The following is a 288,358-nucleotide window of genomic DNA, read 5'->3' on the forward strand; positions in this document are numbered from 1 at the left end:
GGAATGGAACTTAGTAAGTAATCTAGCTAGATATGCATTAAATTCTGATTTCTTTAAATGGCTGAGAAAATAAGCTGTGCTGAATGGAATGGAGATTCCTGTCTTTGTGTCTTTTTGTAACTTAAGGTTTCGCCTAGAGGGATTCTCTATGTTTTGAATCTGATTACCCTGTAAGGTATTTACCATCCTGATTTTACAGAGGCGATTCTTTTACTTTTTCTTCAATTAAAATTCTTCTTTTAAGAAACTGATTGCTTTTTCATTGTTCTTAAGATCCAAGGGTTTGGGTCTGTGGTCACCTATGCGAATTGGTGAGGATTTTTATCAAACCTTCTCCAGGAAGGGGGGTGTAAGATTTGGGAGGATTTTTTTTGGGGGGGAAGACGTTTCCAAACAGGCTCTTTCCAAATTATATCCCTATTAGACATTTGGTGATGGCAGCCATAAGTCCAACGGCAAAAGGTAAAATAGTTTGTACCTGGGGGAATTTTTAACCTAAGCTGGTAAAAGTAAGCTTAAGAGGTTTTCATGCAGGTCCCCAAATTTGTACCCTAGAGCTCAGAGTGGGGAAGGATCCTTGACAGTGATCTGTAGTGATCACGAAAGCTTATGCTCAAATAAATTTGTTAGTCTCTAAGGTGCCACAAGTACTCCTTTTCTTTTTGCGAATACAGACTAACACGGCTGCTACTCTGAAACCTTTGGGTTTAATGTTTCTTTGTCTCAGGCTTGTTATTGGCTGAGCTGTTTGTAAAGTGAATAGGAAAAGGGCAGACAACCCTCAAGTCAGTACCCACAAGAAGTTCCGTATCACCAGCCAGTTCCCATAACTGTGTCAGGTAGAGAATAAAACAGTGATTCTCAAACTAAGATCAGCAGACTATTTGTGATCCACAGAGCACTTGATAGTGGTGTGCAGAGGGCTGGCTGTTCACATGGTGCTGCTTTCCTTGTCTCTAAGCTTGTTAAATCACATTTAAAAAACAAATATATGACTATTTTCCAGATTATTACTTTTCCAAGTAAACAATTGCTGTAGAAACAAAGAGGCATCTGAGACCCACCCAAAAACATTTGAGAGCCCTCCAGGAGAGGATGAATGAGTATGCCAGACTAATTTTGAGATTAACACATAATTGTCCTGATACAGCAAAATTTCTGCTTCTGTTGCTTGAGGCAGAAGTCTGCCCAGTAACAGAATGGATCTTGACTGTGCAGGTGACTTACTAAGATCCTAACCGGAAGCTAAAGAACCTGATCTGAAGACTAACTAAAATGCTAGGAAGCAGACTGGCTACTGATAGGTTCACACTAAAATTCCTCTCCTCCTAAAAGGCTTTAGTGAAAATGTTTCTCATGTAACGAATATATACATAACATTAGATTTTATACATCAACTGGCCTGTAAAAGTTATTTTCCTGCTGCAAATGTGGTGCAATATAGTTACTCTAGATAAGGCAGTCATGACCCAGATCATCTCCTCCCATGGAAAATCCCATGAGAACAGGGAGAAAGCATAAGGGAAGAAGGCTGAGGTTTCCACACCCCTCTCTCCCAAGCCTGGAAAATCCCTGAGGACCCTGAAAGCCTGGGTGAGCTGCAGAGGAGCCCTGTATTTGTATACCCGCCGTGGCTTGGTTAGAGCTGTGATCCTTTCCTTAGCTGTGGGATTACAAGGACGAGGAAGATAAAACCATTTGTGGAAAAGATAATGCAACCCATAGTATCTTTTTCACCAAATTTCCATGGAGCCAGATGGAAGATATGTATACTTTGACCCCTCCCCACACTGATCTATCTCATCTCCCTATAGCATCAACCCTGGACTTCAAGGAGAAGCCTCCACAAGGTCTTTTTTGGGTGAGGAAGGAGAATATAGTGGTATAGACAGTGCAGTGGAGGCACCAGAGTGCCTTTAACTATGTACAGAAGGACGACGTTCAGGGTCGCCTTTGTGATCTTATCTAGAGTCCACCATCTAAATGTGAATATTAAATTTCTTCCTGAATTGTTTTCCTTCCTTGTTTGAAATGAAAGGCTGAAATAACATGTTAATAAAATAAGAGATGATTTGCCAAACTAAATGTTTATTTAGGATATATATATTTTTTTAATTCAGCCTGTAAAATTACTGATTTTGTTTTCACTGATTTAGTTTTAATTAAATCAGATATGTTAGATCGATGCTACTTGAAACTAAGCTAATAGGAGGACTCCTAACCAGATTTTTTAAGAGCTATTTTTGTTGGTTATTGTTGAGCTCACTCTAATGTGAATATAATTTGAAATAAATAAGGAGACTCTGCATAAGAAACAAGGTTTCAGTATCAATTAAAATGTTATTGAATTAAACTGTGATTCTCATGATTCTTTTCATGTTTCATATCTACAGTAAAGCAAAACAAATAGGCAATTTTAGGTAATCAATGGTATATTTAAACAAAAACATATGCATAACCACAAGGATAAAAACAATGTTGAAATTATCAAACAAAATGTTTCATGTGAGAAATTACATTTGTGCATTGTGACAGACATGTTAGAGGAAACTTTTTAGAAATTCAGTAGTCAAAATAAATATTTAATAAAAAAATCATGCTTACTCGGTGACAAAATATCAAACAATAGAGGAGTTTGGTGCTTGGAAATAAATCAGAAGGTACATTTCCTTATGTTAAACAGCGCTGAAATTAGTGGCTTAATTATTATAACACTGCCATAAAGAGTAGGTAAATCATTTTTATAATTAGTTTATGTTGACAGTCACAAGACTAAAATACTGTTCGATGAATGCAAATAATAAAGCCAGTTTACTATACATAATGAATAATTTATTACACCATGAAATCAATTGATACAAATGCTCCATGGACCACTGCACAGCATACTAGTTACTGAGATGCATTTGTCAGTGTCCAGTGAACTCAGGAGCAAATGAACCAACCCCCCCAAAGGTTTGATGTACAATGATTTTTTACAACTTGGTGACTGGTAGTAGAGAAAGATGCATATGCATTTTTTTCAAAAGGAAAAAACACAGTAAAATGTCATGAGAGCACCACAGGATTTCTATTTATCAATTAGATAAAATAGTACAAATTATTTTTATAGTAAATGAAGAACAATTAAAACATTATTGTGTCATCCCATATTTAGAAAACAATTGCATTTATTATTTTAGAGTGTTGTTTCATCAGTGTATATTGTTTGAAAAAAGTTACCTTAAAAATACCACTGGTGACAGTGCGTGTTGTTTATTCTTTGTTAAGCTCTGGAACACTAGTAATGCAAATAAAAGTTTACTGCATAGTGAAGATCTAGAAAGATTTCAATGGCTGACACATACTGAAATTTAGAAAAAGTTAATAAAAATAGAATCATACAGAATCAAGCTGCAATGTATCTGGGTTACCCCATTAGCTCTCCACTGAGATTTTTTTATGCTTCCTTGAGAATACTGTTACAGGGTCTCTCTGGCCACCAGTATTTTAGTGTTAGAGTGCCATTCTTCACCATTAGAAGATCCATGTTTTCTTCTCATACTCAACCCCCAACTCAAAAAAAACTTGATTAAATGTTAGATTTCTCGACAGATTATACTCTGTGTTGTAAAGCAGCCCTCTTCTGCTTGTTAAATGATATGCTGTCAATATTCTTTCCACTTTCAAAGCACCAGTCTAATTTCCAGTTTGATCAAACATTATGCAATAATTAAAAGTTGCGTCCTCCCCCTGCTCTATTGTGACATGATAAAGGCTATTCACCATTTAAAATCCGTTCGATCTCTTCTAGTCTTTTCAAAGCAGCAACTCTTTTTTTTTCAATGTCTTTGATTTCTTTTGTAGATTTTTTTTTAGTCTCTTTGTCTGTGTTATTTTTGCCTGTTCGTTTCTTGCTATTTGACTGTCCTTTGTTAATGTTACTATTCAATGTCTGGGTGGTTTTCTGTTCATTTTTTACTTCTTTCAAGTTTTCAAATGGAATTTTTTTTCCCCCCACAGCTGCAGTCCCATCTGCTGGAAATGTTGACTGTTCTGCAGCACCGAGCAATGAAATTTTACTTCTGACTATATTTAAATGCCGTTGAATATATTCCTCATGCGGTGCTAATGCTAATGTCTCAACAAGACATTTTTCTGCTTTTATTAAGTCTCGTTCCTCAAAATAAACTACACAAAGATTATGTTTTCCTTGTACATTGTTAGGATCCATTTCCAGGATTTTTTCAAAACACTTTTTAGCTCCACTTATATCTTTCTTTTGGTTCATTAAGATGTCTCCCTTTAAAATCAGACCTTTGGTATGATCAGGATAATATCTCAGTAACTCTTCCAGGACTGGCAAAGCCATCAGCTCTTTTGCAGTCTGAGAATAAAGCAGTGCCAAATTAAACAAAGCGCTTCGGAAACCTGGTTGTAACCTTATGGCTTTCTTCATCCAAGACTCTGCTTCAGCATCTCTTTTGTCATCCATCGCCAGCATACCCAAGTTGAAGTAGCCATTTGCATCTTGTGCTTCCTCTTTCACATAATTTAACAGCCTTTTCTTGGCTTCAGGTCTAAGTGTAGGGTCACCTAAAGTGACAGAAAATATATTACAGATATTTTTGCAAACATTTTCAGAATAGCCCTGAAAAATGTTAACATAACCCCTAAACTAAAAAGTAACATTCTTTAATATTATATATGCTTAGCATTAAATAAAGCTGCAGAAATGGCGGGGTCTCAAATGCTACTTAATATCTTTGAAGGCTATAAAAGATATAAACATATCATAGTGCTCTTCCCTGTTGAAGAAGAAGATTTAGTTTTGATATGATAGATCCAAATAATGGGATCTCTACAAGTCTGAGAAGACGTGAGCGAACAGAATAAGGAGAGGTTTCAGAGTAACAGCTGTGTTAGTCTGTATTCGCAAAAAGAAAAGGAGTACTTGTAGCACCTTAGAGACTAACCAATTTATTTGAGCATGAGCTTTCGTGAGCTACAGCTCACTTCATCAGATGCATATCGTGGAAACTGCAGCAGACTTTATATATACACAGAGAATATGAACCAATACCTCCTCCCACCCCACTGTCCTGCTGGTAACAGCTTATCTAAAGTGATCATCAGGTGGGCCATTTCCAGCACAAATCCAGGTTTTCTCACCCTCCACCCCCCCACACAAATTCACTCTCCTGCTGGTGATAGCCCATCCAAAGTGACAACTCTTTACACAATGTGCATGACAATCAAGTTGGGCTATTTCCTGCACAAATCCAGGTTCTCTCACATTCCCCCCACCCCCATACACACACAAACTCACTCTCTTGCTGGTAATAGCTCATCCAAACTGACCACTCTTCAAGTTTAAATCCAAGAACATCGGGGGGGGGGGGAGGTTAGGAAAAAACAAGAGGAAACAGGCTACCTTGCATAATGACTTAGCCACTCCAAGTCTCTATTTAAGCCTAAATTAATAGTATCCAATTTGCAAATGAATTCCAATTCAGCAGTTTCTCGCTGGAGTCTGGATTTGAAGTTTTTTTGTTTTAAGATAGCGACCTTCATGTCTGTGATTGCGTGACCAGAGAGAATCACCTTCAGCCCCCAACTAAAACCCCTCCAACGCATTATTAAGGATCTACAACCTATCCTAAAGGATGACCCAACACACTCACAAATCTTGGGAGACAGGCCAGTCCTTGCCTACAGACAGCCCCGCAACCTGAAGCAAATACTCACCAACAACCACATACCACACAACAGAACCACTAACCCAGGAACTTATCCTTGCAACAAAGCCCGTTGCCAATTGTGCCCACATATCTATTCAGGGGACACCATCACAGGGCCTAATAACATCAGCCACACTATCAGAGGCTCGTTCACCTGCACATCCACCAATGTGATATATGCCATCATGTGCCAGCAATGCCCCTCTGCCATGTACATTGGTCAAACTGGACAGTCTCTACGTAAAAGAATAAATGGACACAAATCAGATGTCAAGAATTATAACATTCATAAACCAGTCGGAGAACACTTCAATCTCTCTGGTCACGCAATCACAGACATGAAGGTCGCTATCTTAAAACAAAAAAACTTCAAATCCAGACTCCAGCGAGAAACTGCTGAATTGGAATTCATTTGCAAATTGGATACTATTAATTTAGGCTTAAATAGAGACTTGGAGTGGCTAAGTCATTATGCAAGGTAGCCTGTTTCCTCTTGTTTTTTCCTACCCCCCCGCCCCCGATGTTCTTGGATTTAAACTTGAAGAGTGGTCAGTTTGGATGAGCTATTACCAGCAGGAGAGTGAGTTTGTGTGTGTATGGGGGTGGGGGGAATGTGAGAAAACCTGGATTTGTGCAGGAAATAGCCCAACTTGATTGTCATGCACATTGTGTAAAGAGTTGTCACTTTGGATGGGCTATCACCAGCAGGAGAGTGAATTTGTGTGGGGGGGTGGAGGGTGAGAAAACCTGGATTTGTGCTGGAAATGGCCCACCTGATGATCACTTTAGATAAGCTGTTACCTGCAGGACAGTGGGGTGGGAGGAGGTATTGGTTCATATTCTCTGTGTATATATAAAGTCTGCTGCAGTTTCCACGATATGCATCTGATGAAGTGAGCTGTAGCTCACGAAAGCTTATGCTCTAATAAATTGGTTAGTCTCTAAGGTGCCACAAGTACTCCTTCAGAATGAGGAGAAAAGGTCAATTCAGACAACTAGCTCTTGCAAAGGCAATCAGAGTGAAAGGACCTCATTTTACTGTTAAAGAATAGATTTTAAGGCTGGGAGGGACAATTAGATCATCATGTCTGACCTCAAAGCCAAGCTAAAATATCTTCCAACAGCATATCAAATCCGAGATCATAGAATCTTCCACAATTACAGATAGCCCATGTAATCTATTTTACACCTTTTAAAGTTCTTGTGTTTCAAATTTTGTCAGGTATGATTTTTGTTTAAATACTGGAGCACACACTGCACAGAGGTTGCCGTCTGATCAGGTTATGGTGAAAACTAACTAACGGCTCATTGCACCGTTTTACGACACTCCACTACATATATTTTAGCATGGGATTTTGCTCAACTTTATGTAGAATACACACTATGCCTACTGAGAGGCAGTTCACTCTTCTTTTCTCCACAGTAAAAAATAAATTTGTAACTAGTTACTTTTGCCACATAATCTTAGTAACTGCCAATGTGCATATACAGGGTTTATGTAACCATACTTTTCAAAAACTTCTACTAGAAATTAAGCAAAATAAGTGAACACTGATGTAGATTTACATTAGCCACTGACATTACAAGGCAACATATAGAAAGAGGCAGGTATTCTTTAACATCAGCTTTAAAGCCCAATGAAGTCAATGGAAACTTTTAGTCAGTGAAGAATAGATAAATGTATGTGAAATAGTTGTCAACATTTACAAGCATTTTGGGAAACTGGTTAGAAACAAGGATTTTATGTATGCTCTATACCAGGGGTGGCCAAACTGTGGCTAGTGAGCCACATGCAGCTCTTTTACAGTCAAAGTGCAGCTCCCAGAACTCACCATGTCCCCCACTTCTCTGCCTAATAGGCTGGCAGGGAGGGGAGCTCGTGGCTTCTGGAGGCCCATGGGGAAGAAGCCTCAAGCCACACCACCCGGCTGCAGGCAGAAGCCGAAAGCCCCAGCAGGTGAGTCCTACAGGGGCTGAAGCCCTGAGCCCTGGCAGGTGCGCCTGGCTCTTGAGGTTATGAAAATCATCATATGTGGCTCAGAGGGTCAATAAACTTGGCCACCCCTGCTCTATATGCATAAGAAGATACCTTAAAAATAAGAAAAATAATGCAGACTTAAAAACAAGCACAAACATCAGATGGGTTACATGCACAAGTAAAACCCTGGTAAAACTAAAGAAGTTTCATAAGGTCTAGAGAAGCCTAGAGGGGCAATGATGAGAGGAAATTGCAGTTCTTGAGAAAAACAGAATGTGACTGTTTTCTAAAGACGACAAGTCAGACATCATTAGGAGCTTAATCACAGTGTGTGTAAATCATAGACTATCAGAGTTGGAAGGGACCTCAGGAGGTCATCTAGTCCAACCCCTTGTTCAAAGCAGGACCAATCCCCAATTTTTGCCACAGATCCCTAAATGGCCCCCTCAAGGATTAAACTCACAACCCTGGGTTTAGCAGGCCAATGCTCAAACCAGCTATCCCTCCCCCAAGGAAGGGTTAAATGGTGTTTGGGACCTTTAAACAACACCCACACCACCAAGTACCTACCCCCAACTTCTCTCCCAAATACAAATATAGAGTAGATATTTTAGGCAAACGAACATACCAGATTCTTGCATGAGTAGCGCAGAATTGAACAATGCCAGTTTATGTTTAGGATTAAGTTCTAATGCCCGGTTGAAGTTCTTCAGGGCTTCTGTTGGATCTTTTAGTTCAATGTAAACAATTGCCAAGTTGTACCACAGGTCTGCATTGGTTCTGTCCAATTCCAGGGCTCTAAGATAAGCGTCCTTCGCTTTCACAGGCTTATTCATTTTTAAAAGTAATTCACCCCTGTCGAGGAACCAAATTTCTGTTTAACTTTCATGCCGAAGAAACATACACATATATTTTACAATAAAAAGTTATTAACAGTTTGTTTCCCTAAATTTGAGGGCTGTGGTGCAGGAGTAAAGAAAACTTTAAATAATCAGATCATTTTATATGAAATCCTATTAAGACCTAGTCAGGAGACTTTAAAAAGGCCGCACTGCAGACACAGGAATTTAGGGCAGAGCTTGCTGAACTGTCCATTTGAACAGGCTGTAGTTTGGAGCCCCAACCCCAGAGGATATGAAAAGAATGTTGTGAGTAAGCATTCTTTACAGCAGGATGGTTTATACTGACATATGAAGTTACAAAGCAGAACAAGCTTGGAGGCAAATTACCAGTAGTAGAAGTTCATAAACTGGGAACGAACTATGATATTTGACTACAACCAACAAAACTGTATCTTGTTTTCAAATGTAAACTGACAGACTTTTTCCCCCTATTCTTAAACAGTTCAAAACTAATTCCCTTATAGAGTAAATAAATTAAGTTGTTTATTGGCGTTCTGTAATATTAAACAAAACTTTAGTATATTTTGAAGAATAAACATCTCCCCAAATCAACAAAAATACCTGCTAATGTAAGCCTGTTTGAAATCTGGCCTCATACTAATTGCTTGTCGATACAACTGATCTGCTTCTTCAAGGCGAGATTCGTTTGTCCGAATCAAGTTTGCAAGATTTATATAAACATTTAGATGGTTAGGAGCAACTCGTGCTGCGTATTTTTTACCTGGGATAATCTGGCCAAAAAAAAAAAAATAAATAAAAAATAAACCAGTGGAAAGTTAAAAACAAAAATCAGAAAGAACGCATATAGTTAAATGCATGAAGCTGCTTTCCAAACTTCTTTTATCATCAAGGTAAAATAGGATATATAACAACTTGAACTTACAATGCCATGTTAGCACTGATAATATAAATTCTAAAACATCATAAATCCCTTCCCTTCAAAAAAAAAACAGGAGAGTGCAATTTGATATGCCAAGAAGCTTATTTAAAAAAAAAAAAAAAAAAGCCATACCTTGGGACTCCTACCATGGCACTGGGCACCGAGCTTGGGGCTTCTTCCGCCAGTGGCTCCTGGGGTTGGGGGCTTCCGCTCCTGCCGGCTGCAGCCAGGGTAGCCCAGGCTCAGGGCCTCTCCTCTACCCCAGCCAAGGCAGCCCGGGACTGGGACTTCCAGCCCCCAGCCGGGGCTCAGGGCAGTCTGGGCTTCAGGCTTCAGCCCTGCAGCTTAAGTCGGGGCTCAGAGCACCCAGGCTCGGGGCTTCTTCCCCTAGGGCTCCTGCTGGGGCTCAGGGTGACCCAGTTAGGACTTCTTCCCTGGGGCTTCTTCTGAGTTTGAGACCCCCACAGCTACAACACCCTGAAATTTCAGATGTAAACATCTGAAATTGACCAATTTTAAATCCCTCTGGTTGTGAAATTGACCAGAATAGGCCATGAATTTGGTAGGGCCCTACTCACGCTAGCTGGGTATGCAGCATCAGTACTCTACAGACCATCATAACTGTAGACATACCTAGAAAGATTTCAAAGGATGGTAGTTAAAAAACATTACTACTTACCTGTGGCATTAGTGATTTAGCAATCATGTATGATTCTTCTGCTTCTTTGGTTTTGTTTAAATTTTTATAAGTTCTTCCTACATTCATGTGGGCACCAATATCATCTTAAAAAAAAATTTGATATTCCATTCATGTCTCATATAAGTAAGTGTCTTTAAAAATCTATGCCTCATGAATATTAAATATTAATGCCTCCATTATAAACGTAAGCCAAAGGAATATTAAGGAGTCATTGATGCCTGCTGGAAAACTGATAAAATATTCTAAATGAATTGGATTTTGGTTACACTTCTTGTGGATCTTCCCCTTTCTCCATTTATTAAAGAAGGAATTTTTATTGAAATACATCTGATGGCTGAAGAGTTCTAACTTTTCCTGACACTTCTCACCTGAAATCACAGTTCTGTTTGTGACAATAAAAGAAAAGTCTTCACAATAACTAACTGTGGGTGAACCAAAAAGGTGTACAAGCCTCTGCACAGGGACAAGTTACACTGCATAAGAATTATATAAAAATTATGACTTTAGGTTAAGAGTAAGCAGGAGATAAAAATTAAGAGTTTCTCTTTTATAAAAACATGGATATTGTGACAAAATGGCTGATGTTGGTACGGTAGGTCCCGTGCTTTTCTTGGCAGAGGGGCTTGGACGCCACCTTTTGACCCTGTTCTTGGGGCACCCAGGGCCCTACTAGTTGATCTGGACAGGTGGTAGAGGAGGGAAGTGGGGGAGAGGTCTGGGTTTGCTCCTCACTCTGAGCCTCAGCCCCTCTCAATCCCTGTGGGTTTCTTACCCTCTTCCACCTTGGGCAGGGTTACCCTCAGTCCTTGACGCTGGGGAAGGGTTTCCCTTACTCCAATTCTCTGGTTTTTCAATTCTCAGCAACACACCTCCAAACTCCAGTCCTCTCTCCATCCTCGCTACACACTGTCTGCCTGAAGCAGGGGTTATTTATTAGGTTCCTGACAGGGCCTTAAATTGGCTACAGGTGCTCCAATGAACCTGTAGTAATCTTCCCTAGAGTACAGAGAACCATGCCTTAATTAGCCTAGAGCTTATATATCTCCCCTCTGCCACTGTTCCTTTGCCCTGCTGTATCACAATATACAAAAGAAAAAGTAACACAGGAAAACATTATAAGCAGAATTGTGCCAAGGTTATTTATTCATAAGAACTCAGTAGATCCCTTTTAGGGTTTTCAAACTCGGTAAAAATCGATGCTTGGCTAAAAGCACTCAATGTTCAGAAGCTGATGTTAGAACATTGAACAAGATTGTTCTAAGCATACTTTGTACATCATCCCATACATTTTGATTCCATATGTGAGAACATTATCTAGGAAAGAATCTGAGGTGAACGACTGCAGTACTTTCTACGTGGCTATCCAGCAGATCAGTTCAAGTAGAATTGACAAGAGGATGACAAATCGGCTCACATGGATAAATGTTTTTATATGACTTCCTAGTGAGAGACTTTTCAAAGAACAGATTATAAGCATTTTTACAAAGTTCTTTTACAGACGAAGGCAGACCTTACGTGCTCGTCTTGAATCAAACTAAATACCCTTTGGGCTTAAAGCACTGACATCCCAAACAGAACCCAATGGAGCTTTTTATGTCTTCTTTACAGAATAAGGTAGAGGAAGTAATCAAATAAACCCTACATGATGGAGAAGACTAAAAGTCTGATTCTGATAAGAGCAGCAAATGGATCTGAATACTAACCACCTAACTAAAATACAAAACCACTCTTCAAAGTTACCTTTCAAGAAGCCAGGAATGACTTCCAATTCTCTTTAGAAAATTTCTGTTTTCCTTTCTTTTGGCTAAATGTACACAGTTATTTGAACATATTAATCTCAGATATCTTTATTGACAAAGGAAGTGAGTGCAATCTATAACAGCTTTGTGACCCCATAGTTTAATACACAGCACTTAAAAGGTTAATTCATAATTGAGTAATGGCAAGATGAAATATCAAAGCAAAACAATTATTTCTAAAGCTTTTTGAAAACAGTAATAGTACTAGCGGTTTGAAGTCATTTTGAGACTACAAAACCACAAACAAACCACTAAAACAGAAAAAGAGTGTGGCATACAAAAGCTAAATGATCATAAGGGTTTTTGGTTAGCAATTTTTCTCTCACCATGGCAGCTTAAGTGCAAAGAACCTTGGGTGACAATAATCCTTTTTCACTCTCTCCCCTTTGTTTTTAAACAGCTAATACCCTGTAGCTGTAACTGCATCAAAAAAAATAATCAAAACTTCTATTGACTTTGGATTTCAAACAAAACACCCACCCATACAATTAATTATAATGCACTCCAAAACCACAACTCCTACATAATAAAACATGTACTGTGCATTGTATAGAATGTCAAAAAGCACACCAAATTTTGTGTGTAGTGCTCCACAAATATGATATGCATGTTAAACTGTAAGTTATTTACTTTTTCCTTTCAGATAGGTTTGAAAACTAAAAAAAAATATAACAGTATTACCTGCATCCTTTGTGTCAATACAGTATTAACGATACATAAAGTATAAGGAATATTTAGTATTAATATTGCATATGTACTTAAGCTTCATTAACCTCTGTTACAACTTAGACTGTATTCCTTTTAAGAAATTAAAAACCCTGCATTTCTGTAAATCCACAAAACTTCACTCAGAAAAGTTTACAATAAGATAATATTTTGTCCACATTTCTTACAGAGAATAATCTCGCTATAGTCAACCTACTAAATATATTACATGATTTAAAGTTCACTTACGGAAACAAACATAATTAATGCAGAAGTAATTTCTTGAAAGAGTGCACTTAGAATAGACTACAAAAAGAGAGATTCCCTTGAAGTATCAAATTATTAAGAAGAAATCATCAACACCACTGAATGCACCTGAGTAAATGCAACTCATCGATAACTTTTACCTGGTTGCACTTGTGTGGCCTGTACGAAGAATTTCAAAGCTCTTTCAAAGTTCTTTTCATTTTCCAGAGCATGACCCACATTATTCCACAGTTTGGCATTGTTCTTATTTACCTGAATATGGAAGGCATACAGATATTAAATTTCAAGTATATATCACTTAGAGTGCTTTTAACTATACTGAATACATTTAAAGAAGCAAAGCAAATAATTTAGAAAGTTACATAAATTCCATGAAACTACTATGTAAAAAGAATATCAAATCACAGATTGGGAGAATTACAGCAAGTAAAGTAAACTTGTTGCCCAGGATCTGTTTTATTTACCAGGCTCTGTCAAATTCAATCCTTATAAAAGTCCAAAACCCATCCAATCTGTATTACAATTCTTAAAGGGAAATGGGCATCCAAGAGTAAACAGACTCCTCCATCTCACCTTTAATTCAAAGATGGCTTATTTTTGGGGCTCACATTTTTCAGAGATCTGGTCCTCAACAGAATAAATGCATCTGTGGGTTCATCCAAATGATCAACCATGCTCTACAACACCTTCAAATGTGTGCTTATTGTGCTTACTCACAATCAAGCAAAAGCCCCAATACCTTATTTTTTTTTGCACATTAATTCCAATGTGAGATGACACACTGGTTTTAAAACATTCTCAGAAGCAATTATTTGGGCATAAGGATTGCCATGATGTAACATAACTTGTAAACCAAACACTGCAATTCTCCAATATTATCTTGCTCAGCTGCACTTAGAATTTTGAAGAAACTGGCTAAAAAGCTCTCACTGCACAGTAAGTAGTGGGGGGCCATTGTCTGGCTTGCTGGAAAATGGTGTGTGCCCTTTTTAAGGGCTAGAGAGCCAGGGAATGATTTTCTGCTGCAGCTGCACACCAGGCCAGTGTTGGGACACTGACCCATCCTAACTCCAGGTGACCAAAAGAGAGGGGGAATTATATAGGTCCATGCCAGGGCAGGAAAAGCCTTGTTTTACCTGGACCAGGCAGAGCAGCGCCCACCCTTGCTCCAACATAAGTGGTGAAATATGGGGGTTTGTCAGAATCCACTGTGGGCATTGCACTAGTTGCTACTTTATTTAAGGGTTGGGAAGGAATTTTTCACTCACCACCAGATTGGCCAAAGAGAACGGTTTTTTATTTCCACCTCCCCCACAGCAGGTTCATGGGAGCTTAATTGGGGCAAACATGAAATGAGAGTTAGGCTATGATATTGCAACTAATTATGTAAATGTGGGGTGGATGTCCGGTGCAGGTACTCCATATGGAATGGATAGTGATCAGAAATGGCAAAGGATTTAAACAAAGTAGCCTTTAAAGGAGCAGAAATACAGGGGGAGGGTTGTGGCTCTTATGACTGGAATGGCAAGGACCCAATCCCCTCTTCTTTATAGCCCTCCCCCCTTAAACCCCATTTGAGGTGGGGGATGGCGAGGTCCGATCAGCAGGTTGGCTGAGGACCAGGATGGGTAAGGGGGAGGGCTGATGGAAGCTCACCGGGTATATTTATTGAAACAATTATGGAATTACCAGAACTGAACATTTTTACCTGCTGGGTACTCCCAGACATTTAAGCATAAAACTGCGGCTTAATTAAACCACATCTAGTGTCTCCTGTCCTTCTTCCAGTGCAGCCAATGATCCATTATCTACTTGCCCTACGCCACTTTGAAACATAATACTGTACCTTTAAAGCTGACATAAATAAGGTGTATTCTGATTCCCAATCCCAGTTTCTGTGCAGTGTTTTTAAGGCATGAGTGAATAGCACTACAGACAGACAAACCCAGGACAGCTTTCTCAGCACACTGTTAAACAAAAAAAACCAAAACCAAATTAAAATCAGAGGTGTAAAAATACTGGCCCACTACACTATTTCAATATTATGCTAAGGGGGATATTTTACCTCCTTCCAGAGAGTAGGTATAATTGTTACTCATTGGTGAGTTAAAGCAAGAAAAGGGAACATTTTGCAATTGATATTGTAATTTATTCCAACTGAACACTAGCAACTAATTTAAACTCTGAACTTTGAGGAACAGAATATTTAGCCTCAAACTTTTGTTATTTACTGTATCAATTATAATGTCACAATGTCCATTTGATAAATAAGTCTATTACAATAATCCACAACACTTTTCTAAAACTAAAATAAGAATGTGGGAGGTCCTTACATATGACAAACTCAAAAGCCCAATTCAAAATTAAGGCAATGAATGGGATCCTGAAGTCAAATGAAAAAGTTATTTAAGTATTTTAAAAAGCAGATATTGAGAATGCCTACTAGGTGATCTATTCCATCATCTTTGTCTAATACAGGACCATCCTATACAAGCTTTTTAATGCACAATTTCTCTAACTTTTACATAGTTTGGACATCATCTTAGTGGAGAGGTTGTCTCCTGGACCAACTTGTCTATTCACAATCACATAACAGCCTGTGGCCACTACAATTTCTTAAACGGAAGAATGTTTTAATGTATCTTTAGCTTTTTAAATCAGTTTTAAAAACGGAAAATGAGGAAAATTCAGCATTAGGTGACCAGCCTGTTCCTCAATACAACTTCATCAACAAGGAATTATTTTGACGTTCTAAGACCCGTGTCATACAGGAGGCCAGATTAGATGACCACTGTGGTCGCTTTTGGCCTGAAATAATGAAACTTCTTTTTCTAGAGTTTATTTTCTATCCAGACTGGGTGTTTTGGGGGGTGCTACTTGATTTATCTGAGACAGATATAGAAAATATGGTAGCAGCCTGATCATTTGGACCCCAAATCCCAATCCATCCACTGGGAAAAAACTAGTAAGGACACAGTAACCTTCTGGTAAATACATTTAAAATTGTTTGGTTTTAAGAAAGCTTTAAAATGCTTCTCTTATGCAACAGAGAATGTAAATGTAAACAACTTGTAGTGGTTCGTTGTCAGTTGTTTCTTATATTGTATGTTCTATAATAATTGTTCCCTGTGTGCTGTATTTCTGGAATAAGAGTGAGGGACTACTGCTTCCCCAGGGGGCATGATGAAAACAAACATCTTTTTTATACTACAGTAGCATTTAAAATGTTTTAGATATTGTGCAGACCTATGAGGAAGACAGGCCAGAAAAACTATGGCAATTGGCACATGCCTTATTTATATAATCAATCCTTGCCCCTTTACCAAGGCATCATTAGTTCTCTTTTCAAAAAGAGAACTAATGCTATTCCCACACCTTCCTGAGACAATGGGGTCTCTCTCTTTACGCAAGACCCTCTAGGTGCCTGTGCAAATGGTCCAGGGACACCTGAGACCTTCCTATGAACATAGTGTCCAGGGGGCAGGGGAAAGGCTCTGCAGATGGCAGGTATCAGACAGCAGGAAATCTCATGTCCATTTATAAGGCATTTGCTCTCATATCACTGTAGTCCTAGGGCTGTGAAAGTGAGACTGGGAGTTTGTGCAATGTCTCCTATAGGGTGGCCCTGTACACAGAAGCTGCCACTGTCCATCCTTAGCTCTGCATCTCATAAAACTAAACCAGTAATCAACATTTTTAAATATACAGCAAACTGAAATATATTTTATATGTACATTATATAAGCTATGTAGTTCAATATACACAAGTGACAGTATTTGTCCTTTAAATAAAGTATAAGTCAAGTTTGAACATATTCTCCTTAGAACAAATTCTTAATTTATATTTCTTTGTGCGTAATCTTTAGAAAATGTATAGCAATGCTAAGGAAAACAAAATTAAACATTTGTGTTTCTTTGATCTAAAAACAGATGGGACTAATTAGGCTTAGAAAGGCTAGGTCTACTTAGCAGCAACATTAGCATGTAACTTGAAATAAAGAATTTTGCACTGCAATAGAAAAATATTTGGTTTCAAAGAAACTTTTTATTTTTAAAAAAATTTTATTAAAGAAAAAGACACTTATTGACACTAACACCCTTTGGAAAAAGATAAATCACAGAGAATATAAAAATCATGAAGAAATGCTCAGTAGTGAATCATACACTCAGTTGAAAGCACCACTCAGGTTACAAGATGGAAGCCTACCTGCACTGTAAATTCTGCTATCACCTGAAAGACACTCCCAATTTGCTTTTTACCAATACATTATAGAAACTTAATTACACAAGTCAAATCCTTCGAGCTTACAATTTGTGGATCAGGAGAAAGAGGGAGGTAAGGACTACCTTCCTTTCTTAACATTTGATTCAGTTTCCAAATTCAAATCTCAAAACAAATTTTAACCCAATTATTCTACACTTAAACAACTGTAAAATATCTTTTCAATTCAGATGTGCAAAGGCACAAAGAATTAGAAATATTAAAAGCTAATAAAGTGCTCAGGATAAAGGATTGCGAATTAATCAGGGAAATATCAAAGAAACCCAAATACTCTTCTGTGAAGGTGGTGATATGAATTCCACGATTACTTCACAATATTTGAACCTGTAATATTAAGTGATGCAATGGGATTAAGTACATTAGCCTTTCATATTTGCATATGTACAGTGCAGACACTTGAAAAGCAAAACACTACCACAAGGCAGAACAACATTTTGAAAGCACCTGTGATAATGGTATGGGATTTATGTTCATCCTACACATAAACCAACAAAAGTAGCTTCTTTTACCTCCAAGTTTTAGTTCAAGAAGTATATTTAAAACAAAAGTAATTTTAAAATTACATACAGGCCCTTAATCTGAGACAGTTTTCAAGATGTCATTGGTTCCTCTGACTGGTGATCATTTTTTAATAGAAAAAAAGACAGATTTCAACATAAGCAGGTGACTAAATATGTTTCTCCCTATTCAAAATTTGTTTTCAAACAAAAGACTCATTACCACCTAAAAATAGCAGAAAGGTTGAATTTCATGGCTCTCTCATTGCAAGAATCTACAAGAGCCAAATGAACACCACATTTTAAAGCAATGACATTATAGGTCCAAATAACATTTTGAATACTAGTTAAAATTACTGCACCGCATCTTAAGCGGGGAGGGCTGGGGTACATGGTCTGGCTTGGTGGGGAAGTGGCAAGGATGTTGCTGTAGCTGCAGAGCAGATCAGTGTGAGGATCCTAACTTGTCTCTGCCCCCGGTGACCAGAAAATGGGGGAGAGTACATAGGCAGAAGCTGGGTGGGGGAAGCCCTCTGGACCAACCAAAGCAGCACCCACCCTTGAAAGTGGTGAAATACTAGGTTTGGTCATGATCCACTGTGAGCTCCCACAATAGGTGCTGCTTTCTCAGGGGGCTGGAAAGGAATTTCCTCCTCACTGCCAGACTGACCGAGGCAAAGTAATGGGTTCGGGGCGGGGGAGGAAGGGGAAGCTTATTTGGGGTAAGCAAGGAACAGGCATTAGTCTATAAGGTTGCAACTCAATTCTGTGGAGTGGATGTCCAGTGCAGGTACTTCATAGGCAAAGGATACAGTGATCAGATAATTTGGTAAAGGATTTAAAGAAGGCATTTGTTAAAAGACTAGAAATAGGGAGGGTTTGGGCTCCTATAACTGGTACAGCAGGGCACCAAATCCCCCATTATAGCCCCACCTAAACCCTTGTTCCAGGGAATAGGGGGATGGTTGGCTGGGGACCAGGATGGAAAAGGTGGGGAGACTGACAGAAGCCCCCGGTAGATACTGAAATGATCATGGAGTTACCTATGCTGTACACTTTTATTTGCCAGGTACTCCCAGACAGTTAATAATGAAGTTGTGGCCTAATTAAACCACTCCTGTCCTTCTAGTACAGCCTGACAATATATTTGAGGACCTCCTCCCAAGTCCCTTGTGGACATCTGTTCGCATCACGAAACTGCCAAAAATTAATCCTGACTGGCAGTCCTTGTTCAAGAGGCAACCTGGACTAGAATAATTGATATAACATACAAAGACAGAAACACACCTGGTTAGAGCTCTTTAGGAGAAGCTTGCAGAGCCACTTATCTACCTTTATTTTATAATGAACAAAGAGATAAATATGCAGTAATACTTAACATTTATATAGCACTTACATCAGACAATCTCAAAGCACTTTACAGATATTAATTAATTGTGCCTGGTTTCTGTCTACTATCTTTATTCATAGAATTACACCCCGCCCCCCCAAACCCTCTATTTTTTGACCTACCTTTTGTTTGATAATCTTTTCCACCCATGTGCTACTAAAATGCAGAATCCCATGCTAGGGACATACAACACTCGTTCTGCTACTACAAACCCAACAGGAAAAAAGAGGTTTGATGCAGGAATGAATGGCAACACTATTAAACAGAGTGCCTAGAAAACAAAAGCAAACATGAACTAGTAATCAAAACTAGAGTTACAAATTGTGCCTGCCACCTGAACAAATAGAAAAATAATAATAAAAAAATAAACAATCCTTATGAAAGACTAAGACGACTAAGTACACTTAACAAATCTCAAGTGTAATTTCTACATTACACTAAGAATGGATCTTTTTCACATGGGAGGTAATTTTTAGTCTACAAAGAACCCATTTTTGCTTAGTTACCTATGAAGCTTTACCAATTAACTTATTTGGTTGCCTACAAGCTGGAAGTGGGAAAAAAAGATCCACCTGCTAACATTTCTTTAAAACAACGGTTCTCATAATGCATTAAAAACAATAGGAAAACATCAACAACAACTTTATACCATCATGTTAAAGAATTTCCCACTGATTTCAATGAGGAATTCTGCATACAAAAAGTGACATGAGATGGTCCTAGGTTCTAAATCACCATGTTTCAGGAACATGAAAGTCAGAATTTTCAACATTATGACTCTTACAACTATTCTTTTTTGCCCCTTATCCATGTAGATTACTTGTGTGCTGTTAAACTTGTGCATTAGTATGACATATGAACATCAGAACCACAAATGAATTTCTTAATTTGCCTTGAACTTATTTGCTAATGGTTTGAAATAGGATTTAATTTTATCTTTCTTATACATTACACAAAACTGAATTGTATAATGTAACAGCTCTATCAGAGAAGTTCTAGAATCCAGTTGCATCGGTTACTGAACCATAATATGGCCCTTTGAATCCATCCCAGATGCTTTTGTCATATTTAAAGGAAGAGAATGAAACTCTTCCAAAGACACTTTAATGGTACTTTCAAACTTGATTTAGATCCAGTTATGTTTGGATTCATATTCAAACATGTGGCTAGTTGAATTCCTATTATCAATAGGAATGTAAAATTATTGTGAACATTTCTTGTCCATTTTAAAATATTTCCCTCAGAACTCTTACCCACATGTTGTTCACTCCAAAATTATCAGTACAAAATGTATGGGTTGGTTTTAAAAGTATTTTTAATCCAGTATATTTAAGAAGACATTTGACATTCTAATAAAAAGGCAAGTTTTGGAAACTGCAATTCGATTTAAAAGCATTTTAACCAATGTACATCTTTTACAATTACACATGGAGTGTATGCATGCCAAATATCTCCAAAATAGTGCATGTTCATTCCATAAAAATGGTTTTGTTATTGAAACAAAGACCAATTGCATTTGTATTTGCTACAGCTCACAACTATATAGTGGACCCAAAAACAGAAACTGGCAAAGTCATCATTCAGACTATGAAGGAGTTTAGACAAGCCTGCTCATAGTCCTGAGCCACTCTAGGGCTGTTTCTGCATTAAATTTTTTTTTTGGTCAATTTCTCCCACTGCACAGTGGTAGCTCTACAAATGAGAACATAAGTGTAGACTGGCTGCTGGCATTTTTGCCTTTGAATCATACTCCTCCTCCCAGAGAAGTGATAGTACAAAAAGCCCTCAACCAAGCTACACTAGCACTCCCTGCATTGCTAATGCTGGTGGAGCTACTTTGCAGTAACTTATCAGAAAGCTCAACGTAGACAAGGCCTAAATTAACTTTACGTTGATTACACTGTTAGGGACACTCAAGATCTAAATCCATTAAATGATTTCATGAAGCACTGAAAAAAATTGATTTAACTAAATTTGCTTACATTTTCCATTTTCCTTGGGGCTTTTTGGATGCATAAATCTCTCAAGTGAAGCCAACTGGCTGGAAATCTTCAATAATCTACTTATGTGACAGTTCAGTAAATTTACAAGCCCATATTGAAAAAGAAAGAGGTATTTTATAAACCTGACCAAACATGAATACTGAATTTCAAATACTCTGACATTTGCAGTAAGATGAATAAATATAGCTTCATATAGGAAATAAGTTATGCTGCCATAGATATATTTTAACTCTCATACTGTAATAGATGCATCTTTAACGAACAGCCATATAACCTGAATTTCTCTTTTATGCTATAAAATAAACGTTGCCATATTTATGGCCACTTAACCACTAGCAGCTAGTAGTTTTATTGCAATAACCTATATCTAAACTTAAAAAATTGTTTTGCTCTAAAATCATAATTCCTAATATTAAGCCTAACTGTCTTTTTCATGTTTATTTTTGTAATCTGTTGAAAAAATTTCAGAAGTATAAAATAAATATATAAGTAAAGCATTCGGGGTGTAATCCAATTTATTTGGAAAAAGGCAAGAGAGTTACTTGTGTATACTGTTTAGTAAGAGATACATAATGTAATTAATACACTTTTCTTTGCAAGTCTATTATGGCACAGTCCTGGTCCCTTTTTCAAGTAATTCCCTTACTAGAAGAGTGAACCAACTCTCCAAAGATGTGGTGGTAGGAAATAATATTGTCAGAGATTACTACTTATTGGGAACTGAGAGGAGAAAGTGGACGATTTCCTTTAAAAAAGGTGTGTACTCTTTTTTGAAGATAGTTTAGGTACCAATTCATAGTCATGGGCAACGTGAAGTTGGGAACCGTTGCTTTAGTGGTGCTGGACATGAGAACTGTCACTGGTCCCCTGTATAACAGTGACTTTTTGGTAATGGCCCAGGATGGAATTGTGTAGTAATTTTTTTTGTTTAGAGTGTAAAGAGTCTAGGGAAAAAATTATGCTCAGAGTTAACGTGGTCAGAAATTACTACAAGAACTGCACTAACAAGGAGAACAGGGTAAGAATACAAGGCGGGGATGCAATCACTAATTATCAAGTCTCATTGATACTAAGAGCTATTTAAATGCCCTAACTGTTCACCAATTGTGTTCAATAGCAGTATAAATTGAACTGTGTTCAGTTTTCTTAAATACTTGTAATATTTGGGATCTGTTTAAGGAGATCTTTCATACTGAGTTAATAAAAAGCTGTGAAACCAATTTTACTGTGTGTTTTCTATAGTATACCAATTAAATCTGTTTAAGGCAGCTGGAATTGGATGTACATACTGCTGCACCTTCTATAATTGCTGTCAGGCACTTCAGAAAGAAGGATTTTGAACAACAGTCTCCTACCTGAAGTCAAACAGCTTGAGTTACTAGTTAAAAGTCAAAAGGAAATTTGGAACAAGAAAAACTGAAATGACTTAAAAGGTGCTAAGCTTTATTACAGAGATCATAACACCCAGTTGTACGTACTGACATGGACTCTGGAGAGCTATTTCCAAGAACAAGATTTTCAGACTGCTTATGTCAAGCAAAAATGGCAGCTTTCTTTTAAGATGTTGTTCTATTCTGAAAAGGGTCTGTAAAATGGCATTGCGGGATTCCACATTTAATATGGTATATGTAAAATGAGCACAGTTAATGTCTGTTTAGAATTCGCCACTCAACTGCCAGACTTGCAAACTCCACCTGAGATCCAGCTGATGAGGTGTGTTCTTTTCTTATCATCATCATCATCTGTAGACCAAAATATGCCCTCAGTGCCAGCAGTGACACCTCACTCCCTGCAGCGTGCTTGCTCAAGTGTAACTCATTGAGTGTTAGTAAATAAATCTCATCAGGATTTTCAAAGGAGCCTAAAGGAGGTAGGAACCCAAATTTCAGTGGGATCTGGACACCTAATTTCTTTAGGTTCCTCTGTTGGTGATGTACAAGAAGGAAAAAAAAATATAGCCTGCTCTCTCAATTGCTGTAGTTCTGAAGTGCTGACATGAGTAACAAGCAGTAAACTTATTTTTGTCACTAAACCAAATGGATATTAGTGAACACACATGGAGCTAATCCATTAAGTAATTAGGTGTCACATTCACAGGGACTTACGGAGCAGAACTGCACTTTAAAATAATCTAATACCAAGTTGTGGGATGAAGAAAAAATTGTTGCTTAACCATATACTGTAACCTGTTTTCCCAGTCCATATCAATTTCACAGGGAAAGTACATTAAAATCAGATATAATCATTTAATTAAAATCTGTTAGTAGATACAGCAGTGATGAACACATGGAAACACCTAAGATGAATATATCAGCATAAGCTTTTTAGAGCATAAAGTGCCACCTTAACTACAGCTCTCTTTGGTTACTGAGAGATGTAACTAAACTAAAGGTGAGAAAAAAAGTTCTGTCAAAAAACTAAGAGGGGAAAAGCTCACCTAATTCAAAGGAAGTTGCTATAGCCATTCGCTTACTACTACAAAGTACTCATCTTGGAAAATTTAAGGCTAAATCATAAATTAAAAATATCTCTGTCATCAGAATATCTTGAATTACAGGTTATAAATACTTTGGTTTAATTAGGAGATCAAAACAGATAAGGAGAGCAGCAGAAACCCAGCTAAACTTGAACCAGAGTCAATAGGGTTTTCAGGCAGTTTTCAATACCAGGAGCTCTGATAGCATTTTCTGTCTTGATGCAGGGAACAATAATATCTGCAATTAGGCCTGATGTCTTAACTACTTATTCTACACCAAAGTACGCAGTATACCCAATTAGAAAGTGGCTTTGGGACCCTATTTTAACTCCCTATCTTGTGGATGGTAGATTAACAAGCACTATATAAGCAACGTGTTGTATAAATGGAGAGGTAAAAAATTAGTTAAAAATAAAGAGGTACACAAAAAGTCATAACACCAAATTTTCTTCATAGACAACAGATGGGGCCCCATCGATGGGCAATGAAGACACAGGCTACACTTTTTACCAAAACAAGTATGTGAGTCAAAGGCATGATCTTTTGCCGTTACACTTATGCTGGTAAAAGACCAAGTGTGGGCACGCTTCTACAGGTATAAGATACTATACAGCTTATTTTGCATTGCGGAATCAGAAAGAGCTATATAGGTATAAACACTTTTATACCAGTATAAATCTGTGTTCAAAACTGGTGTGTAAGTGAAAGAGGGTGTCTGCCATTTTAACTATGCTGGATAAATTAAAGCAACAAAACTTTTAATGGCAGAAAACATCTTATATCCATTGGCTAAGAACAGGTATCACTTGGAAGTCACTGAGTTTTTATTTCAAAATGAGCCAATTAGTGAAAAGAATTTCAGTTTTTGTGGATTACTTTAGAAAAAGATTTCTAATCACAATTAAGATATCTCAACAGCAACTGTCCTATACCTTTATCAGGCAGCATTTATAGCTTACCTAGTTTATTTAGATAATAAGTATTACCAGATGGTGAAAAAAGAGATTTCACCTACAAAATTAGCTGTGATACAGATGCATAATTATACTGTAGATTTTTATACATCAGTACAAAGTAGATGTATATTGCAAATAGTCTCACTGGACAAAAACTGGGTTTACCCATTTTACTTAATGACTGTTGTGTGATGTTTCTTAATAGGGTAAACATCTAGGAGGAAAAGAAAGTTGTATGGTAGCAGCTATTTTGATCAAGGTTTGAAAATGGAATATTCTAGAAGACATATAAGTCAATGTTTCTTCATGTTTGCCAGACCACCTACATTGCGCCTACAAGGAATTCACTGTACTAATATCCCTAAAGACAGCAGATTAGAAGCAGTTTTCTGACCTACACTGTTGTTTACGTGTTACAGTACTTGAGAGGATAATTGTATTTAATATATAGTAATGCATCCCCATTTTCTGGTAAACTAGGCTCCAGGCACTTAGATTTCATGCCAAAGAATCAGTATCAAACAGCTAAAAGGATTTTAAAAAAAACATGTGTATGCAGCTGTGCTACATGAGGAGATTTGCAGTGAACATTCTATTATAAAAAGAGATGTTTCAATCAGTGAAGCAGACATTTTAAACACTCGAAATAAAAAGGCCTCTTTAAAATAAGCTAGTACTATTTAACTGACTATTTGTGGTGAAAATTCTATTAATCCTTTTTCTCTCTGAACTTGATTATTTTCTCTGGCACTATGGAGTCTCAATGTTCAAGATTCCTTATCAGGAAAAGCCCTTTTATTTCTTAAAAATGATGCTGAAGTTGATGTAAGGAAGAGCTAAGGGAATCTCAGGAGTTTTTCACTACTTTCAGCATAGGCCACTTCATTGTAACCAAAAGCACTAAAAACATGCATCATTCCTACCATCAATACAGTCTTGGAGGAATCCCCAGGGTATCGGAGACTGAAGACAATCAAAGATCCCAAAAAGCAAAAAAACGTAATGGTGGCAATATTTCTTATATCTAGGAAAGACTCCACAAGTGGAATAGTTCCCATTGTCCAATCACAGCATAGCTCTGAGGGATTTAGAAGAAGCCAAGCATTTACAGGGAGGAGGTAGTTGAAAGTCAGCTGCCTTGCAGGAGATGGACTTACAGCAGCTGGGTTATCAAACCTAAGTAAGAAGAGAAGAAAAAGAAAAAAAGTTAGTTGAAAAAAAGTTACAGCTTAGACCCCGCACTGCAATGCAGTCACTTTGCACCACACCACAGCCAGATGCTGGACCTAAACCATCGCCTATGTAGGGGGAGTCCTGCAGCAGGATAAAGATGGATTAGGAACTCCCAAGCCATCTTATCTTTGTTGCATTTATAATGTGCATGGCTAGGGAAAGGAGAATTGGCTGGGGCTTCCGTAATCACTTGCCATATCAGCTCCTTAGTACCACAGGCAGATGGCATAAGTTAGAGTAGGCCAGAGTATGCTCTAAGTTTCTTCAGAGAGCTGGGATGCGACACAACTAGCTTAGCACACAGACTACTTTTAAAACCCTTGTTGTGAGCAGTCTTTGGCCATAATTAAATATTTAGGCCTAACTTCCCAGGGGAAATGCTCGTAGACTACATTTACATATCACTCACAAGAATGACAAAATTCCAAATTTATGAATAGTAAGAGCAATGAAATTAATAGTAAAGGGTATGTGTTTTCCAAAGCCTGGCCACAATAAAGAACCAATATCTTGAAGAATGGAGTTACATAATGAGAGAAGTATCTCAGGTTTCACTAAACAGCATAGTCTTTCATTATTTTACTCCATTATTTTGTTTTGACTGCAGCAGTACATGTAGTTTTGAATTACATTTCTATTCAAACTGAAATGTTAGTACATAGACGAACACGTTTACAAGAGAAAAACTCAAGTTTGCAGTCTAAAATACAGGCAAATTAGTGTAAAATAAAAAAGTGGAGGCTGATATGTTTGAAGCAGTGATAGCTGGCTAGATTTATAAATATGTACTTACACAATATTATATATCTAGACTAAAACACAACCAGCTAACACCGCTTCAAATGTGTTAGCTTTCATCCTAATGGGACTTTTCAGTCACATTATGATAACGCACCCTTTTTGTCCATCAAGATGGGACCAACGTGCTTAACTCTGAACATGTGAGTAATCCTATTGAGGTTAAAGTTAAGCATGCGGGCTAAGCACTTGGAGGATCGGGTCTGATCCGATATACAAAGATGCAGCCTAAACAGTGAAAATTAGATTCTAAATATTTTAGCTTCAATCATTTAATTTTTTCAGATTACTTCATATTGAGTTCTCAAATGAAATCACAGCTTCCATTGCCTTATTCTTTTAATAAACGTATTACTAAAAATAGTTTCTCATCTAAACATGAAATAATTTATCTTTTTCTAGTTATTTTAGATGATACAGGAGGCTTTATACGTTCCAAGTATTGATGCTTGATAATCAGAAATGCAGCTGAAGAGTGGTATTAGAATTGAAGGACTGCAGTTTTACTTACTGTAAACACTAAATTATTCATGTGTGAGGTTTATTATACACACATTGCTACTATATATAGTGAAAATGCTTCATTAATGAAGGCTTTCACCTTCTGCCTACAAGTTTGAATATACTAGTGCCCAAATGTTCTTACCATTCAATGAGTGCTCACTGGCCACTGCTATGATACTGGTGCTTAACAACTGCAGTTATTGCTGTAGCATAATAGGTTGATTTATCACATATAAATATAAGACTGTATGGGAATCCTAAGATGATAATAAAGTAGGTTAAATCTAAAGTATTTTCTAGCCTTTTTAATTGTGACTTAATGAGGCCAGTTTGATTTATTACTATCTTTTAAAATAAAACAAACTTTCCTATTAAATTAGTTTTTGTTTTTTACCTGGTAAACACTGGAAGCTGAGACTGAATGACCTGGACTCTGACTACAACAAGGAGCAGTGTACTGAACATCAGAACAATAAGCTTTAACAGTGTTTGAAGCATAGAATAAGGAATACTGCATTTCCCTCGGAGAATCTGCATGGCGGCATCGAACAGCATAGGCAAAGTATACTAGAAAACAGAACATTATTTATGTTATCAGACAGTGCAGTCTTGTTTAATCACCATTCACTATACTTTACCAATATGAACTTTATTCTAGTGGGACTGTCAGTGCCTGCTAAAGTTAAGGTTGCCTACCTGGGTCCAGTAACTAACAACTTTTTAAAGCTTTAATATTTTTAACAAAAGCATCCAAGTGTTTTTCACACAGTTTGTCTATGCCCAAAGTATTTTTTTGTTTTGTTTTAAATAAACAAGAGCAAAAATATTTCATGTTTTTGTATACAAAACTGTGTATGGGGGCGGAGGAGGGGAAGGGAGACACACTTTCCTCCATTATGAAAAAAGTCTTGCACATTTTCTGAACAGCACTAAAGCCAAACAGCTTGTAATATGACACAGAACTAGCCCTCATAGAGGCTAACTTAACTAGGCCTCACTGAGGCTAACAACTAACTGTACTGAAGATGCATGGAACAGGACATTCCACAGGTGTCTAGTCAGTTTCAGATTATGGAGTTAAAAAAACAACACACTTACTAGTTTTTTTCAAGACAGAAAAGCTTTTAAGTTCTAAAGGAATGAAATTCCTTTTTGTTTTCTCTTAAAAAAAAAATCAATCCCCAAAGTCAAAAAAATATCAAAGTTAAGGTATCATGTGCAACCTTAAATCTGCATGGCACACATATGCATGAAGACAGCCATATTACATGATCACACCATTTTCAAACACAATTTTTATGACAATTGTAGATACATCTTATTTTTTTGTTCTTTTACATTAACACTATTTTCACTGTCATAATGGTCCCATACATTTTTATTGAAAAACTTTTTAAATAAGGAGTTTTCCTCTCTTTATGGAATTTTATTAATTTTACCAGTAGCTATGCACTATGACTATACATTTTCTTTTCAAACAGCAACTAGGTTTCTTTAGCTGCAATTCAAGGGCTTAAGCAATTAACTATTGTGACAAAGTTCCTCCTCTACCTTGGTGGGTCCGGCGCTTACTGGCGGATTTGCTCGCCTCAGAGATTCACAGCAGCCCTCAGTTTGGCCACTTTTGCTAGTGGCTCAAACCTGCCATTCACTCAGCTAACCTCATCACTGGACAGCATGTGGAAAGGGAGGAGAACAATCTCCACAGTCTCTGCTGACCCACCTAGTGGGTGAGGGGACAGGCCAGGGACCTTCCCCTCTGGTGGGACCCATAGTCTAGGTCACCTCCTCTTTTATCCAATAGGGAGTTGGTGGGATGGGGGAACCCAGGCCCGCCCTCTACTCCGGGTTCCAACCCAGAGCCCTATGGATCGCAGCTGTCTACGGCGTTTCCTGTAACAGCAGCGTGACAGCTACAACTCCCTGGGCTACTTCCCCATGGCCTCTTCCCAACACCTTCTTTATTCTCACTGCAGGACCTTCCTCCTGATGATGCTTATACTCCTTTGTCTTCCAACAGTATGCCTTCTCATTCTCAACTCCTTGTGCGCCTTTTGCTCCCAGCTCCTCACACGCACCTCACTAAGTTAAGGACTGAAGTAAGGTCCTTTTTAAACCAGATGCCCTGACTAGCCTGCCTGTCCTAATGGATTCTAGTAGCTTCTTAACTGGCTCCAGGTGTCCTAATTAGCCTGCCTACCATAATTGGTTCCAGTAACTTCCTGATTGTTCTGGAACAGCCCATTATCTTACTCAGGAAAAAGGGACCTGCTTAATCTGGGGCTAATGTATCTACCTTTGATCACCCTTCTGTAGCCATCTGGCCTGACCCTGTCACACTATACAACTCAGCAATGTATTCAGGTGGCCCACATATGTCAATAAATTCTCACTAATATACTGTTGCATAAACAGATACAAAGTAAACTCTGTTTATTGTATATTTTTCATATAAATAATTTCAATGAACTCAAGCATAAAACAGTATGCTCCAAGATGCTTCATTAAGGTATATGATTATAGAAAAAAAATCAGTATATTCAATTTTATTATTTAAAAGGACTATTATAGTTATAGTCTGGATTATAACTAGACTATTGTAACACATGTGCAAGTGGACAGAATTAAGGCTCTGTGAGCATTCCCTTACCTTGAGTGTAAGATTTTTGTACTGGGTTTCAATAAAAACTTTTATAGACTGTGAAAAAATAAACTGCTTCTTTAAGGGACAGCTTTATATATAATTAAGAAGGCCCTGCCCCTACGGCTAGGCTGTTTAAACAGGAACAGAAAATTGAATAGGACAAAAGGCAGTAGAAGCCAGACTGAGTTCAGTTTCTCTCTCAGGATCTAGGAGATCAGCCCAACCAAACTCAGAGTCTTTGTTTTGTGCATTTTAATATAGGGAGCTAGCTCTGATCCAGGCCCTGAGGTGATGACCTTATGAACTATGTAATGTAATTGCTTCTGTCCTCAAACCTTATTAAAAGGGGACGTGCTGTTTTGTTATGGTGTTTGCTTCTCCTGGCCCTGGGCTGTTAAAAGTGAATCTATTGCTGTCCCAGATGGGGAAATTAAGCTGGAGCACTTCTGCAGTGCCACACTGGGCTCCAACAGGGCATATGAAGATGACCCATGACTTTGCAATGACAAAATAATGAAAATACAATAGATTCTGCTTATTAACAACCCCTTGGTTGCCAGCAAAAAGTTGCAATTATCTAGCAGTTACCAATAAATGAAAGCAGGTTTGTGGAGATCTGCCCAGTAATGAAGCACTGCAAGGTGCCTTCCCTGGCTGCAGCCCTGCAAACCTGTCTGGGGCAAGACAGCAGCAGGAAGGGGGTCTGCAGCCTGGCACTTTCCACAAGGAGGGGAGGCTATGGGCCAGCTAGTGCAGGATAGCAGTGGGGAGAGGTACCATACAGCTCTGAGCCTCAAGTGCCCTGTAAAAGCCCTGGCATCCAGGTTGCAGGCCCACTTTCCCTGCTCCTGCCTTGCCCACTGCCCTCCTCACCCAGTCAGCAACCCCAGGACTCTAGCAGGGCTTCTGCTTTGGGCAGGGATGTGGGTGCCCCAGCCTATTACCTCCTGTGTGATCCCTGCGGGCAAGCAAGTTGGCAGGGCTGCAGCCAAGGAAGGAAGTGCTAGGATGTGCGTTCCCTGGCTGCAACCCCACAAACCTGCCTGCGGGCAGAGACTTTCTTTCAAAAAGAGTTTTCAAAAAGCATGCCATTGCCAATATCTGAATCCCATTAACCTATATTAACATTAATGTCAATGGCATGAGATGCCATTAGAGAAGAAGTTGTTAATATCAGGGTTGCTATTAAGTGGCATCCACTGTATAAAGAAATGCTACTGAATTAGTTTAGAAATTCCAGACCAAAATTTAAAAGGCAGGGGCAAGTCAAAAGACACATGCATAAACTGCACATACAAAATGCACATGCAAATTTTTGCAGGCACAAAGTTGAAAACGTAGCCTTGAAAGCATGTGAGTGATAATTTATTTTTATTTTGGCTAAATATTGTTGCAGTTTTGGCGCATAACTTCTAAAAATAAAATTTCTTAAAATGCGTAATTATATATATTTAAACTATACAAAGTATACTACTGAAAGATATGTTAAGAAAAACACATTTTAATTGCTAGGAATATCACCCTCTCTTGACAAAGGAAAGTTAATATTAAATTACGGACATGTCAAATTTTAACTCTCAAAGGATAAAATGAAATCCTACATTTTATTTAGAAACTGACTTTAGAGTCTTTACAGAATGATGAGATTTCACAAAAATCTAAATGCTAATTGATTCAAATGTGATACTCCAGAACACTTGGCAGTTCATTAACATCTGATGGAAAAGTCTCCATAGAAAGCACCTTCTCTAATTTCATGTAAAGAAATTAAAAGGAAAATTAATTTGTATGTACCCTACACTTTAACCACATTATATACATAATTCTGGCCTTTGCAAGCGTCAGTCTGTACTCAAATTAAAGAGATGTCAAATTTTAATTTATTTCCATTTTTGCTAATATCTTTGTCTGCATATCTACTAACACAGGTTCTTTTGTATTTACATGATACAGTGAGGGGGTACATATGAATTTTTTTTCCCAGTTCACAAAAATACAGTTTGCTTCAGCAGACAAAATACTCAGCACACAAGTATGTGATGGTTATTTAAAACTCTGTTACAAAAATACTGCAGATCTGCTTGACAAAGGAAATAGTTAAAATGGAAATTTTTACAACAATAACTTACACCTTGAGCTATAAATACTTCATAGACACAGCATATCCCCACCACTGTTATTCCTTGTTCTTTGCACAATGTTGCAACGGCTACTAGACACACTGTCACTGCAATTGGAGTCCACACTGCAACGTAAAAAGACAGACATTATAAAAACACACTATTTTACAGGACACCCATGTGAACAACATAATTTGACTAATTAAAGTTAACTATCTACAATTTTCACTTGCCAGTATTTCAACAAGATCCCTATTAGGTTGCAGTTTACCTACACATTTACCACCTGTTCTGTCTTTTCCTCACTTTACATTAAAGTACCTTCTCAGTTTCTCTGTCATCTCTTTGAAGCTGAAATGTGTGAAAAAGAAAAGAGGTGTGAAGACTTATATAAATATTCCAAATAGGAAAATGAAAAGAAAATAATTTTTACCAGCTTTTCAAAATTTCTTTTCATATCTGTATATCTAAGCCAATGGTTTTCAACTTGTGATCTGTGAACCCCCCTGCCTAAGATTTCCAAAAGGGTCTGCACTTCCATTTGAATTTTTTTAGGGTACCGCAAATGAAAAAAGGTTGAAAATCATTGATTCTTAACTCCTAAGTTCTACTTCCAAATCTGTTACTGATTTCAGAGAGTCAATTAGCCTACGTACTCCAGTACACTCCCCTCTATAAAAATGAATGTAATAGTAACCCTTTTTACTAGAGAGTTGTATGGTTTAGTTAATGATTGTAAAGCACTCAGAAGTCCTTAGATGAAAGGTACTTTATAGTACAAAGTATTATTTATATGTTATTACCAAGGCACCATCAGTCTGAATTAAGGATGACTTATTTTAAGACTAACTGGTTAACCAGAATATTTATGTTTATATTTTACTACCTGAAACCAATATAGTAAAAAAAAAAAAAAAAAAAGTTATGTATATATGATGTTAGATATTTACCTATTGTATTGTCTGGCCCTTTAGATTTGGTGTATGACAAAAAAGCAGCTAGAAAAAATATAGATGATAAAAGCTCTGCTCTGCCAACCACTCCAGTTACCTGATGGGGGCAAAAAAGTTAACACTGTTAACCTCTGAACAGAATTAGGTCTTGAAAATTGCTCATATTACAGAAATTAGAAGCCAGAGACAGAACTAAACAAGAAAAGAAAAATAGGGCCTGAATCTTCGTCAGGTATGTAAGTGCAACTCCTGTTGAGTTCACTAAGAACTGCACCCATATATCTGAGATCAGACTGCGGCTTAACTACTTCCACCATTGCTGATAATTACATATACAGTCCTCAAGTGCCCCCATGTGGCAAATGTCTGGAATTACTCATGTACCATTTAATTAAATTACTTCAATATTTACCATGAATAACCCTTGCAAAGAACATACAATATGATTTCAGCGGGAGTTCATTGTGCCGCATGAGGGTAGCATGACCCTTCCCCTAAATTTATTGGTACTGTAATTTTATAGTATAACTTTAAAACAACAGGGTACAGATGTCTCCTCTGTACATTGCAGAAGGGTATGTAAATAGGCGAGATAAAGGAACAATGTATCACACCAGCAATGAAATAAAGTGATAAAATGATAGAGTGACTTGGTCAAGTTATGAACCACTGTAAAGATGAGAGGTAAGTCAATCCTTACATTAATTAATAAAAGGATGGAGAAAAGAAAATGAACTACTTACTGGTAATTCTTTTTCTCAAAGATATGTCTCTCTGAATTGCCACTCTTGGGTTTGTGCTTGTGTGATGAAGCGGGAATTTTTCTTAACATTCTGTATGCATTTTATGTGTGCCTCAGTTTTCCTTAAGTGCTAAATGGTTAACTAGGTGGTGGTAAAAGGTGGTTTATTCTTTGTACCAATCCAGGTGGGATTGACACCTGGCTGTCTGGGGTCCCATGCCCATGATGAACCCAAAAGATAATGGCCCAGACATTGGCCTAGCAACAAAAGACCTGAGATTGTTGATTCCCTCTCTGCAGGAAGCCAGTCAGTTCTGGCCAGCGGGAGAACAAAGAGCTAAGAAGGATAACCAGGTTACCTGTTTTTGTCCGGGAATAAGAACAAAGAATGGAGGAGGTGCCCTTGAGTATAGTGTGGACTACTGGAAGCAGGAGACACGCTTCTGGATTGGGGCAAGGAGGCGGCTCTGGAAGGTCAGGACTGAGCCAGACGGACTGTGTTGTAACTTTCTAACTTCGATGCTACCTAAGAATTTTCTACGCTGTGTTCCAGACATCTAATAAACTCTTCTGCTTGGATAATGCTGTCTGAGAGTCATTCCAGTCTAAGGAAGTTGGGGGATACATTGCTCCCTTTGGGTGTGCAGAAGGCTTCAGGGTTTGATCCCAGGAGGTGATGAAGCCAAGGGGCTTACCCCAGTGAGTGTGTGACCCTGTAGGGGGTTAACATTCTAAATGAGTCGTCTCAGGGACTGTTCCAGAGCCATGCGAGAACACTGGACCTGTGGATCCATGACAACTTGGAAGCACAAGACCGGACAAGAACTCCCAGGTCTTTAAATTTTTGGAAGTTTGAGATACTTAAGATTGCATGTTTTCAAAGGAAAGTATGTTGACTCAAAAAACAATTAAAAATAAGGTAAAAATACTCTAAATATTTTTTTCAAATTCTGAGGGGGAAAGTTGAGTGGTGATGCAGAGATCTCTGTATGTTTAGAGAACAAGAATTATAAATGAGTATTATTTTCCCCAAACATATGCTTCCCACTCTCGGGCACTAAAGCTAAAGATACATCTCTAAAATAAGAAATAAAGATTAACAAGAGAAAAATCAAATCTAACCATGCCTTAAAAGGTAAAAAACAGGAACAGTCTCTCTTTTTGGTGTATATGAAAGATAACTCCTTTACAATGCAAAAAGTTATGGAGGACTAAGATATATTCAGAAAATTTTCAAAAGTGGGCAATTTAAAGAGAATTCCTGACACAAATACAATTCTTCGGATTAGGAGTGTCTGGGGAACAGGTCTGTGAACAATGTCATCCTGGATGGAAACCCAATCTATGCAAAGATGCACTTGGAAATATGTACAGAAAATACCATGTAGCTGCTTTACAAATCTCTGGGATAGAAACAGATCTGATGCTAGCTAACCAGAGTTGCTCCGTTCCAAAAAGAACGGAGTTGTGACATTACCAAGCTACCAGCCTGGCTGGCTCAAGCAGTAAAAATACAATCAAAAAGCCCTGTAGACAATGTATTCTTGGCAATAACGAAGTTTATTGTTTTGGTGTCAAACAAGACAGATAGATTTTGAGTCTGAAAGACACTCAATGTCAGAAACAGAAGTAGTCCAATGATGGACAATGAATGTGGCAGGGAAAATACTTCCATAATGATTAAAAGAAGACACGATGGAGATATAAGAAAATAATGAACAGTATAAAGGGACTCCACTGGATACACCAAATTAGAGAACAATGGAGCAACCAATGAAATCGAAAGCAATCATTCAAATCTGAAACGAGGAAATAGTTTTTATAAAACGCATAAATAACCTGTGAAACTCTCTGCCACAAGATATCCCAGAAACCAAGAGATCAGTAGGAGGCAAAAAGAAGATAATAAATAAATTACATGAGAGAACGCAAATAACAAGGAGGTATAAATCCTTAACCTTCCAGGCATAACCAACCTCAGTCTGAGGTTGGGAAAAATATCTTGTATGGCCAGGGTATACCATGTCTACTATAGAAATTCTTGCATCTCTCTCAAGTTTCCAGTACTGATCACTGTCAAAGACAGGACACTGGACTAGATGGACCACAAGTCTAATCTAGTATGACAATCACCATGTTCCTAAGGGCTTTACTGTATGTTCCAGATATAAAACAGATATTTTCACATCAAACTTGTAGAAAAAGGCCTTATTCTGATGGCTGTACAGTAATGAAAAAAGGTTGGCAGGATGATTGGTGTAATTGGAGTGGAACTCCATTACCACTTTCAGAAGGGACTTAAAGTATGACCACAGCAATACCTAAATCCTTGCAGAACTTAGTGTAAAATGAATTCTTAGCTAGAGCCAGAAGTTCACTCATTATGTGAGCTAAGTTAACTGCCTCCAGGAAAAGCTTCCACAACTTTGTTTAAAAATAAAACAAAACAAAACAAAAAACAACCAACCAACCAGGATCTGGATCATCCTTGACTTTTGTGCTATGATTGACAGTTATTTCTAATTGTGTTGAATTATTAGTTTTGCAGTGCAGCTACTTGTCCACTATGAATTGGATTGAGATCACAAAAGTAATTGAACGCGAAACAGAAAATTGTGGCTTTACTGAATTGGGATAGATTTAAACTGTGGAACTTTTTTTGCACAATAGCAAAAGCCTTATCAAATCCTCATTGTTAAAATGTGTTTTACTTTATGATAGTTTTTCTTACACCTCAGCAGTATAAATACTTTTAGAAGCTACAATATACTAACACACATACACACACACACCATATACACATATGAAATTAAATGGAGCCAAACATTTTAATAAATGAATGAAATGTGCCCTTCTCAGGTTTACCTACCGCTTCAGTGTGTATTGGGTGCACTGCAAATAGCAAGGATGCAATTACACTGCTCCTGTTGTCCAGAAAAAGCTTACAGACCTTGAGGAAGACTATGCAAACCACCGCATGAAAAACCAGATTTAGGAGGTGATAAGAAACGGCATTTAACTCACTGAACAGGTAGTTTAAACGAAATGTGAGGACAGTAAGAGGTCGATATGACTTATGACTCCTCTCCTACAGGGAAATAAATAAACAGTAATAATCATCAGCTTACACTTATACAGGGCCTTTAACCCCAAAGCAATTTAAACTATACACAAGTATTTTTTCCATTACTGCAGTGCATCTACCTAAGATGAAAACACCAGTTGGTTAACAGTGCAGAGCAGCACTACACAACAGTTAAGAACAGAAAGTAGAGACTGACATCCATTTAAAATTCCAGGGAGAATTAAGGAGAACAGGAAAAATGATAAGATAGGAAAAATGTAAAGAGTTAATTGTGACCATTTCCCCAGCTTCCAAATGGGTTTTGTATGTTTTTCAAGTATACTGTCTGATCCACTACTTACTGTAGCTGGTGCTCTACTAGATAAAGCACTAATAAAAATGGCCAAAAATATAAAAATAAAATTCAACTATTTTTAATATATGTATTAGTTTGATATATGAGCAAAGTTTGTATCTATCTACATTCTTATCTGGCCCTCATGAGCACACTTCTGAATTATATAATGTGTACTCAAAGCTAGTTTAACCAGAAAAATGAAAATAAAATGTGTATCGTATTACGCATTATCATCCATGCTATTTATACCATTCCAGTCTGGCATATCTTAAAAATACAAATTTTTTTAAATAAGAAGTATTTGAGATTAAACGAGTAGGATAGTTTCACAAAGATTATTAATCTGTTTAATTGATAACTAAATTCTGTAATTTAGACATTCTGAACATAAAGTTTGGTGAGAACTCTCTCTAGATTACTGGGAGTTAGTAGTGTTGCCACATGTCATTATAAAGATAATTTTTCTTAGATATGAAATGAGTTTGTGCATTGACATAAGACTGCGAAGTCACAATAAGTAGGATATTAATATAACTCTTCCTTGAAAGGTACCTCAATTGCTATTAATATAGGCACCAGAAATTATAAATGCATCTACAGTATTATATACTAACACTGCCAGCTAGTAAGAAAGTCCCAAATCCTACCTCATGGCTATACAGTCAGAGGACCGTTTCTTAAAATGATAAAATATCACAGCCATAAAAAGATATTTTAAAATATATGGAAGTGTTTCCAAACTACTTTTATGGCATTTTATTTTATTTTTGTGATACTAAATCTTAGGAAGTTATCAAACTGAGAAAAATAAATTAATATTCATCAACAAATACATGGATTGTACTGACATTTCTTAAATTGTTGTGTGATCTGTAAAACTAAACAACATAGGTAAACATTTGATGTATCTGAAATTTTGTTTTACTTCAGGGTACAGTCATTATGAACTGTAAAATAATAAGATTGTATCAGAGGTAATTAAACCAATGAGAGTAGATTTGTTTACTAGTAAAGCACATTCCTAATGGTTGAAGTGTTGTAATAGTTCTTTGGGTTTCTTTCAAACTGAAAAAAATTCAACTGTTAGTCTTTAATTGTAATGTAAACCTAAAAAATTTATTTGCGCATAAGCTTTCGTGAGCTACAACTCACTTCATCGCATGCATCCGATGAAGTGAGCTGTAGTTCACGAAAGCTTATGCTCAAATAAATTTGTTAGTCTCTAATGTGCCACAAGTACTTCTTTTCTTTTTGCAAATACAGACTAACACGGCTGCTACTCTGAAACATTACAACTAAATAGCTTGGCAGTTTTGTATATGTGAGACCATTTACTTTTCAGCAGTTGGATTATAGCTGTGAATATATACATGCATATTTTATTTAATCTCTGTATTTCTACTAAGGTCTCAGAATGTCTAATATCAGACCTGAGGATATAACAGACCGTGTACAGAGGCTTTCCTAGGTACTTATATGCCCCCCCAACCCCACCCTGCCCATTGTAGTAGCTGAGTGCCTCCAAAACATTAACGAATTTCTTATGTAAGATGGGGAAATATTTGGAAGTGAGGCACAGAGGGTGAAATGCTGGCCCCAATGAAGTCAAAAGGAATTTTGCCAGGATTTCACCTAGGGAGATGAAGCGATTTGCCCAAGGTAAAGCTGATAGCAGAGCTGAGAACTCAGCTCTCCCAAGTACCAGGCAACTGTATGAACTACAAGACCATCTTTTCTTCCAGTTTCTATAGAATGGTCTATTATTAGGGTTTTTTGTTGTTATTGTTTTTAATTCTTCGGTAGTGTTCAGATACTACAAGTTCTAATATAAAAATAAGACTGGATGGACAAAAGCATGGTATGTGATACAGGACTAGTTTATATTTTGTAGCAATAGGCTGTTGATTAACCAAACGAGTTTATAAAACAAACAGGTTAGAAATAGGTATTATTTACCAACTATGAAACAAACTATTCTGTAAAAATGAAATGATAAAGGAGAACATAAGAAGCAGAACTTTGAAGAACTTACAGTATTTCTGAGACTAAATATATCTTATGGCCAATTTACCTCAGACATAGGAGTCCCCCAGAAGTCATTCTGAAACAGATTTTTTAAAGGAGTAGAAGGATGCAAGTCTTTATTGTCCAGAATTGCTGAAACATCATCAAAAACGAAGCCACAGAAGAGACTGTTCCAGTAACAGGCTGCCACCACACCTATTATTAGTGCTATTTCCTTCAGGCTAACATCAGCCATCTTCTCCGCAAGCTTTCATGGATTAATTCTGGAAAAATGGACAGATCCATGAACACAGATTTTATTGATTTCAATTTTAGTTTATTTCAACTTCAGTTGTTGAACGTAGATTTAGAACAATCCATATTAGAAAGGTATAAGCACTAAAAAACTAAATTAATTCAAAACTAAATTTATACATACGAGGTGACAGTAATAAATTTAAGCTTAAAACTGAGGTTTTCCAAACAAATTTTACAAAACCTAACATTAAGAATAATGTTGTGACTAAACTTTCTCCCCTGAATGAAGGTTTACATCCAAACAAACCTCTCTCCTGCTGTGTTTCATTTACTTATTTCAATCTATAAAAAACTCAGAAGTGGCCATCACATACCATAAGCCTTGCTGCCAGAGACACTTGTAGTCAGAGCACTGCCCTATGAATGGTATAGATTAGGGCTATCAATTAATCACAGTTAATGCATTCAATTAATACGGAGTTACCCTAATAGCAAAATAAATTAAATTTTAAAAAAATCATGATTAATCGCAATATTAATTGCACTGTTAAACAATAAGACGACCAATTTAAAATTATAACTATTTTTAGATGTTTTTCTACTTTTTAAAATATATTGATTTCAATTCCAACACAGAATGCAAAGTGTACAGTGCTCATTATATATTATTTTTTATTACAAATATTTGCACAGTAAAAAAAGATAAAATAAATAGTACTCTTCAATTCACCTCAAACAGTCCTACTTCTTGTTCAGCCAATTGCTAAGACAATCAAGTTTGTTTACATTTCCGGGAGATAATACTGCCTGTTTTTTCATTTACGTCACCTGAAAGTGAGAACAGGTATTCGCATGGCACAGTTGTAGCCAGCATTGCAAGGTATTTATGTGCCAGATATGCTAAACATTCATATGCCCCTTCATGCTTCGACTTGTAGACTCTAAAGTTTTACGCTGTTTTGTTTTTGAGTGCAGTTATGTAAAAAAAATATAATAATTTGACATTTGTAAGTTGAACTTTCATAATAAAGAGAATGCATTACAGTACCTGTATGAGGTGAATTGAAAAATACTATTTATTTTATCTTGTTTACAGTGCAAATATTTGTAATTTAAAAATAGTAATATAAAGTGAGCACTGTACACTTTGTACTGTGTTATAACTGAAATCTATAGATTTCAAAATGTAAAAAACATCCAAAATATATACAAATGATAATAGAATACCAATTTAAATGTAACAGTGTGATTCAAACTGTGATTAATCAGGATTTTTTTAACTCATGATTGAGATTTCTTTTAATTATTTGACAGCTCTAGTATAAATAACAGAACCATAAAACTCCAGTGCTCTCAAATCCTAATCACAAATAAGAGGACACTCGCAGCATACAGCGTTACCCTAAATGGCACGGACTGTACTGTTAATGTTTTTGCAGAATTTTAAAACTGCATTTTTAATATTTTTTTTGTGGAAAACAGCTACTAAAAAGAAAACTAAATCATATAAACCCAACCTTCTGGAATATACAGAAAACATTCTATATAAAACTTAAGTGCTTCAGTTAAGTACCTTAGATGCTCAACAGCAAGGAAGTAATGATTTGTAATGATAAGAAGTTTAACTTACTGTTGAAGTGACCGCTTTGTTTATCTGCATTCTCAGTAGAAAGTTCATGAAGAGGTGAACTTAATATTTTTTTCTAATTATGCAAACTGTGTTGGCGTTACTCCTGATCACACTTACAGCATGCTTATGGGAATTTTCTATAAAGATGAAAAACGATATTCAGGGAAAATACTAAAACTGAACCCCCTCTTTCATTTTCATCTTCCACAATTGTCTGGTAAACTCATCAAGCACTAGAAACAGTCATTAAATTGCTACTGCAATAGTCTAAGAATACTGTGAAATAATTATTTTATTAACATTGATGTGACCTGATCAGTGAGGTGAAGTTACTGCATACTGGGTTATAAGACTTTCCTGTATGAATGTATTGTTTTAATTAGCAGGGGGGTGTAGGGAAGAACAAACAAAAGGGCAATTACAGGGCAAAGTGACACAGCTGTTCTGCCCAGGCTGGGATCTAACGGATCAGAGGGCAATAAACTGTTAAAAAGTGACCTGCTCTCAGGGTTTGTCTACACTGGCACGTTACAGCGCTGCAACTTTCTTGCTCAGGGGAGTGAAAAACACCCCCCTGAGCACTGTAAAGTGCCAGTGTAGAGTGGTAGCTACTCCCCTCTTGGAGGTGTTTTTTTTAAAAGAGCACAGCGCTTTAACGTTGCCAGTGAAGACGTGCCCTTATGGAAGGGGGTGTTTATCAAAGGACTAAGCAGATGAAGCTGGAGAAAGAAATGGCTCATGAATTAGGGAACAGACAATGGCAGCCAGACCCTAGGGGTCTTGGAGAGTATATAGGAAGCTTAGACCTACCCTAATCCTAATGTGGAACATGGTGTGACCCTAGGAACACCTCAGTGCCAACTGGCAAAGGGTCCACTGTTCTCTAGCAGCAACTCCTTTCAGGCCTGATAAACTCATTTCACCTAACACATTGCTTTCATAGTATTTATGCAAAAAAGGTCATGTGTGGTCTCTAATAAAAGCTCATGTTGTACTGGTCATCATGATCATTTCAAGATGTATGTTCAATTGACATTTAAGGAGCTGTTTATATGCACTGAAAATGTGTGTATCCCACAGCCTGTATCCCAGACAGGGCTGACAAACAGATTTTGGCCAGACAAGGGATGTATATTCACTCATCTGCTTTGGTTCACATGGAAAATAAATGTTATCAGCCAACACAATGGAAGTTTACTCTCTCTCTCTCCCCCCCTTGCTGGACGAAGAGGAGAGGTCAAAAGCAGGGGGGCATAATAAGGTGACTCTCAAGCCACAGAACTCCAAGCAAGTGTCACAGATGGTTAGACACCTGGTAAACTAGACATGTGCATAGTCTGTTTTAGTGTTTTATTATTTGAGTTCTCTTAAAAGCTTTTTTCCTAAATAAATAATACTTTGTTTTAAGGAGGTTGTTTGGTCCCTGGTTACCACTAACCATTACTCCTGGAAGGAGCAAAACTTCAAGTACTGAAGATAAGTCAGGTGTGATCAAATCATTACAATTCATCACAGGGGACTGAAGCCCAGGTCTGGTCTGAGGGCAAGAGAATTCCATGATTCCACTGCTAGATAGAGGTGATGGCTGGGGGCCCAGGGCCTAAGGGAGTATGCATTTGAAAAGACCATTAGATATAAGATGTGCTATTAGCCCGGTAGCTTTGAGAAGAATCAGTCAGAAGAAACTGAAATCAAGAAAGTGAGAGTTGGAAGAGGTTTTCTTTACAAATAGCACAGAAGACTTTCAGTACTCCAAGTGTAGAGTAATAGAGCAATTCAACTATTGCAGGGATCCTCTCCTCAAATTTAAAAATACCTTTGTAATTAAAAAAAGAGAATAAGTCACTGAATTTTAAAAAATAAATGTGTCAAATATAATTGAACATCACTTACAGAAAGTTCTTTTAAGGAGAAGTTAAGGCTGGTGCAGAAGAGGGGTCTTCTGCTTCCCAGTACCCTTTTGGAATATTGCACTTCACAATCCCAAACTCAAATGTCAGAAAACCAGGAAAGGCTCAGTTAAGGTGGCCAAGATTGTTATTGTTAGGGTTGTGGAGGAACATGAACCATAAGCTTCAAAACCCAAAACACCCCCAGGAAATGCTCGTTGCTATGAGTGAGCAGAGCCTAGAGGGGTTTTACTGTTCACTAGCAAAATTGTGTAAAAGGCATCCCAGGCTGGAGAACTAAGGAGACACAGCAGTTCAGGTTGCACATTGGGGAATGTCACACAAGCATAGCACTTGAGCGAGTGCCTGCTCTCAGCCAAGTTCACTGGGGATAGTTCTTTACACAGAAGGCTTTGCCCAACATTGATCCCTGGCTCCCCATCTCACTCTATGTTTCCTTGAGCCTTGCCCTCCTTCCCTTACACAGCAAAAATCCAAGGTGGCCATCCCACTTACCCCAACCCAGTTCCAATCCTCCCAATGTTACTGGAACTCCTAATATACCTCTAAGTCCTGATCCTTCTTACCATTCATTTCTCCTTGCACAGCTCCTGGTTGTTTTGTACCTTTAATATTACCATAGTTATCTGCATATTACCTCTGTGACGGAGGAAAATATCATGGTGTCCATTTTAGAGAAGGGAGATTATGGCCAAATTTAGAGGTCACCTCTGAAAATCCTGATTTATGTGATTTGCCCACCATCACATAGGATGTCTGTTGCAGCGCACAGTAGAAAACCGATTTCTAAGCTCCAGCCCATCTCCTCAACTTCAGTATCATCCCTTTTCCCTGCAGTTCTTTCTCTCATTCACAATACAGAAACATCTTTATATACAATTATTTGTTAGGCAAACATGTGTGTGTGTCTCACAGATCTTTGTAAAGGCAATGTAACTAAGGGTATGTCTACACTGGAATAAAAGACCCACAGCACAGCTGTGGCTGGCCCAGGTCAGCTAACTCAGGCTTGCGGGGCTCCAGCTATAGGGGTAAAAACTACCGAGTCGACATTCCCTTAGCGAATGAGTAGGTTCTGAAGAACCTGGATTATGTTTCTGGCTCTGTGAGAAGTTACCTTGTAAAACCTTTGTCAGGCCAAAGCTATTTGACTTTTTTGGTGAATTAAGGAGAGCATGCAAAGATTTATAAACTGAAAACTGGCTGCAACTTTACATGGGCAAGACAGAAATTACAATACGCTGAATTATACTGACTCAACTCAGCATTAAGGACATTTAAATCCACACCACAATCTTCTACCCCTGGAGCTAACACACCTTCCAAATACGTTGCAAAACTTTTTGCAAGACATCATTAGAATGCTGAGAATCAGGATCCCCGGTTCTATTCCTAATTCGGTAAAGGAACTGTAGTCTAGTGCCGGGGTTCTCAAACTTCATTGCTCCGCGACCCCTTTCTGACAAGAAACATTGCTACAGGACCCCAGGAAGGGGGGACCAAGGGGAAAAAGAGAGCCAAAGCCACAATATCCCAGGCTGGGAGGCCAAAGCAGAAGCCCTTGGGCTTGGGCCCCAGACCCCAGCAAGTCTAAGCCAGCCCTAATGATCCCATTAAAATGGGGTCATGACCCACACAGTTTGAGAATCGCTGATCTAGTCGTTAGGGAAGCTGTTACTGATGGACTAAGTAAGCACTGAGATTTGATACAGTAATTTCAAAACCCAGGGTGGCTGAATGCGGAAGACTTGAGTCTTATACCTTAAAGACCTAGGGTCTATTCACTGCACGAGCCACAGAAAGCTGACACAATCTCAGTTATCTTACTGGTAAGACAGGTGGGATATGATAGTTGTCTATCCGAAGCAGAGAATATGGGGTATTAACCAATAATAAGAATCATGAGAAGCACAGAAATATCGCCAGTTAAAGACGAGACTTTAATTCATGGCCTCCTGGCTCTCACCCAGGTTACTTCCCCCTAAACTAGTGGGAATTTTGTGTGCAAGGGATCTCAATTACCTCCATGTACAGTGCTGGCATTTTATGCTAGAACAACGTTCTGGTATGTTACTCTAGAAACAGAAATAAAGTTAAACAACATTTTTATTTATAAGGTTTCACAAATTGTTTGTAGTGAACACCAGATCTCAGTGGGGCAAGCCAGTGATACAATTTCATATGGTTGTTGCCCACAGATTTTTTTCGCCCTCATACCAACAAAAATGGTTAAGAAAATTGAATTTAGAAAACAGGCCATAAGGGGAATAAGGAGTAGACTTTTGAGAGTAACCAGGAACCCCTAGACCAAGCAGCTCTAAATATAAAACCATAAACTCTAGCCTGAATTTGCAGGTCAGTTTTCAAGATGATCTGACTACCTGTGTGGAGAAGTTAGAAAATTCATGTTTAGACAGAAATGCTGTTGTAACTTGAAGTATGGTATAGCTATTCACTGTTTCATAATTAGCAATCCCGTGGGAAGCAAGCCCTGTGCAAGCTCATTCCTATCATGGAATGTTGCAGGAAAAAAAAGAATTGGGCTTATATTGATCAGACTGACCTCTCATTAATTGAGAGTCAATTTTATACAACTGGAAGTGGACTGAATATTCCTCTTCTACTAGTTGTTTAACATTTACATTTTTTCACACAATAACTATTTTACACATGTATATTATACACCTTTGGTTATTCCATATTCAAATAGAAGAAGGGAAATATGTTTACATTGTGTAAGTCTTGTATACAGTGTATAAGTCTTGTATAGCATGCATTTTATATTATTCCCAGAATACTTTACTGCTCTAATAAATCTTTTCAAGTTCTGTGTAAAGATGGTAAAGTAATTCCAACACAGAAGAAGTGCATTAAGAACAGTTCATGGTGCAACACCACATGCACTTTTACATAGGTGAATTACAGTTTGATTCACTTAGCTTTTTTCAAAACTGTGTGGAAACCTGACAAGAATAGGTTTCCATTAAAATTCCTCAGACACTAGGACTGTGAAGTAACCTGTAGTAAGTTTTTGTGCTACAGTTCTAACTCCTGAAAAATATTACAAATAATTTACATCTACTCAATATTTCTGAGGGTTCAGATATATTCCAATTTTCTTTCTCTCTTTCTTTCAGAAGCTCTCAACTGAAAACATTAATAATAAACAGTAACTTGAATTCTTTTCAAAAGAAGCAGAGCTGTTGTAAGCCTTTGGCTTCAACAACAGCCAGTGGCTACAAGTTCCACAAGTTTAATTATATCTTGTGTTTATTGGTTTTAAATTTGGCATTTTTAATTTCATTGACTGTCCCACTTTTCATTGTATTATGAGACATGGAGAACAGAAGCTTCCAGTCCACCTTCTTTGTACCATTCATTATTTTGTATACTTTATCTTATTCGTTCTTGTTTAGCTCCTTTCTAAGGTAATCAATCCCAGTCTTTTCAATCTCTCGTGAAAGTTTTTCCATCCTTCTGATAGTTTCTTTGCCTTTCTCCAAACCCTCCCTCAATCTACAACATTCTTTTTGAAACTGGGGGACCAGTTCTGCAGTTTACTAGATGAGGCCACATATAGATTTACGTAATGGGATATTTGCTGTAGTATTCTTCATTCTGTTCCTTATACAATAAAAACTCTGTTATCAGGCCCCATACCAATCAAAAAGTGCTATAAACCAGCATTTCTAATCTTTATTGAAAGTCGGTTTATAGTTCTGTTAGCAGCGGGGGGTGGGGTGGGGGTGTGTGTAAATTTTTGTTGCAGAATTTTTAGGCACAGAACTCCCACCGGAGTAGATAGTTGACTCAGAACACTCTAGAGCATATGAACAGTTTAATATTTCTTTTCAATATGCATTATTTTGCATTTACCTACATACAATGTCATTTGCAACCATCATGCCAACTCACTTAGCTTGGTTAAGTCACTGTGAAGTTTGTTACAGTCTTCTCTGGATTTCTGTATAGTCACTCCTGCCTTCCCAACCCTGCTAAATAAGACTGAGTATACAACTAAAAATTAGATTTACATAGTTATATCTCTTGGGTTTGTGAAAAATTGTGCACTACAGTGGCACAGCTGCCGTCCTGTAGCTGTGCTGCCATAGCGGTGGTACTGTAGACATGGCCTAAGCACTGCTTTTATTTAAATTGGGATTAGTTTCCTGCAACTGGATGCCTAGAAAAAAGTTAAAGTGACCCCTGAGGAAGCTATATTAGAATTTGAGTACTCCCTCAAGGATGAAAGGGGTTACAATAGGGCTGAGGCATGTATGCACATAGGGAGAGTCAAATATCCTAAAATGTGCCAGGCTTGGTTGAGCATCAAAATGCAACAGTACATACAAAGAAGAACATGGAAAAATGAACAGCTACAGATCCACTTGCAAAGAAGAACACATGGCAGGAACAGTAATGAGAAAAAACAAGCTCAGCTTTCAGGGCTGTATGCTACTGGGTTTTTTGTTGTTGCTGAATCACAGAATATCAGGGTTGGAAGGGACCTCAGGAGCTCATCTAGTCCAACCCCCTGCTCAAAGCAGGACCAATCCCCAATTAAATCATCCCAGCCACGGCTTTGTCAAGCCTGACCTTAAAAACTTCTAGGGAAGGAGATTCCACCACCTCCCTAGGTAACACATTCCAGTGTTTCACCACCCTCCTACTGAAAAACTGTTTCCAAATTTCCAACCTAAACCTCCCGCACTGTAACTTGAGACCATTACTCCTCGTTCTGTCATCAGCTACCACTGAGAACAGTCTAGAGCCATCCTCTTTGGAACCCCCTTTCAGACAGTTGAAAGCAGCTATCAAATCCCCCCTCATTCTTCTCTTCCGCAGACTAAACAATCCCAGTTCCCAGAATATCCTCATATTTTCTATACCTTATTTGGATTGAGTTAGGGGAGCCCCGCTGTGCCAGACACCGCACAAACACAAGACAAAAAGAAAAGGAGTACTTGGGGCACCTTAGAGACTAACTAATTTATTTGAGCATAAGCTCTCATGAGCTACAGCTCACTTCATCAGATGCATTCGAATGAAGTGAGCTGTAGCTCACGAAAGCTGATGCTCTAATAAATTGGTTAGTCTCTAAGGTGCCCCAAGTACTCCTTTTCTTTTTGCGAATACAGACTAACACGGCTGCTACTCTGAAACCAAACACAGGACTCTGGTCCCTGCCCCAAGGAGCCCCCAGTCACAGCACGCCAGCTATATGCGGACAGTAGCACTGCAATGCAGCCTCTCCCGGGGGCAGAGCAGAGGAGAGAGGTCGTTAGGGGGCCGGGGCAAACCCCTGCTCTGCAGGCTGGGAGGGGTGTACGGCTGAAGCAGGCCTGAAAGGGCCCGCCCCCGTGGTGGTCCAGGGGCCTCGCAGCCGACGCTGAGGCAAGACTCAGGGAAGGGGCAGCTCCGAGGCTGGGCCCGCCCCGCTGCCCATCGCGAGGCGGCAAGGGGCGCGCAGGGGCCGGGACAGGGCAGCGGGAGCACGTCGCGGCTCGGGGGGGAGGGGGGGAGCGGAGCAGCCCCTCCCCGCCGGAGGAGCGCGGGCGGCATCACCCACCCCGTCGTGTCCCCTCCGCCCCACTCGCCTGGGGGAGGCCCCAGCCCGGCCGGCCGCATCGCCCCACCCTTCCAGCGCTCCCCTACCTGGCGCCCGGGGGTAACGCTCTCTCCCTGCTGCAAACGCCCATAACTCGTTCCGCAGCTACCGAGCCCCTGCTGGGAGTACCCGGGACGCTCCCTTCTGCGCTACGCAAGCGCAGAGCCACCGCCGGCCCGAAGAATGCCGGGAGCTGTCCCTCCAGACTACAGGTCCCAGCGTGCCGGCTGGCTTGAGGTAGCCTAGGGCACTAGGGCCTGACGTCTCGGCGAGGCCGGCAGGCATGCTGGGAAATGTAGTCTTGGATTTAGGCTTGGCGGATTCCCCTCACACAAAGAGCGATCTTCTGTGCCATGGAGAGCCGTCCTTACCCTTTGTGGCGCGTTGCATGGCGGGAGTCATAGTCTCCGCTATGCACGCTGGGGCTTGTAGGCTCGCGGGAGTTTTGGTTCGACCAACGTCGACGCGTATTCGGGTCCCGCCCTGCGCGGGCTGACGCAGCCACGGAGTGATGTTTGATGGTGTCGCCTAGCAGCAGCCGTTGCCTCCGGTAGCTTCAACCGAGACGGGTGAGGGCAGGAGGGCGCGGCGGTGGGGGGAGGAGGGGAGCTGCCGGGCAGGGGGGAGGCCGCCGGTGGCCCTGGAGGGCAGTTGGGGTGGTAGCGGCGGCCCCCGTCTTTTCCCCACGTCCCGCCTCCACGGGGCCCAGGCTCGGGGCGCGTTATCCGGGCACTTGCGAGGGAGCCGCGCCGCAGCCTCCCGCCGGCAGCGCCTTGCGCGGCTGAGGAGCCTGGCTGTGGCCCGGTGGGAGAGGGCAGCTGCCTCCCTGCAGAGCGCGGCCACGCGCCGTGGGAGGGCCCGGGCCCGCGTGGGCAGGAGCACGGCTCTTGCTGGTGGAGGCCATGTGCGAGCGGAGACTGCGGTGCGCGCCCGGCACACGCTGATGGGGAAGAGCCACAGCCATGGTCGCGGGGCCGGTGGCGTGTGAGGGAACCATGGGGTGCGCGTCAAGCCTCTAAAACCGTTCCTGGCAAAGAGAAAGGATGTGAAACCATCGGGTCGCTAATTGCGATGGTGTGATGCTCCCCTGGGTACCCAGGGTCACCGCCACCTGTCCTGAGCAGGAGGAAGCCTTGACTGTGCCAGCTCCTCTCTTAGCCTAGTGCAGACCCTGTGCTTTGCTTTCCACAGGTTAGAGATAGGCACACTCCAGCCCTGGAACCCTCTGAGCATCTGCTAGAGTGTCCAGCCCCAGGTCCACTGGGCACTTGCATTATTCACAGATTCACTGCTTGCAAATAAGCAAAAAGGAAAAGGAGTACTTGTGGTACCTTAGAGACTAACCAATTTATTTGAGCATGAGCTTTCGTGAGCTACAGCTCACTTCATCGGATGCATACGGTGGAAACTGCAGCAGACTTTATATACACACAGAGAATATGAAACAATACCTCCTCCCACCCCACTGTCCTGCTGGTAATAGCTTATCATGCTCAAATAAATTGGTTAGTCTCTAAGGTGCCACAAGTACTCCTTTTCTTTTTGCGAATACAGACTAACACGGCTGTTACTCTGAAACCTGCAAATAAGCAGTACATTTCAGTTTACTGGTTACCTTACATCACTCCACTTAACGCTCATCACTTATAGTTATGTTTAAAGTGAAAACAAAAGTTGATTTATCTAAGTATAGAGATTCCAGGGATAGCAAGTTAAAGTATCGGAAACAAAGGGTTACATATAAAATAAAATCATAACGCACATTCTAGGGTTTAGTTTTAATTAACAAGATACTCTCATGCCTAATAAAATATTGTTCACCGGCACTTTCCAGCCAGGTGGGCTGTGATCCCTTTTTCATGAGAGATGACACACTGTCTGCTTGGTGTGAAGGTATGCTTCACTCTCGGCTGTGCCCCCACAATCCACTGTCTTTACTTGAAAATGGGATCCCTTCCTGCTGTTTATTTCTTTGTGAAATCTACAAGAATAAATGTTCAGAATCTTTCCACTGGTATCACCGTTACTATGCAAATAGACCACCGTTATTATAAAGTGGACAGTATACAATAGTGGTTCTCAGCCCGTGTGCCGCTTGTGGCCCAATCAGCACACATCTATGGCCCATGTGACATCCTCAGGGCCATATAGATAGCATACATATTTTGTGGATGTGGCCCACATAACACATAGAGAGCTGTATATTCAGCCCACAATGGTACATAGGTTGAGAACCACTGGTATACAATGACCAGACAGCGACATAACCATCTGTTATCCCTGCCTGCAAAGAACCTGTCTGTGACATGCCACCTTCTGGTGATCTGCCTTACCTTAAGAACATAATTTACAATATAGATGGATAATTTTTGAAATATTAGCCAGACATGCATTTGGCAATGATTATGATGACTAGTGTGATACTGGCTGTTGGTAGAGAGCTCACATGCCACCCTTTGGTGAACTATTATGCATATATCTAACCCAGCAAATCCTTGTAAAAGTATCTGCACCCCCTGTGCCCTCTGCCAGTTGGCACCCAGAGGTTCTTAGGTCATAGATGGTGCCATTAATAGAACTTGCTTATCCATTTGTCACACTTCACTTAAAGTATTGGACTATATAAACTATAATGTGTTATATATAAAGTCATATTGGATTGAACTACATCTCAACCATGCTCCAATTTCAAACAGCTACAAGGTAATGTAGTTCACCACTCTGGCTGGCTGAGATGAAAAAAATTAAAAGTTGTGTGTCATCAGCATACTGATGGCATCACAAGCCATATCTCCTAATATACCCTCTCAATGATCCTATACATACTGTACACTGAAGAAGAGGGGTAACTAAACAGAGCCCTGTATGAGATGAGATGACCCCAAGTCATGTAAAATCAGCCCCATCTACTGCCGCATAAGTCCGCAGGCAAGTTGGTCAACAATAGCTCACAATCATTAGTATGCAAAGCAGCAGATAGATCTAATACTATCAGCATGGACCCACAAGCTTCATCCATTGTGATAAAGAGATCATCTACAAATACAACCAGCACAGCATGTTCTAGCAAGTGGAGGAAGCAAGTGTTGTTTTTTTTTTGAATGTGCCATCATCAATAAACTGATACTTTATAGCCTTATTTGGTTTACTGCACCCAAAAGTGTCCTTTGCATTTTCAGAACATATAGAAGACCCAGTCAGTGCTCCTAAGAATTTACAGTTTAAAGTCCCAATCCTATAATTGGATTAATAGTCATTCATGCAAACACAGAGGTCTTTCCACTTGACCAATTGCAAGATTGATGCCTATATAAAAGACAGTAGTTAACAAGTGGTTATAAGAAAAACAAAACAGTTGGGAAGGTAAACGTAAGATAAGAGTTACAACAAGATCATGTAGTTGCTTGAATAATTTTGTTTCAGAGTAGTAGCCGTGTTAGTCTGTATTCGCAAAAAGAAAAGGAGTACTTGTGGCACCTTAGAGACTAACAAATTTAAATTTGAGCATAAACTTTCGTGGGCTAAAACCCACTTCATCAGATGCATTCAGTGGAGAATACAGTGGGGAGATTTATATACATAGAGAACATGAAACAATGGGTGTTACCATACACACTGTAACAAGAGTGATCACTTAAGGTGAGCTATTATCAGCAGGAGAGCGGGGGAGGGAGGGAACCTTTTGTAGTGATAATCAAGGTGGGCCATTTCCAGCAGTTGACAAGAACATCTGAGGAACAGTGGTAGGTGGAGGGGGGGGAATAAACATGGGGAAATAGTTTTACTTTGTGTAATGACCCATCCACTCCCAGTCTCTATTCAAGCCTAAGTTAATTGTATCCAGTTTGCAAATTAATTCCAATTCAGCAGTCTCTCATTGGAGTCTGTTTTTGAAGTTTTTTTGTTGAAGAATTGCAACTTTTAGGTCTGTAATCGAGTGACCAAAGAGATTGAAGTGACTCCAACTGGTTTTTGAATGTTATAATTCTTGACGTCTGATTTGTGTCCATTTATTATTTTATGTAGAGACTGTCCAGTTTGACCAATGTACATGGCAGAGAGGCATTGCTGGCACATGATGTCATATATCACATTGGTAGATGTGCCAGTGAATGAGCCTGCTGGAAATGGCCCACCTTGATTATCACTACAAAAGGTTTCCCCCCTCCCCCCTGCTCTCCTGCTGGTAATAGGTCACCTGAAGTGATCACTCTCTTTTTACAGTGTGTATGGTAACACCCATTGTTTCATGTTCTCTATGTATATAAATCTCCCCACTGTATTCTCCACTGAATGCATCCGATGAAGTGGGTTTTAGCCCACGAAAGCTTATGCTCACATAAATTTGTTAGTCTCTAAGGTGCCACAAGTACTCCTTTTCTTTTTGAAGAATTTTGAGTCTCAGTACATTATTTAGGGTATCATTGCTTAATAAATATATTCATGTGTCTCATTGCTTATAAAATATATTCATTGTTTTAACAAAGCTTTTAATAACAATTGTAACCATTCCGCCACGCGGAGTTGGCAGTGACAAGGCCGGGTTCAAAATCTAGGTGTTCCTTTTTCACAATACCACAAGAACCAGAGCCCCGATCCCAGTAACCTGGGAAAATTATATATCACTTGCTGGGTGCCTCAGAGAGGCAATACTTCCCCTCTTGCAAGCACTGAGTCTGGCATGGAAAATAATTTTTATAATAAAGAGGGGAAAAGTAACCCGGCTTTACCTTGGGAAAATGTTGCAGGCAGGTGTGACAGGTTTGGTCACAGAGATCCCCTTGGGACTGTCACCTGATGTGCTGAAATTACCTCTGAGCCTGTTTTCCCTGCCAGCTTGGGACTCCAGAACCCTGTCTTGTTGAGCCAGACCCGCCAGCCTGCTGCAACACAGACCCAGGGTCTGGACCACACCCCCAAAGCTACAGGCTTTAAGTGAAAACATCTCAGTAGGTTACCTGTCCCAGCATCCAGACACCCAGTTCCCAATTGGATCCAACCCCCAAATAAATCCGTTTTACTCTGTATAAAGCTTATACAGGGTAAATTTGTAAATTGTTCACCCTCTGTATCACTTCTAGAGAGAGATGCTCAGCTGTTTACTCCCCCAGGTATTAATCACTTACTCTGGGTTTATTAATAAACAAAAGTGATTTTATTAAGTATAAAAAAGTAGGATTTAAATGGTTTCAAGTAATAACAGCCAGAACAAAGTAAATCACAAAGAAAAATAATGCAAAAACATGCAAGTCTAAGCCTAATACATTAAGAAACTGATTACAGGTAATATCTCAGAGATGTTCCAATAAACTTCTTTCACAGACTAGAATTCTTCCTAGTCTGGGCCCAATCCTTTCCCCGGTACAGTCCTTGTTAGTTCCAGCAGACATCTCAGGTGGTAAGCAGGGGTTTTCTCATAACTGGCATCCCCTTGTGTCCTGCTCCACCCCCTTTTATAGCTTTGGCACAAGGCAGGAATCTTTTGTCTGTGCTTGTCCCTACCCCTACCTCCTCAATGGAAAAATACAAGGGTTAAAATGGATTCCAGGGTCATGTGACATGGTGACATGTCACTGTAAAACCCCTAGTCTCCATTCTTCCTGGGTTGGCCCACATGTACACAGGAAGTTTTGCATGTAAATAAACCATTTACAACAAATTGACTAGGTCAATGGGAGCCATCAAGATTCTAAACCACCATTAATGGCCCACACTTTGCATAATTATAATAGGGCCTCAGAGTTATACTTCATATTTTTAGCTTCAGATACAAGAATGATACATGCATACAAACAGGAGGAATATATTCAGTAGGTTATAACCTTTGTTATGATACTTTATAAGAGACCTTTTGCTTAAAGAATATTCCAGTTACAGCATATTTACACACATAAGCATATTTCCATAAAAGATATGGAGTGCAACGTCACAGCAGAATTCATAGCATCATGAGCAACACACCCATCCCAGAGTATGTTGGGCAGTGTTTTTGCCTCAGGTTCTTAAGTCTGACAATCAAAAGTTCCTTTAACATACTCCTCCTTTCCCCCTCCACCACATCCCACTCTCAGTTGTTCTCCTTGCTCCTACCCCTCACTTAGCGAGCACAGTTCAGCTGAGCGTGAAACCCTCAATCAGGGCATGCTAAGCACAGTTCTGCTCCCACAAACCAAGGATAACAACACTTTATTAGCCCTGCACCCAATTACAAAGTGACTTGCAATCCAGCACCCGCCAAAAGTGATCATTTGGGCAAAGCAGCTCCATCATGCTGTGCACCTAGGCCAAATGGGAATGTCTACGCAAACAAGGTCAGTTGCGGAAATCTTCTTCCCTAGTTCATCACTAGATGTCAGGGTAGAATTAATTCAGACCCTGCTTACAGGGTCAAACATAAAATTGGTATCGTGAAATGAAGTAGCCTATAGGTTTGTATAAATGGGATTTGAGATGCCGAAGTCATTGGCTAATTAAGGATTAGGAAGAACAAGAGGTGTGTGGCAGGACAGTGAAGGACTGGTTGCACGGCAGAATGCTAGAGTGGGGCTGTTGGAAGATAATTCTGTGCTTATATTCTTGGATGTGTCCTTGCTGTGGAAGGGACAGTAAAACCCTCAATCATTTGTCTGTCTGTGGAAGTGGGCCTGTGGTTCCATTTCAGTACTGCTTGTTGACGTCTCATGGCCCATGTTTTCATGATGCCAATAGCCTATTTGCCTAATCTGCAGTCTCAGCCTCTTCTTCTCCTTGGTCATCTGCTACTCTGACACATCATCTCCTTTTGCTTAGAATATATTTTCCCTCTTTTCGCCTAATTAACTGGGCAGGACTAGCATTTCAAAAGATCATTGAATTTCTTCTGCATGGCATACTGCAGCTGTGTCTCCCTGTCATCCAGGAGAAGCAGAAGATCAGAAATATATGCATAATGCATGTGTAGTGTCATCCTTGGAAGATGATTGATTACATAGAATATATATTTTCCAGAACACTTAGTAAACACAGAGAAACTGACTCTACAACAGTGGTGGACAACCCGCGGCCCATATTTGTTTACATTGACTGTCTGCAGGCATGACTGCCTGTAGTTCTCAGTGGCCGCGGTTCCACAGGGACATGGTGGCCGCCGCTTCTCGCAGCTCCCATTGGTCGGGAATGGTGAACCGCGGCTACTGGGAGCTGCGGACGGGGTGCCTGCAGACGGTCAATGTAAACAAACTGTTGCCTGGCCCGCCAGCATATTACCCTAACGGGCTGCGTGTGGGCTGCAGGTTGCCCACCACTACTGTAGAATGTTATGGTAAATATATTTTCCCACAATTCCTACATTTTTCTTTTTTATGACATATTATGCATTTGGGCTATTAAAGGCTTTTTAATACTGGCCAATATACAAAATCAAGTAATGTAGAGCTTCTGAATGATATTGCAGTAATTAATATATCTCTTTTTCCTCTCTTCAGGTACTTTTGCTCAGTGTCTAAGGATTCCCCAATAAAACTGGATTTAAACTTGTAAAAATGATATAACTGAAATAATAAATGTGAAGTACAGAGAGCTGGCAGGTCACTTACATTTTCACTGGAGGCTAGGAAAGGATGATTTGCCTCATAACTTAATTGCACAACTGGAGGAGAAAAGTTTTCATGTTGTCATCACAGACAATTCTAGGAATGCTTTGAGGAAGACAGTGGCAGCTGAGGTTGTGTGGCTGTGGAGTATAAAAAGGGAGGTTAAGTTGGTGAAACTCTAGACTGGGCTGAGGTAATGCAGAGCAAGTTGTGCCAATTCCCAGAAGTATGCATGAGATTCTGACAGCCTCAGGTGTGGGGAGTATGAGGGCTAAAAAGACATCAAAAGTCCTCTCTTTTTGTAGCTGGGGCACATAGGAGAAGTTGGATGTTGGAGGGCAGGTCTACACTACAGGGCGAAGTTGACCTAAGTTATGCAACTCCAACTATGTGACTAAAGTAACTGGAGTTCACATATCTTAGGTTGACTTATTGCGGTGTCTACACCATGCTAGATTGACAGAAGACACTCTCCTGTTGACTTACCTTATGCTTTTTGTTCCGGTGGAGTACCAGAGTTGATGGGAGAGCGAATGGCGGTCGATTTAGCTGGTCTTCACTAGACCTGGTGAAATGACCCCTGGGGGATCGACAGCCACATGTCAATCCCCTGTAAGTGAAGATCAGCCCTGAGAGAGTGATTGTCATGCACAAAATATCTGTCCCAATTCCGTATGTAAGTTCACAGCAATGGACTAAATATACTGACTGTTCTGGGGGTTTTTTTGTTTTGTTTTTTACTGCATTGTTGCCATCCTTCTAACTTAGGGCAATAAATAGATTTTTAAAAAAATGCTTGTTCTGTGTTTAAATTTAGCAGGGCGTAACTGCTGTTTTGGGGCTATTGTCAGCGCATGGTAGGAACAGCCACGGTGAATGTAGTAATCCACAAACTCAAACCCCCTTATGGAGATAGTGCAGACATTTCTCACCATGTCCAATACAATGGCAAGCCACTGTGACCATAGTTATAGACAGGAGAGAAGCTCCATGTAGATGGACTTACTGTTTCATATTCTTATTACCCTCACAATAGACTGGCCAGTTTTCAGATTAACTACTGGATTTTATGGATACAGGCACAATAAGCAAAAAGATGAGGGTCGTAGCCAGCACAAGAATTTTGCTGCCTTACAGAAATGGATGCTGGATAATCAGATGTTCGGAGTACAATTCTTGGGTGTTATATAAGAGATTTTCTGTTGCCACAGGCAGATTTGCCTTCTGGAATATCTGCTTCAAAGATCGCAGTGTGTTCACTGAGGGTATGTCTACACTACTAAATTAGGTCGAATTTATAGAAGTCGTTTTTTTAGAAATCGCTTTTATATATTCGAGTGTGTCCGTCCCCACAGAAAATGCTCTAAGTGCATTAAGTGCATTAACTCAGCGGAGCGCTTCCACAGTACCGAGGCAAGTGTCGACTTCCGGAGCGTTGCACTGTGGGTAGCTATCCCACAGTTCCCGCAGTCTCCGCTGCCCATTGGAATTCTGGGTTGATATCCCAATGCCTGATGGGGCTAAAACATTGTCGTGGGTGGTTCTGGGTACATATCGTCAGGCCCCCGTTCCCTCCCTCCCCCCGTGAAAGCAAGGGCAGACAATCATTTCGCGCCTTTTTTCCTGAGTTACCTGTGCAGACGCCATACCACGGCAAGCATGGAGCCCGCTCAGGTAACCGTCACCCTATGTCTCCTGGGTGCTGGCAGACGCGGTACGGCATTGCTACACAGGAGCAGCAACCCCTTGCCTTGTGGCAGCAGACGGTACAGTACGACTGGTAGCCGTCATCGTCATGTCTGAGGTGCTCCTGGTCGCCTCTGTGAGGTCGATCAGGAGCGCCTGGGCAGACATGGGCGCAGGGACTAAATTTGGAGTGACTTGACCAGGTCATTCTCTTTAGTCCTGCAGTCCTATTGAACCGTCTTATGGTGAGCGGGCAGGCGATACGGACTGCTAGCAGTCGTACTGTACCATCTTCTGCCAGGCAGGCAAGAGATGAGGATTGCTAGCAGTCGTATTGTACCATCTTATGCCAGGCAGGCAAGAGATGAAGATGGCTAGCAGTTGTACTGTACCATCTTCTGCCAAGCAGCCATGAGATGTGGATGGCATGCAGTCCTTCTGCACCGTCTGCTGCCAGCCAAAGATGTAAAAGATAGATGGAGTGGGTCAGAACAAGAAATAGACCAGATTTGTTTTGTACTCATTTTCCTCCTCCCCTGTCTAGATCACACTGCAGTCACTCACAGAGAAGGTGCAGCGAGGTAAATCTAGCCATGTATCAATCAGAGGCCAGGCTAACCTCCTTGTTCCAATAACAACGATAACTTAGGTGCACCATTTCTTATTGGAACCCTCCGTGCAGTCCTGCCTGAAATACTCCTTGATGTACAGGCACACCCTTTGTTGATTTTAGCTCCCTGAAGCCAACCCTGTAAGCCGTGTCGTTAGTCGCCCCTCCCTCTGTCAGAGCAATGGCAGACAATCGTTCCGCGCCTTTTTTCTGTGCGGACGCCGTACCAAGGCAAGCATGGAGGCCGCTGAGCTCATTTTGGCAATTAGGAGCACATCAACCACCACACGCATTATCCAGCAGTATATGCAGCACCAGAACATGGCAACGCGATACCGGGCGAGGAGGCGACGTCAGCGCGGTCCCGTGAGTGATCAGGACATGGACACAGATTTCTCTGAAAGCATGGGCCCTGACAATGCATGCATCATGGTGCTAATGGGGCAGGTTCATGCTGTGGAACGCCGATTCTGGGCTCGGGAAACAAGCACAGACTGGTGGGACCGCATAGTGTTGCAGGTCTGGGACGATTCCCAGTGGCTGCGAAACTTTCGCATGCGTAAGGGCACTTTCATGGAACTTTGTGACTTGCTTTCCCCTGCCCTGAAGCGCATGAATACCAGGATGAGAGCAGCCCTCACAGTTGAGAAGCGAGTGGCGATAGCCCTGTGGAAGCTTGCAACGCCAGACAGCTACCGGTCAGTTGGGAATCAATTTGGAGTGGGCAAATCTACTGTGGGGGCTGCTGTGATGCAAGTAGCTCACGCAATCAAAGATCTGCTGATATCAAGGGTAGTGACCCTGGGAAATGTGCAGGTCATAGTGGATGGCTTTGCTGCAATGGGATTCCCTAACTGTGGTGGGGCTATAGACGGAACCCATATCCCTATCTTGGCACCGGAGCACCAAGCCGCCGAGTACATAAACCGCAAGGGGTACTTTTCGATAGTGCTGCAAGCTCTGGTGGATCACAAGGGACGTTTCACCAACATCAACGTGGGATGGCCGGGAAAGGTGCATGATGCTCGCATCTTCAGGAACTCTGGTCTGTTTCAAAAGCTGCAGGAAGGGACTTTATTCCCAGACCAGAAAATAACGGTTGGGGATGTTGAAATGCCTATATGTATCCTTGGGGACCCAGCCTACCCCTTAATGCCATGGCTCATGAAGCCGTACACAGGCAGCCTGGACAGTAGTCAGGAGCTGTTCAACTACAGGCTGAGCAAGTGCAGAATGGTGGTAGAATGTGCATTTGGACGTTTAAAGGCGCGCTGGCGCAGTTTACTGACTCGCTTAGACCTCAGCGAAACCAATATTCCCACTGTTATTACTGCTTGCTGTGTGCTCCGCAATATCTGTGAGAGTAAGGGGGAGACGTTTATGGCGGGGTGGGAGGCTGAGGCAAATCGCCTAGCAGCTGGTTACGCGCAGCCAGACACCAGGGCGGTTAGAAGAGCACAGGAGGGCGCGGTACGCATCAGAGAAGCTTTGAAAACCAGTTTCATGACTGGCCAGGCTACGGTGTGAAAGTTCTGTTTGTTTCTCCTTGATGAAACCCCCCGCCCCTTGGTTCACTCTACTTCCCTGTAAGCTAACCACCCTCCCCTCCTCCCTTTAATCACCGCTTGCAGAGGCAATAAAGTCATTGCTGCTTCACAGTCATGCATTCGTTATTCATTCATCACACAAATAGGGAGATGACTACCAAGGTATCCCAGGAGGGGTGGTGGAGGAGGGAAGGAAAATGCCACACAGCACTTTAAGCACAGCACTTTAAAAGTTTACAACTTTAAAATTTTTTGAATGACAGCCTTCTTTTTTTTGGGCAATCCTCTGTGGTGGAGTGGCTGGTTGGCCGGAGGCCCCCCCACCGCGTTCTTGGGCGTCTGGGTGTGGAGGCTATGGAACTTGGGGAGGAGGGCGGTTGGTTACAGAGGGGCAGCAGTGGCAGTCTGTGCTCCAGCTGCCTTTGCTGCAGCTCAACCATACACTGGAGCATTCTGGTTTGGTCCTGCAGCAGCCTCAGCATTGAATCCTGCCTCCTCTCATCACGCTGCCGCCACATTTGAGCTTCAGCCCTGTCTTCAGCCCGCCACTTACTCTCTTCAGCCCGCCACTTACTCTCTTCAGCCCTCCACCTCTCCTCCCGGTCATTTTGTGCTTTCCTGCACTCTGACATTATTTGCCTCCACGCATTCGTCTGTGCTCTGTCAGTGTGGGAGGACAGCATGAGCTCGGAGAACATTTCATCGCGAGTGCGTTTTTTTTTCTTTCTAAGCTTCACTAGCCTCTGGGAAGGAGAAGATCCTGTGATCATTGAAACACATGCAGCTGGTGGAGAAAAAAAAAGGGACAGCGGTATTTAAAAAGACACATTTTATAAAACAGTGGCTACACTCTTTCAGGGTAAACCTTGCTGTTAACATTACATACATAGCACATGTGCTTTCGTTACAAGGTCGCATTTTGCCTCCCCCCACTGCGTGACTACCCTCTCAACCTTCCCCCCTCCCTGTGGCTAACAGCGGGGAACATTTCTGTTTAGCCACAGGCAAACAGCCCAGCAGGAATGGGCTCCTCTGAGTGTCCCCTGAAGAAAAGCACTCTATTTCAACCAGGTGACCATGAATTATATCTCACTCTCCTGAGGATAACACAGAGAGATAAAGAACGGATGTTGTTTGAATGCCAGCAAACATACACTGCAATGCTTTGTTCTACAATGATTCCCGAGTACGTGTTACTGGCCTGGAGTGGTAAAGTGTCCTACCATGAAGGACGCAATAAGGCTGCCCTCTCCAGAAACCTTTTGCAAAGGCTTTAGGACTACATCTAGGAGAACCGCGAATGCCAGGGCAAAGTAATCCTTTCACATGCTTGCTTTTAAGCCATGTATAGCATTTTAAAAGGTACACTCACCAGAGGTCCCTTCTCCGCTTGCTGGGTCCAGGAGGCAGCCTTGGGTGTGTTCGGGGGGTACTGGCTCCAGGTCCAGGGTGAGAAACAGTTCCTGGCTGTTGGGAAAAGCGGTTTCTCCGCTTGCTTGCTGTGAGCTATCTACAACTTCATCATCATCATCATCTTCTTCGTCCCCAAAACCTGCTTCCATATTGCCTCCATCTCCATTGAAGGAGTCAAACAACGCGGCTGGGGTAGTGGTGGCTGAACCCCCTAAAATGGCATGCAGCTCATCATAGAAGCGGCATGTTTGGGGCTTTGACCCGGAGCGGCCGTTCGCCTCTCTGGTTTTCTGGTAGGCTTGCCTCAGCTCCTTCAGTTTCACGCGGCACTGCTTCGGGTTCCTGTTATGGCCTCTGTCCTTCATGCCCTGGGAGATTTTGACAAAGGTTTTGGCATTTCGAAAACTGGAACGGAGTTCTGATAGCACGGATTCCTCTCCCCAAACAGCAATCAGATCCCGTACCTCCCGTTCGGTCCATGCTGGAGCTCTTTTGCGATTCTGGGACTCCATCATGGTCACCTGTGCTGATGAGCTCTGCATGGTCACCTGCAGCTTGCCACGCTGGCCAAACAGGAAATGAGATTTAAAAGTTCGCGGTTCTTTTCCTGTCTACCTGGCCAGTGCATCTGAGTTGAGAGTGCTGTCCAGAGCGGTCACAATGGAGCACTCTGGGATAGCTCCCGGAGGCCAATACCATCGAATTGTGTCCACAGTACCCCAAATTCGAGCCAGCAAGGTTGATTTAAGCGCTAATCCACTTGTCAGGGGTGGAGTAAGGAAATCGATTTTAAGAGCCCTTTAAGTCGAAATAAAGGGCTTCATTGTGTGGACGGGTGCAGGTTTACATCGATTTAACGCTGCTAAATTCGACCTAAAGTCTTAGTGTAGACCAGGGCTGAGAAACACAATGTACTGCATTATGAGATTGGTGGATGGTTCTTAGCATCAGTCTCTGCTATTCACATGGTTGCTTTTGACAATCATAGCTACAAGTTCATAAATAGTACTGATGTTTAATTATTTTGTTGTTACAGGAAAAACTATTTTAAATTCAAGATGCCACCCAATTTAGATTGGAAGAAGCTTATGAGAATTGATGCTGACGATCTGCCTCGTCAAGAAGAACTGGCAGATAGTTTGCTGGTGACTGTATCCAAGGTACTTTAAGTGAACTTTAATAGTTTTATTATTCATCTTTAATTAACCTGAACTGGTATAGTACGTGTTTAGTGTTAAGTGTGTTTATTTAATTTTCTTGATGTTTAACTAAACCATATTCTTGTCTGTATTTAGGTTGAAGGAAATGACTTAAAAGATGAAAATCTTGAACATGTGGTACATCTTTTTAAAATTACACAGTCACTAATGAAGGTTTGTATTGATCTTATTTTTTAAAACAACATGACTTTTTAAAATGCATTCATGTATTTATTTTTAGATAAAACTATTTGTTTCCATTTTCAAGTGGAAGCTCAGGGCTTAGTTCTTTTTTCATACATCTTCACACATGTAACTCCCATATGTACTGGAAGACACACATACTTTGTTGCTTTACATAAGTGCTTCTGGGAGTTATATGTGTGTATGATGAATGTAAAAACAGATTGTGTAATTAAAAGAGCCTGCTTTTCCAGACAGAGAAATACGAACACAAATCTCAAACAATTTTTAGGTGCTGTAAAATATCTTAAAAATTGTTTTTCTGTAACATTTGTGGCACATAAAAATACATGATGATGTGGTGCCAGTTTGATTGGTACTAGTTTGGAATAACCTTCAAAACTTGAGTGTGAGCACTACTCATTAGGAAGGTGGTGTGAGGTTGAAAGGGATAGTTTTTAAATTGTTGGATGCCAGGTAATTTTGTTTGAAAAATTATGAACAATATTTAGTTTAGAGAAACAAGGAATTGTAGGCGAGCTCTTACTAATTGTTTGTTTCTCTTATTGTCAGTTCCGGGGTCTGGCTCCCCCTTATGTAGTCACAGAGGTTCTTTTTCATACCTTACAGGACACCATGATCAAGACCAAGCAAAATAATCACAGTTGTTAATCATGGCTATTTTATTATTAAAGAAAGATTTAAAAAAATAAACCAAACTGCACAAATGACTGAACACAAATGATAAACTGGTTACTTCTGTTACAATCTTTTTTGCATGTCTCTCTGTGGGAAGCTATTAATACCCTTGTGCGTGAGCCATCTCAGGGGGCAGGGGCGCTTTTCTCTTGGTAAGCTAAGACCAAAGTATATTATTTCCCAAATTATTGTGAATTAAGTTTTAGCATCTTATTAGAGACTTAAAACAGTTCATCTGAACAAAATAATTTGTTAAAGGAAGTGAAGCCTGTTAATTATTAATAACCTAAACAGTTTATAGTTGGGTAAAGTAAGCAATCTTAGCTAAATCCTATGAAATTGAAGAAGATATTTAAATTAGTTACTCAGAAGAAGCCATTTAAGGATCTGTCTTAAAACAGGCCACTTATGAAAATTAAGAATTTTAGATCCAGTTGCATCCCACTATTTCTCTGTTTACCCTCTCCAGAAATACAGAGTCTAACCACTTGGTGATTAACTTGGTGTTAGCACTGGTTTACACTATGAACTTATGTTGGTATAGCTACATCTCTCAAGGATGGAAAATTCACGCCCCTGAGCAATGCAGATGTACGGACTGAACTCCCGGTGTAGAAACTGCTATGTCGATGGGACGGTTTCTCTCATCAACATCGCTACTGCCTCTCGGGGAGGTGGAGTATGTAAGACGACAGGAGAAGCTCTCCCGTCGATGTAGTTAACATCTTCTCTAAGCTGTATGTATAGACACTCCTATGTTTTCTAAGTTACAACAGTATTTCAACAAAATCAGTACAAAAGTTTTAAATCTAATCACTTACCAGTGTATTTAGTGAACTTGCTCTCACCAATCCATGTTGAAGTCTTCGGGAGATCTTCCTTGAGTTGGTTTCTTCTTGAGTTGTCTTTGTTTTTCTTATCTGTCTGTAGCAACTTACTTATGGAGAGCTGTGTCTGAACAGGGTGACAGAGGGGGTGTGTGATGGAGGCTCACTTCAGAGTTTCTATACCCTTCTTCCTATTTTCATGAAATTATAGAGAACATACCTCTTTCAGGTTTGTTTCGTTTCAGAGTTGGCTGCTTACCCTTTCATTGACTTCATTCCCTCAGGACTGGCTTAGGTGACACTGTTCAACTCCTGACAGTGCAGTCTGTTTAATGTCCTTTAATTGTCTTGTGGCAGGAAAGCATCAGATAATTTTTCAAAGCTAGTTTCTTTTTATTCGTCCATTCTCTGAGATAGTCTTTCAGTTTTATGAAAGTTTGACAGGAAATGAAAGTCTGTTTTCAAAAAGTCCAAATATTCTTGTTTTTTATATGAGAGTTTTGGGTTCTTAAAAGTCTTTTAAAATTAAATAACTTTGAGAAAGTCTTTAGCTTAAGTTGTTGATTCTATGTGACAGTTTTTATAATGATGGATTTTCTTGTCTTCCTGAGTTGGTTGAGGGTTTGCTTGTGCACTGCCAGTAATTAATTTATTATCCATTAATATAAACATTGTTTACATAAATGGCTTCTTACTCTAGTTTGCAAGATCATTTGATTCCATGTTGGAACATAAAACATTTTATCATTTACATAGTGTGACCGAGGTCCCGGGGGGCCGAGCTGAGGTTACTCAATTAGGGCAAATTTCAAAGAATGCGGCAGACAATCCCCAAAGCTGGTGGTTATTCCAATACTTAGATCCACCAAGCTAGCCACAAAACAGCTTCTATAATATCTTACTGGTTATGCAGAAGCCAAAATGTTAGCTCCCTTAAAAGCAACCCAGCCTTTGGGCTCTCTCCCAGACAGCCAAGTTCTACCAATCCCAAAGGATCGCACACATTACCTCTCAGGTTAATGAATATTCCAGAATTTACCCAAATACATGCTTACAGCTAATTCTTATTAACTAAACTAAAATGTATTAATAAAGAAAAGAGAGTGTTGGTTAAAAGGACATTATACATACAGACTTGAGTACAGTTCTGAGATCAGTTTCATAGTAGAGATTGCTTTCAGAGTAGCAGCCGTGTTAGTCTGTATCCGCAAAAAGAACAGGAGTACTTGTGTCTCTAAGGTGCCACAAGTACTCCTGTTCTTTTTATAGTAGAGATTGGGAGCTTTGGAGCTGCAAAGAGTTCTTTCCGAGTTAGTCCATAGGTTATAATCCAATGTTCATATACAGGATGATCCAGGTGGGACTGGAGATCTCAGTCTTACGACTCAAGCTTCCCCTGAATAAAGCTCAAGGAGATCTGAGATAAAAAGGATCAGGACCCAAGAGTCCTGTATACAGTTCCAGGCCTTCTTTTGACAGCACGGAGTCCTCAGGTGACCAATAGGCAATCATCACAACTTTGAAATAGACCTATTTCCTAAGCATCACCTGTAATTAGATACACGGATTAACATAAGGCAGTTGCCTATCTTCCACCATTCACAGATGATCTGCTATATACTTAAAAGAGAAATTGATACAGTGATATTACTATATTCACAGTTCATTTAAATGTTAAGATCTCCTTTTGATCTCTCAATTCACAGAATACAACATAGACAGGAACCGTCTGATTACATTGTTAACTTCTAACAATATATAGGTAAACATAGACTACTACAATTACTGTCTTCTTCCAGTTCTTTAACAATAGAAGTTTACATTTCAAAGCTGTAGTCTATCTAACATTGCTTTGTTAGCTACGTGTAAGGAATAGCCCTAATTACCACTTACATACTTTCCTAATATGTCTTTAAAGGTAGAATTTATCCTGATAGTTGCTTAACCCTTTCTGGCCCAGCGTCACACATTGCACATGACATTAGGAGCTGTATTAGGCGCTTTGCATTTAGCTAACATATTTGCAACTATCCATTTCACAAAGGTGTTTTTCATTTCAACATTTTAAGAAATAAACAAAAGTTTAAAACATCTCCAGCTGCACATGTTGTTCTATAAAGTTTTTAAGAACACAGGTTTTCTTGCAAGAGGGTGGGGGTTATTAGAGCTCACTGTACCTAGATTTATTGCTCTGATAATATACCCTACATTCATTTTTACAGTTAGCCCTCTACTTAAAACATTATTTTACGTGGTCTGTGCTTTTGAGGTATGATTGATGTTGGGAGAGAGAAACAGAAATCTTATGGAATTTCTTAGAGTAGTTTTAACATTTTGAAACATAACTAACTAAACATATGTATTCTTATATTTTCAAGCATCCTGGGTATAACATTCTTGTAGCTATATCTTAATATTCAGTAATGGTGCAGACAAGTTTGTAACAACTTTAAAATTATTTTATAATTTATTATTGTCATTTTTTGCATCAATATTGAGGTATCTCCCTCCATCCCAAAACTATGCTTATGAAATCTTTATATCACACTATTTGTATTCTATCATAGATGTATTGAAAATGGCAGTGCCAACCAGGTTACAAAGTCTGTTTTTTGTAGGGACCTTTTCTATAGTTTTCAGGGTGTGTGCTTTTGAGTACGTAAGGTTTCTTTATTGTTAGTATAATTCCTGTGAAAAAATACCTAGTGTGGCCTAGTGGATAGAGCACCTGCCTGGTGCTTGGATGGTATCTGGTTCTATACCTGACTCGACCACTGGTTTGAATGATATTCCATTAGTTCTAGAATGAGATTTTGTGGAGATTATCACCATCTCATAAATTCGTCTAAAGGTAAATCTTTTTTCTTACTATGTATATTTTTTTGCTAGATGAAAGCCCAAGAGGTAGAGCTGGCTTTAGAAGAAGTTGAAAAAGCTGGGGAGGAGCAAGCCAAATTTGGTGAGTAACTCTTCTGAATAAACATTTAAAAAATAGCTATGCACAAAGTGACTTATTACCTGCGGGTCTATAACTAATAAAACATTAGGCTTAATTAATAACTATGGGTGGAATCCTGTCCACATTGAAAGCAATGGCAAAATTTCCATTTATTTCAATGGGGACAGGATTTCATCCCGATATTGATAAATGGGAATGAAGATTGCTGCTGTTACTGTAGTTCTCATAAGTATTTCCTTTGCTTAGAGGTTTTGGATAACCCAGGATGTCCTATTTTTATTTCAACAGAAAATCAATTAAAAGCAAAGGTTCTGAAACTAGAAAATGAATTAGAGGTATGTTTGTTTTTAAACTAAATTAGTTTCTAGAGCTCCAATGGTATTTATTCTCTGTGAACTTGGGAAGCGGCATGGGCCTGCTCTAACCTATAATCCTGTAGACCCTTCAGTCTACTCCCTGGATTCAGCTCATGTCTGAGTTCTTTAGTCGACGTGGGATAGAGAGCACCAAGGGGAAGCCTCTGTTGGAAAGAATTCAGGCCTCCGCTTCTGTGTACAGGCACAAGCAAAGCTAGCAAAAATCATGGATCTCATATACCTCCTGGAAGCTGGCTCTATTAACCTTTATCCACACTGGAGACTGACTGCAGGTTGTGACAAATGACACATTTTTATATTATCTCTTAGTATCAGACTTCTAAACCCTATTATTTCTTACCCCAACTATGCCTCCATGATATGTTGAGGAAATAAAGCTCCCTATCTACCCTACAGGGAGGGTGGGCAGGACAGCCGAAGAAGCAAGAGACTTGTGTAGCACGGAAAAAATTTAAATTTTTAAGAGAGGGGAGTATGAGAGCCAACTGGATACCAATCCTCCTCCCAACTGGGCAGTGGGATGAAACAAACCCAAAGAGGGAGAGGGGCCTGACTCCAACCTGTGCTTTCCTCTCTTCTATCCCCCTGGGAGTGGCAAATCCCCTGTTTAGGTTCAACTACACACACACACACAGACACAGACACTCACTTTCTCTCTCTCTCTCTCATTGCCGATTCTCTAGGCTTTGGATCAGACACTTAGGCCTCAGTGAGGGTAAATGCCTTTGACATGCCTGAAGAAATTTGTTTCACAAATAAAAACAGTGCCCACTGCTGAAAGAGATGTATTTGACATGTATGGTTGTTAATTTCAGTATTAATTTGGAATATGCACCAAGTACATGTTGGCAGAGCACTGTGTATGTATGGAGATCTCTAGGGAGATCTTTATTTTAATAACTCTGAAGATTTGTGCTCAAGTAATTTTTGTTGTTACTAAAACATTAGATGGAAACATCACCCATTATCTTACTTTTTTTAAACTGTTTGCAAACGTTGTTACTTCCATGCAAATAAATCTGTCTCACTAGCTGTCCTACATTTTTAATTTGAAGAAAATATGTACATTTGTTAGTTTTTAACATTCTTATAAGATGGCACAGCGAGCTGTTGGTGGTCGTGATACTCGGTTTTTGCGTGATGAGATCCGTCGGCTGGAAAAGCAATTGGAACAAAAAGACAGAGAATTAACAGATATGGAAAAGGAGCTAGAAAAAGAGAAGAAAGTTAATGAACAGGTAAGAAATATTTTATTCCGTTACACAGCTTCTCCCTGAATTCATTACTCACGGGCTAATGAATCCCCCTACCTGGAATTCGGAATGGTTCCAATGTTGTTGCTGGAATTTCCAGGCCTAAGCTCCATCCTTCAGCTCCGGCCACCAGATTTTTGCCTCCATAAGTGGAACAATTTGGCAGTTCTGTTTCTTCCAACCGTTTGTGTAGAAATCTTTACTTTTAAGAGGGTAAATTATACCCTGCCTGTTCTCAGCCAGCCAACCCTGGCACTAATAGGATATGGGACTCAGTCAAACGGCATGTCTGGTACCCACCTTGTGACTCTAACACAGAAAAGCCCAATCAGGAGCATTTTGGGTGAGAGTGTAAGGACAAGGAAAAGCTACCCGGCCAGCTCAGGGGCTGAGTCCCTCAAGAGACCTGGACTGAAGGGGGAAAAATCCTGAAAAGCCAGAGTGCACCTCCCTCAGATACAGAAGTGGGTCTTCAACCCCCTGGGGAAAGAAGCAGGCTCTTACTCAGTTCCCTTTTTTCCCAATATGAATTGAGAGAATTTCAACAATACTCAGAGTAGGTCCTGCAAACTGCAGAGACTCCAGATGCAAAAAGGCAAAAGCAATTGTGTCCTTCCCAAGGCAGTAATTCATATTTTTAATGAACAAGTGTGGTGAAAATCGGGTTGAACCTCTTCTCCTTTGCCTTCCTCTGCGAGAGTGTTTGCGAGGCTTTTCCCATACACAGAGGCTCTCACAGTGCTCTGTATCTTGTCACTGCTCCTCTCCCACCCTGCAGCATGTCTGGGCCTGCAGGGAAGCTTGTTCCTGTGCAGCCCTACCACGGGCTGCAGCCTAATGAGAATTGTGGGTGTCTGGCTTTCAGCCCAAGGACCATTGCAGAGCCAGGAAAAGGAGCACAAATTTCAGGCAGTTTAGGATTGGGAATTGTGCCTTCTGATCATCCACCATAAACCCTTGCTCTGCCCAGGAAAGGGGCACAGACTCTGAGCGGCAGAGATGGGCCTGCCTTTCTCTCCCCACCCCTCACCTGCTCCAGAGACTGGCTCCATATTAGGAGCACTTCAGACAGTCAGACTAGAACAGAGGCACAGGAGAATTGCATTCACCATGAACTGCAGCTTCATGGGATTACAGAAGGGTAAGTGAGAAATGCCTCCCACTGTTCAAAACTATCCTGATTTAGTGAGTAAAGCCCTGATTCGTACACAGTTGCTCTTAGAATACTTACTTGAGTGCTAGCCAGCATGGGGGGAATAATCAGGCAGCTTTTCAGGTACGTCTATGAACAAGTGTCTATGGAGCCTGTAGCAGCAAGCCTCCCAACCTGGGTCCACAGCCTTAGGCTTGCGCTACTACACTAGAATAGGTGTCTAGACAGCGCTTTATAGTTGTGGCTCGGGCTATAGCTTGGGCTCTGAAGTCCACTCCGCTCCCGAGGCTTCAGAGCCCAGGCTTCAGGCCAAGCTGCAACATCTCTACAGCTATTTTTGGTGTGGTAGCGCAAGCCTGAGTCTGGGAGGCTCGCTACTGCGGGTTGTGTAGACTTGCCCTGAGCCTCCTGGGACATCCAGCAAGCTACTTCCCCATTCACGTTATGTGTACAGTACCGTTCTCTGGTGTGTGTTCCCTATGCCAGGACAAATAGTGAACTACCTTCCCCCGGTAAATGGCTAGGGAATTAAGTACCACAAGTACATCACAGACAAACTAAACAAAATCTACGGGACTTTTTTCGGACTTATGTCAGTGGCTTTCAAATAACTCATTAATATTAATAAAATATTTTCCTTTCAATCATTATTAGATCTATATTTTCCCATTGATGCCTCCTTTGAAGGCATCATAAAATCCAAATGAGGACACCTGATTAAACCAAATGTGAAACTAAAATATTTATATAAAACATAGAAATTTCATAAATCTGAGGAGCCTAAGGTTGGTGCAACAATAGCTTTGCTAGTCAACAACCTAGTCAGAAGGGGACTTCTTCCAAAAGACCCCACAGACCAGGGATTTTCAAACTGGGGGTTGTGACCCCTCATGGGGTTACGAGGTTATTACATGCGGGTTTTGAGCTCTCAGATCTGTGAGTGGTGTGGCTCAGGCTGTCAGCCCTGCCATTTGCAGGGCTGACAGCCCAAGCCCCGTCATGCACAGGGCTCACAGCCCAGCTCCACCGCCTGCCCCACTTTGCCTCCAGCCCTGCTCTGCCCCCAAAGAAAGGACACCAAAATAGAAGTTTGCTCAGGGCGCCATTTTCCCCAAGGCTGGCCCTGGGATTGAGACAACATTAGAGGGCTTAATTATTCAGTGGCTGAAAAGCTGCATTAAACCACAGACCAATCAGAACACTGAGATAGGCACCAAAAAAAAAAAATTATAATTTAAGTCAGACACACAGACACACATTTTCTCCTGAAAATAATAGCCACGTCTACTGCTAAAACCAGTATGTTCAGCCTCAACTTGATGAAATTACTGATGTTACTAACTGCGTTCCTATGATATGTAAATACTTTGGATGTTAAAAATGAATTCTTATTCTGTGAACAACTTGAAACAACCACACCAGCACAGGGCATTTTCAATAAGGTGAATGCCTTTTCCGAAAGCAGTGACAATAAGTAGAAAAATCTTTTGTTAGTCTATGTACTGATGGTGCTCCAGCCATGGTGGGTGTGTGGTCTGGCTTTCAGCAGAAGGTAAAGTGCGTGTCACCTAATGTGATTGTCACTCGTGGAATCCATTGTCAAGTCCTAGCTGCAAAGGCATTGCTAATGTGCTTTAATGCTATGGTGGATGTTGTATGCTTTGAATAGTCATCTTTTTCAAGAGCTCTGCAAGGAAATGGGTGGTGAATACGAAGTTCTGCTTTTCCACACTCGAGTCGGGTGGCTTTCTAGAGGACGCGCATTAAAGCACGCTTTTATACTTCATGAAGAGATGGAGGAGTTTTTCCTGCAAAAAGAGAAACAAGAGATGAACAAAATGTTCAGTGACAAGAAATGGCTTCTCTGCTTAGCATACCTAGTCAATATCTTCGGTAGTCTTAATGACCCTCAGTCTGTCACCTCAGGGAAAATGTTCAATATTAATAGACCTGACTAATAAAATCAGAGCCTTCCAGATAAAGTTGGATCTGTGGTGCAGTAATTTGGACACAGACAGATATGGCATGTTTCTCACACTTTCCTCATTCAGCGAGGAGAAGGAAGTCAATGTTGATAGCACTCTCAAGTCAGTTATTACTGAACATCTGAAAGCCCTTCACGAAGAGTTCTCACACTACTTCCCAGTGCTACCAGAAGCACTTCATTCCCTGGTGAAGAACCCTTTCAGTGTGATGGCTGAGCAGTTATCTACTGAGGATATTCATGCACAGGAACAGTTTATCGACATGATCAATTATGACGAAGTGAAACCAAAATTCACACAGCTGCCTCCAAACCAGTTCTGATGTTCAGTTGCAAGTGAATACTCACTGGTGTCTGAAATGGTCTGGAGAGCCCTTCTGCCATTTCCCACTATCTATGAATGCGAGAGTGGATTCTGCAGCCTTCTCACAATAAAGACAAAATCCCGAAACCAGTCTGATGTAAAGGACAACATCAGATGTGCCTTTTCTAACACAACGCCAAGAATAAAACTTCTTCTTGTGTCAAATAAACAGCATCATCCATCTCACTGATTTTCTTTCTGCTTATGATGATGCTTATGCTTAAGGTGATTAATTGCTGTTAAGTATTAAAATGAAATTCTACTTAATAGTAATTTAAAAATAACTTCAGTGCTTCTAACAATAATTCAGTAGTCTTAATTTAAAAGCAGTGAGAAACAATTTCAATATTCATTTAAAACAATAGGGATATAAATTTAGAATTTAAGATAGTGTTAAATCTATTAAGTGTTTTTAATTTAAGGGGGAGGGCCGCACTCAGAGGCTTTCTGTGTTAAAGGGGTCTCCAATACAAAAAGTTTGAGAACCAGTGCTATAAACCATAAGAGTGATGACACAGTGCACATCAGTTTCAAAACCCTCAGCTATCACCTTTCAGACCAAAGGTTTTTCATATACTTTGCAAGGAAAGCCTACTCTATGGCAAATGAATGGCCCATGGACTTGGGGTATGATTCTTGCTTGGAGTGAGACGTCTTGGTTCTGTCTTGGTCAAGCCCTTGATATGATTTGTGTCAAGCAATGGGTTTTAACTTGGTGATCAAAAGAAAGCCATGTTACATCCACAAATCGCCATAATTTATCCTAAATGGCTATCTTAAGAATGCAGACTTACAGGTGAGGAGCTAGTGGCGGGAAACAGAGAAATTATCAGATGAGGTTGCAAAGAGACCTCAACGCTCACTGTCAAAGCCAGCATAGCAATCTGTTGTTTGCTACCAACCCAAAGGGCATCCAAGAAGGGGCTATTACCATGGAAGAGAGAAAAATATGGAGCAGAAGTTTCCAAGGAAACTGACGGGATCCACGGGGTTAAGCCTGGGACTGTGGGACCACTGGGACCCCTTAACTCTCCAGCCTGAGTGGTCTCTCACAATGTTCTGCTAATGACAAGCAGAAAACCCTTCCAGATGCTGTTATCACTCAGCATAATCGCATGTGGAGCCCCACATCCAGCTAGATTGCATGAATGCTCCCAGAGCCACTCATGAATCACACAGAGAAAGGTACCAGCCAAATCCTCCGAGCTCCCAGCTTTGTACCTCAGGAATATACTGTCTTGCACTGCTCAAGGCCCTTTATAGAGCAATGCAAGTTTATTAATTGATTCACCTCTTCATCAATGGAAAGTGGATATACACCAGTCTCTGTGACCTGAGCAGATTTGCCAAGCACTGCAGGCAAACTCACTGGTAAAGATAAACAGTAAAACAAGTTTATTGATTACAAAAGATAGATTTTAAGTGATACAGGTGATAGGCAAAAAGTCAGAATGGCTACCAAAATAAAATATAAGCATGCAGTCTAAACCTTAACCCTTATCACACTAGACAGTATTTAGATGAAGCAATGTTCTCACCCCACTGGACCTTACAATCCTTAATATACAGGTTTGTCTCTTAAACCTGGGGCAGTCTCCTCTGTTGAAGTCTTCACTCTTCTGAGCATTCTTGTTGCTTGCAGCGTAGGTAGCGGGAGGAGAAAAGGAAAAACATGGGTCTACTGTGTTCTGTTTTATACCCTTATGGTATGTCTACACTATGAAATTAGGTCAAATTTATAGAAGTCGGTTTTGTAGAAAGCGTTTTTATACAGTTGATTGTGTGTGTCCCCACACAAATGCTCTAAGTGCATGTAGTCGGTGGAGTGTGTCCACAGTACCGAGACAACCATCGACTTCCGGAGCGTTGCACTGTGGGTGGCTATCTCACAGTTCCCGCAGTCTCCGCCATTTGAATTCTGGGTAGAAATCCCAGTGCCTGATGGGGCTAAAACATTGTCGCGGGTGGTTCTGGGTACATATCGTCAGGCCCCCGTTCCCTCCCTCCCTCCGTGAAAGCAAGGGCAGACAATCCTTTTGCACCTTTTTTCTTGAGTTACCTGTGCAGACGCCACAGCAAGCATGGAGCCTGCTCAGCTAACCGTCACCATATGTCTCCTGGGTGCTGGCAGACGTGGTACTGCATTGCTACACAGCAGCAGTTTATTGCCTTTTGGCAGCAGACAGTGCAGTATGACTGGTAGCCGTCATCAATGTAGTCCTGGGTGCTCTTTTAACCGGGCACCTGGGCAAACATGGGAGTGATTCAGCCAGGTAATTTCCCTTGTTTCGTCTCATGGCGATTCAGTCCCGCACTGTCTTTTAATCTGCAGCAAGCAGCAGATGTTGGCCAGTAGACATATTGCACCGTCTTTGGCCGAGCACCCAGGTGTTGACGATGGCTAGCAGTCGTACTGCACAGTCTGCTGCCAGCAAGATGTATAAAGATAGATGAAGTGGCTCAAAACAAGAAATAGACCAGATTTGTTTTGTATTCATTTTCTCCTCCCTCCCTCGGCCTCTGTGAAATCAACGGACTGCTAAACCCAGTTTTGAATTCTATCCTTCAGGTTTTGAGTTCTATCCTTGAGGGGGCCATTCAGTTTCTCGCAAAGCCACCCCCTTTGTTGATTTTAATTCTCTGTAAGCCAACCCTGTAAGCCATGTCGTCAGTCGCTCCTCCCTCCATCAGGGCAACGGCAGACAATCGTTCTGCGCCTTTTTTCTGTGCAGACGCCATACCACGGCAAGCCACTCCATACCACCGCTCAGATCACTTTGGCAATTATGAGCACATTAAACACCACACGCATTATCCAGCAGTATATGCAGCACCAGAACCTGGCAAAGCGATACCAGACGAGTAGGCGACGTCAGCGCGGTCACGAGAGTGATCAGGACATGGACACAGATTTCTCTCAAAGCACAGGCCCTGGCAATGTGGGCATCATGGTGCTAAGGGGGCAGGTTGATGCGGTGGAACGCCGATTCTGGGCTTGGGAAACAAGCACAGACTGGTGGGACTGCATAGTTTTGCAGGTCTGGGACGATTCCCAGTGGCCACGAAACTTTCGCATGCGTAAGGGCACTTTCATGGAACTTTGTGACTTGCTTTCTCCTGCCCTGAGGCGCAAGAATACCAAGATTAGAGCAGCCCTCACAGTCCCGCAGTTGAGAAGCGAGTGGCAATAGCCCTGTGGAAGCTTGCAACGCCAGATAGCTACCGGTCAGTCGGGAATCAATTTGGAGTGGGCAAATCTACTGTGGGGGCTGCTGTGATGCAAGTAGCCAAAGCAATCAAAGATCTGCTGATATCAAGGGTAGCGATCCTGGGAAATGTGCAGGTCATAGTGGATGGCTTTGCTGCAATGGGATTCCCTAACTGTGGTGGGGTCATAGACGGAACCCATATCCCTATCTTGGCACTGGAGCACCAAGCCCGCGAGTACATAAACTGCAAGCACTGGTGGATCACAAGGGACGTTTCACCAACATCAACATGGGATGGCCGGGAAAGGTACATGACGCTCGCATCTTCAGGAACTCTGGTCTGTTTCAAAAGCTGCAGGAAGGGACTTACTTCCCAGACCAGAAAATAACCTTTTGGGGATGTTGAAATGCCTATAGTTATCCTTAGGGACCCAGCCTACCCCTTAATGCCATGGCTCATGAAGCCATACACAGGCAGCCGGGACAGTAGTCAGGAGCTGTTCAACTACAGGGTGAGCAAGTGCAGAATGGTGGTAGAATGTGCATTTGGACATTTAAAAGCACGCTGGTGCAGTTTACTGATTCACTTAGACCTCAGCGAAACCAATATTCCCACTGTTATTACTGCTTGCTGTGCGCTCCACAATATCTGTGAGAATAAGGGGGAGATGTTTATGGCGGGGTGGGAGGTTGAGGCAAATCGCCTGGCTGCTGGTTACGCACAGCTAGACACCAGGGCGGTTAGAAGAGCACAGGAGCGCACGGTGCACATCAGAGAAGCTTTGGAAACCAGTTTCATGACTGGCCAGGCTACGGTGTGAAAGTTCTGTTTGTTTCTCCTTGATGAAATCCCCCGCCCCTTGGTTCACTCTACTTCCCTGTAAGCTAACCACCCTCCCCACCTCCCTTCGATCACCGCTTGCAGAAGCAATAAAGTCATTGTTGCTTCACATTCATGCATTCTTTATTCATTCATCACACAAATAGGGGGATAACTGCCAAGGTAGCCCGGGATGGGTGGTGGAGCAAAGAAGCACCAGGAGGGGTGGTGAAGGAGGGAAGGACAAGGCCATACAGCACTTTAAAAGTTTAAAACTTTAAAACTTATTGAATGCCAGCCTTCTGTTGCTTGGGCAATCCTCTGGGGTGGAGTGGCTGGGTGGCCAGAGGCCCACCCCACCGCGTTCTTGGGCATCTTGGTGAGGAGGCTATGGAACTTGGGGAGGAGGGCGGTTGGTTACACAGGGGCTGTAGCAGCGGTCTGTTCTCCTGCTGCCCTTCCTGCAGCTCAACCATATGCTGGAGCATATTGGTTTGATCCTCCAGCAGCCTCAGCATTGAATCCTGCCTCCTCTCATCACGCTGCTGCCACCTTTCAGCTTCAGCCCCTTCTTCAGCCCACCACTTATTCTCTTCAGCCCGCCACCTCTCTTCCCGGTCATTTTGTGCTTTCCTGCACTCTGACATTGTCTTCCTCCATGCATTCATCTGTGCTCTGTCAGTGTGGGAGGATAGCATGAGCTCAGAGAACATTTAATCACTAGTGCGTTTTTTTCGCCTTCTAATCTTCACTAGCCTCTGGGAAGGAGAAGACTCTGTGATCCTTGAAACACATGCAGCTGGTGGAGGAAAAAAAAAGAGACAGTGGTATTTAAAAAGACACATTTTATAGAACAATGGGTACACTCTTTCACGGTAAACCTTGCTGTTAACATTACATACATAGCACATGTGCTGTCGTTACAAGGTCGCATTTTGCCTCCCCCCACCGCGTGGCTATCCCCTCAACCCTCCCCCCTCCCCGTGGCTAACAGCGGGGAACATTTCTGTTCAGCCACAGGCAAACAGCCCAGCAGGAACGGGCTCCTCTGAATGTCCACTTAAGAAAAGCACCCTATTTCAACCAGGTGACCATGAATGATATCACTTTCCTGAGGATAACACAGAGAGATAAAGAGCGGATGTTGTTTGAATGCCAGCAAACATACACTGCAATGCTTTGTTCTACAATGATTCCCGAGTATGTGCTACTGGTCTGGAGTGGTAAAGTGTCCTACCATGGTGGATGGAATAAGGCTGCCTTCCCCAGAAACCTTTTTCAAAGGCTTTGGGAGTATATCCAGGAGAGCCACTAATGCCAGGGCAAATTAATCATTAAACATGCTTGCTTTTAAACCATGTATACTATTTTAAAAGGTACAGTCACCAGAGGTCCCTTCTTTGCCTGGCAGGTCCGGGAAGCATCCTTGGTGGGTTCGTGGGGTACTGGCTCCAGGTCCAGGGTGAGAAACAGTTCCTGGCAGTTGGAAAAAATGGTTTCTCCGCTTGCTTGCTGTGAGCTATCTACAACTTCATCATCTTCCTCGTCCCCAAAACCTGCTTCCGTGTTGCCTCCATCTCCAGTGAAGGAGTCAAACAACACGGCTGGGATAGTGGTGGCTGAACCCCCTAAAATGGCATGCAGCTCATCATAGAAGCGGCATGTTTTGGGCTCGGACCCGGAGCGGCCGTTCACCTCTCTGGTTTTCTGGTAGGCTTGCCTCAGCTCCTTAAGTTTCACGTGGCACTGCTTCGAGTCCCTGTTATGGTCTCTGTCCTTCATGCCCTGGGAGATTTTGACAAATGTTTTGTCATTTCGAAAACTGGAACGGAGTTCTGATAGCATGGATTCCTCTCCCCATACAGCGATCAGATCCCGTACCTCCCGTTCGGTCCATGCTGGAGCTCTTTGCAATTCTGGGACTCCATCATGGTCACCTCTGCTGATGAGCTCTGCATGGTCACCTGCAGCTTGCCACGCTGGCCAAAGAGGAAATTGAAATTCAAAAGTTCGCAGGCCTTTTCCTATCTACCTGGCCAGTGCATCTGAGTTGAGAGTCCTGTCCAGAGCGGTCACAATGGAGCACTCTGGGATAGCTCCCGGAGGCCAATACCGTCTAATTGCGTCCACAGTACCCCAAATTCGACCCAGCAAAACCGATTTCAGTGCTAATCCCCTTGTCGGCGGTGGAGGAAGGAAATCGATTTTAAGAGCCCTTTAAGTCGCAAAAAAAGGCTTCGTCGTGTGGACACGGGTGCAGGGTTAAATCGATTTAATGCTGCTAAATTCAACCTCAACTCCTAGTGTAGACCAGGGCTAAGTCCATGTGCTTGGAGAACACCAGACATGCCTGAACTTGTGGGCATTGCTGAGTCACCAGTCAAGGTTGAGCAATTCTCCTGGTGTGGCCTTGTGCAAATGAGTCATTGAACTGTAACCCTTGCGGGACAATGGCTATTGATGGTTGTTTGACACCCACCTGGGTGTTGGTTAGCCCCCTTGTCCTTGTCTCTGGGGATCTAATACCTGGACGATTCCCCAACTCTCAGCATATTTTAGTGAGAATCATACAACACATTCTCCTAACTTCATATGCATTAATGATGTACATATTTAGATGGAACAGTGGGTTTTAGCGGATCATAACCTTTCCCCTGATACCTCACATGGCCTGGTTTATATGCAATATCACAATTATATAAAAATGAGGAATATGGTGGTTACAGGGTGCTCCCCCAAGGTATAGAGTGTCACAGAAACCTAGAGAAGTTTTCCTCCAAAGCAACAAAATTTTCAGCATGACTGTAATAGAGTCCTTGGTGGGTTAGGTGGCCTAGCGGTTAGAACACATGGTGCCCCCTCCCTCCCAGTCTTTCAGTCCTGGTCCTCCTTTACTCAGTGGTGCAGTGAGGGGTACACGTGACTCGGAGTTCTTCCTGTAGTGGGGGGCATTGCTAGGGAGGCTCTGACCCAGGGCTGTAGAAGGGTCAACAGTATCTGGGCCCCAAAGTTGCCCCCTGTTTTTACTCTCCCTTCGTTGCTTCCTAGTGCTGCTTTTCTCTCACAGCTTTCAGTCCCAGATAACCGAATTGTCAGTGCCAACCGGCTCAGCATATAGTCTCACTTCCCTCAGGGAGGCTTCTCTGGTGACCTTGACAGGAGCCTTCAGGATAGGTGTGTCCTCCTCCCCTCTTCTGAGCTGGGTTGCTCCCTTTTCAACCTTTTCTGCAGTTGGAGCATGCTCTGCAGGGTTGGAAGGGCAGGGCTACCTGGGCCCAATGCTGTCCTTTAACCCCTTCCGACCCAGTATGGGGTTTGTATACACCATCACAATGACAAAGACATAAAGTGTTTGTTTACAAGAGATCACAATTCCTGTGCAAGACTCTTCTTTCTGAGCTGTCCTCTGTACCCAGAATCTTAAGTGGTGAAAGTAGTCACAGCAAGGCACAGATGACATGTTACACACCTGTACCCATGCATAGATAACATGCCAATCAGTACCCTGTCCAGAGAAATGGACCCTTTCATAAATGAACAGCTGCTGAAAAGGATTCATAGCCACCAGTTCTTCATAATCAAGATCTTTTGATCCCAATGCAGAGAATTTGTCACCAACATGTCAAAAAGAGACATGTCTTTGGCTGTAATTTTACCATAATGGTAAAGACTTGCAAAGATCTAAAACTTCATTGCATCAATCACTTCTTGAGGGATCATCAATAGCCATATATCTCTAATGGCTAGGATTGCTGGTGCCATGCATTAGCTTCATCCCATGAGTGGGTTTTCTCAAAATATACCTGCTAAAAATCCTTCTGAGGACATACAAAGATGCACTTGATGGAATGTAAATTAGGTGTCATTCTCAGATGATATCCAAATACCCCTTTGTGGGCAGCTAAGTGTGACAGATATAGAAATTTCCTGCAATATCCTTGAAAGACGTTATGGTATTAGATGTATGTATTATTGTGGGCAAGAGACTGTATATAATTTCATGGGGTAGGGTGACCACAGCTTCTCCAGGAACTGAGAACAGGGTGGAGTGGTTGGGCAAATTCACTCAGATTGCGACATTTCCAGAGAAGTACCTAGCGAAGCTTGCATATACTAGTTCAAACTGGATTCTCCAGAGACCAACAGACAAAAAAGGACTTCTGAAAAAATAACCTGAGTTTAAACTGACTTAGTGCCTTCTTTCTGATTAATCAAATGGACAGGACCTTTTGCTCAAGGGCCCCCAATCCTTTCTGGGAAGAGTTAGAAGGACTTTAGCTTACTGAGGCCCCAAAAGACTGATGAGTGACTGCTTGTAAGTTTTTAGCATGCATAGATGAACTTTTATTTTAATATTTTTAATATCTCTAATGCTTTCAGCTTAAGAATAAATGTGCTTGCTTATAAAAGGCTGTGTTGTAACTTATGACTCCTGGCAATCACATGTTCCATAAGCCTTCGGAGAGATAGAAAAGCACAGACACTGGCCTGTTTAGGCAGCCTAGCTTGCTGGGGATATCACAGTATAGGCAGGAAACTGTGTCCTGGACAAAATCCTGCCCACGATGGAGAGAGACATGGGTCTCCAACCAAGAGAGGTGACAGCTGAGAAGCCAAGAGCCTAGAGTGGGTGCCCTCGAGCGACCATGGGGGAGAGAATAGAGGTGCAGTTTTCCTGAACTGTGACAGTAAGTGCAAATAACGTGGAAAGCCAACCCAGTTTTCAATCTAGATCTTTGCATATTTACTATGGAAGCAAGCATACAAGATTTCCAAAATCTAATAGTACACATCCTTTTAGTTCATTTTGACACCTCTGTCCGGGTGTATCTTAAAAAATACATCACATACATGGCCCTAGGAGTTCATACCAGCCGTCCATCAAGTCCCCTATACTGTCTATGGTGCAACCAGTACCAGCCGCATTAGTAGAAGATGCAAGAAAATACATAGTGGGCAATTATGGTACTCTCGGAAGTCTCCTCCTACTTTCCGTAAGGGGTTTGCTTATGTTTGAGGCATGAGTGTTTATATCACTTCCAAAACTAGGCGTAACAAAAGGTCAAAGCTTCTCTATGGTAATGGAAATAATGTCCTGGGTAGAGGAGAATCTGCTACCTTTCCAGAGAGTTCACCTAAAAGATACAGAAAAGAAGAAAAGGGAGAGTTTTGGTCCTCCTTCTAGTGCTCCAGCTGTAGTGCTCTAGTGGCCCAGAAGAAACTTTAGACATGCCAGACAGCCAACAACCCCATATTGTACCTGCAGAAAACACCAGACCTCTTGAAGCAGGGACTCCTCCTTTAAGATTGGGAACATCTGCATTTAACAGCCTGGGTATCAGAAGAGAAGTGTAGTTCAGCATGGATTTTCCATTCATTCTAATACAGTTTGGTATCCAGACAGAAGTCAATCACAATAATTAATTGATCTGGTCAAATTTATGTTTCTGGTGTGAGGAGAAACAGAAAGCTCTTTGGGGTAGTGTTTGCACTGTGCTCAGCACAGTGGGGCCTTTACCACTAGATGTGATGCAAATAATAATCCCAAAGTTCTGGCGATTTTAGCTTTACTAGAGTTTCTCCAGGAGGTTTGGTTGGAGTCCTACTTAGAAACGTGGATACCAGCCATACCAGCATTTTGTAAACTCCATCTTAGCATCAGGTGCCAAGTTTAATCACAGTGACAAATTAGACATACCTTGCCTGGTCTTTCTCATCACCATTGCCTCTGAAGGCAACTTTTGGAATTAGTTCCCATATCCATACAAGAACTTTGTCATAAGGAAAAGGTTATTTTTATAGCTCCAGAAATTTTTCTGTTCAAGGTAAGTTCCTCTTGCCACGATTCCTGGGAAATAGTTCTTCCATCATTTTGTATGAACCCTTGGAAGTTTGTGGAACAAATGCGCGTTCCTGGAGCTCTAAAGGTATAGCTCCAGCATATGGAGTACGTATACCAACTGTAGTTGGTTCATCCTATTCTATCCAAAATGCCAAGAGCTTGAGGTTGCTGCAGGCAAGATGTAAAAATCCTGCAACAGTTGTTAGGCATATGGGAAACTGTTTGTATAAGTCCCTAAAGGCACTGGGGGAAAGTGTATGAGCCTCATCTCAGGAAGATTTACAAAGTAAGTTTTCTTTCCTCTGCAGCCTTTGGTAGGAAGATGCTACTGCTTTGGTTCCCACACAGCTCCTTAGTTCATAAAGCTCTTGCTTTGTGTGGGGGGATCTTCCTTTCCTGCATATTATTCTACTATAATAATTAAACTGCTTCCCCTTTCCCTCTCTACTACTGGGATTCACTGCTTGCTACTTCCCATGAGTAATAAATGAGGAGAGAAGCTGTGCAACAGAATGAGAAATTTCTTACCTGATAATTTTCTTTCAGTTAGCAGCTTCTCTCTGAATTTCATCCAGTTTAGTAGTCTGGTAATTCACCAGAATATAACTGAAAATTTTCTCTAAAGGAAGATTTAGACATATGTTGTCTTAAGGGTATAGTTGCCTTAAAGCTAATAATTGTTTGCTGGAATGTTTCTGTGACGGTGCAAGAACTCTTCTGGTGGCCTGAGCTGAAGGGTGAAACTTAGCCCTCAAGTCTCCTGCAACAACATTGGACTACCTGTGAATTCCCCAGGTGGAGGAATTAATTAGTCCATGAGTAATTAATTTGGAGAGAAGCTGCTAATAGAAAGAAAATGATCAGGTAAGAAATTTCTCAATTCAACATCTCTAAAACTATCATAAGATTCTAATGCATACTTTTGAGAGCCTGCATGAAGTAGGGGAACATGAATGGTGTGGGGTTTGAGAACTCCTCAGTTCTAATATTAGTTTTGTCACTGATTCACTTTGTGACCTTTAATCTGTGTGTCTGTTTCTCAATATCTAAAATGGAATAATAGTATCACCTATCTTACAGGGTTGCTGTGATGGTTAAAGTATTTATGGTGCTTTAAAACTGTAAAAGCACTATATATATGATACATTTAATTGTAGAAAATCAAATTGAGTTTTAGATGGCCTTTAGTCCTTATGTATGTAGTTGAGTGGTTTGTGCCAGCACTACTTACTCTCCTGAGGAATTCTAAACTTAAGACCAAATGAAGTACGTCCCATTGTCTTCTCCAGTATGTATCCAAGTATAGAACTTGGCTCTGAGATTCCATAACATATGACAGTTAAGCTATTTAAAATATATATAAAGACATTATTCTTGTCATTCTAGCTTGCTCTTCGAAATGAGGATGCAGAAAATGAAAACAGCAAGTTAAGAAGAGAGGTTAGCACAAAAGTGTTTCATACAATACCTATCGAATTAATGGACTGACTTAATTTATTTCATATATGTTTCTCTTTAATTTTTGACGCAACAGTCTAATTTTATTTTGGCACATTTATCAAGTACTGGAACTAAGGAAACGTTAAGTTCTAGATTTTAAGATTTTAAGACTCTCCTTTAAAAGAAGTACATGTTTGGTGAAACTTGGCTCTTCGAGGGTAGGAACTGCACCTGTCTTTGAATTTGCATAGCCCAAATTCATAACATAACATAACCCATATGTTATAACCCATAACACAGTGGGGCCATTATTTTGACTGAGCCTCTGAGGTCTACTGTAATAAAAATATGAAATAATAAAAACCTTTTTTTAGAGTCATAATATAAAATAATTTAAATTTAAATATACTGCATTACTTTAGATGTGTTACGAATTATACTTGATAGGACACGCACACAACTGCTGCGAATTATACCTGGTAGGACACGCACACAAATGCTACGGATTACACCTGGTAGGTCACGCACAGTTCGAATCTAGGCTGAGGCACATAAACAAACTCCACAACTGCAGAGTTCCCCAAAAATACTAAGTTTATTACGCTCAAGCGTGGTGCCCCCCTGCTAGCCAGGAGGGGACCCCGAATACAGATTATACAAAGGTTATATACTTTTTAGCAAAGCATGTTGCCCTTGTGCATTGGAAACCTTAGCCAATAAACAAACCCTTTTTTTATTTACCACCTATTTCTGCTTGGTGCATTACTTGTGCTAAACCAGTATATTAATTACATAGCATGGTCTTAAAGCCATGCATTAGTAACTTTTATTATCAGGATGGGAGGCCTCACATCAAAGGCCAGGAGATAGGGAGTTAGGGACCGACAAAAAACCAGATACTGGGAGTCAAGGCGGGCTGGAGACGAGGAGGAGGATTTTCACAGGAATGCAGAAGACAGACTCCTCCTGGTGCATGATGTGCTTGCTTTTAGATAATGGTGGCCCCAAACCAAAATGGAGTCACATGTGCTAACTTTTCCTTAACAGATGCCAAAATGAAGTAAAATAATGGTTAGGCTGATCTCTCAGGGTGGATTATTTAGTGATACTCATAGGGTATTTTAGGCAACTGGACACTTTTCTTTTCTTGTTTGTGGGAACTTTTGCAGTTTTTCCCTTCTCTTTTTCTAACATTCATCCATCAGTTAGGTCCTCTTTCAGGCCACAGCTACCAAGATGCACTTCTTCCACCAATGCCATTGCTGCACTGCTCCTTTCTCATGTCATTGGTTGTAGTGTTCTATATTCCTGTTGACTGGCTGTGTGAAATGTCACTTGGCTGCCTTTTAGAGCAAGTTTTAAAGGACATTCAAAAGAATCTTACAAACCTTTTTAGTTTCTGATATTTTTTCTATCTGCTGAGAAATTTCCAGATCGTGAACTTTCAGTGAGTTTGAGACTTTGAAAACTAATTTTTCCCTACCTTGTCAAAACTGATGAGTTTCACCTGTTTAAGTTTAGAAGCTATGTGCTTGGTAGTCTTTTAATTTCTAATATATATTTCCATTATTCTTTGTTAATGTATATAAAGATATGCATTTTTAAAAATTTTGTCTTTTTGCTTGTCTTATTTTTTTTAAATGTATTATTTCTAATTCTGTGTTGCTTTTCATCTCCTTTCTTCTTACTTTGTTCTGTCCTTTTTAATTTGGAGAAAAAACGAATAAAGAAAGAGGTGAGGATCTAAGGTATTCAAAAGCATACTGTAGGAATTTGAATGAGCTTTTACTGTCCTAAATGCGTGTGGTAGCTTTCTAGAAAAATAGGATTTTCAACCTCTAATTTTTACTAATTCTTTATTTTGGGGCTTCTTTGTATGCAGAATGAACAACTTCGCCAGGATGTAATTGACTACCAGAGACAAATAGATTCACAAAAGGAAATGCATATGTCACGTAGAGGAGATGAGTCTGATTACAGATCTCAATTATCCAAAAAGAACTTTGAGCTTGTCCAATATCTGGATGAAATTCAGGTAGTGTTTATGGATGCTTAATCAATTTAGTACAATGATAATGATATCATTTTATTGTCATTTGGCATAACCTTTCAGTGCCTAACAGACTGGGCTGGATTTCAAGTGGTCATCTAGAGTGTATCCCATTACTAATCCCCTAAACCTTCCAGACCCTACATTTAGTACAACAGTTATATAGTGATACAAGATTTGAAGTACCAAACCATATATTTTTAAAAGTAACTTTTTCTTTAACTTTGTAGAGTTTGACTGAAACTAATGAGAAATTAGAAGCTCAAAACCAGGAAATGAGGAAGAACTTGGAAGAATCAGTGCAGGAAATGGAGAAGATGACTGATGAGTATAACAAAATGAAACTTATTGTGCAGCAGTCTGATATTGTTATGGACCAATTAAGAAAGGAAAATGAACAGTATAAGTTTCAGGTAATAAATGGCTTGTCCATTATTGAAGGGTATGTAATTTTCTGGACAATGCTGCACAGTGGCGATTTGCCTTAAACCTAAGACACGATTTTTTTAATGTTTTAAAAATGCAGCTTTCTTTCTAGCAGAGAAAAAATGTTCAGCTTATTTTATTCAACTCCAAATAAGAAAAAATGCTACTTTCTTTAACAAAACAAAACAAAAAAATGGTTCTTGACTAGAGAGCTTACTTGAAACCCAGCACAAATGTTGAGAACTTGATTATAAATCATAGAAAAAAAGCTTCATATAAAATGTTAACATTCCTCTAAGTGTATTACAAGTTTGCATCACTGCTATAGCATTAATGTAATAAGTGTATTTACAGGGTGTGTGTGTGTGTGTATAATATAATATAATGTGTAAATTTTTATGGAATTAATCAATGTCAATTTACAGACCCAGGAACTAACAGACCAACTTAAAGCAAAAAATGAAGAAGATGATCCCCTCATAGCAGCTGTAAATGCAAAAGTTGAAGAATGGAAGGTACTTTATAGTAGTTTCTGATTGCATGTTACGTTTAGGAATTATTGTAAGTGTCTCTCCTTATTATGTTGCTTATGTTCCTTGCAGAGAATCTTGGCTTCTAAAGATGATGAAATCATAGAATATCAGCAGATGTTGTTTAACTTGAGAGAGAAACTGAAAATGGCTCAACTTGATGCAGACAAAAACAACGTTATGGCACTCCAGCAGGTACAGTCTATGCAAACGTGTATGTGTCATAACCTCTGTTTTAAACAACTGCCTGTACAGTCCATGTGTCAAACACTATGTCATTGGGCAGTTGAGTATCTGTTTCAGATCTATGCAAAGCTTTACCTCCTTTCAAGTGTCCCTCATTTTAGTCCCAACATTATTCATGTTCCACACAAATTTGGTGTCCTTTCACTTTTGCTGTAGAAAATTATTGACATTAGAAATAAGGAATTGTAAAACCATATGCAACTGTGTCAGTCTCTTACCTTTCAGCTGAAATATGGCTGGTTTGATTTCTGCCAAAGACTGAACTTTTGTTTCTGCAAAGTTTTTATCAAATCAGTTCAGCTGTTGTTTTTGAGACTTTCCTGTTATACAGTCTTTCTGTGACTTCTTTTGAACTGTTCTCCTTCCACTCAGCATAGAGAAATACATTATACTCTGTATGCAGTTTCTGAAGCTGCACATGCATGCACAGAATCTGTGGAATAGTGGCATACTTTTAAGAGCTTACATTGCACATATAGAACTAGATGGTACAAAGTACATTTTTATTTTTTAAACCTCTAACTTTGAGAAATCCCAACCAAATTTTCACTAAACCTCTGAAAGACACATGCAACCAGGAACAGACGAATTGCCCTACAGGCCAGTGGTCTGTCAAGTCCAGAATCCTGTCTCTGTCAGTAGCCAGGACCAGATGCTTATGAGGAATTTGCAAGAAAGACCCCAATCTTGCCAACATGCACATGCTTAACTTTGGTTGGTCCACTGAAGTTGATATATATCTCAAAACAGCTTAATAAATATGTATTTAAAGGGTATTGCTTTAAGAACTATTTTTACAAGCTAGTATTAATTGTATATTTTACTTTTCACTATTTTTCTTTTATTTTTACTGCTTTGCGTTTATATACCCAACTACTAGATAATATCTGAACTTTATGTTGTAAGTATTACTGTTTCTTTCTTTCAGATTTTTTTTTGTATTAATTGTTCTACATCTCTTCATTTTCTTTCTGTTCAAAGTAGTAAGTTACTCTGTGTTAGTAGTTTATTAAATGTTAATTACTTTTCTAACATAATTGCATTTTTGTAGGGAGTGGAAGAACGAGACAGTCAGATCAGGTTGCTCACTGAGCAAGTTGAACAATATACAAAAGAAATGGAAAAAAATGCATTGATTATTGAGGATTTGAAAAATGAACTCCAAAAAGATAAAGGTAAGTTGAAATTTTTATTTAAAGATATATGTTGTCAACTTGTAATGAGCATTTTTTAAAACTTTACATTGTTTTCGGTATTTTTAAAGATTATGAATGAAATTTATTCTCTTACTGATTCACTGTTTCCATTTTACAAACATTGGGGACTGGCTTTCAGTGTGTGGGTGTGATCAGATTAATTGTTTATAGTTATTGAAGTATCTAGTATTAACGTCTGTTTTATAAATACTTGTCATATTTCTTCAAGTTCTATAGACTTATGTAAGTTTTACTCAGAAATATACAGTTACATTTTCTCTTGCATAGTTATATATACAAACAGTAATAGATTGCCTATATACCAATTTTAAAAGTAGATCATTTCACTGTGACTCTGTGAAAAATTACCTTTAAAAAGAGTAAGTAAAATTCAAATACAAACTGGAGTAAGAGAACATTTATTAGACCTCCAGAAGCAAAGAAATGAAGCTGGGCTCTGATTCTGCATAGATTTAGGCCTTATTTATCTTCATAGGGAAGTTATAAGGGTATAAGGCAGGGGTGGCCAGCCTGAGAAGGAGCCAGAACTTACCAATGTACATTGCCAAAGAGCCACAGTAATATATCAGCAGCCCCCCATCAGCTCTTCCCCCTGCTCCCAGCACCTCCCACCCACCGGCAGCCCCACTGATCAGTGCCTACGCCTCCCTCCTCACACCTTCCGATCAGTTGTTTTGTGGCATGCAGGAGGTTCTGGGCCGGGGCGGGGGAAAGGGGAGGAGCAAGGGCACGGCAGGCTCAGGGTATGGGCCGGGAAGGGGTGGAGTGGGGGCAGGGCCTGTGGCAGGGCCAGGGGTTGAGCGGTGAGCACCCCCTGGCACATTGGAAAGTTGGTACCTGTAGCTCCAGCGCCGGAGTCGGTGCCTATACAAGGAGCCGCATATTAACTTCTGAAGAGCCCACCCCTGGTATAAGGTGTGAATTTAAACTGCTATAACTTTACTGGTGTAATATCCCTTGTGGACAGTTATTCTGGTATAAAATGCCTCTTTCTGGTTTAATTTGTGTCTCTTTGGAATCAGTTTAAGAAGAGCTGGGGAAAAAAAATATTTTTCTGGAATAAGAGTTTTTATGTAGAGGAGTTATACCAGTATAAATGTAACAGTTTAACTACATTAGTATAATTATACCACTATAACTAGATACATTTCCCATGTAGTCAAGCCCTTACATGTATGCTTATCTTAATTTACTGTGAGCACTTCCTTCAGCTTCAATGGAAGTAATCCGAATGCATAAGATTAAACATATACATAAGTCTTTGCAGGATCAGGGCCTTAGTATATCAAGTCTTGATCCTGTAAAGTCTTACACACTTGAAATGTGTGTTGTGCCATTGAACTCAAATGGAATGCTATTTTCCATTATATGAACTAACTTCACATAAGTTGCCGTAACGGTTGCTTGTAAAAATAAAAAGGCCATAATATAAACTAGTGTAAAACTATTTATTTCAGAATGAAGTTAAAAGATTTGTGAAAACCAAAACTCAAATACAAAACAATAATTTACTTGAGGCAACTTTTCTAGATTTCAATCCAAGCAAAGTGAAAGCACTCAGGTTTCAGAGTAACAGCCGTGTTAGTCTGTATTCGCAAAAAGAAAAGGAGTACTTGTGGCACCTTAGAGACTAACCAATTTATTTGAGCATGAGCTTTTGTGAGCTACAGCTCACTTCATCGGATCACGAAAGCTCATGCTCAAATAAATTGGTTAGTCTCTAAGGTGCCACAAGTACTGCTTTTCTTTTTGTGAAAGCATTCAGTTACCTCATATCAGAAATAGCTTAATGTTCTTAATCATTCAAAATATAACAGCAAAATTTTGCTTTTCTTTCCAGGTTTCTCATCTCTTGCTCAGCAGAATCATATTAGAGAAATACAGGAAAAATTACAACTGCTAGAACATAGAACTAAAGAGGCTGAGAGAGTGGCAGAATTAGCAGAGTCTGATGCTAGGGAAAAGGACAAAGAACTCATTGAGGCTCTGAAGCAAACGAGAGTCTATGAAACGGTACACAGTTTGTTTGATAAAATGGAAAGAGCAGTTTTTGACTATATCTTCAACAGATTGTTTTTTTTGTTTGTTTGTTTGTTTGCAGTTTTTCCATTTACTATGTCCTAGCTGAAAAATAAACCAAAAACAAATGTCAAATGAACAACTTCCCATGTTGTTTTTTCTCTCATTCTTATGCATTCCTTGATCTTGTTGTAAATGGTAGATGAGTGAATTGAGTCTTAAGTTAGCCATATTTGGCAAGGTAAATGAAGCATCTATTTGAGCATCCGGAATAGTTGTCTTGAGACAACATAAGTTGGATAGCCAAGATGACGAACTTCTGAAGGGTCAACACTTAAGCTAGTAACAGAACTCCATCTTGCAGATGGTGGGAAAACCATTTCTGAGAATCACTGGCAGCACCAAGTAAAAAAAAATTTGTCGGAGAAGTAAGATGAATGAAAAGATGCCATTTTTAGATAATCACTTTCCTGATCCTAACTGCTTTAAATTTTTACATTTGTAAAATACTCTGCAAATTTGGGCCCTGATTCTTTGCAGAGTTCTGTGTGTGTGGTGCTCATGGCAGGATCAGGGACTTAGCGTGTGCATGTTACACATGTACATCTCAGGGTAAAGAAAAAGATGCAGTTCCTTTCCATTGCATGAATTATGTTGTTTGTTAAATAGTAAATGTCGCATTGCCGGATGATATCTGATTATCAGTGATAAGCTTTACGTTTTTGGGGTTTTTTTAGAGCTATACTTGTGAAAGGGTGATCACGTGACAATTCTGTTTGACAATGCAATGGAAGGTTTTTGTTTACGATATTTTCAAAATAAAAAAAAACAGAACCTTTTTATGGCAACATTTTTTAGGGTTGCAGAATATTCATGCAAAAGTACGTTTTAAAAATGTGCGCTAGACTCAGACTCAGCAGAGAGGCATGTGTATTTCTCAAAGGTAGAGGATTTTTTAAAATAACTCAGTGTTCTGATTCAGTTTATTATGAAACATTGAACAAGTATGGTTAACATTTACTTTGAGCAAAAAACACCTTTGTGTTCGTACTCATTCAACTTTTCACTGCAAAAGCTGTTTGGAATAGCAATATGTCTTAAGCAAACTTTTTTAATTATTAAAGAACCCCGTATATTTTGATTGATAAAATAAAAAAATAGGACACTTCAGAGTTCTAAAAGAAGATCTCTGGACCCAGGGACGTTATGTAAAATCTGTATGTATTGTCTTTGACAAAGGTATGCTGGAATTCAGTAAAACTGCATGCATTGTCATGGTGACACTACTTACAAACACTTATAGTCATATGCAAATTTTGATCAAAAATTAAAAAAGGAAAGAGACGTAAAGTATTGTAAATTAAGACTTCCATTCTGATTACAAAGTGCTATTTTCCATGATCAGAAAAATGATTATACTTGCTCTTCAATGGACTTTGGATCAGGCCTTTCAAGGGGGTGGATTACTTCAACTGATAGAACCTATAATGTTCTTTCAAAAGAATCCCTCCACTTACTCATAACCTTCTTACCTGTCATGAGTCTTTCATTTTAGTATAATGTTTGGACAATTGACGAAGTCCTTTTAAATTCACTTTTGGGACTATTTCAGGGAATATATGGTTTGGAAGATGCTGTTGCTGAAATAAAGGATTTAAAAAAGCAGATTAAAATAAGAGATCGTGAGACTGAAGGATTGATTAAGGAAATGAACAAACTTGAACTTAAAATCAGTGATTTTCTTGATGAAAATGAAGACCTCAGGGAACGCTTAGGTATGTCATTTATGAAATTTTACAAAGATTTCACTGTGTCATAAAGTTCAAATAACATTCTATTAATGCAAATATCTTATCTTATTGTAATTCAGGGTGTGTAAATTATTTTATTTTTCTTACTAAAAATGAAGTGATTAATTTATTTCTTTATTTATTAGGAAGAAATGATTAGCTGTAGGATTGTTCATGAACAAATGTGGTCAGTAAGCTGCTCTTGACTGAGCTACATTTCTCTCCTCCCTCCTACTCCAGAAGAACAAGAGGAAGTAGTGTTTGCAACCTTCATTTTTATTTCTATGATGCTATCTAACTTTTCCTGATTCCAGAACGTCTCATGCAGCATAGTACATTCTAACACTATGATATTTGTGAAGAAAATATTATAGTGTTGTCTGTCATAATATTGATGGAAAAATGCAGAAAGAAAAAAACATGAGTTAGTCTGTGTAGGCTTTTATAGCAAAAGATAAATTACTACCTGAAGTTAAGTATATTACTTTTAGTTATGGGTAAGTCAACTAATATTGTCCTTTTTCCAGATTATATTAGCCATGGAAGAGTTGTTATATATGAAGAAAATAAGTGTCCTTATTGGTTTTCTGTATAATTATTGGTAATCCTACTTGAATATGAAAGTATTCTTATTTAAATGGGTTATGTGTTAATGCTTTGTAAAGTTAGAATTATTTTATCTAACTAATGAATAATTACACAGCATGGATTGTGTTTCAGGTCTTGATCCAAAGACAATGATAGATTTAACTGAATATAAAAACAGCAAGGCACTAAAACAGCAGCAGTACAGAGCTGAAAACCAGATCCTTTTAAAAGAGGCAAGTGATAAATTATGTTTAGGCATATTTTGTAAAATGAAACTGAACAGAAATAAATATTAATATTTGATTAATGTGCAGATTGAAAGACTGGAAGAAGAAAGAGTTGCCCTGAAACAACAGATTCGTAAACTGGCTCAGGAGAAAGGAAAAAGAGCGGCAATGTTAGGTAGGACAGAATCACGGCAGTTTATTTAGATTTTGTCAGTTTTCAGACCAGCCACTGAAAGTGGTTCTGTGTAGCTATATTTGGGATAACTTGACAATGTGCCGCATTTGCTAATGTATCTAAATGTTATGAAACTGAGTATAGATAGTGGCCCAGATCTTCAGCTGCACCAGAGTTCTAGTTGGTGTATCTGAAGGAAAGGGATGGATTGGCTTTTTATTTCACTAATCATCCAGCCTCTTGCGTGTTCTAACTTGTGCTGGCTTGTAATGGCTTCTGAAGAGTTATCAGAGTGCAGAACGCTCCAGCCGCACCCTCCCTCTCTCCTCAGGCAAATGTTTGTAACAGAGACATTGCAAAGAGCTGGCTATGCCAATTCTACACCAGCCAGAAATATATCCACCGCAGGGGAATCATCAGCTGCCTGCCAGGAGCAACTTTATGACTCCTTTGCATCACAGAACAAGACCAGAAATCTAGCCCATTGTTTGGAACATTTCATTTTGTTGTCAGGAGATAGATAAATTCATTCATAATAATTTGTTGTTATTCATACATGTATTGGTAATTAGGATTGGATGCAGATGACCTGCAGCTGATTGATAGCTTTACTGAGGATCTGAAGATAAAAAAAGGGAAATCAGACTTCATGAGCACAGTTAATGTTGATGAAGTTAAAGCAAAGGTAGGGTCATGATATGGGAATGCGTATTGTATTTTTTTCTGTATGAGTTGGGCCCCAAAATAGGAACTGTTAGTGTCTGAGTATATAGTTTTTAGACTTACACTAAGAATTAATAACTATATGGAACTATCTAAAGAAACAATCCTAAATGAATTGTCTTTAGCTACTGATGTAACAATAATAAGCATTGTTTACTTTTCTATGAATACAGGATAACAATTCATATAACATGGAAATGAAAAACATACTTTCAATTAGACGAGCATCGTTTAATGTGTTAAAATCTGAGAAGGATATATCTGAAAATACCATGGCTTTGGGAAATCTATCAAGAAGAATTTCTAGTGTACTTCATAATCTAAATCGGTCAGAAAAAAGTGGAAATATTTTTGTCCAGTTAGATTCTAGACACCTGGCACAGATGCAGCCAAAAGATGATGGCCATAGTTCAGAAACTTTTACTATAAAAGAACTTTACAGATCATCAGGATTACAATCTACAGAGACACTAGGGACAACAGGCTATGCAACTAATAGACAGCTATCAAAAGGCTTAAAATCAGACCATCCATGTTCATTTTCTGCTGCACAAATAATTCAAAAGGATTCCAAAAGCCAGCAGATACAAGGACAGAATGGCCAAAATTATGGGGAAAAAGCATCTTTTCAGAAACAAACAGCAATATGCTCTGGTTCAGACCAAACATTTTCTGAAGATTTCCAGGGAGGGCTGTCTCTTAGTCAAAAATCTGCCATTTTTTGTCAGTCTATTCTTGGAAAGCCAGTAACACCATACAAATCACAAGCAGTGAAGCTGAAAGATGAACAGAACTATTCTCAAATAAAGTATTCTGATTTCTTAACTGATTTTCATGATGTCAGCAAAGAACAGATAGCCTTTCCAGAATCATTGCAGGCAGAAATTTTGAAAAGTGGACTTGAAGGTGGACCATCAGAATACGTATGTCAGGTAGATCCAGTCGAAAATCTCATAGGGCAATTGAGGAGTGAATTATTTTTTCTTAGATCACAGGTGAGGCTTCTCCACTATACCTGTAAGTTTACCTTTTGTAATTATTAAAGAAAATATATTCAGTAACAGATAACAGACAAAGTACATTTCTTATTTTCTGTGTTTCAACTTGATTAAAGTATATAAGACCGTTCCATTCCAGCACATTTAAGGTTTCGGTAATAAAACATAGAAAGTTCTTTAAATATAAAGCCACCAGAATCACAACTGCTTCTTAGTCAATATGTAGACAGCAAAAGTGTAAAAGAGTTGTTGTTGTTTTTTTTAAATGGAAAACAAGATTAGAGAGCTTTTTAGTTCTGTGGTCAGTTTTGTTTTTTGCAGAAGTTTAACTTTTGAGAAGTTTAACTTCTCCCCCTTCCAATCTTATCTTTCAGACTCCCTCATGACTGTAGTGTTCCCTCCATTCTTATATTTTAGTTTCAGTTAAGCAACAAGCCACAGTAGCATGAGGCATAGGTGCCAACTCTATGGGTGCTCCAGGGTTGGAGCACCCACAGAAAAAAATTAGTGGATGCTTAGCACCCATCGGTAGCCAGCTCCCTGCCTCCTCCCTAGCACCTCCTGTCCACTTGTGGCCTCACCAATCAACTCCATCCCAGCGCCTCCCGCCCTCTGTGATCAGCTGCTCTGTGGTGTGCAGGAGGCGCTGGGAGTGAGGGGGAGGAGTGGGGATAGGGTGTACTCAGGGGAGGGGGCAGAATTGGGGCAAAAGAGGGTGGGGTGGAGGTGTAGCGGGGTTGGGAAGAGGTAAGGTGGAGGGGGAGGTTTGCGGGGGAGCAGGTTTGGGGGGAGGTTAGGGTTGGAGTTGGGATGGGGGGAAGGGCTGAGCACCCCTGGGGCCTGGAGGAAGGGTCTGTGGCATGAGGTGAGTCACCTGTTAATTAGAAAAGGCGGACTTGAGGCACCTTAGAGACTAACAAATTTATTTGAGCATAAGCTTTCGTGAGCTACAGCTCACTTCATCGGATACATTCAGTGGAAAATAGAGTGGGGAGATTTATATACACAGAGAACATAAAACAGTGGGTGTTACCATACACGCTGTAATGAGAGTGATCACTTAAGGTGAGCTATTACGAGCAGGAGAGCAGAGGGGAAGAGAACCTTTTGTAGTGATAATCAAGGTGGGCCATTTCCAGCAGTTGACAAGAATGGCTGAGGAACAGCCTGGGGAGGGGAGAGGAATAAACATGGGGAAATAGTTTTACTTTGTGTAATGATCCATCCACTCCCAGTCTTTATTCAAGCCTAAGTTAATTGTATCCAGTTTGCAAATTAATTCTAATTCAGCAGTCTCTCGTTGGAGTCTGTTTTTGAAGTTTTTTTGTTGAAGAATTGCTACTTACGTCTGTAATCGAGTGACCAAAGAGATTGAAGGGTTCTCTGACTGGTTACCTACTACAGGACAGGCCCAACAAAGAAAATAACAGAACACCACTAGCCATCACCTTCAGCCCTCAATTAAAACCTCTCCAACGCATCGTCAAGGATCTACAACCTATCCTGAAGGACGACCCATCACTCTTACAGATCTTGGGAGACAGGCCAGTCCTTGCTTACAGACAGCCCCCCAACCTGAAGCAAATACTCACCAGCAACCACACACCACACAACAGAACCACTAACCCAGAAACCTATCCTTGCAACAAAGCCCGTTGCCAACTGTGTCCACATATCTATTCAGGGGACACCATCATAGGGCCTAATCACATCAGCCACACTATCAGAGGCTTTCACCTGCACATCTACCAATGTGATATATGACATCATGTGCCAGCAATGCCCCTCTGCCATGTACATTGGCCAAACTAGACAGTCTCTGCTTAAGAGAATAAATGGACACAAATCAGACGTCAAGAATTATAACATTCAAAAACCAGTCGGAGAACACTTCAATCTCTTTGGTCACTCGATTACAGACCTAAGAGTGGCAATTCTTCAACAAAAAAACTTCAAAAACAGACTCCAACGAGAGACTGCTGAATTGGAATTAATTTGCAAACTGGATACAATTAACTTAGGCTTGAATAAAGACTGGGAGTGGATGGATCATTACAGAAAGTAAAACTATTTCCCCATGTTTATTCTCCCCCTCTTCCCCTCACTGTTCCTCAGACGTTCTTGTCAACTGCTGGAAATGGCCCACCTTGATTATTACTACAAAAGGTTTTTCCCGCCCCCGCTCTCCTGCTGGTAATAGCTCACCTTAAGTGATCACTCTTGTTACAGTGTGTATGGTAACACCCATTGTTTCATGTTCTCTGTGTATATAAGTCTCCCCACTGTATTTTCCACTGAATGCATCTGATGAAGTGAGCTGTAGCTCACAAAAGCTTATGCTCAAATAAATTTGTTAGTCTCTAAAGTGCCACAGGTCCTCCTTTTCTTTTTGCGGATACAGACTAACACGGCTGCTACTCTGAAACTTGTTAAATAGTTTACATTTAGATAAAGTCCAGTAATTTACAGCTCTTGTCTGGATGAGGTGGGGGCTGAGACAGTGCTGCTCTTTGATATTAGTGGAAACATTAATGAATTGCTAGGGGGGAGTACAAAACTATAGCACAAACATACAGGAACAAAATCAGAAAGGCTAAGGCACAGAATGTGTTACACCTAGCAAGGGACATAAAAGGCCATAAGAAGAGGTTCTTTAAATACATAAGAAGCAAAAGAAAGACAAAGGAAAGTATAGGTTCTCTACTTAGCAGGGAAGGAGAGGTAATAACTCATGACATCAGGAAAGTTGGGGTGTTTAATGCTTATTTTGCTTCAGTCTTCACTAAAAAAGATTATTGGTGACCAGATACTCAACACAATTAATGTTAACAACATGGAGGAAGGAACACAAGCCAAAACAGGGAACATAAGAATGGCCCTACTGGCTCAGACCAAAGGTCCATCTAGCCCAGTATCCTGTCTTCCGACAGTGGCCAGTGCCAGGTGCCCCAGAGGGAATGAACAGAGCAGGTAATCATCAAGTGACCCATCCCCTGTCACTCATTCCCAGCTTCTGGCAAACAGAGGCTAGGGACACCATTCCTACCCACCCTGGCTAATAGTCATTGATGGACCTATCTTCCATTTTTTGAACCCTGTTATGGCCTTGGCCTTCACAACATCCTCCGGCACAGGTTGACTGTGAGTTGTGTGAAGAAATACTTCCTTTTATTTGTTTTAAACCTGCTGCTTATTAATTTCATTTGGTGACCCCTAGTTCTTGTGTTATGAGAAGTAGTAAACAACACTTCCTTATCTAGTTTCTCTACACCAGTCATGATTTTATAGACCTCATATCTCCCCTTAGCCATCTCTTTTCCAAGCTTAAAAGTCCCAGTCTTATTAATCTCTCCTCATATGGAAGTCATTCCATACCCCTAATAATTTTTGTTTCTCTTTTCTGAACCTTTTCCAATTCCAATTTTTTGAGATGGGGCTACCACATCTGCACACATTTTTCAAGATGTGGGCATACCATAGATTTATATAGAGGTAACATGATATTTTCTGTCCTATTATCTATCCCTTTCTTAATTATTCCCAGCATTCTGTTCACTTTTTTGACTGCCGCTGCACATTGAGTGGATGTTTTCAGAAAACTATCCACAAAGACTCCAAGATTTCTTTCTTGAGTGGTTACAGCTAATTTAGACCCTATCATTGTATATGTATAGTTGGGATTATGCTTTCCAATGTGCATTACTTTGCATTTATCAACATTAAATTTCATCTGCCATTTTGTTGCCCGGTTTTGAGGCAACAAAACCCAGTTTTGAGGTATCCTTTTGTAGCTCTTCACAATCTTCCTGGGTCTTAACTATGTTAAGTAATTTTTTATCATCTGCAGATTTTGCCACCTCACTGTTTACCCCTTTTTCCAGATCATTTATGAATATGTTGAACAGGACTAGTCCCTGAACAGACCCCTGGGGGACACCACTATTTACTTCTCTCCATTCTGAAACTGACCATATATACCTACCCTTTGTTTCCTATCTTTTAACCAGTTACCAGTCCATGAGAGCACTTTCCCTCTTATCCCATGGCAGCTTATTTTGCATAAGAGCCTTTGGTGAGGGACCTTGTCAAAGGCTTTCTGAAAATCTAAGTATGCTATATCCACTGGATCCCCTTGATTCACATACAGAAGCTCCCCAACTTACACAATTGTTCCTTTCCAGAAAGCCTTGCGTAACTCGAATGTTGCGTAAGTCAGAAATGTATACCCGAACGTTACGCAAACATACACCCCTCCCCGAAAAAGAAAAAAACAACTCCTATTTGTAGCTTACGGATCTTTTTCTGTAAGTGAGAATTTGCATAAGTCGGGTCTTGCGTAACCCGGGGAGCATCTGTACTTGTTGACCCTTTCAAAGAATTCTAGTAGATTGATGAGGCATGATTTCCCTTTACTAAAACCACGTTGACTCTTCCCCAACAAATATGTTCATCTGTATGTCTGACAATATTGTTCTTTATTATATTTTCAACCAGTTTGCCCAGTACTGAAGTCAGGCTTACAGGCCTGTAATTGCTGGGATCACCTCTAGAGCCCGTTTTAAAAATTGGCGTCACATTAGCTATCCTGCAGTCATCTGGTACAGAAGCTGATTTATATGATAGGTTACAGACTACAGGTAGTAGTTCTGCAATTTCACATTTGAGTTCCTTCAGAACTCTTGGGTGAATACCATCTGGTCCTGGTGACTTTTTTGCTGTTTAATTTATCAATTTGTTCCAAACCACCTCTACTGATACCTCAATCTGGGACAGTTCCTCAGATTTGTTACCTAAAAAGAATGGCTCAGGTTTGGGAATCTCCCTCACATCCTCAGCCGTGAAGACGGATGCAAATAATTCATTTAGTTTCTCTGCAATGGCCTTATCGTTCTCGATCATCCAGTGGCCTCACTGGTTGTTTAGCAGGCTTCCTGCTTCTGATGTGCTTAAAAAAAATTTGCTATTACTTTTTGAGACTTTGGTTTCTCAAAGTCTGTTTTGGCCTTCCTAATTGTATTTTTACACTTCATTTGCCAGTGTTTATGCTCCTTTCTGTTTTCCTCACTAGGATTTATCTTCCACTTTTTAAAGAATGCCTTTTTACCTCTCACTGCTTCTTTTACTTTTTTGTTTAGCCACGGTGGCTCTTTTTGGTTCTCTTACTATGTTTTTTAATTTGGGGTATGCATTTAAGTTGAGCCTCTATTATAGTGTCTTTAAAAAGTTTCCATGCAGCTTGCAGAGATTTCACTTTTGTTACTGTACCCTTTAATTTCTGTTTAACTAATCTCATTTTTGTGTAGTTCCCTTTTCTGAAATTAAATGGTACAGTGTTGGGCTGCTATGGTGTTTTTCCTGCCACAGGGATATTAAATTTAATTTTATTATGGTCACTATTACCAAGTGGTCCAGCTATATTCACCTCTTGGACCAGATCCTGTGCTCCACTTAGGACTAGATCAAGAATTGCCTCTCCTCTGGTGGGTTCCAGGACCAGCTGTTCCAAGAAGCAGTCATTTAAGGTGTCAAGAAACTTTATCTCTGCATCCCGTCCTCAGGTGACAGGTACCCCGTCAATTGAACAGAAAATAACAGGTTAAAGAATATTTAGATAAGTTAGGAGTATACAAGTTATTAGGGCCTGATGAATTTCATTCCTGGGTTCCTAAGGAACTAGCTGAAGCATCCTTGGAACCATCAGCAATTACCTTTGAGAACTCATGGAGGCTGTGTGAGGTCCCAGAGGACTAGAGAAGGGCTAGCATAGTGCCTGTTTTTAAAAATGGAAACAAAAGAGGACCTGGGGAATTATAGACCAGTCAACCGAAATACCTGGAAAGATTATTAAACAATCAATTTGTAAGCACCTAGAGAGTAACAGAGAGACAAGGTGGATGAGGTAATATCTTTTATTGGACCAACTTCTGTTGATGAGAGACAAGCTTTTGAGCTACACAGAGCTTTTCCTCAGGTCTGGGAAAGGTACTAAGGGTATGTCTTCACTAGCAACATTAAAGCGCTTCTGCAGCAGCGCTTTAATGTGGTTGTGTAGTTGTAGCACCGGTGCTGGGAGCTGAGGCGAGTAGCTAACAGCGCCGGGAGCACAGTTCCTAGTGTTGGTGCACTGTCTACACTGCCACTTTACAGCACTGAAACCTGCAGCGCCAGGGGTGTGTTTTTTCCACACCCCTGAGCGAGAAAGTTTCAGCGCTGTAAAGTGGCAGCATAGACAAGGCCTAAGAGTGTCCCAGCTAAATACAAGATTGAACAGATAGTTTAGCATAAGTAATTAGCACATGTTCTAATGAACCATTCAAGGTGAAGTGGCCCGTTAACACCCTTGTAGTCATAGGACAAATCGACTGGGGGTTAGTGGGTTACAGAATGCCATAAATCCAGTGTCTTTATTAAGACCATGATTTTTAGTGTCTATCAGAGTTATGAATTAAGCTCCCAGGCTTGTTTTTTTGAAAGTGCTGTGCAGTTTCCTTTGAGGATGAGGTCTCGTAGGTCAGCAATAGAGTGATTGCTTTGTGAAAAGTGTTCACACATAGGTGATATGGTGTTTTTGTCTTTTATTATTTTCTTGTTTGAATTCATTCGAGAGTGTAGTGATTGTCTAGTTTCACCCGCATAATTGTTATTGGGACATTTAGTGCACTGGATGAGATAGGCCACATGTTGTGATAGGCATGTGTAGGATCCATGGGTCTGGAAGGATGTGTTGTGGAGAGTGTTAATCATTATAGCAATGGAGATATGTCTGCAGGTTTTGCATCTGTTGTTGTGGCAGGGTGTGGTGCTACTTTGAGTTGGTGTGTCCTGGTCTCTGGGGAGCTTGTTTCTGATCATGAGCTTGGAGAGGCTGTGGGGTTGTTTGAAGGCCAGGAAAGATTTTTTTCAGTGTGGGGTCCCCATTGAGTATGACTGGCAGTTGTTTGATGATGCCTTGTATCAGTTTCAGTGTGGGGTGGTAAGTGACACCCAAGGGTGTGCGGTCAGAGGGGGATTTATTTCTGTATTGATGCAGATTCCATGATGCGATCCACTTCTCTGGTGGAATATCCTTGTTTGGTGAAGGCAATTTTGAGTGTGTTAAGGTGTATATCAAGACCACTAACTACTTATTCTATAAACTATCTGTTCTATCTTGTATTTAGCTGTGATGTTTTGAGTATCTTTCCCAGACTTGAAGACAAGCTCTGTGTAGACCAAAAGCTTGTATCTCTCAGCAACAGAACCTGGTTCAATAAAAGATAATACCTCACTCACCTTGTCTCTCTAATATTCTGGGACTAACATGGCTACAACAACACTCCACAGAGGATAATAGGCTTGTAAAGAATTGCCAGCATGGATATGTCACGAACAAAAACCAACCTAATTTCCTTCTTTGACAGAGTTACTTGTTTACTGCTATATCTTGATTTTACCAAGTATTTTGACACAATTCCATTTGATAGTCTCATAAGCAAGCTAGGGAAATGTGGTCTATATGAAATTACTATAAAGTGGGTTCATAACTGGTTGAAAGACCATATTCAAACAGTTATCAATGGTTCACTGTCAAACTGTGCGGATGTATCTCGTGGGGTCCGATAGGGGTCAGTCCTGTGAGAGACACTATTCAATATTTTCATTACTGACTTGGATAATGAAGAGAAGAATATTCGTATAAAATTTCCAGATGAAACCAAGTTGGGAGGGGTTGCAAGCCCTTTGGAGGACAGGATTAGAATTCAAAAGGATCTTGACGGTTTGGAGAATTGATCTGAAATCAACAATATGAAATTCAGTAAAGACAAGTGCAACGTACTTCACTTAGGAAGGAAAAAATCAAATGCAAAACTACAAAATGGGGAATAACTGGCTAAGTGGTAGTACTGTTGAAAAGGACCAGAGGGTTATAGAGGATCCCAAACTGAATATAAGTCAACAATGTGATGCAGCTGCTAACCAGGCTAATATCATTTTGGGGTGTATTAACAGGGGTATATTATGTAAGACATGGGAGGTAATTGTCCTGCTCTACTCAGCACTTGTAAGGCTTCAGCTAAAGTACTGTGTCCAATTCTGGGTACCACAATTTAGGAAAGATGTGAACAAATTGGAGAGAGTGCAGAGGAGAGCAACCAAAGTGATACAAGGTTTAGAAAACCTGACCTATGAGGAAAGGTTAAAAAACTAGGCATGTTTAGTCAAGAAAGGAAGACTAAATATGTGAAGGACTGTTGATAAAGAGGACTGTAATCAATTGTTCTCCATGTGCACTGAAGGTAGGACAAGAAGTAATCAACTTAATCTGCAGTAAGGGAGATATAGATGAGATATTAGGAAACATTTTCTACCTATATAAGTAGTTAAGTACTGGAATAGGCTTCCGAGTGAGGTTGTGGAATCCCCATCATGGGAAGTTTTTAAGGACAGGTTGGACAGATGTCTGTCAGGGATAGTCTAGGTTTACTTGGTCTTGCCTAAGTGCAGAAAGCTGGAGTTGACGACCTCTTGAAGTCCCTTCCAGTCCTACATTTCTATGAGTCTGTGATTGGCGGAATATCAGAGCAGTGTCCTCTGTGAAAGGATGCCGCAGCTTTAGCCAATGTAAGGCATAGGGGAGAAGTAGCTTCTGAAGCTTCTGCTACCAATGAGGATAGCAAGGAAAAGAACCAAGGTATTAAGGAAATGAAAGATTCCTTTCTTTCAGTCATCCTCCAGCTAGTGAGAAGTTTCTGAGCTGGCTTTCAATTACTTTCCTCTCCCATCTCTCCATCTAGTGGCAAAGAAACTGTAGATTTAATATTGGGAAAAGATTTCAAGTGGTGAAATTTGTTAGATTAGTGGTTCCTAGATGGTGGTATATGGAACGCTTTCCAGTGATTCAGAAAGGAGATAGTTGGTCACATACGCAAAGTTATATTTATTTTTCTATGCACTAAATAGTTTCCTAACATTAATTGTCTGTGTAAGCAACTGCTGTACTTCCCAAAGGGATTTTATTGGATTTCCAGTGGAAGGGGAGGTGGCCCACTTGATCATGAATCGGATGGGAGGCGTTCATGACATGAAGTCTACAATATGAAAAATTTGGGGAACTCTACATTAGACTGCTGAAATAATCTTCCAAAGGAAGTAGTGAAGTCTCTATTGCATGAATCTTTTAAAATTGGACTGAAAGAAACCCTGGAGAATATGGAGTAGGGAAAATCATTAGCACAGGAATGGACAAGTTAATTAAAGAGTTCTTTCCCATCGCTAACTTCAATGAGTAACAACTATGAGAGGTATTTTCTAGATTTATTAAACTATTCTTTTTGATACTCATAATTGATAAATGGGACTCATGTCTGTATAAGTCAGTCTTTTAAACTATTGTCTCTTATGCTTTGCTCCAACAGGGCATTTTTAACTTATGTGTTAACAAAATTATAAAACAAATAATATAATTCATTTAATTTACTGCTAAAATGTAATAGTTGTTTCTTTATTCATATCACAGAAAAGGTCTTGGAAAGATAACATACATAAATGGAAATCAAATCACTTGCTAATTATTGATTGTTCCTCTAGAATAAGCAGATATCCAGGGATTTGTTGGCCAAGAACACATTATATAGAAATGCAGAACTTGCGCTTGAGAGATACAGAAGCCAAGCAGTGCAGGTAGAGCAAGGCTTTCAAAGGATATTTATGAAGAGAGGAAACTTTAAATGCTTGCAAACTTTATTTCTTTTTATTTTAATAAACTATTCTTACTGGTTTTTTTGTTGTGCAGATGACACTATTTCTTTTACTGTCCTCTTACAATAATATAATTGTACTGTCAAATATGTATGATTTAATAATATTTCTTCAGGCATCTAGTTTTATTTAACAGCCATCACTCAATGGTATGCTCTTAAGTATTCTCATACTAAAAGACTCTAAATCTTATGTCTTGAAAATCTAGTTTTTAAGATTGTTTCTTTCTTTTTTGCCGGTAGAATGAATACCTTGCAAAAGAATTAAATGAGAGAGAGAAAGATTTGGAATGGAACAGGACTGCGATAGCCAAATTTCAATCTAAATGTAAGCTGTAATTCTTTGTTAGTATAGGCCATGATTAAATTTATAAATAGCTGCTGATAGTCAGATCTTTATGTATAATTTTTAGAGGGCTAATATTCTCCTGCTTTATTTTGTTACACTTGGAAATCTAATTTTTCCTTTAATATTTTAAGGTACAGTTTACTTGGTGTTTTTCAGAATGCATGAAAGGCACTGTATGTGTATGTGTGTATATATATTTGGATGGCTATATATATATATATGGAAGGCTTTTATGACCTAATACCTTTAAACTCTGAAATGTAGATTGAGGGTTGGTCCTGATAAGCTACAAAATGATGATAATGAAACTTAATTTACCAAGTGTCAGAGGGGTAGCCGTGTTAGTCTGGATCTGTAAAAGTGGCGAAGAGTCCTGTGGCACCTTATAGACTAACAGACGTATTGGAGCATAAGCTTTCGTGGGTGAATACCCACTTTGTCAGATGCATGCATCTGACGAAGTGGGTATTCACCCACGAAAGCTTATGCTCCAATATGTCTGTTAATTTACCAAGGTCTCTTATTTCTTTAGAACTTCAATAAATACTTTAAACTTTCATATATCTTCTATAAAAGAGTTTCTATTGTGTGGTACATATTCCTGATTTTAAACTTAAAAGTTAACATCGGTGGCACTATATGGAACACATTTTATTTATTTTAATATGTGGTTGGTATTTAAAAAAACAAATTGCTTAGATGTAATCCAACACAGCACTTAAGCACATGCCTAACTTTAAACCCATGAATGTCCCATCGAAGACAGTGGTACAACTCACTTGCTTAAAGTTAGGAATGTGCTTATGTGCTTTGCTGGATCAGATCATTAGTAAACAAGGGGTTGGGGAGTCAGAATGATGCATTTACTACTTGTGCACAGAAATCTGAAGTCTCTGAACTCTGTAGGTGGGTGTGTATTTCTTTGAATAAGATGAGCCATTTTTATTATATGTCAGACTAACAGAAACTGAGATGGACTTGTATTTTTCCAGAGTATTTTAAAATATTTTAGTAATTTTAGAAATATACATTATTGTATTGCAGTAAAAGAATTATCAGAAGAAAACAAGCAGCTTGAGCAAGGAATGAAAGAGATATTACAAGCTGTCAAGGAAATGCAGAAGGATCCTAGTGTGAAAGGAGGAGAAACAGCCTTAATGATCCCTAGTCTGGAGCGATTAGTAAATGTAAACCTTCTTTCATTTGAATTATTTGGCTTGGTAGAAGTTACTTATAGAGTTCTCTTTGTTTTGACTGCTCCAGTGTTGAACATTAGCTGTTATATGTTCAAAATACTTCCTAAAATCTTAAAAACACAAATCAAATGACAAATGAGAGTAAAATTCATCTTGACTGAATAGTCAATCTTTAAAGCATTGCAGAATACTTCAAAAATGGATGTAGTATTTTACATAAAAGCAGCTTATAATATATTAAATATATGACTTTTTAAAAGTAATCTACTTTGAGTTGTCATGGTAGAGATCAGATCACTGAAATATTAGCTTGAGACATGATGATGTTCATGCATGAAAGTGTTTGTACTGTTAGATTTAGTTTTCTTAATCACTTAGCGGCTAGATCTGCGCCCAGCTCACAGTCATAGCTACGTAAAGCAGAATGCTTCCCAGTGCTCCTAGGTTTCCTGGTAGGATTGCAGTGACACGCACATTTTGGGTTGTCGGAACTCCCCTCAGCACAGACAGCCAGCTCTACGAGCTGACATGAGGATGGGGTTGAGTTATGGCTTTGCCTACTTTTGTCTCTCACTTCCCCTTTATGATGATTGGATGGTATTAGTCCCTGTACTCCCTCTGTCACAGCAGCTGCAATTCTGAGCCCCACTTATGCACACTGGAAAGCTCCAGTTTATTGGGAAATATGGAAAAGTATTTGCTTTCTTTTGCTTGTTTCTTGTTTTTCTGTTTACTAAATTAATTCTTATTGTGATAGGCAATCGAATCAAAGAATGCAGAGGGAATATTTGATGCCAGTTTGCATTTGAAAGCTCAAGTTGACCAGCTTACGGGGCGAAATGAAGAACTGAGGCAGGAGCTGAAAGGATCTCGAAAAGAGGCAACAAATTTCTCTAACCAGTTAGCAAATGCTAATGTAAAGGTATATATTCTAATTTGTTTTACAGTGCTAATATAGAATAATTTGCTGTCTCCATGACTAACATAGAACAAAATACACTTAATATTTTGTATTAAAATCCTTTTAAATACTAGATATTGCTGTCAGTTTTTTTAATGTAACTCACACATTTTATTTTACTTACACATTTTGAAAATATGTAAAACCTCATATATAATTGACAAGAGATACAATCATACATACTTGTTACTATATTTATAGATTATAATCTATGTACTTGTTCTCACTGAGTTAAAATCCAAATAATTCAAATGTTATTCCATACTTACAAAAACCCTAATACCAAGGCCCCATCATAGAATTGGTCTACTAGGCGAGTTGTTGGGGAGAGCTGTGCTAAATGTGAGTTGCAAAAAGATTTTTGTTTCTTTTTTCTTAAAATGAGCAATAATCATCTTACACTTCTTACATATGTGAGAGATTCAAATAGCAAGGCTAATAGGGATTCAACAAATAAATTGATTTTAAAATATTTTCCCTTTTGGCCACTGAAATAATAGCTGGTGATTTTAGCTCAACTGTGAATGTTTCCAAATGTTTATATTATATGTCCCAAAGGCTATAACATATTAATATTAAACATATCTTCAAAGTGACATCTTTATAAAAAGGCAGACTCTCTATATGAACCCTTTAAGACAGCTGTGTGATCCAGTATGACTTCCTAGTATCTGTAGCATTACAGAACAGTATTTTCTGGGGCATTGTCGTTAGAGATTGTAGTCAAAGCTCTTTGAAGGGTTTAAAAAAGAAAGACTTGGTAAATTTAGAGTAAATGTGCTGGATAGCCATCTGAGCCTAGCAGTTTTGGACACTGAGGCTTAGCTCAGTCTCCATATGAATGTTTGTGGGTAAAAAGAAAGAAAATAACCTACAAATTATATGCTTGAGCAGCTAAAGTAAAATTGAGATGGATCTCCAGCTGTGTGAGCCTGCTCTGGATGCTTGATCATTTTTAGCCATTTGACTCAAAGTATTGTGTTTTAATCTTTTTGTGGAATTGTAATTTTAAAAATAGAAAACTTTACTTTAAAACATATAAAAAATAATTGGGAATGTTTATAACTCAAAACAGTGTGAGACCGGACATCCCTACATTTTGTATCCATATTTTTGGCTGAATAATAGAAGTTTCTTCTTACTGCTTCTATTCTCTTTATTTATTTTCTTTAGATTGCACAACTTAAAGATGAAGTTTGTTTGTTACGTCAATCGGAAGGCGCCAATATAGTATTCAGAGGAGTAAACCGTCCAGAAGGGATGACTCCTTCAAGTGCTAATATAGTTAATTCTCAGAACGAATATTTAATACATCTTTTACAGGTAACTGATTTAACCTGCATACTTGGGGTATTTGTAACATGTATTGACTCCTTCCAAATCTGTTGTTATATCATATGTGGAAACTGGGGAGGCTCCTAAAAACTGTAATGTGTATTGTTGTAATAGAATACAGTTGCCTGAACCTTCCTTGTATCACATCTCTGGGCTAGAGATTATTTAATTTCTAATCCCACCAAAGCAATCTGCAAGGAAGGGCCAATCCCTTTTTCCTCTCCTGTACCCAACAAGACAAAGAAGACTTCTTGCCTAGAATTGCATTGTTTCATATACAGTGTAGTCATCAAATGCAATTTAAAGATCCCAAAAATCAGGAATATTTCAGTATGTCTGGAAGAACACTCAGTATGTATTGGCTCCTCCTGGACAGCTTGAGGTACTCAATTTTTTCATTTTTGGGCTCCTAAGCTTGATGTGCTTTGTGAGTTATGTTAAAGAGTTTATTAAACAACTATACATTCCCAGCATCACAAATAGACTTTATACAATACACTTGAGAGAAAAGCATGTATGGAAAGGAGTGGACTGTTTTTACATTTTTACATAAAGTCTAATGTTTGTAAAGCCAGAGGACAATCAACAAAAAATGTCTATTCTATTGTTCTTCTCATCTAAATTCCCATGCCTGTTTTATATAGAGAATTTTAGTACAGAAGGTTAGGAGACCATATTCAAGCATAAAATAAATGGTGAGGGATGTAATCTTCCTAATTTGGCCAGTGGGAAGTTGGGCTTTTGTGTGAATTTATAAAGAAAGCCATTTCCTTTGCTTGCTATGGGTCAATTTCTTCATTACCAGAATGCCATAAATATAGTTTTACCAAGATTATATTAGAAGATTTTTTTCCCCCAGAAAGTTGCCAGAGTGAATCTAGCTGGAATAAATATATAAGTACTGAAAATATTTGTATGTTCTGTCATGAAAAAGTGTTTATAGCCTTTGTAGCTTTTGCATTTTTTTTTTAGAAACCTGTAATTATTATTTTTCTAGATTAGGCATTTATCAAGAAATACACAAAAGTTAATATGTAAGGGTTATGTTGTTTAAAAGAATTCTCTTGCTTTTTTTTTTTTTTTTTAAACTGAATAACTGGTCGGCAAAGTCATGCATCCTCATTGAATTCTCTACTACTTCTGCCACACACTTCTTCTGTGCAAAGCTCCTTGTAGTCTTCTGTTTACTTATTTTATTTCTCATGTGAGTTAGTTGCTCATTTGTGTGGGGGGAATGGTCTGAATGTTGAGAAGAAGGGCATAAATATGCTTGAATTAAAACTGTTGATTGCTGGGATGAAGGGAAAGATAAAGTGATAAATGGAGGGATGGGGACTTAAAAAACAAGCACACAAAATATAAATGGGAGGATGGGGACTTAAAAACAGGCACACTAAACATAACTAATAAGATGTGTGCCTATCATCACCCCGATCAGCTTGCTTGTATCAGAAAAGATTTGTTTATATTGTATAGTTATGAAATATGAATGCATTTGGCAGTGGGAGAAATACTTAACATTTTCCAGGTGTGCAGTTTCATTAGTAGTCTGTATGGACAACTCCCAAAATGTCAAGTAATTCTCAACTCCTTTTGGTCTGTGATGTGTAAAATTAATTATTATTAATTTATTACTTACAAATATTTAAACATTACTTTTATTTAGACTGTTTTTGATATGTTGTTTTAGCATAAAGATGCAGGCTCTGTTTCTTCAATGCATTGATCTCATTGGCGCAAAGGTCTACATGAGAGAGTACCATTGGATGACCATTGGATGACTTTGATGAATATTTTCAGATTTGAAGCATACATTGTTAATTATATCATTATTTTTTATTTTGAAAATGATCATTAGGAACTAGAAAATAAAGAACTATTACTTAAGAAATTAGAAGAAGCAGTAGAAGAATATAAGCGAAAATTTGCAGTAATTCGCCATCAACAAGGCTTGCTATATAAGGAATATCAAAGGTACAAATCCTTTGGGGTCTTCCTTTTGAAATGGTCAGGGTGATAAAACCTTAAACTTTCAAAGTGTTTTAAATATTTTAAATAAGAGAAAATATTAATAATTTCCCCACTGTGTTCAAGTTGTTATTTCTATTAGCATCATGGAGACTTGTGTGAAATAATCATTCTTCTTTTAGGTGGCCTCTGTATATTCCCCTTGGTGCTGCTGTGCTTCAAAAACCTTTTAGAAAAGCAGTGTCTGTTGCGCTCACATTTTGTTGCCTGCTTTGTGGCAAGAACTATCCTGTACAATTTTCACAGTGACAGAAATCATTTTTAGCACCAGGGAAATCTGCAAATTGTGACTCTGTCAAGCTTCCCTTGAATCTGCATCCGGAAACTCATTTGTACCTGAATGCATCTGATGAAGTGAGCTGTAGCTTACGAAAGCTTATGCTCAAATAAATTTGTTAGTCTCCAAGGTGCCACAAGTACTCCTTTTCTTTTTGCGAATACAGACTAACACGGCTGCTACTCTGAAACCTGTCATTTGTACCTGACATTTGTGGAAGCCTCACTTCCAGTCTTCTCTGCTTTCAGGCATAAGAGTAGGAAAAATTGGAGCTCAGAGGAAATCTTGTTCTGAGGGACCCAGTGTTATTACAAACGAGGAAGAGGAAACATTGCTCTGGATCCAGGGATCACAAGTGCAGACTGGAGATGTCAGTTCCAGGGGTGTCTCTGGACCTTCATGTAAAGCCAGTTCCTAAGCCAATTCCTCTCCTTTCCCACCAGAGGGTTAAGACAGAAATTGTTTAGATCGGAGAATGTACGCGAGTCAGGGCCGGCTCCAGGCACCAGCTTTCCAAGCAGGTGCTTGGGCGGCATTCAGAATGGGGCAGCAGTCAGTGTCCCACGGCGGCAATTTGGCGACAGCTCCGCCACTCTTCCAGCCGCAGTGGCTTTTGGGCAGCAGCTCCACCACTCTTCCAGGCGTGGCGGCAATTCGGCGGAAGCTCTGCCGCTGCTTGGAGCGGCAAAATTGGTAGAGCCACCCCGACGCGAGTCTCTTAATTTGGATTCCAAGTTCTGGGGGCTGCCCAGATTGATATTTCACTATTGAATTAGGCCTGGAGGCTCACTTGGGCAGCTTCTGAGACAAAAGAGCTTCCTTTGTTTTCTGGGGATTTATGTTTGTTGACTAACTTCACTAGCAGTTTCTGGATCCTGTTTTTGTGTCAGTCTGTGACGTTTGGGTTGCACCTCTATTCCTGCAAGTACAAGAGGCAGATAATCTTACGCATGGGACCTTGGGATTTGGCCACACCTCTTCTGCCTATGTACTAGAGTCTCTGCCTCCAGCCAGGCAAAAAAATAGTGATTGAGTGCTCCCACTTTCCCTGATGCATTCAAGTACAGCTGGTCAAAACTTGGAATTTCTGTTCCATTGAGCATTCTGAAATTTTGAAAGTGTTTTTTCCATTTTGGAACAAAAACTGGAAATTTCTAAATTTTCATGGAAAGGAAATTATAAGTTTTTGTTTCAAGAAAAAAATTAACCATTTCATTTAGATTTTCCTGAAACAAAACAGAGCAGCTGGCTCCCCTGCTTGCAAGGCACTACCTGGACTTCCCCCACATCCGCCAGTAGGAATTGGAGGAAGCCTCAGGACTTTGTCATGGTTGGGAAGTCACCTGCCATGAAGCAGGCAGCCTAGAAGCCCTGAGAGCCCTGGTTCAAGCTGGGGCTCCACAGCTTCCAAAGTTTCCAGGCACTCTGCTGTGTAGCAGAGACCTGGGAAATCCTGAGAGCCCTGGTTTGAGCTAGTGCCCCCAGGGCTGCCCTGCTTCATGAGCCTCCCAAATCTTTAAGGTTCCCAGGACCACGGCAGGGACTTTGGAGCCACAGATACTAGAAGTCCAAGGTCTCTAGTCCTGGGGCAGTCTGCATGGTGGAGCCAAGGACCCTTGCCTTCTAGGGTCTGTGACTCTGAGGCAGCCCCACTATTACAGAGCTTCCAGTTTGTATGGCAGAGCTTCCCTGGATATGTGAACCCAGGAAGGCGTAGTAACCTCAGCCTTTGGGCACTCTTTATGGCACAGCTGCCGCAGATCCTGGAAGCCTGAGCTACCCAGGAGCTTGCCAGGAAACCTGACTGTGATTCAATGAAAGTTTGCTGAACACACGATATTTCCACAAAATGTTTTGCGGTCGATAAATTGGCATCTTCCAACTAAACTCTGTATCATTACAAAATTATTGACAAGATCATTCCATCTGTAAAAGCTTTTTTGAAGTAGCAGTGAGCAGAATCTTGCCACCCACTTAAGAGAGCAAAGATTCCAGGCCTCTGCATCTCAGATAGAACCACTGTCAAATTTCTTCTCTCCTTTTTCCTCCTTCTCCCCATCATGATGGAAGCGAAGCTGTAGATGTAGATGTAGTCTGTCTGCGAGGAGACCCTCTTGGGAGCCAAAGAAGAGAAGCTCTCCCACAACTGCTCCCAGCCCACAGAACCTCACTGTGACCAGGGAAACATTTTAGAGTCTGGACTGCTTATAGGAGCCTCCTCATCTCCCCAAACCAGTTGAAACTTGTATGAGAGAACTTCCCCAAGGATAGACCAGTCTCTTCAGTTCTTGAGTACCAACAGACCACACTTTCCTCACTGATGTGGGGGCTTGGCCACACAGTGCAGACTGCAGGGCCCACTAAAGTGAGTTGCTGTGGCCACTAAAGTGTTGCTCGGTGACAGCCCTAAGTGAATCATGCTAGCGTGAATAGATAGCTTTCAAATGGGATTGTGTTAATGTGAACTTGTTACCTTTTAGTTTGCTCTAGCAGGGTCTACATGGGATACTTACAGAGCGAAACTTTAGTGTGCGCTGCAGTTCACACTTCAGGGCCCTGTAGACAAGCCTTGGAATCTTTTGGAGTCACTTCAAATATCTTTTCAAATCTGCTGATCTAATAAACTTCAGAAGGCAAACACACAAGGATTCCCTTACCTGATCATAACAGGGTAACAGTCTGGTAAGAAGGCTGGCACCCTTTTTGCATCTCCTTTTTCACAACAGGAAGATCTGGGCTTTCTGCAAGAAGTATCTCATACTTCATATGTTCACGTTTGATGGAATTTTTCTCTTAATAACATATTTTCAAATTTAGACTAGTATGCATTCTTCACCACAGACTACAAAAGACAGTTATAACTTTTAATAGTGAAGTTAATTTTGAGTTTTCCAAACTCATTTAAAAAAAATTGAAAAATGTTTTAATGGTAAAATATCATATTTCAGTTAATAAGATTTCATAATGGCAACATGATTTACAAACAGTTTTGAAAAATCTTTACAATATTTCATATTTCTGAATGAAAACGTTGAACTATTTTTATTTAAATATATTTTTTTTTAGTGAAAAAGAAAGTTGGCAAACAGAATCTGAAAAAATGAAAGAAGAAAGGAAGAAGCTAGAAGATCAAAAGCAACAGGATGCTATGAAAATAAAGGAATACAATGTAAGCAGGGATATTTTTGTTGTTGTTTTTTCAATTGTTTAACTTTGCTTGAAAATGTGTTAGATTTTTCACAATTTTAGAGTTTTTAATGCAGGAGTAAAAAAATGTCCAAAGTTTACTTGGCACACGGGGAGAGAGAAATTAGAGTGTGGTATGACTTACAGCTACACTATCTTGAATTGTAATATTACTCACATGTTCATCTTATTTATGCACATTGTGTTTTATTAATTTAATGTATTTAAACTGTTGGCATGGATAGTATAATAATAGGCCAAATTCAGCCCCTTAAGAGGCTGCAAGTTCTTGTTGCTTAATTAGTGATGTCATACTTGCTTATATCATGGCTGAATTTGACCCAGTGTATTATGTTAGGAGCAAGTGCTTAATTTGTAGTGAAAGAGGTGCCAGGGCTCAAGCAATTTTTGACTTTCATAACTGACGCGGTAAGCCCAGAGGTGCCAGGGTTATGAACTGCCAAGCCTAGCAGGGCTTAGCCTTGGCAATTCCTGGCACAAATTAAGCACTATATCAGACTATGAAATTCAGAAGACTGCTTGTCTCCCACTGTATCACTTGCAATCATTTTTGTAGATCCTTGACTGATTTTTTAAAGTTTTTTTGAAGCAACTATGACCTAAATGTATATCCAAAAGCTAGAACATTCATTCTCTGAACATTTTCACTTGCGTCATAAAAAACCCCCCAAAAGACAAAATCCTCTGTCCTTTGTAGCACAAGCAAAAGCCTGAATTTTAGGTCTCTTTCTTGTGGGTAATAGGGAAAAGGTAAAAATTCTTTAAAAGAAGTAACTAAATTTACAGCGTAACTAAATTATTAAATATCCCACTCTGAGTCTCTAGAATTTCTGGAGTACACAGCAGTGAAATTAGGATATTTTGAATTTTTCTCTTGGAAAATCTTTAAATACATATTTAAGCACCTGATACATTTATAGTGCTATCCAAAAATTACTTGTTTCTTTTGAAGAATCTGTTTTTCCAGCTATCTTTCATTTCGAGAGTCACTAGCACATAAATCTGTTCGAAGAGGAGGTACCGTATATACTAGTTCATAAGCCGAATATTTTTGGTAAAAAGTGACGCATCAAAGAGCGGCTTATAAAAGGGGCTACGCCAAAATTTGATGATTGTAAACTCTATGAAATCATTGAATTGAATATCTAATACATTGTCGTTTTGTTTACCTGGAGCGTCTGCAAGCATGGAGCCCCCTCAGTTCTCTGCGGCCGCGGTTCGCCGTTCCTGCAGCTTCCATTGGCTGGGAACGGCGAACCACGGCCACAGGGAGCTGAGGGGCTCCATGCCTGTGAACGTTCCAGGTAAACAAAACGTCCCGACCCGCCAGCGGCTTACCCTGAAGGGGCCAGGAGCCAAAGTTTGCCAACCCCTGAAATATACGGTCATACAGTTTTTACTATTTTTACCTATCCATCTTGGGGTGTCAGCTTATAAACAAATGGGCTAATGAACAAGTATATACGGTATGTTAATGTATTTTAAAATATTCGTGTTTATACATATGAAGTTTTGACTAGAGGTGGTCCGAAGTTTTCCAACAAAATGTTCTCCTTCGAGTGATGGTTCCTATTGTATTCTATTGTGGATTATGCATTCACCTGGAGCCCGTGAATTTGAAAGTGGTATCCATTGGTCTGCACGTGCACCCTGTCTCACCTCATGCCTTCAACTAAGGGGATATAAGGAGGGGTGGACTGACCACCTCTCCAGTTCCTTCTCACCGCTGCATCATATGGGTCGGAACCTCTCTGTGTCCTAGCTTCAGCTTGATCCCCTAAGATAAGATTTAACTTTATAAATAGTTTTTAGCATCTTGTACAGTTAATAGTTGAAGTGTTTTCTCAGTTTTTAGGACTAGATTAAACTTTGGGGGAACACTTCCCACTCCCCCACAGTACCCTGTGCGGGTACTGGACTATGCCTAGGACTCTGGGCCTCAGACTCTACGCTTCCTGCCCGCAATCCTTCTTGGTCAAAGACAACCACCAGCTCTGCCTATACTGCCTCTAGGAAGCTTACACTGCAGTGAGGTGCAGTATCTGCCGCTCGTTCCCCAGCCATACCTGAAAAGGACAAAAACTGTGCCTTCGAAAACACCTCATAGAAAAGGTTAGGAGTCCTCAATCAGGCCCACGCTGGGGAATTCCTCCCGCCCCCACATATCGGCCTGACTCAGCAAGGAGTGAGCTTCCTCCTGCTAATTCTGACACTGGTGGCAGAAAATTACCTCTATAGGCTCCCTGGCAGGATCTTCTCGGGAACCCAGGAAGCACTCTCCTAAACATGAGGCTAAGTCTTCCTCGGATTCAGCTCTGAGCAAGCCCAGTACCTCAGCCCAATTGCATTTAGTATGTCCGCAGCCCAGAGGCTTGGCAAGAAATCCCATTAAAAATTGGGTTCCATTGGTACGAGAACGTGATCTGTCTTTACCATCATCCTTGGCACCTCCCAAATGTCATGATCCATTGGCATCGACGAGGACCATTCACCGCCTAACCATGGCACCATCTTCTACGGCACTGTCTGTGACGGGTTGGATCACAGAAACCCCTTTGGGAATGCCACCTGATGTGCCTAGACTACCTCTGAGCGCGTTTTCCCTGCCACCTTGGGACTTCAGTACCTTGCCTTGTTTGAGCCAGACACGCTCATCTGCTGCAAACACAGATCCAAGTCTGAACCACGTCCCCCACGAGTTGCAAGCTTAACTAAAAACAGCTTAAGAAGTGCTCCTGTCTCAAGCACTCCGATACCCAGCTCCCAATGGAGTCCAAACCCCAAATAAGTCAATTTTACACTGTATAAAGCTTATACAGGGTAAACTCATACATTGTTCGCCCTCTATAACACTGATAGACAGATATGCACAGCTGTTCTCCCCACCCCCCCCGGTATTAATACTTATTCTGGGTTAATTAATAAGTAAAGAGTGATTTTATTATTTACAAAAAGTAGGATTTAAGTGGTTCCAAGTAATAACAGACAGAACTTTGGCCTGGTGTACACCGGGGAGCGACAGGCCTGTCCGCCCTCCACAGCCAAATTGACAGCGCCCATGGAAGTTGCCAGGACCCACGTTATTGGTCTACTTGATTTGGGCTCTGGGCAGACCCTTGTCCGCCAGGCGCTCCTCCCGGACATCGAGCGGACCATTGGGGAGGTACGGATTTAGTGCATACATGGAGATGTGAAACCATACCCCGCAGTTCAGGTCCCTATCACGGTGAATGGAGCAACTCAGTTAATGAATGTGCCAATGACGTCATCCCTTGCCTACCCGGTTATTCTGGGCCGCAACTGGCCAGACTTCATTGAGGTGCTCCGATCCCTACCCACAGAGGAGGCATTCAAGGGAGCTCCACCTGAGATGGAGACAGGCCTCGACGTGAGGTCCGACCCCGGAGTTGTCCCAGTTCCCACACCCAGGCAGGACGGCCTCGAAACGGCTGGCCCCCCTCCTGACCTTGTGGACTTTAGCCAAGATCAAAGGGAGGACCCTACGCTCCGATTTGCCTATGAGCAGCTGGCCTGGGTGGATGGTGAAGTCGTGGATGCCCAGCACGACACCCAATGGCCTAGGTTTGAACTCAGTCACGAGCGGCTCTACCACATTGATCAAGACCCCCAGACCCAAGAGGTCAGGACCCAACTTGTGGTTCCCCGCATTCATCGTCGGGCTGTCCTGAAGCTTGCACGTGACATCCCGGCTGCAGACCATTTAAGGCAGGAAAAAACTGCGGCTAGGGTCCTGGCCAGGTTCTTCTGGCCCAGTGTCCACCGTGAGATGAAGGATTACTGTGTGTCGTGCCCGGACTGCCAACACATAGCGCTGGCGGGGGTTCGGAAGGCCCCCCTCGTCCCTTTACCAGTCGTAGGTTTACCATTTGAGCGGGTAGCGATGGACCTGGTGGGGCCTTTTCCAAAAAGTAAGGCGGGCCATCAATACATCCTTGTCCTGATGGACTATGCCACCCGCTTCCCCGAGGCTGTCCGCTTAAGAAGTATCACTGCCCACACCATCGCTGCGGATCTCGTGAAGATCTTTGTCAGGGTGGGCCTCCCACGGGAGATACTCACTGACCAAGGGACCAACTTCACCTCTAAGCTGTTCCGTCAGGTATGTGCCCTGTTAGGGATTAAGAAACTGCAGACCTCGGTCTACCATACCCAGACTGACGGGTTGGTCGAACGTTTTAACCGGACCCTGAAGGGAATGTTGTGATGCTTTACCATCCGGGACCTCTGCCAGTGGGGCCAACTGCTCCCTCCTTTACTACTGGCAATTCGAGAAGTCCCACAGGCGTCCACAAAGTTCTCCCCATTTGAGCTCCTCTGTGGGCGGCGACCCCGCAGGGTGTTGGACCTCTTGAGAGAGACTTGGGAACACACCCCGTCTGCAAGGCAGAGTCTCTTACAGTACATCTTACAGCTGCAGGGGCGGCTGGCATGGGTGGGCGGGCGAGCTCGCGAAGGAGAACTTAAACACAGCCCAAAGAGCCCAGGAGCAGCACTGTAATTGGGGCGCCAAGGCCCGATCATTTGCACCAGGGGACTGAGTACTCCTCCTGCTCCCTTCGGAGGAATCAAAACTTTTTGCCTGCTGGCAGGGCCCGTATAGGTCCTCCGCCAGGTGGGACCTATCACCTATGAAATCCAGCAACCTGGTCACCGTAAGGAAAAACAGATATATCATGTAAATCTCTTAAAACCCTGGAGGGAATGGGAAGGACTGCTAATTGCCCCATACCCCCCCGAACCGGACCTAGGGCCACAATCTCCAGAGGAGTCAGATAATGGTGAGCCCCCTCTAGCAGAAATGCTCACATTTGAGCAGCAAGAACAGGCCCTCTGCTTAGTGAGGGCGTTCCCCAAGACATTCACCACTAAACCCAGGCGGACTACGCTCGCCTACCATGTGATCCAGAATGAACCCGAGGTGGTGTTCCGAGAGGCAACCCGGCCATTGCCCAGGCAAATGCGGGAGGCCGTAGAGGAGGAAGTCAAGGCGATGTTGGAGCTGGGTGTTACTGAGCACTCCCAGAGCAAGTGGTGGAGCCCCGTCATCCTCGTACCAAAGCCGGATGGGAGCCAGCGGTTTTGCATTGACTTCCGAAGGGTAAACGCCATTTCAAAGTTTGACGCCTATCCGATGCCCCGCGTCGATGAGCTCCTTGACCGGCTCGGAGAGGCCTGTTATATCACCACGCTAGATCTCACAAAGGGGTACTGGCAGATACCCTTGGATCCCAGGTCCAAGGAGAAGAAAGTGTTTGCCACCCCTTCAGGTCTGTACCATTTCACCTGGATGCCTTTTGGCCTCTATGGGGCCCCAGCAACCTTCCAGCGCTTGATGGGTCGGATTTTGCAACCACACACCAAGTACGCCGCGGCCTACTTGGACAATGTGGTCATCTATGGCAGCAACTGGGAAGAACATCTCAACCAAGTAACGGCTGTCCTCAGGGACCTCCGTGCAGCCAGGCTTAAGGCCAATCCAAAAAAATGCTGAATCGGGTGGGAGGAAACCACTTACCTGGGGTACACCTTGGGCCGGGGACAAGTACGTCCCGTCATCGGGAAAGTCCAAGCATTCCAGGAATATTGGGCACCGACCACGAAGAGACAGGTGCATCAATTCTTGGGCTTAGCTGATTATTACCGGCGGTTTGTACCCCCACTTCGCAAGCATTACTGCCCCTCTGACGGAGCTTCTGACCAAAGACAGCCCCCGCCGAGTGTGTTGGTCTTACGAATGTGAGAAGTATCAAACTATCGAACTATTAAAGAACGGCTGTGTAAGCGAGCGAGTACTCTTCAGCCCTGACTTTTGTCGTGACTTCATCGTTCAGACCGATGCCTCAGGGGTAGGGCTTGAGGCAGTCCTCTCACAGGAGGTGGATGGGGAGGAACACCCTATTGTTTACCTCAGTCGGAAGCTGTTCCCCAGAGAACGGAACTACTCTGTTGTGGAGAAAGAGGCCCTAGCAGTTAAGTGGATGGTCGATGCCCTCCGCTACTACCTCCTCCGGGCTCCCTTTATACTGGTTACAGACTGTGCACCCCTGAAGTGGCTGAATAAAATGAAGGACACAAATGCCAGGCTTATGCAGTGGTATCTAGCTGTGCAGCCCTATGCCTTCATGATTCACCATCGGGCGGGAAGGGACAACCCCAATGTGGACTTTCTATCCCGCCTCGGGAAGGGTGAGGACGCCGGCTTCGATGGTCGGGAGCTGGATTTGAGCGGTGGAGTATGTAGGGAGTCAGGGTGGCTTCCCTCTGAACTAGAGGGTAAAGAGCGACCCTGAGTGGGCGGGGCAAGACCAAGCTTACTCCAACCCCCAGAAGGGGAGGGGTGGAACAGGAAGTACAAAGGCCCTTAGCTCAGTCAGGGCAGCACCAGGGAGGGAGACAGAGACAGACTGCTGGCTGTTCCCTTCAGACCTTGCTGCCGAGCCAGGGGAGGCCCTGGACCAGGAGAAACCTGACCTGGAGGAAGGACTGGGGCTACCAGGACTGCCAGCTGCCGAGTACCCAGAGGAACTAGAGGAGCCAAGCAGTAACCCAGGCCAGCATGAGCCTGACATGGAGGGGGAGCTGGAGCTGCCAGCAGCTGAATACCCGGACGAGCTGGAGAGGCCAGAGGGACCCGCTCGAGAGACCAGGTAGGAAGTAGACCAGGGGCAGAACTGCACAGTGCGGTGGGTCTGTTTGGTCAGCGTGTTGCAGATGGCTCCTCGCTGACCCAGTGGCGGGACCCTGGGCTGGAACACAGTGGAGTTGGGTGGGCCTGAGTTTCCCTACCCTGACCAATTCGCCTTGGGTAGCAGAATCCTGACAACGCCACTGACTCTTGCCAGCACTCCCCTGCCTAAGGGGTGCGCTACAGACTCTTGCCAGTGCTCCCCCTGCCTGAGGGGCACGCCACTGACTCTGGCTGGTGCACATCCCTCTGTTAATTCCCTAGTGACAGAAAAGTGTGACCAAGGCGTGCCAGTGCGGCAGTAGCTCCCCATCGCCCCCCAGCGGCTTGGTGGACCAATTGAAACCTGTCACAATGTGCTCTCACCATGTCCTTATGCTGTGAGACAATATTACGACTGTCTTCCACATCAAGAAGGAGGAAGGAGCAGGATCCATCTCCCTGTGTGCAGAAACGGTCAGCTTGTGGAACTGGTGCATCAGCAACCAAATCTCCCCATCAGCAGCCTACCTTCCCGGAAATCAAAATATGCTCACAGATTCCCTCAGCAGAAATTTTGCAGTTGACCACAAGTGGGAACCTCATGACTCAGTACTATGCAGTATCTTTGATCTATGGGGAATCCCAACCAGGGATCTGTTCATCTTCATAACAAATAGCAAATGCATCACATACTGCTCAAGAGCCTTGGTTGCCACTTCCAAGGTGACGTTCTACTTCTCCCTTAGTCAGATCACCTGAACTACACATTTCCTCTGCTACTGCGCCTGCCACAACTTCTACACAAAGTCCGGCAGGACAGGGCTCGGATTAACCTGATCACCCTACTGGCCCAGACAGTTTTGCTTCCCAGATCTCCAGCGCTTGTCATCCACAGTTCTGATCATTCTCCCAGCGTTTCCCAAGCTCCCGACCCAGCAGAATGGCAAGATCAAGCACCCCAGTCTGCATTTGCTTCACATCAAGGCTTGGTTTTTGGATGAGCATTGACCTTAAAATGCTCATGTTCTGCAGCCATATGAGACATACTTTTAATAGTAGGAAGGATTCTACTAGACGAGGTTACCTGGCTAAGTGGAGTTGTTTTTCTTCTGGGGCACAGAAAAAGCAGAAATCCCTCTCATTTTAGATTATATCCTTTCTCTAAAGGCCTGTCCAGCTGGCAGAGATTAGTGTGTACCATCCTTCTTCTCAGGGTTACTCGGTCTTCACTCACCTATTGACCACCAGAGTTTGGAAGGGCCTGATCAGAACCTTTCCGCCTATTCATAAGCCTGCACCTCTATGCGGTTTGCATCTTGCTCTCTCAGCACTCACATGGCCACCCTTTGAAACCCTAGCTTCCTGCTCCGTATCCCTTCTCTCTGTGAAGGTCGCATTCCTTGTACCCATCACCTAAGCCAGAAGGGCTGGCGAGCTTGGAGTAATGATGTTGGATCTTCCTTACATTGTATTCCATAACAGTAAGGTTTTGTTACATTTACACTCCAAACTCACCCCCACAGTTGTTTCAGAATTTCACTTGAACCAGTTGATCCACTTACCTGTGTTCTTCCATAAACCACATACTTCCTCAGAGGATCAGAGACTCCACATCCTTGATGTCCAACAGGCCCTGGCGGTCTTTAATTTGTAATGAAAGAGGTGCCAGAGCTCAAGCAATTTTTTACATTCATAACTGATGCAGCAAGCCTAGAGGTGGGGTTCTATAAACTGCCAAGCTTAGAGGTGCCAGTGTTAACCCTGGCAAAAATTAAGCACTGGGCCTTGCTTGGCTTTTTACCTATACAGAACAAGACCAATCAGGAACTGCCCGAGACTATTTGTCACTATAACAGAAAGACTCGGGACAAGCAGTCTCCACCCAGAGGAGCGCCAAATGGCTCTCTGGCTGCATTCTACTTTATTCTCAACTATTGAACCTTCCCTTCCATCCCATGAGGTAACACCTCGTTCCACGGGAGCGCAAGCAGGGACCATGGTGTCACTTCAGGAGGTATCCTGCTTGATATCTGCAAAGTAGACATGTAGGGCTCCACTCATGCCTTTGCGAGACATTGTGGCCTAGTCCAGGACTCCTCTGCTAATGCCTTCTTTGGAACAGCTGTCCTTCTCTCAGCCCTACCGTCTTCATGCTCACACCCTCCTCCTACTTAAGTCACCTACAGAGGAATACAATAGGGACCATCACTCGAAGAAGTTGTTACTTACTTACCTGTAAAAACAGTAGATTCTTCAAGATGTGTGGTCCCTATCTTTATTCTACTACCTGCCCTCCTTCCCCATTGGTTTGAATCTCTGATTCATGGTGGAGAAGGAACTGGAGAGATGGTCAGTCTGCTCTGCCCTTTATCCCCTTGGTTGGAGGCACAGAGATGAGCCAGGGTGCTCGTTGGACCAAAAACACAATACTTCCAAATTCTCCAGTTCTGTGCACATAGTGTGCATGCATAACCCATAGTGGAATACAAATAGGGGCCACGCATCTCAAAGAAAGTACAGTTACAGGTAAATAACCTCCTCTTCTTTTTTTTTTTGTTTGGAAAATGTGCTCACTACAACTGAATGCAGTGGGTCAGCTGAAAGAAAAGAGGTTACTGCTTCTTTAAGGGCCCCCTCTGCAATTGGGATGGGGTGGAAATGTACCTGGACAGAGCTGGGAGGAACCGGGAGAGGCAGGACCAGATCAGGGACACTGCCCCTCCAGGTACCTGAGGGAGTTAGGGGTATTTATACCCGAGGCAATTCCAGAGAAGCCTGCTCACGCTCGCTCTCTCTCTCTCTCCCCCTTCCTCCCCAAACATGAGCTAGCAACACCTCTGGGACTAGAGTAGGACCACATTTTTCATGATCTGCTGAGGATGTTATGCTAGTAGCCATTTTGCTTTCAGGTCTGGGAAGGAACTTTTCCCACACTGCCAAATTTGCTGAGACGGGATAGTTTTATTATTATCTTTTTGTCTTTCCCACAGTAGGTCAGGGACCCAGTGGGGTAAGGAGTTTCAGACAACGTGTTGCCACTTACTCAGTAACGTGTGGCAGGTGTCCAGTGCAAGTACTTAGTAGAGAGGGGATGTAGTTCTCTGATGAAGTAGATTTAATGGAAAGCATCCTCTGAGGAAGCTAGGAAAGGGAGGGTTAGGTTTCCTAAAGTCTGGTACAGTGAGAAGACAACCCTCTTGCTTTTTCCAGCCCTCCGTTAAACCTCATATGAGGGGTGGGTGCTGAGGCCTCAGCAACAAGCTGGCTGGGACCAAATTGGGAAAGGGGAGGTCAGATGGCAGCCTCCTAAGTAGGTGGAAACAATTAAGGAAATAATGGTAACCTTCACTGTACAATTTATTGCCAGGTATTCCCAGATATGTTAAGTGAATAACATTGCGGCTTAATTAAACCATATCCGTTGCCTCTTGTCTGTCTTCCAGCATGGTCAGGACAATGACAATGCATCAAAATCAACACATTCCTGTGGAATAAGGCAGTTTTCTGAAGGAAACTTGCCTAGTTTTCTGCCAGCTCGCTTGGCAGCCTGCCTGGAGGGCTGCAGTAGAGCTGGGGTTCCCAGGGCTTCCAGTGTTTCGACCCACAGGGAGTCAGGAGCCTGGAAACTATGACAGACCCACTTCCCAAGCTCCTCCAGCTCCCAGGCTTCTATCTCCTCAGCAGCCACCATATGAGTTGCCATGGAGCTGGGATTCTCAGGGCTTCTGGAGCACTGACTCCTTTATTTTTTGAGAAATGTGAAATTTTCCATGAGTGGGAAATTCCAGTCCCCATGCAGCACTAGTATTATTGACCTCTCAAACTGGAAAATTCCTTGTAAAAGAGTTTCTGTAGAGGCAAGTGTCACTGGGAAATTTCTTTGATTTAGAAAACAATCAAACAGAAAAATGTTTTGATTCAGAAAGTAAAAGCCACATCATAGACCCTTTTGACAGGTTAAGTGAGGGGGTAGAAAAACAATAATTCTCCCACCCAGCCTTTGATGACGAGAAATAAGTTGAGAAATATCCATGTCCTTCTAGTCTTAGAAAATGCCTGCCTTATACAAAATTCCTGTCAATTAATTATCCAAATGTTGTAGAGCAGCAGCAGACAGGTTTCAGAGTAGCAGCCGTGTTAGTCTGTATTCGCAAAAAGAAAAGGAGTACTTGTGGCACCTTAGAGACTAACCAATTTATTTGAGCATAAGCTTAATCCGATGACGTGAGCTGTAGCTCACGAGAGCTTATGCTCAAATAAATTGGTTAGTCTCTAAGGTGCCACAAGTACTCCTTTTCTTTTTCCAAATGTTGTAGAATGTTTTTTGCTAGTAGAACTAAGTAGCAAAAAATATTTCAACAATGAAAGTTTGAGCAGAACTGAGCTCTGATTAGTTTATTTACTGGCATGTATTTCCATAAGCTATAAAAGTTTTGAACACAATAGTAGTAATATTTTATTGATTTTATAGAATTTACTGGATGCACTTCAGCTGGGTACGGATGAAACCAAAAAACTGCTTGCAGAAAACAGTAGAAAAATGACAGTCTTGAGAGTGAACGAACGGTCACTGACAAGGCAGTATACAACTTTACTTGAAATGGAGCGGCACCTTAGAAAAGAAAATGAGAAACAAAAGGCTGAACTAACAGCAGTGGAAACTGCAGTTGGAGAAAAGATTGGACACTTGCAGCGATTCAAGGTATGGCTTGTGTGGTATACCTTTTGTCTTAAAATTTCATTCATTTTGCATTGTACGGCATTCTGAAAGGTGAACACCAAGTTGGAAACATTTGTGAATTTTATTTATTTATTTAAGTTAAAATTGGCATTTTGGAGTCTCCTATTGCTAGTTTGATTGGAAAAAAGACATGATTGTGATTTTGGAAGAATAGAAGCACAATATCAGAGATTATTAAAGAGATTACACCTTTCCATAATACTGGTTGACCAGTCAGAAGAACTTTGCTATTTAGATGTTAAATATTTTAACATGTAAATAGCATGTTAATATGTATACAAGAAGATCTGTAATACAGCTTTCTCAGTATTCAAATTGGTATCAAAAAGGAAAACAGGTTTACAATGTCTAACATTGAATATCCTGCTCTGTTTCAGCCTGTGTTACTGTTCAGGCTCAGAAGTGCTTATTTCAGCTAATTATTTTAATTTTAAATACAATTTAAACATCATAAACTGTAAGAAGTGATTCTCAGTATTAAATCTTTAAAGATATGTTTGAGAGTACCAAAAATGATAAACTGGAGCTGACAAATGCAACTGAACCAGGAATAAGCAATCATGTGGTTATAAGAAAAATAAACACAGCACTGGGTATTGATATGTTACACCAACAGGTGATATATAAAATTAAGAATCAATGCTGGGATTTTAAAAAGGGAGAGATATAACATAACCCCTGTTCTGTCAGGCATAGTATTCAGCATCCTAGGCAAACTGCTAGATTTGCAATGGCATAACTGATATTGTTATAGTTCCATATTTAATTTATGTCTGTTCTCTGTGAGACAGTTTTCTGTTCTCTTTCGTTACAATAAATTGTTACTGAATTATTTTGAAATTTATCTCTTAAATAGAAAAAAAAGGGTGGGGACAGACCAGGTTCTAAAAGTAATAGTGAAATAATTGTCCTTACAAAACTATTTTTATATTAGTATTGGATGTATTTGGAAAAGAAGCAAGCATTGCTTTAGCTCTGTGTGTGTGTGTGTGTGTGTGTAAGTGTTTTAGGAGAATGGTAGCAATTTAAAAGCTTCAAGTATACAGTAAACCAATATAATATAATTATTTTCATAGGAACTGGCAAGCTTTAAGATTGCAGCTCTGCAAAAAGCTTTGGATGACAGTGTGCCTCTGTCTGAGCTAGAACTGTCTAATAAGCAGTATAATGAGTTAACTGTTAAATACAGGGATATGCTACAAAACGATAACTTGCTTGTCCAGAGAACAACTAACTTGGAGCACATGGAGGTAATGTTACTTGATACTCTTGACCCTTATGGAAATAACTGCATTTTGTTATGTTGAAGAAAGATATAAATATATAGGGCCAGATTGTCCCCCTTAGGTCCACTTAGGGTATGTCTGCAACTGCACCGCTGTAGCGCTTTTGTGTAGACACTCATTACAGCAATGGGAGGGGTTTTTCTGTTGCTGTAGTAAATCCACCTCCCCAGAATTCTTCCTTCAACCTAACACTGTCTAAATCGGGGCTTAGGTCAGCATAGCTACGTCACTAAGAGGTGTGGATTTTTCGTGCCCCTGAGAGATATAGCTATGCTGATGTAAGTTGCCACTGTAGACCTGCCCTAAGAAGAGGAGGGCACTGTAGCAGCTGTAACACCATGCCTTCTTCCCTTATCTCACTCCTATGGAAGTCCCATTGCTGGAGCTCCTCACAGTAAGAGATTCATATACATGGAAATATGTAATACAGCTTTTCTCAGTATTCAAAATGGTATCCAAGAAGAAAACAGGTTTATAATATTTGACATTGAATCTCCTGCTCTGTTACAGCCTGTGTCACTGTTCAAGCTCAGAAGTGCTGATTTCAGCTAACAATTTTAATTTTAAGTACACTTTAAACTTCATAAACTGTAAGAAGTGATTCTCAGCATTAAACCTTTAAAAATTGGAAGGAATTTAGTTATGCATTTTTATAAGATATGTTTGTGAGTACCAAAAATGATAAACTGGAGGTGACAAATGAAACTGCAACAGCAATAAGCAATCATGTGGCTATGAGAAAAGTATATGAGCTGGAGGGAGTGAAGTAAAAGAGCTGTCATATTCTGCTTAAGCACCAAAGTGATAAGCAATTTTAGAAAGACCTGAGAGAGACAGTGAGTGAGTGAGTTAGGGCAGCGGTGGCCAGTCTGTGGCTCCAGAGCCACATGCTGCTCTTCAGAAGTTAATAGGCGGCTCCTTGTATAGGCACCGACTCCGGGGCTGGAGCTACAGGTACCAACTTTCCAATGTGCCAGGGGGTGCTCACCGCTCAACCCCTGGCTCTGCCACAGCCCCTGCCCCACTCCACTTCTTCCTGTGCCCTCCCCTGAGCCTGCCATGCCCTCACTCTTCTCCCTCCCTCCCCAGAGCCTCCTGCACACTACAAAACAGCTGATCGGGAGGTGCAGGGAGGGGGGGGAGTCGCTGATTGGCGGGGCTGCCGATGGGTAGGAGGCACTGGGAGCGGGGTCGGGGAGCTGATGGGGGACTGATGATGTATTACTGTGGCTCTCTGGCAATGTACATTGGTAAATTCTGGCTCCTTCTCAGGCTCAGGTTGGCCACCCCTGGTTCAGGGACTCAGAGCAAAATCTAGGCAGGAAAGCAAGAAATTGTAAAGGTTTCCTTTCTGTAATTGTTACTGAGCAATCAAAGGGAACTCAGCCACTGTCTGTCTTGTTGGTAAAGAGATGACTTTAATAGGTATAGTCCCTGTTTTTCAAATGAAGCTCCTGGTGTCTTTCAAACTTTTTTTTTTGAAAAACACCTGAAATGTCCTGTTTTTTCATTTTGCCAATCAAAACATTTGGGTTTTTAGTAACTGTAAATTGTTTTAAATCATGCTGGTATACAAAATATAACTAAATCTTTGTTTACCAGGAACGCTCCAGTGGTAATATAGTTTAGTGTGATCAGTAGTGTTTGGGGACATGAGAAAAGTGGAATGTGTATAGGCAACCAAAGCTATGCTTTTTCCCAAAGGATGTTAATGACTCTTATCCAATGTTTCATGATAAATTCAAACACTGAGTTATTGGAAACAATCTCCTCCTGCTCCATGGAACAAGAACAACAACACATGCCTGAATCAGAAGCTGGCAGTAATGATACCAGCATATATATTTTTCAAATGTACTTTTGAGAAATAGCCATTCAAAACGATAACGCTGTAAAAATGTTACAGCAAAAATGACCTACGTTTTGATTTAGAAAATATGGTCACAGTGGGATATAGAGATCAATGAAACTGCCCCTATTCCTGCAGTGGGGGCTCTCTTCAAAAATCCATGCTCTCTCCTTCCATTTAATCCCACCAGAGGGGCTAGTTCAAGGAGATCCTCATGAGGTAAAACTCTTTGTAATGACCCTGTCCACAGATTTTTCTGAGGGTGATGACAATTTAGCCCACAAGTGCTAGGTAGCCAGTTACTCCAGACATTGTTTTCAAGCTGTTGAATGTATAATTGGTAACTGCCAAATGTGTGTTTCCCTAAGATATGTTGGGGGTTTTTTTACTGAGAGAAAAGTTTACTTATTTTGCTTATCCCAGTAATTTGAAAGGTCTGAAACTAAGAAGCAGTTCTCAGCATGAACAGATTGTGTGAAATGTGTTTGAAAACTAAGCCAATTAAAATAAGAGTATTTTAAAACAAAACAGTTGACAATCCTTTCCTCCTTTTTTGTTTCTTTTGGAATTAATTATGAACATTTAAAGCAACATAAAGATCCTATTTGTTGTACTGGTTTAAAGTATTCGTTTCAGCCATCATTTGGTCTGGGGGAGAGGGAACATTTTAAAATACCAATAAAGGGTTTTGGTTTTGGTTTTTAAGTCTTGGGTATCGTGTACCTAGTATTCTATAACAAAAAAGGTTAATCTTTGAGTTTAACGTTTTATTGATAAAAATGCATGGTAAATAGAAGCATACAACATATACGGGCCAAAGACAAACATTTTGATTATTGTATAAGAACTGGATACGATAGGCTGTTCTATTATGGGTTAATAGTTTATGCCAAACCATAATATTTTAACCATCAACCACATTACTCTTGTATTGCTCTTTTATTTTGTCTCTGCCATATAGAGTGAGAATACATCCTTGAAGGAACAGATAAATTCATTAAATAAAGAACTTGAAATCACAAAAGAAAAACTTCACACTGTAGAACAAGCTTGGGACCAAACAACTAAGTTGGGCAAGTATAAAAGCTATTTCATATCAGTAAAAACATACAGTATGTCCTTTGAAAAACTAATTTTTTATAAAGGTTGAAAACAAAATACCTTTAGGAAACTTTCTATTAAATTATAATGTATTTCCCTCATTTCCTCTTCATTCAGAGGTTAAGAAAATTTTAATGCAAAAACCTTACTCAGGTTTAGGATATTTTAGTCTTTTAGAGAACCTCTTGGTTGGTGTTTACCAAATAGAATAGACTTTTACTGTTTAGTTAGGTTAGCTATACTATTATTTTGTTAAAGCTTGAAACCCAGAAAACATTTTTAACAATGCTTTTTTTCACTGCCTTGTTGGCAAATGGACTTGGTGAGGTGGCCAGTTCTGGCTTTTCTTCCCCTTTGATAGTATGCTTCCAGGGCAGATACATTCTGACCCAGCAGCTGCTGAACCACCTGGTTCTCTCACAGTGGAATTGCTGGCCTTCAGTGGTGTCAACAGCTTTCAGTCACCCTCCCTTCAAGTGGGATTAAGGATTGGGACTTTTTAGGTGACCTCTGTTGAATCTGATTCAGAGGCCCTGGGTCCTGATTGGAACATCAGTCAAGTAACCAGACAAGTGGTTTGCAGGACAGTGGTTTCTTCTGCCTGGATTTATAAATTACAACATTCTACTTTCATGTTCTCAATAACTGTAACATTGTGTGAGTCAAACTTACTTCCCAGATTTCTCTCTTATGTAGTCATCTTTTCTACCCTTGTTTGTTCACTTAGCGTTTTGTTCATTTTCTGCCAGTTATTTGCTAGTTGAGTAACTAAAAATGATGCATCCGATGAAGTGAGCTGTAGCTCACGAAAGCTTATGCTCAAATAAATTGGTTAGTCTCTAAGGTGCCACAAGTACTCCTTTTCTTTTTGCGAATACAGACTAACACGGCTGTTACTCTGAAACCTGTAAAAATGAGAGGTTACATTGAAAATGATTATACAGTCTAATTGATGATGGTTGCTGTTGTGACTGTTATGTTAATTACAAAGTGAAATCCCATGCTTTCATATGGATGTAATTCATAATGTGTAAAAATGCTGAAAATGGCTGAGAACTTAAAAATTGGACAGTAGCAGACAGCAAATCCCAGTGATGATTGAACCTGTGGTACGCCTACACCTTGAATACTGCGTAAAGTTCCGGTCACCCTATATCAAAAAAGATATATTAGAATTGGAAAAGGTACAGAGAAGGGCAACAAAATGACTCAGGGTATGGAACAGCTTCCAGATGAGGAGAAATTAAAAAGAATGGGACTGGTCATCTTGGAAAAGAGATGACTAAAGGGGAATATGACAGAGGTCTATAAAATCATGAATGGTGTGGAGAAAGTAAATAAGGAAGTGTCATTTACACCTTCACATAACACAAGAAACACAGGTTACCCAATGAAATTAATAGACAGCAATTTAAAATAAACAAAAGGAAGTACTTCTTCACACATGTAGAACTCGTTGCCAGGGGATGTTGTGAAGGCCAAAAGTATAATTGGGTTCAGTAAAGAATTAGAAAAGTTCCTGAAGGATAGGTCCATCAATGGCTATTAGGCAAGATGGTTAGGGATGCAATCCTGTGATCTGGGTGTCCCTAGCCTCTGACTGTCAGAAGTTGGGACCTGATGGGTCTCTCAATAATTACCCTGTTCTATTCATTCCCTCTGAGGCACCTGGCATTGGCAGCTGTTGGAAGACAGGATACTGGGCTAGATGGACCATTGGTCTGACCCAGTATGGCTATTTTTAGATTCTTTTGTTCTAGTCTAAACAAAAAGAGCTCTCAACCATGCTTGTAGCTCTTTCCATCATTTTACACGGACTCAACGAATATTCTAGACTTCAGAGTGACACAGACTGTGTGATAATCCTGGAATCTTCTTACATAGCTAATGTTTTCTTAAAAATGGATAAGATTTTTTTAGATTTCTGATGTGTGATGAGGGAGGACTAGTTAAATGCCTAGCTCTTCCAATTCCAAAAATTGTTTAGGTGTTCTGGTTCCTTATAGAGATAAATCAAAAGTACCTGTGCTACTTTAAGAAGTTGCATTGTTGTTTTTCTAATTTGAAAACCTTGTTAAGCCTAATTAAAATATTATTGAACATAGGGGGTGACAATGCCATGGACAAGGCCACAAAAGCAATTACCAACAGTGAGATTGTTTCTATTTCTAAGAAAATCACTGTGCTGGAAATGAAGGAACTAAATGAAAGACAGAGAGCTGAACACTCGCAACGAATGTATGAACACTTAAGAAATACTTTAAAGCAAGTGGAAGAACGTAACTTTGAACTGGAAACAAAGTTTGCTGAGGTATAAAGAGATGTAATTATATAATTTGTCAATTACATCCTAGAAATGCACTTTGAGCTTTTTGTGTGTTGCTCTGTTAGATACCTACCTTTGGTGCCATTTTTGATAGATAGGTTTACTTACCGAAATGTAGCTGCTTGTGAATAGATTTTTGCTTGAAGAGATATATTTAATATGTAATATATTAATTTGTCAGTAATTTATTTCTGAACTTAGTTATTCACTATAAAATTAATGCTGGTATACTATGACTCGCACAGAGTGGGTATATTGCAAAACCTTGTTAGTTCCTTGGCAACCAGATTTTTGCAAAGATTACAGTTCTTGATCTTTCTGTTCCCAAGTTCTAACTGATTATAAACTGGTTTCTGCTATTTTTTCCATGATCATCAGTGACTGTCATGGTCTTGCATACATTTCGGACCTTGTTGGCTTTTGCATCCTCCTCCACCCTTTCTTCCCCACAAAATAATGCTATCTTGACTCTCTCACAAGCCTTCTGTGTCCTTTTCTACGTTGTGTCTTATGCTTGAAATGTTGTCTGCAGGGCTGTCTGCTGTGCTGCTTCAGGCCCTGCAGAAATCTGTCTTGGCCCAAAGCTTATTTGATTTCCAAAAGTGACTAGTGACCTTGGGTGCTTCAATTTTTGGTGCCCAATTTGAGACTTCTTCAAGGGGCCTGATTTTCAGAAAACCTTGAGCACTAACTCTCCTAAGTTCTGGCCCTTTTGAGAAGGGGGGTTCCAAAGAGGATGGAGCTCGGCTGTTCTCAGTGGTGGCAGATGACAGAACAAGGAGCAATGGTCTCAAGTTGCAGTGCGGGAGGTCTAGGTTGGATATTAGAAAAAAATACTTCACTAGGAGGGTGGTGAAGCTCTGGAATGGGTTACCTAGGGAGGTGGTGGAATCTCCATCCTTAGAGGTTTTTAAGGCCTGGCTTGACAAAGCCCTGGCTGAGATGATTTAGTTGGGGTTGGTCCTGCTTTGAGCAGAGGGTTGGACTAGAGTATCTCCTGAGGTCTCTTCCAACCCTATTATTTTATGATTTTATGTCTCGAATTGAGCGACAAAAATGACTAGTCACATTATTAATAATAGTCACATTATTGTGAAAATGCTGGCTAGTAATGGTAATATAAATACACTGCTCAGTGAGTCTTATTATTTGTAGTACCAGCCCCTTTGTCCTAGGGATTGTGCAAACATATAACAAAGCTAATCCCTGTCTTGAAGAGTTTATAGTCCAAGTATTGTTCCATTTTTCTACCCCATTTTATAGTTAGTTTTTTGCTTTCACTGTTTCAAGAAACTGAAAATATTGGTTTTCATTTAGAATACTTTGTTGTATGGATGCCTACAGAGCTACTCTGACGTGCATGTAATGTTGTAAGGAAGAAGTTGGATGTTTCAGAGTAGAACAAAAGAAAACCAAAGGAAGAAACTGAGAGGAAACAGTTTCACTAAATACAACTTCACAACATTTTGTGCTGACTAAAAATATATTGTATGCCTATTCCAAATACGTTTAGCAAATATACTGGTTTTTTTTTTAGCTTACTAAAATCAACCTCGAGGCACAAAAGGTGGAACAGACATTAAGAGATGAACTGACAAACAGTGTGAGTAAAGCAATAAGTGGTGCGGATAGACGAAAAATCATGGAGCTAGAGAAGAGTGAAATGGAGCTGAAGATTGAGGTATCAAAGTAAGTGCAGAAGTACCAAATTTAGTATTACAGTATGTTTGGAAGTATTCCATAATTTGACTTATACAGATATATGTTACTTCTACATTAACAGTAAAACAATTTTCATCTGTCTTTATATATTCTATACCTGGAATTTCAGATGAAGCATTACATAAAGGATCTGATTTAGAAGAACACTGATTCTGATGGCACTTAAGCAAATGCTTATGTGCTGTCCTGAATAGGTATGAATGTGAGCAGGTGCTCAAATGCTTTCGTGCATAAGGTTCTTAATTAGATACAACTTTTTGTGTTTATTAAAATATTTCAAAAAATTAGCAAAACAATATTTTGTTCCATTTGTTGAATCCTTATCAAGTGTATAGAAAACTGGTGAAAATACTGCGGGAAAACAAAAATATTAATTTTTGGAAGATCCATTGATATTTCATTGAGAAATTTTTTTAAAAAGTATTTTGAAAGAATCCTGCTTATACAAAGTATTTAAAATATCATTACCTAAGTGTTGTTATATTTGCCCCAAAACAAGATCTTTGAATTGATCTTCTCCCATATGTGCCCTTCTGAAAGTTGTCATCTGACATAACAAATAGCTTTTTTTCATAAGAATGTCTGCAGTAGAAAATAGCAGAGGAAGTGACATGAAAACAAATATGATATACTCTGTAAAATAAATAGTTTCTAAATAAATTTTTCTTACATAATATTAGGTTTTTGTTTTTGCAGGAAAAGAAAATTATTGGTTTTGTTGTGGAAGATACACTTAAGACTTTCGTGTAGCAAAATCTCCAAAAGTTAAAAGCAAATCTGCAATGCCATATAATTGCAGAGATTATAAAGATGCTACAAGATATTTATAGTTCATCTTTCTGACTTCACAAGATTATGAATTGAAATACTAACCTTTGTGGCCTAGAAATATAAATGTGACTGTGAACAGTGGTCTCTCTGTGTAAACTGTCTATACCCCGTCCAGTACACCTCTCTACTGGGCTTTTTTTTTTTTTTTTCTGTTCTGTATAGAGCAACTATAAACTTTTGTAAAGACATTTTTAATAAGATGCTTGTAACGGGTCTGCTCCTGTACTCTTGAAGTCAATTGGGATGTTTGCCATTGACGTAAATAGTGAAACTGAAGAATCAGATCAATAAACCTCTTATTTCCAAAATAGGCATGAGAAGAGATTAGCAGGAGCTTTAATAACGGGGACAGTATCCAAATTACTGATCCATACTTGTATATGAGAGGGGAAAAGATCTGGAAATGCTGAAAAATATGTTAACTTTAAATCTCCTAATATGAGGGAGAGATGCCTTTAACACCTCTCTTCAGGATCTTTTGTGTAGTAGAGCTTAACATTTTATTGGTAAAGGAACTTGGACACCATTTTAGCTTGAAGGATTATTTAATATTTTAAATTGGGATAGTATTCTTGTTTCCCTCCACTAGGTTAAGGGAGCTTTCTGATATTGCCAAAATGCAAGTTGCAGCTCTGGAGGCACGGCAGCAATCCAGAGAGAAGGAAGTGGAATCCCTTCGAATGCAAGTTTTAGACTATCAGGTATGGTCAGTACTTCCTTGCTTTGTTAAGACTTTTTATAGTTAACTGATGTGTTTTGGGAGGGAGGGTTAGGGATAGAATATTTTAATATTAGGTTATGAAAGTACTTGCATGATATTTTGGAGAAATATTATTTTTAAAATCTGTATTTGAAAAGACAATATTTTTTTTTTATTATTATTATTATTTTGGCTGAAGTAATACTGAACAAAACATGAATTGATATGAGGCCAGATGCTGCTCCCATTTATGCCCAAAGGAGTTTTGCCATTAACTTCATTGGGAGTATGATAGGTGTTGTAATGTGGTAATAACTTACAGTTCATGTTGTTAGGGGGCTTATTCCTTCACCCACTTACTTCCCTGGTCCTTCTCGCATGAACAGAGAGCAACAATACCCGAAGTCCAAAGGTGCAAACAATTCGATGTTTATTGGGGTGAACTTCCAGCAAGCATGATTCCAGTTTCCTTCCTTAGTATCCTCCTTCCCAGCTCTGACACCACAGAGCCTTACACCTGTGTCCCTGTTCCCATTCCTACCCTTAGCCAAACATGATTCCAACTTCCTTACTCCCATTCCCTGTTCCCATTTCCCCCTTTAGCAAAACATGATTCCAATTTTCTTACCCCCATTCCCTGTTCCCATCTCCCTTACCCACATGCCCATGCCCACCCACCCCCACCCCCTTCCTCATTGACTACAGATTATATAGTAAAACTTGAGTTCTGCTTAGCTATACCTTAACCAATCATTTTCCTGAAATTTAACTAACCAATCCTAACATATTGTAACATGATTATGTAACCAATTATATCCCACCACCTTAATTAGTTTACACCCAGCAAAATTAATTATACAGCAGACAGAAACAATCACAGAACCAGACAGAGATTATACAGACAAACAATAGCAAAGTGGGAACTACAATGACAAGACAACACAGAAGTGAGGATTTCACATCCCAGCTATTGATAAGTGAGTTCTTGCCAGACAGGATGCTATCAAACTAAGTTTCCTTTTACATTTTCTAGGCACTTCCCTTTCTCTGGAGGTGATAGGAATACAATCCTATCCTGATAGTGCCTAACAGCCCAATAGCACCTTATTTCAATGTGACTAGTTTGGAATGTGAGGATGTGACCGTTCGCTTCCCAGCTTATGGCTGCCTCTGCTGCTTAGCCAAAGGCCTTAGCCTAAGAACAGGGCCTCAGACTGTCACAGTAAGAGAAGGCCCTTACACCGGCAGACAGTGATTTTGAGTCTTTCTTTTATACCTCTATCACTAGCCACGTGATAAGAATACACCTAAATTCTTAGAGTACAGGCCTTTGCAGACAGGCCTGAATATCTATATCCTAACACATATAAATACGTTTAATTTTCAACAAATGATTTTATATTTTAAAAAATGTCTGTTATATATTTTGGTGCTTAGGCACAGTCAGATGAAAAGGCACTTATTGCAAAATTACACCAGCATATCGTAGCTCTTCAGATTAGTGAGACCACTGCTGTGGGCAAGCTAGAAGCACTTACAATGAAACTGCAAAAGATGGAGATTTATAATCTACGCCTAGAACAGAAGCTTGACGACAAAGAGCAGGGATTATACTACGCCCGACTAGAAGGGAGAAATAGAGCCAAACATCTACGCCAGACTGTGCAATCTCTGCGACGACAGTTTAGTGGTGCTCTGCCATTGACACAACAGGAGAAATTCTCTAAAACCATGATTCAGCTACAGAACGACAAACTAAAAGTCATGGAAGAAGTCCAGCATGCCCAGGAAGAGCGTCGAAACATAGAGAACAGAGCAATGGAGATGGAATTAAAAGTAAAAGGTTTAGAAGAGTTAATAGGCACATTGAAAGATACAAGAGGAGCCCAAAAGGTTTGACATTTTATAGCTTTTAGTAATCATTAATTTTACATATGTTTAATTTAAAACTTTAATCTACTGTATACTCAAAATTTCTGCTTTAATATGTGCCTTCATGATTTCAGAATATGCAGTATTGTAACATCAATTTGTTTTGTTCTTTAAAGAAAGGATAATGGCCAGCTTTACTACTTGATATATAAGACCCTGTCTACACTTACTGGTAGATTGGCACTGTTGCGATCGATGCAGCGGTGTCAATTTAGCAGGTCTGGGGAATACCTGCTAAATCGATTGCAGAGCACTCTCTGGTTGACTCCCGTACTCCATCTCTCCAAGAAGAGTAAGGGAAGTCAGTGGCAGAGCGTCTCCTGTAGACCCAACGTGGTGTAGACACCTCAGTAAGTTTACCTAAGCTACGTCGACCTCAGTTACGTTATTCTTGTAATTTAAGTAGCATAACTTGAGTCAACTTGACGTGGTAGTGTAGAGCAGCCCATAATCTAAGCAGAGTCAGACTTGGTTTTTCTTTTGATTGAAGGCCTCTAAAGCAAATTTAAATGCTGTAGGAAGTGGTATTAGAGATTCAATACAGTATGAAATAGTAAGCACTGTGCTACCCGCTTTTGGCACAAGTCCCAGCTACTTTTGGCCATTAAAAAGCCCATGTCACTTTTTTTTTTTTTTTTTTTGGTAAGAGTAGGGATGTTAAGTCAGGCATCCTGGACAAATCGTTATTTGGGTAATTATATTTTTCCTTTTCTAGATAGTTACCTTTGAACTGAATAAGACAGTCTCATTTTCTGTCCTAACTATTGTATAGTATTGCATTCTCTATTTAAAGACATTTGTATTACAATGGTGGGTAAAGTGCCCTTGGTATATTTAGTTTTCAATCAGTCTGTAAAGTTTTTTGAGCATTTTGGGATCTATGTTGTTATACCAATAAAATAAAAACCAGCAGGATCTTGTTAAAGGGGATAAGACAAAATGTCACATTTATTGTGAATACAAAAAGAATCATAGTAGGCAGCCAGTTATAGCTGTTATATTTCATTCAGTTTCACATTCATTCACACGTTCGTTCATACACACACACAGGTTCTGCAGATGCTGTATAAAGAAAAGGAGTACTTGTGGCACCTTAGAGATTAACCAATTTATTTGAGCATGAGCTTTCGTGAGCTACAGCTCACTTCATCGAGTGAGCTGTAGCTCACGAAAGCTCATGCTCAAATAAATTGGTTAGTCTCTAAGGTGCCACAAGTACTCCTTTTCTTTTTGCGAATACAGACTAACACGGCTGTTACTCTGAAACCTGTCAAGATGCTGTATAGTTATCAGTCCTGAATGTAGCTTGAGTTCATGGCTTGGGTTCATAGCTTGTGGCGGCTAACTGGCCAGGAAAGCCAGGCACAAGGAAGAGCTGGGTCTCTGTTGGGCATGCACTGATGCCCTTCCATGTTGGCAGCAGAATGTTACCCTTCAAAGTCTTCCATCTCACCCATCCTTTTTGTAGGCTTTAGTTTAAATCCAGAGTCTATAGGTCTTGCTGTGTCACGCTGGCTCTGGGTTTGGCATCATTGATCACCCATCAATTGCAGACATGACTTTCAGCCTAGGACCTGGCTTTAATGTTTCTTCAATTGTACTTTTGTTCTTTTCTTTTGGGGGTGGGCTCCTCTTACTTTGTCAGGGCTGTTGTCTGCATCTTCGACCGTTGGGTGTTTACACTTTATTTCATCAGGACAGGCTGGGGCTGGAGGTTGATTCCATCATTCATACATACCTCATTCACACATCTAAACTAAACTAATAAGATTACAGCAGGGTTTTGCAAAAATGAAGGTTGCAGCAAGCTTTTACAAAATGAAGCGAGCATTTTAAAATGGAGTTTGGGACAAGTTAAAATGGAATTAGAGTTACAATATGGACAAGTGTAAGGAATGGCAAACAGTGAACAGAAGTTACAATGTTGAAACAGTGTAAGTTTCAGCAATTTAAGCAGCAATTGGATTGACAGTGAAACTCAATTAGCCAGTTATTGGGGTAACTGGTTTTATAAATGAATGTTGTTTCATTCATAAACTTTGCTCATGAAGTTATATTAATAAAGTGAAAAATTAAAAACAATTTAATTGATCAGTTCTACAATGCCAAGTGATAGATATTGCTACTATTAGTATATATATATATAGTTGAATGTTATAGTTCGTTATATGCAACTTTTCTGGGTTGTTTTGCAAACTTAGTTTCACTTTGGAAAAGACATCCAAATTCCCTAAATGCTATTTTTATCTGATTAAGATGATATTGATAATGAACTGTACGAACTGTTGTTATTTATCAGGTAATTGAGTGGCATATGAAAATGGAAGAACTTCGTCTCCAGGACCTTAAACTGAATCGAGAGTTAGTCAAACAAAAAGAAGAGATGAAATATTTGAATAATATCATTTCTGAATATGAGCGTACAATCAGCAGTCTGGAAGAAGAAATTGTACAGCAGAGCAAGGTATAAAATTCTACATGATGTAAAAATAACAATATATTTTCTGTTTTATTTAATGATTTTTAAAATTCTTTTGTTACATTTAAAAAACTCATAACTTACATGTACAAGATGTATGATACTTAAATGTCTGTTTTCCCAGGCTGTTACAGTTAAAGATGTATTGCCGTCACTGGCACATTGGAATTGCTTTCAAATTCTCTAAAGTAGGGGTGAAATCCTTGCCCTGTTGAAGTGAATATTAATGTTCTCATTGACATCAGCGGGTCAGGATTTCAATGTAGATCTCTTTAATCAAACTTTTTTTTATAGTTTTTTGAAGAGCGGCAGATGGCTTGGGATCAGAGAGAAGTAGAGTTAGAACGTCAACTAGACATATATGACTGTCAGCAAAATGAAATACTTAGTACTGCTCGAAAGGTACCTATACTGATTTATTTTAAATAAATTAATAAGTGTGCTGATAGACTTGTCAGAGAAATAATGTTCATATCTGTCTTTTCTGTGCAGCTTGAAGAGGCTACAGGTTCAGTTCCAGATCCTAGTTTGCCCCTTGCACAGCAGCTTGAGCTAGCTTTGAGGAAAATTAGGGAGCACGTTCGAACAATCCTAGAAACTCGGGCAACCTGCAACTTATTAGAAGAGGTAATTGGATGTATATACACTGTATTAATAAATTTGGTATGTAAATACATTGTGCTGTGAAAATTCCACACAGTGAAATACAAATTATAATTGTATTGGTGTGTAGTGTGTCTAATAATCCCAAGTAGGGAAAATAGAATACAAAGCCATTTTTTGATTTATAATTCGATTTAGACATATTCTGACACATTTCTTTTTTTAAGCATAATATTTCTATAAGATTAGTAATAATTTCCTTTGTTGTAGAAACTCAAAGAGAAAGAAACTGCACTGTGGAAAGCAGAACAAAATGTTCTAACAAGGGACAGAGTTATAAATGAACTAAAGCTTCGATTACCTGTAACCGCAGAAAGAGAGAAGATAATAGCTGAGCTAGGTCGAAAAGAAGATGATCCAGAATACCACCATGCCCTGAAAGTTGCCCACCAAACCATTACAAATATGCAAGCAAGACTAAATCAAAAGGAGGAAGTGTTGAAGAAGTATCAGCATCTCCTTGCAAAAGCTAGAGAGGTATATACACTTTTTGTGTTATCTTGTATTATATATATATATTTTAAGAGTTTAAGTTAATTTTTTGCCTAGTCTTTCTTTCAGTGAAGGCATGGCAAAATTCCCATTGACTTCAGTAGGAGCAGAACAGGACCTTCATTATGAATTTCTCATTGCACAAAGTTCAGGTTTTCTTAACCTCTTGTATTTAAAAATTTATTTATGTAAAAAATTTCTGATTGTTCTCCTTTGGAATTTCTTTAATATGAGAGGCCTAGGAAGCAAAGTCTGCAGTGATAGATGCATGAAATTAACCAATAGTATAATTCTACATTTTGGTTGTTTTTCATGCACTTTCCTTGAAAAAAATACAGAATTCTGTGCTGTAGGGGATCATTATGGCCCAGATCATGCAGCAAGCTTGGCATGGGTAGACTGTTGCACAGGTCTCATTGTAGGATTGTGACCTGTGGCTGCAGTCATGAAAACATTTTATTCATTAGCTATATAAGAACTTTAAAAAAATTATTTAAGATGAATTTAAAGTTTGTTAAAGATGCCAGTTTGATGAGGAAATGAGGTGAATAAATAGAGGAGGGAAAAGACCAGAAACGGTGAAGAGAATGACAGTATTAAAGGAGATGGTAGAGAGAACAATCAGGAAAGGCAGGAATAGATTCTTTGGGGAGTATAATAGCATTGAAAACAGTATAAAAAGAAGGCAGAGAGGCAAACATGCTCAAAGCCTTCCTTGAGATTCCATGAGTCTTGTTCCTTAGTCAGACCCACAATCAGTGACTCCTGCATGACCATATCAATTTGTTAAATACTCCTTGGTCTGCCTGACTGAATAAGAAAAGGAGTACTTGTGGCATCTTAGAGACTAACCAATTTATTTGAGCATGAGCTTTCGTGAGCTACAGCTCACTTCATCGGATGCATACCGTGGATACTGCAGCAGACTTTATATACACACAGAGATCATAAAGTCTGCTGCAGTATCCACGGTATGCATCCGATGAAGTGAGCTGTAGCTCACGAAAGCTCATGCTCAAATAAATTGGTTAGTCTCTAAGGTGCCACAAGTACTCCTTTTCTTTTTGTGAATACAGACTAACAAGGCTGTTACTCTGAAACCTGACTGAATAAGGAGTGTCCTATGATTGATGTGCTGCCTATGTACACAACACTAGTGAGAGTACAGAATGTTACAAACTCCAAGCTTTGTCTTGCCGTTTGAGAATTAAAGAAGGGAAAATTGTCTCTTTCTGGGTATTTGCACACTTCCAGAAAAATGTAATACTATGACTTAAATCTGAACATACTGAGAGGCTTAATTTAACATTGCATTCATGTAGTTTTGGTCAGTTACTTTTTTTTTTTCTCTCCTAGAAAAATTTGCCAGGATAATGAAATTACTTTAACTCCTTAGTGCTTATATTTGCTTGCCAGTGATGGGATTTCCTCAACTCAGATTCTATTTCAAAGACTCAAGTAATTAGCATGGAAAGTTCAGCAGTTCCATGGATTTCTGGAGTATCATGCATGTATACATGAAATAAGAAAATGTGTTCATTTTGTGCTAATAGGAGCAAGAGGAAATCGCAAAGAAACATGAAGACCACCTCCAGGTTCTACATCAGAAGCTAGATTTGCAAGCTGATAATTCACTTAATAAATTCAAACAAACTGCTTTGGTAGGTTTGTTTGGGATGGGGGATTGTTTTGTTCAGTATTGTATATTTGTTTGTATGTTTTGTTTTTTGTAAATTTTGAAAATTATGTTAATCCTCCATACCAGAGGAGCAGTTTTTCAGTTCAAGATAGTATAAACAGGAAGATAAATGAGTAAGACTATCATTACACTATTATTGTATGAAGATGAAATTGAAAGAATTTGAGAAAGATGAGTAAGGAAATAAGGGTCAATCAACACATTTGGTACTTGTGTATATAAGTGCATAATTCAACGTGTCCTATTCTATAGAGAGCCCATGGGGAGGTTGATGTCTTCCATTTTCTCTCTCCTTTTTTAATATTCTACAGGAGCGTTTCTGAAGTTGGGGTCCACGGACCCCTGGGGGTCCACAAGGGTATTCCAGGGCATCTGCGGGCCTCACTGCTCAACTCCTCCCCCTTCCTCCCTCCCTCCCTCCCTCAACTGCTCCTCTCCCCTCCCCCCCCAGCAGCTCCTGCACGCCGGGGAACAGCTATTCAGCGACATGCAGGAGGCTCTGGAAAGGAGGAGTGGGGATGGAGCACACTCTGGGGAGGGGAAAGAAAGAGGCAGGGAAGAGGAGGGGCAAGGATGGAGCTGGGAGAGCGAAGAGGTGCGGTGGGGCATTGGGGGAAGGGGTGGAGTGGGGGCGGAGCCTAGGGTGGGGAGCTTGGGAGTCTGTGAAAAGTTTTAAATCAAAATGGGGGCCCTTGGGTTGCTAAAGTTTGAGAACCGCTGTCCTACAGTAAATAAAATAAGCTCCATCCTAATTGAAGGTTTGCTTTTGACACTGTTTCTCAAAGACTGACCACCTATATTTAACCAGTTATATAACTATTCTTCAGATACAGAGACCATTTACCAACGTTCAGTGTGACTAACATATGGGTACAGTGTTGAGTCACATCACTGGTTATAAAATATAGTGTAAATGTTGCTGCTTGGTTATGTTTGGGATCAAATTTAACATAATGAAATAATTGCAGCACTTTGCTGTATAAGATGTAGAATATTTAATATGAATGATTTTTCTGTTTTTATAGGAGTTAATGAAAAAACCTTCTTTATCAGTTCCCACCAACAAACATTTCATTCGTCTGGCTGAGATGGAACAAACAGTAGCAGAACAGGACAACTCTATTGCTTTACTTCTAGGCAGATTAAAGAAAACATCATTTGATTTGGAGAAACAAAAACAACTTACTTTATTAAAAATCAGAGAGTTTGAAAGCATCAAGGCTCAGTAAGTGTTTAGATATACAATTATTACAATTCAGATAATAATTAGATTAGACCAATCAGCTACAAGTCTAAAATTTATTCCTGTGTCATTAAGACCATTTATTGAATTAGAATCACAGAAGATTAGAGTAGGAAGAGACCTCAGGAGATCATCTAGTCCAGCGCTTCTCAACCAGGGATCCATGAGCCCTTTCAGGGGGACTGCGGAGCCCCGGGGCTGAAGCTGGCAGCCCTCCAGCCCCAGCTGGGAGCAGCATGGGGTTGAAGCCAGCAAACCTCTTCCCCCACACCCACAAGCCAGGAGCAGCGGGGGACTGAAGCTGGGAGCCCCAGTGCCCCCACCCCCAACAAGTGTAACTTGAAAATATTTATTTTATGGGTTGTTATCAAGGCTATCATATGAAAATTGTTGTTTAGAATATGTAGTGGTCAATTATAAATGTTGCATTTGTCCCCTTATTGAACACTTCCTTTTTAATTGAATTTTTTGGTGCACTGAACATAGTTTTTTGAACTGTCAAAAATATTTTCTTGTATATCTTAAACAACGTATTGAGCTTGCTATGCAACGGAGATGAAAGTCATGAAAATTTAGCCCAAATGATACGTTTAAGAAAAGGAAATTATCTAATCTTGCGTGCTTTACTCATGTGAGTAGTCCCACTGGTGCTGTGCATTCGATCACTGTTTGGTATTAATTCAGGAAGTGGAACCACAATAATTCTCTAATTTCACTTTTAGTTGATTTTTTTTAATTGGATTATGTAGACACACTTTGTAGAAGGTTTTTGTGATTTCCAGATTTCTGTGTGCTTTTGCCTTTGTAGGCCATTGTATAAGAAAAACTTAGCTGAAATGATCAAAAACATGTAATATTTTTCAGCCTTTTCTATTCCACCTTGAGCTTACTAAATAAAGTACTTCTTGACACTGCTATTTATTACTTTGTTGTACTAGGCTTGAAGAAAAGCATGTAGCTGAAGTGAAAAAAATGAAAGATGAAACAAATGAATTGAGGAACCTGTTATCTGAGATAGAGAAGGAATTGCTGCAAGTAAAAACTGAATTAGAGGCCCAAAAAGAAGCAAATAATAGAGCGCCAACAACTACAATGAAAAACCTAGTGGAAAGGTTGAAGAACCAGTTAGCCTTAAAAGAGAAACAACAGAAAGTAAGTAATTTTAAAATTATTTTATTATTTAGCATCTATCATGAAGACAAGAAGTTGATGTAAAACCAAATAACTATGAAAATTATGTATAGCAAACATTTCCACAGCTTTTTTTCAGAAGTGCCACTGTTGGGTTTAACAGATAGACAAAGAATACCTGAAAGATGCCCTTTTATGGAGATTCATTAGGGCTGTGTAGCCTGCTGTAGAAAAAGGACCAGAAAATGACTGAAATTTGGTATAGAATTTAACTGCTCTGTAATTTGTGGAGCCAGATTCACTGATATACTTAAGCTGCTTTGTGCTACTCTGGCGATGCAAAACAGCCTTAAACTTAGTTTAACTAGCCAACTAAGCTGCATTTATAGTGATTTTTGTGTTGCCAGAGTATTGTAAAGCAGTCAGAGCATACCAGTGAATCTGGCTTATCATTGTAAATCATATGGAAACAGACCAAAAGATTATATGAATTGTGCTGTTAGTATGGAATACAGATGGGTAATTTAACATAAAAGGTAGTAAAATTTAATTCCCTTTAGCAATTTTTTAACATTCATTTTCAGCAACTTGCTTACTTACCAAACGAATTTGTTGATATTTTCAGGCTTTGAGTAAAGCGCTTTTGGAGCTCCGAGCAGAAATGACTGCTAATGCTGAACAGCAGATTATTTCTGTAGCATCACAAAAAGAGGCATACATGAATGTTCAGCAGATTGTTGACAAACAAACAAAGGAGCTCACGGTAAGCACTAATTAACCTCCTTATACTGTGTTCTACATTGTATTCTTATTTAAAAAGAGAACACAATGTTTATAATTTCATTTTGAGCATTATAATAATGAATGTTGTACTGTTATGAGGTTTGACACCACTCGCAGTGAAGTCAATGACAGTCTTTCTGTTGACTTTTTTGGCAGTTGGGTTGGGCCCACTGTGTACATTTGTTTTTAAATATTAAAACAAATAATCAAATGAAATGTATAAGTACATGCAGTACTGCTATTTAGCCTACATTTTTTCTTCAGAATTTTAGAATTTACGCACAGAACACTTGCACCAGGCTTAAACATGATATATAAAGGTTCAATCTAAGGCAGCTTTTTTTTTTAACACAGAAAATAAATTTGGTTTTGCCATGTAAAAAGAAAAACACCCCAAAAGTTGATTATTTTGGTTTTGTTTTACTTATTTAAATTTAAACTTAAAAATGTTTTTCAGACTGACTTTTTGCTACTTAAACATATCAACAGATTTATAGGAATTTACAAATTATCTTCTAAGTGATTATTTAAACATATTTTACTTTACTTTACAGATTACTTAAATATAGTTGACAATATATGAAATAACTGATTTGAGAAATGTCTGTGGAATCCAGGAAATATACCTGCTTAACCTCAATATGTTTTAATTAGTTGGCAACCCTGAATAACACTTTTTTAAATTTATTTTTATAGATTCATATAGAGGAATTAAATGAGCAACTTACAAAATTCAAAGATGCCCTTAAAGTAAGTAAAACTAGAGAGCGTTCTTTATTAGATGAGATGGATGATTTAAATCAAGAACTTCAAAAAAAGCAAAAAGCCATTACTAAAGGGCTAAGAGAAAAAGAAGAAATGGAAAATGAAAATGAAGAACTGAAAAAGCGGATAAAAAGACTAACAAACAGCATTCAGGTGAGCTTAGTTTTTATTAGTGTAAAAATCTAGGGATTCAGTCAAATATTCTCTAATGGCTGTAATGTTTTTGGAAGACTGAATATGATTATCAAGCAGAGGGACCAATACATGGTGAGGAGAATTTTGAGATTGGAGGCAGCAGATACCAGACAGTGTAGTGGGGGTGCCACCTAGCTATTGGCTGGCATCCTCTGTTGCAGATGTCAAATGTGGGTAAGAGGCTGAAAGAGACCAGCTCCCTGAGGTAAAGATGAATGAAAGACCCAGGAGATGGCTTGTAGAACTCACAGCCTGTACGAAGAAGGGGAGACCTTAAGTTTTTGCAAACTGAGGGGACTCTCCTTTCGTCTCGCTGTAGGAGGTCAAGAAGATTCAAAGGTGAGCTAAAACCGAGGTATATAGGCTGAAAAGGTCCAACCCTAGGTATTAGTTATATGGTAATGAGATCATTTAATACCATACTAGACCCAAGTAAATGCTTTGTGGTTTTCTGAGAGGGTTTAGCTTCAACTTCCAGTTACAGTTAATTAAAAATTAACAAAGTTGCAGTCCGCTTTAAATATTTCCCTTTGTCTTTGTTTTGTTTTTGTACGTGCCCTGGTCAATCCACAACTTCAATTACGTATTCCCTCCATGGACATACTGTTTTTCTAGGACCTGACATTTTATTTACTCTCTTCTATTCTCCTCTTCTCAATACAAGCTATATGTAGTAGATCATTTTTTGCTACTGGTAATGCAGTTCCCAGCAGTCTCCAGTTGGATTCCTCTCATAAATTTAAGCAGAAAGTACTAGTACTAGTTTATTTTTGTCAAATGACCATGGTCTTAAAATGTTTAAAAAGTCTGTATATTGTCTGTGCTCTGTAGAAAAATAGTTCTAAGTAACAGTTTTTCTGTCTAAGTATCCATTCTTTTTTCATTTCTAAATTTGCAAGTAGACATTTCACATACTATTAAATTCTCAGGTATGTGTCCTTTAATCCAGTGGTTCTCAAAGCCTGTCTACCACTTGTTAAGGGAAAGCCCCTGGCGCGCCGCACCGGTTTGTTTACCTGCCACGTCCGCAGGTTCAGCTGATCGCGGCTCCCACTGGCCGCGGTTCGCAGCTCCAGGCCAATCGGGGCTGCAGGAAGGGTGGCCAGCACATCCCTTGGCCCACGCCACTTGCCACAGCCCCCATTGGCCTGTAGCAGCGAACCGTGGCCAGCGAGAGCCGTGATCGGCCGAACCTGCGGACACGGCAGGTAAACAAACCAGTATGGCGCGCCAGGGGCTTTTCCTGAACAAGCGGCGGACCAGCTTTGAGAACCACTGCTTTAAACCAAGTTGTGTGAACTTATCTGTTTCAAAAGAGTCATAGTAATTTACAGCAATTTAATACCTAACCCTTATTAAATTTAAAACAGCAATAGTTAAACATTTTTTGAGTCCATTACTCATGACAGAATACGAAGTAACAATCTAACACTTAAATAGTAGTTGTAATCTTTAAAGAGACACTTTATAACCTAAATTGTACCATTTGTTCGAAGCACTTCTGTTAAAATGAATAAATTAGTCAATATTTAGTTTCTATATTTATCCCAGTGGGGAAAAAAGTAGGAAAGTATCTAAATGGTGATCATTAAGCTGTAAAGATAATCATAATTTTTCAGAGCAAAGCTGATGAACAAAAATGTATTGATGAACTTCAGAAAAAGATTAAAAAGCTTGAAAGTGAAGTTGAAAAGAGTGAGGAGGTAGAAAAGAAAAGTTTAAAAGAAGACAAGGTATGTGACGAAGCATCATTTAATTTGTGGTATTGAAAGGGACACCATCAACTTGAAATCTACCCAGTTTAAGAAAAACAACAAATCAGAAGTGGCTTCAGAAATTTCACCTGCTCCTGATTCCCCTTACCAATTTTTCTGATGTTATAATCACATATTCCTATATTTTATTAATATTTTCCCTTCCCTTCTTGCTGAATACAAAATCTGTACAAAAAATTTAGGAAACTGACTCGACTGTACAAGATAACAGTAACTAACTGCATATAAAGTGTTGTCGAATTCATAAAGTAAAGAAACTGAAAAACAATTTCTTTCAATGGTAGCAGCCTATGGTGTTGCTTGTAACTATAGCAGTTTAAAAGCATTTTGAGACAAAAAATTGATTTTTTTTTTTTTTTAAATGGATGGTGTCCCTTCAAAAAGATACATTTCCTAATGGATATCTCTGCAGATGATAGATTCTGACTGGCGAAGGAAGAGTTTGTTCAGTCTCTTGTTTGTTTTCTGCTGTTATGGTAGCAGATTAGTGTCTTGTCTTGGTACCTAGTAAAGCAGACTGGAGCAAAATACATGTTTTGTTCTCAAACTGCATTCAGTGTCATTTTAAATATTCAAGATGATTTTAAGCAAGAGCTTACAATTCCCATTAGATAAGTTTGAGGCACTGTACGTAAATTGCTAGTGTTTGAGATGTATTTTTGTCTTGTACTATGGATGTGTGTGTGTGTGTATATATAAAATAAATTTTTAGTTTTATTAGTTTTATTTTATAGTTTTATTTTAATTTCCATAGCATTAATGTATTTGTAAATGTTCTACATATGTATGTATGGAATTAAAAATAACAAATACACTTAGACCCTGGTCCTGCAACTAAGTCCATGCAGCTAGATCCCTACTCTCAAATGGAATTCCATTGAATTCAGCGAGACTGTCTGTATATAAGTTTCAGGGTGGTAACCTTGTTAGTCTGTATCAGCAAAAACAAGTACTCCTCATTGTTTTTTGTCTGTATGTAGTTCCTTGTATCCATGCCGTGGCCCATTGACTTGAGTGGGAGTTTCTTAAGGAGTAAGGGTGTGCCTATGCAGAGCAGATATTTATGTATGTTACGTATTGGTTCTGCAGACTGAATCTTGGGTATAAAACCACTTTGAGTTCTTACAATTATTTCTCTTTTGCCAGCCTCATGGTAAAGAATGTTTTTAGTTCTTGAAATTACTTATACATGTTTGTAGCGAGAGGATTATTAATCAGTGGAAGAATAAATTTCCAACAAGTAATTGAAGTGGTTGATCCAAACTAATGCAAATTATACCTAACTTTTCTAGACATTTTATGCTGTTTGATATTATTCAACATCACTTTCCGATTCAGTCTTGGTGGCCAATTCTGAAATGACATATGCACATCACATGCACACGTTTCCGCAGGATTGGAACGTTGGTCATAACTTTGAATTTTGCAGGGGGTAGGGGCTTTATCATAGGGGATCACTGTTTCAGTTGCTAAATAACCACTTACACTCCTGACTCCACAGTTAAGGTTTCAGGATTTTGTTTCTCACTATGAAATCTGATTCACTGAATCCAGTTCACTGATTTTCAAAAGACATGCTCCAGGTAATCACTTTGATCTTTTTTGTGCTAGGACAGCTATCCACCAACTCTCAACATTGCACAGCTGGGATCTCATGACCCAAATAAAATACTAAATCCTATTAAATGCTAGGAAAAATAATCAACCCCCACCCCCCTGTTTTCTTCTGAATCAGATCCCAATTTGTTTTGTAGGTAACAGTAAAAGTTTAAAGTGGATGTGGAAAAGAAAGGAGAGAGGATCACCTAAGGGAGGTGAGGGACTCCAGGACAAAAAACTTCATTGCCACCTGTAAAAAAAAACTTTAGCTTAGCTTTTTCAATAACCATTTGTCATAAAATCTTACCTCATTTTCTGTTATAAAAACTGAATTGGGACTATTAAATAGAAATTCATTTTTCTATGACAGAAAGTGAGTTTAAAATCACCACTGGACCAGCAACTATGTTACTGCAGGGGTGTCTGAGCTCTTGGTGAGTTGGAGGAGGAAAGAGAGGTCTGCTGTAGATATTATAATTAGAACAGAATAACATCATGATCTTTTCTCCTGTCTTCCATTAACTTGTTTCAAAGTGGGAGAATATATTGTGTAAGCATCCCTAACTTTGGATCTCATAAAAATGTTTCAGTCCTTCCTTGTAAAGTGAATGTTTAATTTTACAGAACGATTCTCTGGTAGCATTCAGATGTACCAGATTGTGCATCAGATTTCATAACACGCAGTATATGCACCAATCACCTCCTAATAATTGCTATATTTAAACATCTATTTTTGTTTAAAATTTTTAAACAGGAACTTTTAATCAAATAGTGCTAGTCTAACTTGTTTCTTGTTCTGTGGTGTTAAACTAGACCAAAAGGAAATGTTACTTCTTTTTGAATGTTTTACAGAGCTCTAGAGAAGAAATAGCTAGGTGGGAAGAGGGTAAAAAATGGCAAGCCAGAATGGAAGGGATGCGGAACAAACTAAAAGAAAAGGAGAAGGAAATGGACGCTTTAACAAAACAGTTCAGTACATTAAAGGAACTTTATTCCAAGTGAGTTGATTTTAATTAGACATATTTCTAAACTGATGATAAAAATAAAGAAAACTTGGTTTGTTGGTTACAAAAATATTGTAACAGTTTTATTATATTAAAAAATATAATTTACAATTTACATTCCTGTTGAGACTACAAGGGGTAGCTTATTTTTAAGCAGCAAGCTGCCTTTATGTTTCTAGCTATTCTAGTATCCTGTTTTCTGTAGGAGCTGACATTATTTTACTAATTAAATTAGTTTTGCTCAAAGACTGTTTCTAAGTTCTCTATTAATAATTAGGGCTGTCAAGCAATTAAAAAAATTAATCACAATTAATTGCACTGTTAATAGAATACCATTTTAAAATATTTTTGGATGTTTTCCACATTTTCAAATATATTGATTTCAATTACAATACGGAATACTAAGTGTACAGTGCTCACTTTATATTTATTTTTGTTTACAAGTATTTGCACTGTATAAAAACAAAAGAAATAGTATTCTTTAGTTCACCTAATACAAGTACTGTAGTGCAGTCTCTTTATCGTGAAATTTGAACTTACAAATGTAGAATTATGTTAAAAAAACAACCTGCATTCAAAAATAAAACAATGTAAAATTTTAGAGCTTGCAAGTTCTTGTTCAGTCAATCGCTCAGACAAACAAGTTTGTTTACATTTGCAGGACATAATGCTGCCCGCTTCTTGTTTATGATGTCACCTGAAAGTGAGAACAGGCATTTTCATGGCACTGTTGTAGCCGTCATCGCAAGATATTTACATGGCAGATGCACTGAAGATTCATATGTCCCTCATGCTTCAACCGCCATTCCAGGGGACATGTATCCATGCTGGGTGACTGGTTCTGCTTGATAACAATCCAAAGCAGTTGTCATAAATATAAAGGGAAGGGTAAACACCTTACTTTTAATTGAAGAGAAAGTAAAAGAATCACCTCTGTAAAATCTGGATGGTAAATACCTTACAGGGTAATCAGATTCAAAACATAGAGAATCCCTCTAGGCAAAACCTTAAGTTACAAAAAGACACAAAAACAGTAATATACATTCTATTCAGCACAACTTATTTTATCAGCCATTCAAACAAAACAGAATCTAACACATATCTAACTAGATTACTTACTAAGTTCTAAGACTCCATTTCTTTTCTGTTCCTGGCAAAAAACAACAGAGAGAGAGAGAGAGAACCTTTGTTTCCCTCCCCACCCCCAACTTTGAAAGTATCTTGTCTCCTCATTCGTCATTTTGGTCAGGTGCCAGTGAGGTTATCCTGTCTTCTTAACCTTTTACAGGTGAAAGGTTTTTCCTCTGGCCAGGAGGGATTTTAAAGGTGTTTACCCTTCCCTTTATATTTATGACAGCAGTGCAGACAGATACCTGTTCATTTTCATTATCTGAGTCAGATGCCACCAGCAGAAGGTTGATTTTCTTTTTTGGTGGTTTGGGTTCTGTAGTTTCCTCATCGGAGTGTTGCTCTTTTAAGACTTCTGAAAGCATGCTCCACGCCTTGTCCCTCTCAGATTTTGGAAGTCACTTCAGATTCTTAAACCTTGGGTCAAGTGCTGTAGCTATCTTTAGAAATCTCACATTGGTAACTCCGAAGCATGAAGGGGCACACGAATGTTCAGCGTATCTGGCACGTAAATACCTTGCAGTGTTGGATACAGCAGTGCCATGCAAATGCCTGTTCTCACTTTCTGGTGACACTGTAATAAGAAGAGGACAGCATTATCTCCTATGTTTGTCTTAGTGATTGGTGGAACAAGAAGTAGGACTGAGTGGACTTGTAGGCCCTGAAGTTTTACATTGTTTTGTTTTTGCATGCAGTTATGTAACAAAAAAAATCTACATTTGTAAGTTGCACTTTCACAACAAAGAGATTGCACTACAGTACTTGTATGAGGTGAAATGAGAAATACTATTTCTTTTATCATTTTTACAGTGAAAATATTTGTAATAAAAATAGTATACACTTTGATTTCAATTACAACACAGAATACAATATATATGAAAATGTAGAAAAACATCCAAGATATTTAATAAATTTCAGTTGGTATTCTATTGTTTAATAGCGCAATTAAAACTGTGATTAATCACTATTATTTTTTTTAATTGTGATGAATGTTTTTGAGTTAATCGTGTGAGTTAACTGTGATTAATCGACAGCCCTATTAATAATTTGTTTTTAGCACAGTCAAAGAAGCACCAGCTGCAGGTGAAGACAGACTTTTCTTACGTTTAGTTTCATCAGACTGCTAGAATTAGCAGCTGTGTTAATCTGCAGTGTTCTGACACCTCCAGCATTGTGATGACCAAGACTTTTTCAGCAAAACTCCAGAAAAGATGTGTTTATTTCATTTAACCATGTTTTCAATGTAGTCACAGAAAAATTTTCACTGACCTAGAATTCAAGAGATTAAAAGTAACAAAAGAATAACAAGAATTATATAAATTTGTAAATTCCTTTCACTAGCTGTGCTTTACTTAGGCTTTCTGTTTTTGTAAAAGGTTACATAAATATAAAATATTAATGAATGCTTAAGCAAAACCTGCAAGTGATTTGTGAAATGTACAATATTCACTCAATATTCTTTTATGAGAAACTAGAAAAATGTCCATTTTTAAGGTCATTTATATCAAGAAACGTTCAATGAGCAATTGGATTGCAGGTCTAGAATCTTTCGAATGAAATACTGTTCACTTTCAGATGAAGCAGATTGGTAAACAAATGTACCAAGATTTTAGTAAAAACAAATTGAATGTTGCAGAGCTGATAAAGAGAAAATTGCTTTACAAAAGAAACTCAAGACCAGCAGTATTACTGTTGACCATGTTGTGGGAGTGCGGGCGTCAGAGTCAGAGAAAGAGCTGGAAGAACTAAGAAAACGGAATATAGACTTAGAAAATGAAATTGCTCATATGAGGTAAGAGTTGTTTCAAAAGGAGAGACCCCATTTGGAAAGCTTACAATTTTTCCCCTTAAATACATTTTGGGTTTATTCTTCAAGGAATTAATTCACAGAAGCTGGCTCCCTGTGCATAAAAGTGAAAACACAGTTGTCGTTAGTTCAACTATAACACCTTAGCTCTAGTTTTTTTTCTCTCAAGTTTTGGAAACCTGTTACATTTTCAGTGTATATGCATAATGCACCATTATTGGTAACAGAAATTTCACATAAACATCAAGAGAAAATAGACTCTTAGGACTTCTTAAGGCTGAATACTATGCCAAATTCCTGGATTATGGTGTTTATTTAATTCAGTTTATATAAATAAAATTGATTTAGTATAGCTACATTTATCTAACACAAGATAGTAAAATCTTCAGTCTAGGAAAGCAGAAGTCCATACTTGATTTACATTAAAGGATGCTTTCCTGCATTAATAACAAACGTTCACTTCTTTATTTTTGATACAGAACACAACAAGCTCTCCCACGAGATTCTGTGGTAGAAGAGTTACATTTAAAAAATCAATATTTGCAGGAAAAGCTTCATGCATTGGAGAGACAGTTTTCAAGAGACACATTTTCAAGACCTTCGGTAAGCAACCAACTTTGTTATTACCCAAATTGAAAATTGAATGCATCTCCTGCTCAAGGACATATTTATCATCCATCTATTATTCTGTAGTATTTGGTCCATTTTATTTTAGGTTGCAATCATCCAATACAGCATCTGAAAAAATTAACTTTTTTCTCCTTTATTAACCTATGGCAATAATGTTTAGCATTTTTTTTTTAAATTCTAAGAACTAAAATGTGTTACTGTTTTTCATAAACGTTATGTGGTTAGAAGGAAGAAAGATGTGCTTAGTGCTATAAACAGAGAGGACAGACACTCTCTACCTCAGAGGTCTTACAGTCTAAAAGACATATAAAGGCAAGACACACTGGGAGACTCAGAAGAAGGTCTTGGCTTAGTGTAGGGGTGTTTTTTTTTTCCCCCTTTCATTATTTATTACCTAGCATTGGCTAGTGTTTGGAACCTCACAGAAATGCTTGTTTAGGAGGGATTTCCTTTTGAATAGAACAGGGAACTGGCACAATAAGATGGAGGACAGTTTAGGGCACAGCATGGAAGAAGATACAAAGCTGGCTGTGGCTGTTGGAAATAAATGATTCTTCTTTGAATGTGTATCAGTGTGGATCCCACTGTTCGTGTGCGTGCACCTCATGCGCAAGATCAGATTTTTTTTTTTTTAATAGCAATGTCTGCCAGGGCTGTACATGTGCCCTGTGCTTCCTTGTAAGGGCATAAAGGGCGGAGTGGCTGCAGCCCTCCCTCTGTTGGGCTTGCACCTGAAGAGGAGCACCCCTACGGACACGTCTTGAAGAATTCCAGCTATTGCACAAGATGAGTAACCTCTCCTTACAGGTAAAATTAAAAACAAAAAACACAATCTGTAGTCTATACTTATTAACAAGTTACTTTCTAACCTGTCTAAATAAGGTATTTCGCATCCAATGGTCAGTCTTTCAGTCTTGTCCAGCCCATAAAGCTGGGATTCACCGTTCATAAGACCTCTGCTTCCTGATGTCAGTTTTCTCCTATAATGGATAACCGCTAGGGCCGTTTCTCCCGTTCTTTTACAGTAGGCGGTTGTCTCTTAGCCAAGAGGGCCCCCTCTTCTCAGAACTCTCTCGGGGTTCATTTGTCTTTGCAAATCTCCAGCCTTCATCTAGTCCTGACAGTAACCATAGGCTGTCTCCATGAATGTTCATTTTTCTTATATTGCTTGAGTCTGCTGTCAGACTCCCACTCCTCAGGTGATAGGTTTCACTCACAACAGATTTGGAACACAATATCCTACAGGTTATATCACTCTAAAATTGTTTACCATACAAACATCTTGTAATAAACACAACAGTCAGGTAGTTCTTTGCTTTCGGCAGAGACCACACAAGACCCGTCTGTGTAATATCAAGAAAATGGTTGGACACAGATGTAATGCACCTGACAGCGCATGCTTGGGCATGTCTGTGACACACTGACCACGCATAAACAAGAGTATTTTTAGTATTTAGGATAGAGAAGAAGCTCCAGCTCTTTTAAATGTTCTGCAAATAGAAATAGCACTATTGTTAACACCCTAAATGTGTAGGGAGAAGACAAGGAGTCAACGATTATCCAGCTTTGTGAGACTGAGAGACTGGGAGGATGCTGTGTTGTCCACAGCATGGAAAATTGGAGAGGAGATAATGAGCTTGGTTTTGGCTACACGGTCTCTTACACACACGGTTCTCTGTATTCCTAATGTCAAATTATCTGATTCTTATTAAACCTGCCACAAGTGGACATGATGTTATATATAGGTGTGCTGTCTTATTGCTTTTACTGTCTACCTCTTTTCTTTTCATGCTTTATTACTCTTTTCTTCTGCTTCAAACAGAGCGCTGCATATGACACAGCTGCATTGATTAATTCCTCTTTTGCTAACAATGTCAGTAAATACAAGCATTTGAAATATCCATGGAAGAAAACTGCTTCAACTAAGGGCAAAGTAAAACACCAACCCACTATTAGTATTACAGGTGGCAATGGAATAGATGAGGGTGCAAACATTACTGATCAATGCCATCAGGCTGCTGAAGATGCAATTACTGAATTAACTCCAGAACAGGAACCTGAACATTATGAAAAACATGCGAATTCAAATAATTCTAGGGTAGGATCAAAAGGCAAAAGGAGTAGCTCTCTGAAAACTGAAGCGGATGACGAGGGTATCAGTGATGACCAAGAAAATGTAACAGGCCCTGAAGAGGGTGAAGTTAATGAAGAACATGATGGAGAGAAAGAAGGGAAGCAAAAAGTATGCAAGCAATCAACTAATAACAATGAAGGAAGTAGAGCAGAATCTTGTGCTGATGCAATGAGCTGCAATCAGTCTGATTCAGGGGAGCCTTCTAATCAACCTAATGGTTATGAGCCAGAAAATTTAAAAATTAATAATGGAGTGGATAAACACACTGAAGAAGATACAAGTGGAAATCACCAACCTGATACAGAGGGGACTGAACAAACCCCAGGACTTTGTGAAATGCCCCAGGTTTGGCACTATAGCAGTTCTTTAATCCTTCATTTCCCTATTAGCTGCATTGTTTGTATGTATAAATTATATAGACTAAAATGTTTATTGTAGAATAGTTTGTTTCCTGATACGTATTTAGTTTTTTTATTATCTTCCTGCTTTGTGCTTCTTTAGCAGTGTGTGTTGTGACAATATCTTTTATATTTATTAGAGAGAATATATTTTACTAGTGAGGCAGTTACTTTATTCCCCCATGTTTTTATTGGTGATACTTAATTCTAATTATTTGTGAAATTATCAGAGTTTCTTTATTTTATTTTTGCAGGTTTCTATTTTTATTTTATATTTATTTCAAGGGAGACCATCCTTAGTTTTTACTGCCTTATCTCTACTCATGTTGTAATCTTGTGAGAGTAAGATCCTTGCACATATTTGCAGAATGGGGCCAAATGTGGAGTTTTTTGTTTCCTTGTTCAGATTTTTTTAGGTATTTTTTTTGTTTTTTTTAATCCAAGCAGTTTGATCCTGTTGAAAAAGAGAAAAGGTTCTTGGGATTTTTCTTTTTCTTCTGAGACTAACTTCGCATAAATTATACTAACAGAGTCTCTTGGCTAGTGACAATTTATAGCTGATTCAAAGTTGAGTCTCTGTAAAAGTATACAAGAAATAATTACATGTATCTTTTATTAATTATTGCATTTGTTCATCTTACTCAGTGCTCAAATTCTGTGGTAATGAATTTGATACAAAATACCTAGATGGATAGTTACAGTACGGTCTAGTAGTCACAGCAGTGAACTGGTACTCAAAGGACCTGGCTTCTATTCCTGGCTCTGCCACTGATGCTCTGGGTGACCTTGGGCAAATCACTTCACCTCTGTGTCTGTTTCCCCTTTGTGAAAATACGGATAATAATGCTTGCCTCCTTTATTAAGATCAATAGATGAAAAGTGATGTATAAAAGCTAGGTATTACTAGGGACCAGATTCAGATACCCTTTTCCTGTTGAGATACACTTGAGTCTGAATGATCTGACTTCAGTGGGGGACTGATTATAGTGTGAAGTGCTATCAGTGTGACTAAATGTATCAGAAGGTGGCTCTAAAATAGATGCTATTCACAAGTACAGTAACCCTGTTTAGAACCCTGGAATTTTTTCACTTACTAGATTTTGAGATTTCAAAAATCAGTGTTTATTTTTGCTGAACAGAAGTTTATACTGTTTTATACCTTCACTTCACTTAATTAAAGCAAATTTTTAAAATGTTCATAAAGGAATTAAAGGAAGAAGTTGAGTCAAAGGTCCACATTAGCTTTCTCTATCTGCTTTTTTAACTTTAATGTGGTAAAAAAATACTGAAGGGTGAACTCTATAAGAAGGTATCTTGCTGTATAAACACTTTGTTTCAATATGGAATGTAATGTTATTGCCCAGATTATTGATCTTTATCCAGTGTAACTAATGTAAGGATTAATACCTCAACATTTAATAATATTTTATTCTGTTCCTTCCCTTTCTTAAGACATCAGGAATAGGATCAGATGATCAGTGTCAAAGACAACAGGAGCTTCAGAAAGAAAATTTGAGATTATCATCTGAAAATGTTGAACTAAGATTCCAGCTAGAGCAGGCTAATAAAGATCTGCCAAGATTAAAGGTATTTTTTTAGCATATAACACATTTTAAAGGCTCATTGAGAATGTAAATGTACATTTAAAAAAAACCAAACTTCTGTGAACTCTGTTGTACTAATACATATTCCATACATACTATATACATTTGATGTAAATATATAGAAAACCAAATACACTGGGGGCAGATTTCAGAAGCCACCTGTAAGGCCTAGTCTTTCAAGTAAACATATCTACTTATAGCTGTGGACTCCAAAGCCCCTGTCCTGCAATAAGTACCATAAGGGTAGAACCCTGCAGCCTCAGAGAGGCACTTGAAAGTCAATGGAGTTGTGCATGTGCAGAGTCCTGCCCATTGTAGGGACCTAAATATGTACCTGCAGTTTATCATACGTAAATGTTTGAAAATTTTAAAAATTAATCATTAAATGTGCCTGGGTAAGAGGTCCCTTTTAAATTTGTCCCTTTATGTTATAAATTATGGAGTGGTATAGTCGCTGTTCTATAGTGTAGTTGAAGCCAGCTTCCCATTACAGTCCCTGTTTTCAAACTGGCCCTTTCCCAACTTCTGACCCACCCTCTGTCGCCCAAAAAAACCAATCCAATTTCAGACTGACAGCTCTCCTACTAGGGTAGAGTTTTCCTGGGAAATTTGGGAAAAAATCAACAAAGGTGTGTGTATTGTTTTTTTTTTTTTTAATTATTCCTAGGTTATAAAATATGAGTTGAAGCTAGATTGTGCTGTACCCTAAGAATTTAGATTATGAGAAAACATGCAGAACTCTCACATACTCTCTAATAATTTTTTTGTTTGGGTTTTTTTTAAGATCTTTACAATGCACTTAATATGGAAGATCAGCAGCATACCAACATTATTTAATGTTTCCATTAAAGAATAAAATATGGGGGCAAATTTAGAGGGCATGGGTTTTGTAACCTGGGTGGTTAGTAGCAAGTTATGAATTATATGGCAAGGGGGAACTTATTTTTTGGTTTTGTTTAATGTTTTTCAAAGTAAACTAACTGAAGATGAAAATTTTTGTAATTTAAAAAAGTTTAAATTCACCTGTTAATTGAGTAAAGCTTAAATAAAATGGTTATTATTTGTATTCTTTAGGACCAAGTAGGTGACTTGAAAGAAATGTGTGAGCTTCTCAAAAAAGAGAAAGCAGAAGTTGAGCGCAAGCTAGGCAGTGTTAGAGGGGTGAGTAATGCTACTGTGTTTTTCAGAATAATTAAATGATTGAAATACACAAGATTACTAGTAAGGTTTAATTACAACTGAAATGTTTATCATCAAGCAAAAGAAGATGGGAAATGTTAGTTTTTACACTTAGTTACCTCTCCTTATTTTATTATCTTGGTACTTTAATCAAAGAACCAAGATACTAGTCAATTGGCTATTACTGTTAGTAAAGTTTCTCACCTACTTAAATCTTTGCAGGATCAGGTCCTTAGTCTGCCACCTGGATTAACAACAGTTACCTGCAAAACTGTCTCTTCACCAATATGAGAATATAGCCATAAGTGTATGCAAAATGATATTTCGTTCTATATTTGAAAATCTTTTGGTAGAGCTAACCAAATGGGATTAGGTTGTTAGAAAGTGGAACCTGTAATTAGAGAAATATTTTGTTTTTTAATATACAAGAGGATTATATAAGTGGACCTTCAGTTTACCTCAAGCCTATGTTAGTGATTGATGTAGTCTTCAATTCCGTTCACACCAGTACAAGTACACTGCAAGTGTAATGGTGTGAAGTAAACCCTTCTTCATTCCTCAGAAGACCAGAAAGCAAATGCTGCAGCAGAAACATTGCTCCTCCATTGCCAACATCTCATGAAACCACAAGTGAGACGCTTACAAGATGCAAACACTGTAAGAGCCACACTTGTGCCTCCTACACTGTACAGGGAGTGAAGTGTGCTGCCTCCACAATTGTTGCTCCCTGGGCTTCCCAAGAAGTAAAGAGGAGTCAGCATAGTGCTGCAGGGAGCCATAACTGGATTCCCCACATTCCTTTAACCTCCTACACTATGCCACTGTTTCTTCACTTCTTGACTTCAGCAGCAACAAGGTCTGCCTCCTCCTTTACTGGATAAGAGGAAAGTAGCAGTGAAATTCTCTTAATTTACTGAAGTGATTGTACATTGGAGTTTACTGTATGTAGAGTCTTTTCCCCTTCCCTCTTTTTTCCTGCATTAATAAAATATTAATAAAGTAGGAAGGGGAGTAGATAATCCACTGAAATGCAGTACTTCATATTTGCTTGGCCAAGTGTTACATTCCAAAGGAATTAGCATAGTGGAACCGTGCTAATATGTATGTATAAATGCAGAATTTTCATAGCACAATGTATTTACATACCAAATGTATAAATGTTGTGTCAGTTCTTTTAATAACACAAAAATTTAGATCCCCAATCCTGCAATTTGTTGTGCATGGACAGACTTCATGTGTGCCTGTTGACTTCAGTGGGGCTCCTTTGTGTCTTCCACCTGCAGGTAACAAATTTCAGATTCAGAACTATAATCCCAAACTATAGTTACCATATTTTGTGTGTTTACAACAAAGCGATTAAAAAAAAACAAGACTTCAGACACATTTGATATCTCACTTAAAATTTCAAGCATTTACTTCATTATGCTTTTTTTTTTTCTTTTCTTTTTTTTCCCTGTCTTTTCTGTGTAGTCTGGTAGAAGTGGAAAGACCATTCCAGAATTAGAAAAAACCATTGGTTTGATGAAAAAGGTTGTAGAGAAAGTGCAGAGAGAAAACGAAGATCTGAAAAAAGCCCCAGGAGTTGTCTCTAATGAGAAACTAGTTAGCCTTGAACTTGAAAATGAGAGGCTAAAGGTACTGATTTATCATTCGTTATTATTTTTTGTAGCAACTTATATATAAATTAATTAGGAAAACTGATGAATAATAGTGTTTCACCTAAAACATAAATATCTTCAGTAGTATGTATAATCAAACCTATTGACATTATTTGGCACAAAAATTTGCTTCAGTTAAAAAAAATCACAAATGTGAACTTTGTACCACACAGAAGCAAAGCTTTACATATGCACTTCCTCCACAAAGTACTAAACCCGCCAAACAAAATCGATGTTTTGTATTCTTTCATAATAATAACTGAATAGAGTAACTTCTAAAGCAAAATGTGAATTTTAATGTAATGCAAGTTATTGTGACAGAGATAAATTTCTAAGGGAAATTTTGATATTCAAAATATCTTTTAATGTATTTGAGATATAGACATAAACGTGCTAAAGTGCTTTGCTGAATTGGGACCTGCATGTGCTAGATAACTGTAACATTCAAAATGAGAACTCGAAAGAGTCTAAGTTGTGTAAATACATATTTTTGTTTTGTTTTTTGTTTAATATTTAGTCTGAAATGGAAAAAATGAAACTTCATCTGGGTGGCCAGCTGAGTATGCGTTATGAATCAAAAACCAGAGGCATGGAAAAAATCATTGCTGAAAATGAGAGACTACGTAAAGAGCTGAAAAAAGTACGGTTATAGGATAGCATCCAGCCATTTGAGGAAATTGTTGGATATATTAAGCATCTTTTCTTTTAATTTGGCTGGAAGTATACATATTGAATATTGAATTTACAGTTCTGTACGCGCTCAGATACTATTTTGATGGGTTTCCTAAATACATAACAGATAGTATTTATGATATTCTTGATACCATACCAATTTGTGCTGTAGTCCTATTAGATCACAAAGGCTAAGCAGAATTGACTAAGGTCAGTGTCTTGGATGGGAGACCTCCAAGAAATACCCAGATGCTATTGGAAATAGTGTTTATGATCTAGTATGTGGCACTCTTCCTTCTGAATCAGTACAGATCCAATTTCTGAGTGTAATTTTATAGAGTTCCATGCTGCGTGAGGTTCTGTATTTTGGATAAAAGAAGCATGAAGGCACTTCGCCACAATGTATATAATTTTGTGCCTCATTGGACAACAGGAGGCTGACACTGCAGAGAAGCTACGAATAGCAAAGAATAACATAGAGATAATAAATGAGAAGTTGACTGTGGAACTGGAGGACACTGTTAAGAGGTTAAACTTTGCTGAAAGCAGAGGTCCACAACTCGAAGGAGCTGACAGCAAAAGCTGGAAATCAATTGTTGTAACAAGGTAGGAACTGAGAATGAAACAGGCAAAATGATTTGTTTTCTTTAAGTATTTTTAAATGAATGATATTTTCATGATCATAGTTCTCAGTTCCTTTTCTAAAGCATTTCTTACTGACCTCATAGCAATCATTGATGAATTTACTATATTACATATGTTCAATATACAAACTTCTAACCCAGATCCAGCAGACATGTAGCGTCCTCAGTCATGTGTCCATAAACCCTGTTAGTCTCTGCTGCTCCAGAAACTCTTTCTCCTGTTCTGAGAATGAACCCTCCCTTGCAGCTTGAAAATGCTGGATTGTTAAACTGAGGGGACTACATTCCAGATTCTGCCCTGTACTATTACAGAATATCGTAACTGGACTTTGAAGAATAATTTTGTGGTATTTGCTAAGCATGATAAGCAAGTTCCTTAGCATCCTACCATGAAGGCAAATTCCTCCATAATTGATCAAACAGCAGTCACCCAGAGAAGTGTTGAAAGGTCTATGACCTGAATTTCTCAGACTTTGACTTGTTAATAGCACTCTGGTGGTGATGGTGAATGGGAAGAGGTATAAAGAGAGGGGTTATGCTGCTTCAAAATTACACCATCACAAAATAACAAAACAATAGTCTGAGAGGAGGGAGGAGCCCCTTCCCCACACCAGGAGTATGATGGTAGATGAACCCCATGCATCCTACAAAGGATTTGAGTGGATAGAAGGTAATTTACACAGACCCTTCTGCCTACCTTTCCCAGATAATGTTTTCAGTAAACAGTTGGGCCTGGAGCCAGTCAATTCTTTTACCTATAGTGGATGGGAAAGTGAAATTGCGGTGGCACAGACAGGGTGATGGGTACACCCTAAGTACCTGTTGGAGACCATACGTACATACTCAGTGTGACTAGCCTGTCCTGCTGCTTAGCTACATTCTCTTTTTAGTGCACACACGCACGCTTCTACTAGGGTCACCATCTTTGTTTTACAAAGGGTTCGTTTTTGCGATAGTCCTTTGGACTGTGTGTCGGGTTTGCAGGATGGGGAAAAAATATTTTCTGGACTAGGCATAGTATTTGCAGAATGGCCTTAATTTTCTTTCCTGTTTTCAGGATGTATGAAACTAAAATGAAAGAACTGGAAACTGATGTTGCTAAAAAAAATCAAAGCATTACTGATCTTAAACAGCTACTGCAAAAGGCAACAGAACGTGAACACAACATTGAAAAACACACACAAGACTTGAAGGAACAGGTGAGTAAAACGTAGCCTATCTATAATAATAAAAGGCAGATTTTTCTTCCCTTGTACACGTCCATAGGTTTGTTGTTATAGTGTGTTTCATTATTTGCGTACCCTAACTATACATTTCCATACTTAAGCATGTTTGGATTTCTTTTAAATTTAACCTTAATGGTGAATTTCCTTGGTTAATAAAGCTTAATATTGGGATAATCCCTATAATGTAATTTACCCTAAATTTCTGATATGAACTCTCAACTTTGTTTCCGATTTACTTATGTTAAAATGGAGTTAATCAGAGGTAGATTTTCCTCCACTATACACATCTAAACATTTATCACTGTAGTATTGTTCATAAGTGCTGAGCTGTAGGTATGGTTGTTTTAATATGCCTTAAAATTTCCTTCTACCTCATTCAATAGAAGCTATTTGTTGACTTTGACTTTCTGAGCATAGTGCAAGAACTGTCTCCTTATTCAGATTTTTGCTTTCAGGGGTTGGTTCAGAGGGTGGACTCCCACACAGTATCTGAGGAAGGCTTTCAGTTTGACATTTTATCATTTTACTTGTAACTGTTTAATGTTATATTCTGTATATGAAGCACCTAAAGATGCTTATAAGTGTATTTAATACATTGTCAAGTTTTTATTAATTTATATTTTTCAATCATATCTTAAAAAAAAAAAGTTGGGTCAAATTTTTGGCCCACGAGTCTTGACACAGAGTTCTTTTAAATGTCCCAGCGTAATTAGCCCCAGGACTGTATTTGCCAAGATTAGTCCCAGGCTTGTCTTGGTTTTAATGTGTATATGCCATTTCTCCAGCACTATGTGAGGAATCAAAAGTTTGTCAGAATGCATAGAGCTGTGACTTATTTTGAGTAATTTTTAAAGTTTAAGTGCTATTTTCTTCTTTGCTATAGTTTTTGAATACGTGTCAGTAATCTGAACACTGGGCTGGGGCAAAATCAGCAGAGATCTGTATGTAAACTTTGCAATTTTTTATCAACAATCTGGAGCAAGACACTTTGCAATTTATTTGTGTGTCTCAAATAACGTTTGCAGCTGTCCTTCATCAAACATAACTCTATATCAGCAGAACAGAAATTGTGGACGAGATTAAGAATAAACACTTTGGCAAGGCAACAATAGATTAAAATACCCAGTACAAAAAGCAAAAGTATATGAGATCATTGACTATTACAATTCATTTGAGGAGCATGTTCATTAAAATGTCCTAACTGGAATAAAACTATTCTAATTGAAATATAAACCACTGTATTCATAACATATCTAGCACAGAAAGATAAAGGCTTTATTTAGGAAATACTGATTTGAAAGTTTTGCTTAATTAAAATACTACCTCTAAACTCTCTCCCTGTTGACGATTTCATCCTTGAAAGATACCATCTGCGCAGAATTCTCGTTCTTGGGCCTTAGTTCATTGGGGAGAAACTGGCAAAATTCCCCAAGCTCTGTGTTGTTTTAACCTGATAGTAAGGTAGTGTGAGAGCTAGGCCCCACAGTGTACTAACTCACCACCTATTCCCATGTATAAATGCTTCCCTTTGAACATTCCATTCATACCCTGCTCCTGACAAAATGTTCCAGTGACTTCAGTCAAGAATACACTGTGATGCAAAGGATAGAACACAAGACGGAGGCTATGCCTACACTTACAGAAATATATAGTACAGGTACTATACATGTAGCTGTACATCTGTGACATACCCTCAGGGTAAAATCTGGAACTGTGGGACCCCGTACCCCCTTAACTCTTCAGAGAGGACGGTCTCTTCCAATGCTATGCTAGTGACAAGCAGCAAACCCATCCAGGTGCTATCACTCAGCCAAAAAATGCAGAGACACACCCAGCTAAACTGCATGAGTGCTCACCAAGCCACTCATGAACTGTACACAGGGAAACATCAGCAAATTCCCCCCCAGACGCAGCCTTGCACCCCAGAAATGTTACACTGCTCAAGACCCTCTTGAACAATGCAAGCTTATTAATTAGTTTGCCATTTTATCAAAGGATAGTGGACATGCTCTAGCCTTTATAATCTCAGCAGACACCCCCAAGCGCTTAGGACAAACTCACTGGTTAAGATTAAACATTAAAATAAGTTGATTCACTACAGAAAGATAGATTTTTAAATGATTGTAAGTGTTACGTAACCATCTCTGACCTTTATACTTAAGAAATAAAAAGTAAACACGCATTCTAAATCCTAAACTTTATCAGACTAAGCAAGGGTTGGTTGAATCAATCCGTTTCATCTCACCCACTAGGCACTATAAGCAGTTCACAGTTCTTAATACTGCTCAGACTAGGACCAGTCTCCCCAGTTCAGTCTTTTTTTTCCCCAACATTCTTGTTGCCTTCAGAGGTCGGGGAGGAGAGAGAGGTGATCTTATGATACCACTGTCCCTTATTTTATATCCTCAGTTCATGGGCCGGATATATACTGTAGGAGTTCAAGCATGTAGGGTACTCTACTCACCTAATCCATACCTCCCCATCAATACTGCTATTTGTACCTATGCTAGTTGCATGTGCAGTGTCTATACTCTACATGATGCTGTAAATGTAGACTTATCTTGAATCCAGAGAACTGAGTTCACGTCCTGTCTTTACCACTTACCTGCTGTGAGATTTTGAGCAAGTCACTTTCTATCTCCAAACTTCAGTTTGCTCCTCTGTAAAATTCAGATAATACAACTTGCCTTGCTTTGTAAAGCACCTTGAGATCTACAGACGAACAGCACTTTGAGAGTAAAGAATTGTTATTTATCCTGTCTGAAGGATCTCAAGAAAAGGAGAAACTCTTTGATGTATCTGTCTCTTTGGATCAGTGAGTGTATCCAGCACTCCTACTCTCTTGCAGGCTTCCCATGCCAAGAGAATCTTAGGGCTCACTCAAATAGTATAGTAGTCACCTCAATGAGCCTACTTCTTTCTGACCTGCCACCACTAGCGAGCCATGCCACACAGTCAGAGCTCTTGCTAGGGCCATATTGTGCAAGCCCCAGGCTGCCACAGGAAGGTTCCATTCAGCTGCATCTAGCCTATCCAGGATCAAAGCTTGAAGGGAGTGCATCCACTTTGTCCCAGCATTCTTGACTTCTCTGTATAGTCCCCTATTGGACTGATTATATTTGAACTGATAATTTCCCATTTATCTTCCATTGTTCAACTGACTACCATATTTTCAACTAATTAATTATTTGACTGCATTTATCTAGGTGATTTGCCAATTGTGCTGTTTGATATGACTGATTCTTTGAATGCCTTGTTTTAACTGATTGCTGCCCATATCCACTGCCAGCTCTACTTTGCTTTCTTCCATATTTGATAATGCTCAAAACTCCTTCTGACTCCTGACCACTTCCCTTCTCCCAAAACCTCTCAGAGAGAATAGTATGTGAGGATAAAGGACACTAATTCCTCAACTACTGACTATGGGCCTGATCCTACAACCTTTACTCATGAGTAATTTTTTCTAACAAAAATAAGGATCACATGATCAGGTCCTCTGCTTTTATTGCTTAAAAGATGTTAGTTATGATCACCTTCAAACAATACAAAAGTTAATACTTTAAAATAGTGGAATTCATAGAGATTAAAATATTTTACCTTAATTTAATTTTTAAATTTTTTTTTTTTACATAATCAGGTCCTTAGGGCCAAACTTCAAGGTATTTAGGCATCTAGAGATGCAGACAGACACCTAGTGGGACTTTCAAAAAGCACCTAAGGAGGTTAGGCCTAACTCACTTTGACACTTTTGTAAATCCCACTAGGTGTCCATCTGCATCTTTATGCATATAAATACCTTAGTATATCTTTATCTAGATTACTATGTATTTTCTGTTCCTTCCTACAAGGCAGCTGAAGCACTAATTCATATTTACTATAGTAGGCTTATATATAAAACTTCAGATGCTTTATAGGAATTGCCAGCATCTACAAAGGCGCATCTGAAAGTTTTTATATTGCAATTTATTTGTTTGTCCAATTAAAAGTTCAGTTTACCTTTTCTCTAAGATTAATACTACAATTCTCTCTGCTACTAGGCTTCTGTTTTTCCTTTCTCTGTATTACTTTAGCTATGGTATTCTCAAGTTGAGTTGCTTTGAGTTAGTAAATGTAACTATAGGTATTGTTTTCAAATGTAAAATGTCCTCATTTTCCTTATACTTCTTTTAAACCTAAGATTGAGCTTCTCAAACACTTTCCTGAAGGTGCTAGCACGGAGCAAAGCCTTGCCAGAGAGCTTCAGCTTCTCAGGTAAAGTACCAAGAATTATCCCTAAACTATGAACCCCCGCTCCACTATGTACAGAAATGAGAATAAGACGTTCTTAGATATGAATACCCAGAGCAATTTTTACTCTTCACAATATTTCAAATTAATTGTCTTACAGATTAACCAGTAATCAACTGGAGAAGGAGAAAGCAAAACTAGCTCACCAGGTGGAGGCTTACCGACATCAAACAGGCACCAATGCAAGCGAAGGCTCTGCAGCCGGTAGCCATTTTCAGTATCCAAAGTATAAGGATTTTTCAGTAATTTGGGCTGGAGCTGCTCTCATTTACTACACTAGTGAGAGTTGGGAGTAATTCCGTAACAGTAAATTAGATTACACCAGTGTAAAACTAGTGTAAGTAAGAACACAATAAGGCCTTCAATCTTTGAGCACCTATGTAAAGCTGCAGGTACTCTGTTGTAAAAGAAATACTTGTGAAAAGCTAGATCCTTTACAAATATATTTTTATCTTCAGAAAAGGATATTTTATGGTAATTTTGTGATTATGTTAACAGCAGTTGCTGAAGAGAATACCTTTTCTTTTTGAAAACATGTACATAGTTTCCTGATGCACACATCAGGATTCTGTGCACACTAGAAGCAGATAACTGTTGGACAACTATTGCAACACTGGTTTTGCATGTTTTCAGTGGTATATGTATTATACAACTGCTACCAGAAATCCTGTTTTAGGCTATCCACTAGCAAGTTTACAGCTACTTAGTACTACTTGTAACCACTGACAAGTGTCAGGACAGAGACTAAGAATGGGCGCGTAACAGTGGAACTATGGTATTAAATTAATTTTAAAAAGCACCTTTCATCTAAAGAACATTTACCATAGCTCCCCCTTCCTTACAGCTGCTGCCCTTCCTTCGTGATTCACTCTGAGGCCTGTGGTATAATTAGAAATCGCTGGATTAAATTTTAAAACAATTAGGTATAGAAACTCAATAATGGTAAAATCTATTTAGTTTTGGAATAGTCTCAAGAGAAGTGGTAGGAGCACTGTGGATTGAAAATGCAGTGGAGTAAATGACATAATTGCTTTCTTCTGTATTTAACTGTCTAGCACTGCCAGCCACACTGGATTAAAAAAAAAAAAATTTTTTTTCAGCAGAAACATTCAGCTGTCAGAGTGAAATTAACAACGTTGGTCTTTAAACTTACCAGGAACGAAGGTTAATAAGACCTAATTTTTAAAAAATGGGGCATATCAAACCTCTCAGAGCTATGTTTCAGGCAGACTCATTAGGATAGCAGCGCACTCAGTCAATCAAAACATTTACTTCACAACAAAGACTAGCCACTTAATATTTTTCATTGAGAGCTTATGTTGTGAAGTAGATGGAGCTACCAGAATAGTGTTGGGGATGACTTTTTGACATTGCAAGATTGGGTAACTGGGTTTAATGTTCTCCACTATGTATTGCTTATTAAATATAATAGTTATGAATAGGTTAAACATTTTAATTGATTTGCAGTATCTTGAATTTAGTAATCTAGTTTGTGCTTTTCATAACATATGATTATTTTTTTTAGAGAAAGGCAGAATTGACAAGTTAATGGTAGATATAGTAGATCTCCAGACACAGCTGCAAGCCTCAGATCTGGAAAAACAGCAACTTACAGTGAGTAGTGTATGGATACCACCACGGTGATATTGTTCACTTACCTTATGAACTAATGGGTAGCTAGGAAACAAGATTACATCCACCCATGAGTTGAGGTCTTATATAACGGCCAGACTTATGACTTTTAAAGTACAAACTCTCCAAAAACAAGTTGGTAGTACAACCCTACTTTATGGATTCAGGCATGTAGTGCACGACAGATGGAAATTGGCATTGTTAAAAATACTGAACCACTCTACCAGCTTGTTGCACCCCGCCTCTCCCACACACTCCCCAAATGTTTCAGTAGCCAGTAACTGCCACTCCTTTGCCCCATCCACTTTCACAAAATGACTCAAACTGCAACCAGAATCTTCTTACATCTGCATGTTTAGTTCACAACTTTGATGGGGCCATCAAGAGAATCAAATAAAAAAGGGAGGAAGGGAAGTTCTGCTCTCTTTAAACTATTAAGGAGAAATCCAGAACAGAATGTACTGGGACCTTGAGACTCAGGCCCTAAAGCTAGGGTCAGAAGAATATGTTGTTTAGAATCACAGCACTGTGTTTCCCCAGAATCTCTTTCCTCTTATGACAGTATGTAATTATGCTGTACTGACTGTGTGATTAATTTAACAAAGCACTCCAGTCTCACTGTAAACATTTGTTTTGACATATGTTAAGTACTAAACTTTTTAACCTCGCTTCCTTTTTCATCTACCAAAGCACCTGACTTGCAGGTGCAATTAGGTACTAAGGTATATAAATGATAACCTGTACCTTTACATTCAGAGTGCACAAATCAAAGCGAGTTTTTAAAATTTCCCATGAAGGAAAAGGCACACAATTAATGTTGTCATTTAGTCCTTTTATATACACCTTGACACAAAAACAGAATGTAGAATCTTGAATTGTAGTAAGTTGGTAATATTCAATTCTTTTATTAGGAAGAAATCAAACAACTGAAAAGAGAACTGGATAACTTTGACCCTTCCTTTTTTGAAGAAATTGAGGATCTGAAATACAACTACAATGAAGAAGTGAAAAAAAATATTATCTTGGAGGAGAAATTAAAGAAGCTTTCTGAACAGTTTGGTGTTAAAGTGGATATTTCAGCCAATGTGTCTAGTGATTAAATCCATGTTAAGTATTTTAAGAACTAACACCTAAATTGAGTCAGTAGGCTGTTATATGTAATACCACTTATATGCAAGCCTGATTCTAATTTCTCACCATTGTGAATTAGGACCAGCTTCATTGAAGTTACAATAGTTTGACACCAGAGAGAGAGAAGCAGCAGACTTTTCAAAAAAGTTACTAAAATCTTGTCATTAGTGCTTCAGATCCAATAGATCTAGAAATCAATGTGAAAACTTGTCTTACCACCTCCCCACTTGTTTTGCATATTTTATGCTTTAGTTCAGAAATGACAGCAGGGGAGATCAAAGGATTTGAGCAAAATCCTGGGGTGAGGAAGCCCTTGACTTCAAAGCCAGACCTGCTGCATAACAGAAAGAATTGTAATACTTCAGCAAGGCAATGAACTTTTTTTGTACTTAAATGTAAAGCTAATTTAATTTATTTGAAAACTGTCAATATTTGTATAGATCTAGTGTTGGTGGATGTTTGGTACATGCAGAGCACAGATGTAAATAGAACCAAATTGTGAGAATACACAATTTGTATTGTCTATTTTTCTAAGTTAAGTATTTGAAACATTACTTTACATGCTGCTCTTGATAAAGTTATTTTCTAAACGGTTATGGACTATTTTTTCAAAATAATTAAAACGAGTTTACATTTTACTATTTATGCTAATTTATTAACAAAAAAAACAGTGTCCCAAGAGACTGGATAATGTAAACAATTTCACTACTTGGTTTTCAAGTCCTAGTACCCTACTGCAGCATGGCGGGGGGGTATACAAATAGTGTGGAATGTCTAAATAAAAAAAATTGTCACTATTTTAAACATTTTTTTAAAACGTAGGGCCTGATTATGGTCTCAGTTACTGATTTAAATCTGTGTTACTTCACTGATATCATAGAAAGCATTGGGCCCTAAGTCTGGAGCCTAAACCTGAGAATGTTTGAGTTGCAGTCTGACTTCAGAATAAAACTGCAGGCTGTAAAAATTCAGAAACTCTAAAAGTTAGCTGACTTTTCTGTTTGTTTTTAAAACCATCACTATCTGCTTCGCTATACAAGCCCCTGGAAGCAGCTACCATTAAAAACACTGTCCTCCTCTTAGCCCTAACAGCTTCAACATTTCAGGGTCTTTCAAAACCAAAACAGCAAATGTGCTGAAATCTAAGAGAGGGAGATCCATTTTGGATTTGCCTTTACTGCTCTTTTGCTTCATATTATTGATAATATTTATCCTAATCATGTGCATTGTAGCTACAGAGCTACCTATGCCACAATTATTTGCAAAAATATCCACTTGTATTGTAGGCAAAGCAGAAGGAGGTACAATCGTACATATGTGACAAGATTCTTTTTTCTCTTTAAACATCAAACTTTATATCTTTGAGTCTACTGAACCTTTGCCCATCCAGCTTTGAAAAATGGTTAAACAAACATTTTGGTTCAAAGTCACAGTCATATTTGGTCCCATTAACAGCAATGACAACTGGTTGAGAATTCAGATACGTCTCTGGAATTGGCCAGCATATACCAAGATGATGTCGATGGAGCTAAGAAGAGAGAAACAGGAGATCAGTGTAAACATCCTCATACATTTGACCACTTATGACAAATATCCATCACTAGTATCTCAACAGCTAGCTGCTTTGGTCACTGATGTCACATCACTTAGAAAGCTCATAGTTATTGTACACGGTGTGTGAAACTTATGTCAAATTGCTTCTGGAAGTTTGCCATATACCACTTCAAAAACTACTAACTTTCCTACAGCTGAAGTTAAACAACGTGTTTTAGATAGCAGCAGGAATTCAGACCAAGTGAAGAAAAGTAGGGGGAGGGGGATCTCAAAAAAAAAAAAATAGGTAGCTACAATTGCAACTGCTGTGATGAAAACTAGGACAGTGTTGTATTTTTTTAGCAGTCATTTTAATGTGATTTAGCAGGTGAATGTGAAAAGAAGCAGACTACATCGCTACGTAGTCCTCCACAAACCACAGTTTGAAGACCATTCTTACAGAAACAATGCCAGCTCATTTTGATTATTATAAAGTGATCCCTTGTTTTATAAGGAACTGTTCTTCTTTGAGTACTTGCATATGTCCATTCCAATACAGGTGTGCATGGCTTCAAGCCACTGACCCACAGAAAAAAATCAATTATGGGCCACACACAAATAAAAAGCAAATTAATTTAGGGTTGTTGGGGTTGTTTTTTGAGAGAGATTTTTTTTTAAAAAAAAACCAAGCCTTAATTGGTAGGTGCTACCGCCACAGGACAAGATAATACCGTGGTCATCCTTTATTTTGTCTGTTTTCAATTAACTGTTCAAACTACTGGCATAATTTATTTAGGGTGGAGGCAGGAGTTTTATACACTATTACTGAATATTTGCTATTATGCTAAGACATTTGTGTGCTCTTATTGGCATCCACCTTAGAGACATTGAAGGGGGGTGGAACCTTTACTGAAAAGTACAATGGAAAGCAATGTATAGGATAATGGCAGGTGGATTTACCTTCATCAGCATAAATGACTAGAGCAGTTTGGAGGTTAATCTGTCTTTATAACAGTTAATAAATACCGTAAGTATTGTAAGGAGTCCAATACAGTTTGACAAACTACATCACACAGCGGTTACAAAAAGGTACAGCTCCTGGGCAAGAGAGCTGTGTGTTCTGGCTACAACGAGAAGTGGTATGTGGAGTGCTGGAGCCCTCCTGCCCCTGGAAAGAAACTGGGTAAGAAGCTGTACTGGGAACAAAGATAGATGACTAGTGTCTAACTCACAGTTTATGTTGAAAATTATCACAAACTGGGCTTGTGAGGAGCTGATCAAAGCTGTCAAGTGCTAATTTGAAACATGATCTCACAAAGTAGCTAAACTGATTCTCACCCAATTAGAAGCAGCAGTGCATATTGTATTTTAATCCCTTGTGCCTTTTACACTAGTAGTTTTGTCCTTGAAGTGTTTCTTCTGCACAAGTGTGGGTTTTTTTTGTTTTATGTTTTGAGGAGTGCAGATTCACTCATGACATTCTAAATGGTTACCTTGATTAAATGTCCATCATTACAGTGCCATACAATTCCTTCAATTTTACCCTCTGTGCAGCTTTCAAACCAAGATAATATATCACTGTGCTTCAGCATAGGTGGATTCTTTATTTCAAATGCTCCATGTGGTACAAGAAGATGGAGAGGGTGCTTCTTACTTCCTAATCCTTTATATAAAAAAAAAAAATTAACCTGTTAAATCATGTAGTCACTCAAGTCAAAATTTCCCTTATTTTTATTAATTACAGCCACATTAAGAATGCTGTCACAGAAGATTTCTGTCAGATACACAGGGCTGGCCTATAAAACACATTGGGTGAAATCCAGACGCAGCTGAAATAAATGGAAATTTTTCCATTGACTTCTACAGAGACAGGATTTCATCCCTGCTTTTCAGCAACAGAAGTAGATTTCCTGTCCTGGGTGAAGTGGGATATTAATTTTTATTTTCATATTAGGGAGACATAACAAGTCTTCACAATCTTCTGATTCCACTGTAACTTCTTGCCCCATGCAATATTATGACATTACAAATGTAAGCCAACAGAAGTATAGAAGTATATATAGGCCATATCTCAGTTTAAAAAATACAGTTTCTAGGAAATTAAATAATCACCTCTCCAGTTTGCATGGCAAGCTGCATCTAAAAAAACAGAGGTTTTTTGTTTTTTAAGAAAACTCGTGTGTAGATAGATATCTTTGATTTTTGCCATGACTCCAAATAGGTCCCATGACAGCACTACTATCTTATTAGAATCCAAAGGAACACCACCTTGACATGCTTACCACAGAAAAAAACTCAATTTCGCATCTAGTTCTTAAACTGTGATTTACCATTAATATACTATTGTGGTGAGATAGGCAAACAATAAGCTTTATATATTTAAGATCTACAGTTACCAAATGAATACTAAATTTAATTAGAACATACGAAGTGTCTCTTGCAAGCTACGAGATTTCTGCTTCAATATGCTCCAAAGAGCCACAAGTTAAGACTACTTGACACAATACTCCTGGGAGAATTCTGCACCACTGCACACATGCAGAATTCATGTCCCCCACAGATTCCCCACTCCTACCCGCCCTGACAGAATATGCACATCTCCTGCAGAATGTTTCAATTACACCTTTCATCCACCAGGGAATGCTATGGTACCAGAAGAGAGGGCAGCTAGCTCACAAGCTGGAGCAGGGAGGGGTCAGAGGCTGCCTTTCTCACAGCATCCTGCCTGCAGGGCCACAGAACATGGTGGGGGATGGATAGAGTGGGGCACACAGGGCTGCTGGGGGGGGGGGATGTCACAGGAACTAGGGGGGTGATAGCATTGAGCCAGGGGCTCAATAGGAGCAGGGGGGGCTACAGGGCCACATGGGGACATGTGCAGATATGCCTGGCTGAATGGGAGAGGTGCAGGGAACACTGGGATGGGCATATTTGCCTGACTGAATGGGAGAGATTAGGGTCAGCCGGGGTCTGCATGGGGGAGGCTCCCCAACATTCCTCCCCTCAGAAAAACAACCCTGTTCCATATTTCTCCCACCCACACCCAACGACTCTCCAGGTTCACTTGAATCATAGACTTTAAGGTCAGAAGGGACTATTATGATAGTCTATTCTGACCTCCTGCACAATGCAGGCCACAGAATCTCACCCACCCACTCTTCTAACAACCCCCTAACCTATGTCTGAGCTGCTGAAGTCCTCAAATGGTGGTTTAAAGACTTCAAGGTGCAGAGAATCCTCCAGCAAGTGACCTGTGCCCCACGCTGCAGAGGAAGGCGAAAACCCCCCAGGGCCTCTGCCAATCTGCCCTGGAGGAGAATTCCTTCCCAACCCCAAATATGGCGATCAGTTAAACCCTGAGCATGTGGGCAAGACTCACCAGCCAGACACCCAGGAAAGACTCCTCCTCTCTCCCTCAGCTGTTCCATTACCCCTAAATCCCACAAGCCTTTCCACTGCTTCTGAGGAGTATGAGAAATGTGTTTCTGTATTCTAGTTTAAATGAATTATTATTCAAAGTTCTGTATTAATATGCTTAGCCAGGAATCTGTCAAAAAAACATTTGCTGAATCTTTTTTGTTGTCTGTATGGTTACAGACATAATTACTGGCAGGTATTTTGAAATAAATTACCAAAATAATTGAGACTAGCGGGATTATATTGTTATTTTGACAAATAAAATATGCAGAATTTTGCAGAACTTCAAAATATTGTGCGCAGAATGTTTAATTCTTTGGTGCTGAATTCCCCCAGGAATATAACAAACTTCATGTGTCGTTACTGAAATGATAATAGGGATGGTGTAGTAGAACTATAGCATACTCTTCCTGCCATGCGAAGACAAAAGCTGTTATTCTGGGAATAAACTGTTACAAGTAAGCACATGTAACACTCCAAAGCCTATTTAACCTGCTCATTTTTAAACTGCGTTATAAAAGATTCAAGAACGATTTGAAGGATCAAAAGGAAGTAAGTTCCACTGTGCATGGGCCTTTTCTTTTTGCCTGTCAGTAAACTATCACACAGTGATGTTTTAAAATATTGATTTTATTAAAAGAATGTCATAACCCTGTTGTAGCTGAGATCAAAAATATTTCCAAGATATTTTATAATATGAAGTCCTCCTTGGCATACATAAGTAATATTAGGAGCTCATAAAAATGCTACTGAAGAATAAAGTTTTGCTTTTGGAACATAAAAAATTGCACCAAATAGCAGGTGTTTAAAAAAAAAAAAGTCTTCAAAGAAGAGCACCAGCTTCTCCCCCCAAAGCCCTTCAGCACATAATCATAAATCGGAGGCGATCTATTTTGTTCTAAGTATTTCCAATGAAGTGCAATTTAATATTTGTTTCCCAAGTGGTGTTGCACCACTCTTTGGTTCTGAGAAAAGAGGTCCGTTTAAATGGAAAACAAATGCATATGCCCCAGTCATTCATCCAACTTCACTGCAGCAGCAGTTTGTCTCAACCCAAAGGGAAATTTTTTTTGTGGATGCCTCTTATTAAAAGTTAGCAGCACATCACTGACTGGCTTTGGAAAGTGGAGCAAACATTGTCCCTGCTAGTTCAAGGTTATGTCTTCACTAAAAGAAAAAAAAAAAATGTGGTTTTGCATTATGATAGCTATCTTGATGTAAAGTCATAGTGAACACATAGCCCGGGTAGTTTTTACCTGAATATAACTAATTAAGGTCAACCCAGGTGGAAGGCACAGAGACTTAGCTACGCAGAGGTAACACACTACAGTACTGTCTCAACTTAGCTAACCTGTAAAAATGCAGCTATTGATTGCAGTGAAGACATAGCTGTAGTCTTGCATGGAGGAGAAGAAAAGTATCTTAGCCCTGATCTACACTAGGCGGGGGGATCGATCTCAGTTACGCAACTTCAGCTATATGAACAACATAGCTGAAGTCGACATACTTAAATCAACTGACTGTGGTGTCTTCACCGCAGTGAGTCGACTGCTGGCACTCCCCTGTTGACTCTGCCTGCGCCTCTCGCAGTGCTAGAGTACAAGAGAGCACTCAGGGGTCGATTTATCGCATCTAGACTAGACACGGTAAATCGATCCCCACTGGATCGATCGCAGCCCTCCGATCCGGTGGGTAGTGAAGACATACCCTTTGGAATTACATGCAGCAGGTTGGAAGGGGAGAATGAGATAGTTAAAAAGACTGTATGCATTATGTGGAAACTGCCAATCACTGAAGTATCTAAAAATATCTCTAAACTCCACCCTTTGGGCACTACTGTAGCTATCCCCTCATTTTCTTTTTTAAAGAGAGTTATACCGGGGACCCCTCAGGGGATCACGAGGTTATTACATAGAGGGGTCATGAGCTGTCAGCCTCCACCCCAAACACTGCTTCACCTCCAGCATTTATAATAGGATTAAATATTTTTTAAAAGTGTTTCTAATTTATAAAGGCGGGAGGGTCGCACTCAGAAGCTTGCTGTGTAAAAGGGGTCACCAGTACAAAAGTTTGAGAACCACTGGGTTATAATATGTTAATAAGCCATGTTGGCAACATACAAGTTGCTTTTAATTCATGGAGCTTAGTGAAGTAATTCCAATCTCTTATTTTGCAAGTAAAAAATGCCATACCTTTCACACTCAGAACACATTAAAATATTTAAGGTATTAATGAGTGTTAAACAACAACACATGCTATGCTTACCATATGGATTTGCATTAATATTAGTTCCAATAAGCTCCAGGGTTTGTTCCAAAAGGTCTGATAATGGCACGGAACTGATTTCCAAACGTCCAGGATCATCAGCATGGCACTTCAATATAAGGGCTATTTCTGCCTCATAATTAACAACAGATGAGTGCCAGCGATATTGTTTGCTATTTTTCTCCACTGGCACCCAACCTATGAGAAAACATGCCATTTTACTTCTTGTCAAGGCACATTAAAAGCTGTACATGCATTAGAAAGTAGCTATAAACTATAGCATTCTACTAATATGAAGAGCTACATACCTAATTATATTTTTACAAGGAAAATAAACTTATCCCAAGGACAAAGTTACATTGTACCTCAAAGAAATGTGTCAAAGGAATTTAACAGGAACAACTGTGTCTTTTGGCTCAAAGCTTTGCAAATCAGTGTGGCCAAATGCCACAGGAAAAAAATGTTTCTATGACAGCAGAACAAAGCACGACTGAACAGTGAGTAAATGACATGTTAGAAAGGAACTTTCTGAGTATGGTGCTATGCAGTGTAGTTGTAGCCATATCGGTCCCAGGATATTGGAAAGGCAAGGTCAGTGAGGTAATATCTTTTATTGGACCAACTTCTGTTGGTGAGAGAGACAAGCTTTTGAGCCACTCAGAGCTTTTTTCAGGTCTGGGAAAGGTACTCCCAGTGTCACAGCAAAATTCAAGGTGGAACAGATTGTTTAGCATAAGCAGTTTGCACAAACTGTAAGGGATCATTCAAGGCAGAGTGGCCCGTTAACACCTCTGCGGTCACAGGACAAAGAGAGGGGGTTAGTGTTCTAATAAGCCATAAATCCAGCATCTCTGTTCAGTCCACATTTTTAGTGTCTAGCAGAGTAATGAATTTAAGCTCCCAGGCTTGTCTTTTGAAAGTGTTGTGCAGGTTTCCTTTGAGGATGAGGGATGGATAAGATCAGATATAGAGTGATCACTTCGTGAAAAGGGTTAATCCGCAGGTGTGAGATCATTAGAGCATGAAGGGATTGGTTTCACCCACACAATCGTTATTCAAGCAGTTAGTGCTCTGGATGAGGTACACCATATCTTGGGATAGGCATGTGTAGGATCAATGAATCTTGAAAGGTGTGGTGTGGGTGGTGTTGATCATTGTAGCAGTGGAGATGCGTCTTCAGGTTTTGCATCTGTTGTTTTGGCAGGGTCTGGTGCCACTGAGTCCTGTTCTGTGGGTATTTAACTCTGGGCCTAATGAAGCAGAGAAAAATCCCCTTTTCTTTAAGACAGACTGTATGGTATATACCTGGAATGTGTCCGTTTTCATCGGGCAAAGGGTTTCCACTCGATTGCTGGATTTCCTTTGCTGGAATCCAGCATTCTGGGACAGGTCTGAAGTCTTCTTCAATATTCCAAATAAATTCTAAAAATAAAAATGTTAAATATTTATTTTGTGACAAAATTTTAGCTAATTCTATTATCTTACCTTCTTTCAAAAGTAAACATTCAAATAATCTGACATAGGAAGAGTACCAGCATGAGGTCTAATCTTTTGTTGTTGTTTTTTGTTCAATTTTTGTTTTTTTAACTAATTTGGTCTACTAAGATATTTAGGCAAAGAATTTCCATTCCATTCCCACAATCCTGGACTTCTGGGGCTGCTCTCCTCTCTGCAGCTCACGGAGGGAGAGCAGCCTTTTAGCGCTGAACAGTCTGGCCAGAACACCTCTGTTCCTGCTTGCTGCCAGATTCTCTGCCACTGCAGCAGCAGACAGTAGCAGGTTCTTTTGCTCCTGCCCTTTCTACCTCTATTTTAACTTCTTTGCTCAGAATTCCTCCCCCTCCCTGAGTCAGTTAACCCTTTGGGAGTAAAACTCTCCCTGAACCACCACTGCATTGTCTCCCTGCTTGTTCCTCCAATTAGTGCTCTATATCTGAGGCAGCCTCCTGAGAAACAGGCAGTGACTTGTGCCCCACTTGCACTCAGCCTTCCATCTCTAACTCTGTTAGGTCCTGGTGCTACAAGCTGGATAGGGAGGTGGGGTCCCTACCGACCAAGGCAACCATGACTCCAGCGAGGAAAAAACAGGCAAGGAACCTCAGTGCAGAACAGCGAGAGGGTCCAAAAGCAAGGTGGACCCTGACCACTCGACTCATGGGTTAAGTCCCAGGGGCCAGCCACGGATGTCTAACTGCAGTATAGACATATCCGCTGACAATGAGTTCCTTCTCCGAGGAACAATGGGACTGAGTGGGAAGGATTGTGAGACAGATCTTTCGAGAGGGTCTTCAAGTCTTAAGGAAGGCAAGCCACAAAAGACCTCACCAAAGCCACAGCAGAGTTTCTGCACTCCCAAAGCGCATTCAAAAGGCTTTAAAAAAAAAAAAAAAACCTAAAAAAGCAAAAAAGGGAAAGAAAAAGCAATAAAAAAAAAATCCAGAAGTTATGAGTCCTCTGATTCCTCTTCCTCCCCCACTGAGGAAGATGAGCTTTCTGACTCTGAAACCTAAGCATGCTCCTGTGAGTAAGCTTCAGAGTAAATTTCTCCCCGCAAAATCCTCATATATGGCTGCAATACCCTTTCGCTCCTCCCTTCGAGGAAGTGATTACGGATGAACAGAACAAGCCTGATAAAGGAAAGCATATTCACAACATCGACCTCAGACTCTACAACATTCAAGAACCCAAGGGCTCTATTACTGATACACCAGAAGTTGATGCCAGTGTAGCGTCCCTCACCAAGGATATGATTATTTCCTCAGAAGGGGAGTTCAAGCCTAAGGAACCCACGGATAGAAAAATGAAGGCCACCCTTAAAATGGACTTTGAAGCTTCCTCCACCACTCTTCAAGTGCCCCTGGTGGCCATCTGCTTTGCAAGAGCATCTTTTTCCTGGTTGTAAGATCTCAAGGCCTTTAAAGGACAGAGATAACCTTGACTTTTACTCCGCTTAAAAGAACTCTTCCTAGAAACAGTGTTTGTAACTGATGCTTCAGTGGATGCAATGAGGTCCTCAAGCCCAAGCTGTGACTTCCAGCTTAGTAGCCAGGTGCCACCTATGGCTCCAACCGTAAGCATGTCTTATGCTGAAGCCAAGTTTACAGTCTCCCTCCTTTTTTGAGAAAAGCTGGATACAGTGGTTGCCGACAATGTGGCTAAATCCAAATATTCTCTCCCTTCCCCACTAAGTGCCCATAGAAAAGAACAGAGACTGGCATTCAGAAAGAGGTGCAACTTTCTCTCCTCTTCCTCACAGAGAGTCAACAAATTCCCCAAAGGAAACAGAGGAATTGGGGACCAGGGAGTGTAGGAGCAGGATTTTATATTTTTACTATGAGAATTAATGTATGTCTTGATTTCATCCTGCTAGCCCTCCCCATTTAAATAGCAGAAAGGAATGACCCTCTGGGACTATGAGATTCTGTTTTCCCATATGCATTACAATTAGGACCTGTTATAAAGTTTAGTTAATAAGAGACAGGATTTTGTATTGTGTCTATGTTAATTACATTAAAGGAATGTTGAAGGCCTGAGCACAATGTAAACTGTTTTTGACCACAAGATTTAGTCTTAGTAACGATAAACATGAACTGGTAAGACTGTGTGCATGGTGTGAGAGACTGAAAAGCATATGCTAACTGTTGTATTTGCGTTTATTGTAAATACAACAGTTAGCATATGCTTTTCAATCACACACACACACACACACCATGCACGCAGTCTTACCGTTGATGTTTACAGTTACCAGTCCAGAGTCTGGATCAATCTAGTGATCCAGCCAGATTGGTCGCAGAGGGGAGCAGGGCTCTGTCGGTCACTATCCGATGCTCCTGGAGTGTGGCAAGATGAATCCAAAGTCTCATGGCCAAGCACCCTGTTCTTATAGTCTTTTTTCTCTGTTGAAGTCTATGGATTTTGCTGTGTCAGTTTCTGACCGGTTACTCCTTGATTGGTGTTAACATTTCAAAACACCTTTGAGAGGGTCATCCTGTCGTGGTTTTGATTTAATCAATTGTCTTTAGGGGTGCCAGCCTTCCCCTCAGGGTCGTCAATCTGCCCTTCCTTCATTATAGATCGTTCTTTTCTGCTATTCAAATGGGGAGGGCTAGCAGGATGAAATCAAGACATACATTAATTCTTATAGTGCAAATATAAAATCCTGCTCCTACGGGGGAGGAGGGGGGAGAAACAGTTCAGAGTGACCTCAGCCTCCCTGAAATCCACTCTATGACAAAGATCTCATGTGTCTTTACCCAGAGCTGAAGCCAGGGGAGAGGATTTCTCATTTTGTAAAGAAATGGTTTTCATCAACCACAGACAAGTAGATGAGGGAAATAATAAGCTAGGGATACTCCCACAAGCTGTGGACTCCACTCCATCCATCCTTCATCCATTCAACCCAGCTCTAATGACCAGAAAGTCTGATCCAGAATGAAATATCTTATCTTCTGGACATGAGCGTGAGAGTGTGTTCCCTCAGAATAAAGTTTCTCCAGATTTTACTGTCTTCTTCACTGCACAGAAGTGCACAGGGGGTATTTAAGCTGTTCTTGACATCAAAAGTGGATGAAGAAAATGAAGTTTCAGAAGGAGACCCTGCCCACCAATGTCATCGCTGTCTTGAGGGACTTCTTTACTTCAGTAGATCTAGCAGATACGTATTTTCATATCCCCATCAGACAGTGTCACTGCAGACGTCTGAGGGTTGCCTATGGCAGGAAAGATTATCAGTACCAAACTCTCCTATTCAGCTGGTCATCAAGCCCCAGGGTTTTTACAAAGATGATGTTGATGATAATAGCCACAGCCAGTGAGGTCACAGTGAACTCACCTGTACCCTTTCCTGGACAACATCCTGATCAGAGTTCCAGCACAGTCAGCAGCACACAAGGGCTATGTTTCAGACCCTCTTCAGATCTCTTCCAGGTGCATGGCTTCATCATAAACACCAAGAAAAGCGCTCTGGTTCCACCCAGGAATTTATTTTCTTACTCCAGTGCTGCAGACATAGCTCTATGCCTTGAATTGCTAGGACTCCTTGTGCGGTGTATGAGGAACACTCCATAGGTGCAATCATGCATCAGAAGTCTTCAGCCTTTGTACTAAATGTGTGGGACCACTCCCCAGAACACATGAAAGAAGAAGTGGGACCGCTAAAAACTGAGGATGGAGTGGAGGTCAAGGATAATCTAGGCATGGCCCAATATCTAAACAAATACTTTGCCTCAGTCTTTAATAAGACTAAAGAGGATCTTAGGGATAATGGTAGCATGATAAATGGGAATGAGGATATGGAGGTAGACATCACCATATCTGAGGTAGAAGCGAAACTCAAACAGCTTAATGGGACTAAATCGGGGGGCCCAGATAATCTTCATCCAAGAATATTAAAAGAATTGGCACAAGAAATTGCAAGCCCATTAGCAAGAATTTTTAATGAATCTGTAAACTCAGGGGTTGTACCGTATGATTGGAGAATTGCTAACATAGTTCCTATTTTTAAGAAAGGGAAAAAAAGTGATCCAAGTAATTATAGGCCTGTTAGTTTGACATCTGTAGTATGCAAGGTCTTGGAAAAAATTTTGAAGGAGAAGGTAGTTAAGGACATTGAAGTCAATGGTAAATGGGACAAAATACAACATGGTTTTACAAAAGGTAGATCGTGCCAAACCAACCTGATCTCCTTCTTTGAGAGAGTAACAGATTTTTTAGATAAAGGAAACGCAGTGGATCTAATTTACTTAGATTTTAGTAAGGCGTTTGATACTGTGCCACATGGGGAATTATTAGTTAAATTGGATAAGATGGGCATCAATAGGAAAATTGAAAGGTGGATAGGGAATTGGTTAAAGGGGAGACTACAACGGGTCCTACTGAAAGGTGAACTGTCAAGTTGGAGGGAGGTTACCAGTGGAGTTCCTCAAGGATCAGTTTTGGGACCAATCTTATTTAATCTTTTTATTACTGACCTGGGCACAAAAAGTGGGAGTGTGCTAATAAAGTTTGCAGATGATACAAAGCTGGGAGGTATTGCTAATTTAGAGAAGGACAGGGATACTCTACAGTAGGATCTGGATGACCTTGTAAACTGGAGTAATAGGAATAGGATGAAATTTAATAGTGAGAAGTGTAAGGTCATGCATTTAGGGATTAATAACAAGAATTTTAGTTATAAGCTAGGGACGCATCAACTAGAAGTAACGGAGGAGGAAAAGGACCTTGGAGTATTGGTTGATCATAGGATGACTATGAGCTGCCAATGTGATATGGCTGTGAAAAAAGCTAATGTCGTCTTGGGATGCATCAGGAGAGGTATTTCCAGTAGGGATAAGGAGGTTTTAGTACCGTTATATAAGGCACTGGTGAGACCTCACCTGGAATACTGTGTGCAGTTCTGGTCTCCCATGTTTAAGAAGGATGAATTCAAACTGGAACAGGTACAGAGAAGGGCTACTAGGATGATCCGAGGAATGGAAAACTTGTCTTATGAAAGGAGACTCAGGGAGCTTGGCTTGTTTAGCCTAACTAAAAGAAGGTTGAGGGGAGATATGATTGCTCTCTATAAATATATCAGAGGGATAAATACCAGAGAGGGAGAGGAATTATTTAAACTCAGTACCAATGTGGACACAAGAACAAATGGATATAAACTGGCCACTAGGAAATTTAGATTAGAAATTAGACGAAGGTTTCTAACCATCAGAGGAGTGAAGTTTTGGAATAGCCTTCCGAGGGAAGTAGTGGGGGCAAAAGATCTATCTTGCTTTAAGATTAAACTCGATAAGTTTATGGAGGAGATGGTATGATGGGATAACATGGTTTTGGTAATTAAATATTCATGGTAAATAGGCCCAATGGCCTGTGATGGGTTTTTAGATGGGGTAAGATCCAAGTTACCCGGGAAAGAATTTTCTGTAGTATCTGGCTGATGAATCTTGCCCATATGCTCAGGGTTTAGCTGATCGCCATATTTGGGGTCGGGAAGGAATTTTCCTCCAGGGCAGATTGGAAGGCCCTGGAGGTTTTTCGCCTTCCTCTGTAGCATGGGGCACGGGTCACTTGCTGGAGGATTCTCTGCTCCTTGAGGTCTTCAGACTACAATTTGAGGACTTCAATAGCACAGACATAGGTGTGAGGTCTTTTTTAGGAGTGGTGGGTGAAATTCTGTGGCCTGCATTGTGCAGGAGGTCAGACTAGATGATCATAATGGTCCCTTCTGGCCTAAATATCTATGAATCTATGAAATATCAAGTACAAATTCCAACATATGTATTCAACTCCTTACAGCGGTGGTCAGCCCATGGCAATAACCCCAATGATATGCTCATCTGCCTTACAGATCCTTTAGTCCTTACTACTGACTCCAGCCTAGAAGCCCGGGGAGCTCACTTGAAGACCCAAATAGCACAGGACCTCTAAACTGAAGTACTCAAGCAGCTTCAGCTAACAGCCTGGTTATTGAGAATGAGACATTCTAGTACTTCTGTCTGTCCTCCACACTCATTGACTGCTTTCATCTAGCAGAGTCTCAATACTAAAGCGTACTCCTCTGTCTGGTCAGGATTCAACAATTCATGCCAGGAACACAATGCAAATCTCAGAAATCCAGGAATTCCAATCATTCTAGACTTTCTCTGTTCTTAGTTGCATGTTATTCACAGGATCCTCACACTCTCTGCAGTCAATCCACGGGTGGCCAGAGTCCTTCAAGCAGTCTGATTAGCCAGGCCACTCTTCCCAAAATGAGACTTTCTGCTATTTCTGTGCGCCCTGACAAGCCTCTGATTTCAGCGTTAGCCTTTTATTTATCCATAAGACTTATTTCTTAATAGCAGTTACATCTGCCAGGGGAGTGCCTGTGCTGGCACCCTTATCTATACGGGAGCCTTACTGCACGTTCCATGGAGCCAAGGCAATACTCAGGACACCAGAATCCTTTCTTTGAAGGTAAGCTGTTCCTCCCACACTTCCCAAGTGTTACTCGCACAATATAGGGCACCCCGCCTATATCCTTCCAAGGGCTCAAGATGTGACCCTGTCAATTTAGGCACCCCAACTTTCCCTACCAAAGGATCAGGGTGTAAGGCACCTACCCTTTCCTATGGGCTCAGGGAGAAACCTGGCCAATTTAAGTACCTGCCCTTTCCCATGGGGATCAAGGCTCTACGGATCTGCAAGATCTTTTCCCAGTGAAAGAGCCTTACACAGCTGTGCTCTAAACATCTATTTCAGGGGTTGGCAACCTTTCAGAAGTGGTGTGCCAAGTCTTCATTTATTCACTGTAATTTAAGGTTTCATGTGCCAGTAATACATTTTTAACGTTTTTAGAAGGTCTCTCTATAAGTCTATATTATATAACTAAACTATTGTTATATGTAAATAAGGTTTTTAAAATGTTTAAGAACCTTCATTTTAAAATTAAATTAAAATGCAGATCTTATCAGTTTAGTATGATCATTGCCCTTGCTTTTCCTTGCTGAGTTTTCCAATGTCTGCAAATAGATTATCTTCTTTGGGGAGAGAAAGGTTCCATTCATCCAGGACGGCGGCTGGTGTCCCGGACTGGTGGCTGGTGTCCTGGACCAGCGGCGGGCTGAGCGGGGCCAGCGGATGGAACCCTAGGCCAGCAGCAGGCCAGCAGATGGAACCCCAGGCCGGCAGCAGAATGCCACTGAAAATCAGCTTGCGTGCCATAGGTTGCTGATCCCTGATCTATTTATTAGCAACACACACAGAATACATATACCAAGCAAACTTCTTATGCTCATCACTCCCAATATAGACAAAGTTCACCCGATCGCCAGTCAGGATCCACTCATCTGGGGGTTTCTGGTGATGCCTATGCACGTCACTGTTGTGCAGAGAGGTCAGAGTTCCAGCAGCTTGATGTTGAACTGCAGTCCAGAAATGGTTCCCAAAGAGCACCGTTTTTCATTTATATTATATAGGTACAGCTAGCTACCTCCTTCAAATGCACTAAACCTATCACATTATACCACATCCCTAAATAACAAAAAAATTTACCAATTACATACTGGCACCTATGTGTCCTCCTTTCTGCCCAAGTTTTTTTTACATTTTATCTTTCATGCACAATTTGTAACTTAATTGTGACCTTCTCCGTTTATGAAGATGGTCAGCATAAAAATGCTGGTTAGAGCTTATCTTATCATTTGTTGAATCTCTTTCTGTATCCTCCCTAATTTTCCAGCGCCTGTGTGTCTCTACTTTACGAGGGTGGTGGCTACAACACTTGTTAGGAACATTCCTGAGGTGTGGGTGCTTTATCAGCAGCAGAACATTCTTTTTTTCAATTTTAGTGGTGAACTCCCTGAGTTTCACCTAAAGCTGGTTTAATATTGGTGGAGGAGGGATGGAGGAGAGTGATACTGATGAGGTCTCAGGCCTACACAAGAGGATGGGCATCCTTCACTCTGTCCAAAACAACAGCAGCCAACTAAAAAAGGCACGACATCTTACATGTCAAAAGAGCATTGAAAATCTCTCAAACATACAGAATCCACAAAAATATCAGGCTCCCTATTCATGTCTTTCTACCCAAAATGTCAAGTACTCAGAGCTCTCCAAGTCCTCCAACACTAGATGGATTAGACTATGTATTGTGGAAGCCTACAAATCATCAGAGGCTCCTGTCCCAGAAGAGATCAAGGCGCACTTCATGAGATCATTAGCAACCTCCTGGGTGGAACAAGCAACTGCATCCACTGCTGAAATCTGCAAAGCAGCCACTTGGTCTACAGCCAACCCCTTCATTTAGCATTGCAGAAAATAGAAGGTCCATGATGTAGAGGCCTCCTTTGGCAGGAAGAAGATGCAACCGGTGGCCCAGAAATAAATACAGACTCACAAAAAGTGGGGTACTTCTTTCCTACCAAACTTTTGTTTCATAACCTCCCTTCATATGTTCACTGCTTTCTACTTTCCAGATGTCCAGCACTGTGAGAGATGCTAGGCTGCAGAATGGAAAACTTCTGACTGATAATTTCTTTTTTGCTAGCAGCATCTCCCAAAATTCTAGTCACCCTGGATAGTTCATGAGTCAAAGGTCAGATATTAAGTGGAATCTTTACCATATGACCATATTCCTTGGTCTAATGTACATAGCTATTCCATTATTCCCTGAATGTTTTTTAATAATGATGTTATGCAAATTTTTCATCTTGGGAATAACTCATCTGGCAGCAAGCCGGAGCAGAAGGGCTGTGGCCAGACGGCAAAACTAAAACTCTGATCTGCCTCTGAGAGCTGCAAAGAGAGGACAGCAGCCCCATCTTTCAATAAGGGAAGGAGGAGAACCCAGGGAGGACAGCAGTCCCATCTTCAAAAAAGGGAAGAAAGAGAATCCAGGGAACTACAGACCGGTCAGCCTCACCTCAGTCCCTGGAAAAATCACGGAGCAGGTCCTCAAAGAAACCATTTTGAAGCACTTGGAGGAGAGGAAGGTAATCAGGAACAGTCAACATGGATTCATCAAGGGCAAGTCATGCCTGACCAACCTGATTGCCTTCTATAATGAGGTAACTGGTTCTGTGGATATGGGGAAAGCAGTGGACATGATATATCTTGACTTTAGCAAAGCTTTTGATACAGTCTCCCACAGTATTCTTGCCAGCAAATTAAAAAAGTATGAATTGGATGGATGGATGGACTATAAGGTGGACAGAAAGATGGCCATCTTGTCGGGCTCAACGGGTAGAGATCAACGGCTCTGTGTCTAGTTAGCAGCCAGTATCAAGCAGAGTGCTCCAGGGGTCGATCCTGGGACCAGTTTTGTTCAACATTTTATTAATGATCTGGATGATGAGATGGATTGTACCCTCAGCAAGTTCACAGATGACACTAAGCTAGGGAGAGAGGTAGATATGCTGGATGATAGGGATAGGGTCCAGAGCGACCTAGACAAATTAGAGGATTGGGCCAAAAGAAATCTGATGAGGGTCAACAAGGACAAGTACAGAGTCCTGCACTTAGGACGGAAGAATCCCACGCACCGCTGCAGGCTAGCGACCGACTGGCTAAGCAGCAGTTCTGCAGAAAAAGACCTGGGGATTACAGTGGATGAGAAGCTGGATATGAATCAGCAGTGTGCCCTTGTTGTCAAGAAGACCACTAGCATATTGGGCTGCATTAGTAGGAGCATTGCTAGCAGATCAAGGGAAGTGATTATTCCCCTCTATTCAGCAGTGGTGAGGCCACATCTGGAGTATTGCGTCCAGCTTTGGGCTCCCCATACAGAAAGGATGTGCACAATTGGAGAGCAACAAAAATTATTAGGGGACTGGGGCACATGACTTACGAGGAGAGGCTGAGGGAACTGGGTTCGTTTAGTCTGCAGAAGAGTGAGGGGGGATTTGAAAGCAGCCTTCAACTACCTGCAGGGGGGTTCCAAAGAGGATGGAGATTGGCTGTTCTGTTCTCAGACAGAACAAGGAGCAATGGTCTCAAGTTGCAGTGGGGGAGGTCTAGGTTGGATATTAGGAAACACTATTTCACTAGGAGGGTGGTGAAGCACTGGAATGGGTTACCTAGGAGGTGGTGAAATCTCCATCCTTAGAGGTTTTTAAGGCCTGGCTTGACAAAGGTGGATGGGCTTGATTTAGTTGGTGCTGGTCCTGCTTGAAGCAGGGAGCTGGACAAGATGACCTCCTGAGGTCTCTTCCAATCCTAATCTTCTATGATACTAGACATCCAGAATTGTGGGAGATGCAGCTAGCAGAAAGGAAATTTTTGATAAGAAATTTTCTGTTCTAGTCATGAATTTCCATTCTAGCAAAAGAAATACCATGGAGCAATGAAGGAGACATACACTAGGAAAAAGTTTTAGTATTTAATACTAGCCCAGAGTGAGGAACAAGTGACCAATTAGCCAAAATTATAACGATGGTACACGGAGATAAGTAAAGTCATAATAGCATTTGAAATGAAATATAGAAGTTTTGAGCCGGATCACTAATATTTCAACATAATACTAGTTTTGTTTAACCAAAGGTCTCTCTCTTTTAAAGAAATGCTTCAATTACCAAGAGAAAAAAAAAAAAAAAAGAGAAAAAAAACCCTCACTGACCTTTTGAGTCTTCCATTGAATACAGGAATCTTTTAAACCTTTTCTCAGACAGTTTGTTGGGTTTTCTATCCAACCTGGCCCAAAGATACGGCTGCCCTACAGGTTTCAGAATTAGGAAAACAACAGCTTGTTTAGATAATAGCATGCAGGACAGGATTTCTCCCATTGAAATGGACAGTTTAACATGAGAAGTAAAATATCCAGCAGTAAATATTCTATTTCCTCCTGCCTTCAAAAAAAAAAAAAAAAAAAGAGTCATATAAAAAGAGGACATATTTAAATTGAGGTTAATTTGCTCACTTGTCAGAAAACCTAAGAGCACTATGAACAGTACCTTGCTTAATATGATGCACAAACTGCTTGAAATATATATTTAAAAACCACAAAACGGATATATGCATATTCAAAATATACTTTCAGTAGAAAGAGAGAACAGGAGGAATTTTCAAGGGTTCATCAGGTATTCATTGAACCACACTTTTTCCTCACACCTCTGCAAATAAAATACCGTTTATCGGACTTTCTGAGAAAAAAAAAATTCTAATGACAAAATGCCAACCAGGTAGAATAGTTTTCTTTGGCTACCAGGTTAATTTAAACTGGATCATTTTCACCTGGACTTTAGTTTCACAAACTATACGAAAATCCAGAACAATTTTACAGATAGGTGTATCTTCTATAAAATTACAGTAAACTTACATTATCAGTTAATGCATATTTTATAGTAAAGCCATTATTTTTTTAATGAATCTGAATTTCCCAGATACAGGAATGCAATAAAATGAAAATTATGTACAACTTATGGGTACAAATCAACATGAGACGTCTACATACAAATCTTCCGTATTACCTTTATAGGTTGTTACGTAACAGCAGGTTCCATCCACCTTCTCAGTTGGAATTGCATTGTATATATCTGCATCTAACGCCTTTCGATTTATGGTTTCAGTTGCCAAAACTTTAAATGACTGAAAAGACAACAATTATTTAAACCTCAGTCCATAACTTCCTATATGGACTCTAATATATTATAATTGACATCCACAAACCCAGAATCTTTTTTTTATTCCTAGTTTCTAATATTGCCTAAGAATGCAACTATTTCACAATATATTACAAATCTGAAAATGCATCAAGGCAAAGGAATAAAACTTTCACACCTGTTGTCTTATAAAGAATAATTTAATGAGGCTGCTTCCCTCCTTTCCATTCGGGGTTTATCTTTAGGAACAACCTGCTCCCACACTTTGAAGTAGTGTGTGTAATGCAGAAGAGTTCCAGCCTAGTGCTACAGAATTTCAATAGATGCCTTTATGACATTACTATGGCAACAAAAGTTCCATGCATCATTTGAGGGACTAACTGTTCCTAAGCTTCAGTTTAGAGATGGAAGCCCTACTAGTACTAAATGATGGTGATAATAATAAACATACCAGAGTGATGGAAGCTGGTTAAAGCAAACACATTTTGAACAACATAATAAAGATTGCAGTCTTCATCTAAATCTTTCTATAGAATAAAGAGGTGAGTGTTCCAAGGAGTCTGAACAGACACCCAGTGGACATCGTGAAGTTGATCTTGTTTTCTGAGAGATGGTGTTGGTAAGACTTCTCAAAATAGGTTTAGATGAAGAAAAATCATTTCTGGTAAAGATTACTTTTAAAATATTCTCCTGTAGAATAATATCCTTTCCCCTACTCTTCTTTAGACTGTCAGCTCTTTGGCGTAGGAGCTGTCTCTTTCACTGTGTGGTAAAGCACCTAGCACGACGGTGCCCCAATGTTGGTTGAAGCCTCTAAGTACTACTGTTATTGAAATACATAAGAAGAAAGAGCCTGATTATCTCCCTGTTTTGCACCTTCTACAGCAATCTAACCTGTGCATTATGGGTGTGAAATGCTACCTGCTCAGATTAGTACACCCACAAAACACTGGTGTAGATGAATACAGAAGGTGCAAGATAGAAAAAAGTGTGAACTTGATTCTGTCCTTTCTGTTTCAGTACACATATACTTAATCTTTTGTATTTCCACATAATACTTGACTAATTTTTTATAGTTATGCATGTAACAAGTTCTTACTTTACCCTAACCTTCTGTCTGCTTCTTATAACAGTAAGAAACACTAATTTAAGGAAGAAAGCACACTAACATAACCACAGTCAAAACAACATTAGCCCCAAGAACTTCAAACAAACAAAATGTGAAACACCAAATACCCATATCATCACCATCTTTCGGGTCTGCAGGAGATAACTCCTTGAAACAGAGGAAGGACTGAATTCTGCAAGAGCAGGGATTTCACAATACTTGCTTGCTGCGTTATAAACTCCTAAATCCTTTTAACAGGAGACTAAGAGAACCCATCACAAGTGTTGTGTGACCAATTATTTCCATCAGAGTTAAGGAAGAGTGATGCCAGCAGGCCACCCCTGAAGTCACTGGGGTATATCAACCAACCAAAGCCTCAAGCAAAGACCTCCCCAGAAAGACGCCGAAAAGTGGGCTGAACAGGGATAAAGAAGAGCAAATTACCCCAATTACTTCTGAAAAAGGAATCATCATTCCGATAAGGTTTTAGCCATCAGTACTATTCCACCTGGCTTACCCGCAACCTGGTATGTGGGCAGTTCCCTATTGCTGTTTTATACAATGAAAACATGCATGGAGCCACCAAGAATCTCAAAGATGCACCAGGCACTGTTAGAGCTGGATGTGGCTGCAAGTCTCAAATACCCTTGTCCCCAACCAGACCGCTGCATCCCCTCCTCCCCAGCACCCTGAGCCCCTCTCCAGCCACTCCCACCATCACCCGGGTACCCACCATGCCCCCTCCTCTTCCCCAGCACCCTGAGCCCCCCCAGCCACTCCCACCATCACCCGGGTACCCACCACCACGCCCGAGCAGCTTCCTTTCCTCCCCCATGGCCAGTGGCTCCAGCACGACCCCTGAGCTCGCCCCCCATGGGCGGCAGGTCCCCGCGGCCCCGGCCCAGGACGCCGTGCGCTCCCTCCGGCATCGCTGGGCCGGGCCGGGCCCAGGCGCTTCCCGGTACCTGGCGCTCCCGCTTAGCCGAGGGCTCCTCTTTCACCTGCGTCACAAACAGGCAGGGCACCTTCCGCTGCACCGAGCCCAGGCGGCTCATGGCCCCGGCTCCCCTCACGCGCAACGGGACCGAGAGCGGAGCCGCAGCCGCCTCCCGCCAGCAGGGCCCGGACCGCAGGGCGCGCGCGCTGGGAAATGGAGTCCGCGGGGCGGCAGCCGGTAAAGGGCCTCGCGGCCTGCAGCGGCGCCCTGCGTGTGTGGGAGCGTCCCGCCCCCCGGGGCCCGGCGGATGTTTTCTGTGCGAGAGTTACAGCCTCCCCGCTGCACAGGGACGGGTCATTGCCTCGGGTGGCCCTCTGGGCGTTACAGCCCCACACCCCCTGCCCTGGGAACGATGGGGGTAGCTGTGTGGGTGTTACAGCCCCACAATCACGTGCCCTAGGGGTGGTTGGAGGGTAGCTATGTGGATGTGGCAGCCCCACAGTCCTCTGTTGTGCGGGGCGGGCGCTAGCCTTCCGCTTTTGTGTTGCAGTCGGAGACCTTCACAGTCTGCCTCGGCCTTGGTTCAGCTCAGAAGCAACCTCAATGTTGTAAGCTGCCTCTGTTGCAGTAGCTCAGCTGCATTTTCTACATCTGTGTTGTCCGTGGCTTTCATTATCCTCTTGTTGCCGGCACCCAGTGCCGAGAGGCTGAACAACAGCTTGAGTTGGTTCGTTACCCGGTGTGCTGCACCCAATAATCACAACGGGGTGGAGAAGCAGAAAAGTTTATTTGAAGCTTCAAAAAGGTACAGGGAGATTTGAATCTCAAATCCTGTACCACAGAGCAGGAAGTTACACAGGCTTTCATACATCCTTTTTCCCAGCATACTTATCCAATAGCAAGCTGCTCCAAGTATCCATATAGCCAGCCAATCCAGTTCCCAGCTAGTTCCCTGATTCTCTGTATCATTTGTTAAACTATACATAAAGCTGCTTTATTCAGCATTGTTCTTCCATATCTCCCCTGTTTGGCCTTGCTTAGTTTCAGGCAGTCTGACTCTGCAACATACTGTTGCAGATTCTCAGCATAACTGCTGTGTGTGCCTCCAGGCGGGGGGGGGGCCAAGGACACCGGGGCCTAGTGCGAGTGGGCTTCATCGATACTCGTGGTCTTCCATCCCCTCGAGTTACCTAGTGGCCATGCCCCAGTGTTCCCAACACTCTGCATGCAGTAATGTAAACACCTCTTTACTTGCTGACTTTCCAGGCATGGAAGGGTGGATGAAACTCAGTGAAACCCTGGTTATGGGAAAAGATAGAAATGAGACATTGGGCAAATGGACAGGACTGGACTGACAACAGTGGCGGCTGGCTTCTCAGAAAGAACAGAAACTAAATATCCGTCACTGGAAAATGTTGCTGGTTCCAACTTAATGTATTGTGAGGGTCCTATCCTATTTCATATAAGAATTTCTCAAGAACTAGCATGTGCTGTGTGGTGCTTCTTTGTGGAGTGCCAATTTCCTAAACTGTTCTCAACAAGGCCTATCCAAGTACCAGGACATTTTATTATTTATTTTATGTATTTATTTTTATTGTTAACAATACCATTTTTAATATGGAGGACTGCGTGGAGTCAAGACTTCTGTGTTCTATTCCTAGCTTTCCCACAGAGTTGCTGTATGACCTTATGGAAGTAACTGGTCTGTACCTCTAGATGACCTCCTGAGGTCCCTTCCAACCCTGATATTCTGTGATACTGTGATACCTCAGTTTCCACATCTATAAAAAGTGGAATAGTACTCAATGTTTCTAGAGTGATTTGAAATCACAGAGAGAAAGCAGAATCATCTCAGGTCACAAACTAATTTGATTTATTAAAACTAATTTGGTTCTGGAGTTGGCCTCTGCGCATATTTCTTATTATGAGATGAACCCACTGGCACTGTTGAGCTTCAGAAATCTGCTGGAAAGCAGCACCCACTGAGATTCCTCAGACACCTTTTCACAGTTCTGAATATTTTGATCTGAGGTTATAAAAGGGCTATGCAGAGCTAATTACTTCAGTTCTTTTCTTATCACAGCCAGCCAATAAAAAGTTTCTCATACATATAAATAAAAAGAAAACAAGGGAAGAAGAATTGGGACTGCTAAGCAGTAAAGATGGTGTGGAGATCAATCTAGGAATGGTCCAACACCTAAATAAATACTTAACCTCAGTTTTTAATAAGGGTACCAAGGAGCTTAGCGATAGTGGCAGAGTAGTTAATGGAAATTACTATATCAGAGGGGGAGGTCAAACAGAAACTGATTAATGGGACTAAATCAGCGGGCCTGGATAATTTCCATCAAGAATATTAAAGGAACTGGCACATGAAATTGCAAGCCCAATAGCAAGGATTTTTTAATGAATTTATAAACTTGGATGTTGTACCCTCTGACTTTAGGATTGCTAATATAGGACCTATTTTTAGGAAAGGGGGGGAAAGTGATCTGGGAAACTACAGGCCTGTTAGTTTGACCTCAATTGCATGAAAGGTCTTATTACAAATTTTGAAAGAGAAAGTAGTTAAGGACATAGAGATAAACGGGAATAGGAATAAAATACAACATGATTTTTACAAAAGGTAGAGTGTGTCGGACGAACTGGATCTTTTTCTTTGAGGAGATAACTGATTTTTTAGACAAAAGGAATACAGTAGACCTAATCTGCCTGGATTTCAGTAAAGCACTTAATACAGTTCCACATGGGAAATTATTAGTTAAATTGGAGAAGGTGGGGATTAATATGAGAATTGAAAGGTAGATAAGGAATTGGTTAAAGGGGCGAGGGTGACTATAACAGGTCATACTGAAAGGTGAACTGTCAGAGTGGAGGGAGGTTATTAGTGAAGTTCTTCAGGGATCTGTCTTGGGCCCAGTCTTACTTAACATTTTTGTTAATGACTTTGGCATGAAAAGTGGGAGTATGCTAATAAAATCTGTGGATGACACAAAGTTGGGAGGTATTGCCAATACAGGGGAGGACTGGAATATCAAACAAAAAGATCTGGACAACCTTGAAAACTGTAGTAATAGAAATGGGATGAAATTTAATAGCACAAAGAGCAAGGTCATGCTCTTAAGGACTAAAAAGATTTTTTGCTATAAACTGGGGATTTATCTGTTGGAAGCAACAGAGGAGGCGAAAGACCTGGGTGTATTAGTTGATCACAAGATGACTGAGCTGCCAATGTGATGTGGCCATGAAAAAGTGTAATGCAGTCCCTAGGATTCATCAGGTGAGGTATTTCCAGGAGAGATAGGGAAGTGTTTGTACAATTATACAAGACACTGGTGAGACTTCATCTGGAATAACATGTGCAATTCTGGTCTTCCAGGTTTAAGAAAGAAGAATTCAGAGTGAAACAGGTGCAAAGAAGGGCTATTAGGATGATCCGAGGATACCTAATGAGAGGAGACTCAAAGAACTTAGCTTGTTTAGCTTAACCAAATGAAGGCTGAGGGGAGATATTATTGCTTTCTGTAAATATCAGGGAGGGAGAGGAGTTATTTAAATTAAGCATAACCAGTGTTGACTCAAGAACAAATGGATATAAACTGACCACCTACAAGTTTACGCTTGAAATTAGACGAAGGTTTCAAGCCATCAGAGGAGTGAAATTCTGCAACAGCCTTCCAAAGGGAGCAGTGGGGGCAAAAAACCTAACTGGCTTCAAGACTGAACTTGATATGTTTATGGAGGGGATGGCATGATGACTGCCAATAATGGCATGTAGCCAATTTGCGACTGCTAGTAGCAAATATCCCCAGTAGCTGGTAATGGGACACTAGATGGGTAGGGCACTGAGATACTACAGAAAATTCTTTCCTAGGCGTCAGGTCGGGTTTGCAGGGTCCCAGAGCCTGGGCTCCACCCCGAGCGCAAGCATCTACACTGTAATTCAACAGCCCCTTAGTCTGAGTCTCGCAAGCTCAAGTCTGCTGGCACAGGTTTTTAATTGCAGTGTAGACATACCCTAGGAGACTGACATTGGGAGTGTTGAAAACAGGTTTAATGCTAAAATTACTGTTCCGGCAACAGAGAGACAAGATGGATGAGGTAATATTTTTTATTGGACTGACTTCTCTTGGTGAGAGAGACAAGTTTTTAGCCATCCAGAGCTCTTCTTCAGGTCTGGGAAAGGAAAGCTCAGGCTCTGTCTGCACTACAGCGGCACAGCTGCACCAGTGAAGCTGCACCACAGCCACTGTCGTGCTTCTGGTGAAGACACTCTAAACCGACAGGCGAGAACTCTCCCATGGGCTTAATAACACCTGCCTCCACAAGAGGTGGTAGCTATGGTGGTGGGAGAAGCCCCCCAGCTGACATAGCACTGTCCACACTAGTGCTTAGGTTGGTATAATTCATGTCATTCAGGGATGTGGATTATTCACACCCCTGAGCAATGTACATTACACTGAAGTAATTTGTAGTGGAGAGACAGCCTCAGTGTTGCAGCAAAATGCAAGGTGGGACAGATTTTTTAGCATAAGTAGTTAGCACAGATTGTAAGGGACCAGTCAAGGTAGAGTGGTCTGTTAGCACCCCTGCAGTCATTGGACAAACAACAATCTGTAACCCACTAACTCCCTCTTTTTGTTCTATGTTCTATAACACTGCAGAGGTGTTAATGGGCTACTCTGCCTTCAATGGTCCCTTACAATAACTACTTATGCTAAATAATCTGTTCCATCTTGCATTTTTCTGTGACCTGAGAGTTCCTTCCCCAGACCTGAAGAAGAGTTCTGTGTGGCTCAAAAGCTTGTCTTTCTTAGGGTGACCAGATGTCCCGATTTTTTAGGGACAGTCCCAATTTTTGGGTCATTTTCTTATATAGGCTCCTATTACCCCCCACCCCCTGTTGCGATTTTTCATGCTTGCTGTCTGGTCACCCTAGTCTCTCTCACCAACAGAAGTTGGTCCCATAAAAGAAATTACCTTACCCACCTTGTCTCTTTAATATCCTGGGATCGATACGGCTACAAACTATATATGTTCCTGCATCAAACAGTTAAGTGAATGTTCTGTATTCTCTAACTCATGAGAATTATGTTTCAATCAGTTTTGAATCAGAGAAACGCTAGGATAACAGACAACTGGGAACAACTTCATTTTTTTCTATTTTACTCAACAGCAATGAAAATAAGTGAGCAGTCCCAGTCTAAACGGTCATGTGATGTCATTTGTGATGATGTCATAAGAACTAAAGTAACAATGAGAGAAATTCTGGAAGTTTGAATCTGTGCACTGACTAGCAACCACTTTCAATGTTTCATCACTTCGGCAAACCTGGAGAAGGTACCGTCTGATTTGTAATTAGTTTAAATATAATTTTGAGATATACTATAATTGGAGGTCTGTTTTTAAAAGGAAATAGAGCTTAGATCCTGAAAACCACTGTCTTCAGAAAAAGGAGTTTTGTTTCCATACCCATTGGTAGTTCTTACCTGTACGTTTATACCCTTCTTGTATAAAGACAGTGGAGTAGAAGTACAAGAGGTGACAATGGCAGAAGTTGGGAATGACTGCTATTTCTATTTTTATTCCACCTGCATAAAGGTAAATATTGTAGAATTTACAGTGGTTTGCATCTTTGATTTTCCTGCTCTAAGGAGGAGTTTATAGTTTGAACTTATGTCTCTTCTTTATATATGGATGTATATGTCACTCTCTGTGTGTCTCCGTACATGTATATTTGACACACACATAGGTCCCGATTTTGAGAGGTGATGAGGACCTGACGTTTCCGTTCACTTCAGATTGATTTGTGGGTGGTCATTAGTTCTGAAAATCAAGCTCACACTCTAAAGGGGTTTAATTAATTAAAAATGTGCACTGTGCAAAGTGGACTTTTGCAAACACTGCATAAAGATCACTCAGCACACTTCTCCTGTTTTGTTTAAACAACATTTTTATAACTTGTGATAAACAGCATTTATAAATTTGTTAGACAACAGGAACTTTGCCTGGTATTGATAGTTTGACTGCCCGACTTTCCTTCATACTGTTTTTTTTGAAATCACATCATTCCTGATGTTATCACCCTTTGAAGAAGTGCTTGTGAGAATGGGCCCAGTAGGCAGAGTCAATGGGGTGATGCAGAAGTCTATGTTAGTACATCCAATTGCAGGATCAGGACCTCAGTGATTAGGTATTACTTTCAGTACAAATGCCTAGCATATGTTACCAGTCTGGCCAGTTGCAGTGATTTTATTTAATAAAGTAGTGCATTTTACGGACAATAGTCCTTGGCCCTATTATAATTAATGTCTTTTATGATGCTCTGGAAAGAGGAGTAAATGGTATTAAAATTCACAGATGTTACTAAATTAGGATTCAGAGTAACAGCCGTGTTAGTCTGTATTCGCAAAAAGAAAAGGAGTACTTGTGGCACCTTAGAGACTAACCCATTTATTTGAGCATAAGCTTTCGTGAGCTACAACTCACTTCATCGGATGCACCCGATGAAGTGAGCTGTAGCTCACGAAAGCTTATGCTCAAATAAATGGGTTAGTCTCTAAGGTGCCACAAGTCCTCCTTTTCTTTTTACTAAATTAGGAGGTGTTGCAAACTCCAAAAATGGTAGAGAAATAACAGAAGGAAAATAAATTTAACCTGGACAAATGCTAGCTAACACAAGAGAGCATTTAAGTAGTATGCATCATACCACTCCATGCTCCCTGGTGGACTTCAAGAGTGATGAAACTACATCTATAAAACTGCATGTAGTGGTGGCACTGCAGAACCAGAAAGATATTGACCAGCTGGATGGAATCAAAGGAAGAGAACAAAATGATTAAGTAGCTGGAATGTTTGATTTATGAGAAGAGATTAAGGGTCAATCTCTCAATCTGCTAAATTTACTTTGTGCTGCATAATACCAGCTGCCCCGCTGTAACAGCTGCCCCACATAACACCCTGCTGTAAGGGGGAGGAAAGAGTTGTGTCAGTTGGTGACTGGGGCTGGCATTGGGGATGTGGTTGAGCTGCGCTTCTCTAAGCCTGATCTCTTGCTTTCTTAAACCCCATTATAGGCTTTACACCAGCTGCAGATGTTAGAAAATGCCCCCTAACATCTGCTGGGGCTGAGCATCAGCCAGCTTCCTGTGGCTGCCCCTGCCCACTACCTCTGAGCATAGCTCTTATGTAGTGGAGAATAGGGTACTGAAAAAACAAAATCTATATAGTTTGCTTAGTGATTACTATGGGAGAGTTATGTTAACATTTGCTAGTATCTGAGAGGACAGATAGAGAACAACAAGGAGGGTGAGTAATTGTTTAGGCTAATCCAGTGGGATATAAATAGAAGTAAAGGAATAGAGCTGGGCAAGAGAAATTTAGTCCAAATATCAGGAAAATAGTAATACCCAGTAGACTGAGTCTCCCAAGTTCGTAAGTAATGGGAGCCCCATATCTTCAGGCATTTAAACTAGACTGGACAAAGCAATTATGGCATAATTCATGTGACATTAACAGGACCTGATTTCCCCCCATTTACACTGGCATAAATCAGTAGCAGTTCCATTGGGACAAATGGCCTCTTCTGCCCTCAACCGCACAGGTGTAACTCCCATTGGCTTGGGATTTTCACCTGTGCAGCAGAATTGGGCATAATGGAGCTAAACTAGCATCAGCAAATCAGGTCCAACATTTTTTCCATTGCTTTCAGGTATGTTGTCACAACAATAATACTGTACTATACAGATTAATGTATTGTCCACTTCCTCATTAATAAAGAAGATGTAAGCCAACTACTGACATCTAACATCATACAACTTTGACTTGCCTTTTTTCTGTGTTAGGGTTCCAAGTGCCGATTCCGTCACTGTGAAAAAGCCCTTGGCAGTGAGATTGTGTGCTCATTATGGAGAGAGGGAAGATGTTCACATCAGCTTTGCCAATTTAGACATATGGAAATACAGGTAGATAAGTTTCTTTAAGTACACTCATTCTTAAAGCAAAACTGACCCTCACTTCTGTTAAACTTCACATCTGACACCCAAGTTCACATTCAAATATGAAGACATTGTGGCACCCAGATACAAGCTTCCCCCCTCCGCCCCCACCCCAATCCATGGCTAGCATGCACTGCAAGCTTGAAAACTTGTATTGATTCAGAGTCAGTCATCGGGTGTTAATTCCTTTTCTGATTTTCCTTTAATAATAATAATAATTAATAATAAATAATATCATTTTTATAATAAAAGAATAAAAATGTAATACTTTGCACTTACACAGCAGATTTCATCCAAGGATCTCAAAGCACATTACAAACATGAGTGTATTTAGCTTCACAACATGCCTGTGAGGTAGATATTATTATCCCTGTTTCACAGATAAGGAAACCAAGCGCTTGTCTAGATGAACAGTTAGTGTGCAGTAAGTGTGGAAATAATGCTACCCCACATTAGTGTGATGCACGCTAACTGTCCATGTGGACCTGCTACCACAAACTAAAAGTTCTCTAATTCACTTTATTCTGTTCCCATTTCAAAGCAGAGTAGATCAAAGCACATTATGGAACTTTTAATGTGTGGCAGCAGGGTCCACATGTACAGTTAGTGTGCGGCACACTAATGTGAGGTAGATTTACACCCCAGCTTGCTGCGCATTAACTGTTCAAATAGATAAGCCCTGAGACACAAAAATTAAGTGAATTTGGGGTATTAGAAAATTGATGTTTTTTTCTAAGCATCTCAGAAAGTCTGTAGCAGTGCCAGGAGTAGAATCCATTACCTTGATTCTGATCTGACACCATTATAACTCCATTGATCTCAGTGAAGAAATTCCTAATTTACACTGTTGTAAAAGATCAGAATCAGGCCCCATGTATCCTAGTCCTATGCCTTCACAACAATACCATATTTCTTCTTTTTTCACTGATATATTGTACTAATCAGTGTTCTGTCCATTATTTTTTGTTGTTTGTTATAATCATTATATCTGAAAACTGTCCCTTTTTTATTTTTCCTATAGCAAAAATACAACAGAATCTCATGTTTCTGGGAAACACAGCCTTTAGGCTGTGTGAGGATCAGTTGTGTCTTCCATCATAGCAAACCTCGTAATATAAATGGACTTTTTTTGCCACCTAGTAGCAGTGAGTAAAAATATTTTCTCAATAATTTGAACATTGAAATAGATAAAAATGTATTGTCCACTTCTAGTGTTGATATAATACCTTTGTAGGTGAAGAAAGACAGCATTGCAGATTGGGTGGAATATGATCTCAAGTCAAGGTTAGTAAAGGACTTATGGTTATGTTTGACTAGGGTTCCCATAGGAATTTCTTTGGCCATTGTGTGAGGAATTTCTGTAGGTAACAGTTACATCAAAGGTGATGTACTGAGTAGCAATTCAAATTTTAATCCATTTGTCTCACAAGTGAAAAATTATACACAGTAATATTTTACATGCTGTGTGTATCCTTGATGTGCTGAATGACAGTCACGTGAGGCAGTGATTTGTGTATAAGCAGTCAAATCTAGTTTGAAGAGTTTGTGTTTTAGGAAATCCCTGTACTTTTTACTACCTCTGTAAAGCTTTGGGCCTTCCTGACTCTCACTCATCCACTTCCAACTACATAATGGCCTCTACACTCACAGTGAGGTCTCTTCAGGGTTTCACTCAAACATAGGAGCTGAGTGTTAAAGCAGTACAGTACTTTCTTCACAGCATATAGTATTCATTTGAGGTCATTTATGCAGTCACAATTTTGGAAGAATGTATACTGTACATTACTGCATGGCCATGATTCACTGGTTAACCATACATGACTAGTGGATTGCAACTGTGTGGGCAGCAGTTATACCTTCTCTCGCTATCCTTTTCAATTTCCCCCCATTACCTCGCATACATACAAATCAAATGTGCCTTCTAAAACAACATCTGAAATAATCCATTCCATCTGTGGGAATTATCTACCCATCTTAATATAGAAAGAAATAATCATTTTTTTTCTCCTTCTCTCCTGTCAACTGTTGGCCGTTCTGCTCACATTCCTGATACAAATGATCTAATTTATACATCTGAAGAGGGTGAGGGTATGTAAGAAATTCCACTTATAAGTTCAAAGCCAGTAACCAGCCGAATGTCAATAGAAAAAATAAGAACTCATCCCCCTGCACCTGTTTTACAGGCTCTCTTGGCATTTGGGACCACTGTGTTTTCAAAGTGGGGTTCTGGCTGAGTTGAAAACTTTTTATTTTAAGATTCCATTCAGTAATGGAGCAAGTGATTAGATGTTGATTAAATAGTTAGCTTTGCCAAATGGGAATATTTTTGAGACAACTGCCTCATAGTTACATTGAACCAGAGAGTTAGAATCTATGTAAACCTTTTCCTGGTGTAAAACACAGTATTCACAGTGGCCACAACATGGTGTATGCTACTCCAGAAATTAAAATACAATGAACAAATGAAATAGGAGAGAACTGATTTCTGCCCTTGCAAATACAGGCTAGCTAAGTAAAGATAAATTTTAGATTCCATCAATTGCCTTCAATTATTAAACAGTCTGAGGAGGGGAAGAGAGGTAGTGCATAGAAACTGTGGTGATGAAAATAGAAAATCTCAAAATGAAGGACAGATTAGATTTAGCAGATAGGAATAGCAATAAAATGTTCACCAAAACCAACACCTCCAAACGTTTACTATTTCATATTTTGGTTTACTCAGAATGCTTACTATTTTTTATTATTTTTACTATTCATAAAATAATGAAAAAGTTTAGAAACCCAGGCAATATTTTAAAAGAAAAAGGTTCTTTGCTGGGTGTGATGTCACCAGCAGTCTATGATGGGACATCACACCAAGTCAGGGTCCACAATACACGCAAATTTTAAATTAGATATGTATGAAATGGCCCTCATTTGGAGACAGTTAAAAAAATAATTTCTAATGCTGCATCACGTGTGCAGGTCACTTTCAAGTGTTTTTCCCCCCTTAATTGACTTCAGTTAAGCCTTTCAGGCTGGGCACATGGGGATGGGGAGAGAATATGTGAAGCAAATACTTCTTAATTATGATTTCTCTTTTACTCTCTGATTTCCAAAAATCCAGACTATTTCTGGAAAAATGGCTAGTTCTTTTTCAACCCTTCCTAAAGCAAAACTCCTATCGACTTTAATGAAGTTTTGCCTGAGTTAGGTCTTCAGGTTTGGGATCACCATGTGTACACATCCAGACTCTGGAGCCAAAGCTACTGCATATGATATTCTTAAAGAATACAAAGTTGTATTTTGTGGAGTAGATTGTATCATGTAAAGGTAGACCTCAGTTTCCCTCTTATGGATCTGTAAACCAAGAAAAGTGACTGTAGCCTTCAGGCAAAATATTAAAGACCAACTCAACTTCATAGAATGGGATGGTGTTAGTGAATATGTCACAGACCCTACTGATTGAGGTCTACATTTGGATGAATATGGACGCTAAAGGTATTGGGCTCATGCTGAAGTCAGTGAAATAATAACTACAGTGGGTGTGTTATGTAGTCCTTAAACAATACATATGTGATGAATCTTCAATTCATATTTGACTTATGTATGACTCTAGACTTCTATAAAGTACTTTAATATGTATATTAAACACATTAATGTATACTAATTTGCAAAAAAAATTGAATTACAACTTAAACAATACTTTCTCAATAATTTAGATCACTACTGCTCATTATAGTGGTGTCACATTAACACGGACAATCACATGGCATATTTCCAAGCATAGTTATTGGACAGGCATTGGCAAAAGGCTTCATTTAAGTTCCAGAATAATAGGAACAAAGAAAATGTAGCTTAAGGAGGGAGTTCTTTTCTATCCGTGAGAAAAATCTAACCAAAGCTGAATGCAGACTTTGCCAAAGCTATTTCATGGGAGTGTGTCCAATGCATACTGTACATGATGACACGTGTCCATGCCAACCACATTTTGGTGCACTGAGCAACCCATGAAAGACTTAACAGAGGAAGCTCTGTTTTTAGAATTACAATTGAAAAAGCATTCCAAATTATGAATGAGAGTGCGGCTTGGAAGAGCTATTAGCAAGTATAATTTCTAAATTCACAGGTGATCCACGGCTATATGTACATGGTGGTATTAAATAGGGAGCTTTATTCAGTGGTGGAGGAGGGCTTCCTCGTACCAACAGTAGTTCCGGATGTCTGTGGGAGAGCAGATCATTACATATTACAAACAAGTCCAGGGCTTGGCATCCACACTGCATAGTGACCCTAGCTTTAGAATTTTTTGACCTGGGCTGCAAATCTGGGGCTCCAATGTCCACACTGCAATACTCAGTCCCAAGTCAAACCACTATTTCTCAGGCATCCTAGCCACCCTCCCCAGCTGTAGCCACTCCAGCCTCTGGTTAGTGTTGCAGTGTGGGAAAACTTGATTGTCCACCCCACACGTTACAGGAAGTTGTCACAGTCTGCCAAGTTAGCAATAGATCCTGCCAAGCCTGTTTCAGCAAACAGGCAAAGCACCCATGAGACACTGGTGGATGTTCTGTTGGTGATTTCTGACCTACTAAAGGTTCCTGATGGAAGAGGAGGATGATACAGACATGGAAGAATCAAACTGGCTGATGCTGCTTGCACCTCTTGCTGTAGCTGGTGATTCCCCCCATGTAAACCAGAGCTTCTGGAGCAGGGGCCCAAGCACAGACTGGTGGGATCACATCGTCATGCAGACCTGGGATGACCAGTAGTGGGTCCAGAACTTTTGCATGAAGAAAGCTACATTTCTGGAACTTTGTGAGCAGGTCGCACCTACGCTCCAGAGTAAAGACACTCATGAGGGCAGCCATACTGGTCCAGAAGTAGGCTGCTATAATTGTCTGGAACCTGATTACCCCAGACTGCTACAAGTCTGTTGCTAACCAGTTCAGCATTGAAAAGTCAACCATGCGTGAAGTGGTCACAGAGGTTTCAGACGCAATCAGGCATATGATTTACCCAAAGGTAGTGAACGTAAACAAATATCCCTTAAATAATTGCTGGTTTTGAGAGAATGGAGTTTCCAAACATGCCAGGGCCATAAATGGGACTCATATGGCCACAGTTTGACCTCTTCAAGAAGTACATGAGTGCATAAACTGCAAAGGGTACTACTCCATTGTTATGCAGGCCCTTGTGGACCTCAGAGGCTAATTTATGGACACCAGTGTGGGCTGCACTGGAAAGTTCATGATGCCAGGGTTTTCCGCTGATCAGGAGTCTACATTCATAGACAAGCTGGGACACTATTCCCACCAAATGACATTGTCATAAATGGAGTTACTATCCCCACTGTTATTTTACCGTACCCAGTGTACCCCCTTTTTCTTTCACTTATGAAACCATATGCTGATAAAAGTGTCTAGTAAAAGAAGGTTTAGTTATACTCTGAGTATGTGAGGAATGGTGGTTGAATGTGCATTTAACAGACTGAAATCCCGCTGGTGTTATTTACAGACATGTTAGGATTCCAGTGTCATCAATGCTGTCGGTATTATTGTGGCTTGCTGTGTTCTTCACAATCTTTGTGCAAAGATACATTAGCAGATACATGCTGCTGCCTGGAGCTTGCAATAAATTTTGCATTGGGTAATAAACAGGAAATCCATCCGATAAACTGGAAATCATTCCCATCCCTATATTAATAACAACAAACATGGATCCAGAAACTTACCAGGCTCAGGGGCTATTTCTGCCCCTTGTGTTTCTGATGCCAGTTCTGTGGTGGACAGCTCTTCCAGAGAGGCATCAAAAAGTTCTTTGGAGTAGGGACCCAGGATGTGCTACAGCTGCTCTAGGGAACTGGTCTGGGTACAAGAGTCACTTGGGCAGCCTCGGCCAGCACTTGCTGGCTCCCTTTTGGTCCTATACTGTATTCAGGGATGAGAAGGTTGCCCTCCTGACTGACCATAAAGCACTGGTGGCTCAATGCTCGGCGCAGTACCCAGCACCTGGTCAAACTTCTTGTAAGAGTGGCAGGATGACAATGAGTTCCCAGAGATCCAGTTCTCATCCCTAGCTTTCCAGGAGTTGGTCTTGAACTGCTTAATCTGCTCCCTGCACTTGTTACTGGTCCAGTGAATCCCCAGCACCAGCTTCTGCACTATTAGCTGGTATGCATGCTCATTCCTGGAATTCTTGGGAAAGTTGAACTGTTTGCTCACCTTGCACCAGATATTAAGCAAAATGTGGCGGTGCTCCCATGACCAGCTAGCAGCACGCTTGGCAAAAGACTTCTTGATGGCGGTGACCATTACAAATGCAGAAGATGGGTCACTCTGCTTGCAGCTCAGTGGTCAGAATAAAATGGAAGGGTTAAATGCTGAAGAGTTGCATTTGAACCAGGAGAGATGCTTCTGTTTCGTGGGAGTCAATTGGCCAGTCTTGGGATAGGAAAGACAAAGGACACTGTCCCATGGGGTTGTGAGATGGGGTTGGTGGACTCTCAGGACTCGAATCTGGGGACCCCAGGCCTGAGCTGCATCTACAGTGCAAAACAATGGAGTTTGGGCCCACGCCTCTGTTAGACTCAGGCTTGAACCCTCAATTCCTGTGGGATCCTGGGGTTTGGGCTCAAGTTAGACAGAATTTTGTGTAGGTGAAGGGGGATTTGGGCCTGACCCAGAGCCCAAGCAGTGTAGACATGCCCCTAAAAAGGGGCAGGAGTAGACAAGGTTATTTATACCTTCCCATACACACACCAGCCAGAAGAGATGGCCAGCCACTGGAAGAACTGCATACTATTTACTACTCAAGGCTGGTGCAATGATGTGTTATCCTTGCATGCTGAAAATCTCTGGGAGGCACTGTGTGTCCCTGAGTTACCATGTCTCCCCATGTTCCTTCTGCCTTGGAGACACATTTCTGCCAACCTCCTTCTCAGTACAGCGCCTAAAAGACACAATTTGGCAATTTGTGACTTTGTCAAATACAATTATGATTTCAAATGTATAACAAACTGATTAGAACCTGATTTTGGTGTTCTAATGCCTTATTAACAGACCGAACTTCATGTACTTTCCTATAGATGCCACACTCCAAAAGGAAGTTCAAGAAGGAACTCTGCATCCTGCCCACACTCAAGAACCCGTAAAAGGTCAAGAAAGCATTTTAAGACCCATTCATCCTCCACTGATCATAAACATCAGCCTGGAGGAGGAAGAGGAAGAGGAAGAAGAGGAGAACTGTAAATATGACCTTTTTCTGAACTCTGAAACTAAAGTGGATTTTCTCAAATAATTTGCAAAATGGTTGCCAACAGATTTTTGGCTGTTTTCAACAATCATGCCATTTTTGAGGAAAGAGGTCAAATATTTGGGAATATTTTATAATTATCTTTATTTTATTGTATAAAACACATAGTAAATGTAGACTCTCATTAATAAACTTTCAAAAGATCTAATATCTATTTTTTCTTACTGGTATAATTCAAATTCTCTTTTTTCCTTAATTAGAAATGAATGCAAGTGCCACAATTCACATGGCATTGAAATACAACAATTCAGATACAGATCCAAACTTTCTCAGAGTTCAGGGATGTTCAGATTTATTTGGCTCCATCTGTAATTTAAATGATCATTTTACTCATTGAAAAGGTTCTCCCAAGGCTCTTAGATTTATCACTGTATAGGTTTGACCAGGATGCTAATTTCATTTTGTGCTTTAGCTTTAACAAGAAACACGTTAGCTGTTGCTAGGTGGCATTTAGTTGAGAGTTTAAAGCATCTGCGGCAATTCAGAGATGAAGTAATTTTTATGCCAAACAAGAAGACTTAGAGTTCTGTCCAGCCTAAAATCATTTCCATGCTTGCTGTTCTACAGAGGTTGTACAAACCTCATGGACTACACCTGCCCATGAAATTACCCCTATTCTTAGGGCTCACATTTGTTCTGTAATAAATAACTGGTGGCTATACATAGTTTGCCAACCTCAAGAGATCAAAAACGTGAGTCAGACCCTCAAAATCATGCGATTAGCCCAAAAATCATGAGGTTTTTTTTTTTAAATTAAATTGGTTTTTAGTCTGTCTTATGACTATTTAACTCCCTCTATTTCTCTGTCCATGTGCATGTGAGATAATTTCCGGTTGAAAAGTCAGCCTTTAATGAACACAGAAATGTGTGCCTCTCCCTGGGCTGCTGAGCTGGAGACTTCACTTATCTTCTCCTTATCCCATCCCTCCACTCACATCGGTGGTGGAGTTTTACACCCATTTGGCATGCGTATGAATGCCTCCACAAGGTGTAAGGGAGAGGAAGGACTGTGTTAATGTGAAGGGGTACCTTTTAGAGCATGCCAGCAGGGTCTATATGGGGCAGTCAGAGCGCATCAAGTTAGTTTTACAAATAACATCCCTCTGGCCTGTTTTGCCATGCTGTGTATACAAGCCCTCTATGGTCTGTATACTGCTTGTACTCGAGAAAGGTGGTATCATAGGCCCTGTATTGATAGTTTTGCATGAGAAGCAGGAAAAGAATATCTAGTGATCAAGGAACTGCGGAGAAATATGAAGCTCATAATTCTTTATCATTCTAGTAAATACAATCCATGCTATCGCTCAAAATATCTAACCCAAAAATCTAGTTTGTGACTGCGCCCTTGGGCAGTCCAGCTTCTAAAGATGTGTGCAGCTTCCTCTTGAACTAATTCATTTGACTTGCTTCTGTTTTTGCCTTTGCCATCTTTTTGTGCCAAATTGATTTTAACGGTCTATAACAGGGACATTTAAGGAGAGAAAATGGGGTGTGTGGGCTGTATTTTCCCCATTTAAAGTTGAACTGGATTAATTCTTTGAGTGGTAATGGCAATATTTGCTTGAAGAGATAGGAACTGCCAATATGGACAGGGATTTTACTCTACATTCGTTTCTGTAAAAGAAATTCTGTGTAAATTGCATACCCTTTCTCACTTTACTCCCTGACTTGCTGCTTTTGAATTAGTTGCTGTCTCAGGGCATGGCTCACTTGCGAGTTGCAGCGCAATAAAGGAGCCCTGGGTGCACTAGCTCACTACCCGTTCTCACTGGCAAGGCAGTAGAGCGCTCTGACTCTGCGGCTACAGTGCTGTTGGTACTCCACCTCGGCAAGTGGAATAACGTTTGCTGCACCCCAGCTGGAGCACCGCAGCGCCAGTTTGAACGAGGTGTTGCTTTACTGCGCTCTAATCAGCCTCCGGAAACATCCCATAATCCCCTTAAGTCAAGTGGCCACTCTTGTCATTGTTTGGAATCAGCTGTAGGAATGCAGAAATGCCCATTGAAAGCTCCATTTCTGACAGCCAGCTGCTTATCTCCTCCGAGACAAAGCAACCATTACTGTGGAATGCTGTGTGTGAGAGAGGAGGGAGAGGGGAGGGGGGTCTGCTGCTGTCTGAACTTACAAGACAGCATGCTGACATGCTCTCAGCCCCCCAAAAACCCACTCTCTCTCTCCCCACATACACACAACACACTCCCTGTCACACTCCACCCCATCCCCCAGCCCCCCGTTTGAAAAGCACGTTGCAGCCACTTGCATGCTGGGATAGCTGCCCATAATGCACCACTCCCAAAGCCGCTGCAAGTGCCACAAATGAGGCCACGCCAATGCACTTGAAGCTGTAAGTGTGGACAGACTGCAGCGCTTTCCCTACTGCGCTCTACGAAGGCTGGTTTAACTCAAAGCGCTCTACATCTGCAAGTGTAGCCATGCCTTTAGTGTGTACTTACCTTTTTGAAGAGGCTGCTTGCATTTGCTTGCGTACAACTATTCAGCTTAGGGCCAGGGTCATAGCCACAGGGCTTGTCTACGTAAGAAAGTTCCACCACTTTATTTTAAATCAGTTTCTCACCCCTACGTAGATAGTCTTATTTTGGTTGAGCTACTGAACTAAGTCACTCTTAAACTGAAATAAGAGTGTCCAAACATGGGTTTGCACTGAATTGACTAAATCGGTTAAAAAACAAATTGTTAATTATTATCTGTGCAGCTTCCTTATGTAGACAAAGTGTTAGCCAAGTGTTTTATGAATGTGCAAAATATGCTCAGTGCATCCCCAGATAGCTTATCAGAGAATAGGTCATTCAGCTCAAGTATTTATTTGCTCACTCAGGATCACTTCCTTTTATGTGTGATTGTATGGTTGTTTTGAGAGTACTGAAGAAAGGCTTTTGAATTATTTTTAATTTAAACCATCTAAAATAAACATCAATAATGGTCAACCTTTTGACTTTCATTGTAACTAAGACAATATTGGTCATGAAAATATCTGTCAGTAAGCAATAGTTTTTCTGCCCAGAAAGCAGAGGGCTTGGATAAACTAGCAACAGGAAAGGGGGGTGGGGGGAAGTTCCTTCATTTTATAATGAAATTGTTTATATTTATGAATAGTGCATTAACAAATCCTGAAGAGTCTGTACTCAGGTATAGTTCTCTCTTTTAAAAATATTTCCTATAGATGCCTCTTATTTATTGACAAAAACTCCGGCAGACATTGAGGAAGAAAAAGCAATAAAGGAGATGTGTTATAAATCTGGTAAATATCTAATTATTGATAATTTAAAAAATATTAATATAATCAGTGAGTAAAGACATTTTTTTCTTTCTTTTGGGGGGCATGAGTAGGAGAATATTACAGAATTCAGACTCCTCAGGAGAACCAGTCAGCAAAAATCATGTCTTCAGCACTGAATAATGAGCTATTGAAACCCATGGAAACTGGCAGAGACTTACAAGAAGGTAAGTACTTGAGTGGCAATGCTTTTCACTTTAAGAATAATGTTCATATATATGTAATTACATAGAAAGACACTATCAGATAGTTTAGATCCAAATATTAGGTTTTGCAAATTTAGAAAAAAAGAATTATACAAAATAAAATCAATAGAAATAGTTGTGACTTTTTTAATTAAATGGAAACAGCATAGACATGGTGATGAGGATGTGACACCTGCATTGACTACAGCATGATGGAATAAGGCCAGGTCAATTGAGTAGAGCCAAGGTTAACATGTGGTACTTTCCTGAATTCCATGGCATGCATCTCTGCTACAATTTGTTTTCTAGTATCTTTTGAAATAAGGTTACAGTCTCTTTTTTTATTGGGTCTGCTACAACACATCTGAGCTCCAAGGGACATGAATTAATGAACATTTATCCCACTCAAGATTTTAGAGCTTTTCTTTTTTCCCGTTAGCCAGGTGGTATGCCTGCAAAAATCAATGTCAGCTTTTATTATTATAATAGGTGATAGTATTGCTGCTTCTTAACAGAGTAATTTATGCTCTGAACATTCCTAGACGTTAGTGTAATTAGTGCGTTGGTCATTAAAGTGTTTGAGAAAGAAGTGAGATGTTAGTATATAAGTGAGAGTAGCACATTTATCATTGCCATAAAGTTGTTTACAACATAATGGAAAACTTCATGGATAACCATCTGGATCTGCAATTACATGTAAAGAAAATTGAAGCAGGAAGATAGTGAACAACAATGAAGAGAGTATATTATTTTGCAAAAAGAACAGGAGTACTTGTGGCACCTCTAAGGTGCCACAAAATGCATCCGATGAAGTGAGCTGTAGCTCACGAAAGCTTATGCTCAAATAAATTTGTTAGTCTCTAAAGGTGCCACAAGTACTCCTTTTCTTTTTGCGGATACAGACTAACACAGCTGCTACTCTGAAATCTATATTATTTTGGTTCAGATAGAGATAATCTGAGATAATATTGGCTAGTAAAAGTATGATTTTTTGGACCTCTGGTTTTTACCAATTTAACCTTTTTAATAGGAGTGAAGAGAGAGAAAATAGTTTCTCTGCACAATATCCTCTGAATTCTGTCTTGGGAGTAGAGGTATTTCCATTAAAGTACTTTTGAGGTGGTATTTCTAATGGGTATTCAAGGGCTTAGATATCACAGTGATAGGCCCTTAGAAATACCATAGATTATATTCATAAACCTTTAATCATGTGAACTGAGTAGCTATAATGTTAACCTCTTTGCAGCCCTCCTATAGCCTGCGTGTGGTGGCACTTCACAGGAATCGTGTAATGTGTATTTCATGTACATTAGTTACATTACAGGGCACCCAGATGTCTAATAAAAGTGGAAAGGGGAACATTTAAGGAGAGGTTAGCGGAAATGTACTCTAAACCAATGATTAAGTCATGGAGAATGGTGTGGGAGGAGAGTGACTATCTTCAAAAAGGAAGGTTTATAATGGCACAAAGCAGTCAGTTACGAATATCACATCTCACTGTACTTCTTGGGATGCAGTCAGGTTCTGTTCACTTTTATGATATTCATTAGCAAAAGCAGCACTAACTTGGACCCTTAATCTAACCTCACTGGGTATGTCTACACTGCATCTGGGAGTGAGCCTCCCAGCCTGAGTCCACAGACTTGGGTTAGTGGGGGCTTGTGCTAGCATTCTAAAAATAGCTGTGTAGACAGCGCTTCAGAGCCCAAGCTCCAGCATTAGTTACAATGTCTACACAGCTATTTTTAAAGCCCTAACGTGAGCCCATCTACCACATGTCTGTGGACCAGGACTGGGATTGCTCCCAGAGGCAGTGTAGAAATGGCCACTGAGGCCCCAGAAGCCTTAGGCAGATCTTTCCTGTTAAGACCAGGTATGATCTGTGCAAGACAAAAGTCAGGGAATTTATTAAAACATACTGCCCACATTCCCCACAATGGGATCCCACCTCCCTGGGTCTGGCTGTGGAGTGTCTGTGGAATATGAACTCTGTGGATTCGCCAGGAGACTGGAGCAGTTGCATTCTGTGAGGATGCTTCCTTTCGTCGGTCTGAATTTTGACCAGATCTGCTGACGAATAAAAATGTGCTCATGATATGTCATTGTTTACAGAAAGAAATAATACAAGTAGAATTAAATTAATTATGCTGAAGTGAAGTGGCTAACCATTGGCAGTACAATTAAATATGTTTGATATATGTGCAATAAACATGGTTTGCTCACCAAAACAATTCAAAAGTTTTAGTACATTGTATTTTTTGAAAACCTCTGTCAGAGATAGGGGTTTACCCTCAACTTTATACTGTGAGATTTAATTATATTAAGCCTTTAAGCATTCATGCAAGTTTTGCTCATAATTCAGAAATGCTCGCAGATGTGTCTATCCATAAAATCAGTGTGCAAAAAATGTCCATGTTGCAAAGTGCTATCCATTACTTCCTTTACTCTCCCAAGCTCATTTATCTACCACAAAGGCACTGACTCCACATAACTAAGCCAAAAAATCCCTCTGCTTCCTTTCTAGGTGATGGTGTTACAGTTCCAACAAAGTTTAATATTATAGAAAGACAAGGAGAGGTAACAGCATCGTTAGATGGTAACACCAGGACTGATCCTGGTGCCTTTGAAAATGGAGGTAATTACTTTAAAATATCGAGGAGTCCTTGTGGCACCTTAGAGACTAACAAATTTATTTGGGCGTGAGCTTTTGTGGGCTAGAACCCACTGGGAGGGTTGAGTCATTACAAAACCTAAACTTAATTTCCCCCATACTAATTTCCCCCTACTGTTACACCTTCTTGTCAACTGTTTGAAATGGGCCACTCTCATTACCACTACAAAAGTTATTTTTCCTCCCTTGGTATCCTGCTGTTAATTGAATTGTCTCGTTAGACTGACCTCACACTTGGTAAGGCAACTCCCATCTTTTCATGTATTCATACCTGCTCCTGTATTTTCCACTCCATGCATCTTATGAAGTGGGTTCTAGCCCATGAAAGCTTATGCCCAAATAAATTTGTTAGTCTCTAAGGTGCCACAAGGACTCCTCATAGTTTTTGCTGATACAGACTAACATGGCTACCACTCTGAAACTTTAAAATATGTGTTCTCATTATCTAATATCCTTTGGTAGATAAAATAATTTCCAAATATACCTTTCATGGAATTTATTTCTGTATTTTCTGTAAAGTCTTTTTCTTTCAATGCTGTTAATAATAATAAAAAATATTACTGTTGTATTTGGATTCCACCCATCTCAGTAACATAGTGAAAAAATATTTTCAGTTTGGTGACTCCACTCAATGGGATTTTAATTTAATCTTGAAAAAAAAATTGTTTCTTAGATTTGTTTTCTTACTCTGGCTGCAAAGAAGCTCACACAGCTTCAACATAAACAAGCATGACAGTCAGATATAACGTGTATACTAAACTTTCAGAAATTGCTATGTTTGAGAGAATATCTTTGGTAAAGCTGAACTGACTTGTTTTTGGCAGTCACATGGGAAATTACTAAGGCCCCAATCCTGCAAGCTGTTCCATGTGGGCAAATCCTTGTGCCCATTGTCATAGGCGTCTGCTTAGAGATCTCAGTACAGGATCCGGATTTCAGTCATTAAGGATGAACTTGGACACCACACGCATTTATATTTACCTATCATTGGTTATCTCCTTTTCTTTTGAAACCCCATCCTCTCCAGTTTAATAATTTCCCATGTGGTACTATGTCAAATGCTTTACTGAAGTCCACATAGATTAGTTTTACTGCATTTTTCTTGCAAAAAAAAATCATTGATCATATCAAATGTAAGTAATAGCAGAGATAATAGGGTTTTTGGTAGCATTTTATAAATTGTATCACTTTCCTGAGCCCTGTATGTATTATAAGCAATGTATGTGTTTGTTTTTATGTTTAATATCTTATTGCCTGTTGTCCTGGTGCTTTGTATTTGCTTAATCAAGAGTTAATTCAGAGAGAGAATTAATTATGGAAACGTACATTCATATTGAGAGGTATGAATTAAAAGAATATTAAATATATTTTCCATTTATCTGACTTTTATATACACATTTTACATAACTGCTTTCTATTTGTTTTTCATGTTTATGTTCTTACTATTCTAACCAAAAACTAACACAAATTAAATGATAAAAAAGAATAAAGTGAAAAGGTTGGATTCTGCATTTTAAACACAGTACAATCAAGTTCATCTTAAAATGAGAACATACCATGTCTCTATTTATAATTTGATGATGCATCATAATTTTTTGCAGGAGGTGATTGTTATATACCACAAAGGAGTATATTTGTTGGAAGGAAGCAAAGTGAAACATTAACTGGAGAAAAAGAATTAATTACGTCCAGACGTTCAGATGTGAAAGGTATGAATCATTATTTTTGCATTTTGTAATTTTGGAAAACATTTTTTGCTTTCTTTGTAATTTCACTGGACACTTGAGGCAGGACCTAAATGACATCTGTTATATTCCACACACTTTGAGTGAATTGGTGAAGTCCCATCAACAGTGTGGTTTCTTTCATCATACTAAATGATGAAAGCACTTTTATTGGGTTAAGGCAATCTTGCTCCCAATGACTTCAATATAAACAGTATCAGCTTGCTAATTATCTTTATCTTCCTAAAGCCCAAAGATCTAATCCTGGGAGCAGGTGATCACTCTCAATTCCAGTGAAAGTCGATGAGAATTGAGGGCGCATAGCATCTCAGAGAATCAGGACCCTAATGAATACCAATGTAAGGCCCTGATTCAGCTAAGCACTTGAGCACATGATTAAATCTACCTAAGAACTACTCTCGTATTTCAGATTAGGCACATGGTAAAGTACCTTGCTAAATTGGGACCACAATTTGCACTACAGGATTCCAGAATATGTTTGGAAGAACACAAAATTTCCTTATCTGAATATACTTTTTTTTACGTATATGATTATTGTGGGCAAATCATTTCTTGCATATTATTCTTCTGTTGTTGAAGTAAAAGATAAGACGACAAATTCTGGCTATAAATCACAAGTAGGTTAAAAAGTAATGAAACTGTCTACATACATTGAAGTGCAAGTAAAGAATTTCTCCTATATTTTGGCCTGAACTGATAGGAGCAAAAGGTAGTGCTTATGCTGTTCAGCTGGATGTGAAAGCAGACAAAGCCCTGGATTCCTGTAGTGGAGCAGGGGACATAGGGTCATAGAGTTTGATAGCTGCCATGTAATGCAGGATATGAGATTCTGCCCTTCCCTTACTCAATCTCCTTACTCTTGGTGTAAGCACAGAGGGAAGAGTTTTCTTTCATATGTTAAGCATCATAATTACCAGTGTCTCATCTAGACCAGCTGACTGACAAGGCCAAGGACATATGAGGGTCAGTTATATGTTGCACAATAGCTCATTCCATAGTTGCTATGCTGTGTTTTGGGTCAACATGCATAAAATTCTGCTGTGGGTGTAACACACTCACTTTTGTAAAGGACCTCCTGTTCAAACAAGCTTACATAAAATCCATGGGTTATAGTCAGGGAACATATGTGTGGATTACAGCAAATATCTGCCCTCCTTAAAATATATGTTTTATTGTCTCAGATTTTTTGGCTTGCATATATGGACACCTTTTGAGCCAGAATTTGGGCCAGAAATATCTGTTACGTACTCTAGTAACACCTAGTTTCCTAAAATAAGCTTGAGGTTTGATGAGAACTTTTTTTTCTAATTGAATCAACATAACTTTTTGGCACCATTATGATTTTACTCTTAGGGATGATATTTATTGATATTCTTACTATAATTACTGTTTTCAGAATCAGTTTTTTAGCACATAAAAGAAAGGTCTGTATCCAACGGAGAGTGTACGTAAAATGTGAGGAAGTTATTCTTGTTTTAATTCAACACTCTACTACTTTAATGAGATAAATAAATAATAATGAGATACTAAATAATGTGTTTTTTCAAAAAATAAATTTGTTTTATTTTTCTCCCTTAGCAATGAGCCACACTGAGCCAGTAAAGAAGCGTCACTTTAAAGGAGTGAAGAAAAAGAAATGGATTTCTGAAGAACCAAAAAACTCATTCAGCATGTTTGCAGGCAAAGGTATTTTGAGAAATCATTTGGTTAATTTGTTTTAAGTTAATAACTCCCTGTCCGTAGAAGCTCACCCCCCTCGCTAGGCATCAGAGCCCAAGCTCCGGCCCAAGCTGGAACTTCAAAGCACTGTTTTTAGAAAACCACAGCTGTTTTTAGAATGCTAGTGGACCCCCCTTGGGGTTGGGAGGCTCGCTCCAAAACATGGTGTAGACATACTCTGTGTGCCTAATATGTGACATAATATGTCAAACATTGAATAGCATCTATTAAATTTAGCATAATATTGTTTTTCCCCTTTGCAGCAATGCATGCTTCGAATCCAAAAGGTAAAGCAAATTGCCAACAAAATGATCAAAGCAAAGATGCTGAAAATACTTCTTATGTTCCATCTCAAAGAGCCATTGGGAGAAGCATTTCCTTGAATTCTCCAGAACCTGGAAGGTCAACAAACATGACCTACAGTAATGTCAGTGTTACCAAAGAATCCAAGCCGAATCCATCTACAGGTGAGCTCCTGATTACACAGGATTCCTTGCCTAGAAGAAGATCGTCCATATAATTGGTCAAGTACCTCAGTTATGCCAGTGCAACTCCACCAGATTAGTATAACCAGTGTGATAAAGCTCTGTCCTTGCCTCCATGAGTCACGCATTTCCTGGCTGATTTCACTAGCCTCAGAGGCTCACTGTGACCCTCCACGTAACCCTTCTCTCTCTAGAGACAAGAGTCACAGTCTACTGAGCCATTTTCATCGTAAGCCAGCGAGGGAGGTGAGGAGAAGTTATCCTTCCTTGCACAGTCTCTGTTGTCTCCCAGTCTCAGTGATTAATCAGGGAGCAAAGGGGGGAGGAGCCCGGGCCCACCCGCTACTCAGGGCTCTAACCCAGAGACCCTAATAGTATCAGCTATGGTAGCTGACCTTTTAGAAACATAACGTGTACAATTCCCTGGGCTACTTCCCCCACAGCAGCCCTCACTTCCTCAAGCTCCACTTCACCCTTACCTCAGGGTCTCCTTCCTTGTGCCTCATATGGTGTGTACTACTCAGCCTCTCCAGCAGCACAACTTCCTCCCACAGCTCCTGACATGCCCACCCACCTGACTAACTGGGAGGCTTTTAACTAGTTTCAACCAGCCCCTGATTGGCTTCAGGTGTCCCAATCAACCTAGCCTTCTCCCTGCCTTCTGGAAAGTTCTTAATTGGCCCCAGGTGTCTTAATTGACCTGGAGCAGCTGCCATTTCACTTATCCTGGTACCAGGGATTTGTTTAGCCTGGAGCTAATATATCTATCTCCCACTGCTTTTCCATAGCCATCTGGCCTTGCCCTGTCACACCAGCTAGACAAATTAAGACTGGAAATACAGCATTAATTTTTAACAGTGAAAGTAAATAACCGCTGGAACAACTTACCAAGCATCATGGTGGCTTCTCCATCACCTAGAAACAGTGAGAGTAGTTAACCATTGGAACAGTTTACCCAGGGTCATGGTGGATTCTTCATCATGGACAATTTTAAGATTGGATTTTTTTCTAAACGATCTGCTCTAGGGATTGTTTTGAGGAAGTTCTATAGCCTGTGTTACACAGGAGGTTATACTAGATGATCACAATGTTCCCTTCTGCCTTGGAGTCTGTGAAAAACCAAAAGCAGAGTTTGACCCAATATAATCGTAATAAGCAGGTCTCATTGCAATATTTACAGGTAAAAATGAAAATTTTTATGCACTTCTGTGGAAGTTGCCAATTAAAGTCAGACAACATTCTCTTGAGCAGTAGTTCTCCCATCTTTAGAGGGTGCAGCACAAATCCACCTCCATGTCCAGTCCAGCTGGCGCACACCAAAGGTTCCCTAGTGCATATTAATGTAGTACTGTTTGAAATGGTATTAATATAACGTGCTATTGGGAAGTTTTAGTGCATGCAAACTGGGGCCACCGAAGCCAGTTACTGCACAACGTGCTGGTGCACTTTAGAATTTACATGCCAGCTGGTGTGAACCAAGGCACTGTGTAGACAAGCCCTCAGTCTCTGTTTAAAGTTTAAATTATTTTATATTTTGGAGATGGCTTTTGTTGTGTCAATTGATATTATAGCTAATATTTTTGTAACATGAGTAGCAGAATAAGAAGCAGTTTACTGTAATTGTAAGTGAAAATGTAAATCAAGAATTATATTTCTTTACAGACAAATGGACTGCAGCATCCTATAATTCACCAGCGTGGAGAAAAAGAAGCCCACATACAAAAGCATACTCTAAATCTGAAAAAATCCATTCAGGTACCTATTTGACAGCATTACTTTCAGTGCAATGTAATATAGTAAAGATGACACATCTGTTTTGATTCTCTCTCCAGCTAGAATCTGGAAGAAGCTTTTACCTAGGCACCTACCTTAAGACGACTGTTTTCTAAGGGGAGCTGAAAAATCCGAGAGAGTTGTCTGCCCTTTTGTTTTGAGACCATGTTCTTTTACCCAATATCTCATGGTTTCCCACTTTTGGCAAGATACATGACTTCCTCTAAAGTCAGGAGCTATTATGCTGTTGTTACTGTATGGAGTAGCTGTTGGCTTGCAGTGCTGGACAAAGTACTATGGTTATGCAATCCACATTACTACAGTGTGGGTCTTTATCTCCCTTTAGTGGTTTCTCCAAAGAAGACCTTAATGAGAATGCAACAGCTGCAAGCTAGGGGACTAAAGTCCTGTAGCTCAAGCAGTAGAGCTGATGCATTGAATGCAGGATGTCTCAGTCCCCTCTGACAATCCATGGCAGGTTGTCATCACAATTGGCATCCTTCCTCACCCTCCCTTTGCTTTCTAAGACTTCTGTTCACCAAGATATTTAAGCACGTGCCTAACTGCTTAAGATCGTAAGTTGTGTGGCTATTTAGGCTTAAAGTTAGGCATATGCTCAAGTAGCTTGCTGAACTGAAACCTAAGTCCATACATCTTCACTACAGTGTCTATATCGGACCCGGAGCCCTTCCCAATCCAAAAGTGGCAATACAGCGCTGGAGCTTGTGGAATCTCTGTGATTCTCCCATGGTCCCCAGCCATGGAAATTGCTAGGTGATGCAGGGCAGGTTCTTCTTCGTCTGTGGCATACAGTCTTATGTGGTCCTCAAGATTGCTAGTTTCAGAAGATATCTTTTAAATAGTCTGCGAACACCCACAGACATGGTGAACTGAATTGCACTTAAATGCTGGAAATGATGTCCCTGAGTGAATCAATGTTTCCAGTGAAGGATCAGGCTTCAGTGGTGGTCTGATTGTAATTACTAAATAATCTCTGCCCTTCAGGTTTTCCCATTTACAAAGCTGCCCACGCTTTCCCAAATGTTATTGCATAAATTCTATGTGTGATATGCATTTTTAATGCGCTCGCACACACGCGCATTCAGACAGTGCTTAAAGATCTATTTGCAAAGATGTTGGAGAAAAAAAATCTGTGTGGCATTTTGAAAATGCGTCAGTTATATTGAGTGAATATTTTCTCTTTATTGTAATAAACTGTTACAAGTGCTAAATGCTCCAACGCTTAATACGTCTTTAAAAGGACATGGAGATTTATAACAAAAAATTATACAAAAATATGCTGTGTATTTTGGCTACAGATCCAAGAAGAAATGGAAGCAAGTGAAAAAGAGAAAGAAAGAGACTTTGAGAAAATAAAGAAGTGAAGTACAATCCATCATACAATTTACAATAAAAAATGATAAAAATGCAAATTCAAGAAATGAGATTATCACATGCTTCACACTGGAGATCCAAAGATGATAAAATGCAATTTCTAAAAATAAGATGCAGGAAGTGTACACTGTATGGTTTCAAAACTGATAAAAACGCAAATTAAAAAAAACCTACATACTGCTTGTGTATTTATGAGGTCTGCAGTCTATTCAGTATAGTGTTGAAGTTTAACCTAGTTTGAAAGTTGGACTATTCAAGTCATTTTTAACTGTGATCCTGGCTGTAAAGTACAGATTGATTCTAAACCAGATCTTTGATCTCTACAGGGAAAAGATCCTTGAATGCAGCCTCCTTCCATTTTGTTTGCCCAAATGCTGTAGGACATACTTAATAATGAGAATGGATGTGGCTAGCTGGATTTAGTGAAGCAGAGCAGCAGTTCAGAGACAGTCTTGATCTGTAAGATAGACAGTCTTGATAAACAGGCAAAGACAGTTTTGATCTGTATGATAGGGTCTGTGAACAACTTCAAACTAGGGGACTTAGGGTGGGATCCACAAAGGTTCTTAAGCACCTAAACCCCTGGTTTAGGCCTCTAAATTTTGGGTTTAGGTCCCTAATTCCCAGTTTTGGCTCCACTGTGATCCACATATCTCTGAAAAACAACGAGGAGTCCTTGTGGCCATGAGGACTCCTCATTGTTTTTGCTGATACAGACTAACACGACTAGCACTCTGAAACATATCTCTGAAATGCTCTTACTCTCTTATTTACATCAGTGAGCTTTGGATCAGGCCCTCAATGCCCTTTGCATTCCAAAAATCTGTTTTATTTTTACTACGGCCTGATATGCACCTAAAAGTTAGTTCAATTTAGCTACATTATTCAGGGTTGTGAAAAACTTTCATTCCCAGTGCAACATAGTTAAGTCATCCTAACTCCTATTTAGATGCAGCTGGCTCGATGGACAGATTCTTCCATTGATCTAGCTACTGCCTCTGGGAAAGGAGATTTTACTACAGCGGTGGAAAAACGCCTCCTGTCTCTGCAGTAAGTGTCCGCACTACAGCGGCTAGAGCAACGGTGCTGCTGTAGCACTTGTAGTGTAGACATAGCCTAACTGAGAACTAGGGTTTTTAAAATGTTATCAACTATAAAACTCTATCTGTAATTACTTGGGGCTGGTCTACTCTAGAACTGCTACGGCGGCGCAGCTGTACCGATGTAGCTGCACCACTGCGGCGCTGCTAGTGCGGACAGTCTGTACTGATGGGAGAGAGCTCTCCCATCGGCATCATTACGCCACCTCCCCGAGCGGCAGGAGTTATGTGGGCAGGAGAACTTCTCCCACCGACATAGCACTGGCCACGCTGGCGCTTAGGTCAGTGTAACGTACGTCACTCAGGGGGGTGACTTTTCCACACCTCTGAGTGACTTAAATTATACCAAAGTAAGTGCTAGTGTGTACAAGCCCCTTGGTAAATGTTAACCTAAAGGAAGACGTTACAAACATGATCCCCATGTTCATTACCATGTTAAGTCTCAGTTAGTGACAAAAACACCGTCTTTAAAGAATAAATATAGAGCTTGATATTTAGGTACTGAACACTTCTGGTGAGGTGCTAAGTGCCTTTAACTACCACTAAAGTCAGTCGGAATTGAGAGTATTCAGCACTTTGCAGGATCAGATCCCTAGCTAAGGTCTTTGTCACAGCTGGAAAATAGTCTCAGGATTCATTAAAAAACAAACAAACAAATAAAAATGGAACAATGTCTGGTACTGTTATTTCCAAATCACCAGGGCCTCTCCTACTGTATTACTTAACCCTCTTATAGCTGATTGGCTTTGTCTTTAGTATCCCATTAAGCACTTCAGTGAGAATTGAAGAGAATCAGCACTTCACACAAACAGGCCCATACTTTGCATTGTTTTCCAGATCATATTTCTCAAAGCAGAATTATATTATTAATAAAACAGGTTAGGCATTTTAGGCACCTGAAATAGTTAGTAGACTAAAAAATGCCATCACCTGTGTTTTATAAAAACCTGTAAAAACTCCCTCCTGAGACCCTACATTTCAGAGCAATAACTCCAGGGGCATAAACAGGGGTATAAACTCCAGGGGTATAAAAGCATTGTAACATTAAATAAGCTGTATATATAAGTAATACATCAAAATCTCTCTTTATTGGACACCCAAAGGACCAACACAAATTTGTTGCCTTATACAGCTGGTCTTTAAAGTTTGAACAAAATTATACTGGAAACTTTGGTGATATGTTAGTATAGGGATTTAAGGCAGTGAGCTTCCAGTGGAGATGATCATTAGAACAAATTTTACAGCATATAAATATTTGATTTAAAAAAATAAAAATTAAGAAAAATACAAATGGATTTGCCTGTGAAAAAGTCTAATCAGAACTGTAGTCACTAGAGGTCAGTATAGTCATAGGAATGGAATCAAATCACTAACAACATGATTTTACTAACTTTCTTCAACATATAGGGTCTGATGCCAATTTGTAGTAAAATCTCTTTTGTGCTGCTTTGGCATGAGTTTAAAGTGAGTGGAAAAGACCCATTACAAATCCACCTATAGAGAGGGCCTCACTGCTTGATATAGAGCTGTCATAATGCCTCTGCATCAGCCCCGGACCCATCGCCTCCTGGAGAGGGCTATGGGAAAGAAAGTGCAAGTTGGAGCAGCTCCAAGGCTGCTTTAATGTATACAGGGGGACAGGCCAACCCCTGCATGGTCCCAGAATATGGGGAGCACAAGAATAAGGAAACTGAGATTCAGACCCATATGAGTTTGACATTGCGATTTTTTGCAGATGAAAAGATACGTGGAAACTTACTGCTGTGAAGCACAAACTTTGAAACACTATGGTGTAACTATAATGCATTTTAGAGCAGAGTGATAGAGGGCACTTAAATATAGACAAGATACGTTTATAATATTTGCAAATAAAAAAGAAAAGACATCTGGAACAATGGGCACTCTGGGGCCTAATTCTAGCCTTGATGCTCTTGCCTAACTTGTATTAACAGAGGTGAGAGTCACAATAGAGAACTGCCACTAAGTATAGCTTTCAATGGAGAAAATCCATTTATTTCATTATAGTGGTAGTGTGTGTTCTAGAGGTTACTATATCTGCATGTGTTGCCTCCAAATGAAGTAAAATGTGAGGTCAAAACCTGCTTGGGTTTATTAAAGCTGTTTGGAGAGCAAGATATTTTGTTCCAGGTTACTGAAAGTTTCTTGAGACTTGATAATGAGGTACATAATATTAATCATTTTTGTACTGAATGCACAAAATGCTAAGTACATGCACAGGTCTGTTCTGACATACACTGGGCAATATACAGATGGATTCTCTAAGATCAGTCTAGAAAGCTGGAGGGAACCTACTCAGAACAATACATCCTTTCTTTTGCTAACTGTAAAAACAGGCTTCTGTTCTTGTGTTATAGTTGCCAAAACCAATCGGTAGCCTGTGAACTGTTTATTGAAGCTCAGGCAACTCACTGGGCATGGCACAGAGCAGCTCAGCTCAGGTGGAAGTGCTGTCAGGAAAAAGGTCTGATAGGGGGAATGTAATGATATCACCATTTTCCAGAACTGGGTCAAGATGCAGGGGTCAGTTGTAAAGGTATTTAGGCACCTAAAGGTGTAGATAAGCACCTAGTGGGATTTTTCAAAAGTTCCTAAACAGGTTAGATGCCTATCTCTCATTGAAAGTCTTGGCTGTGATCATGGCTTAAGTGCACTTTTACTCTGAAAAGGGACTTTGTAAATGGGGGACATTTTTTCACTCAAACAGATCTCCTTCCTAAAATTTACACTTGGTAGCAAAAGCAACACAGACAAGAGGTAGTGAGCCTGATTCTATTGGTGCTTGCACATTAGTAAATAAGGATTGTTAACTACATTCCAAATGGAAGGCCAAACTCTGCCACCCCACTGAGGGCAAAGAGGGTGTAGAGTTGTAACGAAGAGCAGAATCTGAAGACAGTAGTGTTTCCTAGGAGTAAGGGCTTATCCTACAAGATGCTGTGCGCTCCCATTGACCTCAGTAGAACTATTCAGATGCCTAAAGTTAAGCATGTGATTATGTGTTTTGCTGGCTTAGGTCAGAGTGCTTAGCAACTGGCCAGATTGCTCCCTGAGTGCAGCATTTGGCCTGCAGTCCAGCATTTGGCCTGCATTATTCTTGATATTTGAGAAGGAAAAAACCCCACTTGACTTTCAGATCTCAAGATGAGTTACAACAGAGCAAAACTGCTAAATAAATCATGAGAAACAATTAAAATGGAACTCCCTTATGTAGCCTTTATGGAACCAATTTTTTGTGTAGAAATGCATTTTAACAAGGTAGATATAGCAAATCCCCTCATATTTACTTCTTCTGTTAGTTAACATCCTTTTATTTTGATGGCCAAAGTGAGAGTCAGTGTGATAGAGGGTGGATAGTTTGTGTGTAGTTATGTATTCTTGTGGAGCACCACATCACCAGTGTTTAGAAGTGGAATCTTCTGGATTGCTTCTGCATATTCTTTTATTTTTACATCTGCTGGTGTGATGCATACCCTTATGGACTCATCAGAAGTGGTTGTTTTTACCTTGGACAGTCTGGTTCTGTGTTGCAGGCCAAACAGAATGGTAGACAACAGCACTAATCAAACGGTGAGGGGTAACTGGAGGAGCTAATAAGAAATGGATACAACTTCTTACATCAGTGCCAGCTATCATGGAGATACACTGAATGTTCTTGAGTGTCCTAATGAAGTGTTCAGTTTTATCCTTGGTTTGTGGCCAATGTGGCAAGATTTTCTAATGATGGAAACCAAGATACACAGCAAATTGTGTTAAACTGGGTACTTTGGAATGGTGGGTCATTGTGTGTTTTGATGACTGCTGACACTTCATATACTGAATAGACTTGTCTAGCCTGGACATCACTGTTTTTCTGAACGTGGTGTTGAGTAGTTCATAGTTACTTATCAAGGGTAAGCAACTTGACAAAATCAGTAGGATTTTTATATGGAATTCAGTTTCGTGGTTTAATCTTGGGAATTAGGCTTTTTCTCTCAGGAACACTTTGGATTGCAATGTACTTTGTTGGCCTTCAGGAGTTAAGTCAATTGTGTGATACCACAGAAATGAGACAAAAGCAGCATTGTGTCACAGAGGTGTACATTATGGTCTGAGGCTTAGAGCTTTGAGTGTAAGTTCATCTTTTTTGTGATGTTTCAAGATCACATTTCTCTTGTACTTCTGGCATCTGATGCCATCAACATGCAGATAAACATTTGCATTACTGGTCTGGCATCATTTCAATGATAGTTTATAACCAGGTGTCCAACAGAATGGCAGTTTTTATGTGTCATATGATATCATTCACTGCTTTAGGAACAATGTTGTTTGCAGTATTGTTGTGGCCCTGTTGATCCCAGGATATTAGAGAAACAAGGCAGATGAGATAATAGCTTTTATAGGATCATCTTCTGGTAGTGAAAGAGACAAGCTTTCAAGCTACACAGCATAGCTGCTGACTCTGTGGGTATTCTGTGGGCTGGAGTATCCACAGAAAAAAAAACAGTGGGTGTCCAGCACCCACCAGCCAAAGTTGTTGGGCGGTGCCGCTGATCAGCTGTTTGTCAGCTTGGGGAGGGATTTCAGGGAGGGCAGAGAGCAGCAAGCAGCTGGTGGGCGGGGCCTTGGGGAGGGGGTGGAGCAGCAACTGGAAGAGGCGGAGCAAGGGCAGGGCCTTGGGGTAGGCGTAGAGTGGGGGTGGAGCCTCGGGGCAGAGCACCCCTGGGGAAAAGTGAAACTCAGCGCCTATGCTACACAGAGCTCTTCTTCCGGTCTGGGAAAAGTACTCAGAATGATACCGCTAAATGCCCCATAACAACTACGTGTGTGAAACAAGATAATCAGTACACTCTCAAATGAACTCACATTGAAAATGAGAAAAGATGAAAACACCATATTACTCATGGGTGAACACCTTTCACAAAATGAGGACTCCATATCTGACCTCTCAGTTTTCGTCCTCAAAGGAAACGTGCTCAACATCTTCAAAAGACAAGCCTGTGAGCTTAAATTCATAACTTTGTAGACACTAAAAACCATGGTCTTAATAAAGACACTGGATTTATGGCTTATTACAACCATCTGTAACCCACTAACCCCACTTTTTTGTCCTGTGACAGCAGAGCTGTTCACTTTGAACTTCACCTTGAATGGATTCTGAGAATATGTGTTAGCTACTTTTGCAAAACTATCTGTTCCAATTTGTATTTAGCTGTGACACGCTAAGTACTTTTCCCAGACCAGAAGAATAGCTCCATGTATCTCAAAAGCTTGGCTCTTTCACCTGCAGAAGGTAGTAAAATAAAAGCTATTACCTCACCCACCTTGTCTCTCTTAGAAAAACAAGAATGTTGAAAAAATTTACATGAGCAACTGCTGTTTCTGTGTGGAGGGTTTTTTGGCTGCTAAAAGGTGTCAGAACAGGTGGTCTGCAAGGTAGATCTTTCCGAAGTGATAAATTACATTATTGTTATGGATATGAATTTTGAGCATTCAATTTGATCAGCAAACTGGTAGCTGAAAACTTTGGTTGTTGAACATGAGTTTCAGTTGTTTGTGATTGGTCACTATCAGAAAGTGACAGCCATATGTGCATAGGTGAAAATGTCTGCAACCCCAGATGACAGCAAGACAGAGCTTCCCAGAGGAGCACTACTAAGAATTCCCCTCAGACAAGACGACTGCAATGTTTCAAGTCTAAAAACTGGCAGATGTTTAATATTTTTTACCTTAAGGCCTCAGTTACCTGCTGTTTGATTTAAGACATTAGAAAAGCCATCAGCACGGCTTGTGCTGAAATTGCTGCAGAATAAACAGCCTCAAAATTTGAACTCTTTTGTGTTTTCATTATTTTATTTGCTCTTCCTTGTGTTGCACTATATTAAAGCAATGCTCCTCCGTGATTCATAGCAGATTCTCCTACGTGTATTCCAGCATGAATGAACCCACTGTGGGTACACTGGAGACAGCTGTTTAAAAAGCCTTTATTTAAAAGATGCTAGCATGAAGTATACTAACATAATTTAAAAGCTATTTGAATAGCAGCATAGAACACTTGTATTATTGGACTAGAATTCTGGTTTTTTGTTTTGTTTTGCATGATAGATATGTAGGTTTTGTCATATAAGAGCAGACTATTCATCTGACTAGTTTGGTATTAAAAATCTGATCTGATGAGCAGTCGGAGTGGCATCAGTAGAACATGACATCTTACCCCCAGCAAGACACTGTAATTCTTACTGTCCCCTGTTGCAAACAGCTGATGCCCTGAAATAGGAGATTTGATTATAATTTCTCTTTGAATGTACACTTATGCTATGGTTGGCCATAAAATTACGCAGCTGTTTTTAACAATTGTCCACATTATTTGACTCAGTGATCTCCTCAGGCTGTGAATTGCATATGTTTGGCCAGATTCACCTTCTTGGGCTCAAGGGGCTACCGTTTGCAATCTCTGCATGCTGTGCTATAGTAGGGATTCACAGGAACATGGGAACTGCCATACTGGATGAGACCAGTGGTCCATCCAGTCCAGTATCCACTCTCTGACAGTGTTCAGTGTAGGATACTTCAGAGAAAGATGCAAGCAACTCCAGAGAAGACAGATATGGAATAGTTTGCCCAATGGGGAAGTTTCTTCCAGATCCTTTCAGCTCATGGCTGGCTTGTGCCCTGATGCAGAGGGTTTTGTACTCTTTCTAAATATTTTTCTCATCCTATCTAGTGGAACTGTGAATGTTTCTATAATTCATATAAATGTCCAATCCTTTTTTTGAATATTATTAAATTTAGTCTCAATGATCTATTGTGGCAATTAGTTCCACAGGTTAATAGTTTATTTTGTAAAAGTATTTATTTTATTTTCATCAGTTTTAAATTTGTTGCCTTTCACTTTAATTGAATGTCCCCTTTTTCTGTCTGGTATTATACAAAAGGGTAACTATGAGCTCCTGATTTATTTTCTCTTTATAAATCATTATTTTGTATACCTCTGTCATGGCTGTTGAATATGACAGACAATATAGCACAAATACTTGATTAGAAACACAGACATGCACACAATTGAAGGACTGATTCTGTCTTTTAATATGGAAGAAGAAAGAAACAGTGAGTATTATAAAACAACAGATTCAACATAAAAAACTGCTTAAAGAATTATAACAGGAAATTCACATAAACAGATTCATCACTCTGCTCAATATGTTCAGGTATATAACATCTATCTTGTCCTCCAAAATGAAATAGGCAAAACACCCTTAGAAGTACTTGTGGGGGAACAGCCAAATGTCCAGTTGCACATCAAGCCTTGCAGGCAGATTGCGTTCTCTTTCTGGAGAGTGTCTGCCAACATTATGAACATTTCCCTGAGGAAGTACCGTGTCTGCAGCAATGTCTGACTCACATGTTCCCTCAGATGATGCTGGTTGCTCAGCACAGCTGCTTTCCATTATAATGTTATTGGTTGTTGCTTCAAGCTGGGGCACTGATGTGGGAACAACTGTCGACTCCCCAAATTTTGCTTCTTTTGTCAGCCACAGCGTTTTGCAATTGGTTAACGTGGTGGCACCAAAACATAGGTGTTTTGTGCTGTATAGGTCAAAGGACCCATTTGTAACAGTTACTATAAACCATATAGTGGGTCCCTGATAGTCACACGTCAACACTACTTGACCCACTTGACCCACAGCTGACAAGGTGCACTGGCCCTCTCACCATAGCTTGACTTATTTGATGATTTGTGACTTGTAGACAAGCTCTAGCTTTAATATGTACAAGAATGACCTGAGATTTTGGCCCACAAGCAGCATTGCCCATGTTTGATTTGACGTGGCATGTATCACATTTCAATATGCGAGTAAGAAGTATGCCAGCTTCTGCTGCACTGACTCCTTCTCATCTGTCATGGATCACAGGACTCATTTAGAAGTTTGTACAAACCTTTCAACCAAGCCATTTGTGGCTGGGCGTTTTGGTGCCGAGGTGATACGGCTAATACCATTTTTCTTCATGAACCACCGAAACTCTTCTCAACTAAACTGGAAAACATTGTCAGTTGCAGTTTGTTCTTGCAGTCCAGTTCTTGCAAGCAAACTTCCAAGTTTTTCTACTGTCTGTTCAGTTGTTTTTATGTGAAAATCTTCTACCCATTTGGAATGGGCATCCATCACTACTAGATACATCATTCCCAAAAATGGTCCTTCAAAATCAATATGCAGATATTGCCCAGGAGGTGATGGCCATTCCAAGGGCTGTAATTACACTGGTTTAGGCATGTTCTGTGCTTTTTGGCATCCCAAACATTGATTAGCAAGCTTCTCTATTTGTTGGTAATACCTGGCCACTGTACGACACTTCTGGTGAGCGCCTTAATTTTAACTATCCCTAGGTGACCTATGTGGCAGTCTTCTAAGACTCTTGTATTCACTTTACTAGGTATAATAACACAGATTCCCCACATGACACATCCTTGATGTATGGTAACTCACCTTTGCATGTGTAAAAGGGTGCCAGATTAGGGCTGTCAGTATATTTCCAGTCCTTGAAAGGTTTCATAAACCTGATTGAGTGTGGGTTCCCTCTTGGTTTCTTGCTTGATCAAACGACAAGTCACTGGGGCGTGCTCAATCTGAAAACAAGTTGACAAATGTGATTGCTTCTGTCTCTATTATAGGTTGAAGTCACAGGCAATCAGAAAAGGCTGTCTCCATTAGCATGCACTTCTGCTCTTTTGAATTCAATGTCATAGACGTAACTGCTAAGTACAGAGGCCAGAGTTGCAGATGTGCTGTATTTGTCACAAAAACTACCTTCCTTGGATGAAGGATTGCTGCTAGAGGTTGATGGTCCATGACAAGGATTGAGTTTCCTTCCATATAGTAGATACTGGTTTAATTTCTTCACACCTCAGACCTTTGTCTATTTATGCATAGTTACTGTCACACCTCATACCCCATGCCTTTTTGTCTATCTGTGCATAGTTACTGTGACAGAGTGCAGGGAGAAAGTAGGTGAGCCTACACTCTGATCTTTTAGACGCCAATTAGTGACCCAGGAGAACCTGATTGAGATAATTATCTGATCAGGCTGGTGGGCTGGGTGAGGTAAGAACTCAGTTGGCCCCCATCAGTCTAGCACGGATAAAAGAGGCACAGAAAGGGAGTGCAAAGGGAGAGAGGGAGAAACAGGGCCTGCTGAGTCTAGTCATACAGAGACCTCAGAGTAGGGAGACCTCTGATTCCCATCAAGTCCTGCTGGAAGGGCCTAAAGCTCAGTAAATATTGTAAATAGGTGGGAGCATGGGGGACTGTGGTGATATTGGTGAAGGGGATTTGAAGGAAAGTTCCACTGAAAGCACACCAAGTGGAGTCCATGTGGTTTCAGCAGGGAAGAGGACAGGCCAGTGTTACAGTTACATTCTGCTGCTGTGAGAGCTCTGAAGGCAAATGCTATGGATCTCTCACTGCCATCTGGCATGGAGTGCAATATAACGCCCCCTTCCCCCCCGCCCACTATGTGAGTATCAATCACATGTTAACGTGTGTAAGATGTGACCAATTGTTTTGTTTCCAGGAAACCATTTTGACACTCACAAGACTGTACCCACTTTTGACCAGTCTGCAACAAACAGTTCAGCGGATGCACTACAGTTGCTAGGTTTGGTACAAATGTCTATAGCAGTTAATAAATCCGAGAAATGATCCAAGTTGTGTCACATCCTTCGACAGTGGAGTTCCAGGACTGCTTTAATCTTCTGCTGAGATTTATGTGGACCTCGTGCATCAATAAGGGGCCCACAATAAGCTAATGAGTCCTTGAAAAGTTCACATTTTATGTGATTGGCTCATAACCCATATTATTCTAGACATTTCAATACCCTTTTCAGAGAATCTAAAAATTCTTTGTTATATCCACCAGTCACAATAATGTCATCTAAATCAGTGGTTCTCAACCCAGGGTACATGTACCCTTGAGGTACATAGAGGTCCTCCACGGGGTACATCAAAGCATTTAGATATTTGCCTACATTTACAACAGGCTACATAAAAAGCACTAGCGAAGTCAGTACAAGCTAAAGTTTCATAGTTTATACTGGTCTGTGTACTATACACTGAAATGTAAGGAAATACATTCCAAATGATTTATTTATATTTTATATTCCAATTGATTTATTTTATAATTATATGGTAAACATTAGAAAGTAAGCAATTTTTCAGTAATAGTGTGCTGTGACATTTGTTTTTTCATGTAATCTTAAAAGGGGTGCAGTAGTCTAGAAAGGTTGAGAGCCATTGAACTAAATAACACTGTATCCTTGGAATGTCTTGCAAATCATGGTCCATTGCCATATAGCAGGAGCTGAAGCAACACCAAACACTAGCCTTGTTTGTTGATTATAAGGTATGCCTTAGACTCTTCCGCAACATGTAGGTAGACCTGGGACAAATCAGTGTTGCTGAATCATTGTCCCCCTACCTGTGTAGCAAAAGTGTCTTCAATTTGAGATAGGGGTATTTTTCAACTTTTAGTACAGGGTTTATGGTGACCTTAAAATCTCCACACATCCTTACTAGACCATATTTTTTTTACAATTGGAATGATAGGAGTTCCCCACTCACTCCAGGTCACTTTTCAAAGTATGCCCTCTCTTTCCAGACGTTCCAATTCAGCATCTACTTTTGAGTGATGCCTGTAAGGAACAGGTTAAGCTTTGTGAAACTTGGGCTGCACTTTCACATCTTGGATTATTTTAGTCTTCATGTGCTTTAGAGTTCCTGTGCCCTCCTTGAATACACTTAGTATCCCTTCCAGCTGCTGTTTAACTGTTTCAGTGGGGTCTGCTGAAAGTGACTGCAGTATCATTATAGATATCCAATCCAGAGGAACCTTATGTAACCATTCACAACCCCAAAGGGTCAGTTTCCCCTTCTCAATGACATATAAGTCTAATAAACATTGCTTAATTTTATACATTCACTTGCATTACTCCAATTAGCACTGCCTTTTTTCCTGTACGTTTATGTAACATTGGTGTCTCCCTCCCTTTGATATTTTTAAAAGTTTTCTCATATTCTGAACGTGAGATAACGGATGCTGTGCAGTCTGTGGCCAATTCCATTTTGAGCATTTTTCCCAGCAGGAGTGTCAACCAGGTTGCTGACTTGTCATTTTTGTTCACGCTGTACATATTGAGGTTGACTACTCCACTCCTGCAGTCTGTGTCACTGCTGCCTGTGTCTACAGAACAAACATTGATATTATTTTTTCTGTACCCTCTGTCAGGGCTCCCACACCCTCCCTTGGTTCTTGTTCCACAGACAGATAGCAGAAGGTCAGAGTTCAAAGTGAAGGCAATGCAATGTTTATTGGGGTTAACAAGCAAACATAACAACAGCTCTTTACACCAGTAAAGCTTCCTTCTCTCCTTCCTCCTTCTTAGTAGGTTTAATTGTACCTGTAGTGCTTGGCCCTAGTACCAACCCATACAATTTATGGTCATGTTCCGTTTTGGAGGGTCTTGAGTCTAGGGGCTTCGGGACAACCTCTTTTGTACCCCATTGGAGGGGTAGGGAGTGAGGTTGTGTTCTGACCAGGGTCACCTTTTCTTTGGCTTTTAGTGTTTCTCATACCTCTCCCCCATCCCCCTTGCCCCTCCCAACTGGTTGCTTGACCTAGTCTTGGAAGAGGAGTCGGGGCAGAACTGTCCTTCAATTGTACATTCATATATTAAACTCCCACCATATCCAGCAACACTTTAACTCTATTTCTTATCTTTTCTCACTGTACTAAAAACCCCATCTGGCTGTAGGCAGAAGCAACACACATTGTCTTTGTTCCTTGTTCACATATGTCAATAAGAATATAAGACACAAACAACTGCATTTTAAAAACCCCAAAATTCTATCTCTGGCAAGTAAACTGGCCTAAATACTATGTTACCATCATTAACACCCTGATTTGGTTTCTTCCACATTTCTCTTAGTGCAACAAACCGCTTGGATGTGCCCTTTTTTTATTACAGCTTCTGCAATATGCATCTTTAATTTGGCAATCAGAAGGCGCGTGGAATCCTTTTCCCCACCTATAACATGTGTCTGTCTGCTGAGTGGACTGGCTTTTGCCTTGAGTTACAGATAGTTTATGCATTCCTACTTTTGGTTTAACTCTGGCGTGCAATTCTATTGCATCCCTTACTGAAGTTTCCATCGCTACTCCAATTTCTACTGTGCGTTTAAAGGTTAGATTTTTCCTTGGTTAAGAGCCTTTTCTGTATGCTTTCATTAAGCAGTCCACACACAAATCTATCTCTTTGGGCCTTATTAAGCCCATCCTTAAAAGCACAGTCTTCTGACAATCTTTTTAACTCTATTGTAAAGGAGTAAATAGATTCACCTTCAAGTTTATTCCTCTTATGAAACCTGAACCTAATCAGGGGCTTGGGTGCCAAGTGCTCTTGAACAATTTGCACTCTCTCTTTAGAGGTTTTGCCTGCTGGCTTCTCTGGGGTGATCAGTTTGCGAATTAAACTGTATGTTTTTCCACCCATCACACTCAGTAATGCTGCTACATGTTTTTCTGAGGGAATCTCATTAACTTCAAAGTACTGTTCCAGCCTCTCTCTGTACACGAGCCAGTGCTCCATGGCACTGTCAAAGGCCTCCATTTTTCCAATATAGCCTGCCCTTCCACCTTACTGCTATTAGTTCAGTAGTTTGGAGTACACACAGTGGCAGCAGATGCCTCTCGCCCTGGTCTGCAAGCAATGTCATAGATTGTTTTGCTACTCTGATGCATAGAAGATTCTTGAAATCCTTGTCACCAACTATTGTGTATGGCAGATATAGCACTGTAGCGGGATGGTCATCCACTCCGGGCCTGAAGGGGTTACAGCCAGCCCTGGGAGAGGGCTGGGGCGGTGAGCCAAAGGCTAGGCTGATGGGGAAGGCAGCCACAACTGGGGCCACACCCCAATCAGGACGCAACTGGCCCTATAAAAGGGCTGCTAGCTAGGAGTTCAGGCTGTCCTCTCCCTCTAGCTTCAGAGGGAGAAGGACCTAGGTATCTGAGGGTGCAGGCAACCGAGCAGAGCTGGGGAGCTCCTGTCAAAGCCCAAACCAGGTACTGGGGTTGCAGAGGCTGCAGCCCCAGGGTTAGGCAAAGGCAGTAGGTCCAAACCCCACTTTGCCAATGATGAATGGCTTGTACACTGCAGTCTGCCCCAGTGTGCGGGGGCTAGATGGTGACTGGCAGTAACCATAGACTTAGGTGAGGTGGGGATAGAGGGTTGGGGGTTCCCCTGGATAGGGAGACCGAGAGAGAGTGTATACTGCCAGGGGGCAGCACCCCAAGATAAAGGGGCACCGGGGCCTGAGGCAAGTGGGACACCACCTGCAGAGGGTGCTCTGGGCTGCAAGAGCTAATTCCCTGGACAACCAGCAGGAGGTGCCAAGCTGGTGAGTCCTGCCTCACTACAAGCACAAATCCCTGATTAGAAACACAGACAGGTGCACAAGGTTGGAGTTCTGACAGCTGATTCTCTCTTGTGATATAGAAGAAAGAAACATAGTAACCACTATATAATAACAGATTCAACATAAGCAACTACTTCAAGAACTATAGTTGTGAATTCACATAAGCAGATTCAATACATTCAAATATATCACAAAGACCCTCCCTAAATTATCTGCTCTTTAAACTAAATGGCCCCAGTCTTTTCACTTTCTCCATATATGGACATTTTCCAGGGACCCAGACATTCTTGTTCTGTCTCTGAACCCTTTTTGATATGGACTGACCAGAGCAGAACACAGTGGTCCAGGTGAAGATGTACCATTGATTTATATAATGGCATTACATCTGTAGTATTGTTTTCCATCCCCTTCCTTTTGCATTCTATCACTCTGTTTGCTTTTTTGATCAATGCTGCATATCAAGCAGAGTTGTTCGCAATGATGCCTATGTCTGTTTCTTGTGTGGTTACAGGTAAATTAGAATCCATTAACGTGTATCAGTAGTAGGTCAGATTATGTTTTCCAGTGTGTTATGATGTTGTATTCTTAACCATGTGAGGAAAGCAGGCAGTAGTACTACCAGCAGGCTTCTGTTCCAGGAGTGCAGCTTGAAATTTGGTCTAGGGCTCCATGAGAGGACCACTACAGAGACTGTCCAGTAGAGGTGCTGAGCTAATGCCTTTCCTGCAGAGACAGGCCCTGCACTGCTCTTTCCCAATCTAACCCCACCCACTTTTATGACCCCACCATCCATCTAGGTCCCCAGTGGGACAAGAGATTGTGAATGGGTCCTGTGTCTCCACCGTTTCCCAGATTTCTGCCCTGGCTCTTGGATTCCACGGGACAGTTGACTATACACTGTGTGAAGGAGTATTTATGTTTCCTTTTGTTTATTGTAAAAATTAATATTTTTCTCATATAGCTGCTCTGAATGACATATAATTAGTCAACAGTGTAGATCAATAGGAAGCATTGAGAGAGAGCATCCTTGATTTAATTTACTAATTTGGCTTCTATGAAACTGCCAGTAGGTTTTATTTAAATGTTCCCATTTTTGTTGGGCCTTGAAAATGTCTTTAAGAGATTAGGCATTCAGGCAGTGTGGAACTGCTGAACATTTTTGGCTCTTGCAATATTTTTATTATTTGCATGTTCTATTGGCTTGTCTATTACATGTATACCAACTGTGCTCTGAGTTCAGCATGTTAAACAGTGACTGGCTGCCATCAGGTAAGGCCAGTGCTGTGAGTGGATGGCAAATTAGAAGAAAATATGATATATAGAAAAACATAGTAATATAACAGCTAATTAAGAGCTGAAAATGGTAAAGATTGTGACAAAAAGATAGTAGACAGGTCTGCAGTGAAAGATTGGATATATAATTAAGTGTATTAAAAATCCAGGTTTCAGGAGTGAAGAAATTGGTAGTGTATCTCGGTTTTTGCAACATCACATTTCATTGCTTTTAGAACAAATTACATGCGTTAAACTGGCTTCATTTTCCTGGTGGATTAAGCCACCATGTTCAATCAGGTTCCTTCCTCAATCCCTTTTTCCCAGTACTTGTTTATAATGAAGAGGAATGTTTCAATAAATAAAACATCAACGCAAGAGTGATGTTTTTATAGCTTTATGTTTTTATACTTATGAAAATTAAGCTTTATTAAATTAAAATTAAGCATCATATCTTTAAATTATTTCCTTATGAGGCATTACACAGAAAAGGCTAATCTCTAATTCAGAACCCCTCTATTTTTTACATAGCATTCCTGCCCTAAAGAATAGGAAACATTATTAAAAAGCATTTGTAAGGGGAAACCTGTCTACAAAGGATCCCATGGCGTATCTTACACATGTTAGAAGATTGTATAAATGCAGTTCTACTGTTGAAAGGGACTGTAAACAAGGCATAGTTGGATCCCAGGTTTTTTATCTGGCCAATATCTGTAAAAACTGGTCTTTTTTCTAGTTGCCAGCTCTGCAAACTCAGCTTGAGCTATGAGAGTCAAGCCAAGGTTTGTTTGTTTTTTTTTTCTTCATGAATCATCATCAGTAATGAAGGTCAAATTAGGCCCACTGTGACACCTGCACAACCTCTCTCCCTCCACCCCCCCCAATCTTTAGATTAATCTCCTAATGACACCTGTGCAAACCCCATTGCCTTCAGTAGGGTGTGCATTGGTGTACTGAGTAGAAATTAGTAAACAACCATGTTCATGATACACAAGGAACAGAATCTTACTTAATCTCTTTGCTGTGTTGGTTCTGAAGTAGTAAAATGAATAGAAAGTAGTGAATTATTTTTTGTCACTCAGCTGAACTGACTTTAATTACATGCAGGGAGCAGACCTACTGAGTAAGAAGGAGCCATCTTACATAGTCACTTTAATTGTGGAATCCCACTTTAATTAGATAGATGAGGCAACATTTTTCAGAATTTTTTACGAAGGAAAACATGCAGCCATCTCTAAAACAGTCAATGCTCCAGTCACTATCAGGTATTACTATTGTTCTGGGATTGGCTTTAGGGGAGGGGAGATTTCTCTGTGCTGTAAACCTAAAAATGCAAAAAGAGAAAACACCCGATAGCACAGGCAGCAGCCGGAAACAGTCACCTGGTTCCTCTCAGAAGCATGACCAGGGAGAAGAGCTTGGATGTACAGTGCAATACGTTCAGGTTGAGCAGCAAGAGGGAAGTTCTTAGATATTTTGTTTTCTTAAGCAAGGTTAGGGAAACCTTTTGGATTTTTTAGTGAGGAGCATAGGCTTCAGGACATGGAGGAGGAAAAGCAGGGAGATTGAAAAAATGGTAAAAGTTGGAAAATGTGGAATAAGATGGAGAGAAAGGACTAATTACAATTGGTTGGTGATAAAGAAATGGTTGCAGAGACTAGAAAAACAGGAAGGAAGGGAAAACAGGGGGAAGGGAAAAAAACAGGGGGAAGGGAAATACTGGGAGATAAAACTCAAAAAAAATAGGTAAGGAAAGAAGTTATGGGCTTCGTGAAGACATTACTAGGTGAGGTTCTATGGTCTGTATTATGCAGATCAGACTAGTTTATCTTAATGATCTCTTCTGGCCTTAAAACCTATGGAAATAGGAAGATAGAATAATGGAAGTACATGCTAGGAAAGCTGAGGGGGAAAGAGAAACTAGAACAACTGGAATACGTAAGCGAAAACAGATGGAAAATGAAAACTTGGTTAGGTTACAGTGTTGGTCCTGTTAATTAAAAAAATCCTACTACTGTATTAATTTTTATTTAAGTTTCTAAGTACTGATCAAAGTAAGGTTCTTTCTTTCTAGTGAATGCCTTTGAAGCCCTGTTTTGGGGTAGAGGAGAGAACACTTCGACATCTTGCCATAGGCTCTGTAAACACTAGCTGTGGCCATTGATTCACTAAATATATACAAATGATTTCACTTTTGTGGAGAGAGAATGATTCAACAGGAAAAGGAAATGTATTCTGTTTGTGGCCTATTTTCCCTGGGCTTGCTTGAACATCCCCTAAGAGAGGCTGCTACCTCTTTATGGAGGTTAGACACTCAGTCTGAGAGGCACTGCAAGGATTCCTTCAGTTTGACTCCCCATGGGCAATCTTTGTAACGGTATTACTGTATGTCTAAACTTCCATCTGAGAATGAGCAGACTGCTATTACACTATCACTACAGCTCTAGCCTCAGCCTTAAGAAGATTAAGAGTTGGATTTTCCCAGTATGATATCCATTGCTCGCAAAAGATACACAAGAAGTGGAATTGTTAGTATCAGGGAACTACAGGGTCAGGAAAAATGAGACTTGTATTTCAGCTCTTGCAAAATGCAGGTTACCTTTAAAGTGTGCACACAAGAGGAAAGGACGGAAAGAGCAAATGTCTATAAAAGTAATGAAAACAAAAGGTAGCCAGTAAGGAGCTATTTAGCAGCTCAAACTTAATATATGTGCAGTACAAATAGTTACAAACATAGGACTTGTTTCACCCTGGTAGTTCCAGAGAGATTTAATTTGCACGTCTGCAGCACAAGGGGCAGCTGTACCACTGAGGGAGCATTTTTCACCAGGAACGGGCTGCTTTGGTTTCTAGCTAGGGCTCCATATGGAACTCCACTGGTAGAAGTTGTCTGGTAGACACTAGCTTGACCCTGTTCTCTCTGTGGTCAGAGTTGCTTGTTTTCTAGGCTGGGCCAGCCAGCTGTGGGACCTCTGTAAATGTGAGGGTGGAAGACACTTGTGCCATTGCTGCAAGCCCTCTATCTCTAGGAGTAATTTCTGCCACCAAGAGACTGCCCTTGGACTTTTCAGCTTCTGCCAGGAAATCCAAAACTGAATCTAAACCAACTACTGTGATAAATTGTAAACACTTTTAGAAGAACTCTTTGGTACCTGAACCAGGTGGAGTGAGGCATAATAAAGGACTAATGTTTGTAAGGCACCTTCAAATTCTCGGATGAAAGAACATACGTTAAGTGCAAAGTATTATTAGTGTAGAATTGCCATGCTTGCCATACAAAACGGAATGTAAAGGAGATAGATAACTCTGAATTCTCTAATGAGGAATTAGAAATACTGCACTGAACTAAAATAAATACCATATACCACCTAAGAGATAGGAAAATGTCAGTAACAAAGAGGTTCAAGGGACTTTTTCAAGCAGGTCAATGGCAGAGCTAGGAATTCAGGAATCCTGAATCTCAGTTCCCTACTCCAACCACTGGGTCATTTCCCTTGCTGTTGAAAAACTGATCTTTAAGGCAGAGCCGTAACTAAGCATTTTAGCACCTGGGGCAATCAATCATATATGCACCCCCTAGAGGCGATACGTGGCGGGTGGGCATGCAGGGTCATGTGCCCCCCCAGATTTCTACCTCCCATTTATCACAGAGGTTTTCAAACCATGGGGTGTGCCTTCTTTGGGAGACGTGCCCCACAGTTTGAAAACCATTGCCTCCTCCCAGGAGCCAGCATATCGGAAGCTGGCGGGAGCCACCTGATCCGCTCGGCCCCTGGTTCTACACCTTTTGGGAGCTGTGGGGGGCCCTGCTCAGCAGCCCTCCCAGCCCTGCTCCCCAAGGCAGGCCACCTCTGCACAGTCAGGCACACCTCAATCAAGGCGGATGGCACAGCTCCGAGCTGCGCCCCGACATGCTCTTGCCTCTGCCCCGAAGTAGCTTGGCGCCAGCTGGTGACACCCCCTGGAGCTGGCCCCTGCCCATTCAGCCTGGCTGCCATGAGATGCTCCCCAAGGTGCTTGGACAAGCTTGGAAAAGAGATAACTAAGGGGGGGTGGATATGATAGAAGTCTATGAAATCACCACTCGTGTGGAGAAAGTAAATAAGAAAGTGTTATTTACTCTTTCTCATAACACAAGAACTATGGGCTACCATATGAAATTAATAGGCAGCAGGTTTAAAACAAACAAAACAAAGTATATTTTCACACAACTCACTGTCAACCTGTGGAACTCTTTGCCAGAGGATATTGCGAAGGCCAAGACACTAACAGGGTTCAATAAAGAACTAGATAAATTCATGGAGGATAGGTCCATAGTGGCTATTAGCCAGGCTGGTCAGGAATGGTGTCCCTAGTCTCGGTTTTCCAGAAGCTGGGAATGGGTGACAGGGGATGGATCACTTGATGATTACCTGTTCTGTTCATTCCCCCTGGGGCACCTGGCATTGGCCACTGTTGGAAGACAGGATATTGGGGTAGATGGACCTTTGGTCTGACCCAGTAGGGCCATTCTTATGTTCTCCCTAGAATACTCATTTCCACTGGCAGCAGGCAGCTGCTTACAGGGCAGACTCGTTCCTGCCAACTCTGAAACCAAGGCTGTGAGAACGGAGCGACCCCTAGGGTTACCATATTTCAAGTTCCCAAATAGAGGACACTGTTGCAGGGAGGGGAGGAGTCTCTTCCCCATCCCATCCCCCTTTCTCATTGCCCCTCCCTCTATGCACCCCATCCCTTTTCCTCTCCCCACTGTCTCCTGCCCCATCCACCACTTCCACATCTCCCTGCCTCACCCCATTCCCTATCCCTTCTCTTCCCCTTGCCCAATCCCATCCCCCTTCCTTCCCCATGGCCTCTTCTCCCCACTTCACCCCCTTCCCAAACTTCCACTCCCTGTTCCCTCCCCCCCCCCGGTCCTGCCTGATCCATCTCCCCCAGCAGCCACTCACCATTGTACAGAAAATAGGATGGTGGGCGTATAGGGTACCCAGCACACGTAGCAGGTGCAGACGACTGCCACTATGACCTGGAGGCGATGTACAGCTGCAGAGGCAATGAGCACCCAGCAGGAGAAGCAGCCCTGGACCAGCCCCTCTGCTCCCAGCCTGGGCCTCTGTTTGGGAGGGAATCCCCCCCTGCCAACTATGCCCATGGACTCTGGCCGACACTGCTGGGCCCAATCCTGTAGGGGTGGGGGAGCTGATGCTGTTGGGCCCCATTCTGTGCTGCCCCATTTTTGTGCCCCCACTGGCTCTGTGCCCTAGGTAACTGGCCCTCTCACCTCACCCTAATTACAGCCCTGCGTTAAGGCCCAGATCTACAAAGATAGCTCAGCGTCTAAGTTCCAATTCTTCTTTGAGTGATTGTGCACATATACATTCCATTTTAGGGGGGTGTGTCTGTGTGTGCCAATCCACTCCAGTGAGAGACTTTTGCCAGCAGTACCATTAGGCAGCTTGTGTTCCTGCTCTCCTCATGAGCCTAGCCGAAGGCATAAAAAGGGTGTGTCCACCGCTCCTTCTCAGTTCTTTCTCACCACCCAGGTGAAAGTGAGTGCTCCCCATGGCTTTTGCTAATGGTTAGTCAGACTTTCAATCTTAAACTTGTAAATAGTTCTATATAGTTGTGTGTGTTTAGTTCTTCTCTCTCTCCCCTTCCTGAGCCTCTTTATCAAATTTAGGGTGATGGGCTAATTGGCGTTTTATCCCACCTACCCCACCAGCCTGCTTAACTTATTACCTCAATGGGCTTTCTCTGGGGAACTAATTGATATCTAAGAGATCAGAGTGTGGGCTCACCTGTACACTCCATCACAACAATGGGCTTGTTCCAGTCGATACGCTCTCTGGCTGAAACCCTAAAATTCAACCCAATCATAACCATACATTCCTGCCAAAAATTTCACAGGCATATGGCTTCACCTATGTTGACTACAGCTCTGGCTCCATTTGGTCTATTGTCCAATGAAACACTCTCTAGAGATGAATATTTGTGACCTTCATGAATGCTTCAGTCCCTGGATAAGTAGTGAGAACCATGGAAAATTTGCAGGATTCCCTTCCTGTCCCCGCAGCTGACCTTGACTTGAGTAATAGATGCATCAATGACAGGTTGGGGTGCCCATCTTGGCACTCTGAGTGCATAAGGTCTGTGGTTACTCCAAGAAGTCTCTCTCCACATACATGTGCCGGAGCTGGGGACCATTTGTTCAGCCTGAGAGACATTAATGCCCACTATCAAGAATCAGGTAGTGCAGGGCCTTCTAGATAACACCACTACCATGTTTTATCTCAACAGGCAAGGAGGTGAGAGATCCACTCAGTTATGTCAGGAGGCAATCCACCTATAGAACATATGCATCTGAAACCGAGTCTCCCTGAAAGTTTTCCATCTACTAAGAGCGAGAGAGAAAAAACATTATGGACTCCCTCAACAGGGTTTTTGTAGACCATTGTGAGTGGTCCATCGGAAAGGACCTTCTCTTCCAGATTTTCCAGCAATGGAGGTAGCCAATAATAGATTTGTTTGCTACTGACCTGAACAACAAATACAGGAGTTTTGCTCCAGGAGAGGCTGCAGTCTGGATTGCACTACAGATGCTTTTCTCCTTCCATGGGCCTGTCAGCTGCTATATGCATTTCTTCCAGTTCCTCTACCTCCAGGGTGATTAGAAAGCTGAGACAAGACAAGACAAGGCTGACCTTGAGTAATGGACCTTGGCTGAGGCCATGTTGGTTTACAGGCCTGCATCAACTTTCCATCAGGCTACCAATAAGGCTTCCTCTGCTCAAGGTTCTCAGACTCAGGGTCAGTATCTGCACCCCACCTTCAGTCTTTCCACTTCACTGCATGGCTGATCTCTGGTTTAACACTCATGAAAAACTGCGTCAGAGATGTCCAGGTTATCCTGGTTAAAAGCAGGAATATGCCACTAAAACCACCTATGCAGCAAAGTGGAGGACATTTTCTGTCTGGGTGCAATCACAACACCTGGACATTATTCATATATTGGATTACTTCTTGTATTGAAGTTATTGGGCCTTTCAGTCAGTTCTGTGACAATTCACTTGACATCTGTATCAGAAGTTTATTCACCAAAGGAAGGGTTCTCTGTTTTTTCTCACCATCTGGTGTCCAGAATTTTGAAAGGTCTAATTAATGTCTACCCTCCAGTCTCTGACCCGGTACTGACATGGAATCTTAACTTAGTTCCATCCAGGTTAATGGCCTTCCTTGCTGAACCGCTGGGGATGTCACCACCACTGCTATCCATGAAAACTGCATTTCTGGTGGCAATTACTTCAGCAAGAAGAGTTAACAAAGCTTGTAGTTCGAAGACACCTCCCTCCCCTGCCCTATACATTTTTTTTAATAAGGATAAGTCCTCTCTTAGAGCACATCCTAAGTTAATGTAAAAGGTGCTGTCAGCTTTTTACCTAAACCAGTCTAAACCTCATTCTTCTAAAGCTGAATAAAGACTTCATCCTTTAGATGTTTGTAGAGCTTTAGTGTTCTATCTTAACTGCATTACATTTCTCAGAGCCTCTACTAAGCTTTTCTTAGAGTAGGCCAAGAGAATCAACCAATGTCATCTCAGCATAAGTAAGACTGTAGCAAACTTTGCTATGATCTTGCAGAAGTCTCTCCTCCACTGAGATTAATAAGATCACTCCACCAGAACTCGGTCCACTTCTTCAACTTTTCTGAGCAATGTTCCCATAACAATTCATCTGTGCATATCTTTTCCCAGACGATATGCCATCACTCAGGGTTCTTGTGATGATGCCAGCGTCAACATATCCATGTTGAAATCTCTGTTCAGATGATACCAAATCCCACCACCTGAAAGGGAACTGCTACAGAGTCACCTATAGTGGAATGTGTATGAGAAAAAATGGTCACTTACCTCCAGTAACTGATGTTCATTGACATGTGTTGTGCATATACATTCCACGACCCTCCCACCTTCCCTGCCACTTTGGTTAAGTTAAGAAACTTTTACAAGCAGTGAAAAGGAATGGAGAGAAAGGTGGTAGAAACACCTCTGTTATTCCCTCAACTGGGCACATGAGGATACGCCATCCACTGGTATTGCTAGCAAAAAAATCAAATTAAAGTGCATTGGGCGTGCATACACACACACACCCCTCTGAAGTGGAATCTCTACGTGCACAACACGTCATGAAGAACAGCAGTTACTATAGATAAGTAGCTGTTGTACAGTGTTATGTTATCTTTAGGCACCACTGCAATCCACAAAACCCTGTTCCAAAAACCTTATAGGTCCCTAAACTTACTCAATGCCTACATTTTTCAGGGTAAATATTCCCTAGGTCCCTAAGTTTCTGCTTCTGGGCAAGAGTACTGCTGCCTCATTCTAGGCATCTGGGTGCCTATCTGCTGCCTAAGACCCAGTGTGATCCACAAACTGGAGGAAGATAGGCAAAAGGCTGTCGTGGAGCATGATCCAGTAGGTGTGCTCAGAAGCCACCTATGAGATCAGATCCTGTTCAAAATCAGGCAAGAGGAGGAGGTGGTGACCTTATATTTAGCCCAGTGATTAAAGCACTCACCCTGGATGTGACCTGGGTTCAATTCCCCCCTGTGCCTGATGGGCAGAAAGGATTTGAACTGGGATCTGCCACCTCTCCAGGAGAGTGCACTAACTGCTGCCCAATGGGAAACTCTGATTTGGGGCTCCTTCAAGTTCTCCTGTTGAAGCTGTTTCGCTTTAGATAATATTTAATTAGTCATTGTGCCACAGCGAGCAAATGACTCTGTAGTTCAGTGGGCAGGGCACCCACCTGGGAGGTGGGAGACCCAGGGTCCAGTCACCTTGCTCCAAGCACTCCTTCATTATTTATCAACAGTGGAACAGCTTCCCCAAGAGAGGCTGAGGGAGCCTCCACCTCAGAATATCCCATAGCTCAGTGCTTAGAGTACAGTCGTGAGAGGTTTGGGAGACCCCTGTTTAAATCTTTTCTCTCCCTCATGCAGTGGGGGGAACTGAACCCCAGTCACACACATCTTAGGTGAGGGCTCTAACCTCCTGCAGCTGTTTTGCGCAGAGTGAGGCAGGCACCTCACTCATTCTCACAAGAAATGATGTAGCCGCCTAATCTGCCTGAGTCCAGAAGAGTGGTAGAGATAGACACCTCCCTGCAGCCTAGATTTAGGCACCTAATTCTGTAAGGGAATGGGTCTTAGGATACTTAGGACTCCTTTCATCACCATCTCCCATTAGTTAGCTTAAGTAGTTCCCTGCCTAGCGTGATGGCTTTTGTGGATTGCATTCCTAGGCAATTGGCTCTCCCCATTTGTTGTATAGGGAACCTAGGCACCTAACTCACATTTTGTGGATTGCATTGTTGCTCATGTGATTGTCTAGGTGCCTACACATTAGGTGTTGCAATGCTCAGCATCTGAATTCCCTGAGTGTTTTTGTGGATCCAGGCCTAAAAGCAAATCCTCTTAGCTCCTGATGGTTTTCTGACCTGTTACTGGCCAACAAAATGGGTATTGCCCCCCAAGGCAGTAATGATATTTTAAAACGAAAATAGACACACCAGAGTTGGGCCAACAATGAAGGAAAATATAATTTAAGTAACTCCATAAATAACCATTGTTTTACCATCTGGAAAATGAGTCATGTCGGAAAATTTAAAAAGCAAATGCACTTAAACATATAAACAATCTGGCTGAAGTCAAGGGCCAACAACATGCAGTTTGATGCTCTTTAATTAAGCCTACAAATATAGCACTGGCAATGAAGACAGATTTGTTAGTGAGGAAACTCTTGGATTCAGTGAGATTACAGGTGACTAGCAAAGATGAAGTGAATGGGACCTGGCTAAATTTGAATGCTGCTGCTGGAGTCTTTGTGGGCAATGCAAGATTTATGAGGTGGAATGGGTAGAGATAGATGCAAAGGTGCAGTGGGTTTATTTTTCTCCCCCAAACTCTTCATACTTTCTTTCTCTCCCTTAAATTTAAAACAGTCTCTTCCTGCTGGCCCTGCTGAAATGCCTCCATTTTTAACCACATGGAGGTAAAATTCCAGTCCTCTGGCTTCCTACACTTGTATGCCAAGTACATTGTTAACATCTGTTGCCAAAGAAACAGGGAGAAAATGCTTTTATTGGCATCTTTTCTTTTAAATAGACTCCTAAAGCTGTTCTTTAACAAAAGAAAATCCCTGCTAAAAACCTCTCCTCTATTATCCCATATAGAGTGTCAGGTACCTCTAAATTTGGCTTTGTTTTCAGGTTCAAAATGAAAGCGCGTAACTCGAGGATTATTTGCATGCTCAGAGTTACTGAAGCTCTTAATAGGTAGTGTCCATTCAATTAATAAACTGGTAAAGTATGCTCAGTATAGAAAAAGGGAGGGCAGTGGGTTGTGTCAGCTTGATAAAATGGTGGAAATATGAAAATGAATTCAACACATGTGACTGAATATAAAAAAGCTGCAGGAATTATTGCCATGCCTTTTTAATAAATCTGAATGGAAAATCCTCATGATCACTCCTCCTGGTCAAACCACACATTTCTGAGGGAAGACAAACATCCACACAGAAATGGAAAGACTCCATTTAATTAAATTACATTGTCTTCTGTGATCACTACTCTGTAGAAATAGTGCCTTATGTATACATTAGGTTAGAAGGCCACTAGACTTTCAATGATAACTCCTTTTGGAGTCCTCTGATCTTTCCCAGTAGCTCCTCCTTGTCTTAGTTCTTCAGCTTCTCTTCTTTCTCCTTGTCCTATTTCTCTTCAGGGGCCTGCTGGCACAATGTAGAGAGAGAAAAACACTGAGGAGCTTCCCAGTCCTGCAGCCTCTTGGGAAGTTTCTTGGTAGCTTTGGGGGCCAGTATGTAAATGGACACATCTCTCATACTATTATTATACTCCATCCCACTGTGTGAAACAAAGAGGAAATTAGATGGAAACCATAGTTCACAAGATTGGCTATTTGAGCCCAGATAGTTTCAACAAGGCATAACTAATCAAATGTATAAGCATGCATCAACTCAAAACATTTTTACTATACTTAAATTATTCACAGAATATTGTTCTTAGATAAACTCAGGAACAGTAATAATAACAAAAAGAATCAAATGCTTCATAGGGAGTAGCTCTGGCTCTCATTGTTAATGACCTGCCCAGTCTTTCTAAGATAATGAATATTCTCCAATATTAACTAGATCTTGAAGAAAATTGTGCTTAATACTGGTTAGCCAGGTTACTGAAGAATTCTATTATGTATTTCTAATAGTGGAAGAGAATCCAGATAAGATTAGTTACAAAAAGTAAGGAGAAGTTCTAACAGAATAGTTTAACAAAATGTAGGCTTCATCACAGAAACTCAGACCTTAAAATGAAGAGGGAAGCTTTACAGACAATAAAGTCATCTAGAAAATTCAGTAATGTTTTGTTCCTTTTTACTTTAAAATGCATATTTAAATACATTTTATTACCACATGTCAGTTTAGTATGATAGGAAGTTCATTTCAAAACTGATGGAAACCTTTTAGAGTGTGTGAGACAAACAGATTTTATGACTTCCCTACACGTTTGTGGCTGTTTGATGCAAAGCGCCTGTGCTAAAGGTCATCTGCCTATTGACCAATTATTGTGTAAGCAGTGTTTAGGAATATATATATTCGTCCTTCTCAATTGAAAGTAAAAGTGGTTTGAATGCAAAAAGGCAGCTCTAATTTACGTTGCAAATCTTTTAGTGTTTGCTGTGTTTTTTAGATAAGAAAAACTTATTGAAGTTGCTTGTTTAGGATATTTTTAGACATTATTGGATCATTCACCATTGTTTTTATAATGTACACTTTTTTTGTAAAGGTAAAGTAGTACACCCTATATGCCTTAGATGAAATAACAATCTGTGAACTCAAATCAGAAATCTGCAGTATATGCTTCTCATGTAAATTATATGAAAATCCAAATTACACTCTGTAGAAGAGTGGACCCAGCAACATTATTGCTGTCATCTTCTGTCTGATACAATCGTCAACTCATCTCTTTGCTTTTATATTTTATTACGTCTGCATTGACTGAAGACAGGTGGCTTTTCTGGTCCTTCCAAAGGCAGGTATTGAGCGATTGGATACAGCTCATTGTCTTTTAGACTGAACAATGGAAAATCATGAAAAAATATGAATCCTAACCAAATTCAGGGGCAGGTATAGTCCATGTGAAACAGTGGATCAGCTGTGTGAAACAGCTTGTATCTATCCAAGCTACAAGACTTGGCAGGCCTGTAGCAGGGAGCAGATATTCTAAATGTATTCAAATGGCTTTCAATGTCTGCAACGTGGACTTCTGTGTTTCATGTTCTAATTATTTCTTTCTTTCTCCCTTTTTAAACAAATGTTAATGTTGTTAAGCTCCAGTTAGGGCTTTTATCCAGGGAGGCCTCATCTTGAAACTGGGTCTCTGGATCAGAAATTGTCATGATGCAGGAGATCACAGGTAATCTCTAGAGTCAATAGCAATGTTCTGCATTTGCCTCTAGCAGTCATGCATGATACACACCAATTGTGAGAGAAAAGGTTATGAACTTTTGGAGTGAATGAACCATACTTGTCATCCAGATTGACACCTAATGTCTAATTACAATTCAGAGACAGAAAGGAAACTACCTGTGCAGATAGATACAATGTATGTGGACTGTATTAATTTCATTATGCACTGTTCTTGCTTTAATGTATAATACCATATCAACAGTATTTGAATACAAGTACCTTATTATTCTTCAAGTGTATCTTCAACTTTGGTAAGGGTTCACAGAAAACTTAATTGATGGATCACCTTTTACTTAGTTTGATGGGAATAATAACTTATTCAGAAGACGCTCTTGAGAATTAATGCTAAGATCCTGAAATGTCAGTGACTGGCTGTTATACTTCTATTCTTCCAAGAGCTGTTCATACATTTTTCTTATTCACTCTATTTTTTCCCTGTTAATATACTTGACACTGAACAATTATTTTTAAGGGAGCCATTTGCAGCTCTCTAATCCTGAGTTGTCCAGGTTTACAGCTGCAAGTGGAGGACCGGCTGTAATGGTGCTTTACACCACGCTACCTTATGCCGGGGTGGATGTGTGGCTGGCTCCGAAGGCATTGGTACTTTACTTTTACTTACCAAATTATATGAACAATATGTAAAAGTTTGATTAGTTTTTGTTAACTGCTGAGTGAATTTTAAAATGAGAGAGGCCCAGCTCAGGATACTTAATAATCTGGTGCTAAGGGTATTCACCAGGGAAGGGGAAACCTGAGTTTATCTCCCTGCTCCTACATGGGGAGTTGAACCTAGGTTTCCTACATGCCAGGTGAGTGCCTGAACCAATTTGGTATTAGGCCACTGCCACTTCTTGTGCTGCTGCATTTGTAAAAGGCACCTAAGTTCCCTTGTGATTCTAGCTCCCCTCCTCCCCCCGGCCCAATTTTCTTTGAAATCATTTGGTGAATTTGTGTCAAATTTGTGAATAGTTTCAGTTGACCTGAAACCTTTTTTTTCTTTTTTTTTTTTTTTTAAATTCACTCAGCTGTACTTGGGCAACAGCCATGAACTTCATGATATTTTGCTTCCTCTCCTCCTCTTTCAGGAACAGGAAAAGGAAGGTTCAATGATAAATTCCTGGCTTCAATTTTTAAAATTTTTCTTTCCACCCCAAATTACTGGGCGAATTGGACTTGGATTTGTGACTAGCTTTGGTGCTCCCCAAAGTTCATTTTTTGGGATGGTTTTACTATTCACTGAAAAAATTTCACCCAGCTCTAATGGTGATAAGCTTAGGCCATTAGTCTGTATCCTTTCCATACCTAGTACTGTATTCTATGAGCACAGGCACTGAAGAAGCTTACTTCTAGTTAATAAGAGCACATTACAAGTTTCTAAAGGGGAAATTGCCATTGCAATTGTCCTCAACTGACAATTACCAATACTTGGGTTGCATATCATTCACAGCAGCAACCATTGTATGGCTCTGATCCTGAACCATTGTGAGTTTAGCCATTGGCCTCAGTGAGCAAAGGATCAAGCCCTGTTACAACCATGTTATGCAGTGTCACAGTATTGCAGTTCCTTTCCACTGTAGCAGCATTCGAAGTAATGTTTCTAATTTAGTTTTATGGGTTCTACAGCACCTAACTTCTCAACTTGTCTCTACCTCCCACAATATTTAAAGCCTCCATGGTATGTGCTAATTTGAATTTGTAAAATAATTATTTAAAGTTTTTAATATTTATAATGGATCTGAAACCTTCCTAGTAGTCAATTATTGATTCCCCAAATGATTTAGCCCAATCACCTGTCATAAATATTTACGATTTTTCTTGAAATAAAGAGAGGTGTTTCTTGTAGATTTTTATTATGCTTTATTTTGCCTTAGTGTTTTTAAGGTTTGAAGTGTATCGGCTCTTGATTAGACTCACCTTACTTCTATTTACTTGGGATATTTTTTATCCCGTTAATGGATTGTTCTTTTAGTTAAAGCAATAATACAAAGTCATCTATTTCACCCAAGATTGTATAGAAGTGGTTATGTAACCTAAGGTCCCAATCCTGCAAAGATCTACATGCATGCTTAACTTTACGCACCACAAATATGCCCATACTACATAACAGTGTGTAAAATTAAGTATGTGTCTAGGTCTTTGTAGTACTGAGGCCTAAGAGTTTGTCTACAGTAATGCATTCTAGGGGGTTTGATTTCTAAAGCACATGAATATGTTGTGCATGAATTGGTCTGTGTAGACCCTGCTGATGGGCACTAAATGTTCCTAGGTACACTTTAATGTAATACTGTTTCAAACAGCAGTATGTTAAAATGCTTAAAGATAGGCATGCTTGAGTACCTTTCTGCGTCAGTCCCATTGAAGTCAAGAGGACCATAATGCATTTTAGTCCAGGCAATTTGCAAGGTAATACATCTAGAAACAAGACACGTAGGTCACACTTCCAGGATGGGGGACTGTGTCCTGAAAAGCAAGTTACTCTGAAAAGGACTTGGGGGTCATGGTAGATAATTAGCTGCACATGAGCTGATTGTGTCAGCCTTGCTAGCCTCAGCGTCGCACTATCATTGGAAGTAGAAACAGGAAAATATTCAGTAGGAGTAGGGAGGTGATAGTGCCTCTGTATACTGCTTTCGTGAAACCGTTACCGGAACACTATGTCCAGTTTTGCTGCCTGCACTTAAAACGGGATGTTGAAAAATTGGAAGGGGTTCGGAAACAAGCCACAAGAACAACCTGAGATCTGGAAAGCTGACTGTATAGTGGGAGTCTGAAGATGCTCAATCCATTTAGCTTAACAAAGAGAAGGTGAAGAGATGACGTGATTATGTTTTAGAAGTACCCACACACATAATTTTCTGATAGTACAGGGCTCTATAACATAGCAGACAAAGACATAACAAGATTCAGATGCTGGAAATTGATGCTAGATAAGTTCAAATTAGAAATAAGATAAAAAATGTTAAACACTGAGGGTAATTAACACTTGGAACAGGTTACCAAGGGAAGTGGTGGATTCGCTAAATCAAGACCGGATGTCTTTCTGAAAGAGATTCTTTAGTTCAACCAAAAGTTGTTGGGCTTGACACAAGAATTACTGTATAAAATTCTATGGGCTGTGTTATGCAGGTAATCAGACTACATGATCATAACGGTCCCTTCTGGCTATGAAATCTATGTAGCGAGGCCTTTGTTGTATTAGCACCTAAACTACTGTCAACTGATCAGAACCACGTGTCAGATATTTAAGGGAAGCATAGTACACATGTGTATCAAAGGTTGTAGAAAAAAAATATAATGTTATACTGTATTTTTAAAAAAGTGACCACGTAGTAAAAGGTTGTACCATAATGCATAAAAAGCTAGAGGCAGTGTTCAGATTGTGTGTGTGTGTACCTTTAACTGTGGCATTTCCTGACATCTCCATGCTTAACCATTTACTTAGGGGTTACTATATCTTAAAAGCAGATTAATTTAAAACTAAAGTCAGCCCCTAATTTTTTATCTGGAAGTAAATGTTAATTGCTGAATCAAAACCTTCAAAAATATCAGTTTACACTGTTAGCATTCATAGACATGAGCTACTAGTCATTGCCTCTGTATAACTGGAGACAGAGTTATACTTTGTCATGAATCTCAAGGATGCAGATTGATCTTGTGTTCCTGTTTAATTCCAAATAATTGTAGTAGTAAACAAAACCAAAGTCTCTGGGTCTTTTGATCTTGGTTTTCTCTGTTAAACACAGCTGAAAAATTTGTTTCCATATCTCAAACCTCCTTCCACAGCCACTAGTTCAGAAGTTCAAGGATGTTTCAGATTTGAGCTTCTGTAGGGGCCCATCTCTGTATACAAAGACACTTCTTGGCTGATTCAAAGTATCTCAGTATCAAAGTATCTCAGTGAGCAAGCCTTTTGCCAGTCTCCGAAACACTTTGCCCTCAGATCAAGGGGTATATGGCTGTTAGAGCCCATCGTCATGCTGTCATCGTCGTGGGCTTACCTTTATGGCACACCCTTTCTATTTCAGGACAGTCTCAAAACTGTCATCTTTTAAGATGGGTTTAAAAACCCTTTTTATTTAAAAGGCTAATGCTATACAGTATCTTAACTCTCCTTTCATCCTGAACACTGTCAAATAGAATCCTGTGTGATGTACAAGAATAGCTTGTGAGTAGCTGGTATCCCTGCATGTGAGGATTCTTGCCTGCCTAGGTGTTGGTATCAAATGTATTTATTATGATTACTTGTACACTTTAAAAATGTAGAATGTTTTTCTTTTTTGTGATATTGGGAGACACAAAGTGTTATAACATAACTTACATTTTTTCTGGGTCAGGATTGAATATATTTAACGAGTATCAATACATACTTACCTGTGTATGCATTCCTGTGATCCATACTTTCCTACGAGCACATCAATAATTAGTGTAACGTATCAATAGATATCCCCATAGATTAAGGTACTGTTAGATCCTGGGGTTTGTTTAGATTTGCAGGGGAACAGTGACTCTGACCTAAATAAACCACTCTAGAAAAAGATTTTATACTAAGGTATGATTCAATAAACTACTACTTGAATATGTACCAAATAAACACATTTTAACAACAAAATTAATCACATTCAGGTAGCCCACCTGTACAAAGAATCAATAAAATATACCAATACAAATTCATTGTTGTAACACCATACATAAAAAAGCTCAACAGAAATGCAATCACCAAATATAATACTGTAATAAAACATATCAAAACACATCGCAAGCTCAGTCACCAAGGTATTGGCTTCACACAGAGTCATAATTAATTCATATTCTGCCTCTACTGTGGACAGGGGAAATATATAAACAATGAATATTTTCCCTTCATGGCTCTTTTCTGCCAAATTCCAAATGAAATGAAACCAAAGCAGGCACTCTACAAAATTTGATTCAGAGGAAACTTCAACCACTAAAGCCATTAGGCATACGTTTCCTAACTAAAAATGGCTTGTCTGCAAGCTGTCTTGACATGGTCTGCATAGTCTAGTACATAAAACAACGGCTCAGTGAATTGTCAGAAAGCTACTGAGATAACTAAAAACAAAACCAACCTTCTCTGCCCTCTCTTCCTCACCCCCACACAATGCTTATGTGGATAAAATACATAACTGGGATCCTGAGTATAGAAGCAGAGCAGCTTTTTATGATCAAGTCACTGCAATCGTTTTCAGGAATATGCTTTACAAAAATGAGATGTAATCATTCATTGTTTAGAAAAATTGTAACCTCTAACCACCCTGCAACCACCCCCCCCCAATTATTTACATCCACCAACTGAAAAATTGTTTCTTTCCTGGTGCATGTCAGCCATAGTTATACCAAACTCTGGGCTAAATCCTGTTTCCAGTGCATATCCTGAATAACCTGACTGTGCTCTGCTAAAATGCCTGGGGACTGTGTGGACAGAAGTCTCCCATTCAGACAGGAGCAGTGTTCATTCCCAGTGAATCTGTCAGTAGGTTTGCAACTACAAATATTATAGAATGGTGAGATGCACATCCTAATTATACCTTCACTATGCCTATAATGCGCCAGAGTGACGGGCAATGGTGTGTGAGGAGAAAGAACACTACTCCACTTGCAGATCCCAGGGTACGTTTGCAGAGATGGTGGTTAACAAAACAACAATATTGTTTTAAAAACAGCATAATCTGAGCAAAATTGACCAGGAATCAATGAGAAATGATAAACATGGCCTAATCTGCAAACTCTTAATCACATGTTTAAGTTAATCTGTTACCATTTGTAGCCCCACTGCAACCAGTTGGGGACCACGTCTCCATTTGTCAGCTGCCCAGAGCTATTTAATAGCTAATAAAGAATTTTAATCAAATAAATGGTAAGTAATAAAACTTTCCTCTTTGAAAAAGCCTTTGTGCAATAGAAAGAATGACACTTGCTATAGTGACATCTCCCATCTATCCCAAAATAAAATCAGATAACACACACAACTCAACAACAACAAAAATCACAATCAGTTTTCATACTCTAAAAGAGAGGACATCCACAGCCTCCTTAAAGTCCACGAAGGACTTGCTATTCCTATTAACATTACATGGAAGGAGCTCTGACTATGGTGATGGGCAAATATAAAACCCTATGAGAGAGAGATAATATTAATGGAACTCTAAATGTTGATTCTATTTTTCCATGACCATGCTGGCCCATTAAAACAAGTCATTCCTACAGAGTCATGTAGTAATAATAGTTTGCTAGTGTTTAGAGAAGCCCTTTTATAAGTTGGATGCAACTTTTATAAGTTGGATCCTTTTTGGAAATGTGTTAATAAACTAAATGAGAAACTTTCAACTTTGGTCCTGTACATAAAATGCTTATCTCACCTTTATTTCCATTCATTCCCCATGACATGCATTAGGTGTAAGGGTATTTCTCACAAGGATTTTGCACGTCAGTCCTTTTAGAATAAAATGGGAGTTACATGTGTAAGTGCAAATAGATCCTTAGATAGCACAAGTTTTTACTCCTCTTTTTTATTGTCCTTTTTCAGTTACATATTCTGCTACACACTTATATGCCGGGTGCTATATCTCATCTGAAAGTTCTGAGAACAAACACAAAAATGGGAAATAAGACTAACGTGACCATGGAAAGTTTTATACGCCATTAGCAAAACTCTGGTTATGAATCCTTTCACTAATGGGTAAGTTGGAGTGATAAAGAGTAAACTGGAATAATGTGTCTGTAACTCTTAGCATGAGTGACAAGACACACTGGAGTATTTTGCACTGACTGTAGTTTTGTAGAGCTGGGGAGCCTTGCCAAAAGTGCATTAAAGAGGGCAAGCTGGGATATTAATAAAGCATTAATTTTATTTTTTTCAGAAGCCTTCAGATTGGTGATTTAGCTAAACTTTTCATCTAGGCTAGTCTCCATTGGTGATTAAATGCACTTTAACGGGTATACCTGATGTGTATCTGAAAGGATAACAAATAACCTAACTTTCTTAAGTGCTTGTTTTGCTGTGATAAAAGTATATTCAAGAAACGACATATATTTTATAGTTAAAGAATTAGAAGGCCACATCTTATCAGCATGAGGCACAATGATTTTTAGACTTCTGAGTTAATGTATTTAAAACATTGCTCTATTACTGATATTAGCGAAGTTGTAGTTCTAGATCATCACTGATATTTAAGAAATGATCTTATGTTTGGCAGCTGGTTCTCAGATACCCACAAAGAATTCCAGCATGGGTCATGTAGAAGATGCAATGTAGAACCAAGGCTTAACCACAACCAGAAATGGAAGAGATCAACATCTGAGATAGGCAGCAAAATTAAAAGTAGGAGTTAGGAGAACAGTTTTTTTCACCCTCAATACATAATCTGCTGGGGAACTATTTGCTGCATATATAGGTGGGGGTTAGACTTGAAGATTTGCAATACCAATCTGCCTTACAGGGGTATTTTGAAGATGAATAAACTTATTTAAAGCTGTGATCCCACAACCGTTTATGCATATGAACAGTCCCATTGAACTCAATAGGACTACTCACGTATAAAATTAAGCATGTGCATAAGTATTTGCAGGGTAGAAGCAAAGGCTTGTAAACAGAGCTAGTCAAAACATTTTAATGATGAAATATGGCTTATTGAAGCAAATGAAAATTTTCCTGAAAAAAATTAAATTTCCTTTGAAAATTTCCGGTTTTTTTAATGAAAAATTGAAAACTGAAAAACTTTTAGATTTCTGTAAAAATTCTTGAGGTTTAGTAAAAATGCTAAGTTTTGGAAAACTGAACATTTCTTTGCTGAAAATTAAAACTTTTAATTCATTGAAAAAACAATTCTCCCCCTACCCTCCACGAAATTTCCAGTAAAAATCAGTTGGCCTTTTCCAGTCAGCTCTTCTTGTAAGGCTTTTTAATATGAATATGGTTATGTAGTTCTGCATTTTATTATTAACATAACATCTAGGACCAGTCTGTTTTCTTCAGTTCTACAGGTAATAAAATTTAGTTCAGCCCCCCTCACCCCCCAGAGTGTTTTGGATGGATGACATTGATCACAGTCCTGAAAACTCTTATGCATGTGCTTAACTTTACTACTTTGAGCAGCCCATTTCCTTCAGTGGGACTTTACATGGCAACAAAGTGAAATATTTGCAGGTGTGAGGTTATAGAGGTCAACATCTTACCCCTGCTTGAAGCTGATCTGCCCCATCGTATCCCAAGCCTGCATTGTCTTCAGTGTGCTGCAGGTCTTAGTGGACAGTCATGCTCAGAGGAAGTTCTGATGCTCATTTTATGCACTTTTTGCTCTGAAAAGCTTTCAGATAATTTCTAGTTGAAGCAACAAATTTTCCTCTGCCCTCATTTTTAGTCCAGTAAATCTCCCTTTGGGGATGTAATTCTCCCACAAAAGCAGCCTAAAACCACCAAAAGTTTGAAAAAGAGCAGGAGTTGTAAGGATAACAGTTCCAAAAAGCTCCATCCACTGTGCTTTTATTTTCCACCTTTCTCCAGGCATGATCACAACCTTCTGGTTTACCCTCCATCTGTGATCCTCTCCTAATCTTTAATCTGTGTCCCCCCTACCTCCCTCACCTGGACCACTTTCTCAAGACAATATTCCTTGCCTAGCCTATCCCCTCATCCTTTCCTTCTTTATAAGTATTCTTCCAGCTTATACTATGAACTCTACTCCCTTCAGCGATTCCTCTGCTTCTGCACTCCCAACACATTTCAGACAACCTGGCCTTTCTGAGTTTATATCCCTAGTTCTTCCCCTGATTAGCACTTTTTAATCTTTTTCTCTAGACACCAACTACTAATTATACCCAGAAGTGGCAGTGGGAAAGCCTGCAGTAGTGATGGTAGAAGGCAGAGACTGGAAAATGAAAAAGACCTATTATCTCTGTTGGCTTCGTAGGGATGTAGGAGCAGACAAGGGAGTGTGAGGAGGCATACAAATCCCACAATGGACAACAAGGAATTTAGGAACTGCTCTGAACTAAGGGAGCTTCACCTCGCCACACCTGCAAGGCATGTACAGATTGAAGGAGGAGCTTAAAAGGTGAGCTGAGCCACTCATTTACTGGAAGATTAGGGAAGAGAACAGGCCTCCAGCTCCTAAGGAAAGGGCTTTCTGAAGGTAGGAGCTTCCCTGATGGCCCCTCCCTGAGGGAGGGGAGGGCCACATTCTAGTGCATCTTGAAGGGGAATCCTTCTCCTCTGTCCCTATGAACTCAGTTTATTTGTGTTAATTCCCCTTGCTTTTTTGTTCAGGGACTACCCTGGAAGGGGAGAGACTTTAAAGTGACTTGGCTGGAGAGTAAAGTCATAGGAAGAGGCAGACCACTACAGAGGTGGAGCAACCATTGGCTGGAGGTACCTGATGGGAAGAGAGATGCTATGCTATATCTAGCCACAAAGAGGTGCTAGTGGTGAGCCAACTTGTTTACAGAAGGGTTAAAGGATGTAGTGTACAGACAGATGGGATCCATAACCTACCAGACCCAAATACTGGGCATAAAAATTGGTTATCTGGTAGAGGAGGCATCATGTTAAGGAAAGATGAAACCGATTGACCATACTGGGGTATGTGTGTGTGTTCAAACTCTTCTTTTAAAAGACTTTGAATAAACTGTGCAGATGGAAGGATATTCATCTGAACTGGTAACATCCTGGCAAAGGGAAAGTTGTTTATTTGTTGGATTATTCATTTTCCCTCCTGCAATGGGAGATTTTGTGTTTGTTTGGGTACAGGCTGCTCATAACTATTATTTTAACTGTAAAAATGTTAATTACCTTATAAATGACAAAATAGTAAAGTTTTTTTTTATGGCAACTATTCTAAGTCAGACAAATGATAGCTTGAGTGACACTGTCCTGCCTGTGAGCTGTGGAACCTGACCAGGGGAGTAGTTTTGACTCTTTAAGCTCCTGGCCAATTTCTTAGGGTAACTACTACCAAACCCATCACATGTTCATGAGGGACAACAGTAAGTTTCAACAGCTGTGACAAGCCCTCTTCTGGCATGACCACCAGAAAGCATGTCTGTGTACGTGAATAATAGGCAATCTCCCATAACTTTCTAATCCTAATGACAAATCTTACCAAGCTTTTCCCTCATGCAGCATTACCTCATGCCCTGGCCCTGGTAATGCAAGAAGGGATGGCATTATGTCATTTGATGGAGGTAATTGACATGTATTATATGAATATTTAAAGTCAACTGTACCTTTCATAAAAAAAAAAAGGACTTGTGGTACCTTAGAGACTAACAAATTTATTTGAGCATAAGCTTTCGTGAGCTACAGCATCCGGTGAAGTGAGCTGTAGCTCACGAAAGCTTATGCTCAAATAAATTCGTTAGTCTCTAAGGTGCCACAAGTTCTCCTTTTCTTTTTGCGGATACAGACTCACACAGCTGCTACTCTGTACCTTTTATAACATTATTACTATACTGTGCTGCAATAAGGGAGCACTACATGTTAATGATACATAGTTTAAAAGAAAACGAGATCCAGAAAAGGACAAGGATAGATTAAGAGTCAGCAATGGTAGAAACTTCTTTCATGATATCAGAAAGGAGCCCTGGGGCTAAATTTATCTCTCTGGTACTACATCATCAGGTTTTTGCAAGTTTTGTACATCATCTCTTTTGCACTTCATGCATTTCCTACAGGTTCATATTTGGAGCATAGCTATCTTGTTTTTTTTAATTGATGCCAGCGTGGAGGATTTCCATCTCTTGTGCATTTGAGCTAGAAAAGACTTACGTATTAGCATTAATCAACACTTTTCAGGTCACTTTGACATGTCGTTGGTTGACAAACTTACAATACTACCATTGCAGTATCTTAAATTCCAGAATAAAGGCATGCTAAATTCCTACAGAAGGGGTCATCTCTACATCTGGCAAAACCAGAGTAGAATGCTTACACCATATTTGTACTCTGCATTTCAGAATGTGTCTGCCTGCTGGTATATATCATACATACCCAATCCATTCATGGGGAAAATGAGTCCCACAGCTGTATAAGCAGTACACATCATGTTGGCTAACAGACTAATCACTGACTAATCCTTCCCTGTGTTTGTATATGCTAATATGTTGACTCAGCTGTGGCCATACCAGGGCTGTAAAATTCCACACAGGCTTGAGCCTGGTCTGTACTTTGGATGGGAGAGTTTCATCTGAAATTGCACGTACCATATGAAGTAGTATTGATTCAATGGGTGGTGTATTTTCCTCTGTCTCTTCTGAACTAATGCCCTAATATGATGCAGAGAAATGTTGATGATTAATTATGATTTAGTTAGGTTCCATGATTTCTGATGGATTAAAAAAAGCCCAGTATTGTTGTTGCTTTAAGGGGGATGCTTCCTTGACTAAGTGGGTTTAAGGAGACACGTGAAGATGGCTGCAGTTTCATAGGTAGACATCATTTATTCACACACCTTTATGAAGGGTTGGGTAGAGTTAGGTTCCACCACATATGTGGATAAGTGATTCCTGTGTATTGTTCATAACACATTTTGGGCTCTCTCTGAATGACTGGTGATGAGATATAATGGAAAAATGATAAATCAGCTGAGCAGTGATGGGTCAGCAGAAGACAGTGCGGTGAATGTTCTGCCTCTTCTTAATTTCCTCTTGCTCAGAAGGGGGCAGCAGGTGACAAGGACAGGAAGATTCTGTGGTAGTTGGAAGGGATGTGAGTGGGGTATAGAGGCAGCGTGTCTGGGGCTCTGGGAGGAACATAGGGGTTGCAGGCAGTTGTAGTGCTGTTCACTAGAGCCTTAGCAGCTGAAGTACCTACAGCACTTCCCTAAGCTTTTGTTCCCAGAGCATGCAACCAGAGACCAAGGTTATTACCACAGAGCATGAGAGACCCTATGTGGGGATGAGTAGAGCATAACGCACCCTGAGCACCCACAGAATTGGCATCTGTGACTGAGGCGCTTAGCATAGACAGAGTAGTTCATGTCTCTTCTTTTATGCATTTAATACGCATTTCACACTTTTCTTACCAGCTAAGTAGCAATGGCCATTTCAATGGCTCTATCAGAGGACTTCGCAAAGAAAAATACTTACTAACTTGCAAATCAACATGCTTGTGCTTGTTTGAGATTTTCTTAAACAAACCTTTGCAACAGATTGCAGCAAAGGGGAGAACTTTCATTGTTTCGCATGAGAATATTGCCTCAAAATAAAAGAAATGACTTGTCAAGAATCAGAGCCTGCAGCAGAGCCAGTCTCTAGGCAATTTAATGAGCACAGTTGGCCAGTAGTAGGCTGCCTGCTTGATATACTGCCTGATTGGTGGGAAGGGTCAGTAGGTCGGCTCTTAAGCCCAGAAGCAGTAGCAGTTTGGTGGCTGCTCAAAGCATTCTGTCATGGCTGTGATAGTTTCTGCTCCTGCCTTATTCCTAGCCCTCCATTCGGTGTAATCCAGCTCTCACCCTTAGCTAAGATTCCTGATTTAGGCTCTGACTCCTGGCAAGCAGCTCCTGCTCTGTCCACAAGGCATGACCACCCACATTCTGGTCTTTGATGCTACTGTTATGGTCAGTAGAGCTTTCTTTAGAAGGACACTGACCACAATTTGTTTGTCTGTGTGTAACATGAGATTATTCCTGTTTAATGTGGAAGAGTTATTGTAGAGTTCAGAACTGCAAATTGTCTTTCCTGAAGAATCTGAGTTGGCTACGTAAAAAGTATTTAATATAAACCACTGAAGTCCTGGGACTAGTTTAAAATAATTCATGTATATCAAATGTATTAATCCTGTGGAAAAGACAAAAGAGGTAAATTCTTTCTAGTTGTTTAAAGGACTGAGAACACTTTCACATAGTGGTTTTGTGTAAATAATTGCATGTTTGGTTTAGAGAAATAACTCTTCATGGTAATAAGTATTGTAAACTGGGTTTTTTTTGGTTAAAAGAATAAGTATGGGCTTAAATAGTCAGTCACATAGGACCAGCTAAAATTGTACGTGTAGCTTTACTTCAGAATAATAAAAACTAAACAAGATAATCTGTAAATCAGAATAAAAAGTTGGGAGCAAGGAGAATTAGTTATTTTGGGCATAGGAGGTGGTGATATTAGGAAATATGCAATATCAAAATTATAGTAACAAGCATCTAGCGACTTTGGTAAAGTTGGTAATTACTTAGATTGTACACTTTGGGGGGCAGGGTCTATCTTTTTGTTCTTTGTCTGAACAGTGCTTAGGTCCATGACTAGGACTTGTACATGTAACAGCAATATCAATAATTTTATAGGATATTATTTACCTGGCAATTAAACTGGCAACCAATTACCCTCTGCAGGTGACTGTTGGCTTCAGAATAGTTGGAGTAAGGGGAGAGGGAATTTTTCCAGCAAAATCTTTAATTTTATGCCTGATGAAGGGGAAAAAAGAAATCTTTGTATGTCAGAGGGGAGAATGATTCCCCATGATGAATTCCTCTGTGTGTGTGTGTGTGTGATTGATTTATTCTTAAGCAGCAGACTCAAAACGTCGTAAGTTTGGAAAGCAGGAATATTACATAACCCATAACCGTGTTGGGAGATAACTTTGAGACTACTGTAGTATTTTGGCTGAAGATGAGTATTATTCCAGACATCATGTAACTTTAAAATTCCTATTAAGTGATTTGTGGTTCACTGCAATGTTCACCTTTTAGTGTTCTCTCTACATTTGTAAGGAATTTTTTGTAACCGTGGGACATTGCAGAATCTATATCACACTTAACTGTTAGCTACACTGGGATTTTTGTCTTCATTAATGAAATGAAGAATGTAGGCATAGCTCAATGAGAAGAGAGTCGTCTTATTTCTCCTTGTCTCCTTCTACCCTTCACTGGCTTTGTGTTCTTTACCCTATCAAGCTCAAGCTTTGTGTGATCACTTTCAAAACCCTACATAACTGCCCGTCCCCATCTTGCATCCCCTATGCTTTGCCAGTGATGTGCCAGCATTGATATTGCATTTGTTCACTTTTCTTACATTCCCCTCCATGCCTTCTGCCATTCTACTTTCTATTCCCTGAATTTCTGAATATGTTCAGAAAGCAGATGATTTAGAAAAAAATCCCTTTTTCTTTCCGTTGTAAAATGGGATGCTTGGGTATTACAGAGGATTGCCTATATTGATATTTCAAAACACTGCCATCATCTGGGTGGTCAGCAGTCATCAAGGAATTTTGTCAGTTTCTCTTGCTGAGGAACATGGCATTGGTTTCCAGCAGCGGAAAATACAGGGCGTTGACAGCACAAGGAGTCCACAATTTACCCTGTGCTGGGGGTGACCTGTAAACTTTGAGTGCAGCCTCAACAGTACTGCGTGGAGAGTGTCTGACTAGGGGACTTTTGTATAAGTCTTCTCTGAATTCTCCACCAATGGGGAGCCTATGGAGCTGAAAGTTGCTTTTTTGTGACAGATACTCTAAAGGAGGGCTGGGTGCATGCTTTCTATGGAGTGAACCCCTTGTGGGGTGCAGTGGGCCTGGGAGTGTATACATTTTGGCTCAGAAGCTTCAGGGGTGTGAATGTGTGTAAGTTTAAACTGAAAAATTGAGTACATCAGCTATTTATTGGTAATTGCTATGGAAACCTGTTATAGCCTCTAGTAGTAATAGGAAGGAAAGGACAAATTTATTTAAGTTGGTGAGCTGGATTCTCTGAACCGTGCATTGTGTAAAGTGGACTTGACATGACCAGCAAAGAATTCCCTTACTGTAGAGGAACACTCTGTCAGAGTAGGCCACTCATCTACCAGAAAGCCCTAGCCCTTGATGTAGGCCCTGGGAGGGGGTCTTCCAGTGGCAGGAGGAATGCAGAACTCCATCTCCACTGGTGAGAGTTAGAACTGCAAGGGAGCAGCTCTAACGTGTTGAGACAGGGCAGATCAGGATCAGGGAGACATAAATGGCTCCTAAGTAATTCCTCACTTCTTGCTGCCTTTGTCCACAGCTTAGACATATCAAGAATCTGATCCTGTGTGTCTGTTCCAACACACAGGATCAGATAAGGGAAGAGAGCAATAAAAAAGTACGCAAAAGGAGAAATATATTTTGGAAAGTCTATTTCTTCTATCATATGGGCAAAATACGCCAATTTGAGGGCAGCAACAGAATTGCCAACTTCCTTTTCTTAAAGGCTGTTTTCATGAAAATATTACGATGCAAATCTTAAGATTCCCCCTCATATAGCCAAGTGTTTGATACAACAGTAAAGTAATGCAGCACTGGAAACTTGTCTGAAAGAGAGCAATATTTTCATTAAATGATAATTGATGATCAGTTATTTCATATACCATTATATATTGCGTACCACTAGGTGCCGCCATAGAAATATTCATTTGAACATCAATACTATTGATTGTGTGTGTGTAGAAGAAGTAAGACTTCTCACTTTCTGCTCTGACTAATCTTATTTTTCTGATAGCTCATATTGAATGCCCAACAAAATTCTAGATTCATTTGATGTTTGATTTTTTACATAACTTTAATGTATTTTCTAAAGTTCGTAGTTTGACGAGGTGTTCAATGATTTTGAAACCTTCAGCTACTCCATTATAAGAAAAGACTGTTAATCAATAGAAATATGGGTTAGTAACGTGTTTTAGGTTCATGAGTTAGTCACAGCTATGTACAGAATCTATTATCAAAATGATAGTTCCTCCAAAAAGGAAACAAATTGAATTTTAGTTGTAGATAATCTTGATTGGATAGCTCAAGGAACTGGTTGTGGGATATGGAAAAACCTTTTACCTTTAAGTGACCAGTTGGTCATCATGGCAATTCAATACTGTTCAAGTAACTGTTAGAGCTAGCTGGATTTTTTTTTTGACAGAACAGTTTTTTGTTGGAAAATACCAATTAATCAAATGCAAAACTCTTCTTGGGAAAGGGGTAGTTTTAATGAAACTTTAAATGGGCAGGTGTCAAGGTTCCTTCCCCACTCTGAACGCTAGGGTACAGATGTGGGGACCTGCATGAAAAACCTCCTAAGCTTATCTTTACCAGCTTAGGTCAAAACTTCCCCAAGGTACAAAATATTCCACCCTTTGTCCTTGGATTGGCTGCTACCACCACCAAACAAATACTGGTTACTGGGGAAGAGCTGTTTGGAAACGTCTTTCCCTCCAAAATACTTCCCAAAACCTTGCACCCCACTTCCTGGACAAGGTTTGGTAAAAAGCCTCACCAATTTGCCTAGGTGACTACAGACCCAGACCCTTGGATCTTAAGAACAATGAACAATCCTCCCAACACTTGCACCCCCCCTTTCCTGGGAAATGTTGGATAAAAAGCCTCACCAATTTGCATAGGTGACCGCACACCCAAACCCTTGGATCTGAGAACAATGAAAAAGCATTCAGTTTTCTTACAAGAAGAATTTTAATAGAAATAGAAGTAAATAGAAGTAAAGAAATCACCTCTGTAAAATCAGGATGGTAGATACCCTTACAGGGTAATTAGATTCAAAACATAGAGAACCCCTCTAGGCAAAATCTTAAGTTACAAAAAAGATACACAGACAGAAATAGTTATTCTATTCAGCACAATTCTTTTCTCAGCCATTTAAAGAAATCATAATCTAACGCGTACCTAGCTAGATTACTTACTAAAAGTTCTAAGACTCCATTCCTGGTCTATCCCTGGCAGAAACAGCATATAGACAGACCCACAGACCCTTTGTTTCTCTCCTTCCTCCCAGCTTTTGAAAGCATCTTGTCTCCTCATTGGTCATTTTGGTCAGGTGCCAGCGAGGTTACCTTTAGCTTCTTAACCCTTTACTGTTGAGAGGAGCTTTCCCCTGGCCAGGAGGGATTTCAAAGGGGTTTACCCTTCCCTTTATATTTATGACAGCAGGTTTTGCAGGTCCAGGGTGGAATTTGTGCTCTGAAGAGAGTACTCTCCATTATAGCCAATGGTTATGGCACTTACCTGCATTGCAGGTAACATGAAAAGATTTAAAGCTCAAGTCTCTGCTCTGAATCAGGCAGAGCATGGTGTTTCCCACAGACCCCTGGATGCCAATTGGCAGAGTACCCAGAGGGTGCATAGGGTTGTACAGGAATCTCCTTGGTTAGATATGTGCATAATAGTTCACCAATGGGTAGCATGTGAGGTCTTTACTGAGGGTTAGTAGCCCACTGGTCATCACAATCATTATGAAATGTATGTACGAATAATATTTAAGGAGTTATGTAACTATCCTGCCAATTATGCTTTTAAGGTCTTGGAGTTAAGACAAGTCCCCAGGAGGTCTAAGGTGCCACAAGTCCTCCTTTTCTTTTTGCGAATACAGACTAACACGGCTGTTACTCTGAAACCTCAGAGATGTTCCTTTCAGGCAGGAGGTAACTGACTTCTGTCTCTCTCTCTCCACCCATTAGTGCATTGTGTATTGTATGCCAACTTGCATATTGAACCAGTTGTGAATTGAGAGATTGTGAAATCTAGAAGATGAAACAATTAGCGCAGGGGGCGGGGAGTTGTGTGTTCCTATTTTTGAATAAAGACATGGGATTGATTTAATATATCTTGTAGTGCAAAGTCACTGAATCCTTCACCTAGGAGGCAAACTGATCCTGTGCATGTCTCATGAAAGAAGGCTTAAGCCTGCCTGGCTGTAATGTACTGTAGGGATACTGAGTGAGCAATACTTTATTAGATATGAGAGTATTTTGTTAGTTAGGCTCTACAATACATGTTATGATTTTATTTGATATGTAACCATTTGTTTCCAATACTTGTAATTGCTACTACTTGATTCTCTGTGCTTTGTTAAATAAACTTGTACTTGATTTCACTACAAACAAATCTAAGTTTGGAACCCAATGCTCTGAGTGTCCCTAGCCTCTATTGCCAGAAGCTGGGAATTGATGACAGGGGATAGATCACTCGATGATTGCCTGTTCTGTTCTTTCCCTCTGAAGCATCTGGCATTGGCCACTGTTGGAAGACAGGATATTTGGCTAAACGGACCATTGGTCTGACCCAGGATGGCCATTCTTATGTTCTAAGTGCTGTGAATAAAGCAGAGCAATGATCTTAGGTGGAACTGGTAAACTGGGGGATTCTGTATCTCTAGAAGAAGTGTATCAGTGAATACTGTGGGGGTCCAGTGGACCAGGGGCTGGACAGTCCAGGGAGTCACTCAGATGTATAAAGTATTCTTACTGATAACTTCCAGAATGACAGTTGGGCCTGCAAGGCCTTGAGGGGAGTGCACGTGTTGTTACCAGTGGTCAGTGGGATTGGGGAGCTGAGCCATGGCAGGCACAGACCAGGCTTCTTCATGCAAAGGGCGGGTGGTAGCCAGGTGTGTCACAATCCTGGGTATACCTGGGAAGTGTCGGACAGGGGCTTAAAGCTGGTTCTCCCAAGGCATTTCATCTCAAGTCCCTGCTGTTTCTGATTCACAGCAGGGACTCGAACCCTCATCCTCACATGTTTCCTGCATCCCAGCTGAGTGCCATAATCACTAAGGAATAGCGACAGTTTCTCTCTGGCCCAGTTACTGTTTAATTATGTACACAAAGTGGAGCAACTCCAACTCCAGAGATTGAAAGAGGCACCTGCCAGAATAGTCAATATCCTCATGGTTGGGGCACTCATGTGGGATGGAAAAGACCAGGGTTCGAGTTGCTGCTCTGAATCAGACATAGCAAAGACTTGAACCTTCGTTTCCTGTGGCTCCTGCATTTCACAGGAGTGCCATGGTTACTGGCTGTAATAGGATGGCCTCTTACTCCCCAAATCTTTTTCCATTTTTTTTCTAGGTTTCAGTTTTGTCCCAAAGTGGAGTGGGAAGTTTTCAAAATCATAAAATTCTCATGGGATAAGAAACAGTTTCCTGCTCAGTCCTAGTCGCTATTGACATTTTTTTTCAGTGTCTTAGGCATTTAGATACTTGAGTGATAGGTGCCTTATAAATAAGTGTATTGATAAGCGGATATTTTAATGTTAAAGCATGGAGGAAGAGGATTAGTTGGAGAGGAAGAACAGTGTTATGTAATATGGGTCAGTCTCAGTCTGTTCAGGCTTTTGAAAGCAACTCTATACATCTATCGTACTTAGAAGCTTAACAGGATTATTAGAGGGCACTCCTATGCTAGTAACATGATGCTTGTTCTTTGAGCCAAGTTAGTTGAATTCTACAGGTCTGGCAATGCTCCCCAAAATAGTAGACATACTTTGTCTTAACATAGTTGGCACTAGTGCAAAATTACTGAAATGTTACTAGTTGCTGAAGATGTAATGGTATTTTTGTAGTAAATTCTTGCACTTATTTGTGCATGGTATGTAATTTATTTTCCGAGTACTGTCACATAGTATTTCCTCAACGCTATATGTATGCATTGAAGAGCTGTATCATGAGATGAATCTGCAACAAGTATTGACAAATTCTACAGAGATGTTTGCCCCAAATGTTCAGAATTCAACAGATCATTAATCTTCTATCCCAAGCTTCAGTAGGCTGGCCCATGGCAAAGTTGTCTGCTGCATCTCCAGGGTTCGAAAATAGACTGCTATTCCACCTGATCCCCCATCAAGAATAGCAGCAGTTCAATAAAATAGCCACTTAGCTATTCTTTGGGATGAAGGTGAGGCACTACAATGGTGAATATGCCAAGAGTTTCTGTGTAGGGAGAAAAAAAATCTGTAACCTTTTCAAAGCCTGATGCAAGACCAAAAAACCAGTAGCTGTGCAGTCCTTTGAATGATATCTTCATGTTTCCTTGTGGTAGATATCACTGCAAACATTGTGGTCCTGGTATACAAACCAATGTGTGCTGTTTAAGGATTTAAATGCACCCCAAAGCACCTGTTGTTGGAGGGTTTTCAACATTTTTTCCCTCTGGTGAATACCTGCCCCATCTGCCTTCAAAAGAGAAGTTCTCCGTATCATTTCCCTCCCCATGTCACTGATCATCAGTTTTTTTCCTTTAATGAAGAATTTTAATTGTCTTTTAGAAGCAAAATAGTTTTTTTTAAAATCCAAAGGAGAACTAGCAAGTATTACTGATTCAGGCTTATGTTCCATTACCCAGTGTGTGTATAAGTTCTTCCCCACATGTATCAAGCCTTCTTCACTTCCCCGCATCTACCCACCCCCCAAATAAACTGCAATAGGAGCTATCAGATTTAAAATTAAAATAATTCTTTAGCTCTACAGTCCATATCAGATAGATAGTTTAAACTTGCTAATCAGGACCAGAAAGTGAAAACTCAAAGACCATTTCATGAAGCAAAAGTAGAAATTATTCATATTCTAGAAGAAAGGTGCTATCTCCTTCATTGGGATCTTGACCCTGTTATTCATTGGCTTCATAAACAAGATGAATAGAAATGCATTGGCACCACTGTAATTACCGCACACGATATTTTCAGGGAATAATGCAGAAGGTGTAAGTCACCATTATGATCTCACTTACACACACTTCATTGTCTTGATGGGAACTACTTGTTGTTTACGGTAGGGTGGAGGTTCTGCACAACATAAAGAGGGTGGGGGGGGGAGCAGATTCTGATACTTGATTGCAATGAGACTGCTTGTGACGTAAAATATTACTCAATGTCAGGAAGGCTCCCTGCATGTGAACCACCTCCTCTTCCGTTCATGATCACATAACATTGCTGTGGCAACTACAACACTTACTTATATGGAATAAGAAAAGTATCTGATGTATTGTTAGATTTTTTTTAATGCAATTTGGCACCCAGGTGGTGCTGGGCTCTTATTTTTTCCGCCTAACTTGCCCCTTTCTGCAGACCACTAGCAAGCATTCCAGGGATGACAGTTTAGGACCCTTCTGTATTAGGATAAGTGAGAAGAGAATCAATTTCAATAACTTCTTCAGTTTTGCCTAGATCTGGAGAGGGCAGGGAAAATGCAAATAATTTTTTTATTCAAGAACTGGACATTCCTTTTCATTTTCCAGACCATGTTCACAGCATGCCCTCTGCCAAACAGCATTGCCAAAGTTAGTACTATGGTTCCAGCAGATGCAGAGGAGACTAAAGATCAACAGGATGTTTAATAAGATATGAAATATCTTCAGGATAGAAAGAGGAAATGTATATAGTCAAAGAATTCAGAGAATATCTTTTCAAATAATTCCTTCAAGAAATTCAGAAGTATTTAGTCATTAAATTATTTGATAATGTAAAAACTTCCACCCTTTCTAACTCTTAATGTACAGTATAAAGAATTAAGCTCAAATTTTATTTTGAGTCTTGATAACCTTATCCTCCTGCTTTTTTGCTTTAATTTTAACAATTAAAGTTTTTTGATCCAGACCCAAGATTCCAGATGACACTAAATCTATTTCTGACTCAAAAGAGGCAAAACTAGTCTGTGTATTGTACAGCAGAGTAAATTGTTTTCAGAGAAACATTAGTCATTATGTCAGAAACCATATATTTTATGGGTAGCTTGTTGATTTGCAGTCTAAATAGTTTTAAGAGCAGAAAGAGCTAGCAGAGACTGGAAAGGATTTGGAAGACAGAAACAGTTTGCCTCTCCTGTAGGTGTCATTGTAATGTCAGTAAAGACCAATATTGTCACCTTTACCACTCTATTTCTTTAAGGCTTAACTATTTTAACTGTTTTAAGTGTTTGTTTTATAGTAGCGTCTAAAAGCCTTAAAAGAGATCAAGGCTCCACTGTGCTAGCCACTGTACAAATACACAGTATGCAACAGTTCCTGTCTCAAAGAGCTTAAAATCTATGTAGAAAAGGAAAGAAGTGATGAATTAAAGCTGACAGTGCATTCCTTCTACTTCTCTGCCCAAATACACAACTGCCACAGACCACAAATCACAACCTTCCCATATCCCACAAGGGGTGGGAATGGAAAGGGCAGTACATTGGTGTGGGCTTGCCTAGGGTCACAGCAGGTCAGTGACTGATCTGGTAACAGAATCCACATCTCCTGACACCTGGTCCAGTGCTGTATACACTAGACTAGAGCATATTGCCTCCAAAATCTACCATGTTCAGACACAGTTTTGAGAGCTGGAATTAGCTGACATGACGCTCACCACAATCAATTAATCAGTGTAGATAAGGGCAAATCATGTTCAGCATCATGTCAGCAAGTTGTGGTTAAACTTTTGGAATCAATGGAATGATTTTTTTTATGTCCATCATAACATCTGAGAATATGGCATAATTAAGATGCACTTTTATATTAAGTTACATTGCCGGCAATGAAAAATGCAAACAGCTATACCTTCCCAGGAATTATAATTGGCAATTGACCATAGCTAAGCAAATGTTTGGCCAGAAAAATGTTTTAATATGTGCTCTGAAGGTCAGCTTTGGTGAACCACCAGGGATGGAAAGATCCATAGCCTTGGTAAGGAAGTGAGGTGTGGGGAGAATTCTGGAAGCCAGGAATCCTCGTGGAAGTGGAGTTAAGGTTGTGATTTGTAGTCTGTGGTGTGTGGTAATTGTGTATTTTGGATGGAGAAGTAGAGGGTATGCACAGTTAGCTTTCACTCCTCACTTTCTTGCTTTTCTTTTGTTTTAGATATGTTATGTATAGACCAACCTTAACTGATGCACAATGTTTCATTTTTGTGTATGACTATATTCTTCCTTAGTGTAAGCACGCTGAAGTGAACACCAGGGAGGAATTTTTTGGCTCAGACTGGATGTTTCTAATGGTTAAGGAAAGAATATTTCACAGGCAAGATGAAAATCACAGAACTATTAGCTGACAATGACTCAATAATATTGCACAATTAAAAGCATTAGAGGGATTTTATGACGCTCTTTGAAATATGACACTGACTGTTGTAGGAGATAAATGAGAGGACTAAATTGCAATATTGGAACAGACTGTACTATCAGTATGTTCCTTGTGGATTTTACCTGTACCTTAGGTGTCTAAAGTATAGTGCAGCTCTGTGCAGTTTGTGATCTGTTATGACTTCTTATGTTTTCTTCCTCCATGTCTAATGAAGGATATAGTGGTGATCAGCCTTGTTATCACAAGATCCTTCATTAGCCATGCTGGAAGAAAACATAAGAAGTCATAATAGATCACAATGTACAATGCTTCATTTTATACCCTAAAAACATATCTCTTAGATTAAGAATTAATGAGCTGAGTGTTACATTTCAATTTTTCATGTTTGGATTGAGTGCATTCAGATATTATTTGAAATATTTAATCCTACTGTAGTACAGTCTGGAGTCTGAGATGGTAAAATGTATAGAATGGATTTTTGTTGCTGCAGGGGCAGAGAGTGTTTATACAGCTTCCATGACTCCTAAAATCACCTCTTCGAGAATAAAGGAAGGCGCTGCAGGGTAAGAATATCCAATTCTAGAGTATTTAAAAGTGTAGCTACTGCTGTTTACACTTTGTGTGTGCATTATATATTTGGATATCACTTTACACCTAGGACAAGATTTTGAAATCCTTACTCCTGTTGAATATTATATTACTCCACTAAAGAAGCAGGTTTTTAACAGCAACTAGAAGTGGTCTTATTTTTATGGTTTTGTGGTGCAAGGTCTTGGGACATATCAATAGTCAATGACACACTGATAATACAATCTTGTTTTCCTCCAACCTTAACCTTCTCCTTCCTCAAGTGCTCCATGGGTTCCTTTAATTACATATTGCAATGCAGGCTCACTGTCTTATGGGAGGGGGACTTTCTTCAGGAAGATCTTATGTCCCCCTGGCTCCCCCATGTCACAAAGAATCTTCAGGGGCAGAATTCAGAGACCACTATGATGGAACTAGGAAACTTTCTTTCAAAGGGGCCGTCTGGGCTTTAGACAGGTTAGATAGAGCACTGGATTTAGGGGAATTGCCAACCAGCTATGGGAAAACCCTTCACGGGCTCATGTAAGCTTTGAGAAAACCCTATATCTAGAATTGCCTCTGGGCTCAGTGAAAATCCTGGCATCCCAGAGAGCTTAAAAGGCCAGCGTAGCAGGACCAGGATAGTGTTTCCAGTCCTGCCATTAAATGGGGAGGTGGGTTTTCTGTTCTTCCTCAGGGAAGCCAGCAGATAGAAGTGTAGGGTGTAACTATCTGTGGATCTTTCATTTAGTTTGGGAGTTGAGGACTGTCTCTGCAGAGATAGGAGTGTTTGTCCTTCTAGCTCAGAGTTCTACATCTTCAGTTGCAGCCCAGAACAGGCATTTTGTCACCTTTTAAGCCGGAAAGAAACATGCAACTATTTAAGTTCTGTTCCTAAGTTGAAATCCACGGTGTTCAAGTAGCTGCAAAATTAGACTACACCCCTGAGCTGTGTGGGAAAGATGAAGTGAATGAGCAGAAGCAGCACTGAGTACAGGTGACAGAGTGACCATCAAGACTAAAAGAGGTATCACCATCAGTACCTCTTCTTTTCAGTACTGGAGTCTTTATGGACTGATGGTGGTAGATAAGTCATCTAGTAATACTATCACAAAAAATAGATGGTGGTGTTAGACCAGTGTGTTTTCCTGCAGTCAATCTTTCTGGCAGTATCACAACAACTAGTCCCCTCTTTTGTTGTCCAGCTGGGCAGAATGTTGCTCTGATCAGAATGCTGATCATTCACATAACGTCTTGGTACAAATAACGCTCAATAACCACCATCTGTTAAGGTGTCTCCTTAAGCATGTCTGCTGGATATACATTCACAGCTGGTACCTGTGGGTCTCAGATAGTCTCTTGCATTTGATATTGTAGCATGTCCTTTGAGCACAATGTTTTAGAGGCCCTTCTCAGACCTGCAAGCTATATGTAGCTAGCAGGAAATAATGCAATTTTTAGAGGGAGCATCACAGGTGACTGGCTGGCTTATCTAGTTGCATGTGGGACAAGGGAAGAGGATTGTTTTTTAATCCCCTAGCCACCAAAAGGCCTTTCACAATCTTGGGCCCTACTGCATTTGAGGCAGACCCTTAATGTGCACACAGTCTGATAGACAGCTGTTGCCTGCAATACATTACCATACTGTACAGAAAGACCACCCAGTACTTAATATTATAAGCTCTATTATGTTTTAACAAATACAAATGCAATTTATGAACTTTTTTTTTTAAAAAAACAAGCATTGCAAGGGAATTCTTTGTTAGATATTTCATTAAAAAAACCCAACACAACTTACAACAATTGAACAATGATTGGCTGAATATTTGTACATGCTTTACAATGTCTATAACAGCTGCTGTGTTTGCTCCTTGTACAGGCATAGATTAAAAAAAACCCTCATGTGATGAGGCCTTTACCTCACGTGAAAGGAAGAGCAGATTAAATCAGGTCAAGTAACATCGTAGGCTGCACCTGGGAGGAGATTTAGGCTTGAAGGTCAAGAACTAAGTGAAGATGGAGCTCAGCTGGGAAGGAGCAGGTTGAGCCTGTATAAAGGGAGGAAGTTGAGAAAAGAAAAAGATTGCAGGGGAAGTTGTCTGTAGCCACTCCTGGAAGAAGGGAGGGGTGTTTGGGGCTGCAGAGTTTGTCAAGAAGTCAAAGAGGGAAGCGGTCTATAGTTCCTTCCTGAGAGGAGGGAGTTTGGAGTTGGGTGGAGGATAGAGCAGGGAATTCAGGAGGAGTCCAGGGAAATAGCAATGGGATATGCGAGCAAGCACACTGTAATCGCTGGACAGAAGGTCTGTGGATTGGAACCTGGAATAGTGGGTGTGCCCAGGTTTCCCTACTAGCCACTGGGAAAGTGGTACAGAACGTGCCTCAAACTGCAAGACTGTCTGGAATGGCGGGTGGACAGCTGACCCAATGGGACTTTGATACCTTTGAAGGAGAGGAACATAATGACCTGGATGGAGCGCTGACTAGCACAGAGGGAGCATCCTGCAAAGAGAGGGGTCACCATTCAAAGAAGGGAGTGTGAGATCTGATTGGTGCTAATCCCCAGGCCTAGCCGCAAGGAGGTACCCCAGAGGTGAGTGAACCCTGTCAGACCTTGTTCTTCCTGTGAGTGCCTGTGCAGATTCCTTAGAGGCAGGTTCTACCTTATTGATGTAGGACTTCTCAACCTCTTGAGCTAATGATTTATTACAAAGGGTTTCTTTTTCAGTTCTTATGACCAGGTTGTCTGTTGAAACCAGAAGCCTGCCAGAAAACTGAGCTCTTTGACATCTATGAGCAATTCATAGTGTTTCTGGCCTGGCTGGATCTCTTGATTGCCAGATTTGGAGCCAAGTATAGCTTTAAGTGCACTGCAGATGCCTTCAAAGAGGTTCTCACTAATAAAATCAATGTAGCATGGTTGTTTCTCTTGAAATGCAACAGACTTCTGTTGATGCTAATAGTGTGTTTGTCTATTAACATATCTCTTCTATTACAGTAGTGCCTAGGAGCCCCAACCAGGAGCGGAGCCCGACTGCACTAGGCACTGTGTACAGAGTAAAAGGCTCTGCCCTGGAGCCCTTATAAATTAAATTGACAAGACAATGTGTTTGGGGGAGGGGCTATAATATGCATACAGGATGAGCAGCTTGATGGTCTGCAAACGTCATGTAATTTTCAATTCTTGTTTCTGAATTTCTTTTGTTTTTGGTGGTGGTGGGGGGACTAATGGGGGAGAGGACAGTGCATGGAGCCTGTTGCATGTGCAATGAAGCTCTCCCACACATTTCTGGGGGAACCTGAGTGGTCTCATTCTGTCCCTCTAGCTTCTTCCATCCCACAGTAATGTGCCTAGCTTCTGTGCTTGCTTGTCTCTGCTCCTGCTTCTTGAATTTTAGTGAATACTAGTTATATCTGGTGACTTCAGTTCTTTCTATTGCTGCCAGTCAGAGGAATTTTCAGGGTGCCAATCAGCAGCCCATGGCCTGAATTAGATATAGATTAATATCTTACATTTATATAGCAATCTCTTATCCCAAAAGACCCCTACCTATTTTTTTCTGCATAGCTGATTTCCTTAACTGGTAATATGGCACACTATCAAATGTTGGAGCATTCAGAGAAGTATGATCTGAGGTACCTAAAGGATTCCTCACAGCTTTCGCAGCTCCTGTTAGCTCAGGCAATAATTATTTGGGACTGAGAATAGTAGCAATAAGGCTATCTAGCCAGGCTGCACTGTACCACTCTCACAGCTATGTGGGCTGGGCAAAACAAAGCAGAACTCTTTGGGATGGAGGTGATTACATGAGCAGCAAGGACTTTGTCAGCAACAGTTAGAAGAAGGAACACTGATGCAAAGAAAAGCCAGTTGAGTACCCCCTTTATCTCCCACCAGACTTTCACAGCTGCAGCTGTGGATGCCACAGATGTTAGCATACAACTTTACAATTCAAACTCTGGACATGTTTGCCCCTTCCTCTCTGTCCTGTTGCCAGGCAAGTTCTCCCTGCCCTCCATCCTTCTTTTCATTGCTTCTTCTTTGGTTCTCACTCAATATACCTATTTCTCTCCTGACACACCACTACTGTGCTTCTATTTACTTCTCCTGGCTTGACACACCCTCTTACCCCACATACCAGGCTCCATAAGAAGGAAGACATGTCCGTCATTACCTTTAATCTCTGCTTATATGTTGTGCCACCTTTCCTCTATCTCTTCATGTTAAGAGCAGGGATTGACATCTATTTAATGGGCCCTGATCTTCACTGATACCTTTGGGTACTAAAGCAATAATAATTTATAACCTTTAGATGAGTAGCATATTTCCTCCCTTTTTGTAGGGGAGGAAGTGAAGATATCATTTCATAAACATGATGGATGGAGAGGCTACTTCTTAGCTTTCATCGCATTGTATAACATTTCAGTTTTAGTAAAGCATTTTTGGTACTTTATCCAATAAGATGCATTTCCCACTTGCAGTGGGGGTGACACTACTTGAACTCTTGAAAAAATCCTCCAAAGTCAAACAAGATCTACAAATGGACTCTGAATACCCCTATTTTTTATTGTTGGAGGAACAGTATATTAACCATCCCATGAGTCTAGTAACAAGAATAAAACTTGTCATAAAATAAATCCCAAAGATGAGGACAATAGCAAAGAGGACCATTTTAGACTCTGAACATGCAAGGAATTTTTCCAGGGTATAAGGATCTACTCATGTTGAACTTGTAGATTTGGGGCTTAAGTTTTGTAGTTCTTCTACATTGTTATAGGGTGGATGAATGTTGCCACAGTTCAGGATAACTGCACCTGCTTAAGGCCAAGCTTCAAAAAGATGGATTCAGAGGTGGGTCATTTACATTCCTCTTACCCCAAGTGCTTTGCAGGAAATCCACTTCACATGCATTGTCCCTGAACGTACTTTGAAGCTCATACATACAATCCCACAATAACAAACGAATGTTTGTATTTTCAATGCGATGAGCTCCTAAGCTCCTCAGCCCAGTTCAACAAAGTTTAATTTAGTTCCAAAAGGTTGGTCCAGGATATTGTCATAGCTGTCATAAATATCTTGTAGAACTGAAAAAAACTTTCATGTTGTTGGGTTTTTCCATGCTTTGTTCATCTTCTCATTGCTGACTTACATGTCAGTGTTTCTAAAAAAAACCCCAAAACTTAGATGGCATATATACATTATTTGAAATGAATTTATCTTAAAATAAAAAATAGGGTATTAATTGAGAACGGTGTTTGTTAGAATAGAGCAGCATGAGAAAGAATGTGAATGGTCTCTTATGTAACAGGTCTGTCCAACATCCTTAATGAATACAATGTAAATGGGACAACCATAGTGACTATTCAGTCAAGAAAGAGTCCATCAGATCACATCACGTTTAACACTGAGCAGACCTAACATTGTTAGTGTGTGCATGTTGAGAGCCCAAGAGCAATCTCCTGTCACTCAGACTTCATTCTCTCTCCACTCCCTCTAATTACATGTGGAGAGCTAAATGTAACATGCATCAGTGGAAGGAAGGCCTGCTGGTAGCACAAAGTAATACTATGAGGAAGATAGGAGTTTGAGTTTTGTTTACTTGAGTTACTAGACTTGCAAGGGATTCAGAGCACTGTGGGGGCAGCGTTCTTGGGAATAGAAAAAGATGGGAGAAGGGAGCAGGTAATTGTTTTATTGCAATTCTCTTGGCTGACTCAGTAAGACTAAGCATTTCAGACTTCGGAGGGAATTGTGTGTGTCCAGCCCCACAGCAGGAGTTTTGATGTTATCTTGGGGGACCCTGTATACAGTCCATTTTCTTGCTCTCTTTTGGGTGACTTGCTTAAAAGCAACTGCATAATAGGCTGCTCCAGCAGGATTGCTGTGTTCTAAGTTTTTCCAAATGGGCTTGATTGTGTATACCACATCTACCTACAAGGAATGCAGGATCAATCCCTATCCGGAACAAAAGAGTTTAGCTTCCTTAAAGACAATATCCATACGTAGAGGCAAGAATCATCTATTCCAAATTATCACATTTATTGCAACTTATTGTTCACAGTACTATCCAACTGATGTCTGTCTGACTTCTCAGGCCTTGCCTTCAAGCATTTGTTTTTAAAAACTCGTTTTTAAATCCATGGGAGTCTTTCCATTGGATCAGGGCCTGAGTACAGACATACTGTTTGACAACCTTGGTTTATCTGGAGGTGGGACTCAAAAGGTGGAAGGCATTGTTCTTTAATACCTAAACTAAAGCACCCCAAAACCTTGCTTTAAAGTAATTAGTCATGTCCATCTTTGCTTTGTCTTTGATTCAGAGTATACACAATGGAATACTTAAACAGCAGTGATGGTATTTCTCTGGTAAAGCCAATATAAATCTTGGTCTGCAACGGGTTTAGCATGTAAGCCTGGATTTCTTCCACCCACCTTCTGCATAAATATATATATTATTGAAGGCTAACATGGTGACACTGATAAGAATCAATCTTAAGACATGGCAAACAGTGAGCACACTTCAAAGATGATTAAATTTACAAAATGAGACAAAGTTTTAAAGGCAAGACTTTGATGCAACAAAAACTTCAATGGTTTTAGGTTTCAGAGTGGTAGCCATGTTAGTCTGTATCAGCAAAAACAACAAGGAGTCCTTGTGGCACCTTAGAGACTAACACATGTATTTGGGTGGGTTCTAGCGCACGAAAGCTTATGCCCAAATACATCTGTTAGTCTCTAAGGGGCCACAAGGACCCCTCGTTGTTTTTTCAATGGTCTTGTTAGAGCTTCCCGGCTTCATTGCATGTGAAAAGGGAAATAGCAGCTTTAAAGCAAAATAGCCAGAGAATGTTCTGCCTCTAGTGTCATTTCCTTCCAGGGTTGTGAGATGTTAACTCTAGGAAGGGCTGAAGAATTTCTGTTTGAAAAAGAGATAAATAACGTTACAAAGAATGACTTAACCACTTTCACTGCTGCACGTCCAGCTGTGCTGCTGCATGCTTTTGATGTTCCATTAAAATTGATAGCTATCATCTGAGCTATTAGTCTTTGCCCCCAAGAAAGGATTGTCTAGTATATCTTGCCCAGCTCTGAGCACACTGTTGTTGCTTAACAAATAATCCTATGAATCGGTGACCTTCCTAAGGCATCTAGCGCATGGGTAGCTGAATGCTATAGAAAGTTGTGACATACCTGTAGCGCTTCTGGTCATACCAGGTATGTCTTATTCAAGGTATCAGGCACGTTATGCAGTAAGAAAGTGGTAAGATCTGAACCATTTACAGGCACTTCAGTTCCATTAGCAAACTTCTTTTTTGTAAAGTGTGTTTCTATCCCAGCCTGCCTAACAATACTAAAAAAATGGGAGTTATCATACTAGATCCAAGTATTGGCTGATCCAATGCAATATCCTTCATCTAGCATCAGCCTATATATGAGTCAGAAAAAAGGGGGGGGGAAATTAGCATCACAATGCACCTGACCATTGCATAGGGAAGGCCAAATAGCAGAGGGTTAAAGGCACAAAACTGACCCCCCACTGTCCCCACATACACAGACTGATAAACGAATAAGGTCTAAGAAAGAACAGTGCAAAGAAGTATTTGCCCTTGTAAAAGAAAAAAGCTATTTCACTGTATTATTCAGAACATCTTTTTATTTTTTAAAAGTTTTATTCACAATAATGTTTGTGATGCTTTGGCTTTTCAAAGAAGTGTCCACAAATATAGATATTTATGGATATTGTGAAGGGCCAAGGCCAGATGGCTATAGAAGAGTAGTGGGAGATAGATATATTAGCTCTAGGCTAATCAAATCCCTGGTATCAGGATAAGTGAAATGGCAGCTGCTCCAGGTCAGTTAAGACACCTGGGGCCAATTAAGAACTTTCCAGAAAGCAGGGAGAAGGTTAGGTTGATTGGGACACCTGAAGCCAATCAGCGGCTGGCTGAAACTAGTTAAAAGCCTCCCAATTAGTCAGGTGGGTGTGCATGTCGGGAGTTGTGGGAGGAAGTTGTGCTGTTGGAGAGGCTGAGTAGTACACACCATATCAGGCACAAGGAAGGAGGCCCTGAGGTAAGGGTGAAGTGGAGCTTGAGGAATTGAGGGCTGCTGTGGGGGAAGTAGCCCAGGGAATTGTACACATTATGTTTCTAAAAGGTCAGCTACCATAGCTGATACTATTAGGGTCCCTGGGCTAGAGCCCTGAGTAGCGGGTGGGCCTGGGCTCCCCCCCGCACTTTGCTCCCTGATTAATCACTGAGACTGGGAGACAACAGAGACTGTGCAAGGAAGGATAACTTCTCTTCACCTCCCTCACTGGCTTATGATGAAAATGGCTCAGTAGACTGTGACCCTTGTCTCTAGAGAGAGAAGGGTTACGTGGAGGGTCACAGTGAGCCTCTGAGGCTAGTGAAATCCGCCAGGAAACGTGGGACCCATGGAGGCAAGGACAGAGCTTTGTCACAGTATATTCATACTGGAAGTGCTTGTGCCAACACACTGGATGTTAGAGGAAGAAAGGAAAGTGGGTTTTTTTTGCAGAAGCGTGGGAGAAGCACTTGTCCTTGTTGAACCTCATCAGATTTCTTTTGGCCCAATTCTCCAATTTGTCTAGGTGCCTCTGTATCACATCCCTACCTTCCGGTGTATCTACCACTCCTCCCAGTTTAGTGTCATCCGCAGTTTAATGGTATATATTGAACAATGAGCACTTCTCCAGAGCACAATGGGGGAGTGCTCCCCTCTCCTGGACAGGTTGGGCTGAGGCTCCCCCTGCTCCCAGGGAATTTCAGGGGGATCAGGCTCGGGGTCCTTTCCCCAGGGCATTTTGTTGGGCTACTCTTCTGCTTCAGCACCCATTCCTGATCATACCCCTGCTCTCCCCACCAGCATGAACTGCGCTTTCACTCACTCCCAGTCAGTGGTGGTGGCAGCCTCTGCCAGGCAAGAGGAACCAGGAGGTTGAGCCCCAGGGAGCAGCTCTTCCCAGGGATAGGGCATGCATCATGGAAAGAAACGGCTGCAAAGTCCCCAGCTCTAGGCCAGTGCATTGGGGACCACCAACAACTGGAGTAGCCTCAGGGCTGGCCTTACCATGAGGCAAACTGAGGAGGCTGCGTCAGGTGCCAGACTGTGGTGGGGGTGCCACTAGGACTCAGAGCATAGAAAATTGTGTCTGCTGCTGGTGCATATGTATTCTCTCTGCTCTAGATGCATAGAAATGGTGGAGTGCTGTGCTGGAGGAAGGAGGGCACAAGAGACATAACAGGCAGGCAGGAGAAAAGGTGAGAGGGAACAACAGAAAGCAGCAGGAGCTGCAGGGAGAGAGAGGAGGAGGAGTCTCTTATGTACCCCTCTAACACCCCCAGGAGCCTGGACTGATTAACACCAGCTTCTCAGGGAGCTTCCTGTTTCCTGCTGCTTCCCTGAACCCACTAGAGGAGAACATGCAGTCAACTGAAGTAGTAGGAGCCAGTTAGGCCCTTAAGATGCTGGTATCTTCCCTCACTCAGGCCCTGCTACCAGCCTGCTTATTTGTCCTCTTCAATTGAGTGTTGAGAGCCACTATAGCTGGGACAGAACAGCAGTCATGAGTGAAAGAAGAAAACACCCTTCTGGGGCAGCATTCAGAAAAAGAAAGAAAGCAAAGGAAGCTTTTCTATCTAAGCAGGAAGGAGCCCTCCTGAGATACATAGACACAAATGTTCACAGTGAGTCTTCCAGCCCCAGTGAGGATGTGTGTGATGAGGAGATGCCTGATCTTCCAGTTAGACAGAGTACAGGTGTCCTGGCAGCTACTGCAGCATCCATATCTCCATCTTAAATGGATGTAACCATACACATTCCTGAAGAAAAGTGCAGATCAGAGAAAAGTGTGGTGGTGGCACAAGAAACAGCTGTTACTGAGTTTAGTTCCTTAAGTCTAGATGATCCAGGACTGTGGACCCACTTGAGCAGTAGCCTGAGGGACTTCCTTGTACTGCATGGGCCAGAGCAAGTGAAAAACTTCATGTTCCCCAAAGACAATGAAAATAGAAGTTTCAATCTAACACATTACTGGCGTGAAATCCCCAATGGTGACAAAGTGGAGAGGCCATGGCTTATGTACTCAAACTCAGAATGCTGCATACTGTTTTTGTTGCAAACTCTTTCAGTCTAATGTTCCAGCCACATTGGGTTCTACAGGAACAAAAGACTGTTAAAAGCTGGCTAGAAATCTGGCATGCCATGAGAAGGCAGCAAATCACCAGAGAGCATTCCATCGGTGGAAAGAGCTTGAGATGAGACTAAGGTTAAAGGCCACCACAGATGATCAGCATCAAGAGAAGGTTGCATCAGAGTCTCTTCACTGGCAAAATGTTCTGAAAAGGCTCATTGCCATTGTGAGAATGCTTGCTACCCAAAACCTAGCACTGTGTGGCACTTCAGAGCAGCTGTATGTGCCAAACAATGGACACTTCCTTACAATTGTGGAGCTGATGGCTGAGTTTGATGCTGTACTCTGGGAGCGTCCAAGAAGAGTCACCACCCAAGAAAAGTACACACACCACTAGCTTGGAAAAACCATTCAAAATGAGATCCTACAGTTACTGGCAACAAAAGTCAAACAGAAGATTGTGGCAGATCTGAAGTCAGCAAGATATTACTGTCTTATTCTGGACTGCACACCTGACATCAGAAGAAATGACTGTAATGGTGCGTTTTGTAACAACAATATAACCTAGAGAAAATGTCCCTGCAATGGTGACTGTCAGAGAGCATTTTCTAGAATTTATTGACATTGATGATAGTACAGGAGCTGCTATGACAAATGGGCTTCTAAAAAAACTGGAAGATATGGGAATTGCGATAGCTGACATGAGAGGTCAGGGCTACGACAATGGTGCCAACATGAGAGGAAAGAACAGAGGAGTGCAAACACTGATCCAAGAGTTAAACCCTCAAGCTTTTTTTGTCCCATGCAGTTCTCATTCATTGAACTTGGTGGTCAGTGGTGAATCATAGAATACCAGGGTTGGAAGGGACCTCAGGAGGTCATCTAGTCCAACACCCTGCTCAAAGCAGGTCCAATCCCCAATTTTTGTCCCAGACCCCAAATGGCCCCCTCAAAGATTGAACTCACAACCCTGGGTTTAGCAGGCCAATACTCAAACCACTGAGCTATCCCTCCCCCCTAAGGAAGCTGCTGAATTTTTAAATGTAATTTAAAGCATCTATGTATTTTTCTCTGTGTCAGCTCATCGAAGGCAAATTTTGAAGCAACATCTGGGAACATCCTCTTTGACACTGTAACCACTGAGTGTCACACGATGGGAAAGTCAAGTGGAGGCAATAAAGCCTATCAAACACCAAATTGGGAAGATAGATGGTGCCATTGTTGTCATTCTGGAGGATAATACTATGACAGGAACTGTTCATGGGAGAACAGTGGCAGAGGGAAATGGAATCACCAGAAACATACATCACTTGAAATTTCTGTCTGGCTTAGTGTTGTGGCATGACATACTGTTTGAAATAAATGTTGTAAGCAAGAGACTCCAAGGTGTTGACCTTGATATATCTGGAACAATGGAACAACTGGACAAAGCAAAGTCATACCTACAGTCTTATCGCTCAGATGAGAGATTTCAAAACATTCTGAAGAGTGCACAGAAGTTGGCAGAGGAACTTTACACTGAAGCTATTTTCCCACCCATTCAAGAATACAAGAGTCACTGAAAAAGACGACATTTTGATTACGAGGCACGGGATAACCCATAAGAGACCCCAAACAACAATTCAAAGTTGAATTCTTTAACGAGGTGCTAGATTGTGCCATACAGTCAGCTTAAGAACGTTCCATGCAGCTCAAGGAACACAGCAGTCTATTTGGGATGTTGTATGGTATAATATTCCAAAATTCCTCACTCCTAATGATGAAATGCACGATATTGATGATTTAGGTGATGAACTGAAAGCCCTTTCAAGATACCTTTCAGCAGGATCAACTCCAAAGGTTGTTCTGGAATATATGTGCACAAATAAGATGACCACCCTATTTCCAAATGCTTTTCTTGCTCTGCACATACTTCTAACACTTCCTGTAACAGTTGCCAGTGGAGAACCCAGTTTCTCCAAGCTGAAGTTAATAAAAACACATCTACGCTCCACAATGACACAGGAGAAGCTGGTTGGCCTTTGACAAGGTTCCTCCCCCACTCTGAACTCTAGGGTACAGATGTGGGGACCTTCATAAAAACCTCCTAAGCTTACTTTTACCAGCTTAGGTTAAAACTTCCCCAAGGTACAAATTAATTTTATCCTTTGTCCCTGGATCTCCACTGCCACCACCAAACTCTAACTGAGTTTACTGGGAAATGTAGTTTGGACACATCTTTCACCCCAAAATCCTCCCAACCCTTGCACCCCACTTCCTGGGGAAAGTTTGGTAAAAATCCTCACCAATTTGCATAGGTGACCACAGACCCAAACCCTTGGATCTGAGAACAATGAAGAAGCATTCAGTTTCTTACAAGAAGACTTTTAATAGAAGTAAAGAAATCACCTCTGTAAAATCAGGATGGTAGATACCTTACAGGGTAATTAGATTCAAAACATAGAGAATCCCTCTAGGCAAAACCTTAAGTTACAAAAAAGACACACAGACAGGAATAGTCGTTCTATTCAGCACAGTTCTTTTCTCAGCCATTTAAAGAAATCATAATCTAACACATACCTAGGTAGATTACTTACTAAAGTTCTAAGACTCCATTCCTGGTCTATCCCCGGCAAAAGCAGCATACAGACAGACACAGACCCTTTGTTTCTCTCCCTCCTCCTAGCTTTTGAAAGTATCTTGTCTCCTCTTTGGTCATTTTGGTCAGGTGCCAGCGAGGTTACCTTTAGCTTCTTAACCCTTTACAGGTGAGAGGATTTTTCCTCTGGCCAGGAGGGATTTTAAAGGGGCTTACCCTTCCCTTTATATTTATGACAGCCTTGCAACCATCTCAATAGAGCATGAGCTGGCCCAGACTGTGGACCGTCAGCAGGAAGCAGAAGAAGGCATGAAGGCAAGAAGCCAAGAAGGCATGGAAAGCACCACTTTGATTATTCAGATAGATAAAAATGCCAATGTTTACTATGCAGACAAGAAAAGTTACATTTGCTGTTCAGCCGTTTGAAAGTTAAGTGTTACTTAAATTTTTTGAACAAGATATTTTAAGTTGTTAGTTTTCCTTTATTGGGGTAGGTAGCAGAGCAGTACCACGAGAGGAGTAGAACAGGAAGAAGGCAGAATTGAGACCTTTCAAAGTTTTGGCCGAAGCGAGGGGAGACGGGGGCGTCATTTGAGCTCCCCGCCTCAGGAGCCAAAATGTTGTGGGCCGGCCCTGAGTAGCCTCCTTCTTGCAGGCCTGGTTGGGGGTCTCTGCTGTCCTCTGCCAGAACCTCAGCCTTCCTCACACCTTGTGCTTGCAGGGATCCAGTGTCGCTGGCTGTGCAGGGTCTAGAAGCCCTCTGCAGCTCTGCTGTCATGGCCCCACTCCCTCCCTCACAGTTACCAGCCAGGAGTGTGGGAGCCATCCCTGACCAGGAGCTGTTTAGCAGCAGATAGCCTCCCCCAGGGCTGTGGACTTGTGGTCCTTGCAATCCTTGCTGTGGGTTTGTACTCTGCTCGGCTTATGACTGCAGCCTTCCCTGCTCCTTGAGCCTATGTTTTTCCTGGGCCAGCCCCACTGTCAAAACAGTCTTTAACTGCTGCAATTCTGCCACAGCCTCACCAGTCCAAGGTTATAGCCTTGCCATCATAAAATGATACCTGAGTGTGGTAAGTTGCCATGGTAACAGAGCAACTTTCTGAGGCACAATTACCCATACACTGATCTGAGCCTCTCCTGCAGCAGCATTGTGTTTATGGAGAGGAAGTGCTTGTGATCTGTCAGATTACTCACTCTCTCTCCTTGTGGACTTAGATATGTTAGGCATATATATTAAATAAGTTAACTGTTCTAATACTAATATATAGACACACAAATGTAGCTTTTAGGATTGGGAATTAGCTTCTGAATTCTTTGGTTAGGCTGTGCCTCACTTGCTGGGGCTGGCGAGCTGCCCCAACACTAAATAAATAAATTGGCAGCGGTAAAGAGGTGGAGGAGTGATGGGTAGGTGGCGTGCAAGCTTTTATGGGCAGTGTGCAACTGCCATCACGATCAGGAGAAGTGGCTGAGGGATCCCTAACCCAGCAGCTCCTCAGAAGCAATATTTTATCTGGCCATCTGGCTCTGACTGAAATTTTGTGAGGCAAGGGACTGATCAACACATGTCTTGCTTCCTGAAACAAACTTCAAGGTGACATCCTGAGGCTTATGTCACATTATATTTTACTGGGCCAACATCTGTTAGACCCCAGGTGTTTTATGAAATTGAGGCTGCAGCAGGCAGGCATGGTGGAGGAGAGCCTAAATGTTGCATCTAATGCTAGCATCTCCTACATGATGACACTCAACACCAGTAAGTAGCTTTGAATCTGAGGAAGTAGAACCCTTTTAGCAGTGAAGTGATGAAGTAAAAATCTTAAATAAACCAAATTGTACCACAGAATTTCTATGGATAGTAATTCCATGCTCTAATAATTCTAATAATAAGAATATAGCAGTAAGGATTTACTACTGAACACCTGATCAGGATGGTAATAGTGACTGTGAAATGCTCACGGAAATTAGAGAGGCTATAAAAATAAAAAACTCAATAATAATGGGGTATTTTGACTATCCCCATATTTACTGGGTACATGTCACCTCAGGATGGGATGCAGAGATAAAGTTTCTTGACACCTTAAATGTCTGCTTCTTGGTGCAGTTAGTCCTGTAACCCACAAGAGGAGAGGCAATTCTTGATTTAGGCCTAAATGGAGCACAGGATCTGGTCCAAGAGGTGACTATAGCTGGACTGCTTGGTAATAATTAACCATAATATAATTAAATTTAACATCCCTGTGGCGGGGAAAACACCACAGCAGCCCAACACTGTAACATTTAATTT

At 40.3% G+C, this 288,358-nt stretch overlaps 4 protein-coding genes across 16 annotated transcripts; 2 read left to right on the top strand and 2 right to left on the bottom strand.

Annotated features, from left to right (window-relative positions):
• Positions 1-2,566: 2,566 nt before the first annotated feature.
• Positions 2,567-48,565, bottom strand: TMTC3 (transmembrane O-mannosyltransferase targeting cadherins 3). Of its 2 annotated transcripts, XM_073327596.2 has the most exons (15): positions 48,428-48,565; positions 40,863-40,999; positions 39,042-39,258; positions 36,418-36,636; positions 32,804-32,903; positions 31,863-31,978; positions 27,484-27,656; positions 25,478-25,730; positions 19,242-19,390; positions 14,798-14,918; positions 13,092-13,203; positions 10,160-10,263; positions 9,162-9,331; positions 8,327-8,553; positions 2,567-4,575 (listed from the first exon to the last, which is right to left on the bottom strand). In XM_073327596.2, the coding sequence occupies exons 3-15, from the start codon at positions 39,228-39,230 to the stop codon at positions 3,758-3,760; spliced, it is 2,751 nt and encodes a 916-aa protein (XP_073183697.1). In that variant the 5' UTR covers positions 39,231-39,258; positions 40,863-40,999; positions 48,428-48,565; the 3' UTR covers positions 2,567-3,757. The 2 variants fall into 2 exon arrangements, with proteins under 2 accessions (XP_073183697.1, XP_073183698.1); XM_073327597.2 differs by lacking the exons at positions 32,804-32,903; positions 36,418-36,636; positions 39,042-39,258; positions 40,863-40,999; positions 48,428-48,565 and adding an exon at positions 32,129-32,150.
• A 218-nt stretch (positions 48,566-48,783) lies between these two features.
• CEP290 (centrosomal protein 290) lies at positions 48,784-171,367 on the top strand. Of its 7 annotated transcripts, XM_073327590.2 has the most exons (54): positions 48,785-48,949; positions 62,244-62,367; positions 62,503-62,580; positions 67,005-67,074; positions 67,363-67,409; positions 68,546-68,689; positions 83,463-83,516; positions 85,399-85,551; positions 85,797-85,979; positions 86,418-86,507; positions 86,595-86,717; positions 87,820-87,943; positions 89,826-89,998; positions 91,617-91,779; positions 92,515-92,615; positions 92,697-92,784; positions 93,357-93,469; positions 104,486-104,570; positions 105,636-105,778; positions 106,545-106,709; positions 107,922-108,071; positions 109,942-110,057; positions 113,455-113,557; positions 124,755-124,985; positions 126,101-126,274; positions 129,121-129,232; positions 131,366-131,571; positions 133,124-133,275; positions 134,729-134,840; positions 136,277-136,732; positions 139,071-139,235; positions 139,545-139,652; positions 139,743-139,877; positions 140,124-140,390; positions 141,959-142,066; positions 143,130-143,329; positions 144,286-144,499; positions 145,104-145,241; positions 145,958-146,179; positions 147,841-147,954; positions 150,448-150,593; positions 153,364-153,519; positions 154,014-154,137; positions 155,987-156,643; positions 158,149-158,283; positions 159,375-159,461; positions 160,950-161,114; positions 161,655-161,777; positions 162,243-162,415; positions 163,511-163,652; positions 167,857-167,930; positions 168,067-168,170; positions 169,492-169,580; positions 170,510-171,367. In XM_073327590.2, exons 2-54 carry the CDS (start codon positions 62,266-62,268, stop codon positions 170,696-170,698), a joined length of 8,046 nt encoding a protein of 2,681 aa, XP_073183691.2. In that variant the 5' UTR covers positions 48,785-48,949; positions 62,244-62,265; the 3' UTR covers positions 170,699-171,367. The 7 variants fall into 7 exon arrangements, 6 of the variants coding, with proteins under 6 accessions (XP_073183691.2, XP_073183693.2, XP_073183694.2 ...); XR_012156724.2 differs by lacking the exon at positions 168,067-168,170 and having other exon boundaries at positions 48,784-48,949; positions 170,510-170,601; XM_073327592.2 differs by lacking the exon at positions 159,375-159,461.
• Positions 171,363-193,793, bottom strand: RLIG1 (RNA 5'-phosphate and 3'-OH ligase 1). Of its 2 annotated transcripts, none has more exons than XM_073327605.2 (7): positions 193,121-193,793; positions 190,880-190,997; positions 190,030-190,125; positions 179,250-179,366; positions 177,945-178,142; positions 173,756-173,925; positions 171,363-172,257 (listed from the first exon to the last, which is right to left on the bottom strand). In XM_073327605.2, exons 1-7 carry the CDS (start codon positions 193,172-193,174, stop codon positions 172,069-172,071), a joined length of 942 nt encoding a protein of 313 aa, XP_073183706.1. In that variant the 5' UTR covers positions 193,175-193,793; the 3' UTR covers positions 171,363-172,068. The 2 variants fall into 2 exon arrangements, with proteins under 2 accessions (XP_073183706.1, XP_073183705.1); XM_073327604.2 differs by having other exon boundaries at positions 193,085-193,793.
• Positions 192,941-221,764, top strand: C1H12orf50 (chromosome 1 C12orf50 homolog). 5 transcript variants are annotated; one of them, XM_073327602.2, is made up of 13 exons: positions 192,941-193,293; positions 198,233-198,396; positions 200,901-201,020; positions 202,075-202,198; positions 208,120-208,278; positions 211,528-211,605; positions 211,692-211,808; positions 214,351-214,461; positions 216,099-216,206; positions 217,821-217,928; positions 218,225-218,428; positions 220,109-220,201; positions 221,539-221,764. In XM_073327602.2, exons 3-13 carry the CDS (start codon positions 201,009-201,011, stop codon positions 221,562-221,564), a joined length of 1,140 nt encoding a protein of 379 aa, XP_073183703.1. In that variant the 5' UTR covers positions 192,941-193,293; positions 198,233-198,396; positions 200,901-201,008; the 3' UTR covers positions 221,565-221,764. The 5 variants fall into 5 exon arrangements, with proteins under 5 accessions (XP_073183703.1, XP_073183704.1, XP_073183701.1 ...); XM_073327603.2 differs by having other exon boundaries at positions 211,695-211,808; XM_073327600.2 differs by lacking the exon at positions 221,539-221,764 and having other exon boundaries at positions 192,941-193,664; positions 211,695-211,808; positions 220,109-220,266.
• The last annotated feature ends 66,594 nt before the right edge of the window (positions 221,765-288,358 follow it).

Source organism: Lepidochelys kempii, chromosome 1 (assembly GCF_965140285.1).
Source record: "Lepidochelys kempii isolate rLepKem1 chromosome 1, rLepKem1.hap1, whole genome shotgun sequence".
In the NCBI taxonomy this organism is placed as follows: domain Eukaryota; kingdom Metazoa; phylum Chordata; order Testudines; family Cheloniidae; genus Lepidochelys; species Lepidochelys kempii.

Excerpts from the sequence above, each read along its gene's own strand:
- TMTC3 (XM_073327596.2), bottom strand. The coding sequence starts at position 39,230 with ATGGCTGATGTTAGCCTGAAGGAAATAGCACTAATAATAGGTGTGGTG. Across the intron at positions 10,264-13,091 it reads GGCCACACAAGTGCAACCAG|ATGATATTGGTGCCCACATG; the intron begins GTAAAAGTTATC and ends TTTTTTTTTAAG. Across the intron at positions 4,576-8,326 it reads GCTACTCATGCAAGAATCTG|GTGACCCTACACTTAGACCT; the intron begins GTATGTTCGTTT and ends CTGTCACTTTAG.
- CEP290 (XM_073327590.2), top strand. The coding sequence starts at position 62,266 with ATGCCACCCAATTTAGATTGGAAGAAGCTTATGAGAATTGATGCTGAC. Across the intron at positions 85,980-86,417 it reads ATGAACAGTATAAGTTTCAG|ACCCAGGAACTAACAGACCA; the intron begins GTAATAAATGGC and ends GTCAATTTACAG. Across the intron at positions 144,500-145,103 it reads TAAAAGAGAAACAACAGAAA|GCTTTGAGTAAAGCGCTTTT; the intron begins GTAAGTAATTTT and ends TGATATTTTCAG.
- C1H12orf50 (XM_073327600.2), top strand. Across the intron at positions 214,462-216,098 it reads TGGTGCCTTTGAAAATGGAG|GAGGTGATTGTTATATACCA; the intron begins GTAATTACTTTA and ends AATTTTTTGCAG. Across the intron at positions 216,207-217,820 it reads CAGACGTTCAGATGTGAAAG|CAATGAGCCACACTGAGCCA; the intron begins GTATGAATCATT and ends TTTCTCCCTTAG.
- RLIG1 (XM_073327604.2), bottom strand. The coding sequence starts at position 193,174 with ATGAGCCGCCTGGGCTCGGTGCAGCGGAAGGTGCCCTGCCTGTTTGTG. Across the intron at positions 190,126-190,879 it reads TTACGTAACAACCTATAAAG|GGCAGCCGTATCTTTGGGCC; the intron begins GTAATACGGAAG and ends TGAAACCTGTAG. Across the intron at positions 172,258-173,755 it reads ATGATGGACATTTAATCAAG|CTCCATCGACATCATCTTGG; the intron begins GTAACCATTTAG and ends CTCTCTTCTTAG.